This window comes from Pseudopipra pipra, chromosome 5 (genome assembly GCF_036250125.1).
Source record: "Pseudopipra pipra isolate bDixPip1 chromosome 5, bDixPip1.hap1, whole genome shotgun sequence".
Taxonomy (NCBI): Eukaryota; Metazoa; Chordata; class Aves; order Passeriformes; family Pipridae; genus Pseudopipra; species Pseudopipra pipra.
The window spans coordinates 13,753,780-13,960,536 of NC_087553.1; the positions used below are offsets into that span (position 1 = coordinate 13,753,780).

The window sequence follows — 206,757 nt, forward strand, 5'->3', positions numbered from 1 at the left end:
GGAGATGATGGCTGTGCACTCAAGAAAATCCAGTAAGGTCTTCAAGATGATAGTGAATAATTCAAAAGAGAAGCAAAAGCTGGGAATTTTCATTTTAAGGGGCAGAAATGAAGGCGTGACAATTGGAAGAGGAAGCAGGGAAGATTGAAAAGCACAAATGAAACATTATATTGTTCAGGAAACTTTCACTTCCTTGTATAAAAGCAGAAATTTAGAGAGCATTAAAGTTCAGAACACTAAGCTAATCCCTCACTGCAGGGGGCTGCTAAATCCAGCAGAAAAATGCTCTTCAGTGCCAAGTGCATTGAACAGTCCAATGCCCAAAGATGAAGACAACAAGCACTCATGTCTGAGACATGGGCAGGCCAGCTAAACAGCCCTGGCTTTGCAAAGCAGAGCCCTCTGCAAGTGCTGCTGTGCATACCTTGAAGAAACCAGCTTATGAAATGAGAAGATCTCAGAAATAAAACATCAGCTTTGGACGTGACAGAAAGAGAAAAGTCGGGGACTCTTCTTGTCACACCATAACAACCTGCTTAATTGCACTGGTGCTGTGGGGGCAGCTCTGAGCAGACAGATGGTGGGGTGGGGAACATGGGCAGGTTCAGGTACAGAACACAGGGATATAAACACTCTGGTATTTAACCCAAAGTGATATGTTCTTTTTTTAGAACAAGTGATTTCATAATCCACTAAAACATTTCTGGATGAAAACTCTTACATGATTTTAAAGGATTTTTATTTCTTATATATATTTTCTGTGAGTTCAACATTGCTCTAAAAGTGCATTTACACAAATAGCTAGATAGATACAAAGCATCTAGAAGTGCCTTTCATACATATTACCCATGCAAAAGAGAGAAGGAAATACTATCTCCATTTAAAATGGACATGAAGAGTGGTTTGATAATGGATTTATAGAGGTCACAAAAGAAGTCAAGAGGCACAGGCAGAGACTGATGCTCAGTCATGCCTCACTGGGGCTTCACTCCTTTCCCCATCTCTTCATTTTTGTTTGCAGCCAACTGAGAAATCCCTCAGTCCAGCCCAAAACTGCCCTCTTTCCCAGATGTAGCACTTCCTCAGAGATCAGCATGTTGTGTAGGCAGTGAAAACTGGAAAAAGCAAGGAGCAGATAGCAGCAGCCTAGCAACCAAAAATTAGTCCTGACCAATTCGGGATTTCTGATATTATATTTTTTACCTTTACAGGTGCTATATCTCCCAGCAGGAATCCCTTCCCCTCTCCCTTCCTCTGCAGCATCCCAGTGGCTGGCATGTGGCAGCCTGGTGTGCCCTGTGCCTGTTGCAGGCCAGGTAAATGAACAAAGCCAGCAGGAATGATCAGAAGAGCGAGAGTACTTTCATATCCAATTCCTGTATTGATCAAAAAATAAATTACTGTTGCTACAAAATGTACTCTCCCCAGCTGTGCAATAAAGCTGACACTAAAGAGGACAGTTGGTGCAAGTTTCCCATTATCCTTCCTGTCCCATTAACGTCTGCTCTTTCCTCGGCTCTTTGCTCACAGGCTCTGATGTGACTTGAGATGTGCTGCTGACAAAGATGCTGTTGCTCTTCCTCCTTAGAAATGTTTTTCTCTTGCCAGATGACTGCAGCAGCCTAAAGCCAGCCTTAAAGGTTTTTTGATGGCCTGTCCAGAGGTGAGCAATCGCTACCGGCATTTCAGAAAAGATGGGAATTAACAAAAGGTCCATTTTCTGTGGGAGAGGAAAAGGAAAAACCTCCCATGTGTTAGCTACTCCCCCACAAACGTGAGTTTGCCAGAATAGGGTGGACTATTGAGCTGTTGAGATCTGTTTCTGTCCTTGTCCTTTGCCACCCCAGTCTTCATGCACTGGAGAAATCTCAGGGCCCAGCACAGCACTGCCCAGCAATACCTAAAACCACCGTGGATGGTAAAACATCTTCCTGACTCCTGCACACAGGATCTCCTCGATTTGTCTCCACAAAGCCCCTGTTCAGAGATTGAGCTGGCTTTGTGCTCTCAAGCGTATTATCTGCATTTGTTTCTACACCTCCTTGGCCCTGAACTGCCATATGCCCAACTTGCGATTTTCTAGAGCTAATAACAATTTTCTACTTGGCTAACATGTGCAGCAGTGTACTAAATCCAGCTAATCTGTGTCCTCTCTGCCAAAAAGCGGGAAAAGGGCTCCATGGCTATTCTAGCCCGTCAGATTTCCTCACCTTCCTAAGCAATCAGTTCTAAGAGTTCTAGTTACACTGATCTTCTCTGCTTCCATCTTCTTCCATACTAGGTGTGTTAGCTTATTTCTTTTTAATCTGTTAGCCCAAGAATGACTAGCAACGTGTAGAATTTGAAAGCCTGCTGGAGCCTCTGCAGCATTTTTGGGGGACTGTGAAAGCAGTGAGCTCCTCTCTTTCCCAATCACCCTCAACAGATGTTCATTTCAGTGCCTGCCCTTTGCTGCTAGAAACTGTCCTTGGAGAGAAAGCTTTGGAAATAAATAACCTCTCCAGTTGCCAGTTCTGCCTGGGTAGATGAGGAAAAAACAGCTGTTGGTGGATGTGGAAACAGATATCAGGGGAAAAAATATCAATAGAGCTCTGGAAAACCTCTAGAAGACAAGTAGAAGCTTATGGCTCTTTAAAGATGGTACAAGGCTGACCAGTAACTCAGGGCTGTAACAACAGCCACAGCACAGTTTGAAGGTGCCCCAGGAAAGGACCTATGAAATCCCAGGCACAGTTAGTTTACATCCAGGTGGGGTGAGGAATGCTGTGTCTCTGGCCTTGTGTACTTCCCGAGTAACCCCAGAGAACCACAGCCAGTCTCAGGAATTCACCTCCTAAACGAGCTGGAGTTTGCAAAGTGGAGGCACACAATGAGTAAGGGGAGTTTGCTGGAGCAGGTGAGCAGGTGGAGTATCCTGGTAGAGGTGGCTGACCCTGTGCCCGGGCAACAGAGAACAGATAACCTTAAGGCTGCACAACAACCTAAGCTGTAAAACTCAGCTGCTGTGTTTGGTCGTGGCTTCCCTCCAGCGCTGGGCCCCACACAGGTGGGTGACACTCAGAGGCTGGTAGAGTCTTACATGGCTGGAAAGTGCAGGGGGAAGCCTGAGTGCGACCTGTCTGACATAATTTAGACTGTGTACACCACTAGTGCTAAAAGGGCAGGTCCCATCACCGTGAACCACTGCTGCCAAGCCACAGCCACTGAGTCCCAGACGTGGCTGCTCAGCTGGGAGCCCTGACCTGGCCTGCAGTGGAAATGTCACCTACATCTGCCCAGGGCTCTCATGAGTCACAACACCAACAGCATGATGGATTCCCCATGGTGGCAGAGGCTTCTGTCCCTCTCCCTCCCAACTGGGTGCAGCTCTCACCTGCCCTGCGAGAGCAACCACGGGGACCTGCCCTTTCCAACCAGCTCCAAGGTCGGCATCGCTGGAGCAGCTTTGCTGACTCCATCCATCATGGTCTCTCGGGTGTGGTCTTCAATTCTTGCAGCGTGCTTTGAAAATGGACCAAGACATTGAGTGTCTTGAGAGAATGGCTGTTGTAAGGGTTCAGAAGTACTCCACTGGAGTTACAAACATGCAAGCTGCAACACCACTGCCTGCTATGGCACTTTGGCCCCCACACAGCCATAAAATAGCTTAGTGGCTATCAAAGTGTGACACGGTACAGTGAAGCACAAGAAGAGCCAGATAATGCTTTTTTTTATTTCCAGGGGAATTATAGGCCTGGGGAGCAGAGTAGATCTAGGTTTAAACTGCAGTTGTAGAAGGGAATCACTCCAAAGTGAGAATGCCAATTAACTCCAGCATCTCTTGAACGAATTAAGCTAAGGTCAGAGCTGCAGCAAGCAACCATCACTAATGAGCTTTCAGCACCGCTCTGCCTACTTTATGCACATCAGATTTCCTGTGAAGGAATCCCTCAGGGCACAACTGTTTGGCTTCTGTCTGAAACTCCAGGAGCCTCTGGCTCAGAAAGACATTAACTTCAGCCTTGATGCTGCACTAATCAGAAGGCAGGAGCTGGAGCGCTGCTTTAGCAAATGGCAGATGATTTTAGGCAGACATCACAACTTGGAATATAAATTTTCTTTCTTACAATAAAAAATGTATAAATATTTATTTATGTTATTAAAATTTTATATTTAAGCTTTATATTTATTAAATATTTATTTATCTATACCTCTGGTAATCCTCAATTCCACTTTTGTCACGAACAGTGAATGCAGTCCTTAGTTTTATCTCAAGCATGCTGCAGAATGCTCTGTCCCCATCCCAAGCAAATGGTTTTCTGAGCCCTCCCTGTCTCTCTACTGCCTGTCCCACGTGCTGCCCAGATGCTGACAACAGCGTGAGGAAGCAGAAGAAGCGCCACTGCTAGAAACTGATTTTTTCAGACACATACTTCGCACAATGTTACACGTTCCAGCGTGAGAGAGATTATTTGCTCTCAAAACATATGTGCCCAGACCAAGCTAAATCCTTGAGAGACCTTCTTTCCTGGGGTGGGGATTGCTGTTCTCCTTAGCCAGCACCCCTGTTGGGAGGAGATGGCTGTAACCTGGAGAGACCTCACCCACCGCAGGGGGCTACTGGCTCTATCATCCCGTGCCGATGGGGATTAAAAAAACATAAACAAAAAATGCCGGCAGAAAACGCGCCGGTTTGCTTCCTCAGCTCATTTGTGCTCCTTGAAGGAAATCAAAGAAGGCATTTAATGATCCTTCTGGGCGCAACATGATTTGTATCTTCATCCTTCCAGGGCAGGCTCACAGCGCAAAAACCCCTGGGGTGGAGGGGAAATCTGTTTGAAAGCTGCTCGGCGAGCGAGATGCTGTCAGATGTTGAAGGGAGGAAGAATGAGCGCGTGTTATGGAAGTTGGCAGGTGACGGAGCTAATTACGGACTCGGAGGCAATTTAGGGTGACGGGAAGTGACTTGAATTGTAACCAGAGGTTAAAAGAGTTTAAAAGGAGGCAGAGCCCGTGCTGCTCTGCTTGGACGGGTGAACACCGTTCCCCGTCAGCCCGCTGAGCAGCCGGAGGTCAGGGAAGCACCTTTCACACTCGGTACAGACTAATTTCGGAGCAAAACACAAGCTGCTGCAAAATGGTGTTAATTGGATGTGGAAAGCCTTGCGGAGCCTTCCCCCACCTCTTCTTCAAATCTGTCAGGTTTTTTTTTAATAACAATTGATGGTTGCCTAAAATCACAAAACATGTTTTCATTAATATTCATGAAAAAATGGACTGTTTTTATCTACACCTACATCAATGTGTGGTAAAATGTATCCAAAGCCCAGCTTTTATCTTTAATCACACTGAAAACGATCGCCTCTGATTTTTGTGGGGAAAAAAGTAGTCCTGTTTTCAAAGCAGAAAAGCATGAAAAGCTATAATTTCTGACCTAGAATTTTGGCAAAGCCGCTCCCTTCTGTGAAATCAAAAGGAAGGCAGAAAAAAAATAAGACTTTTAAGATTTTTAATTGAGTTCTGAATATTCCAGAAATTCCAATATGCATTTCTACAATAGCTCTTGCCTGAACACTCGGTATCAGCAACAGAAAAAATAAAATTGTCAGGACACCTTTGAAAGGTTAAAAAAAAAAAAAAAGTCTTTCTGCCTAGACATTGCCCTTTATTTATGCTCTGGTAGCGTGCAGCAGCTTCCCCAGGGATCAGGGACAACTGCTGTACATGCCATGCAAACCCACAGACACAGAGCCCGTGGCCCACAGACACTTCGCTGGGGATAGTCAGCTCCTCGGTATTGATGCCATTTCTCCTGACAGGCAGATGTTTAACGCCTGGATCACTACAAAGAGGTCTGCAGAATGCTGCAGCCCAGCTCCACTGGCTCCCTGATCCACCCCTATTGCCAGGGAACAGATAAAACCACGCTGTGGGCTCAGTCCAACCCCATGTAAACTGACAGTGTGATCCAAATAAATCAGGGGAGGGGGGGGAAGTGGATGGGTTGGTTGTTTTGCCCCAGTAGATCACTTGCCAAGTGAGAAGAGGGTCATTTGTCTTTGCAGTTCTGCTGCCTCCTTCTGTAAGAGCTCATAGAATTAGACAACACCCTGTATTTCCAAAATACCCTACAACCATTACCTAATAAATCCTTATCAGCAAATGCGTGAGGCAGTAACATCAAACCACAAAGGCAGGTAAATCATCTCTGCACCCCCCACACCTGCTGACCCTGAGAGGGGAACACATGGGAGGATGGACCCTCCTTCTTTCTAGCCCAGCCAGGTTGGAGAAACTCTAATTTGGCCCAAATACCTCTGTCCTGATAACCTTGCAAAACTCTGAATCCTCACACACTGAGTAGAGAGAAGGAGGTGTCTGTCGTGTGTTCCCTGAATAAGGTCGTGGCATCACACGTTTAATAAGAAGAATTTGGCAACATAGATGATGTTGCTAGATGTGCACTGAGTCAAGTGTCTTTGCAGCACAGAGACTAACAGAATGAGTAGTATAATTTATTTAGTCACTTGATGCAACACGGTTCCTGGGACTCCCTACAAAGCAAAGCCTCCTCCTGCGAAAAAGCTGTTTTAGTGCAACCAGTTTATTACAAAAGTCTTTAATCTCTTTAAAATGGGGTTTCCCTTCCTCTTAATCAAGTTCCTTCAGGTGGACTTGAAATGGAAAAAATTAAGTTTAACCCTTTGGTAGTGGAGAGATAAGGATGACTTTCACTCTGGGTGCTTTTGTGGCATCACCCAGGAAAGCTACATTTTGCTCAGAGTTCTCCCCAAACAGAGCATCTGCTTTCACTTACTTTTCCTTTTTTTTATTTTCAATTGATTCTTCTTTTTCTTGCTTTGGGTTCAGAGGCGGTGGAAAGGTGCTTCAGTGCTCTTTGTTTCCTATGCATTCTTCTCTCTCTTGGTGTCTCCCTCTGTGCCCTCAATTTCCTGCTGCTCAGAACACTGTGTCTGATGAGGGTTTAAAATGCTGCTAGCAAAAACAAATTTAAAAAAACACTCATTTCATCTTGGAGTATTTAAACAAGTCTAAATTTAGAGCGAAGCTGTGGAAAAAAAATAAAAAGGAAAGAAAGCAAAGTAACCAGCCGAAGGCATTAATTAACATGACACCTATGTGGCTGCTTCTATAAACTACAGGGAGGGCACGTGGCTTGCAGATGAATGGGTCTGCAGGCAGATATTTACTGAGCACACGGGTGGAATGTGGGGTCTAGAAGGATGCACGTGGTCCAAGTCATCCTGCTGATGCCTCGTGATGCTCTGCAGGCCAGACATTCATGAATTATTTACTGCCTCTGAGGCAACCTGAAATGAGTCAGTGGTGTAATACTTGCCCACATGCCAGCCAGGGTACCTGTACATTCCCCTGCATAACCCCCCTGTGTTACACTAGGGGTGACTCTGTACTGCCCCACAGAGATTCTAGTGAGTTATCAGGTATGCAGCTATTAGGTGCATTCCCATGGTAAATAGGCTTTTGTGTGCCTTCTCTGTGCAGTCATATCAGGATCTCCTTGTGACCACTGGCACTCATCAGCCCAGTCTCCAGCGGCAGAAGAACCCTTCCATGCAGAGCTGCAAACTGTGTCAAGCATTTCCCCTGCACCTGGAAGGTGTTAAGAGCAGCTAATTTAACCCAAAACACACCCACCGGGGTTGCAGTGAGGAAGAGGCACTCAAAGAGGCTGTGCTCACCCAGCACCACACGGTGATGAAGGTCTGTCAGGTCTCACCATTCCAAATGTCCCAGATCTCAGGTGCTGCCAGTCACGCGGCCAACAGAGTCCTCGGCCAGACAGCATCTCCCTGCCTCATAGCAGCTTCTCTGGGGCCAGCTGGGGTTGTGCAGGCCCTGATGTGACCAAACAGGGCGGGAGGGCAGCGCTCAGCAGCAGGGACCCCTCCCCAGCCCCCAGCCTGCATCCTGCCTGCAGCGCCAGCACTGGTGCAGAAGCACCTCCTTCCCCATCCCCACTCAGCGATCAAATCCACACCTCTGCAAACTCAGCCCGCGAGTGCTGACTCTCCACAGCTCTGAAACCTGATCAGAAGAGGTTTGCATGCCCAGCCAGTAAAACCATGACTGAAAGTGCTTTTCCATCACTGCTTCTGGCAAGGGCCCCCTCCTCCTGGCAGCTGCTGAGACGGGGAGTTTGGATTCTCTGGTACTGGCAAAACACTACACATCTGCTTTCCAAACCACCCAGAGGAACAGTTAAACCTACTCAGACAAGCCAGAGACATTGTCCTCATATCTCCTCAACAGGACACAAGCTCAAACACTGGTGACAGAGCAGTTTCCTATGCAGAATATTTGACCAGAACAGAAAGGAGCTTTTGTACCCAGATACTCATCTAAGGAGTTGTGTCAAGAGATAACGAGAGGCACAAGATTATGATCTCAGATAAATGCATCTGCTGTGAACAAGATCGCATAGTTTATTCCCATCATGCCTTGGTTTAAGTTATTCAAAATCAAAGCAAATTATTCTTATTAAGCGATTATCTCCCAAATGTTTTTAGTTCAGGATCATGATGGAGCAAAGACTTGCCTTGAGGTGTGCAGTGGCGGCAGGCACACAGCAAGAGTGCAGTGTCTCCAGAAGGGAAAATCAAACCAGTGCTGATCTCTTGCAACCTCTTCCCCAGTCCTGATGGTGCAAAATGGTGCAAAAAGGTCTATGGTGCAAAAAGGACCCTGATGTTTGCTCTGTGTGAGCCCTGAGACACTGCTCCAGAGTACCCAGAAAATAGGAGGGACAGCCCTACCTCACTGCATAGGCCATCTGGGAGAGCAGTACTACGGATGCCATGGGGAAGAGGTGTCTCTGTTGACCAGTATCAGCCCAATAAACCTGCTGGCAACAAAAGTAGTAACTTCACTATGAGCTTGGTACTTGAGGAGCTGAGACACTGTCCCATCTGCTCTTCATCTCCATGAAGCTGCACGATCTTCTCTTTGCTGTGCTCAAGGTCGTTGCCATATCCCCTGTTCCAAATGTCTTTCTAACAAAGAGACACTTGGCTGCTACAGAATGTGGCTTATTGACCACTAGTGCATGGAGAGAGGTTGCCTCAAGAGGTTATGCCATGCCTGGCATCTTTCTAATCAGCTTTCTCAGAGGTATTTAAAAGAGGTGTCGATGTGGTGCTTAGGGATGTGGTTTAGTGCTTGACTTGGCAGTGTAAATTAATGGTTGGACTGTATGATCTTGAAGGTCTTTTCCAACCTTAATTATTCTATGATTCTACTCTATGATTCCATGACACTCAGTGTAGATTCCCCTTTCTTCAGTTTGCCTTCTTTTCCTTGTATTTATCCCACTGTAAGACTACACTTCTTAACCAGTGTTCTGATGTTATTTGTTCTTTTGCTAAACTTAACATTTGCCAGTATCTTCTCATAACATGATAATCCAAAGCGAACTCAGGTTCTAGTCAAACCAGAAATAAATAGAGCTGGTAAATTTTCCTTGTGCCTGTGAACGCAGCACAAAATCACACTGGCATTTCTTTTTATTTCCTCGTGGTTTTGCAAATGTAGCTCTAAATTGCTGTACTTGCTCATCTCATATCTCTTGCAGCCTTAAATTCCCACTCCTTGTTATGTATTTGCTTTCATTCTTTCTCACAGGATTAATTTTCTTTTTCCCCAGTCAGATCCTGCCATTGTTTATCTCCTTCCCGTGCTCCAACTGTGCTTACACACTGTGGTGGCTGAGCTCTGCAGAAGTAACTGGATGCACACTAATCCCATTAAGGGCCCTCCAGGCACCTGGGGTTTTCAGTTTTCAGTGCTATTTTCATTTAATCTTCAAATCTTACTTCCTTGCAATTTTAGATCATTAAGGGGTTAAGTGAGATATATCCAGTAAATGAGATAAATCCAAATAAAGGGATTTAAATCTCCCAGTTCAGCACGTTCCTGTGTCTCACTGTCTTTTCTATCAATGTTCCAGGGGTTTCCAAACACACCCAGACAAGGGCTCTTGCCAGAACCCATCTGGATTAAACTGGGTCCCAGCTGCAAATAGCACACAGTGGCTGGGAGGGTTAGTGAAAAGATCCTGCAAAAATCACTCACAATAACGATTTATATGGCTCCCTGAAAAGTGGAAAGAAAATGCAATCTAAAATGTTGATGCTCCTGCTTTCAGATCTCATTTTAGATTTTTTTTTTTTCAGAATGCGAATTTTTATCATCTCTTCCCTGAAGTATCCAGACAGGGAAGCCTGCCAGCCTGGATGCTACCCCTCATTTGTAATCCTGGTAAACACAGACAAATGGAACCTTGATTGTCAGTGTTCCCAGCTCCTCTAAGAGCAATCTTCTCTTCTTTTCAGGCTGCAGAAGAAGAATAAGGCAGCAGAAGCCCAGCCCTGTGGCCCCCAGCATGAGGCTGAACTCAGGGGAAGGGTAATCAGCTCCCTCTGTTCCCATGGGGGCACACTGTCTGCAATTTCTGGGAGGAAATACATTTCTCTGTACTGCTCTCGCCTACAGATTCCCCCTGGGACCATGCAGGTCTGCATGTACTCCTTTTTGGAGCAAGAGCCCTCATAGAACATTTTGGCAATTTGAGAAATCCATTACTAAGACCCAAATCTGGTCTTCCTAAGCTGACTATGGCAATTGTCATGCACTGGTGGTATGCTGAAGACACTGTCTATAGAGTGTTCATGTGTGTAGAAATTGATTTTTTTTTGTAGATTTTAAGGTCAGAAACAACCATTTAAACCTTCCCATGTAACCCTTTGCACAGACTTAAGAACATTATCTGGAAATTTCTGCCCTTCAGGCCCACAGCTTCTGCCTGAAGAAGATCATAACTTTGAATAAGGCACTCAGTCTGGAGTAAAGATTGTAATAAATGATGAAACCATCCTATCCTGAGGTGAATTATTCCTGTAATTACTTAAGTGCTCACCACAGACTTTCAGGCTCTTTGTCATACAATTTAACCTCTATTTCACGTCTCATGGTTTTATTCCCTTCTCTGTATTTCCTCTGTCACTTCTATTATCCCATTTAAAGTGCACCTGTGCTGGTTTTAGCTGGGGTATAGAGTTAATTTTCCTTATAACAGCTGTTATGGGGCTGAGTTTTGGATTTGTGCTGGAAACAGTGTTGATAACACAGGGATGTTTTGGTTACTGCCGAGTCAAGGTCTTTTCTGCATCTCACACCACCCCACCAATGAGTGGGCTGGGGGTGCACAAGATGCTGGTGGGGATGGGACACAGCTGGGATCACAGACCCCAACTGGCCAGAGGGACATGCCACACTGCCTGGCACCTTGCTGAGCATATTGAGCTGGGGGAAGAAGCAGGAAGGGGAAGACTTTCAGAGTGATGGCATTCATCTTCCCAAACCGATGTTACACACGATGGAGCCCTGCTGTCCTGGAGGTGGCTGAACACCTGCCTGCCCAATGACTTCTCATTTTTTCTGCTTTGCTTGTGTGTGCAGATTTCGCTTTACTTATTAAACTGTCTTTATCTCAACCCACGAGTTTTCTCTCTCACCTTCTGATTCTCTCCCCCATCCCACTGCGGTGGTGTGAACAAGCAGCTGTCTGAGGCTTAACCCCAGTTGGGGTTAAATCAGAAGAGGCACCAGTGCTGCACTCAATAGCACATCTGTAGTACATGCCTAATTTGATTTCAATGCTTTGTCAGTCAGCTCTGCCCTCCACATCCTCATGAGAAACCTAACAATATAGCATGGCTTTGCATTTTACATTAAATAAGCCATTTGTAAAGGTGCAAAAGATGATTGGAAGATACTCTTAATAAATGGCTTGATTCATAGCAATAGAGTAAAGCAGCTCAACAGGTTGCTGTAGTAATTTATAATCTTTCTGCTGCCATATCTGTAGTTATTTATAATTTATACTTCTTGTGATGATAATGAGCTTTGATAGCATGTCCCTCATTCGAGCATGCAGTTTGCTGCTTCCTGCTATTCATCAAATTCAGCCGTTGGGCTCCTTTGATTCATTGGTCTCCAGACACAGATGAGGGGATGGCAATCTCAATTGAATGTTGCCCAAACGGAAAGGTCTGACTATTAATAAATAATCATTCACATTAGGAGGTGATCAGTCAAAACTGGCAGAGTCCTTTCTTTCACGCCGCTTTTGCTTCCCACTGCTCATTTTCCCTCCTCTCCCCTCACCAATGTGAGATTCCCACTCCTGGCTTGGAGGGCAATTTCCTTGGCAATTGCCTTGGACCTGCACTGGATGCTGCCAAAGCACCAGCTCTGCCTGGCCTTATCTGTCCTGTGCAAACCTCAGCACCAAGCAGTAGCTGGCACGAACCTGCTGGTATCTGCAGGACCCCACCATTGCCCCCACACTCCCAGTGCCAATCCCAGGCACCCACTGGGGAGGAGGCAGTGCTGGGCCAACCTGTGGAGGGACCTGTCAGCATCCTGCAGCGTCAGACAGAGATCAAAGCTCAGGCAGAGGTGTTCGAGGATGCGGATGAGACCCCTTTAAAGCAGGCATGGCCTGACCTCCGGCTGGAGAAGCCAAGACCCGTCTTCAGGAATCAGAGTAATCCCGGGTGATTTTATCCCACTCCACTTCCCTAAATCTGTGGCTGCTGCTGCTTGGCGAGGGGATTAAGGGGCTGGCAGGGGATTACGCAGCCACTGCGGCTCCCGTCGCAGAGCTCCCTCCTGGCGCGGCTGCACCTCGGGGCACGGAGACGCACCGCACCTGTGGGTGCCCATCCTCCAGAGGTGCCGGCAGGTTTTTGGCTGCCTGCCCTGCGCTGGAGACCCCCGACGGCGCCTGGCAGCAGGAGCGACGTTCCCGGGGCAGAGGCAGCCGGGGTCGCCCCGGGGCTCGGCCCCGCAGCAGCAGGGCCCCCAGCCCGGCAGGATGGCGGGGGCCGCCCGGGAGCCGCCCCAGGGCAGCAGCAAGGGCGGGGAGCCCCCGCACCCCGCCGGCCGGTCCCGTTGCTGATGGTTGGTGCGCGGAGGATGGGGCCCTGGGCCGTCCCGTGGATGATGCTCTGTCTCTTCTGCTTCCTACCCCCTGCCAGGGCCCAGACGAAGATCCCGCTGGAGACGTAAGTGTTCCTCTCTCTCTGGCGTGGGGTTTTCCTGGCGTGGAGCGGGCAATGCCGTGGGCATGGCAGGCGGGTGGGAGTGTCTCCCTGGCAGTGGCAGGCTCCGTGGGTGTGGGCTCCTCCACAGGGGCACGGTGCGGCAAGGGGTGGCGTTTCCTTACGAGGGCAGGGATGGCTCATGGCAGAGGACACAGGCACAGGAGCCACAAATTCAGTTCCCCAGGTCTAGCATAGGATGCAATACCTCTTTTTCCCCATTCATCAAGCGTAGCAATGATACTCATCTGCTTTAGTTAAGCACTTTGACATCTATTAATGCTCTGCTTAATGCACTAGGCGGCAGAAGGCAAAACCAGTTTAAAGATGCGTTCGTAAAACCCCGCTGCTGCTGCAACTGGTGGAGATCCAACCATGGAGGCGCACGCAAGTGGCCCCAGTTTGGCAGCTCCCCAGTTGAGCAGAGTGGTTTCAGTAGACGCTGCTGGTTTTCAGTATGGCAGGAACACCCAAGGGATGCACAGCACTGGCCAGGATCTGGCTGTGGGAGGATACACACAGGGTGTTTATCCCACAAAGCAAAGACACATCGCTTCGTCACACACGAGACCCAGATCGTGCAGGGCAAGGTTTGCAGCTCCGAAGCTCTGATCCCTTGCATTGATCTGGAACACCGATAGCTTAAAAGGGCCCTCATGCACACACATTTATTCACGTGTGTGGACGTCAGGGGATGTTAGTGAGAGGAGGCTGAATAGAGGAAAGAGGCCGTGGCACTTCTTACTTGTTCCTGCTCCTCCTCACTACAAAGGGTGTAGTAGCCCTTCCCAGAGGTCTGGAGCAAATGACTGGAAAGCTGAGCTGCAATATAAATCATACACAGCCACGTTTTGTGCACGCACTGCATTTGGGTCCAGGTGCTAGTGCACGTGCAGGGAACCTTGATGCACCTTTTTGGACGTGGGTTTGCAGGGCACCCACGCCTGTGCTTGTGTTGGTGTGACAAGCGGCTCCTCTGGCATGGTCGCTCCCTGCCAGCCATGCAGCCCGCCCTGGCAGCCCCCCAGGAACCTAACAGCTCTCAGCAACCCCAGTTTATAAAAACTTCACCTTGTTAAGCTGATTTAGACGAGTTAAATCCTTTAAGGATTAAAACTGTCAGCACCGCGATTGGTAAAAGTTGTTGTGGGGCAGCTTCTTGGGTGCTACAGTATCTCCATCGGTGCAGGACAGTGGGCTGGTCTGGAGAGGAGACAACACTGCCATCCAGTTTCAGAAGGAGATATGTCCAATAAATCAACAAGTCAGCTCAAGCCCTTTCCTGAGTTTAGGAAAATGTTTTACATTCAAATACTGCCAATAAAACCCTTACAGATGTGCCCACCAATACAGCCCATGGAATTACCAAGAGCTGAGCTGATGTCCAAGAGGGTCTCAGGAAACTTTACTGCCAATTTTATACTTGGCTGTACTATCAAGCCCTTCCTCAGCAGAGTGGTTCTGATTTTGGTTTCACAAAAAGGACACAGTGGCTACCCAGAAAAAAATCCAACTTCTGATAACTGCGAACTATGCAAATTGACTTTCCGTGCCCGGGATAAATACTTCATGGAAATACTTTTTGTGTGGCATTAAGAAGCCAGCCAGTCTGTTCCACTGTTTTTGCCACTGAATGCAAGTGCAGGGATTACACGCAGGCAATCTCTGACCAAATCCTTTTCTGATGTGTTTAGTTATAATGTGATAGCCCTTTACTACTGAGAAAAAGATTTACGTCACTTTGCAGAGTTTGGAACTTAATTCATGTACAAGAATGAAGAATAAACAATAGAAAAAGAGCTTTTCTCCCCTGGTACTAAAACCAGACCAACAGCTGAATTAATCCCTGGTGTTTCACATCCACTTATGAATTTAACTAAAACACAGAAGTCACCCTTTTCAAATGAAATTTCAGTAGAGAAACACGTTGGACAGGGGTCCAAAGGGACTAAATCAGCAGAAAATGGACCTGTTCCATAGGTTACACGGGGACATTTTGGGGACAAAAAAGCAGTCTTTTAAACACCAGCTGGGTTCCATCTCATTTAAGTGACACAAGGCTGAGTCTGCCTGTGCTGCTCCCCAAGTCGTGTCTGGCTTTGCTGCATCGCGCTTGGCTCAGTGCCCATTCATTCCCATCTTTGCAAAGCTCACTCAGCTTTAACTCCAGCAGTGCAAAAATCTGCTCAGTTACTAGCAATGCTTCTGGGGTGCATTGCAAGTTCAGCACAGAAACTGCCTCTTCTTTCCTCCTGGACACAGCTCTGCTTGTCCGGTGGCCACGGCATGGGCAGGAGTGCTTGCAGCTGTGAGGATTTAGGGCTGGCTTCTTGAGCTGATGGAAACGTTGGGAAATGCTGGTGGGAGAGGTAAAGATCAACCTGGTATGGCCTCTTTAAGCTGCCCCTATTGCCTTTATACATCTGCTCTTGGGCTGATGGAAGCAGCAGCCTTGGACAAAATTTCTCTACAACTTGATGAGCTTTAGACTGACCTTTTCTCTCACTTGTTTATGAAAAAATTAAGGAAACCTATTTAAGTTCAGCAGGCTGCCCTTAATTCCCCAGTACTCTAAGGTTGCTCACTTCCCTGGCAAATAATTGCCTTTTAAATATGTAAATGCCAGTGTATTTCTGCCTCTTCACTTTCCTCCTTTTTGACTTCCATGAAATGCCACCAGATATTTTTAATTACCCCGTCTTCAGACCTGTTACACAGGGATTCTGAACCTTTGTGCCTCCAATTCCTCTGTGCCCCCTAAATTTCCAACAAACCCTCCAGTTCTGCCAGTCTCTGGCCCTCTCTTTGGTCCCCCTGCCCTTGCATCTCCTATTTCTGCTTCAAGACCAGCAGAAATATCAGCCCCTGAGCCAGAGTAGTGGCTCAGAAGTGGCTGGGAGAGCCCTCCCAGGGTAAGGGTCTACTCAACACATAGAACACCCACACAGAAATCCCAAAATTACACAAACCTCAACCTTTTTATTTGAGTTATGCCGTTACTGGAAGCTTCAAGAACTTTCAAGATGCTCAACTACACCTGCTAATCAGAAATTAACACCACAGACACTTCCACCCTGCTGGGTTGAAAAATGATGAGGGCTGGAAGGAGTAGGGGTGCACACATGGCCACAGACATGACACTGAACAGAAAGGCCAGGGTCAAGTGCACCATTTTTGTAAGGCAAATGGGGTAAAAGTAAATATCCCTGCTAAAATTACTATCCCAAGCTTCATGTTTATGTTCTCTCTGCAGTAAAAGGTGAGGAGACTGGAGAATATCAGTTAATATCAGCATAAAACATCTCATACATAAAAGTTATAAAGCCAGCAGCAGCAGATGGGCATCAAGTTAGCTGTTGATCCAGAGATCCTCATATCAAAGGGAATGTGTTAGTCACTACTACAACAAACAAGAAAGCATCCCATGGGATCCCTCTTTCTGGTTTCCTCTTTTATTCTAGGCTTGCTAAAATAACTCTGATATGGCCCAATAAATCCTGGTCTCCTAGAAAATACTTGTATTCTTTTTTCTCTAAGGATGACATGATGAGATAAAAGCTCTGGCTCTCAAAATAAGATGCAGAGCACAATGCAAGAAAAAACAAAATTGCTTCAGCTGGTGCTAGTTCACACTCAGTGGTTAAATACGAATGCCTTGTTGCCAATTAAGGAGTGATTTAAAAAGGCACCCACTCCCTCATGCTTTTTTTATAGGCAGTGGAGAGAGGTGCAGATCAGAGCTGAAGTCCTGTGTCTGTTCTAAATCGTTGCCTGTAGCTGTCTGGTTCCTATTTGTAAGAGAGGAGTCTAAACAGGCTTTCCTAGGCTAAAGCTAGCAGTTGTGGTTATTCTACCATTGCTATGCTGGCTTCACTCCAGAGCCCATCTCTGTGTTGTTGTATTATTTGTGGTGCAATGCACTGGGGAATCAGGCCCTGAGGTTAAAGTCTGCTTGGGACTCAAAGAAATCTACTGGAAGCCATAGGTAAGACTGCCCACCATAAATAAGTGGTGTATTCAGGTAAGTGGAGAAGGCCACTTACTGCATTAGAGACATCTCTCTGAAGTGAATCCTTGTTGAAGGAACTGCAACTGTAGGTGGAACTGCCTAATGTGGATCGTGTAACAGCTTTCTGATGAAGTGCTCTGTCAATTATGAGAGCCATCTATTTTGATTTGGATGGCTCTGCGTTCAGGCTGCTCTTCAGCATCCGTATGTTCTCCATGTGGTATTGCTATCGTCAATTAGTTATAGGATGGCATGAATGTGAGTACTGCTTTACAATGATGAGGTGCATAATCTACTGTGGCATTATCAAGCAGTGGTGTCTCCACTGAGAGCAGTGAATTCATCTGCCTTATTAGTCTCTGGCCTGCACCGCTGCAGGAACTGAATCCAAGGGGTGAATCTTGACAACTTCTTCCAAATCTGACACTTCTTTCTCTTCAGCAGTCCTGACACTAGGTGTCTAGCCCATCACCCCAGGCCCTGTCAGTGAAGATAAATGGGTGTCTGCAGAAAGCTATTTACTTCACTTTGCTGGCAATAGAAGGAAAACAGATGATACCTAAGATGAAAATTGTACCTCTAGAGTTAGGTGGGAAAATTTCAACTCCAAACATAATGACCAAGACCAGCAGACCTCAATGTTTCCCCTTGCTGACAAATGTCCAAGAGCAGTGCTTGTCTCCTGCCTTACTGCTTGTCTGGTTAGCAGTCTGGGGAAAAAACATTGTTATCATAGTAGCTTAGAGAAATAGAGCAGGGTTTATACTTGGAAAGATGGGGTTTTCTCTGTTTGAAAAAGTGAGAAGTTGTGCAGACTTTGATTTATTAACATTGACTTTCCTTTTCTTTTTGTCTTTTTAGGGTGAAGTCCTGGGCAGATGCCTTTGGTGGGGAGCTGTACTCCATTGTGACTAAGTATTCAGGCTCTCTCCTGTTGCAGAAGGTAGGCAAAATGTGTGAGGGTTCCCTTTGCTTCACATTATCTCCCTGTGTAGCCCTCCAAGGTTTCCCCCTGGTGTGGAAGAAAAGAAAAAGGCACAGGTCTCCAGCTATCTTTCAAATCTATCCATGAGCACAGAGTGATGCTCTGTGCCAATTCTCCATGTACTGGAGAGGGGGATCTGTTTAATGCCTTTCCTGTTTCATTAGCCATTGCCAAATACCACCTAAATTGTCCCATTTTTTACTAATACTTTCTAACAGTTTCTATTTTTCTCCCCATGTTTCCCCTCTAATGATTATTTCATGCCCTCACATACTGTGCCTCCGCTTCTCCTTTCCCAAGTCTAAATCAGCCCCTCTGCTGCTCATCACTCACCTGCTTGTTGTCACCCCATCATCCCCTCCTGCAGTTCTTCAGCTGGCACTTATTTTTTTCTGCTTCCTCATCAGTATTCATCCAGTTGTGCATCAATCCTTTGAATTTTGCCCTTGAAACTCTGCTTTGGACAGGGTCCCTGAGGCAGGTGCCCTGGGAAGCCACAATCTTCCAGAGGCACAGACCTCTGCTTGGCTTCATCACCAAACAGGCTCTGTTTCACTAAACTCTCTACCAGCATTAAAGGGTGTAGCTCCAGGGGCTTTAAACAAATAATCCCAGTTGCAGCTCTAGAGGAGTTTCCTTAAGTCAGTGGTGAATGGCTGCTCCTCTTTCAGACTTGGTGATCTCCATCCTCTGTGCTGCTCTGGGGGACTGGAGGGGGCCTCAGAAATGCAGTCACTTTTCTACTTCATGTGTCACTTCTCTACTTCAGTTCTTTTTCTTTACTCTTTCTATGATTCTTCTCTTCAAGACAAGTAATGAGTTGCCTCTCAGGTCTCCTAGGTGTCTGATTTCTGTCACTATGTTAGTAATAACACCCATATCCCAATGCAAAAAAAGGGATGTGGAAATAGTTTTCCTTTCCTTGCTGCTGAGCCCTGTTTCCCTGTCCCCTGAGTGCTGCTTTTTGTCTTGAGTAAGGGAGCATTTCCTGCAGCATCAGCTTTGCTAGGCTTTGGCCAAGAAAGGCTTTCAGCATCCATCACAAAGGTCTGTGGTGATCATCAGTTCTTCTTGGGAGAAAAGGGTCACAAGGCAATTAAAAGCTATCAGCACTGATATAGGTACTTCATGCACTAGCCATGAGGCAGCTGCAGTGGGGTATTGATAAGGCAAAAGTTCACCTTGTAGCAGTTTTGATGATGCTTCCACGTTGCCTATCGACCCACGGGGTCCCCAGGCAATAGTTGCCAGAGGCAAAGTGACATGCTAAGGCATCTCTGGTGGGTACTGGAGCTTCAGTGGGGAGGAGATACAGGCTGGGGTTATTTGATAGTCAGGTACCTGGCTGATGCTGTATAGGTGTGGGTCAACACAGGCAACTTGCACTGCTTCTGTGGCTATTCATACTAACACGTTAAGGGAGCTCATGTTCCTTGAGGTCCAAAAGTCAGTGGGACTAAGAAGAACCAGAGTTAGCTTGAAAATGCAGCATTGTGGAAGATAGCAATGCAGGACAAGGATGGCAGATGTGGCACTGGGGTGACTGTCAAGGCAGCTGTGCTGTGCTGGCACTTTGGATATATTGCACCAGATTGCCTTACCTACCTCTGCCCACGCTGTGGGTTTTATTCTTGGGATCTTGATCCCTCTGGGATAGGGGTTATGTGAGACCTGTAGATGCTAGTATAGTACCACTAAAAATTAGAGTCATAGTTATCTTGAACCAAAATTCACAACTCTTATCAGCGCTTGGTATAATTCTCCAGAAGCGAAGAAAACTAATTTCTGATGAAAAAGAAGCCCGAATGTAACCAAATCCAATCTAGTACTCACATCAGGAGGAACTAAGGCAGACCTATATTCTCCTGATGGTCTGACAGCCTTATAAAATAATAGCACTTGCCTGCTCCATACACACAGTTTTCATCTTGGAGAGGGGAAGGTGTTTGGTTTGCTTTTGCCTGGATACAGCACAGACTGATTGTGCTTTGTGCAGTACAGTGTTATCTGTGACTGAGAGGGGAAAATGTCAACTTCCACCAGGGGGTACAGATAAGCTGGATCCAGCCTTGTTCTGTAAGCACTCCAGCAAAGTCATCTCCTAAATGCATGTTGTGTCCTTCCCTGCCCTAACTTTACTTAAGCAGTTTAAACAGTTCAGATTTACCTTTCAACCCTGAAGCCCCACTTCTTGAGCTCTTTCATTTCCCCTTATTTCCCTGTGGTAAGGAAATAGAGGAGAACCAGCCAGCACCCACTTCAGTCCTTCTCTCAGCCTCTGTTTCTTTAGTAGAGCAGTAAGTCAGGCACCTTCTCACAAATCCTCATCTTAAAGCAGGGACCATTCTGGAGGGCTCCTTCTGCATTTCTGGCACCTTCTGTGTTTCAAGTGGATGTAGGCATGTCATTTACTGTTAGGCAACACTTTCATGCAGAGTGGCAGACCCCAAATAACTTTATGTAGATCATCATATTGGCACAGACTGTGGATGAGTTATGCCTGGGGAGCCAAATACACCGAAGTCTGAAAATCAAACACGTGGATTTGCCTGCTCCCCTGGTACTTTTCTCTTCTTTGGGCTGTTGCCTCTTTTCCATGGGAAATATTTCTCTTTGTGCAGACCAGTAGAATGGTGGGGAGCACAGTGCAGAGGTCCAGGCAATTCTTTTCTCAGGCAATGGGCATTTTGCCTTTGATGAAACACAGACTGAGAGATAACAGCATATTTTGTATTTTTCTTCATGTCTCCCTTGTGCCTAATAGTCTTGAAGTAACTGGCTTATTGTTGCTTTGAGAGCCATAATTTCTCAGTTACTGGATGCTTTGCATGTAAACCTTGTCTTTAACATTAAGCATAAACTTTCTTTTGTGGCTTTGAGTTTGCTTGGTTTTCTTTGGGTTTTTTGTTTGCTTCCTCCAGAAGAACCTTAATATCACGTTGCAAACCCAAATGGTTGACTTCTCACCAGGATTTATCATTCCCAGAGACTTGGTGAACCAGTAGACATCCCTTGAATCCACAGGGACAGGCTTTTACCCTGGATCAGAAATCCTTAAGAAAGCTCTCAGATGGCTGGCAGTCCCAAGCAGGCAGGATGTCAAATTAAATCTCACAGAGGCAGCAAAAGCCAAGTGGCTTTGGCTTGATGGCTGAAGCACTCATTGTCTTGTATTCCCTTGCCCATTATGCACACTTAAACCTGACTCAGAGAGGATGGATCTGTATTAAAGTGTTGGGTGTGGCCTGGGACAGCTGAGGGCAACAGGGCTGGAGTAAAGAAGCAATGTGAAAGGGTGAGTAGGGGGAGGGCAGTAGCGTCTCACAGAGCAAAGGAACAGAAATTTGAACCTGTGGCTTATTAGGTGTTTGCCACAGCCTTGCTGCTGCAGTTGGCCAAGCAGTGACCATAGGCTCAGGACCACCAAGGGCAGCCATGCCAGGAGATGACTCTGGGCTTTTCAGGGCTTGTCTTTAAGTGTCAGAAACACCATCAGCTTCAGCAGACCCAAAATTTAAATTTCCTTCTACTGTGTTAACAATGCACTACAGGTGTTTCTGAGAATCATCTCCTGCTCTCTTTTATAGCTGAGGTGCTGATTGCCCTGCCCAGTGGATAGAGTTGAGAAAGGACAGCAGGGCTTGACTCCAGCCCTGCAATTACTAGAAAGTGCAACAAAAAAGTGCATGGCAAAGAACAGACAAACTCAAGAAGTTCAGTCAAGACTTTTTCCTGGGTGAAGATGAAAGGAATGTCTTTCACACTCTTAATATAGTTCCACTAGCAGTGAGTAATGGAGCACTGTGTATTTCAATAGGCTAAATTTTGTGGAGGTGGGAACAAGAAAATATATTTGGTGACATATCTCTGTTCACAGATAAAACTTAGGATACTGAATTCTGGATATTCCACTTTTAAATTACCACCCCCAACGCTGCAGAAGGCGAATCTTAATGAATTGCTCCTGCTGTTTTAAGGGAGTGCTAAGTACTAGCTGAATAAGGAAAGATTTTCTGTTAGATCTGAGCTAACTTTTTGGCCTCTTTTCAACATCAGATCCTTCCAGCCAGTTCTCCCAAGCCTGAGTCGTGTTCTGTAAATTATAATGATCTGATTACCTGAACCCTAAATGCAGGTTGCATGGGATAATCTTGGCCAGCTACAAGCACCTGCTTTGACTTTCAGCCGTGGTGTCTGGTAACAGTATTGAAATCACAAGTACTACTTCGTTTCCCACCATTAGAAACTCTCGGAGTCAATAGTCATTAATAGCAGGAGATTTTAGTGGCAGAAATATAGGCACAAAGTGGTTTGCTGGTTCGTTTGTAGGAAAAAAGCTCAAAGAGGATCTGAGCTCAAACTTGATGTATTCTTTCAGCGAACCAAATCTTGCAGAAAGTTTTTTGGGTTTTTTGGTTTGGGTTTGCTTTTTTTTTTTTTCTTCCCAGCTCTGGCTAGATCTTGGGCCTGAGGCATGTACAGTATTAGCAGAGTGCTCATGATTGCTTGTGATAACTTTTATCCTGTGAGCATCTGCTTGTCAATGTGTGAAAAGCACATTAAAAAATAATTGAGAGGTAAAAAGACCTGGTTTTTAATTGAAGATGTGACCCGAGGCAGCGGGTGGCAGGTCACTTTGTGAAGCCCGTGCTGATGTGGTCCCCCCCCCTTCGTTAGCTTTCCCAGGAGAGATTACCCTCCTCCCCCCGAGGAGGGCCTGATTAAAGCCTGGCCTGGCAGAGATCACTTCTCTCCCGACGAAACCATGACATGGAGCTAAATGGGACAGACACCAACTGGGATGTGCTCCGGTCTCGTCAGCGGCCAGGGACCGCAGTCGGGGGGTTGTGGCTGCACATTCCTCTTCCTGCAGCATGGTTACACTAACCTTCGTGCTCAACCCCACCTCCTCCTCCCCTGCTGCCTGCCTGTCCCAGCCGCAGCGGAGGGGATGCGAGGCCTGGCGTTTTTAATCCAGTAAAACCCTCGCCGTTAATCATGCCAGACAGAGCGAGCAGCCTCCCTACCATGCCTGCTGCAGGCTGGATGCTGCTGCTATTTCTGTCTGACCTCCTCAGCCTGCCCCGTCCTCAAGGCGTTTCTTCCTCTGCTTGTACTCAGCTGCCTTCCCGGACCATCAAGGAGCTGCTTGAACAAAAGGAGCTCCACTCGCTCACCCTAAAGACATGCAAAGTCCTTTCTCTGCCACTTTCTTCTAATTCGAAAGTGTTACCAAAGCCTCTGCCATCTCCTTTTCCTTTTCACCACCTCATTTTTTTTCCCAGCACAAGAAGTCCAGCCCTGGCTGAGATTGCTGCTGTGGTGCTAGCACAACATGAAGGGGGTTTGAGTACAGTGCAGAGAAAACTGATGATGAGGGACCAGGGAATTGCACTTGGTTCCCTTCATCTTTCCATATTGCTGAGGAGATAAGGCTCTGTCTCTTCTGAATAGGTTAATCATACTGTGTCCTTTGGCAGGTTTTTTTACTCTTTCCTTTTGGCTATCTCTGTTAGCTGTGGGATTTCTTGAAAAGCAGAAATAAAGGCCATTGTATCCAGTCTTGAAAGGGCAGATTTAAGGAGGCAGATTAGTACACAGTTTGGGAGTACTCAAATTTTTTAATGCCTAGATTATATGAAACCTGGTCAGAAGAAACTAGTTATCTCTAAAGCTGTCAGATCCAGATCTTCCTCATCACAGCATCTCTCCCAGTGGAGGCAGCACTAAGCAGCCATGCTTCTAATTCCTAGTTTCTGGGAAATACCTCTATGGTGCTCTTGGCCTAAAGCGTGCTCCTGGGTGCCTGATAATTAGCATCATAACTGTCTATATTAGCTTTCCTTGGCAGTCTCCCACCTAAGCACTGAGCAGACTCTTCTTGCTGGAGATCTGGCAAGTTACCTTACAGATATGATGACACTGTGGGAGGACAGCACATGGACTAACATGACATCCCTCCCACTGCTGCCCCAGAGCACATATGACATAGGAGGAGATGTTAATGACAGTATACAGCTCTGGTCCCTTGCTCTTCCCTCTGCCTTAATTAAACTTCAGGTATGTGACATGTCTAATGTTGCTATGGATGTAATCACAATCTGTGATTTAGGTTTTTTTTTAAAAAGTTGGCCTTCAGCTTCTCTTTCTCAAATTTGTAGGCACTAATAGCTTCAGGTACATTGCTGTTTTCAACAGCCACAAGCTCCCAATTGGATCAGTTGCTTTTACTTAGTCAAAATGCTTCAAGCCACTTGGCCAGTGATCTGCACACACTCAAACTGTGGGGTGAAAAAGGAGGAAAGGCAAAGATGGGAGAAGGTGATAAATCAGAGCAGTTCCTTCAACACCTCTTCCTTCACCAAAGACAATATCCAGTCAGCAATAATAGATTCACTTCACTCCTTACAAGCCTCCTCTTCAACAGCACTTTCTTTTTTCCCTTGGGCAGAAGTACAAAGATGTGGAGCCAACTCTGAAGATCAAAGAGGTGGATGGCTTGGAGCTGGTGAAGAAGTTCTCGGAGCAGATGGAAAGCATGCTCCGCAGGAAGGTCGAAGCTGTTGAGGTAGGACCACTGGGGCTCTGGGAAGGGAGTCCTCTCCTTCAGTCAGCCCCAGAGCAGCAGGCACAGGCCTCCTGCCTGTTCCAGGAGTGTGTGGGCGCAGAGGTTGTGTGAGGACTTTGCCCAACCAAACTCCTGCTGGTGCGGCTGGCTGCTCACTCTGAGCTTTAAGCAGACACTGGTGGGAGGATGTGGGCGTTCAGACAAGGGAATGCTGGCTTCTCCCTCAGCCCAAAGGAGGAAATAAGATTAAAAAAAGTCTAAGAATAAATATGAGGGAACGAACACTCTTTTAGGAGACAAGAGCTGTTTTAAGAAGGGGAAAAAAACCCCCTCACAAGTGAAAATAAAGTTCATCCTTGCATAATGCACTCTGGCCACTGAAGACTAGTAGCTTGTTTCAGCTGTGTGTGTGGCTTAAGGGAAATTTCTTCACCCCCTGAACATGAGCTGCAAGGAAGGTGCTTGGATTTCTAGCTGTGTACATGGGGAAGTGTGGAGGAGGTGGCAAGAGGTCTTTAGCTGTTGCTGTGTGGGAGATCAGAGCAGGTAATCGTTATGGCCCCTCTTACTTCCTGCATCTAAGGATTTATCATATTCCTGTGTGTTTACCTTCTATGAAAAGCATATTTCTGTAGTCACAGAGCCTTGACTGTTTAAGGCGTCTAATGTGGAAAAGTCATCCAGAAACACATCATTTGAGTCTCAAAGTGAAATGTGGGCATACTTAAACCCAGAGCTTTGGCCCATAACATTAAATTCTTAGCCAGACTTTTCCAGTGTTTGGATTGCTTTATCCTTTGTGAAGGAGCAAAACGTAGTTTTGCTGAGACTGTTGCTGATTGTGCAACCCTGAAAACATGTACATGTTTAGTTGGATTCCTTCCCAGTCTGTACCGATTGAGAATTAGTGCCCTGAAGCATCATACTGGAGAACACTGGCTGATTTTTACTGCCTTCCATAAAGGGTAAGAGCTTATAAATGGCCACAGCATCACTGAGCCCTTTATGAAATCAAGTCATGGTCTTTGTCTCAGTAACAATACCAGACTGAGACTCCCACAAGGCCTTTTCCTTTGATGAGATACTGACATCAAGCTGGGTCTGAAAAGTCTTTCCCATGGCTTTTTGGAAGGGTTCACGGAAAATGAAATTAAATCTCTGTCTGTTGTTTCTCTAAATGGACCTGTTTCTGTTTGTATATGTCCTGTGATACCTAAAATTGCTCAGGGCTTTAGTTGGGACTCTGCAGTAAATAGGTGTGAATATACTTGGCAATAAATAGCTGCAAATATACCTTCCAAACTATAAAGTTGCAGCACAGAATGATAGGTCAGCAGAAAAGGAGAGAAAGAGGGAAGTTTATAGCTCCATGATCTCTTGTGGTGAAAGAGGCAGTCGTCCCTTTTCATTAACTGTGTGAATGGCTGATAAAGCTGGAAGAGCTTCTGGAGGGTTTGCCACAGCACCCACTCATCTTTCTTTCTGTGTGCTTGCATTAGAGGTTGGTGGAAGCAGCAGAAGACGCAGATCTGAACCACGAGTACAACTCCTCACTGGAGGTAAGTTTATCCTGGTCAGTGACAAAATATGACACACATCCTCAGAGAGACCGGTCAAAATATAGGCCTAGCCAGGAACCCAGCCACCTCAGGTTCCTGGACAGGTTAGGAATCTCCTTGCCTTCAGGACACTCAGCTTGTCTAGAGACTACTGTGAATAAGAGACTCCCCTGGCAGATCCCAAATCTAGTAACACCAAAGAGATTAGTTCTTTGGCTTTGGGAGGGGAAGGGTTTGGGAAGACACTAGGTTGTGTGATATTATTGGCATAACTTTTACTGCAGACCAACACTATCATTATGTGGTGCATTAGTGCAAATTAGCTGGCACTTGGTGGGTTACTTGACTGGAAAATGAGCTAAAAATTGAGTGTGAATGAGCAATGAGGAGGATGCTGTTACAAATACCCACAGCAAACTGTTAATCCAAATGAACTGAGCTTCTCACCATCTTTCTCCGCAGCTCCCACCATCTTTTCTCTACCAGACAGGCACCCACTTGTCAGGACTTCCGTTAGGTGAAAGTTTGGTGCTGTCCAAGCAATTTGGATAATTGGCTTTCTGTTAATAACTGTTAGTTGTGGCCAAGCCATGGGATTATTGCTGGTGAGGGGAACTGGAGGGAAAATTCTGTTCAAGGAAGTCCTTAGTACAAGCACAGATATATTAGCAGAAGTGCAGGCTAACCCTGCAAGTAGACATCTCAGTGCAGGGAAAAGCTGAGAATGAAAACACTTGTTGAAATCAGGCTACCTACTAATTTAATCTCTCCTACCTCTTTTTGTTTGTTTGTTTGTTTTTTGTTGGTTTGGTTTGGTTTGGGGTTTTTTTGTTGTTTTTAAGAATCACATTATTCATGGTAGTTGGGTCACCTGCGTTCCCAGTAAGGGTCATGGGTGAGTTGACATATGTGATTTGGTATTTGCACCCTCTGAATACTGATGGTGCTTGAACATAAATCCTTAAATAACCTCTGGCCAAGATAAAATCAGCAAAAACGTCTTAAAAACAGGTTATCCAAGCACAAAGAATGTCCTAAATGTACTAAAGTGACTGTAGATAATAAATCCCCATTGACCTTCACAGGGAGGAAACTGTGTTGTCTTTGAGCACCTTCTGCTTGATCCTTTGCTCTCGATGAGTGCCTGCCACTTGGAGTGACAGAATGAGGGGATAATCCTAGCTGAATGTACACCAGGAGTTAACCCTAGCAAATGACAGCTGTTGAGACAGGGCAAGTAAGGTCGGCACTGACATGCCTTGTATTAAACCTGGGAGCCAGACCCAGTGAGACACTCCAGCTCTCCAGCTAATCACTTAAATACCTCTGAGGGACCACAGGAGTCTGCCACTGTGTCCCTTTGCTCTTCAGTGGCTCTTCTGCTCCGGGCTATGGCCACGCTTTCAGTCCTTTCTTATTGGCAATAAGAAATTGGCCAGCAATCATCATTTTGGCAGCCTTACAATTTTCATTTGATACTAGCTTGTTTGTTGCACATCTTGATACTGTTTGAAGCCCCAATTCCCCATATGTCCCTTCTTTATGTTTTAAAGAGTGTTTTTTCTCAGCCACACTGGTAATCGTCTGTCTTATTCTCTCTTCGTCTTTCTCTTTTCCATTGTCTTCATCAACAGTTTGATTACTACAACTCTCTCCTGATTAATGAGAAGGATGAAAATGACAATTATGTGGAGCTTGGAGATGAATTCATTTTGGAGCCAAATGAGCATTTTAATAACCTGCTGGTGAACACAACATACAGTGATATCCAGCTCCCCACCAATGTCTACAACAAAGGTAATGGCCTCTACTTTCTCACTACTGGTAGATTGCTGTGGGAATTATCAGTAATGATACTGGAAACAAGGATGGGAATAGAATAAAACAACTTACAGAAAAGAAACCAAGGCTGGGAAGGTACTATCCCAAGGCACAGTCATGCCTGTGCTGTCCTCTGTCACTGTGACAGGACTTAGGTATAATCTGCTCTTGGAAAACCTCTTATGATGGACAGTCTTCCATCTTAGGCAGGCAGTATATTCTCCTACAGTTCATTTACTCAAACAAAGATGCTGTGAAAACTGGTGTGACTTTATTGGCGATTGTTGCTCTATAGGAAGGGTTGGATCTATCAAGGTCTTTAGACATAAAGGATCTCCTTGATTTCAGCTGAGAACTGAGACTCCAAGTACCTTCGTGTCAGGAGACATTAACACTTGACAAGGACACTCTTAATGCTCAGTGAGCATATCCATAGGTGACTAGGGATGATTCACAATTGGTACTGGGACATGACTGTTCTGGGCTGTTTTCTGTTCTCAGCAAGCCTTTGGCACCTTGGCAGCTGCAGGAGCCCAGGGAGGCACCAAGGGCACATTCACAGCACTCCAGCTACACCCCAGAAACGGGTTCATCTCTGGGCTGGTGAGCACACAGCCATATCTGCAGGTTGAGACACCAGCTGCAACTGTCTTAAGTTTACAGCTCATTTTGGCCAACATTAAGAGCTGCCTGTGCTGGCTCCTTCCTTGCCTCCCTATCAGCTCTTCCCCTTGTGTATTTTTGACAAGAAAAAAAGTGCCATTGCTTCTCTCATTGATGGAGCTCATTTAAAGTCTTCAGGGCCAGACAGGGCAGGCGCTGGTGACTGTGCTCACAACTGCTGTGTTATTTAGAGAGACAATAGAGGGAGTTCTATTTCTCCCATGATGTTAAATTAGTTCCATCTGGTCCAACAGCCCCAGACACTAAAATCTTGCTCACAATAGAGCCACCAGCAGAGCTGGCTGTGGGTAGATACAGCAGAGCTGCACAGTGTAGGCTGCTGCCCTCAGCAGAGGACAGAGAGGTGGTCAAATGGCCACTGGCAGAGACAGCAGAGAGGCACTGCCCAGCTGGCTGATTTCCTGCCTGCACAGCTTGGCACAAACTAACCAGCTCCTCTGGCTATGGCTGGAGCATGAGCAGGACATGGAGGGCTGCTTCCATGTCCAGGGATCCTCCAAGGAGCAGTGTCCAGCAGTACTCACTCCTTCTTTTGCAAACAGCATCAAGCCTGGCTCTCCACAGCTCTTGTCCATTCCTATGAGACTTACTTTGACCTCATCACTGGGGAGTCACAGTTCATTTTTTCCCATATTTTGACCAAAACTGCCCTTAGTAAAGTAACTAAACAGGAAGTGGTAGGTCAAATCCCCAACCCTTTCAACATTAATACAATGACCAGTTTCTCATGATTCCCTGTTCCTACTGCTGCTGCTCTTTGGTCTCCTGAGACAATGAGTCAACACAGACACCAAATATACATGGCCTCTTAGGAGTTCTTGGAATCTGCAACATCCTATTGATTCTGACGAGACGGGGGTGAGGCAGGAGAGCCCAGGCTTTGTGAGAGAAAGGGCAGGCAAAGAAAAAAAGAAAGAATTGTTGAGGAAAAGACAAAAGAGAAACTGTGTAAATTCTAGGACTCCTCTGTCTTAGGTAGTTACATCTAGCATGAATTTAAACACAGTTTGCAGAAAGGCTGTTAGTGGTGCATCAGGCACTTGCTTTTCAACAGCTGCAGGTCCCCTCTCAGGTACCAGCTGTATGGTGTGCCAGCTGTGCTTGGCACAGTCATGGTTGTCTGGGTCTCTCTGAGCATTCTTCCAACCAGATGTAACGCTCAAGGGCAGACAAGGCTGGAAAGAGAAATGAGGTTAACAGAGTATGACCATGCTGAGATCACCTGCAGGGGCCAGAGGTGACCTGACCTCCAGGATTTATTTTGAATGATGCATCCAACTCCCTGCCCAATGCAAAAGCTTTGGATAAGGGTGCATTCCTCCTGGAGTTTCCTGTTCCCATCCCTTTTCTCTGTCAGGGTGGCAGATGTCCTTCCTTATTTTACACACTTTTTTCCCCGTTTTTATTCTTCCCCCCACAGACCCTGCCATCCTTAATGGAGTTTACATGTCAGAAGCCCTGAATCCTATTTTTGTGGACAACTTTGAAAGGGATCCCACGCTGACCTGGCAGTACTTCGGCAGCTCCACTGGATTCTTCAGGCTCTATCCAGGTGAAAGAGCAGATTGGTTTTTGTCTTTCAGTGCAACACAACAGTTTTGCAGGACAGGGTCTGTGCCATGGAAGAGTCCAATTTGGGAAGGCTGGGAGCACTGAAGGGCAGGGTGCAGTGAGCAAAATACTTCTTGCATGGGCTGCTTAAGCTGAAGGAACAGTGCCCAGCAGGCATAAACCCCTTTTTCCCATGGGAACCAGCCCCCCAGGTATGTTGCCCTTGCAACCCCAGAGGACTCTGATGGCAGGGGTATGCCTCGGGCAGGCTGCCCTCCAAAAAGCTCACAGAACACTGTGGCAGACCTCCCCCATGGCAGGGCTCCCTGCCTCATGCTCCCCTGGGCTTTTTAGTAGTGGCCAAAGCCTCTCTCAGTCTCGGAGGACACACGTGGCAGATGCAGCTGGCCGGCCTGACTTGTTATCCACTCACCAGCTGTGAGTGGCACATAAGGTCATGGCACGAGAGGGAGGTCCCATGCTCAGAGGAACCCACGAGATACTCTGCAGCTGTAGCTTGGCCTGGTGGCCGCTCCATCAGATGGCTGCGTGCCCTTGTTCTGTGACCTGTCACGTGCTGGGGAAGGGGAAAGCAGGGATGGCTGTGAACAGAGCCTTTAGCAGGGAATCTGGGACACATCCCTGTCACCGCTGCTGCTTTTTTATGCTCTCAACCACCCTTGGGGAGAAAAATACGTTGTTGAGAACTACATCAAAGTGGCAAAAAGTTCAAGGTACATCCAATTGCTCCCCAAATTTGAACAGACTACGCCCAGGTACATTTTTTAACAAAAACTTTATAAACAGTCTACTGAGAACTGCCAAAGACCATGCAGCTCTGCTTGGGTTTCTGCAGAATGGGTGCTGCTGTTGCTGGCCAGACCTGTGTGCCCCTGCTGGGTTGCTGGGTCTTGGCAGTGAAGAGCAGCAGTGCCAGTGCCTGGGGAGCAGGGAGCAGATGCCTGCCTGTGTGTATTGATTGCTCTTTTTGCTGCTCTATTCAGGGATAAAATGGTTACCAGATGAGAATGGAGTCATCTCCTTTGACTGCAGAAACCGTGGCTGGTAAGTTTTGGAGAGATGTGGCCAAAGCACCGTTCAGCCTTCCTCTCTCTCTCTTTTCCAAGGTGACACCTTGGTGAGTTGCTGAGAAACAGTTACTGTCCTGTGCTGCTTTTGTGAGAGATGGGGGGTACATAAACACAGGTAATGGTAGGAAGCCCTATCACCTGCCAGCAACAGCTTTTCATATGGGATCTACACAGAAATCACCAGTGTATCCTTCCTCTGTCCCATTCTCCTTATAATTTTGCAATTTGGTGGAAGGGACACTTAGACTCTGAAAATGTGGCATATTAACTCAGTCTACTCAGCATGCCTAAAGAAGGCTTTAGCAATGGTCACTCTTGGACGTGTGTCTGGAGCAGGCCCAGCACTTCCCAATGCAGGAAGTGAGGTGCTGGGGCCAGTGGAAGGGGCAGGTTGGTAGGAAGGGACCTCTGGTATGATCAGCCTGATCCTGCTGGATAGCTGTGCTCGTGGCCCGTGTTATGCTGTGGGTAGCACTGTGTGACAGCAGTATGTTCAGCATTCCTCCTTCCTGGATGCTCATCCTGCTTCCTTGTATTCTTCTTTTTATACAGGTATATCCAAGCAGCCACCTCTCCCAAGGACATTGTCATCATTGTGGATGTCAGTGGAAGCATGAAGGGCCTGAGGATGACCATTGCCAAGCACACCATTGTCACCATTTTAGATACTCTGGGAGAAAATGACTTTGTCAACATCATTGCAGTATGTCTGTCTCAATTCTAATACTGAATTGCCTTCCTTGTGCCTCTTACCATCTTCTCCTTCCCCTTAGCAAATTACAGGCATTCCAGTGATGTAGCTACAGGAGCTATGTTGGATGGGAGATTAACAAAAATTACCCTTGGGAAGTCAGTTTTGTGTGGTCAGCAGGGTGGCTGTTGAGTCATTTCACCTCTCCTCTACAGAGCATGTCAGCTGCATCTTTTTGGTTACTTGAGGGTGTGACTGCAACAGATAACAAGGAGCTGTAGAGAGACACTTAAGATAGCAGGGACCTAAGCTAATAAATTCACCTAGCTTAGAATGCTGTCTTTGGGTCCAGTAGCAGTGTAATCCTCAGGATAATGTTTCCGGGCTAGAAAATTACCACCATGTGCCTTTTTGTGCACCAGCACCCTGCAAGGCTGCCACTACAGTTCAAAGTCAATCTGCACAGGCCTGCATGGAGTTTGGTCAGGTTTTCTTGGTGTTATTCTCTTCCTTTTTAAGGCCTGACTAGGATAAGGATGGGCTGGTTACCCACAGAGAACCGGTACCACTGACCACAGAAAGCAAAACTTTTCCATGACTTTTGCCAAGACTGGTGTCAGGTTAAAGGCTGCTCACCTTCTAATTTTCAAGGCTATTTCAGCATCATGTCCTTCCCCAAGCTCCTTTCCACGAAAGCTTGCCAGGGCACAGAAACTGAGATATAAAGTCTACTTTTTGTCGATAGCTTTTTATGTTAGATAATTAGAAACTCCAATGGCAACAGCTCCGTCTTTATATGGCTGGACAGATGGAAGAGTGAACAGTGTTGGCAGAAAAATGGAGAGGAGTCATTAAGGAGTTTGAAATATCATCTGTTCTTCAAAAACAATCCCAGAAAGACCATATAATATATATATTCCTTTACTGTACTCGCACCAAGAACCTACTGGCTCAGACACATTATAGCCTGAACTCCTACTGATCAGCTGAGCCTCTTATGAATTACACTCTTCTGAACCTTGTAGGAAAAGGTTTCCACATCTGAGGTAAAACATGCCAGGCTAGAAGCATACACCCCACTAATTATCACCATTTTGTGGAGGTGTGGTTACCGGGTATGTTATTACTCAGCTGTGTACCCAGAGGCACCAAGCTTCAGGTTACAAAACCACTCGCAAAGTTCAGCTGGTGGCTGGGGACTCACAAAGTCTGCAGAAGTCAGAACTATGTGCAAATAGTGCTAGAAGGGGCACGAGCTAATGGATTTTGGATAAAAACTCTACAGTGTGAGTGGGGGAAAAAGCTGTGTAGGTATGCTCAGATAGAACTCATCAAAACACTATAATTAATGCGTTATTTAAACAAATAGATGATTTATCAAAATTGTAATCTGCCATTATCACTGTAAGCAATTTTAAAGAGAAATAGGTATAAAATAGCATAATGCTCCATACTGCTTTCTGAACATCCACCAAAGACATGAACCCATTTTGTGAATTTTCTCCCATTACAACCCCTTTCTTTCCCTTTTCTCTTTGCAGTACAATGATTATGTTCATTTTGTTGAACCCTGTTTTAAGGGTATCCTGGTCCAAGCAGACAGAGACAACAGAGAGGTGAGTACCAGGCTCCCATCAGTGTAATTCAGGTAGCTCTCTTAATGTGAGAATTACATGGGGTTAAGATGCTGAGACACGAAACTCCAGGGACAAGGAACAACCATCTCACAGCAGCGTGTGGTTTGCACTTCAGAACCAAGCATCAGTTCAGTGGTGTGTGCTGGCTCTGAGGTTCATCTTTGCTTACATGAAGTCACTGTAGCACAGGGTCAGCTGGCTAACTAAAGAGCAGCAGCCAGCTTTCCTGGGTCACCACTGTTGGACCACGAGCAGACCTAGTCCAGACTGCTGTGGAAAAACAGTGTGCAGAGGGCAAACCAACTTCGAAACCCCACATCTTCAGCCTTCAGAAGGGAGAACAACCAGCCCTTTCCTGGTGAACGTGTTCTCAGCCTGGTCTTATCCTTCATCAGGGTGGACTGCCACCAAGCTTTCCCTGGTGAGGGATTTTGCTGCTCTGATCCAGGAGGCCTCTGCAGCCCCAAGGTGGTCAGCCTGCATCCAGCTGCTCCACCACCCTCTGGGCTGACCGGTATTTTTAGCTCTTCATGCTGGCTTTTTTTCTTCCTTTTTTTTCTCTCTGTATTAATACCAGAGAGGGTAGCACATTCCTCCATGTCTTCAAAAACTAGATTGCTCTCCAAATTCCTTTTCCTGGCTTGGTCCTCGGTCACAGAGTATGATTCCAGAGGGTGATGTCTCCTACAGTGTTTCCTAAAGGATCCCCAAGCCTTTGGAACACACTATCTTGCAGCGAGCACTCTGAGGTTTTAATTTACAACAATGCCTCTTAAGTAGTAGACAAGCATTCAAATGTTTTCTTCCCCCCCCCAATCCTGTTGCTTTTGCATGCACAGTATGTTCTTTACCTGAAGGAATGGATAAGGGAAAGTCAGATTTCTAATGGGTTTTTGATCCCTGGCATGATTTTTCATGGGCTGTCAGTGGTTCACAGCACAGAGACTGAGAAATGCAGTGCTGCTGTAGCTGCATGGGCAAAAGTGTAACCTGATTGTGCCACCAATGGAGTGGCCATGTGACTTTCCCACCTCCCTCAATCCCAGTGCTGACCTCCCCTGCCCCGCCAGCAGTAGTGGAGGAGCAGGAGCCCAATGGCATGAACTTGTCTAGGTTACCCTTTCCTCCCCTGGCCAAAGGGAGCACCCTGCCTACAACTCATTCCTGTCTTTCTCACTCTCTTCTTGCCAGCACTTCAAGCAGCTGGTGGAAGAACTGCAGGCAAAAGGAGTGGGGACTGTGAGCAAGGCTTTGACAGAGTCCTTCAAAATTCTGCGGGAGGTAAGAGCCAGTGTTGGTGCTCATGTTGGGCACAGGAGTCCCTGCCCATTCCTACATTCCCCTCTACAAGCGGTGACTCAGCACGTCCCTCACTGTGTTGTGCTGCAGGGGGATGTGGTATGAGCTGATCTCACGGACCCCAAATTTGTGACAAGCAGTGCAGGGGGAGGTGACCCAGCTCTGGGGAGGTGTTGGTTTGTGCATGATGTCTGTGGCCACTGATCCCTGCCCAGGAGGGATGAGGAGCCAGCAAGGCTGTGGCTCTGAGTCTTCTTTTAATGAGCTCCACAACCGTGCTTTGACCAAGCACCTTTATAGATGGTGGCAATAACATATAACTGATCAATGAGGGCAGCAATTCTGGTTGTAAGTAATGTTATTAGTGAGCAGTAGATGATGGTGAAGACATGAAAGACTATTCTCAGGCTTCAGATTTATTTCAGTGTCACTTTGCTGAGTATCAGTGCTTGGGGAAGAAATCACAGGTCCAAGAGAATTAATCACTCTGATTATACCCCCGTGATAAGAATCATAAATGATTCATTGCCTTCTGTGAACAATAGGGACTTCAGTAGCCTGGAGATAAACATGCAACTTAGCTCTATTTCTTAAGGAATGGTAACAAAAAACCAACCAAGAACCAGCTGAATACCCCCCTCTCTTCATGGCACTGTCCATAGTGGGGTTGGCATAAAGAAGCCAATGCCTTTGGTGCTGACAAAAATACATATACATACAATGTTAGTGGCCATAATGATGATGTGGGTGTTAAAGGTGGGCCAGAGGTGTGACACCCCAGGAAGGATTCTCCTCTCTCACTAGTCCTAAAAACTGGAGGTGTAGGTTTGTTTGGCCATGGTAATGCTATTCCTAATTTATGCCAGTGCTGGCATGATCGGAGTTGAACCCAGGGAGGGTTGGAGCTGACCTGACTTGTCACTGGTAGTAGAAGCAGAGTGGTTTTAATGACTACCTGAGAAGAGTGGGATGTAGACTTGGCATGGCAGTAATAGGCTGGCAGCACTCCGAGGAGCTCAACATCTTTGGAGGAAGATAGTTACTGAGATGACCAGGGAAGCAGTAATGATATGAAACTAGAACAATTACACGGGCTAGATGCCTGCTAGATTGCCTACAAATTTGTATTCTTGCAAATTATAAAAAAAACCCAACAAACCCACAAACACAAAAAACCACAAAACAAACAAACAAAAATACTTTAAAAATTATTTTTTAATTAATATTTAAAACCAAAGATCCAGAGCCTATACTGGGCTGCATTGTATAAATCAGAATATTTAAAGAATTTTTGCACCAGAGGAAAAATTACTTCCTAATGTCCAGTGCAGCCCTGGTATGTACAGTGACAACAGGTTAAAGAAGCCCAGTGCAGTACAACTGCAGACATTCTCAAGCAGCACAGCTATGAAGGTCTCAGTGGAGAATCATAAAGCACAATGCTAAAGAAAGTCTGCTTGCCCCAGATGAGACAGCAGCAGGTCATTCCAGGTACAGACACCAAAACTGTTCTGGTTCACTAATAACTAATGAAGAGAGCTCACACCTCCTTTCTGACAGGCATGGATCATCCACTAGACTAGGCAATCTTCAAGCCTCCAGGAGGCAGAACCTTTATAAAGCCCTGCATGCTTCAAGACAGGCATGCCCATGGGAAACAGAAGGTACATGGTAAAACAGCTGAGACAGAAAAAAGTGCCCTTCACTGACATAGCTAGACCAAAAATACCTCCAAAGAGAGACTGATGTCCATGCAGCCCAGTGGACTAACATGATTCCACTGCAGTAATAGATAAGAAATTATTTGTAGGTAAAGAAGTTATTTTTTTTCTATTTGGCATCAAAAATGCAGTCAACAGTTTAAGCAGTCATCACTTCTCTTGATCCTTTTTGATTCTCCCTTGTCTAAGGAGCTTGAAACAGCTCCGAGGTGGCTCTTGGACAGTGCAGGACCCAGCAACCTGCTCTTAACTCACAAGGTTAAGTACTGCTTCCCTCATACCTTTTGCTATCACCTCAGATCCAGGGAGAAGGCAACTGGCTCAGACATTTTAGCATCGTTCCTTTGACCACCTGCAGATGAGGAAAGGTGTCACATTCTTCTGCATCCTGTAGTTCAGAAATGGTATCTTTGCTGCCAAAGAAAGGCATGAAACAGGGTTAAACATCTCTTCCACCCAGCCTTCCTTCCCCAGTAACACTGAGTGCAGCTTTCTTGCAGTGTGTCTTTCACTGTAGCATGGACCATGACTGTACTCTTCAGCACAATGGGACCTCAGCCCATGGTCATTGAAGCCATCAGCTGAGAGCCTTGTTCCCAACCAGCTGTGGGGCAGCTGGAGATGCAGCAGGAGTCCTGCAGGACCTCCTGTGTCTTCATCCCAGGATTTCTGCCTGGTGACATTCACAAGAGACAGACTGTGTCTCTGTGCACACACAGCAGCCCCAGAGGCTGCACATACACGGGCAATGCAAGCGTAGAAATGTGCCTGTTGTCCTGCTGCAGCCTTCCCCTGACTGCAGCTTCCCTGGTAAGGGCTCATCTAGAGAGTGCCTTGATATCACCAGCTGGAGGACCCCAGGCTCTGCAAGCACCACAGCTTAAGGCAGAAGGGTACCACCTGCCAAGTGCTCATATGGCTTAAGGGCTCTCTGAAATCTCTTAGAGATTCTCAAATCTGTATCAGTAAGAGTGGAGGCAAAGGTTTTTTCATCAGTGTGCCTGGAAACAAGTCTGTGCTACTGCAGTCCTGCAGGCAGGAGAAAAGGGAACTTTGGTGGACTTGACCACCCCCTTCTCATCAGGCAAGATTGACATTCTCAGCTTGTAATTGTAGCTGTTCCTCACAGGCTGCCCTGTTATTGTTCACAGGAGCACACACAAGAGAATGAAAATGAAAATTGCTACATCACACTGATGAAACAGGCTTTGCTGATTACAATAGACAACCAGTAATAATATCTGTAATGAAAGTGACTGCAAAATTTCCCTGGTAATTTTCCTCAGTCCAATTGCTCATAGAATTAATAGCCCAGCAGAGACCTACTCAATGAGGTATGAGTAGCAGAGAGGGTATGAAGAAGAGCACGAGTCTCTCACATCTTTGTTTTCTTCCATTATGTTCTGGGGTAGACAGGGCATATTTTAATCCATGACGCAATTTGCAGAATGGTTTCAGGAGAACAGTTATCCAGAGCTTCCCCTGCCCCTCTCTGCCACGCTCAGTAAACCACTTATACTTTCTATTTCAATTTAGCCACACGCCAAAGTGGTTTCAATGTAATAAGCATCCCAGGGAAACGACGGTCTTAAGCACACGTTTATGAAGTGCTTCGGAATTCTCAGGTGTTAAGTGCTATCTTTTGAGCTCTTCTCTTATTTATCAGTAATCTATCTCCCTGTTCTCTTCTGTTTCAACAAGCTCTGCACGTCTTGTTCTCTCACCCTTTTCCTGCAGGATTTATACCCCTTTGTTCTGGCTGCTGCTCTGCTCGTGGCTGCTTCCAGGCTGTCTTCCCTGAGACACCAGGCTCCCAACAATGTGTGAGTGCTGCAGCTGAGAGCTATCGAGTGCTAAGCAGAGCAGAATAATTGCCTTCCCTGTTTTACACACTGTAGTCCTCTTAACACAACGTAAGACAATGGCTATGTTTTTGCAGACACTCTCACATTGTTAATTCCTATCCAGCTGATCTGTCTCTGCATTATCCCTCTCCAGGCAGTATCCACCTTCCTGTTTGGTATTTGAGCCACTGACTATCTTTCCAAGGTACATATGTGGGCACACATATACATATGCAAACACCCTCCCCCAATCCTAAGAGAGACATACAAATATAGTCATATATTTGTTATATATTAATCTTTTAAGATTAGATAGCACGTTAGATAGACTAGATGATCCTTGAGGGACCCCTTCCAACCTGGTATTCTTATGATTCTATGAAAATCTGTGACACTTATGTGTCCTCCTTTCTCAGAACCCACTCAGAGTAAGTAAGTATTTTGAAAGCTAATGCTTTACCCATTCTCTGGAGGACAAGAAATGCCAAGTTCAGCTTTCTAAGGCCACCTTGGAACGTTGTCTTCTCTTAACATCAAGATGCTTTAATCATGCCTTGACTCACTGCTGACCTCAAATCACAAAAAAGTTCAAGTTAACTGAGTAGGTCTCTCCAGAATAATTATAGGTGATAAAACATTATGAATCTGGTAACAAACTGGATTTGAGTGAGGTGTAAAATTCTGAGTAACTTGAGCAAACTGGTGCTATGAAAAGAATGAACCCACCTGCTGATGTGAGTTATCAAAAGTTTGTGGTCTCTTATGCTCCACTTGTGTGAGGAAACATCTCATTTGTGCACTCACAACTGTGTTACTTTTTTAGCAATGAACTAAATGTTTAAGGACAACCTACCCATCTAGTTTCATCCCTTCTTGTAACACATTTTCTGTTGATCCTCTCTTCATCCTCTGGGATCTCATACAGTCCCAGTCAGGTCTCAGCTCATGAGGCAAGTAGTTCAGCTATACCTTCTGCAATTCTTTCCCTTCATGCTGAACACAGATTATTCATATGCTTTCAATTAGCTTTCTCTTTAACTCTACCACTTTGTGATCCTGCCTGTAATTCTTTGTGTCTTTTCCTTGTTTCTTATCACTTCAGCAGGTACCCAGCCACTACAATATTGTCCTTTTGATGATCAAGTATGGAGGCTGTAAAGCATCTCTGTCCGACCATTTCCCTCTGGTTTTTTATCAGCTGGCAACATACTCCTTTTACTCCCTCTTTTGCTTCTTCTCTGAACGTTTATAAATGTTTTCTTGATTCCAGTCGCATTTTTGGACCTGGATTTTACAGCGTGTTTTTCAAGACATGCAAAGCTCAGAATTTCCTGTTTACCAGTTCTTATTGTTTTGCTTAATTTCTCATTTCTTCTGCACTGGCTGTTTCCTTCTCTACTGCTAATTTTCTACCCATGAGATGCTTTTCAGTAGTTCTGGAGGCCACTCTGGAGGCAGGTCTGCATAAGAATAGGGCAGGAGGAGATGAGGAGGGGCTGCTCACTCCTCTGGCCAGATGTGTACGTAATCAGCACGTGTGCCTGCACATCTCTGAGCAATGGTGATGGTTTCTATTGCTTAGCTAGTAACTCTGTGCCAGGTTATAACTGCAGAGCAAATGGCAATGAGCAAACAAGGGAGTACAGGAGACTGTGACCCTGAATTAATTAGATCATGCCTGTTAGTCCTGGCAACGTGACCAAAGTTCTATAGGAGAACATGTAGCTCCGTGCCTTTTCCTCTGATCCAGCTCTAGCCCACATTTCTTTAGACATCTATTCTGTGGACATATTATTCCTCATCTCCCCTTCTTTCACGCTCCTGAGACTTCAGTCAGAGGAGGGAATTATGCTGAGAGCTTGATGTGAATGCTGTCAGATCATTTGCTACAGCTGCAACCAGTCACAAAAGGACCTAAAACCCAAGGATTACCTCCTTGTTCATTTGTTTTCTAAATCTGTCTTTTTAATCTCTATTTCTATGACACTGATGATCTCATTTTCCCTGTTGAAAATATCATCTACTCCTGTAATTAGGAGATTGCTAGTTCTGATGCAGCATCTAATTTCTCAGTATCTCAGTATTATGAAATCTGAAGCAAGCTTCACGAAGAGATGTCTTAAGTAGTTTGATGAAATGGTGGGTGACCTTAATTAAGCGTTAATTTAATAATAATCTAAACAAACGTTGCAGATTGCAACATTTTGGACTAAGCTGCTTTTGTAACTATAAGGTTTGCATATCTGTGATCTGAGCCTCATTCTAACAGCATCTCCTGCACCATGGTAGCCCCATGCCTCCCTGATGGACACTCACACTGTCTGTTCTCTGCTAATCTGCATGCAGTTGATCTCTGTCCTAGAAATAGCTCACTTGAGGCTCTTTGTCTTTTTTGTACCTGATGGTCTGCAGCAGAATGCCATGTGGCTGTCACCTCCTTTTCTCCCTTAGTTTTCACCTAAGGGCATCCTGTGCTTGTCCCAGTTGCACACCCTCAGCCTTTGCCCTGAGTCTCCCTGTTGAGCAGGATGCATGTGAGCTCTGACCCCTCCTGAAGCTCAAATTACCCTGCAATCAAGTTACACTGATGGGGTTTTTTTCCATGGTACAAAGTATAGCAGCTTTTTGGACAACTGGAAATGGCAGACCTTGGGGACTCTGTAGAGAAGGACATGGGAGATCCCCAGAGCTGTGTTGGAGTGACCACAGCAGCAGAGGTACTGTCTGTCTCCCCTCTGAATGTGCTGCTGTGATGACACAAAAGAGGAGGTGGCAGAAAGTGATGTTATGGTGATGTTAGCACTGAACCTGGTAATTTCATAATAAGGGACAATCACAGAGGTAACTGTGGTGAAATTACTGGGGAAATCTGGACTTGGTGTTGGCTTGCAGGTATTGATGGACATGATGTTGATCTGCAGTGGAACTACAGTACCATTCATGTTGGTAAAAACATTTGTCTGTCATAACATAGCATGACCAAAACAGAGGGGAGTTGTGAATTGAACCCTACAAGACCCAAAAAGTCCCAGTTCGCACTCTGAGCTTTTGTTTTCCCATCCAATGCTTGCTTTCTTTTTATGCTATTAATCTTGCCACTTGGATATCTTTTTCCTCATTTGTAAGATATAACTATCCTCTCCAATTTAAAATTGCTGCTGTTTGATATAACCTTACTCACCCTTCAGTTAGTCTCCTGTATACTCTCCATCTCATGCCACTGCCTCTCATTAATCTCTTGTGCAGAGTTGTCATCTCTCCCTCTTTCTGTATTTTTTTTTTACTCTGCATCAGTTTCTGTATCTTCCTCTGTTGATTGGACTTTTCCTTGCTCAGAGCACAGAAGTGGTGAAATGCAGAAAAAGGAGAAGCACGTAGTGCCACTGAGCTGGGAGCCTCAGAAAAGTGGCTGCTTGGTTTTGTACCTTGGATGTCCTTCACTACCTCCACCGGTGGCTGTTAACACCTGTGTTGGTGCTGGATAAGGCATTTAGCTCTCTAGAGCTGGGTGCCTGAGGGCATGAGAGGCAAATGGCTCTGCATGCAGAAGCACAAGATAAGCAGTGCTCCCCGGCTGGTTTTTCTTGGCTGAAAAAGAGGAAGGGCTTGCCTGCAAGAGCACATCTGTTCAACACCTCTCCAGGTGCCCTTGGGAGCACATCAACGTTTGTAGCAGAGTCCCAGTGTACTTCTGCTCTGCCTTAAATATCACTTATGCACAGAAAACGAGTCATCTGTCACTACAGTGTATGGACTCTCTATCTGGCCCATCCACAACCTTTCTCAGCTCTGGTGGCAGTAGCGTCCTTTTCTCACGTGCTCCTTCCTTTCTCTGCTATTCTTTGGCAGATTGATGTATTTACCCTGAAATAATGAGTTTGATTTCCTACTCCTCTCACATTCTCTGCCATAAAAAGTGACAGTTACTGCTGTCAAATCAGAATTGCAGTGTTTATGGTCCATCTATAGTTGTTTTGCATAAACGAATGCGACTGTGCAAGATGTGAAGCAGCAGGGAATCGCACCCTTCCTCCACAACGCTTATTTTCCCCTCATTATTTTACTTCTGTGAAGCCTTCCATGTCTACATGTGCGAGGCGGGGCTGTATAAATAAAAAAATTATATGCAGCATGCGAACACAGCCGTTATTTGAGCGGAGCTCCTTCTGAGTGTGAGGTTTGCAAGAGGAAGTCAGGATCTGGCCCATCGTGAATAAATAGAGTGCAATTACACAGAAGCAGCCTGAGCTGGGATAACTAATGCTCTTCCTCTCTGTTTGTAGTTCAGAGAAGCTGGTCAAGGAGGCTTGTGTAACCAAGCCATCATGCTGATCACCGACGGAGCAGTGGAGGATTATGAATCAGTGTTTGAAAAATACAACTGGCCAGATCGGAAGGTTTGTCTGGGAAGTGATAAGTAGAGAGGGAGAGGAAAGGTGCTATCCTGCTATGGTGGGAATAGAAGAGCACAAGTCAGGATATCAGGCAGAGCTGAGCATTCACATCCTCCAACACCTGTATACCCGTGAGCACCTGGCTGTAAACACAAAACAAAGCAGCCAGGTAGGAGCCTGCTGTGGAGGTTTTCAAGGTGGTAGGATTACAAATGGATATCTGTAGGTCAGTAAAGAGGGTTTTTTCATACATTTCATTTTCTAAAGGTATGGACAACCAAAGTGTTCTCCTGATAACATTATAAAGACTGAGTTGAATACTTAAAAAATTAAAAAAAAAACCACCAAAATGCCTTTTTGAAAATAGTTTTAATCCTGTGCAGGACTGTTTATAATTGGTTCTGTTTGGGAAAGGTTTGGCTATTAGCAGTTCTTATGTTGGGCAGGGAATGGCCCAGAATAGCTCTCTAGGTGCCCTCCAGCTCTGTTTACTCTGAGGGCTGTAGTTACAGTCTTGTACTAGCAGAGCTGACTGTGAAAGTGGAATAGACCACGGCTCATCCTAAACCCTCGTGATTTATTTGTTTACCTCTTCCCAGCTAGCAGCAATGCACAAAGGGAGAGAGAAGCCTACTGAGAGACCAGAGCAAGGGGCTGTTAAAGCAGTTTATTTCAGGATTGGCTCTTTTGTTGGTGGTCAAACACAAGAGAAATGGTAAAGCTTTCTCTAAATGATTCATGCAGCCAGCTGTTCCCTTGGGTAAAGGATTCCTGTGAGCTATAAACCTCTCTGCATGTGGTTGCTGAGTGCCTGGCAGAGCTGCTATCATAAAATCAAGCAGAATTTGCACTTCTGCCTTGTTATTCAGACGATGCTGGGTGCTACTTGGCTTTCTGGGCTTGTTGTAATCGGAAATTAAGTTCCAGCCCGCAAAATGCAAAACAAATGGTGCAAGAGGCTCCTGTCTCTGTGTGAAAGCAGAGCTATTGCTTTGCACCACAAACAGGCACTCACACCAGTGTGTAACAGGATGCCAAACCTCAGCCTCAGGATACCAAACCTCAGGATTTGGTAGCACATTACAGACTAATTCTTCTATCTTCATGTTCTTGTTCCTAGGTCCGGGTTTTCACTTACCTCATCGGACGGGAGGTCACTTTTGCCCCCCAGGTGAAATGGATTGCCTGCAACAACAAAGGTGCTGTGTGGGAATGGTTCCCCAATCCCCATCACACACGTCACCTGTGGACTGCAGCCACAGGGCCCTGGACCCTGCTAAGGCTCACCCACTACAGATGGGGCCCAGGAGCCCTTGCTTGGAAGACAACATAAGGAAAAATCAGACCCTGCTAGTCCATGTGAAGCGTGTCTGTGTCCAGCTGACACCAGTCCTCCATGCTGAGCCACTGCATTTTCCTGTCACGGTGCCAAGGGACACTATGACCGAGATTCATGCTGGCTGTAGTCCACCTAAGTCCCTGTGCTTATTGTGCCCCAGTTGCTGGCTTTTGACAATCTGTCTACAGTTCTGTCAGAGAGCCCGACATCTTTTGGCTGAGATGTAAACCAAACATCACCTCTTTAAAGATTTTACAGCATTTTTCATGAGGTCTGTGGGTTAACCCCTGTATCCTGGCCAAATTCTTTGTGTGTCAGTGGTTTTCACTGAGGCACCAGAATAGCTTGTTAATCCCACCCCAAACCCAATATTCTCTCTAACTGGCATTAAATGACATGAATAGGAAAATCCATTCACAGTAGGTGAGTCACCTCTATGCATTAGGGGCCAATTAAAAAGTCAATTTAGTCCTATCAGAGTCTACAAAGCTAAAGGAAGAAAGAGGGGGGACAAGTTTTCCGTGTTTGGGCTTGACCTGGCCTCAGTGTGCCTGGAGACAGCAGTGCTTGCTACATCAGTGTCCTGCTTAAACAGGAAAAGGAAGGGAAGACTGGAGCTGGGAGCTGGGTACATCAGCTGTTTTCCAGTCTGAGCAGTAGTTCCAGCAGACTATGAAATGCATGGAGGCATTTCTACTGAAAATCATTGACAGATGAGTTCCTGACCTGAAGAATGTCTGTGAGCTGGGGATTTTCAAGGCTCAAACATTCACCTATTAGCACTTTGAATTACACATAGTATGTTTAGGTTTTGTTAAATGAAACAAAATCCTGGATTTCAGATTGTATTCCCAGTGATGAGATTAGTGACAGGGAATTTGTAGTGCTGTTGGTTCATCATAAAATGTCAGAATGGGGTTCTTCTGAATAACCAGATAACAAATATATACTCTTTGCACTTGGATTCTTATTTACCACACTTGAGCTCTGTAGAGGGCTCCCTGATTTTGGTTCTTCTGTTTCAGCACATTGTATAGCTCTTATGGTCCTTGTTTTCAAGCACACTAAGTCTGTTTCCAAATCACAAAGCTTATCAGAATACAAGCCCTTTCACATGACAGTGTTTCCCTAGTGATAGGAAAGTTTTCCATCTATCTGACGTATTCCATCTTATACCAAGTACAACCAAACCATGTGGTGAGAAGCAGGACAAGGGTCCTCATGACATTACACTATGTTAGCATCTCTAACCAGTTAAGTAGCTAGTGTTGAGGACCATCTGATAACTTGAATATATTCTTCCCCTATACTTCTTGTTGTAGCATTAGACTGTTATAGGTCCATCTGCAGGGACAAAGCCTTGGAAATAGGTTACTTGCACTTTTATCTTTTGCTTCCAAGGGGTGGATGGAAGTAGTCGCCATCCTTGGATGTAAAGCTAGGCAGACTGAAGAGTGCTGGAAAAAAATCTGGAAGCAAAGGTGGGAGTTTGGTCTTAATATAAAATAGCTCAGGGTAAGCAGGTAGGCTGGTGAAATACTTTGTCTGTATATGTTTGGCCTTCAGGACCAAAGGCAGCCTCAGTAGTGGAAGGTTTTGCCCAAGACCCAATGCAATGTGTATTTGCTTTGCATAAATCTGCTTATATCAAGACTCTGGCCTTGAGCATTGCTTCAGTATTTTGGGAGAACAGAGTCCGTGCTTCAAAACCAGATTTCCACAGAAACGTGTGCCTACAGAAGCTTGTGAATACGAGGCACGTCAAGGCTTTTGTAAACTGGGTAGATAGAGTGTTTGACATCCAGTTTTCTAGCTTTGCACGGGCGCTCATGTAAAAATACGGAAGATGCGTTGGCAGAGTGACTCAACCCTCTGTTTCTCCACAAAGGCTACTACACTCAGATCTCCACGCTGGCGGATGTCCAGGAGAATGTGATGGAGTACCTGCACGTGCTCAGCCGTCCCATGGTCATCAACCACGACCACGACATTATCTGGACCGAGGCCTACATGGACAGCGCGGTAAGCACCTACAGCACGAGCCTTTGGTCGGCAAACAGCAGGGCCTGTGGGCCAAAGTGGCAGAGGTCTTAGGCACACAGCTAGTGTGTTGGCCATATAACTTATCCCTGCTTCCCATCTAAATATCTTATGTGTATCAGAATCTAAATAAAGCCCTGAAATTTATGTAATACCGGGAGTTGGCTGACGGACAGAAATTACTGGTCCCTGGCTCTGTTGATACAGACAATAGTTCTTTTCTACTCTCTCCCGGAGCTGAGGTGGGTATGCGGTCTCAGATCAGAATCTGCAGTGACCCAATCGCCCAGGGCTAATCACACAGGCACAACGTCACTTAAGTAGCGCTTCTGTGAAAGCAGGTTACCTTCTAAAGGATTATTCACAGGAAAGATTATCCGTGGCTCGGGGTACAGGTCACAGAGACTGATTTCCTCCAGACCAGGAGCCAACTGCATATTGCTTGCCTCCCAAAGGTACAGATTGCTGGGGAAGCAGGCTTGCTCTTTTGTTCCTTGCTCTAGCAAGGCCTGTCACCACAGTGGTCCTGTGCCCAGCCCTGAGGGCCAAGGACACATCACAAAGGACCAGACAATCAGCACTCCCAACCCCCCTTGCTTTGCCTTAGGCCTGCCCTGTTGGAAGACATTTGGACCATGAGCAGGTGCTGTCATCATGTGGTGTTGCTAAGGCAGCTCTGAAATTCAGAGTGAAGGGAAGGACAAAGGCGTAGATGACACTGAAGGAACCTTCCTGTGCACTTCACCAAACAGATGATGTTCCTCAGTCTCCATCTCCACCCCTTTTTACACTGCTGAAAGAGAAAATTACAGTTTTTCTTTTGTGGTTCTCTGTGCCCTCTATGTGGGAGAGAGTTTTTTTCCCACATTGGATTCTTCACCCCAGAGAAGTGCCTGACTTCTGGACAGCTAGAGATGATCTGAAGTCAAGTTTCCCTCTTCCAGAAATGAACCTAAGGTTTCAGGACTATTTATTCTATCTGAGGAGAAGAATCTTCTAGAAACATTGAGAATGTTTCTGTACACAGTCCCACTGTGAGACTGAAGTTGCAGGCTCCAGTCTGGACAACAGCAGCTTTAGGGTGTCTGCCGCAGCCCTGGGGAACACAGACAGTTTTCAGGTTTAAGATCTACAGTGAGAAACATGAGTTCTCTGAGCTGAAGTAAAACTAGGGAGAGTGTGCTTAGGTTTGTAGCAGGAAACATGGAAGTCCAGGCTACAAATGGTGGTACTCAATGCTGTGCTCAGAGTTGACCACATGAACCCCATGAAATACCTTCAAGGTTGCCAGGCTTGTGCCATCATGGTGTGTAAATGTTATAATTGGGAGACTCTTGTAGGAAGGGACTATTCCCCACTTTTGTGCTGTGTCTGACCACTGAGGCTGCAGCCATGGCACACTAGCTCTGGGAGAGTGAAATGGAGATGTCTTTGCTGCCAGGTGAGAGCTGGGACATGGTACTTGAAGGTACAAGGCAAAACCTCCAGAGATGCTACTAATTACCCAGCAAGTTTGTTTTATCAGCGGGCTTGCCACCTCTGGCACTACTGTATGGGGTCACACTTCCCAAGGCAGCCACAGAGATTTGTTTGCTGCACGTTTGTTGCTGCACCTCTTTTCTTGCCTTGTGTCTTGGCTTGCCATTCTCTTCCTCTGTCCCAGCCTCTCCCATCTTTGATTCATTCCTCCATTCATGTATTCATTTATGTGTTCATCCATGTCTCTCACTAGCTGCCACAGTCTGAGGAGGTAACTGCACCCCTGTGTTTTGTGAGCGTGCTGTTTCCCTTGTGCCAGTTGGTGTGTCATTGCCAGTGTTCACAGCCACAGCTGGCCTGTACATCTTGGGGGGGGTGGGGGACACAGCACTGAAAGAGTCCTCTTGCACTGGCAAGAAGAGGAGCGGAAATGCTGGATGTACTGGGGAGCTGTGCTGTGCTGCTGGTTCAGAGTAGGTAGGGGTGTCTGTGTTGTGCAGTAGCTTAGTTCACCTGATCTCTTTTTCCATATGTCCAGTAAATGCCAGGGAAGCTTACTTGCTGTGTGTTAGTGAGCATTGCTGTGAACGGGAATTTTCCACAAAAAATCATCAGAATAGTAACTGAAGATATGAGGCTCAAATCCCCATCAAGTGACTGATTATTGACTGGCTCCTTTATGGCTCCTAGTACATACTGTAATGAAGACAGGAGGTTGTTTCTTGCCTTGCTACTTACTTGGCCAAATGAGAGATAAAAGGGGGGGATGTTACTGACAACAAAGGATTAGATTCTTTTGATAGCTTGGCATGTTTGGGAGACTCATTTGCATGTGTCTTACCTGTTTACCTCCTTTCATGTGTGTTTTTAGAGCATCTGTCTTCTGTTGAACTGGGAGCATCTGTTACCCCATTACATGTGCATGTCCTGTATCCCTCATAGAGAAAGCTCACTCTGTTGTATCTGTTTGGATCATGATTTTGTCTCTGTTTTTCCTACACTTAGATGGTTGGGTAACAAGTGTATATATAAGCAGGCTTTGTGTGTATTTGTCCCTGTTAAATATTTGCCTGTGGTGTTTTTCATTTGTGGTATTCATATGTTAGCAATATAGACAATACCTTGCCTGTGGTTTTGCTCATATTTGTGTTGCTTTTCTCCATTCTGTGCTCCTTGTGTTGGTGGTTTTTACACTCATTGCATAAGTGTTCATATCTACACTCCTAACACATGGTGGGTATAAATTGTGCCACCAATTCTACAGGTTCCTGTCTCTTCATTAAAGCAACTCTTCAATTTCTCCTGCTTCAACACATTTCACTGGCTTTCATCCCATCCTCATCACCCCACACAAGCAAGCATCCACCCCACGATCCTCTTGGATACAGAGTATTTAAAAGTGCTGCCATCTGTTTCTCGAGAAGTGTGGGAGGAGGCAAGGAGGTGGTTAATTGTAATCAACATCTGGGGTCCTTGGGAATTCCAGTGCCTTCCATTTGGGTTATCTCTGTTATTGCACTTGCTAACACACGTTCCATTGCTCTGTGGCAGCTCTTTGCATCTCAGGCTCAAAGTCTGTTGCTCATGACGACAGTGGCCATGCCAGTCTTCAGCAAGAAGAATGAGACGGTGAGTGTAACGTGGGCTTTGCTCTCCTCCCTGCCAGCAGAGGTGACAGGATGCAGGGGACCTTTGCAGGGTTTTAAAGCCATTCAGAAGTGCAATAGACCTCTGCCAGGATGGATGGCTGATAATTTATCTGTCAAAATGATAGCCTGTCATGTCCTCTGAATGCTATTTCTTTAAAATACCTCTTAAATATGACATGTCTCTCTGTTTTATCCCTTCCATTTTCAAAATGTGCCTAGTTCATTGACCTTAAAATTTCAGGCTGGAAGAGATCATTACCTTGTCTAGTCCATCTCTTTTATTGCAGACCTTTGCATTTCACACAGAGGGTCCTTCACGAGCCCAATAACCTGTTTTGGCAAAAGTGCCATTGAAGAAAAGCATCCAGCCTCAAATCTCTCCATTGTGGTTTCTCACTCTCCACTAAAAACTGGTGTCTAAATTTTGCTTTCAGTTTGTCTGGCCTCGTGTTCCTGTCATAATGGCTTCCTCTACTTGATTAAAAAGCCTATACCCCTTGGTATGTTCTCCTGGGAAGCATCTTCTACACTGACATAAAGTCAAACCTGTCTATCTTGATAAGATAAAAAGGCTGAATTATTTAAATGTATTTGATAAGGGCATTTCCTCTGGGGTTTAAAACCCTTTAGACACTCTTTTCTGTACAATTTCTTGTTTCTCAGCATCCTTTTAAAATGGTGGACAGTATCTTTCCTTTGCTGTATGAGGGATAAACTATTCATCCAGGTCTTACAAACAACTGTCTGCCTTCTCCACCTGGGGCTGGCCTTAGCCTGTGTTAGCACAGTGGTGCAATGGGAGTCTGTGTGTCATTTTTTCCATCATGCTACATTAATAATGCTTATTAAACAACCAGTTTCCCATATCGTGGAGGGGGGAATTCCTTTTTCCTAGGTTAACAATTTTATATTCAGTATTTGATTTAGTTGACCCAAGTTGTCAACCAATCCATGTTCTGTTGCATGATTGTCTTGACCTTATTGTTGTTTACACATACTGAATGCAGGAGTTTGCCCTCAAAACTTGTTTTCAGTGATTTTATGTTGCTTCTGAAGCATAGTAAATAATACTGACTAGTATTGTGTAGAAATACTCCTCTCCACAAACCCTGGAACAACCTCTTTAGACTTTTTGAAGTATGCTAACTGATTTTAAATAAAGATACACAAGCCTAGAGAGGATATGTGAGAGACTAGTAGGGAGACAATGTGCTTTCAGGTAGAAAACTACCCAGGTCTTGCTTCTGAAAATAGATTCTCCTTTGTTTTAAAGCGATCCCATGGCATTCTTCTGGGTGTGGTGGGCTCTGATGTACCACTGAGGGAGTTGTTAAAACTTGCTCCACGGTATAAGGTAAGACTCAGAAAATGCAATTTGTTCTTTTGCACAGCAAAGTCATTAGTCATTCTCTCATGGGCATGACTGAAAAATCATTTCTCTGCCTGTAAGAAAAACTATGAGCATAAAGGAAGAGATGTTGGATGTGGTGATGTGTGGTTTCTATACAGCACAAGTGACATTCACTACTAGAAGCTCTTTGCTGCTTCAGGATCATGAGACCTGGATGATCCAGTAGATTGGCAAAATGTTGTGGAACTTTTGCATTTTGATGGTCACCAACCTAGATCCCTCAGAGATGACAGCCTATCTTAGAAGAATTAAACTTTTATATCCAGTTCCCAGTGGACAAGAGTTGCCATGCCAGCTGGCAAAAAATGTATTGGTTTCACTGTCAATATTCTTAGAAGAAAAAGTGAGGGCTGAATGGATTATGAAGAGCCAACTCTTCTGGCATGCCCTGAAGAGTTTCTCCAGATCAGCATGAAGATTTTTTGGCAGGACAGTGCACAGAAAGTTGACTCTCACTCACTTTTTCTGTACCTAGATGGAGTATATGCTCCCCAGACTTGTTAGTCAAAAAGCTTTCCATTAGCTCTATGTTCAACGTATCTTAAAAAAAAAAAAATATTCATTCATAGGAAATCCCTCCAGAGATGCACTGTTTAGTTTGGTTTCTGATGTAAACTCCATGCAGTGACCCTTTGTTCAGTCAGGCTGCACACCAGGAGACAACAAGCACATCCAAGGACCACCATGAAACGAGGAAATTTGAGCCATCATTTCAAGTTTTCAGTTTCTCTTAAATAACTATCAGAAAACTACTACCAGTTAGGCAGTTGTCCAAAACCTGATTGCTAAAGGCTCACAGGACTGCAAGTGCTGTCAGAAGCTATGAATTTCTTTGGTGCTTCCAGACATGGATACACAGCAGACCATTAACGTGAAGCTGTAGGAAATGATCCTTCAGGCAATCCCAGAACTAGGAGTGCCAGGGTGCATGCATTCAGCATGCAAAAGCTGGATGCTTTGGGCCTGGGGGAACCTTGTCTAGGAGTTTCAATTTTTATACATTTATTTTCTGTATAAGACTGATACCTTTTCATCTTCCTCTCTCCATGTCACTCAAAGGCCAGGTGTCACAATAATCTTTCTTCTGGCCCAAGAAGGGACACAGTTCTTTCCTCCAAGCAGTGTCAGGGAAGGAGAAAAAATTATTTGAATTTCTTTACATCAAAGGCAGGACACATCTTCCCAGAAGCTCTTCCAACTCCAAAGCAGTTTAGAAACCCAGGATCCTCAACTTAAATTCCCTGGAATATAGGTTACAAAAGGACCAGTTCCAGAGTTCCAGCCCTCAAGAGCTTGTGTATTAATGATCATGCTTACTTGGCTGGGAAATATCAGGTTTAATAGGCAAAAAAGAAGTTTGCTGATCCAGTGTCTTGGTTTTGTTCTTGCCACGCTGAGCTGAGCCAAGCTTCACAAAAAGCTGCTTTACATAGAGACAGTCCAAAGTTTTGATCCGAGATGTGTGAAACACAGAATTCGTTCCCTGAATGCACAGACGGATTGTAAATGACTCACCTCCTCACTTTCCTGCTGTTATCCCTCCAGGATTGTCTCTATAGGAAAATAAACTTGCAACATTTTTTTGAAGATAGAAACCTTAGACATTCTTGTTTTTCTTGAGACACCTCTTATTTTGGCAAGCACAGGCTATCTGCAGATTTTTAGCTGGAATTTGTATTATATGTGGGTTTGAGCTGAGTAATTGCTCTCTCGGAAATCTCTTGCAGATCAGGTCAGTCAGTGTCTGCTCTTGTTAGACTATGCTATTCCTTAAAAAGCATTTTAAGACTACAGGCTTGTACAACTGGCCTAGGCTAGGTCTGGTCTTGCCAACACTGAAACATAACGCAGAGCTCCTCTGAAGGTCGACAGGGTTTCCAGGGAAGCCGTCTGTGAGATTCATACTCACTTGTTCATTCACTGCTCTGCACACATAGTGATGGGCACACAGACCTGTCACTGGTGTTTCTGGGCTGTTTACAACATCCCCCATCGTTGCACTTTTTATGAGTGGCTCTGCTATGCCTGCTGTGGAGAGCTCAGTCTGCCTCTGGGTGGTGATTGTCCAGGACGACAGTCAGACTGTAGGGGGGCATCTCTCTATGAAGGTGTACACAAAACCAATTACCTGTCCATCCTTTTGTGCATCCAAGCACAGTGAGTCTGCTTGGGCAGAGCAGTCAGAGATCTGGAGATAAATGGTTTGGGATGGACCCTATTTTCTGCTGGTCAATACCTACAAAAGGAAAATATTTCTGACTATCGGTGGTGCCAGAGTATTAGTGGTACCCATTATACATGTTTCTAGCTAAAGCACTAATTATTCTGATGCCTCTTTCTTCAGCTGGGTGTCCATGGATACGCCTTTCTGAACACCAACAACGGCTACATCCTTTCACACCCAGACCTCCGTCCTTTGGTATGTATAGCTGTGAATCTGAGAACCTTTGCTGACTTGAAAACAGAGAATTTCAGGGGTCTTTCTGATTTGGGGTTTTTTTGAGCTGTGAAGGCTACCAGGCTCTGATATACAGGCACTCAGTAGCAAGAGGGCTGGAGAAATAAATTCCACGTACACAGGTGTATATATGTACACACATGGGTATGAAGCATAGGGTATCCTGCCTCTCTGCTCTCTGTAGGACTGCATGTGAGGGCTGTATTCGTGTGCACTTGCTGTGCTGTGGGTGCACATGTATCTGTGCCCACGCAAGGTTTCACTGCCAGGCTGCAGGAACAGCTCCCCTTGCTCAGGCATATCTCCTATGAGGAGATTCAGCATGAGTAGCACCCCAGTAATAACCACCCAGCAGATATGGACATTTTAGGATTCTGAGCCTAGCGGGGTGCAGTACCACCAATCTTAGTAACATGGTGAGTCCGAGACCATTCAGAGACCAGTAGATTGCAGACACCTCCTGGGACTTGAGGGAGTGGACATAAGGACAGTGTTTCTCCCTCGTGGTGCCACTGGGAGCTCCAGGCTACCCATCTGTTTGCAAACACACAGCTGGCCTCATCAGTCAGATAGCCAGGCACGCAGTGATTTTACATTTCCTACACGTGCTACTCAGCACCAATCCACCTGCACACAGCTCTGAGCATTAGTGTGGTCACCAGCAAGAGAAAGTGCCACCACAGGGCTTCACAGCAGCTGTCTTAAAAAAGGCAGCTTTGCAAAGGGAGACCACTGGCACAGGGAGTTTCTTTGTTATGTGAAGAGAAGAGACAGGGCAAGGCAAAGCTAGGCAAGGGCTATGCTTTATCCTTCCACCTTAACTTGGCTTCTCTTGGTCTGCTTCACACCTTTTCCCTCACCTGGAAGATTACAGTAAAATAGCTCTTTTTTTGTCAGCTAGCTCTAGGTGAAAAGTCTACCCTCAGTGGAGTCAAAGCCTAACTCCTGTCAGGAAGGATCTCCTGCTGGTATTATAATGTTAATGGGATTATACTCTTAGCTGCAGGGAAAAAACTGATTTTCTGGAGGCAAGTGTGTTGTACTGATCTGTTTAGAAGTAGGAGGCCATAGCTTTTACCTGCAAGTTTACCTGTGTTCCTGCCTTCTTCCTGGATCAACCTCTCCCACTTGAACTCTCCTAGCCCCTCACTGCCTGTGTAAAGAAATACATGACATAGGACCAATAAGGCACCTGCACAAATGCTGCCTTCCTAGTCAGACAATAAATGAGACACCCCTATTTTTCAGCCAATTCTTAAAGGGTTAGTTTAGAAAGTTATCTAACCACTTATTTGGGTATTTTTTCTTTCTTTTTCTTTTTTTTTTTCAATAAACACCAGTATAAGGAAGGAAAGAAACTGAAGCCTAAGCCGAACTACAACAGTGTAGATCTCTCAGAAGTGGAGTGGGAAGACCAGGAGGAAATAGTGAGTATCAGAAAGTTAATTTAGCCTTTTTTGTGGTTCCTTCTTTCTATTACTTGGTGTGCCTGTATGGATGGCGTGGGGGAGCAGTGGGCACTCCTGTTTTTTTCTGTGCCTGACCGGCTCTGAGTAAGAGAGGCTGGTGCTCTAAAAGAGGACAAAAGATGAAACTCCTCTACAAAGTGTTTGTCTTCCATCCCAGTATGAGTTTACCTTCACAAGGAACAAAGAGGGAAAGTGCTGGCACGAGGAAATAAGCACTTTGGAGGGTGCTCCACGGAGCCAGTCTGTGCATACATGGCCCAAATGCTGCCTTAATACAAAGCCAAGGTAGCTTTAGGAGTGTGACAGTGTCCTGTGATGTTACCCACACATGCAGGATGTGAGGTATAGCTGAAACCACTCAACTAACAAGATCTGCAGCAAGGAAGAAAGTGCATTCAAGAAGAGTCTAAAGCTTGCAGTTACTATTAATACTAGACAAAGAGGATAAGGGACTTAGACACTTAAGAAAAACAAATTTCCAGAAATCACCTTATTGCATAGGTGTAGAGGCACTGAAAATAATAGCTGACCAGAGGGTAAAGATTAGAAAATACTTTTTCTATTGTCTTTTGAGAAAAATTATTAAAAAGTGATAGACAAGAAAGAGCATGCATGTTATAGCTGCACATTGCTGCTTTGCATAACTAGGAGCCTAGATAAAATGAGAAGGTAGTGAAGTTCCTCTGTGGCTGGTTTTATTTTACTCAGAAGAAGTAGGAGAAAAGAGATACTTAAGTTACTAAGATAAGAACTGAATTTGGAGTAAGACAGAATTAGCTGAGAGACAGATGCTTCTGGATTACAGGGGAGACTGCAGAGATAAACGGATCTGATGCTATAGATATCCACTTAAACAGGTAGGACAAACAAACTGACCAGCAACAGGATTAAAGTAGCCACTGCCACTAGTGCAGGCCAAGTACAAAGGGTACACCAAAGGAACTTGGGAAGGGGAAGAGTGGCAAATTGAGAAAGAAAACACAGCAGAACTGGGTGTGAAACATGGAAAGCAAGACAAAATAAGAGGCTTTACATGTAGTGGGACCACCAAGGTGCTAGCTGCCAATGGCTTTGTGTAGGTTCACTGATAACTTATACAAGCTCTGCTCCCACTGTAGTTTTTCTCTCACTGGAGCCACTTTTAGAGCTGTTCCTCTTTACCTAGTTTGCTGTTAAAAAAAAAAAAGAATAATCCAGGAAATGAGAGAACTTTGCTTTGCTCTCCTATTTATTTGGCTAGCAGGTTCCTGTCTGACCAATTAACTGATACCTGAATGCAACTACAATGCAACGTGTAAGGTTTTTGTCCATAGGCAGTCAGAATAAAACTACCCACAGGGGAAAAAAGTCATGAAAGAGGCATAAATAACAAAGCCACTTTGTGTTTCTCTGCTGCACCTTCTAGAAGAAAGTTGCAGTCACTGAGGGTACAGAGACATTCAGTGACACGAAGCATATCTGCAGTGTGACTTCAGCAAGTCTAGAGACTCTCAAGATACACCCACTGCAGCAGAAAGCTGCCAACATATCAACACTCAGATTTGTAGCTATGGTATTAGATCAATGACAGACTCAACATCAGTTGCAGTATAATCTCAGCAACACTGATAAGCAGTGAATTCCGACTGGAAAAATATGCCCAAGTGCTAATGATGTGTAATACAGCCAGCCGCTAAAAGGAAATCTAGTGGAGGGAAGATGGCATTGTCTGGAAAATACCAACTGATGCACAATGGTACTATCTGCAGCCAGGCAGCAGCAAGGGTTTGGGCTTGCTTGTGAAGCAACACAGGGGTATTTGTAGTGTGAGGGGGAAAGGAGAAGGGTCGAGGGTCTAGAGCGGAAGACGTATAAGGAGTGGTTGAGGTCACTTGGTTTGTTTAGCCTGGAGAAAAGGAGACTGAGGGGACACCTCACAGCACTCCACAGCTTCCTCACAAGGGGAAGCAGAGGGACAGGCACCGATCCCGTCTCTCTGGTGAGCAGTGACAGGGGGGCCCCTTGAGGGAACGGCATGAAGCTGAGTCAGGGGAGGTTTAGGTTGGATATTAGAAATGGTTCTTCACCCAGAGGGTGGTTGGGCACTGGAACAGGGAAGTGTCACAGAAGCAAGCCTGACAGAGTTCAAGAAGTATTTGGACAACACTCTTGGACGCACGGTGTGATTCTTGGGGCTGTGTTGTGCATGGCCAGGAGTTGGACTTGATGATCCTCGTGGGTCCCTTCCAACTTGGGATATTCAATGATTCTAAATCCAGAACCCATAGCAAATGCTGCAGGCTGTCAGACCAGAACAGAGAGTATGCTGTGGCTCTGGCAGGAGGTCAAACACTCTTAGCCAAAAAGGAGTAATAGTACCAGTCAGTGTTTTCATTTCCAAGATGTGGGCCTTGGGAAACATGAGCTTTATATTCTAGGTCTGTAAATAACCCACATCAAACAGCCATAGTAAACAAAGCTGTGGCCTTGTAAAGCAAATGCAGTTGAGACTGGCTAGCAAGCACCTGAATGGAGGCCTGTCTCTGGAAGTAAGGAAACAATTTGTGTGAATGAATAAGTTACTTCCCACCTATTTTTTCTATCCAGGCTGAAGCAATAGGCTGATATGCTCTGGCAGGCTGGGCCTAAAGTCAAAGCCTCTGCACTTGTGGAAAAATTTCCTGGCTCTTTCTTGCAAGAGGCTGGGAGTCACTGTGAAAATTAAATTTTGGAACCTGGATTGAATAAAGAGGTCTTCTCACTGCCTACCCTGCTGACATACAGTCTTGCTTTGCTGCGCTAAACAGCTGCTTTGCTGCACCTCAGAAGTGGTGCTGAATACAGCCTATAATTTATAAATCAGTTTTTAAAATGTCAAAGAGCTTTGGATTCGGTCTGGGGGAGTTAGTGAGTTTCTCAGTTGTCTCCTCTTCCAGGCTCTCAAAGCACTGTGCTAATGACTTTCTGGCTGCCACACAGTAAAGCCTGAAACTCAGACTGGCAATTTCATAGATCCCAGATCCTTTCTTTGTGCTAAAAAGACATATCAACAGGCTTTCAGCATAAACCATTACTTATCAGCTTGACCGAACAAGGATTCTGACCACTGAGAACAGGTTTTCAGTTTAAAAGAAGTAAGAAAGAGCTGGGAAGGAGAGGGAAGCTGCAGTCACTCTTTCTGCCACCCACTGTATGTTAATGACAAGTGACTATTAATTCCTGTCCTGTCCTGCCTGGAGACACTAATACTAAACTTGTTCACCTCTGCAGCTGAGAACTGCCATGATCAATGGGGAAACAGGCTACCTCTCTATGGATGTGAAGGTCCCTGTGGACAAAGGGGTAAGAAATTATCCTTCTGTTCAGGTCACACAAGGGAGTGGATGGGAAGTGGATGCTGAAGAACCACAAAGGATGTGGTTTTAATGCTCAGCATTTCTGAGTGTGAGGATTTTATTGTTTCAACACATATGTAACGCATGTGCTAAAGACATCTAAAAAAGCATCATTAGAAGTGCTCCTTACACCTACTAATATTCTGGTCTTAGAAAATTATTGGAAATGCCTCTCAACCCCCTACTTTTTCCAGGCAAAGCCAAAAAGCATGTTGTTCATTGTTTATAGGGCTGTGAAATGAAATCTGAGATCTTCAAGAGTTTAGAATAGGGAAGATTACGCAGATCTGACCTAGACAGAAAGAAGTTTGGAGACTATTTTGCCACTCCCTTTCCCTACCCAAAACCTCTCATGAAAACTTTGTCCCTCACTTTGTCAGAATATTATTTTCTTTATCCAGGTCCAGGATTAAATTTCTATGCAAATATTTGCAGATGTTTTATGAAAAGCCCTAGCGAAATGTAGACTTTTGAACATTCCCTACCAGCTTTAGGGTAGGGTTATACATCTTCCCTTGGAATCAGTGCAAGATTATCTTGTACATTTATGTTCACTGGTACTTTTTCATTCAGGTTTATTTAACTCTCTTAAAGATTTTGGCTTTCATCATTTCCTGTTAGGAAGTATTCCAGAGTCCTGCAAGTTACACTGCCCAGAAATCTTCCATATTTCAGGAAAATTTTCCATCCTTTACAGAGAGTATTTTTTTCAGTGGCTGGTTGAACTGCTCCCATGCTAAGCCACAGTCAGCACCAGTTCCAACAAACTGCTCACAGCCACTGCTGAAAATAGTGCCACTTCCTAATGAAGACACCCCTTTGTTTCCTCTGAATGGTTGTACTGCTAGATCTTGTCACTACATTTTCTCTCTCTATTCTTGGTGTGTACAACTCTCAGGTTCCTGTCAATGCCTTTGCCTTTCTTCTCCTGGGCATTGCCAACATCTACATTTGAAATATTTGCACATTTTTCGGTCAAAGCAACTCAGCCACTGTGTTTGTTATCTTCATGTCTTTTATCATTTCTGGTGCACAAGCACTAGGGCTTTGCTGAATTAGAGTTCTGTTTCCCTGATGCTCTTTAGAGAGCATCTATTCTCTGCAATATGATATTTCTGAACAAGGAGCCCCAAATCTCCTTTCTGCTGTCCCTTCAATTTTTTCTGCCTCCCCCAGCTCCGCTGGAACTGCCACCTTCACTTCTGTATTTCTTAGCTATTTTTTTCCAGTTGCCATTTTTCCACGTGAAACCCACTCCTCCTCTTCATCCAGCCTTTCTAATTTTAAGGTCTGTTGCGGCTTTTATTCAGCATGCAGAGAAATGTTTTATTTTGTCTTACAGATCCCTGTACATAAGGGCTGCTAAGGCAGAGTCTGTCTGTTCCTCTCATTAGATCTTTTTCCCTTGATGGCTTGTTGTTTACTGTCTCTTTTTGTTTACAATGCTGCAGCTGGTTCTCACTCTGTATCTTATTTAAGCCCACTTTAACAGATTCCTTAGAATAAAATTTCATGAGAAGCTGTTTCAAGTGCTTTATATAAACCCAGATACATTGCATGTCCTTTATTTCCTTCATTCCTCTACCTTAGTTATTCTGTCAGAAAAGCAATCAAGGTTTTCAAGCAAAATCTATTATTTGTAAGTCTAGATTGCTTATTTTGCTAGCTTAACCTCTTTGTGCTCCCTCAGCAACACTTCTTCTGAGTCATCCAGAGATATCTTTTTAGTTCAATATTTTAGAGACATCTTTCTGCTCCCCTACCCAGGGGGGAAAAAAAGATAACAAAAAGTAGCCTTGGTAAAGAGGTATTACCTGTTTCATTCTGCAGCTCTGGAAGCCTTATGAAGCACAATAGGAAACTGAAGTATGTGACAGTTTTACTACTATTGGAATACACACGGTGGGAACCAGAAACAAAATTCAGCAATTCCCAATTTTACCCTGCCAGCTGATGAAGCAGATCAGCATTGAAACAAAGAAAGTGCTGACAGAGCCTTGAAACAAAGAGAAGGAGGCAGTCAGACTACAGAGAGAAGGCCTGAATGAAGAGATAGAAATTATTCTGTCAGCCACGTAAATATTGATTTCCCAGGCTGATCTCAGGAAGGTATTGAGAGCAGAGTGAGACAGAGAGAGGAAAATAAGGAACAAATACAAGAGGTGGTTTTTAGAGAGATCAAGTGGCAAAAATGTCTTTGCTTGCAGCTGGAGTACAAAAGAGTTGTGACTGTGAAAGCAAAAGGGTGAGGACAGGGGTAGGAGCTGTGGCAAACCACTGGCTATAACCAGGAGTGGATACCTGGTACAGTGACAATACCAAAACTGGAAATACTCATGTTCCCAGGCTGCAGGGGATGGTAGTCAGCTATCCTATCATGGTGTCAACGTGCCCATGCTCTTCTCTTCTCTCTTGATCCCCCTATATAGCAAAGTCCTGTCTGACCATCCTCAGCCCTGCCTGGTTCAAGGGTGCCTCTGCTTCTCTTCCTTCCATGGATAAGTGGTGATACCTCCAGCTGTCTTGGAGGAGGCTGGCCATCCACTCTCTCCTCCTGCCCAAAAAGAGGTTTGCCCTCCCTCCCTTGAACTTGCAAGTGCTGAGTGGTTCCATGAGCAGAAGAGGGGCAGGTCAGGGGAGCAAAGGATGAGCAGGACAAGCCCTGCTAAAGGAAAGGGTCTCAGGTAGTGGCCAAATCTTCTTCTCCATGCCTCCCTGCCTCCACCATCAGATCAGACAGGCAAGAAGAGGGAGGATTAATAGCTCTTGTACCACCTCAAAACATCACCATGCCATGTTCTTCAGGGGTATCACAGCACTCTGGAAGATCTTGGACATCAGGAGGAATAACTTCACAGAAAGAGTTATTAAACATTGAAATGAACTGCCCGGGGAGGTGGTAGAGTGACCATCCCTGGAGACGTTCAAGAAACAACTGGATGTGGCACTTAGTGCTCTGGGCCAGTTGACAAGGTGGTGATTCGGTCATCTTAGAGACCTTTTCCAACCTAAATGATTCCATGATTCTGTGTGATCTTGGCACAGCAAAAGACCCTGTTGCTCAGCAGTATAGAGCTGCCATACATGGAGAGAGAGAGAGAGGAGGGAAGGGGTTGAGCCACCTGCCACCTCTTCACCTAAAAATATCCCCCAGCCCCATCAGCCCAACAAGCACAAAGTCGGTGCTGGCTGTGGAGCTGGAGCTGGCGCTGGCTCGTCCTTTGTGCCTCGCTTCACTTCCACTGCTGCATGGCTTGAGCAGGTTAGAGCAGGCACAGCTCTCCCTGGGGAACACTGAGTTTTCTGTGTTCACTCCCCTGTCTCCCACACACATCCTCTCACCTCGTTTTCAGGCTGGGTCTAGGATTTTAAACATATTAGGGTTCATATACTGGCATGAGGCTTGGACAGAAACTTTCCAAAAACTTTTCTCCTTTGGAAAAGAGTTCCACTGAAATCAACACTTTCCTACAGGAAAAGGCTAGTCTGGCAAACAGATGAAGTTCTGAAGCAGCTTTCAATAATCTGAAATGTCTTCAGTTGAAATGTCAGTCTGAAAAAAATATTTGCACGTGAATCAAAACGGCTTGGATTTGAATCAGCACTTTTTTTCCAAATTTAAAGCGTAAATTTTTTTTACTTATGTTTTTTAACAAAATTGGAATATGCTTATGTTTTGTCCCAATTTGGCATGAAAGTAAAGGTCAGGAATATTAGAATTTCCCACAGGAGTGGGGAGACTCGGCTCCAGCTGCCTTGGCCCCAGCTGCCCACACACACAGTGGGTAGGTTTGCCATCTTTCTACCTGCCCCACTGAGCCCCCCTCCTGCTGGAGATGATGATGATAATGATGATGATGTGCAAAGCTGTCAAGGTTGCTGTGTATGGCAAAAGAGCAGTAGGGCCCCAGCACACTGGCTTGGAGGGTGTGAGAGGGAGGGCAGCTTCCCCCCACCCCTTCCTGCAACCAGTGCAGGAGCCCCAGAGCAAAGAAAGGTTTAACTGAAGCCCTAGTTGGAAAGACAGAGTGGCTGCCTGGATGCTGAAAGAGCTGGATATGCTGAATACTGCACATTCATCCCTGCTTCCAGCCAGTCCTAGCAGGGTGTGAAGTGTTGGTAATGATTGACTGCTTTTGCTTAGCCTTGGGGACATATATCCCAGGTCCCCACCACCACTGTGCTCTTGGTCTGTCAGATGGTCTCTCACTCTTCTTATTCCTGCTCTTATTCCAGAAACGAGTTCTTTTCCTCACCAATGATTATTTCTTCACGGACATCAGTGGCACACCCTTCAGGTGAGCAAGGACTATGTGACATCAACACAATGTATCAGAAGTATGATCATGGATCATGGACAGCAGATTGGTCCCTTTTCTTCATAAAACTGGCTACAAGTCATGAGCAGAGGAGTGTGAATAACTGACTTCTTTGTTCCTATAGCCATTAAAATATTGTTTGGGGTCAACTCAAAAGGAATATTATGATTTATCTGAAGTTCAGAATACAAAAGCTATGCCTTAGGTGAATCATGTTTCATTTCAGAGAAATAAGACATCTTCAATTTTCCATTCCACTGAATATGGTTTATGTTCTGGTGTATGGCTTTAAAAAAAACAACACTGTTATAAACTGAAAATTATAAAAAATCAAATAACAAATCAAGCAAAGCATGTGTGTGTGATTGCTTGTGGGTTGGTTTTTCTTTTCCCCAGTTGAAATGATTTGAAACTGGCACAGATTTGAGTAATGTTATCATTGACCTGAATCTACAATGTTGGCTAAAAAATTATCACCAGAAATGCCTCATTTCAGCTCTACAGACAGGTTCCTTTGCCTCTTATGCTGAAATCGGATCTCACTTAATCCTCTTCTGATGATGTTCTTTTCTTTAATAGCTGTGGAGGGAATTAATGTCTTTAAGGGTTGTTACTGCAGGGAATGCAGCGTCATGTTTAGGAATGACACCTTTCCTTGCTGACAAGTCCTCTGTTTTCCTTCCTGCCTCCAGCCTGGGTGTTGTGCTGTCCAGGGGACACGGGGAGTACATTCTGCTGGGGAACACTTCAGTGGAAGAAGGTAGGTTAATCTGAAAGGGCCATGCTGTCCCAAGGGACAAGGCAGCTACTCTGAACTTCACCACTTCACTTCTCCTCCACAGCCTGTATCTGGCTGGTACCTAACTGAATATTCCATGTATTATCTGCTTTCAGGTTTGCATGACCTGCTCCAGCCAGACTTGTCTTTAGCGAATGAATGGTAAGTGGAGGAAATCCTGCCAGTGACACAGGACTTTGTCACGATATTTGGGCAAACTTCCCAGCAATGTGGCTTGCATTCACCACCCTCTGTGGCCTAGGGAAAAAGCAGCGCTCTTCAGGGGCTGTACCTGCAAAGACCTGATTGTGTCCAGGCAATTCAGTTCCACCTCTTCCTCTGGGAGATCCCACCAAGACCTGGCACATTACTGTGCTAACAAACATCTGAGATTTATCCTCAGTCTTCTCTGCTCAGACTTATTTTTTCCCCTCATGTTGCTCAGAATTGTCTTACAAGACCTACAGTATGTCAGACCTGTCAGGAAATTTTGTTGCAAGCTTGGTGAGAGATTGAAATGCTTTTTTAAATCCTAGCTTATTTTTGGTTGGCATTCTTCTGAACTGAGCCTAGACCTAATTTCTAGTGAACATGGAGGTGATTTATGACCCCTGTTTCAATAGCAAGCAGAATTTACAGTTTTGCTTGGTTTGGATATGAAACAGGGTGAAGCATGGCACTTTCCATTTATTGCTGTGAGGTTTGGGGTTTTCATGAACCCAACATTCAGTTACACTCAGTCACATGAACCCAGCCTGTATCAAAGCCAAAATAACTATATTCAAGAAGCCCTCCACCTCTTCTCACCTCTCATTACACTGCTAAGTTTCACAGGCAGCGCATTTGAGACACAAGCAGTGACTTCTCCTTCTTCTACCTCTGACTTGGTGTGTCAGCTTACACACTTTACATATTAATTTCTCTTAGACTTCTCTCATAAATCACTCCTTTCAGCCCCTTTATGAGTTGTAATTCTCTCTTATAACCCCTTCCTGTCCTGACAATGGAGCGGTCAAAATTGGAAGCAGGATTAGAAGACTGGTTTCTTTTATAATGCCGAGCATTTGTAGCACATTCTTCTGCTTCTCCCCAGACTGTGTCCAGAGGCTCCTGCAGTGGTGTCCCCTTGGGACAGATTTTCTTGTCACCATATCATACTGCAAGATCATTCCTCATCTCGCATTTTGTTTCTCTGTCTCTCGTTTTTTCTGCTCCTGGTCTGGTCTTACTCACGTTACACACAACCCTCTGCTTCTCAGGTCTCTCCATCACATTGTTATTGTCTATATAGGCACATGTACACATCTTACACAACATGTAATACAGATAACTGCTGAGAGGATTTGGGACAGCTGTTTTACATTGTGAGCTTAGGCTGAAGACCATAACAGCAGCCCTACCAAGCTCAGCAGTCAGGTTGATTGGTGTTGGTTTACTGGTAGGGTTTGACTTACAGCCACACTGTTAGATTTTGAGTGGGCACACCGTGCAGCAGCGGCAAAATCTTTGCAGACCCAGGTTTCTTGCTGAATTTTTTTTTGCAGTTATTATCTTCCAGGAGCATTTGGTTAACTGTGGTTTCTCTTTGCCCTTGCTTCTTCTTCCCTTCCCACCAGGATTTACTGCATCACCGACATTGATCCAGACCACCGAAAGCTCAGCCAGCTGGAGGCTGTGATCCGTTTCCTCACTGGAGAGGACGCTGACCTGGAATGTGAGTCCCAGGCACTGAAAGGGCCTTTTCCTGTACCCATCACAGGGGAGAGGGGACTAGGACAAACTGATTGGTGTCAGACTGAGCTCTTTTGGCACCTGTTCACACAGGCAGGGCAGAACTCAAGCCCAGAGTAATTCACAAGTGGAAACGAACAGAGAATCCACTCCCTTGATTCCGTCAGAGGATTCTTTTTCCATTTCAAAGCTGACACGTAACTCAGCCTTATTGGAGGTCTCAGCATAGGAAATACTGACGAGTGAAAAGCTTGAAAGGAGCTTGGTAGGGGCTGCAAACCATGTTTAAGACAGACTGACCAGCTGGGCTAGATGGGGCAATGGCAGGAGGAGCCAGGAAAGCTAGAAACTACTCAGCTCCCCAGGGTCCCAGTCATCATCCTCCAAGGGTTCACAGTGCCATCTAGAGAGATGGGTTCTTTCAGAACAAGGATTATTACCTTTGTTTTCCAAACACAACAGGTAACTGACCTAGGGGTAAAAAATTTTCACAGAATTATTGTCTTTCCTGCTCCCCCTGCTGCTCATCCATTGCACCAGGTCCCGTTCTCCAGGCAACACGTAGCCACACGGGCAGCTGATACAGCACCACCACAGTGAGATCTCTGGCAGGGGGCAGAGGTGGGCAGCTGTGCATGGGAACTCCTTACAGCTATTTAGCTTTAGGATGTCCTTCAGCCCCTTTAGTTGTGCAAAGTATAAGATTTTGCATATAATGCTGCAGCTGAGAGGCACAAACCTTTGGCACAAGAATGGGAATCTCTTAAAAATAAAATCAAATGTAATCCAGTAATTTTGCCTCTCTTCGTACAATGTGAGTGGACCCCCACCTGGCTCTCCTTAGAGCAATCTGGAAAGAGGAGATGTATCAGCTCAAGTGGCCAGGGAGGAGGAAAGTTTCAGGAGAGCTGACTATGAGAAACATGCAGACTTGGAAGTGCTGTGGAGGAAAACCAAATATGATTTGAACACGTCTTAGACATATGGGGCCTGGAGAGGGAAAGGTCTCGTGGTGAGCTCTGATTCTGAGGTTTGAATTACAAGGATGGAGAGAAGGATCCTGAGAGCTGTGACAAAGCAAGTTGGGCGAACTTGAGATAAAACATTAAGGGAGACTGGAATATCAACCCAGAAACACTGAAATGGTGAGGGTCTTTCCATCTAGAATAGCACTGAAAGGTGCATTTCTGCAATATGATGGTCATCATATTCTCATTAGAATGAGAATTAATGCAAGCAGGGCAATACAATAATGAAGCAGGTCAAAGAAATGGGGTTTGGGGATAAGTCATTTAGCACATGATGATACTTCGAACTTTCCTAATCACTTCTTAGTTCCAAAGTGGATTAGACTGGTGGCCTGGACTGGCTTGAGCACCTGGTGGAAACCAGGACAGGACAGTGTTTTGTGAGACTTACAGGAAGGAAGGAGGGCTAACAGAGAAGCCGGTGAACACAGGAACAGAGTAGAGGCCATAAAGAAGTCACTAGGGGTTTTGAAGGAAGTTTCTTGAGTGGAACGTGGTGGCTGGTATCCTCTCTATGGGATACCCAGAAGAAAAGTCAAGGCAGGGATTTCAGGCAGTGGCCTGTTCATTAAAGGAGATGGTTGAATGAAGGTCTAATGAATAACTTCATTTGAAAGCCTCTCACTTGCCCATACTTGTTTGGGCACCACCCTTCCACCAAGTTTGCAGGGGAACTGGTCTGATGATTTTGAATTTGGGAAGAAATTCTTGAAATGATGATTGGAAATTGGAATGGGCTGGCCAGGGAGGTGGTGGAGTCACCATCCTTGGAGGTGTTTAGGAAAGACTGGACATGGCACTCAGTGCCATGGTCTGGTTGACAAGATGATGATCCGTCACGGGTTGGACTCGATGACCTCTGAAGTCTTTTCCAACATAATTGATTCTGTGTTTCTGTGATCTTGGCAGTAACATCTGTTCCTGTGCTCTCCATCATCCAGGGGGGTAGGTCCTCTTCTCTGCCCTGTGATGGGAGGTCTCCTTTTGTGCCACATTTCTCCGTTTTCCTGGCCAGATAGATGTTCCTTACCAAGGGACTCTCTAAAACACTTAGATGGGAACATATCTTTCTTTCCTGATTTTTGTTCTCCCTCTTTCTCAGGTGATGAGGAGTTGGTCCAGGAAGTGCTGTTTGATGCAGTGGTCACTGCACCCATGGAGGCCTACTGGACTACATTAGCCCTCAATATGTCCATGTAAGTGTATGAGAAATAAATATGGGTAGAACACCATTGAAGAGGCATCTTCAGAGTATATGGGCTTAAGGCAGTGCCTGAAACAATCACAGAGCCTTGTACAGCATACAAGAAGTTCAAAAGGCTGATAGAAATAGCTCAATAGTTTTAGAAATAACTCAAAAAGTGTCTCTCAGGAGTGAACTCCAGCAGGCTGGGCCTCCTCAGGACAGCCTTTAGTTTGGTGAGGGATTATTTTAGTGAAGAAAAGGTACTTTGGTCTTGTCTCTATTGGTGATGCCTTCAGATTGAGCCTCAGGAAGGTAGTGGACAGGCTGGCTTCACTAAACAACTTTCTACTTTATTATTTCCAGTGATGCACCTGTTGCTTGTAGTATCTTGTATCATGTCACACAGATCTTCTTTCAGCAGACAATATGTTGCTTACACAGATATGTAGCCACGGAGCTCCTGTCTCAGTTAGTGGTATCCCTACCACTAACAGAGGTTGAGCCAGTGACAATCATGTTAGGAGACCCACCCAATTATCAGTACACCCTTAAACAGCTACACCAACACACTCTCTTCAGAGACATTCTGCTATGCTGCCCATCCTCTGCATCCCTGATCCAGTCATTCTCTCTCTGCAGTTCCTCTCCTTCACTTCAGCCTCACGAGGGTAGCCTGAAGCAGGGTTAGCAGGGGGAGGGGAGCTTGTGATCCACTTAAGAGAATGAAATGAGCAAACTTCAAAGGTGTGAACCTAAGTACAAGTCTTAAGCCTGCCAATTGTTAGCCAGCAACCACCTGTTGCCATTAGCAGGGAGGAACCACTGTCACTCCTGGTGTAAATGGGTTATGTTGCAAATTAACCATGTCTTTGGTGTGGCTTCTAGTTTGGAAGGCTCCCACCCTGGGGCAAGGACATGGCTGTTCTTCTGAGAGCTGTTTGCTTCTGCCTGTGTGTTTCTGTTCCACAGGGACACTGAGGCAGGTGTTGAGATGGCTTTTCTGGGCACTCGGGCTGGACTCATGAGGAGTGCCCTCTATGTGGGCTCTGAGAAAATTTCCAACAGGTAAGTCCCTAAACTGATTAAGGAGTTTCAGTGTCTCTGAAGGGGCAGCACGAAATCACCACCAGCCTTAAAAATGTATTTAGGGAGACAGAAACAGAATGGAAACAACACCTTGACAGTATTGGTGCTGATTTGGAGAGTCAGGTTAGGGGGCCTTTGTCCTTTCAAGTCCTCTGGTCCTTTCAAGTTTTTCTTAAAATACTGTCCCAAAGTGCATTCATTTAAATGGAAACCTTCAATCATTCCCTGACTTCAGTCAGCCAGTGCAGAAAATGCCCACAGTTACCACATATCCTCAGGACCATTTTGCAGTGCAAAGGCTCTCTGCACTCCAGTGCCCCGGCGACATCCCAGCTTGGCTATGTTTGATCTTTCTGTCTCAATTCCTCTCCCACATTTATTCTGTTCTGCCTCCTTCATTGCCCACATCGCAGCAGCATCCCAGTGCCTTCCAGTGAGGCATTAAGTGATGTGACTGACATCTGTCACATACAATTCGTTCTCTTGCCCTCTGCCTCAAGGCAAAAGCGTGTGTTCAGTGGAGGGTTTTGACATGGAAAGGGTATAGTTTGCATTCTGTTGCATTTTGAATATGCAGGCTGGTGCACGCTGCTGTAAGAAAGGACAGGTCACAGAGGCACACCAGCAGATGGAATAGAAGGGGACCATGTTCATGGTGGTCATTAACTTCTTGGCAACTGTTTCACTGTCCCCAAGTTCCCCAAACATAAGTCCTACATTCAAGCTCTGCTGTGCCTGAAAGGTGACACCCCTCATGTTTTTGAGGTAGTCTGAATAATTCAGAGTAATCAGTCTCTGGCAACAAGGGAGAAAACGCTGTGTGCTGCAGGAGGCTAATATGATGATTCCCTATCCCCCACTGCTCATCAGGAGCAGCGTTCAGTGCTTTCAAACAGCCGCAGTCACCACACTGCTGAGACAGAGCCCCACAGGAGGCGCTTCTGGAATCCCCTGAAAGGAAGGAACCATATAAATGAGTCATTATCATTACGTCAAAATATACAGAAAAACAAGAGCCCGAAAACAAAGGAATTTGCCAGCCAAGCCACAGGGACCTCCAGGGAAACCAATGACCTGATTTTCATGAGGTCTCTCCTGAGCATCCACTGTTTGTCTTGTCATGCCCCCAGGACACATCCTCCTGCCTTCAGGAGCACCCCTTTGCTCAAGCACTTGAGTCCCTGCATCACATCATAGAATGTTAGGGGGTTGGAACGGACCTTAAAGATCAACTAGTCCCAAACCCCCTGCCATGGGCAGGGACACCTCCCACTAGACCAGGTTGCTCAGAGCTCCATCCAACCTGGCCTTGAACACTGCCAAGGTCAGGGCATCCACAACCTCCCTGGGCAACCTGTTCCAGTGTCTCACCACCTTCACAGAAAAAGATTTCTTCCCAATACCCAACCTAAATTTCCCCTCTTTCAGTTTTTACCCATTACTCCTTGTCCTATCAATACAGCTCCTAATGAAGGAGTATCTGTGGTCCCCTTCAGATACTGGAAGGTTGTTATGAGGTCTCCACTCTGAGAGAGGGACTCCTGAGGAGATCGGGATTTGGCTACAGTAGCGCGACCTCGCGCTTGGAGTGGATTTGTTAGGAGACTGCCCAATCCCCCTTTCCTCACCTGCTCCCCGTTCCCCTGCGGTAACTCACGGCCACGCTCCAGCGCCACGTGGGCTCCCCTCTCCCGCCCGCTCCCACCTGCCGCGCTTCACCTGTGGCACTCCCGGCCCTGCCCCTGCTCCCCGCGGGGTAACCCGCCCCGGCGGGGCAGGGGGATGCCCCCTCATCCCGCCCTTCCAGGGCTCCAAGCCGCAGGTCCCGGGAACCGGCGGCAGCACCGCCCGCCGCGGGGCTCGGCCGGGCCAACAGCGGCACCTGGCGGCGGCTCCGGGCCCGGGAGCGGCCGCCCCTCAGGGCGAGGGAGGGTCCGGCACTGCCCCGGGGGTCCCCGGGGGACACCGTGTGCCCCTCTCGCTCGGTGAGCGCCGGGCGGTGAGAGGCGGGCGATGTGCTCAGCCCCGGGGGTCGCGCTGCGGTGCCCCCGAGGAGGGCACGCCCTCCAGCCCGTGAACAGCGGCCGCCCTGGGTTCTTCTCCCGGCAGGAAATTCCTGACACAGAAGGACAAGGAAAGTATCTTCACTATGGACCACTTCCCTCTGTGGTACCGCCGGGCGGCCGAGCACCCCCCCGGGAGCTTCATCTACAGCATTGTCTCGGAAGACGATTCAGGTAACCCCAGCCTGAACTCAGAGGAGAGAGAAAGCTTTTCGCATCTCGCATCCCACACCACGCCCATCCCGATGCCTTTATGGCTGCTTCCCGTCTAGTGGGAATTGCTAAGACCTGACCGCTGGGTGTTACCTTCACACCAGTGTAGAGGCACAGAGGTCACGGCCGAGATACTGGTCAGAGCAGGAAGGTAAAGCTGCAAGTTGTGGGGAAGGCGGTCAGGGCTGTGTAATGCAGAGTCACAGAGGAGGTGAAGGATGCGTGGAAATGCAGGGCTTGGGTAGATGGAAAGATGTAGGGAGGTGGGAGTTGTGGGAACACAAGTTACGTGTGGAGCTGGAGAACACATGAAAGGTGAGAAGGGAACAGGCAAGAAGTTGCAGAAGGAATGAGACACATAGGTGTGGCCGGGCTTGGGAGGGAGCATCAGCCATACTGGATGACAGTAGCAGCTGGCACGGATGAGGGACCATCAGCACTCAGTCAGGAAGTCTAAGTTTGGAGGGTGTCATTTCTTCCATCACCACTTTTCATGGCAGGAATGGATGGGTTTGTTATGGAAGATGGCAGAGGAAAAGGGTGGGGAAAAAGCTTTTCCACAGCAGTGGTGCCCTGCATCCTTCCTACTAGAATATAGCATAAATAAAGAAGTTCAAACACTAGAGGAAAGCAAGGAGTAGCTTTTCAATGTCTGTTGCTTAGGGTGTTGGTTCCTGTGTGTATGCAGGGCCAGCCAGGACCTCCTCAAAGGCTGGAAGAGAGCAGAAGAGCCTAAAAAGAAACAAACAAAACAAAATATTCATGTGAGACTCCTACACAGAAAGCAGAAATCCCCTCTGTGCTCCTCCCTGGCCCCTAGCTCTCCATCTCTGTCGTGGAGCTCGGCACTTTAGCTGTTAAAGCTTTTTGTGGTGCAGTGGTGGGAGGCTGGTGGGTGGGAAAGCAAGTAGCAAAGTGAAGAAAACCAGGCTTGAAGGCAAGAGATGAACCAGGATGTAAAGCGGGAGGGATGGAATGAGAAAATACTTGAAACCTCTCAGAAAAGCCTCTCTCTGCCCAGCACCCTTAAATATCACTTAAAAGTCAAGTGTGGAGGGAGGGGGAGAGAAGGCAGGAAGGACCTTTTACTCCCCTGCATGTCACAACATTTGCTCTTTGGAATAGAGCGTGGGTTAGAAAACCGGGCAGTGACACCCTGTGGGACTTCCTAGGGCAGCCATTACCCACAGCAGTCACTCCTGGCTTAACACTGGGGTTGTGGTTTGCTGTGGCTTTCTTAGAAGTCATGGGTAATTATGCATAAAGACAGAAAACACGTAGCTGCCACTAGTTTTTGTTTTACATGGCTAATGGTCAGAAGCTTCAATCAAGTCCAGAACCCCATTCACCTGGAAACCCTGCAGGCACATTGTAAGAAGTAGTATATGACCCTGAAGACCTTGTGCCCTAAACTGTAAGGGAGATTAGTAGTCTCTTTAGGGATGAGCAGCTGGGTTTAGAGGGACTGTGATCCATGAGATCACACAATATGCCTGGAAAGAACCAGGAAATAATACTCAGTGCTTCTGAGCCACAGGGGTTCACTGTAAAGCAAAGTCCAGGCCCTTCCTTGACATCCAATGAAGCAGGGCTGCCCCACCTTTTAGCCAAAATAGGCCACCCAGTTTCTTATTAAATTCTGTTAGATGCTGAAGTCCCCTTTTCATGTTTTCCACGATTCCCTGCCCAGTGACAAGGGGTTTTTATGGCTGATGGAATTCTAATCATACAAGAAGGAAAAGCCCCAAAGGCTCCCTGCTGGGGAGGAAACCAGCAGGGAATGACTGCAGGTCATCAGAATACTTTATCCAGGGCACCTCCTTCCAGTGTCCAAAAGTCCCAGAGATAAAAAGATATCAGGGAACCCTCTGCATGTCAAGTAGAACTGTTCTTGCGACCCAGATCTCTCGTGTGTTGGATGAGATTTTTTTTTTCCGGAGTCACTAGATGTATTTTGCTTCTTTGTCCCATCTGAGGAAGAACAAGACATTTGGGATTCACCATAAAGGCAGGATCATGCCCAAGGCATGTGAGCATAAGTTGGCTGGGTAGTGTTTCACAAGGGTTTTCCTATTTCTGACACCCTTGAGCAGGTTAATGTGGCTCTGGTCCAAAAATCAAAAAACAGTGAGAGCCTCCAGGCTAAACTGTGGTATAATCTGAATTGTGCTCTGGATGCACTGGGTACCACCTAGAAGGGTGAAAGCAGAAAGGGAAAGCAGTAGCAAATGCTGGAGCTGTTGGAAAGAAAGAATCCCTGATGCATCTGTCTAAGCAAGAGATTTCCATGCAGCATGCAAGGAGGGAATCAGCTGCAGAACAGATCGATCATACTGACCTTTAAACTGTCCCCTGGCAGTTCCAGAAGAGGTGCCCCAGCTGAAGCTAACCTAATAATTTAAAAAAAAATACAGAAATGGGATCTGCCACATGGACAACTGCAGACTGAAACAACTGCAGTAACACAGGCAGAGGAGGTTGGGTTCAGTTGCTTAAGCCTATCCAGCCATGTTATTTTAAATGCCCTGTGGGAGCTGAGAGATCTGCACAGGGCTGGCAGATGTGACACAGGACTTACAGGATGCTTAAAACAGCAGCTCAAAGATAATCAGGAGACCCTGGGGCATAACAGAGTTTGAAGTCCCAGAGGACCTTGTTTCTAAAATGGAGTGCACCCTGGAAGTACCTGGGAGTGCTTTGTCTGCCTCTGCAGTTTGTGGTGCTGGTCTGGCTTGGGTAACTGAGCTAGACATAAGCCCAGCCTTTACTGTGCAAGTGTTGTCAGAATTACCTGTCCTGCTTCTCCTCTGTCTACAGAGTTTAGATGGTGCATTAAGCAGAACAGCTTTCTGGCCTAAGAGAGGCTCTACATGTCCAAAATCGAGGAGGCCAATCCTTTACATTTTATCTTAGAATCATGGAATGTTTGAGGCTGAAAGATCATCTAGTTCCACTCACCCTGCTAGGTGGTGTGTCTCCTGCAGGGACACCTTCCACTAGACCAGATTGCTCTGAGCCCCATCCAGCCTGGCCTTGTACACTTCTTTTATGCTGAGAATGCTCCTTTTATCATGAGACATCATCTAAAAGGCAAAAAAAAATTAAAATCTACTTACAGCCCATTACGTTGCTTATGTGTTTTGAAAGATGTAGTCCTCGAAACTCTGGGATGTTTTAGAGTTGATACATGTGTACACACTGTCCTGGATGAGAAAATGTGTGAGCAAGCTGCCCCTGCTGCATTTTACTCCTCTCTGGTGGTGAGCTAACCAAGCCTGCTGTGTTTGTGTCTTGACAGAGGGAGGTGACCTACCGCAAGTGGTGACCGTGAGCACGGCTGTGTCCGTGTCTGTGGATGGGAAGATGGGGATTGCTGCAGGTAGGACATTCTGGTGCCTCTTTTTATCTTGAATGAAACGGTTGCATTTTCGTATGGAGTGTGGGAGCTGAGAGCTCTTAGCTTGTCATTCAAGGGAAGTGATGGGAGCCATAATAAATTGTGATGTTGAAAACTAGGCTCAACAGAGAATAATAGAGCAGGTACTGAATGGCTGACAGGCTTCTGAAAGGGGAACTGGCTGTTTGAAAGGAAACTTCCCATTGTCAGTGCTGGTGAATTTGTGGATTGAGACTCTTTCTCTGGAGCACAGGTAGGTTGAGAAGTCCGTGCAGGTTTAAAACTCCTTGCAGGAGACACTTTTGGCTTTGGAAAAGCATCATGTTCATGCATCTCCACTGTTGTCTCAGCTGAAAAACGAAGTTTTGCTGGTGGAATGGATGTGTTGCTAGATCTCCAACTCAGACCTATAGATTGCCAAACTTATTGTTGTATCTGAGCTTTAAACTCCTTTTGGCAGACCTTCACTAGACTCTGCATCTACTTTTGGAAAATTCGTACAGCACATTATTTCTGGCAGAACCCCAAAGCTTCTGAAGATTTACCATTTTCTGTATTAATTGCTTCAGCCTTTATGGAAGTACAGTAAACTCACAAGTGAAACAGAGCACCCATTTAACAAAGAAAAATCAACATAAATCAATAACACTGGTGTCATACCCAACTTAAATGCTCGGCGTAGGAGTATTGGGGTAAGAGAAGATGTAGCTCTTACCCCAAGTTTTTTTTAGAACCTGGAAGTGTTGACCAAGGGAAGAGGTTGATGGAACAGGTAATGGAGTAATTATCACCAGAAATACTCTGTGATGCAAAGCTTCTTGTGAAAGAATGGTTAGTGTTAATGGAGCTTTGTATGGTGGAAGGAATGACTGATGGAATAGATACCAAACAACAACTTTCTTATAGTTATATGTAGTTATGTATATATATATATGTATCTCCAGTAGAGAGAAGGCCATACAGCAGATACCTTCAGATCACAGAGCCTGATATTACTTTTGCCTAGTCTGGGTAGTATACAGGGAATGATCTTCAACACTACTACTAGTCAGTGAAACTGCGGCAATTTAACTTCATCTGATCAAGTGTTCCTTAATTTCCAGGCTTCCAGTAAGTTCTAGCTGAGAGTGGTACTCTTTAAATATCACCCAGGCATTAAGAAAGTACTTATAAGCTGAAGGAAGGGTGTTATGAAATAGCACTTTTCACTAATAAACCACCACGTTAGGCCCCAAACCAGAAAATTGTTATGAAGTCTGTCCAGAGATACCTGTAAAATAGAGATGGTTTCAGCAAAGTTCACGTTAATAGGTGCTTGGATCATAGAAACTGCTCCCCAAACTGATACTAGCTGGCATTGTTATACCCAGCATAGAAAGAAAAGAGCATTGAAACTGTACCAAGGGTCCCTGTGCAGCACTGGAGCATTTTTCTAAACAGTAATTAAGGAGGACAAAAAATATTTAAAAAAGAAAACCATGTGTTTTTCATGGTCCTTTTGCTTCCCTTTCCTGACCTGTGAGTTAGAGCAGAGGCACAGCAGCAGTTCATCTGGCACTCAGCATAAATACAGGGAAGGAAACTTCTTGGTGGAAGCACTGGAGCACGAACAAGTGGCAGGAAGATCTGCCCCTGACAGAGCCATTTCTCTTCTGTCAGCAGCGCTTTTCACAACCCCTGTGGAGATTTCCACCCACTCACTTATGCTGCATACTGAATTGACTGTCTGTGTGGACATGCTGTGAAGGGGCAGGATCCTTTGCAGAAGGTGGAAAGAACAGCAGAGGATAGGGAAACAAATCATGTTAAAACAACAACAGTAAGGTAGAAAATCTGTCATTTATGGAAATGATACAGAACAAACCAGTGTTCTCACTGACAACTGCAGAAGTTGAGACACAGAAATGAACTTTCAGTTGTTTTTGTCCCTTAAAGGTACCGTGGTCCCTGTCACTAAAGGCCCATTAGGTGACCTGACCACAAGCATCTTCTGTTCTCACACATGGTGTGTGTTCTTCATTCCTGGTTTCTTATGCTTTGATGAAAACTACCCGTCTTTCACCCATGATATGGACTCAATGACAGCATCCAGACAATTACTTTCTCCCAAAGGGTCCAAAGTCCTTCATCCCCCCCCTTGACTTCAGCAGGAGTGCCAGGATTTGCTGAGATATGACCCATCTGCTGGTTTGGGTGTCAGCTTACACCATGTTTTGGGGGTTTCAGAGAGGAAAAAGGTATTATATCTATATTACCCTTTGCTTTGTTTCCAGCAGTGACTAGGTTCATCATCTGAGTCTTTCATACTAGAAGTCATTAAAAAAAAAAGGACAATAATTGTGATCACACTACTTACTGAAATACTATTTTTTATTGAGGATGTCAGCTTTGAGAGTAAGGATGTAGGTCTCACTTCATCTCCCCTCACACTAATATTCTGAGTGGCTAGATCCTGATTCTAGGGGACTTCATCCTACAGCAGAGTCTCCAGTTCAAATGATGCTGGGCTGTGCTGCAATACCATCCTGAATACAGGAGAGAGGTAAAGGAAGGGGAGACACAACAAGAAGCAATCAGAGCAAAATGGAATGCAGATTGTTGTTATTATTATTATTGTTATTCTGATGGCATCAGCCCTCAGTGGGATTGATGCTGTATTCATTTAGGATTATGATACTAGCAGAAGTTTGGTACCCAGAACTTGTTCCCAGAAAGCCAAATATCTGGGTAGACTTGTAGTTTCTGAATAAATGCAGTCACAGTTCTATAGAAGGGAAACAACAGAGACATTATAAGTGCCCCTATAAAAGAACAAGTGGTATGAACTGGCCTGTCATTCTGCCAGTGATCATTACTGTCACTTGTTTGACTTGATGGTGCTTGAGGGGATTTGTAAGCACTTTGAAATGTTCACTATGCATGCAGTGAAAAATTAAGCTCCAGGATTTACAGCCATGCCCGTGGGGAGGGAGCACCCTCAGTGTCCCCGTGGGGAGAACGTCAGTGGTGGAGTGTTGGGCCCCTTTTCTTCTGGCAGATGAATGTCAGTCCCCAGCCAAGGCAGAGTAAGGCAAACTGGTAAAATCAAATCTCCAGGCAGATGACACAGGTCTGGGTGCTGTCAGGGAGTGAGGGAGCAGTCAGATGGGATTAGAGAGTAGCCAGTCTAGAGGGCTGAGAGAAGGGATGGAGGAGGGAATACAAGGGCCTCCTTACTCCCATTTCAATCTAGTTTAGCTCATTGAGAAATCCCAGAATGTATCTGAGGGATGTCAAGGCTGCTTCTCTTGCCTTTAGAGATGCTACTCCACACAAGGACAGGTGGGGAGGTGGCCAAATTCAGGAGAGAAAAGCAGTGTCCTCTGCCCTGCCCTACCCTTTCCCCTTTTCACTCATCCCTCTCCTTCCCCCGTGGGCCAATCCTGGGGCACAAGGTGGGTGCACAAAGGGTATGTGCAAATTTCTTGGAGGATGTGGTGGAGCCGAGGCAGAGTCCACTTGTGTGAGCTGAGTTGGTGTGGCCTCTTGGGTGGGAAGCCACACAGGGAAACCTACCCCTGGCCTGACTATATACCCGTTTCTTGGAATTAATAATATCTACCTGCTATGTTGTGCTTTGCCACTTCAAAGCATTATGCAAACATTAAGTAATGCCTGGATGATTAATTATAATTAACGAGAAGGCAGCTATTCTACTGGGATGTCAGTCCAGAACCTTTCACGCACACTAACGTTGTTGGAAATGAGAAATAAGGCACGGTGATGGCACTCTCCCCAAGCCATGTCCTGCCCCAGATAGCACTGTCATCTGCTCCCTCCCGTGAGTCAGTAGCCCGGGGCTTCCTGGTCCTCGGGGTGCAAGGCAGAAATCACATGTAGTTGCTGACAGAAGCTTTTAGTGATTTAAAGCCCCGGTGAAACTGCTGGAATGTGCCCAGGAGTTCAGCTGTCACTCTGGGCTGTGTGTGACGTCTCTTTCATTGCCTGACCTTCTCGCTGTTCGACTTACGTGGCTGTCAGCTGGCTGCCAGTCCCAGCAGGGGCAGGTAGGGCTTTCTTTCCATTAGGTTCCTGGCCGTGGTTGTCATGTTTCAGGGATGGGAAACGGACGATGGGGCATGCAAAGGCTCCATGGTGCCCAATAAAAACAATCCAAATGGGCACTTGGGAGATGCAGGTTCATTTTCTACAACACTTAGCTCCTCTGTTTATATTGAAAGTTACTGTTCTTAGCAGCAGTGATTGGAACACGGTGAAATCCCCTGACACCAACGGTATATACAGATGTATTTGGGGAGAGATCTAGGCAAGCTCAAACAAGGGCCAGAGAAGAGAAATATTGTCTCTATTCTAAAGAGGGAGTTTGGGGACACTGAGTTATTAAGACCAGTATTTTTGGAAGACCTCTGTACTCACAGCAGGAGCAGATTAAAAAAAACCAAACTTATGGGTTTTTTCAGAGGTATTTGAAAACAATCAGTCTGAAAAATAGATAATGGGAAGTTATTTTGCCATTTTACCAGTGGTTAATATTCCACCTCTGTCATTCTGATGGAAACTCTTCATTTGAAAAGCGATTCCTGGCCAGCGTGATGTCTCTTCCTTGGTCCCCAATTTTGGATACCTGCTGTCTGTCACCAGCAAGCAGGGACAGGAGCTGCAGGTGGCTTTTTCAGCAGTTCTGTTGCTGTGGCATCTTTTCAAACTAATCTACACATAAGTCTATATTCCTACGGTTTTGTTGCTTGGATGGATAAAACATTTCAACCTTCTCTCTAGAAAGTGACAGTTGCTTCCATAGAAGCTGCTAAAAGGCATGGAAATAAGCTATAATAGCATAAGCATATTTTACATTGGAATAGCTGCATCTTAGCTAGAGAATTAAATTTATTTCACTAGTCTGCTTCAGAAACCAGCAGAAAGTTACCCATACAAAACTTGAGGGCAGCCGACCTCTTGAGTGTGTGCTGCAGTATTCAGAAGGAATGCTGTCCCTCTTTTGATGCTGAAGGTTGTGCCTAAGTTGTCCCAGTGCAGAGACTTCTGTCAGCTCTTGAGGCATCACCAGGTGCCTTTATGGAAATCACGGTCCCCCCGCATCCAGTGGTAGGATGGATAAAAAGAAGGAAGACTCAACTCATTTTTAGCCCATCACCTGCTATGTTTGGTTTCTGTCTGATGTCAGCCCCTTCTGGCAATCCCCAAAGCACAAGCAGTTTCTCACTCATCCCTTTGATCTGACAAAATGAGAGACATCTGAGGGGGCTGTGCCCTGGCACTGAGTCATAGGAAGTGTTGGGGCACTGCAAGGCAGAAATGCTGATGATTTTAGTGCCAACAGCAGCTGTGCCTTCTCCACCTCTCAGGATACCTGTCTGGGGCACCTTTGGCTGGTCTGAGGGTAGAGCCAGTAGTTCATGGGCCACAGTATCCACATTACATGGTGCCAGTGGAGTGCCAAGACCAGTGTTTCTTGCACCCTTCCTCTACCCATCTGCCTGCCATCCACTGAGTTCTGCTTCTGTACTGAGCCTTGGGGGAGAGACCTGTAAGCACACAGACTGCTTTTCGGGGTGTTTCTGGGGCAGACACAAGCTGATCTATGAGCCAGACAAAAGTGAGGTGGTTGCATTGTTTTGCACTGGCTCTGATATTACAAACTTTGCCTTTCACCAAGGTTTGGTGTAGGTTCTGGGGCCACATGGTTCCCTGTTCAGAACTGGTTATCCTCCAGCCATGTCAATGAACAGGCAGAAAGAGCAAGCAACCTACTCCAAATAGATGTCTCCATGCATAGACAGTAGCTGGCAACAAGAGGGGAAAATAAGATGATTTTATCCTCAAAAGAATGCTAAAAATAGGCATGTGAGATATCTTCCATAGTTTTCTGTTCACCCTGGCTGGACCTTAGCAATTTCCGTTTGTTCCGTGGTGTATCTGCTGTCTGCACAGGCTGTAAGATCTTCAGTACAGGAGTGATGCCTCCTCCCTGTGTGTGCAGATATTTCCTTTTGCCTTGGAGAAGTCCTTTTCTGGGGAACAAGTGAAGAGAATAGCCAATTCTGTAGAATAAATATTTCCTTCTAGTCCCTGCTGAGTGCCAGAGTTTGCACACTGTACCACTTCCTGGGAAAAGAGCACTAAGTGACTGAGCCCCTTGTGCCTGTGCCCAGGCCCTGCCCTCACCAGCCCTTTCAGAGAATTTCCTCAATGGGACACCAAAACAAATTGGGGTTTTCTCTTGTGGGGTCTGGTGAGGCCTCTCTCAGTCCTGCAGCCTGTTCCAGGCTGGAGCTCCAGCCCAGGTCCCTGTTCTTGCCTGTGCGTAGCAGAAATCTTCTAGCCTGAGGTTATCCGTCACCACTGCCTCTCCAGCTCCTCTGATTGCCATGGTTGTCACTCTTGAAGGGAAAAGAGCCCTTGACACCAGCTCAGGAGAGACTTGCATATAGCTGGATATTTTAGATTGGCACCCGGCGCCTTTGCCATGTTCCCTTTGCTTGCAAATTATTTGATATCATTTTAATTCTGAGCCGAATTAGAGCAGTGCACGGGTTGCCATAGCAACCATTTCCTTGTGCCTTGTGGTCTGACTCATTGCAGACAATTACTCTTGCGCTCCAGGATTCACAGATGTGATAGGAGAAGAATCATGTGCTGGGCTTTCAACTTTTTTTTACTTTTAATTTCCTTCCCAGCCTCTCTCCCATTAACTCCTACATAACCAGCATCAGCAGGGACCTGTATCTCTGCCCAGGGCCACATGGCCCCCAGGGAGCACACTGCAAGTGGAGTATGTGTAGATGCACAATGTTTGAGGGGATTTGTGCATACCTGTGTGTATTTATGTACATAAACAGTTTCTCTGCAGTGCGTGGCTTGGGATACCTGTCTGAATGTCTGATTTGGGATGTGCACAGATATTTATACCCACGGAGCAATTTGCACTTAATTTTGTCTGTGGTGGGGCTACGTGCTCACACGTGTTTTCTGTGTGTGCACACGGGCATGGACGTGATTAATCCCTGTGCACATGGAATTTTACCCACTGTGCAGGGTCTACCAAATGCACTGAGTGTTTGGGGGACTGACAAAGTGCGAGGGGCACAAACAGTCCAGGATCTTCCATTTGGAGCTGTGCGGAGATCCAAATGTCAAGCAAGTGGCGCTGACACCTCTGACCAAGCAGGGTCCACACCTAAATCCCTGTGTGAATTCAAGGACAGCACTTTACCTTGCTCACACCTGTCCCCCCAACACCCCGTGTCTGTGCATCTAAAGTCCATGGAGGAAAGCAGAGTCGTCCATGCAAGGACTGCAGCCTTAGCACAGGTATAATCGATGTCATGAGCTGTATTAGGACCTACAGCTCATCAGAGGAGCAAAGTCACGTGAGAAGATGCTGAAAAGGATCACACAAGCATATGTGATCATAAATACGAACATAAGCAGTCTGTAGATGTAGGGATGAAGGTGGCAAATATCACAGCAGAGGAGGTTATAGGAAATGTCTGGTAAGATGGTTTAGCTGAAGTTCAGCCAAGGCACAAGCAGACAAGTTTTGCAGGGTGAGAACCACAGAAACTTAGCAGACCTGAGTAAAGCTCCAGTCTACTCCTAAGATACATTCTTTTTACCACCAAACTCAACCTGAATTATTCTTCTTCTACCCTACCTATCACCTAAGGCACAGATCTCCCCACCATAAGCCTATGTTAAGGGACTCTGACTGCCATATCTTTCCCCTTGCAAGACCTTTTTCTTCTCTTCCTTTCCCTTGCTGGGATGCAGAAACCCCACTCATAGGATCGCAGGATAATTCTGGTCAGAAGGCACCTCTGGAGATCTCTAGCCACCCTTCTGCTGTGAAGCTGGACCAATTTGCTTAGAGCTTTATCACATGAAGAGTCCTAGAAATATTTCATGTTCCTCCCTAGTGCTCTTGCACTGTGCTGTCCCTGGCTGCACCATGCAGAGGCTGTACTGACAGCCATTCCCTTTCTCCCTGTCCTTGTGCTGTGTGAGGACTATCAACAGCTCTTCATTGCCCACTAGGAGCTGTGGAGGGGCTGAGGGCAAGGTGGTTTGCAGTGTGTATGGGCCCAGTGTTGGATGCTGAGGCAGGGAGCATGTGAGAGGAGAGGAAAGGAAAGAACAGAAGGTAGGCATCCTGCTTCTACATATGGGAGAGCCCTTGTCTGGAAGCCATGGGGAGTTCCAGGCTTTCCCAAGGCAGTGCAGAGGCAGAGAAGAGAGGTTGTGTGTGCAGGAGATAGGCAAGGTGTGGACTACACTGCTGCCCAGAGTGCGTGGAGGGTGTTCTGCTGCTGGCTCTCTACACTGCTTTCACAGCAGCAGTGCAAAGTCTGGAGTGTGGGGAGGGAGCAGCTGAGCTTTTGGGGACGGTGTGAAGCCTTCATTTCTGTAAAGAGCCCGATTCTCTCGCCCTCCATCTGTCTGCCACCACAGGCAACTGCTTAGGCTGCTTAGGCTGGCCCTGCAGAGAGCCTGTGTGGAATGGAAAAAGAACAGACAGCAAAGAAGATTGCCTTGACCTGCCCTGCCCCCTTTTAGGGGTCAGGAAATATGAGGATAAAATGCAGATTGCTTACAAATCAAGCTAAGTTAGACCTTGCAAAGCAAGTTAAAACAAAGAGCAGAAGATCCTTCAGCTATTTGAAAAGAAAAAAAAAAGAAGAAGAAGAAGAAGTAGGGCCACTTCTGGCAATAAGAGTGCAGTGGAGATCAAGGAGTCTATAGCTTGAACCAAAACCAAAGAGAACGCTGTGCCCAAGTTATTGATAAAGACAGAAATGTCGTCCTTGGGGAAAGAAACGAGCTGACTACCATGAATAAGCAGCTCAAGCTGCTTAGTGCACTCACAGTGCTGGGCTTGGGTGCTCTCTGGCCCTGGGAGCGCTGGCACGTGGAAACACAGGCTTATAGCAGAGGGCTTTTTTCAACTCTGCCCACAGTGGTGACTCCATGCAGCCTGGAAAAGTGAAAATTCAGCAGTTAGGATTAAGGAAGGGTGAGAAATAAGTTTGTCAGGCCTTTAAGTGTGACCTCTCTAATGTTTGTAGCACTTTAGAGGAGATCTTGAAGGAAAATATAATTATTACCAAGCAGTTAGGGGAAAAGGGTTATCAATGCTGGATCATACCAGACTAACCCAATAGCTTTCTTTCAGATGATTGTTTTCGTGGAAGGCAAAAGAAATTTCAAAGGCCTCCCTCCTCTCTGTGTTTCAGAAAAGCACTTGATACAGTGCCACACAAGAAACAATTAGTTAAACTGGAGAAGATAAGAAAGGCAGAGGAGTTGTGAGCAGCAGGGAGGGAGAAGTTAATCTGGGAAGACAAAAGCAGCAAGAACACCTATCAAAGTCTGGCAAAAGGTTACTTGTTACACTCCCTGTGCTCGCCCGTGGGATTAGCCTTTGCTAATATTAACCTCAGACCCTATAGCTATAGATAGTGAGGAAGTATCCTGATAATTCAACACTAGAAGGCATCGCTAGTGCAGGGAAGGACCAGGATATCACAGAGAAAGCCTTATTTGACCTTGGCAGGAGTACTAGAAACAGAATGAATTTCAGTAGTGCGACAGACAAGGTCATATGCTTGACAACTAATAATAGAAATCTTCTGTAAGCTGGGAACTCTGTGAGATCTGGCAGAGAGCACAGCAAGCAGGACTAGAGGCAGTCCTTGTCTTCTGGGAACTGTTGGGCCAGTTTTGCCAAGACTCAGTGAGGATCCTCAGTGTAAGCTGTATTGCTCCCTGCTGCCCACATAACATTCAGGGAACCTTTGTCATCTGCCAGGATGTGTCCTGAGATTCTTGCTGAAAGGCAGCTGGATAGACTCATTAGGTAAACATATCCTGAGAAAGCTCAGGAAAAAAATGCTGGGATGGTGGCATGGTGGTGAGTGAAAGTGTGATGCAGTTGTGGACAAAGCAAACGCTGTTCTAGAAAGTACTTAGGGATGTTTTCCCAGTAGGGAAATGCATTGGCACTCCTACCCAAAGCTCTGTGAAACCTCCCCTCTAGTCTGTGTTACAGCTTTGGTTGAAGGAGTACAGGCTGACACAGGAACAGACAGGATGAAAAGATGATGAGAGGAAAGGGAAGTCTGACTTTGTGAGAGGAACCTGGAAGCACCCAGCTTGTTTAACCACATGCAACCAAGCCAAAGTGGATAGGTTTGCTGTAATAAATGCATCTTGGAGGAAACATTTAAACTAAAGCACCTGGTTGTATGGAGAGAGTGTAGTAGAGATAGGCATTGAAAATATTGAGAGTGGAAAATTAGAAGGGGGTTTCTGTCTGTTGGGGTAACGCATCTTTACCCAGAATTTGAGGTAAAAGACAAATGAGTTTAAGCTGGAGCTTGAGAAGTCTGTAAGAAGGAGGTGGTGCCTTGAATAGAAAGAGCTGAGACCCTGTAAGTCTGCCATCCCTTCTCCATCACCAGGGAACGGGTGAAGTCCCTGGTCTCACCATACCACAGTACAATAATCAGCAACAGACAAGGTGCAGGATGGTCACTCAGGGAACTCCCTGAGTGCAGCATTCCCTTTGGGCACAAGGATGGGCCTTCTTACCATCGAGTTCACACACTGCGTGATTTTAGTCATGACTGAATAAAAATATGTTTGTTAATGCAGCTGAAAGCCCCAGCACAGCACCTGGAAGGCCAGAACGTAGGGCTGGTCTAAACCCTTCTCTCAGCCTTTGGCAGTGTGGTGGTTTCTCTTGATTGATTTAGGTATTGCAAATTAAAGAACTGTGAGTAGAGAAACCCCAGCTTATGACAACAAGCCCTTAGAAACTAGGTGGGGATGTGGGGGCTGGTGTGTTTTGTGGCAGCTGAGAAGCGACAGTTGAGCAGAGCAGAGAAGGGAGAATCTGAAAAGCAGCTGGTCAGAGGCACTCACTGAAAAGGGAATGATCAGTCACAAGAGGATGAAAATAAGGAGGAGAGAGAAATAATAATTGGGGAATCAAAAACATGTATGTCCAGTAGGAGAGATGTGAAAAACAACCATATGAGGCCCTGAGTGGATTAAAAAAGTGGAGAATGCTAGAAGGGGACCATCCTCTTAAATAAAGGGCTAGATTTTCTCTTGCTAAGAATTGCATAAATCTGGAGGCTCTTGTATAGAATGCAGTGAATTTATACTACTATAAAGGTGACTATGAGTGGGATCAGAACCAGTTATCCATAATCTGGCTTCCTCAAAATTACTAGTTAGGGGTTTGCCCTAGTATTTCCATATGACTCCACCTTTAAAGTAGGAACAATGTTCACACAGCCTAGTGAGTGGGCTGTGAGACATTGTTTGGTGGGCAGGAGTGGGGAAAGATAATATTTATTATTTTATGGCAAAATCATGTCGTATGTACAATACAGAGCACAGATATTCATGGATGAGAAGAATACTTCTAAAAGGAGGAGGAAAAACTGTAAACAGTGTGACAATAGGCTACAGTGTTGTTCCAGAGGTGAGGGAATGCTTTGCAGGCAAAAGACTTAGTGAACTCAATCTGCTTTTTTCACCTAAAAGAAGACTGAGAGATGATTGGATTTAGAGCATAAAGTGCTTTCACGGGGAGAGGTGCTGGCTACTGAAGGTTTATTTTTTTAATCTAGGGAAGAGAAGCATAACAAAAAATGTGATGGAAACCAAATAAATTCAAATTAGTTAGTAAGCATGAATGCTAACAGTGAGCATGAATAGTTACCATAGTAAGGTATGAAGGGAAACAGGATTTTTCCCTTTCTTGAATGTTTTTTAAATCAAAGGTAGACGCCTTTCTGGAAGATTCGACTTAGCTGCATGTAAACACTCACTGTTGGTCTTTCTGCAGGATAACTTCTTTAATTTCTGTTTCATAAGCTAAACAGATTGAGCTCTAAGCCTTTCACAGGAAGGCATTTTCTGCCACCCTCAAATAATGTTTGTGGTTCTTTTCCACACGATTTCCAAGTAGCGTGCAATACGCAGAAGGTCAGACTGGATGATCTAAAGTCCCTTCTGGCCTTTATATTCTCTGAATCTCTGCCTCTGTGAATTCATTAATGTTTGCAAGCTCCCAGAGAGCTGCCAAAGGCAAGCACTATAGAAATGCAAAGCATTGTTGTTTCTCTGCATATTTCCCCTGAGCTTTATGCAGAGCTGGTTGAATATCGCAGGGTATGGTCTGTGCGTGTTGCCTCAAATGAAATACCTGCGCTCCTCGCTCCTTCGGCCCCCTTTGCGACTTGATTTTCTGTGGCTGTTGTAACAAAACAAGTTTATTCCCGAGGTAGGACACAGAAAAGGCAAATGTGAAGGGGCAGATCTCTGCTTGGAGCCCCGAGCAAAGAGTGGCACGTTGTTGTCCTGGCCCAGCAGCTCCACGCAGGGCAGAGTTATTCTTAGCATCACGCTTTGCTTTCTCCTTGGCTCCAGGTGCCCTGCACATGGTGTCTGCCTGGCTGCAGCACAGCATAACAGTGGGAAGGACAGATCTGACCCCCGTTGGTTGCTTTTCCCCCCATCCTCTATGGGGAGAAAAGCTGTGGGTATGCTGCCTTGTCCCCAGATTTCCAGGGCTCCTACCGATGGGAAGAGCTCTCCGAAATGACACAGGAAATCTTTATTGACTTGCACTTCATTCTGTAACCGTCCTCATTGGGGAGTGCTTATTCTTTTGTTTGTATTGTTCTTGGAGGGAGGGCTTTTTGGTCCTCAGAAATCCCATGCTAGGACTTGCACTTATCTGATCAGAGGATAGAAGCTGACCCTCTGACCTGTGCTTCCAATCAATGCTGGCAAACGCTCTTCAAGCCAGCACAGCAGTCTGCTGATGAACAAGATACTGAAGAGGAATTCTATTTTATACATTTTATATGTTATATATATATATTTACATGGTTATATATGGTGTTATATGTGTGCATGAGTAGATGGGTAGGCAGGACAAATACATTTGCCGATATAAAATAATAATCAAATTATAATAATCAAATTGTAGAAAATTACAGCCTGCTCCCAGATAGTTCATGAACTGAAAAAGCCTGGAGTCATCAGATGAGTGTGTTGGCTTTGCTTTTTTTCTACTCTGTGTTTCTGGTATTATATGAACTGCTTAGCAGTATCTGTGTGCACTCCTCTACCTACATGGCAAAATTAGATTAAACTATGTGTCATAGACACCATACTATTAAACAATAATGGTGACTGTCTTGCAGCACATACCTTTTTAGCAGCACAGATGCTTCAGCTCTTATCGGATTAAGAGTATCTGGGTTCTGTTCCCAGTTTCTCTCTGAAGATCAGCCTGAGACTAACAGGGTGACTTGAGTATAACAGTGTGAGTTCGGTGGCACAAGGGTTTGCTTGTGGTGGGGCTTAACATCTTTTGTGGGTCCACATGCGTCAGGATGAGCTTTTTTCTCACAGGATGAGAATGTGATGAATTCTGTATGCTTAGCACTGAAAGTGGCAAAGTGGGGAATTTAAACTTCTTAGCTGTGTGTGATAGACCAAGCCAGTGAACAGCTGGTGGAGAGACTCTTTTAGCTCCAGGGGTGACAGCTTGTGTACTTGGGGTGCAATAGGATTAGACTGCAATTTCCATCCATTTCAAAATAACCTTGCTCAAGAGGGTCAGGAATCTGGAGATGTAGGAAGCCATAGCTCACTATTTGTTACATTACGTTCTAATTAAAAAAAAAAAAAAAAAAAAGGCTTTTGGAATCAAATTTGACCTGAATATAACTCCGTTGGCTTCTGCGTTCTTACACTAGGGATTAATTTGGCCCTTTCTACTTTTATGTAATGAGCTGATTGCCACAGTATCTTATCCTTGTTACACAATCACCCTTGTCTGGCTGTGTCCCTGGAGCGCTGTGTGTGTGTGTTTCTAGATCTAGGGTCTCACCTTGACTGTGTGTCTAGTCCTAGAGCCTCACCCTGAGTTACACTGATATACTCTGTGTGTATGTGTGTGTGTATGTTCATTCCGAGTTCCAACAGTGTGTACAAACCAGCATACATATATGGGAATTGAGGGGCTTTCTCGTTTGGCTGGCTGTATCCCTGTGGTGTTTCCTTTTGAAGGGAGCAAGGAGAGAGGGAATTTTATCATCAGAGATCTCATTTAAACAAGAAGGAGCATAGGAAAATACATTCTTTATTATTATTCTGTAACAACAAGCCAGAAATATAATATACCTTTAAAAATTTTCTGTCTCATGCCAAAGAAACCTCCATTCAATCATTTTAGAAAATCTTGTCGCTCTCCCTCAAACGGTAACAAAAAAGAAAAAGGAATTACAAGTGCCATCTCTTCCCTGCAAGAAATGTGCCTGTGCCACTGGTGGGTGTGTGGGGAAGGGGAGTGGGGGAGAGCAGAAGGGGTGTTTCTGGTGGCCCTACCAGCCCCTAGATCGCCCTGGCATGCGTTGGACCTGCCTGCCCCAGAATACCATTTCCTGAGTGCAGGCGCCTGCGTGGAGCTGTGGTGCACCTGCCTGCACCAAAGGCTGCATTCAGGGGGGTTTCCCCCGTGCCTAGCCATGCCTGCAGGGATAACAGGAGCCCCTGTCTCCACACACCAAAGGAACCCATTGGCTGAGCACACAAGGAGCACTGGGTGTCATTCTGTATCCGGCATCCCACAGGAGAGCTTTGTTTCGGACTGTGCTAGCTACCGTGTTCCCTGGTGTGCCTGTGGACAGTGCAGCAGCTCAGTCACCCCAGGGCAGCCTGTTTTCTAGGTGTGCTAGGGAAAGGAGGAAGAGCCTGTTTGCAAACAGTGGCATGAAGAGGGTATTTCCCAGTGAACCGAGTTACTCTGCTCTGCGTGTGAGAGGTCCTCATCCTTCCCAGCAGAGTATTTGCTTTCCAGTGGGACTCCCCATAGCAGCCAGCCTTCATATTTCTCAGCAGCACTCAGTTCTCTCCTTTCCTGGGTGGGTTTCTAAACATAGCAGTCCCTTTTCTAGGGTTGAGATAAATCCAGACTTTCTGCTGTATAAATTAAAACAAAAAAGGAAAGGATGGGCAAGGTCATCATCAGCCCCACAACACAAGATATAGAAAATATTATTAGCAACAAAGAAAAATTGGTCAGGGCTGGAGGAAGTCACAGGGAAGGTGCGGGGAAAGGAGGATTTCATCCCCTCAACCCCTGCAGTGTGCCCTGCCTTTCTCCCATTCATTTTACCTCTGGTCTATTCCCTTTAAAACAGTCTCTCACTCTCTTGCTCACTCACACACATACATACACACACACACATATATAGATCCCATTTGTTTTGTGCAATATTTCACCATTTTTTGATGCAAGTAAAATATAGATCTATAAATATACCACTCTGACTCAAGTCCCATTTCAAGTATGATTGTGGAGTCCAGTATGGTAAAGGGAGAAGTTCCCCTGAGAGGGAGGCTGGAGAGAGGTTTGGATCCAGCAGGCAGAGTCTAGTCCTGGCTTGCTGGGAATGTGGAGCAGCAGTGACACGCATATGGAGTCTGCAGTGCACCAGTTCTGCCCTTCAGAACGGGCTACACTTGGAGCAGATGGGATGGTTGCAGTGGCTATACAGTGTATGGGTGAGAGTCCTTCCTCCTCACGTCTTGCCAGCCCCCCTCCTCCTCTTCCAGTTCCTCACAAGCAGTGTGCTGGGAGCAGGGGTAGAATCTGTGTGCACACTTGTGGGTGGACTGCTTCTCCCAGTTGTTCCTCCATGGCAGCCTTGTCTTCTGCTTCCTGAAGAACATCCTCCCCCGTCCCATGCATCCCCGTGTCGAAGGAAAGTCATGCTTAAACAGTTCAGAGCATCCTGTCTCCTTGCCTCTGGTGACCCTGGGTAGAGCAGGAGGGATTTTACCACTCCAGGCTTTGATTAAAGATGTTGTGTGCCCGTGGGTCAGTACAACCACCTGTCTGGAGCCAGAAGGGGGTGAGGAGCCAGCGTGCATTGCTTCCGCAGGGATCCGGTCACAGCGAGCAGGAGGGCTGCGAGATGTCCGAAGGCATCGGGATTCAGATGGAGCAGGTGGAAGAGGTGATGTGCCCTGGCAGGGTCCACCTGCAGTGCATGCTGGGCTCTGAACACAGGTTGCCAGCGAAACACCCTGCAAAGCTGGGCTGGCTGCCAGCTTGTTTCCTGATGGCAGGGATCACACCATCCACAGGCACTGTGGATGCACGACCTCCAGTGTCATCTTCCTCGCCCAGGAATACCCACTGTGACGGGTTAGAGCAGGTTACCATGGCAATGTGCGCTCTCCCCTGGAGACAGCATTTTATCCCACTTCCAGTGATACAAAATGAGTCCTTATGTCGAGTTCCTTTCATTTTTTTTTCCCCTCTCTCACTTTTTTTTTTTTTTTCCCCTGTCAGGTCAGAATGAGCAAAGACTAATAGGAGGCACTGCAGTCTGAGGGCTTTAAAGTCTGACTGGGGGAAGTCACCCTACGTGACAGTGGCAGTGTGCGCAGTTGCGTGTGTGGGCACGCTCGTGTGCAGCTGTGGATGGCGTCAAACACACCAGTGATGGTTAAGGGAGCGTATGTGGGCTGTGCTGCCTTCCATGCCAGACCCTTCCTGGGCTCTCCCACACCTGCCACGCTGTGATCCAGGTTTCAGCCTTCAGCTCAAGACCCCTCAGAATTGCGCCCACGCTTTTCAGTCACCTCAGCTGCGTCACCCTGCTCCACACGCCATGCTGGCCCCTCTGCCAGCCATGCCAGTTGTGTGACTTCTTCCCCTGACACCTTTCCCCAGGCTCACACTACTCAGCGTGGCTTACGCTACTGAGGCTGGTAAACCACCTCCTCCTCTAGTCTTTCCTGATGACCCAGTTCTACTCTGCCAGCCAAACATTTCTAAATGGAGGCTTTGTATCCTTACCCTCTCCATTTATCAGAGAAAACATAAAACAGATAAGAAGAATACACCTTATTTTTTTCACAGACTCATACTGTAATCTCAATAACTTTGCCTCTCTCTGCCGTCTCCTGCCAGTTTCCACTGGCTCTGCACTAGGGCTGAGATGTCTCTGTTAGCTCCTCAGTGGCAGTGTGCATGTATTTTGTCTGAAGCAGAAGGCGATATGCAGTGCTGTGATCAGGGTAAGGTAAAGTGGCTGAATGTATTCAACACACAGAGGGCAGATCAGCATGGGCATGTGTGGCTCTGCATGTGCAGGTGGGGTGCCTGGATATCTGGAACTGTGGCTGGCTGTGTGTGCGTGTTGGGATCAGAATGAGTCAGTGTGTGTGTGTACAGGAGGGTGACTCCGTGTCTGTGCACCTATAGGAGATGACGTGTGTCAGCTCACAGATTTGGACTTGGCCAGGAGCAAAAAGAAGGACACTGTGCTCCTGGCAGTGTGTTAAAGTGACACAGGTTATCTTTCCACCTTTAAAAATGAGAAAGGAACTCTCCCACTGACTGTTGTCCTACCCTGGGGACCTTCCCTCCCTTCTGATGTAAGGAGCACTGACTTGCAGACCCTAACAGTGAGGCATGGACACTTCTGGTGTCCTGCTTCCCACACAGGCTTTCACAGAGCTGCTCTCAGTTTGCAGAGAACTCTTGACAGGATACAGGATGACTCAGGACCGAAGCTGAGAGAGCAACACAGGTTCCCAGAATGTGCCAGCTGCCTTTGCAGCAGGCATGTGAGGGAAGCTCTGTGCAAGGGCATGAGGCACAGCAAGCACTCGAGGTCTGACTCTACTTTATTTTGTCTGGGAGGCCCCAAGGGTGAAAGGGCACAAAATGGGCCTGGGGCAGAGGAAAAGAAATTGAGCCAGGTGCCCTGACCCCCCAGAAGCATGTTGCACTACTTGGGTGAGTGGAGCAATAGCACAGTCTGTCTCTCTGTCTGGGAAGATGTATTTTGGGAGGGCCCCATGCTTGACTGCTCTCAGGTACCTTTTTTTCATCGCTGTCCCTTCCTTCCTAGAAGAGTTTCACGCCACAGAGGAGATTTGTTTTTGTTCTTCATGTTCACCTTCTGTGTCACCCATGAGCGGCTGCCTCTTCTTCAGCTCCCGGTGGTACTTGGCCATGAGGGAGGCGTAGATGCAGCCGTAAGCAGCTGCCACCACCATCATGATGCAAACGATGCCGCAAACCACCCCTGCAATGATCACAGTGCCAATGGCCCGGCGCACGCTCACGGGCCTGTATCGCTGTTTCTGAGGGCATCCCACACTGGGCTCCACTTCTGTTTCTGGGCCTGATTTAGATTTGGAAGGAGTTGGGCTGCCTTTAGTGCAGGGTGGGCCAGTATTGTCCAGCACGGTAGAGCTGTTCTCGTCATCCAGCTGGGAGCAGTAGTTAAACATCTCCATGGGTACCATTCGCATATCCTTCCCTTTCAGCTCCTTGGGCAGGGTACATGCCAGCTGGTCAATTTTGCCACCTGTTCCAATAGAGATAACAGGAGTGAATCACAGCTTCATCTTGTGACAGTGACAGCAGAGATAGATCCTGAGGTGGGGTGAGTTCATGGGCCCCCTTTCACGTCTGCTAAGTATTTTCCCTGCAGAAGTTTCAGCCATGTCAGCTGGCTGATATGATTCTGCCTGGCTGGATTCCACACTAGAGCTCATGGTGCATGATATCTGCACAGACATCTTTCAGGCCAAGACATGAAAGCCCTCTGAAACCATTTATTAAGTCAGCCCCATATTGTTTAGTGATTTATGTAAGTGTCAGTAGAACCGTTTTATAAAAGGAGAAATAAAAGCAAAAAGATAGGACCAGGCTGTGTCTTCTCAAAATAACAACAGATGCATGGTCCCATCTTCTAACAACAAATCCATCTCTGTGAAAATAATGACAGATGATGAAACAAATGCCTGAGCGAACTTGGGCAATTTCTTTGGAAGGGGACTTAAAAAACAAAGTTACCTCTGTGTGCTTTCCATCAACATATCGTGTGATATGGGAGTCAAGAAAGAAAACAAACCAAAAATGAAAAAAAGAGGACAGTGGCACTTGTATGCTTGTTTGATTCTGCTCACACAGATGCATATTTCAGACTGCAGTGTAGCCATAGGCAGAGATAATCTTCTTGCAGCATGGCTGTGATCAGCAGGGATGTGACAGCTGACTGTTGCTATCCGCGTGATTTGAGACCCTTTCCTACTCGTTGGATTCAGCAACAGAAGGTCAGGCCTTCAATCGTCATTCCTGTAAAATGTGCCATCTTTCTTTGAGTTGCAGCTCCTAAAAATATGTCATCCCATCAGCATTCCCCATAAGTGATATGTGCCTTTCAGCCTTCTCTGTTTCAAGGAAAAGGTGGAAATACAAACTTGTCAAAAACTGCTTGCTTTAAAATGATGACTTTATAGCCAGTCTGACTTGGGGCCTGGCTTGTAAATTTGAGCTTTCAGTTTAGGTTTACCAATATTAGTTGGAGTGTTTCTCCTAAGTTGCACCTTTGCCTATGGTTCTTTTGTTGGCAGAAAACCTGATGCTTTATAGCCAAATCTGACTTAAGAAAGAGAATGGGATGGCTCTTTTCAAGTGTGAAAAGCATTTCTTCTCTTTAGGCAGAAAGGGTGAGGTGAACTCATAATCCTAAAATTTTGATGTTACTTGGGGTAAGTTCTTTCTTCTCCCAAGCTTAAAAAAAAGGGGGGGGAGGGGAGTAATTTTTCAGATTAGAAACAAAACAAGGAAATAGGAGATCTGGGGCTGCAGAGGACTCCCTGGCCTGGCAGTGTTGTTATACAAATGTGCAGTGGCACTAAACTGTGGTATGGTCCTCATACTCTTTGGCTAAGACCTGTCATTCGGGTCAGCCTGTCCTGACAGGTGTATCTGCTCGTGTTTCTCCCCTGCCTTTGTCTGCCCTTCCGTGGAAGACCAGCACTTCCACGCTTTCACTCCCGCAGCGCGAGCACCTACCTCGGTAGGAGAACCACTCCATCCAGTGTTTGAAGTCTCGGAGGTTGCAGTCACATTCCCAGGGGTTATCCCCAACTTGGAGCAGCTGCAGGCTGGTTAGCGGCTCGAAGGTCACCCTGTCCAGGCTCTGCAGGCGGTTGGACCTGAGAGAGAGGGAGCGGAGAGCAGGCAGGTCGTCAAAGATTCCCGAGGGGATCTGGGCCAGGCCGTTGATGGAGAGGTCCAGCTGACGCAGCAGGGCCGTGTGTTGTAACAGGTCCTTGTCCAAGGCCCTAATGCTGTTGTTCCTCAGCTGGAGCTCTGTGAGGTTCCCCAGGTCACTGAAGATGTTCTGAGGGAGCTGGTCCAAGAAGTTGTTGGATAGATCCAGCCTCTGGAGAGCGGAGAGGTTGGAAAACACTGCCCCTGGCAGGATGCTGAGTTTGTTGTTGAGAAAGAGGAAGGTCCTGGTGTTTGTGGGGATGTCTGAGGGAATGGAAGAGAGGCCCAGGCCACTACAGTCCACTTCCAGGTTGCCACTGTTACACTTGCAGGAGGAAGGACAAGCAAAGAAGGACTCAGCAGCACATAGCGACAGCCAACAGCCAAGCACTGGTGGGTGAAAAGCAGGAAAGAAAGAGTGCATGTATTAGAGCAGTGCTTTCCCACCCTCACTCATTACCACCTTGAGCACAGCTACGACCACAGTACAACACTCACAGCAGGACCCTTTGCTGCAATGCCCTGCAGTGTAATGAGTTTCCTCACAACTACATCCCTTTGCTGCTGGCCTGCACCCTCATACCGTGACTTTCCTCTTAGCCTTTCATTTTTATGAGCAAGTAAATATCCTTGCAGCTTCACAAAGAAGTTAGAACAGTGCATCCCAGAGGACTGCTGACAGATACTGGAGCACTGGTACCTGTCAGAGGAGAATGGAGCAGAGAGCAGTGGGAGGTGTCACCTCTGATAAAGGACAACTCTTTCTAAACAGTCAGGGTAGAGGGAGGAGGGACCAGTTTATATTTAAGAAGCTCTATTTTCTTCAGGAATAGACATGTTAATGAAGAGCTTTTAAGAAAAAGGAAAACAAAACAACCTACATCTCATTTGCACTCCTGCAGTTTGAATTCTAAGATTTATGATTGATCAGACTCAGGTTCTAAGTTAGCCTCTACATCAGGGTATTGCTTGCTTTACCATATTCATAGTGTGTCGTGTGGACCTTGTGTCCACTTTTAATGAATTAGATTACATTACAAAGGGATGACCAAGAAAACTGGGAAAAAGTAAGAAGTCCCTGGACTGGACACCTGGAACTTGCCACTGCTCTCAAAACAGTTTCATGATCCTATAACAATAGCCCCAGAAGTACCTCCTCTGACTAAAATTGCCCAGAGCAATGGAATGAGGAAAAACATTGCAGGTTGGTAACTGAAGAAAGGGGTGTTAGGAAAAGGGTTACCATGTGCACCCTTTCTCCTTCAGTGTCTCAAACTTAAGATCAGACAGTCCACAAATCTGCATTTTTTTAGAGGCTGCTCTGGATCACCATTCCAGACATGGGTCCAGATCCTCTTAGTGGAGTTGGGACACTTGTTACCAACCCTCCCTGGGTGCCAGTGGCTTCTAAAACTCTAATTTCTGTGATAAAGAAGCAATAGCAACAGGAAAGCGAGCTTTGTGCCTCCTGTCATTAGAGGAGTGGGAGTTATGTTTTAGCAGACTATGTAAAACATTTGCATCCTTCATCTTAATTCCTTTCATGGAGTTGAGCTCGCACAATGAATTCCACAATTTTTCAATGTGGGAAGCAAATTCAGCTCCCTTGCAGTTTTTAAGGTGACAAGTTTAAGCATTTAACTAAAACTGAAGCAGGTTCGTCTGTATGTCATGCTCTGTCCTCTCCGTTTCTCACTTTTCTCCAGAGAAGGCAGTCACTTAGGGGTCGGTTTTAGGGGTCTTTTTAGGGGTGAATGGTGGCTAAGGTGGATGCATTTATTGTCTAACCATTCTTCCCTAAACTGAAAATCAGTTTCTTTTGTCCTGCTTTTTTTCAAAGAACCAACACGCGGGTATTTTGTTTCTTAACCCTAAAGGAATTGTGAAAGGACTGCCACAAGAGAGGGAGCCAATGGAGACACAAGCTCTGGAGTAGCTCTCCTTGGAACAGTTCTGAAGTCAGCCATGCTCTTCCTCTCTTCCCCTGTGCCACTCTCTAGAGCTCAGTCTGACCCATAGCCCATTTTTTATATCGACTTGGCTTCTGTCAGCAAGGTGCCTTCATGCTCAAACCCTGTCATCCTGCATAGGGTGTTTTTCTGTTCCCAGAGATCCTTGTGAGAACTGACAGATTTGTGGACTGGTAGCCTAAGGAGAAGTACCCATTTTGGATCCTAAGCTATACGACTTTATTAAGGACCAAGGGATAAGCATTCAGAGAGTGTCCCAGCTCTCTCTTATTTTATCCATCTTTCTCAACCCTTCAAGAATTTTTTGCTATCCTACAGTTGAGAGCTCAGGTGTACATCAGCCCAGGCCATGCCAGTATGTGTGACCTTTTAACAATAATCATGGATCCTTATGGTGAAATACAAGACAGATCTTTACCCTGAGCACCTCTGTGCGTTCTTGGCATGCAAATGTTGGGGTCCACAGCAGAGATTGCCATGAAAGCAGATTGTACCCTCTGGACTTGCAGTACAGGTACTGACTGGCTGGCTGATATTTAATTCTGTTCAGAATACGTCACAGCCTTGTTGTAGGAAGAGAATTAAAAGAATGGGAGCTAGAATGGGGAAGGGAGAGAGCCATGAGTCACTCAAGTGACCCCGTCTTTTTCCTGGATGCTTAACAAAAGCACAGTATTAATAATAGATTGACAGCTGTGATGATGAGATAACACTTAGCTGCTTTGTACACCAAGAAAGGCAAGAGCAGACCGTGTGTAATGCTATACAGGTGGCATTCTGCTCACAGGGCTTATCTCTCAAAATGCCTGCCCGCCTCCGGCGCCGACTGGGTGGCTGTGGGGTTCCACCAGTATGTGTGCTGGCAGCGGCTGGTAGGAACAAAGTCTCAGGCAGCTGGCTGTGGTTATGTTCAGGAAATGGATTTATGCCAAGTTTCTGCAGCCATGTATAGGATATGCCAAAAATGTCTTGTTGTTACCCATACATTGCTGTATGCTTTTGGAAATATTTTACTAAGATCGCAGAGAGAAGAGAAAGCCTGATTTCGTTTTCGTCTCCTTACAAGAAGTGCATCACACTGGGATGTGAGCTGAGACCAGGGAATTCATTGCACTGGTTAGGATGCAGCTCCATGGGAAAGAGAGGCAGGGAAGCCATAGACAGAACTTGGAGATGTCTTCCAGCCCTACGGAAGGATGAGTAATATGTGTTTTCGTGTTAGGGGCATATGAAGTTACCTTGTGAGGTGTTTGGTGACTCTAGTAGGTGGCAGAAAGCTGATGCAGGTATATCAGATTAAGTCAAGACTCAATAGCATTTATTATAAATAATTTATATAGCAGTCTGGTCTGTGAGGATGGATTACAAAGATGCCTGTTTTCTGGAGAAGGAAATAATTCCTCCAGATTCTTACAGCCCCAAATTTGATCAGGAGGACTGGAACAAGGGAAACCACAGACCTACTTGTTGCCTGGGCATGCAGTAGTGATGGACACACTCCAAGTGTTCCCTTTCCTTTGCTGTGGTCCCCAGATGCTTCTCTGAGATCCAGGTACATTCCCAGAAGGCCACATCACCCTAGCTGTCTCTGCCCTGCACTCAGGTACTGTAGCAGTCCCAGTCCACTGGGAATATGCACAGGTTGAATGCTTACAATTTAATTTGAAAGAGATCTTCTTTATTTTCTCCTTGATTTTCACTACATGTGGCAGTACCTAGTAGGAGAATTCTGCCTTCACGTCCTGCATTCCCTTCTAAAATCTGTTTTGAGTTCTGCTGTGAAGAGCTGGGAGCCTTGTTCAGCAGCCTATGTATAAACCCCTACCATAGAGAGGAGTCTGCAGCTTATAGGATACTGATTTGAGAAATGCTCGGGGTGGATCTTTGTGTGATGGTATCTGTCATGCTGTTTCTCACCTGCCAGGCCCACTGGAATTCAGAAGCAATCATCACTCGCTGTCCCACTTTAAGCCCATATTCAGCTTTAGAATCTCACTCTCCCTCCCAGCTAGCCTGGCCTCTAAAGGAATCAGGAATTAGTTCAAACATCTCCATTCTTAGCTGTCCCTCTCCCCTATTCTTAACCCTGATGTGACCCATTTTATTCCCACTCCCTTGACAAACAGGAATATCGTACTGAGTACCTGAGTAGGCATTACTTACGACAAGCCTCTTGCCACCTCATGAGGAACCTGCTCCTCCACCGGTGGCCAGCACTTGTAGGCAGCATCCTTGTCTTCTCCAGCGTGTCTTCACATCCAACAGCCAGCCTGGCACACAGCCCCAAAAGGAGAAGGAATGACCTTGTAGCCTGCCTGCCAGGTCCTGGAGTGAGAAAGCAGAGCAGAGCGGATGAGATTCAGTTCCCTGGGTGGAGAGCGTGGGGCTGGGCTCAGTGTTGTCCTTTCACCTCCCCAGCTAGTGTGATGCCTTTGAGGCATCATCTCTGTTTCGAAGGAGAAATGGAGGATGTTTCAGGAGGCACAGCATGTTGAAGGCTCAATGTTAATTCATTTTGAACCTCACAGTGCAGAACTAAGGCCTGATTCACCTAAGTGCCAGAGAGTTTGTGCTTGAATAGCCTGCCGTGGTGGCTACATCAGCCTCATGCTCAAGGTTAACCTGAAGAATTGCTAAGGTGACCCTGCCAGGGCAGCAGACTCCAGTTCATTCCTGTCGCCTCCACGCTGGCTGGTACCACCTGTGCATCCTCTCCCTGACGCACGGCTCAGGCTCACGGAGATCTGGGCACCAGCGGCTGCCAAGCTGCTTTTCTCCCTCCCACCTCCCCCCCCACCCCACCCCCTCCCCGTATTCCCTACCAGCACTTCCTGTCTGTTTTAAGGTAAAATGGATGTGGTGGCTAGAACAGCACAGCTTCAGCTTGGGGATTTCCCACTGCAGCAACTGCAGGAGCTGAAGAGCAAGCGAGCCTCCGAGGAGAAGGAGAAGGAAGGACCTGGGGCGGGGGAGACGGAGTGGGAGTGTTGAAAAGAGGGGAATTGCATCTTAATTAGAAGAAGGAAAAATCCTCAGTCTAATTAGAAACCCAAAGACCATAAACTATCCCCTGACAATAAGTGACTGACAACAGGTTTCAACTTCCCTCCTGCTTCCCTTCTGGATACAAGGAGGCAGGAAAAAGGAAAACACCACGAACCCTTCTGTCCCCCTGCGTACTCTCTGACGTGCCATCCACAGTCGCAGCAGCAGTTAGATGGACGCATTTCAACCAGAGTACAGATATAAACCCTGCTCCATCCCCTCTGAGGGGCTCTGACAACATCCACAGCCGTTATTTTAGCTGGGCAATGCACTCCCACCAGGACACTCTCCCCACACACGTGCCAGGCTCCCCTACCCTCCCCCAGGCTCCCATGACTGATTTATTTTATATGGGAATGTAAACCACCAGAAAAAATATTTAAATTAGCATCTTGATGAGAATGATGAGCAGGTTCAGTGCCTGGACTAGTACATTAGCAAGGCTATTTAGATCACTTACCTAAATGTCAATGCACCAAATAGATTAATACCTCTCACGGTACCGAAACTGGTTCGACCTTCACCCGCTGCAACCCCCCCACTCCCCAAACTGAGCTGGAGCCCTTTCCCTGCAGCCCCCACTGAAGGAGAAGCCGCAACAAATAGCTGTCCCCATTTGGTGCTTCTGCTCGACCTGACTGAGGAGACTTTCAGCTTCCCCTATATAAATGTCTCCATCCTAAATGCCACCCTGAAGTCTCCTTTCCTCGCCTGTCCGTATTGAAAAGGAGGATGAAAAGCCACAAGCACTTACCTGGAGAGGTTCTGCCTGCAGCCACTTCCACCTGATTCCCCGGACACTGCCCAATTACAGCCTCTTCCTTCCCTTTCCCTCCTTGACTTTCATTCCCCAGCAGCAGGCTTTCCGTGTGCTCTATTTAACTCCCTACAGCACTGGAATAAACGGCAGAGTTAAGCTGACAGCCACAGAGCCTTATCTGCCTGCTGGATAGCGCGAGTCGATCAGCTCCAAATCCTGTTGCCAAATGATCACGTCCTTGCTCTCAGCATCAGGGGCAGCCGCCTGCCACGCTCTGTCTTTCCCTCTTCCCCACCTTCACTCCATCTAACTTTTGTCAGGGTTATAGATAGCTCTGTTCCTTGTGCTTTTGCTTTTTGGCTCTGTTTTGTAACACCCCGTCTGTATCAGCTGGCTCAGTTCCAATTGGGGGGCTAAGCTTTTTTGAAAAAAAAAACAACAAACCTAAACCAAAACAAAAAAGCCCAAAATCAGCTTCCTTGGGTGCTTTGTGACTCAGTTTCCCTCTGTGATCTCCCCTCAGCCCAGACCCCCTCTCAGGCCATAGGCTGGTGTCTCTCCTGCCCTGCTCGCTGCTCTGTGCAGTTCACCTGCACCATCCCCAGGTGACAGTGGGGGGCTGAGGGCAGGACTGGCACACCCAGGCATGGGGATGGTGACAGGGTCAAGATTTCTACCCCTAGATCCTTCTACTCTGCCAGGGCAAGTCCAGCTCTTGCACTGGTTTCTGGTACCTCACGGGCGCCTCTTTCTCTAAGGCAGCACCAAGGCTCAAGCAGAGAGTGCAGGGTGGGAGGAGCAGCCGTGTATAAATAAGCCCTTTCCCTATGTTTAGAATTTATTACAGTGCATAGTGATTAACACCTGTTCAGGCTTTAATGCTGTCTCCTGCACTGCAACATGCACAAAGATGGAGGGGCCTTGATAAACCCAAGATTATTTTAAAAGCATGTCACATACACGCAACACTCCCACCCCATAGATAGCAGCCACCCTGTGTGCACTCGTACACGTGTTTCCAAGACTTCAAAGTGACTGCCTTCATGTACAAATGCACATATTCTAGTCACCAATCTAGCTTACATTTACAAATATGTGCACAGACTTGGGCTTGCACATGTGCTGGGGACTCTTCTGTAACCCATATTTATCAACCTCCATGTCTTCCACAAAACCGCCTGCTTCCCCAAGCATACCATGTGCTCAGGTGGCAGAACAGTAGATTTGGAATAGGTAGAGGTTCTTGGCTGCTGAAGGGCAAAGCACAGTGAGCTTCTGCATTTGTACCTCGGAGTAGAAGGTTTATGGAGAAATTTTAATTCCAAGAATCCGGAAAAAAACAGTTTCTCCCACGCATTGACTGCCCATAAGCACATTATACCCTTAGTGATTAATATTCCACAGTCAGGAGAGAGCAAGGAAGCAGAGAGGATTTTTGAGGGTTTCTTTTTTAAATGCTTTCTCTGACTTGAGTTCTGACTTTATTAGCTGTTTTATTGTGGCCCAAGAGATGCCTTCTGCTCTGCGGAGCACCAGGCCAACTGCACTCACTGCCAGTGCAGCACTGGGAACACCCAGTCCTGGGACAGCTAGCACTTGCCCACACCTCAAGCCTCTCCACGGCAGCACCAGGTCTGTCTGGCTGCTTTCAGCCTGAGAGCCAGGGTTTTTTTCCAGCAGTGAACACTCTGCCAGACCTAGGAGTGCCCCTTGTGTGCCCCCAACTCAAGACAAGAGGCACCGTGCCGTTCCGAACCCGCCTTGCTGGAGCTCTGAATGCTCTGAAGTCACCCAAGTCACCCAAGGGCTCCACAAACCAGGCATTAGTCTTTCTCCTGGGCTTACTAGATGGTTCCTTCTCCCTAGAGCAACATGTCAGCTGAATGCCCTGTGATCCGTGGGACACAGTATCCAGAGCTTTCTTCCATGTACTTGGAGTAGCATGTCTTTTCCAGACTCTGGAGAAATTAACAGGGTAGCCTGTGGCTCTGGTGATGCCCTTTTCTTCTTACTTGTTCATATAGGACAGTAAAAGACAACTTTTTTAGTTTCAGCTCAAAGCAACAAAATGAAATCATCCATTTCTGGCCCATGGGCTCCAGTGGCCAAAAATACACTGAGTTGAAGTGCCACTTGGACATTTGGCCTGCTGTCAGACTCTAGAGGACTCTCTAATGAGGATTCCCCTAATTAGATTGTACAGGGAACTTTCCTGCTGGGGCCAGGGAGTGGGGGGGGGCTCAGAGGAGATTGTAATGATTTTGCAGCGCTTGCCAGGGCATAAAAGCTACAGCAGACACTACCCCTGCCTTGTGCTTTGCTTCTCTCTACCCAGACACCAGTAATGTTTGCAGTATCACTCCAAAGCCTTAGCTTTTGTGGGTAGGGTCCCAAGGATCATGCTATGAGAGTGGGGAGGGTTTCAGATAACTGCATCCACATACTGTTTTAGTAACACTTCCCAATTCTGTGGCACCTTCTATCCGAAGCTTTCCATTTGCTCTATGAATGGCTCTTACCATAGTTGTAGGTGGTGTTACTTTGTATTTAATGACCCTCAGAAGTAAGTCTGAGATAATAGCCGGTAGTGCCTCTGCTCTTGGCAGGTGGATGTAAAGGTATTCCATTTTCCAGATAGCAACGTTGAGGCTAGAGAGACAGGTGACTGTGTCACTAGGATGAGACACTGTGAAAAACAGAGCCCAGCAACTTCTGTCTCTGATTATCTCTCCTAGTCCTTTGCACTAACCCTTGGATCATGGCTCAGGGATCAGACTCCGTTAACAGCCTGGCTTATGAGCATTGGCAGGGCATGTGGGTGACCTATATTTCAGAAGGGTAGGTAGCAGAGGCTGCAACAGATGCCAGCAATAAATTATCAGAAAGTATACACAGACGTTCATCCCTCCCCCACACTCTCCTTGATAGCAAAGTCCCTTTCCCCTTCCTGATGCTGAATTGCTTTAGCCTTTATCAGAAAAACAGCAGGGTAAGGGAGGGCATGGAGGACGCTTTAAGGAGATTATCTTCTTCCCTTCCCCTTTCCTTGTTGCTTTTAGGATTCATGTTTTATTAGTGTCACCCCATAATGGAGGGGGACAGTGGTACCCCAGCACCCAGTGACCAAAGCATGTTATTCTACGCCTGTTCCTTTATCAGCCCTTGGGGGGCAAGAGTCACAGGCAGCAGGAAGAGATGTCAGCTGATTAATACACCCCAAATGGGTTCAGATGGCATGGAGATGATGCCCGTTCTTGGTCCCCCAAGAGACCCAAGTTAGTCATGCAAATTATCGATCACAAGAGGTCACATTGTCGCAGTGGCAGCTCTTCATTTGTCATCTATTTGGACTGCAAAAGCACACAGAGGTGGTAGCAAAGCTCAGCAGCACTGTAGAAACATACAGTGTGTGTCACTGGCCCAGTGAGCTTCTAAGCTAAATAGCTGAGGGCTTCATTTGCAGCACTTGCTGATTTATTAACACATGTGTTCAGGATTCATTAGTGTTGTGCTGTCACAATCAATGGAAAGCACATTTTAAATTCATATGAAAAACCCAGCTGCAGAAGAAATGGTGCCCTCTGACTTGCAGTGATCAGTCACAGCTAAGCAAAGCACCTCATACAGAAAACTGTAAAGGAAGTAGAAAGCATGCAAAAACCACTTGGTATTGTAAGGGACTCTGCCACGTTCCTGACTTGGTGTGAATAAAAACCACACCCTTTTCTCTGTGATGTGAAGAGGTCAAAAAGCTTCTGGTTTTTGAATTGGCAATGTTTAGGCACCTCTGAAATGCAAATGTGTTGATGGTAAAAAATATTTCCTCCCCAAGGCCCTCCAAGAAAGATCAACTTTATCCCCATATTATGGAGGGGCAAACTATGATACAGTAAAAATGACTGTTGAGTTTGGCTGGGTGAAATTTCAGCTGTCTTGCTTTTGATACTTCACCATGAGCCCACATTAGTTTCCTGCTCAGGATTTTCAAAGCTGTCGAGAGCAGTACTTGCACTTGGGCTTGTAAATACTCTCCTGTCCTGCAGAGAGTACTTGTAGGGCTTGCCAAAATTACACAGAATAAAAGAGTTTTGGCCAGATTTTCCCAGAGTTTCCTGACAGGCCTATGGCAAAAGCAGGAGAGAAGCCAGTTTTCTTGATTCCTCATTCTGTACTTTAACCAGTACACACTATTTCCATCCAAAGCCTCCCTGAACAATGCACAATAATTAGACTGGGAGATGCTGGAGGGGCTGAAAATACCAAGGACATAAGGCCTCAGCAAACCCTCTGAGAAAGTACAGAGCATCTGAAGGGGAGCCAGAGAGGGCAGCACTGCTGGGAAAGCCCCAGACTGCTGTGGAGATGTGGAATTCCTTGGGAAGCTGTGGAAGCAGGTGCGGAGACCAGGATACCCAACACAGGAGTGACAGGAAAGTCCCAGCACAGTGTGAGTGCGGCATATGGAGGAGGCCCAGAGCAGCAGCAGGAGGGGAGCTGAGGGGGCAGTTGACAGGAAGAAATCCAGCCCTGTGTGTGCCAGCATCTTCTCCAAGTATTATTGAATGCGACAGACCACGTGCATGTTTCCTCCCTGCAAAACGGAGGCAGCTGAGGAGGCAAGCGGGTGAGGGAGTGGGAGAGGGGCTCAGAGGAGGGACACGTGAGTTGACTACCCAGTTTCCTCCTCTTTTTCTTTCCACAGAGTGATGTTTTTGCTCTTCTCACACTGTTGGCAAAAACTGGTAACCGAGATGTGGAGGGGGGTTCTACATGAAGGTTGAGATAACATTTTCTGATCCAGCCGGGAACAGTTGGCTGTGGGTGGTGGCTTGTCACCAGCCCTGCCAGTTCTAATCCAGATCCCAGTTTTTCTCTTTCTCTCAGCTGTGAAGAGCCTTCTCTGCAACTTTAATTTCCTGCAGGGGTTAATCCCATGGACAGTGGTAGCTCAGGCCCTTAATCCTTTCGCTCAGTCCCTTGGCAGAAGGACTGCAGCTGCTCCTGACCTGGCAGGTCTGAGGAAGGCACCCTTCTGCTCCCAGTTCCTCCTTTACACCCCACAAGCATCCTCCAGCTCACTGGCATTTGAAATGCTGCTCCCCCCTTCCTGGCAAGCCTACCCTGGGGGTGTGGGTGGGTGGTACAATCCAGGGAAAGGTTCCAAGCAGAGAAGACAGCTTAATGGGAGAATCCTGGTTCTTTGGTCCTCAATCCCCTTACCACTGCACACACAGGTATTTTCTGCACTTCTTAGTTGAATGGTGCCTTGAATCCCAAAGTATTCTCTTTCTTATTTGTATTTGGGTGGTGTTCAAGAAGAAAGGTAGATATAGGCCCACATTTATTAAGGATTCTCTGAGGATTTGGGACTTTTGGCATGACCCAGTGTATCTTACTAGAGTCAAAGGATGCAGCAGAACTTTAAGAGCCAGTCTGTCTAGATAAAAGATACGTTTACATGCACAGAGTAGTAGATGGAGGTGCATCAGTTTAGCAGCAAGATAGGAAAATATAAGGTTTTTAATCAATACAAGCTCTCAGTTCACAGTTCTGTCCCTGGAGTGCTAGGCCAGAAGTCTAGCCTGAACAATATGGCCAGACTGCCAAATCCAGGGGCTTCCAAATCAACACCCCTGTTATATCTTATGGGGGCCAAGGCACTTCAGCCATAAGCTTTTCTCCTTGTGGCTTCTCATTCCTAAAATGAGGTGAGATTCTGCAAGCCTAGGTGATCTCTTGCACCCAAAATGCCCCACACCTGCATGTTTGCCATCGTTCATGTCTGCATTAGCCCAAAAACTGTCTTTGCCTTTTTCTATACCCTGTATTCTGAAATACACCAGAACTTCCAGCTCACTGGCCTTCCTAGTGCTTGACTCCTGTTACTCATCCTTCTTGTGGAGATGCCAGTGTGGTGAACTGCTGCCACCCAGGCTGCTCAGTGAGGGAGTCCCTCCCCCTCTCCATCACTCACCACCTTGGCTGTGCTTCCCCGGCTGCCAGGCTCCCAGAATGAGACCACCAGCTGCAAGGGCAGTGTACTGCCACTCCAGCAGTTGGGGCAGGAAGAGAGAGAGGAGGTAGAAAACATGGTCCAACAAGGGAAGAACTTCCCCACCGTCTCACAAGCCTGTGCCCTGGGTGTGTTCACAGGGGCAGGGATCGTCCATCCATGCGCGCACATTGCTGGGCCAGAGCGCAAGATGCCAGCAGTAAAATTCCTCTCAGCTCTTATCAGCGAGGGGATCGGTGACCCAGCACGCACACGGCTCCTGGCAAACCTGCCCAGGAAAGGCCGACTCCCACTGCTCACACACGGAGCATTTGTGCTGCACTCTGAAGGAGTCCTCTTTCTGCCTCGGTGGGTTGTGTAGATCTGCCTCACTTGGTTGCCACTGTGGCATGAGGTTGTTAGAGAGAGCCTGGAGCTCTTCTGCTGCCCCATCACCTTCCCAGAGCACTCAAGAGGGGCAACCCTGCAAAGTCCACACAAACTGTGTGGGATCTGAGCTGCTGCCTGCAGCTCCAGGGGTGCCTGCAGATCTCTGGGACACAATTATGCTCTTTACAAGCTGGGAACACTGCCCATATCTCAACAAGATGTGGTGACAGCTCTTACAATCCAGAGTTTCAGCCAGGATCTTTGGATGCATCTGGGTTAGCACACAGATCACAGCCTCATGCTGCAGGGCTTGGTGAATCTGAGGAAGGTCTTCAAATTTGATGTGACTTTAGTTTTCTGGAGGGTTTGCAGCCACAGAAGAGATAGAGTTATGGCAAAGATCACATCCCATCAAAATCACTAGATGCAAGTTGTGTGGAAAGAGCAGGGCCCCTGCCCCAACACAGGTGCCTCACAGCAAAATCACAGCAGCACCATGCCCTGTGTTGGGCAGCACTGGCAATAGAGAGCCTCACCAGGAGTGGAAAGAGAGCCCAAGTGATGAGTGCCAAGTCAAGTTGCCTCTAACAGCTCTTCTCCAGATTCAGGATGTGGTCCTACTTTTTTATTCCTTGTGTGAGAGCATGGTTCATGGGGAAGGAGTCTTCCTGGCCTCCTTGAAGTGAGGAGGATCATGGTAGCAGGGCCTGTCTTCAAAGCCTTTGCTTGCAGTTGGTGGGGAGGTTCTGACTTGTATGGTCCTGCCGTAAATTTAAGACTCAGTCCTTCCTATGATAGGTGTGGGGCATTGCAGTGCATAAATAACAGAAAGTCTCTTGTTTTCCCATTCATAAAGAAAAAGAATCAAGAAAGTGACATTTTACTTAAAAAAAAAAATTGCCCTGTGATCAAATATGCTATTTGGCTTGCAAAGCCAAGCACTTAAATGTGAGATAATACCTGCCCAATCTTCATTCAGCCACTTGCATGTCTGCATCACAGCGCTGCCTTTGCTTACCCAACCAAGTACTAATTCTTTTTTTTTCACAGTACCCCATCCCATACTCAGTGCAAAGGACACATGATACTCAAGCTAACAATAAGGATGCTGTAATAAATAAGGCTATTTTTATGTGGTCGGAATTGAATATTAAACCACAGTTTTGGCAGGAGGCCACAGTCTGTACATTCCTAATTTTGCGGGTGCCCAACACAAGACCCTAGGGGCCATTTTGCAGAACTGCTGAACACTCACAGCTGTTTTTCAAAATGCTGGCAGCTTAGCCAGCAAACTGGTCTCAAGGACTTGATGGCACCGAGAGCCAAGAGGGCCCAAGCTCCAGCCCTGCACCTGCTGCTCCTTCCCTGTGTGGCTAAAGCGGAAGTCTCCTTTCCCTTCAAAAGCAAGGAAAATAACCACTCTCTCTTGCCTTGTGAGGAGCATAAATTCTCTATCATCAGCTACAAGGCAACTGTAGCAGCTAACATCTTCAGAACACCACAAGACGATGAATAATGATGTATTGCCTCCAGGGCTTGGATGGCAGGCAGTAAGCAAATAAAACGGGCGCACACTTTGCAGTACCAAAGAAAATAACAGCCCCCTGCTTCACTCCTTGCACACCATGTAGCCAGTACCCTGAATGATCAGCTCATGAAAATACAGCATGTCATCCCACCAGTCAGGACTGCAACCCAGTGCAGATGGTACGTTGCCCCCAATACCAACATTTTCCAACTTTCAACTGCTTTTTTTTTTGCAATGTGAATAATATATTTCACATAATCTCACCCCTCAAAGGCAAAACAACTTTTCCTTACATCTCTTGAGTCTGGAATTTAACTGGTTTATAGAAAAAATGCACATCTTCTTGCTATTTTCATACCCTCAGTCACACAAAGCTTTTTTGTGAGCCGGCATTTTCGTAAAGCCACAGCAGGAAAAAGGCATGTGTTACAAGGTATTTCCTTGTTTCCACGCTGCAGAAGGAACATCCCAGAACTCCCACTCCAGCTCCTTTTCCACTGAGAACTGGAGTGTGTGTCATGGTGTAGCTTGCTGAAACATTCCCCAGCTGGCAGGAGCATCCCAGTATGGCCATTTGATTTATGGCTTGAGCCACCCAGGACTGGGACAGATGTCAAGCGGTGTGAGCAGCTGCTTGTAACCAAACATGGCAAGTGCAGGAGACTGCCTGGTCTGTCTTTTGGATCAGCAACAGGCAAGTGCTGAAGAGTCACCAAAGAACTGCCCAGAAATGCCCTTCCACAGGCTTGAGCCTGTCCCCATCCTATTGCAGCCTCTGCTGCTCCTTGAATGCTCCTCTACAGATATTCTCATGGCCCTGTGCTACTGCTGGGCATTCCAGCTTTACTGAGACACAGGTCTGCTTTCATCAGGCTTCTGTGGTGCTGAACAGCCTAGAAAATCCTTTCTGTACCAGGCTTAAAAAAAGGCCAGAGGAAGGGCAGGAAACTGGAGTAACTCATGAAGATATCCAAGCTGAGAGTGCACCTTGCTAGCATGTGGCATTCACTTTGCTGGAGGCAAGGGTAAAGCTATGATCTGGTATAAAAATTATATAAGAAGGCTTCTCCCCCTTTCTCTTTGCGAACAGCCCCTTTGCTCAGGATTTACCATAATTCCTCCAAGTGGGCAAGATGCACTAACAGAGGCAGCACTGATGTCTGACAGGGAGACAACTCCCGCAAGCCTTTCGCTCATGTGGAATAATTCCCTTGCAAATGTTGTTTGCCCACAGCAGTTAGAGGAAGATCCACCCCCTCCCACCCCCAAACAGACCTGAGCGACAAAGCTCAGAATAAAAATGGTCTGCAATTCTGGAAAGGCTCCCTCACTTCTAGAAATGTCCCCTGCTTTAGGACAAGTGCCTGTGTGCCTTTGAGGGTTCCCTTGTCTTTTAAGGGTTTCCTTCTTTAAACTGTGCAACAGCAGCTGCTCCAGTCCTTTCCCAAACGAGATCTTAATTTCTCTCTCCATCCTTGAGTGGCAGGTCAGGCACCAGCAGCAGAGCAGTGCTGTACCCTGCTCGCTGCCATTCCCATCAGGGGTGTGCTACATGTGGCACATTCAGGCTACCTGACAGTCCATGTGGTGGGCCTGGGGCCCAGCTCAGTCATGACCTGGTTGGAGCAACAGCTTAAAAAATCCTCTCTCCCCAAATCTGGAGAGCTGCAGTTCTACACGTCTCTCTTAATTAGCATGAGATGCAGGGACAGCAATAAACTGGTCAGGCAGAGGGAGAAGGAGGGGGCAGAATGCCCTGTGTGGGATGTGTGTGTGTGCACGTGTCTGTGCATGCATATGTATGCACACACACACACCATACAGACACCTAATGCTTATATATATACTCCTATCCATAGGGGGCTTCACATCAGCTCATTTGAGACCTCATTCTTGCCCTCTTCTGCCAGTCAGGGCTGGAAAAGCCTGTGAGGCTTCTCTGTGCTGTGTTTCACCCACCCCATTCAGTGCTGTGCCTTCTGCCCGAAAGTTCAAAAATTGCGGGTTGAGCCTGCAGAGATGCTGAAAGCAACTTGGGACTTATTTTTGGCTCTACTTGTGATTTGGCACCCTTCACTTCATGTCCTGTGGTCATGTCCGTGAGCACACACACCCACACACAGATACATGCACCCTCCCCTCATCCTAAAGCTGTGTACTGAGTGCTGAACCTGTGCAATTTTGGTCCTCACTTCTCCATTTTAGGTTGTTCTTACTCAGACAGCTGAGTCCAAAATGATAGCCAGCAAAGTCATCACGGGCCAGGCAAGTGGCACCTCTCATGCTGACCCCTTTCACAGCCCCGAGGAGGGGACAAAAGCCAGGGCTCCGTGGGAGCTGCCTGGCACCTGGTGACCACAGCACCAAGCCCTTAAGCCTCAAAACTGCACCTGAGCTGCCCGTGGTGCAAGAAAAGGTGCTGGTGCCATTCGCAGCTGGGAGAAGTTGCTCCCAGCTGCCGGCACTGAAACTGGACTGGAACCAGTACCAGGCACCTCTGCAGCAGGTTTGCCGTTCTGCTTTGTCGGGAAGATCGCTGCCCATCAGTCTGGCACAGCCGAGACTTGTGCACTGTGCTGTCTGGCAGACAGTGCTGCCCCTGCTGACACTCTCCTCCCCGGGGAAGCCGGTTCCTGGGGGGCAGCTCCACTGATCTCGCTTAGCTGGGGATGGGGGGAAAAACGCAAAAGAGAGATGTCTTTACTTACCTCTCTCAGGCTGGAATGGACCCTCCTGTGAGAATAGCAGCTCTTCCAGTGAAGCCGGTACAATCCCAAAACAAATCCAGCAGAAAAGTCCCTCTGTTGCCAGCTGGGCTCTCGGTGGACCCTCGCTGGCAGGAGCCCCCCCTACCCAGCCGCTCACCCCGCGTGGAGGGCAGAGGAGCCGCACGGCGAGGTGACAGCGTGGGAAAGGGACTGTAATCCTCCGTAAATAATAAATAGGGGGAGAGAGAAAGAGAGAGAGAGAGGCGGGAGAGGGAGAGACTGTGCGCGGTGAAGTGACAGCTGGGGGTACATCTGCGATGGCAGCAGCACACGCACAGGAACGCGCACAGACAGTGCAGAGGAGTCACCCCGCCAGGCAGGCAGGATCTGCTCCAAAACACCCAGAGGAAGGAGCTCGGGAGGTTTTCGTTTCTCTCAACCCATCCTGGAGAAAGGGCAGTTGCTGTCAGTCCCTGTCTCCCCCTCCTCCCACCCTTGCTGCCATCCCTCTCCGGGTGCCAGGAGCTAAGGGGCTCGAGGAGGGGTGAGGAGATGCCAGGGCGGGAGGAGCTCCCCACAGCCCCTCGGGAGGCAGATTGGTCAGGCACAGGTTACAAGAGAAGGCACCAAGCTGAATACCTCCCCCTCTCTCTCCACCTCTCCCCCTGCCTGCTGTGTCTGATGACAATAAACCCGGAGAGAAAGGCATGAGGATGAGAAGGGACGAGCCCTGGCTTTTGTACAGGAGTGAGGCGAGCGGTGGCAGTGAAGGGGAGACAGCAGGGCAGAAACCAGGGGGCCTGGGAGAAGGGCACCCCCTTTCCACCAGTGCTCCAGAGATGATGGGGGGATGGCAGCGTGTCCAACTGAGAGGTGCCCACGGTGGGCTGGCCACATCCTGTCCGGCCACAGCGGGTGTCCCCAGAAGCTGCTTGGGTGCAGCACAGCCCTGTGTCTGTTTTCTTGGGGATTCAGGGAAAACTTGAGGAGTGCTGGTAGGAGATAGTTGGGACAAGGGGAATGGGTGAAAGAGAGGTGTGTTTGCATCCATTCATTCCCCTGAATTTTGTGTGCAGCAGGGAGACTGTGCTCAGCCGTATGTCCAGCGCAAGTGTCGGGTGTGGGTACACCCATGCAGTAACAGAGGCATTCCCTGCCCTCCCTGACGTAGCCTGCTGGTACAGGGGTGCAGTAAACAGCTGAATCCAGCCCACTGCCTCTCTCAGGATTCTCTCTGTGCTCTCCCATGGGCTTCTGCAAAATCAGACCCCTCTCTTGCCTCCCTCCAGCTTGCTGAGGACCTCGGTTGCTCACATTTGCAGGAATGACTCTTTTGCTGATCTACTTGAACTGCCTCTTCTATCAGGTCCAGTGTCATAAACAGGCTGGTTTGGGCCTTTTGTTCATTTTCATTTGTCTGGAAGTTATTTTTTAAGTAAAATTTTTAGAGGACTTAAAGTAAAATTTCAAGCTGCTGGCTCGAGAGGGAAAATGGGAATATTTCAGAAACAGGTAATGGAAAATGCAAACAGACAGTATGGGCATGGCTGCTCTGGTACCTTCTTCTATTTGAATCACAGGTTTTATTTAACTATTGGACTGTCTGCCATGCAAACAGGTTGTGAACAGCAAGGTAAATCTTGATAAGCACTCTGCAGGATGTAATCTTGCGACTCTTTGTTATGCCTTTTTGTTGTGCAGCAGGCCCAAGAGTTAAATCTTGGGGAAAGCTCCTTATGAGAACAACATATGGATAAATCAAAGAGAGAAGCCAGAGAATGCAGACAGAAAGAGAGGCAAGCAGAGGATGAGCTAATGAAGCAGGCATGCTCAATGGAGGGATGAACAGGTGGAGGGGAAGGCTTTTATTTCCGTGCACAGCTCCAGAGAGAGCCCACTGCAGCCATGGGTTTGCAGGCAGGGTGCCTGCTGGTGGGAAGTAGTGCACAGCTACAGTGGGTAGCGTGTCAGCACAGTGAAGCAATGTCTGCCTGTGCAAGGTGTTCAGCAATGCTTGTCCTCATCTTTTATTTCACTTCTGGGATGCTACAGTTGCACAGGTTACTTGCACGTTACTAGGAATAAAACTATTATCCATGGTGTCTCTGAACACTCTGCAGAGGCCATTCATCATTTCATAGACCTCAGATCTTCCCACTGATGCAGCTTACTTTTGCCACCAGAGCAAAAAGGCTCATTAACAATCAGTTATAGTGTGGAACAAGCACGGAGGAGTTTATTTCAGTTTTCTCCCTCTCACCTGAGCTGTAGCATCATCCTTACCTCAGACTGAAGTGCTGCTTTCCTCCTTTCTCCTTGGCTTCACCAACAGCGTGAAGATGCCCAGGCGACTATTTGTTACTAGCACTGGGGGGGTGGTGACTGTGGCCTGTTTCTCCTCAGTTCCCGTGTCTTCCTCAGGTCACCCGAATGTGTGAAATTTTCTCATGGTTCCTGCCAGTAGCTGTCAATCCATGCCAACTGGCAAGGGGTGGTGCTGCCAGGCAGGAATGTGAAGCCATCCCCCCAGCACAGTTCCCTGTGATGGATACCATCCAGACAGACAAACCTTGCTGCGAGGCAGAAGAGACCCCAGCTTTGCTTTCAGCAGCCTCTTCAGGCTGTGCCATGATGTGAGGAGGAGAGTGGTGCTCACCACACCTCCATGGATTCCCCTAGCTAGAAATGTGTGCTGGACCACTGGGAAAGGAGAAATAGGGCTAGTGTAGAGAAGATGAGTAAGTCCAAGCCCTCTCCCCTGTGGAGAGGTTAGGGCTGAAAAGATTGCATCAAAAGGACAAGGCTTGCTGTCAGACAGCACAGATAGGTTACACAGGACTGTGGGCAATGTGCAAAGAGGAATTAAGAGGGCTGAGAGACTCCACTTTCTGTCCCTGCCACTGGCCACCTGTGCAAGCTTCCAGGTCTTCTTCTTCCTCATGTTTCAGGCAACTCTGTCCAGGTTTGGCATGTGCTACTCATGCCTCCTGGGCAGAAACAAGGATTCACAGCCAGGGGCTAAAATCCCTCTGAAGAACAATTTGAGACTAAATGTTCCCACTTGCAAAAAACATGAGCCGCTGAGTATGCTCTGCATTGCAAGGTTAGTTATGTAGTTATCCACTCCTCTTCAGGTCTCGTAAAAACTCCATGTCCTGGGTAATGCTCAGCCCCATTGATGTGATCTGCTGTGATAAGGGGAATGGCTCTTTCTTGAGGTGGTTTGGAAGGATGGCAATGAATTTATTTAAAGCTACATCCCAAATGGGGTGCGTGGGCCTCATTGGACTCAGCAGCAACAGCACCGTTTCCCTTCTGTCATGGACTGCTGATTTGTCAGCAGGGGCACCAAGCCAAACCATGCCTGCAGTAGCCTCGCTGAAGGTGATGAATCTTCGCCCAGGCTCGACTCAGCCCTGTCCTTCCTCCTTTTTTTACATTCTTTGTCTTGTCTGGTTTGTGCTCTGTGAGGCTCAGGGCAATGCAGCTCTACGAAATCATTCCTTTCTCCCGTGTACAGGCAGTCAGATTCAGTTTACAGCAGGCAGAGGCAGGTTAAGAAGTGTGCCTCTGATACGTGGGATTTTGTAAGATGTACCAGCAGTGGGAATGTGACAAGGACACTGGTATAAAAGGTAGAGCTGATGCCGGGTGCCAAGATGCGTCAAGAAAATACACCATTGCATACTCCAGTTTTAATTCATACCCATCTGAATTAGAGCATCAGTTCATACTGTTAGTTTAAAAGCACCCACACGGCATGATTCAGATTTAAAGGATCTCTTCCCCCCTTTGAAGCTCTTTCTAATTCAGAGGAAATCTGTAGAAACAGCAACACTTCATCTGCCTGATATCGGCGGTTGTGAAAAAAGGCTCAGAATCTCCCTCTCTTGTGCTTCTTTTTCTCCCTCACTTGCACTTTATATTCTATTTCGAGGTCCTGCTTGAGGCTGTAATTCCTCCAGAGCTCTAGGATTCAACTAGCTGACACACAGCCCAGTTGTTCCCCATCACCGTGCCAGGCTGTGCACGGCTGCGCTGGTTGTTCCATGTGCTCGTGGGCAACCTACCCGGGGACAGCTGGGTTGTTCTGTTACAGAGACCCTGCGCCGTTTCTTCTCCTGCCTTACTTCAGGAACACGATGCTGGGAATAGAAGAGAAATTAAGCCAAGAAATTAGGGCACACTTCATTAAGAGACACACACACTCACATGGAGTTCTGCTTAGCCCACCGTGCACTAGGCTGGGACGGGGTAACAAATCGCTATTCCTAATCACACTTTCTGTCAAGTGACATTCATAATTCTGCGCATTTGTAGTGGCTTAGGAGCAATCTAAATCTCTGTGATTTCCCCTTGAGACAGGTGGGTTTCCAAATTAATCGCTTCCTCACACTGGCCTACTTTATTTCTGATTGATGCTGCGTGGTACAGGACTTGGGGCCAGGGTGATCACAAACATCCATTCTGGCCAGGCAAATCTGAAAAAGACAAAGAGGAAAGTTCATGATATCCTGGGGTGTCTTGGGAGGAATTTTTATTTTTTGTTAATTTGTTTGTAGCTTCATAGTGCTTAGTGTGAGGGAGGTCTCAGTACCTCAGTACAGTCAGTGTCCCCTTTTCCTCGCCCTTGTTAAACCTCTGACTCTCACTTGGCAGTCTGACTCAGTGCTGATACCCTGATGCTTATCATTCACACTTGGAAGCAGGTTGCAATTGTGATTTCCATGCCATCACCTTGGGCAAATGTTTACTCCTCTTTTCCTAACTTGTACTTGTATTTCCTCTCTTGCACATTCCTCTCTTCATTCTCCCCTCTTTTTTGTTTCCCATAGCGGTGGGTGTGCAAATTAAGCTGGAGTTGCTCCAACGCAAGTTTTGGATGACCATGCAACAGGTAGGAGCATCAGCAGTCATGCAGGGAGACAATTTAATGCTCTTTGTCAGCAAGGTCGATGCTATGTTACATCACATATGACAGCATTTTGATGAGGGCTTTTGCAAAATTCACATTAAATGATTTATGAAGTAGATTAGTTTGAAGTCACACATTTCTGTAATCCTTTGATGGCACTAATGCCGTGTGAGCCGTGAGTCTGCTCTGCAAATGCCGTGTTGACGGTGTCAGCATCCTGGCCTGGCATTAGCTCTGCTGCATATGACACATTTAATTGTAGAAATATGTTTCTGCTCATTCAGCCTTTCAGAAACCTCACGGAAATCTGCGATTTTGGGCTCACAGAAAAAAAATTCTACTGCCTTCTCTTATCTTCTTGATAATGATAACAAAACACTACCAGCTTGCCAAAATAAAAATTATTTACTCCAGGGATAGGCTTTTGGTGTTGTCCTAATTTTGGACACTCTTGCTGGACTGAGAGAGTGGAATAATTAAAACACCTCCCCCAGTCTGAGAAGCAGGAAAAGTGAAACACCTTTCCCTTACCACCCAGGGGCTTTCTCCCCAGGCTTTGCTTTCAGGGAGGTCTACTGGAGGGGTGATTCTGACAGGATTAAAGCAGCACACAGGAGAAGCAGCTCTTTGCTGTCAGGGGAGGGAACTGTCATCAGATGGGGATGACAGAGGAGATGAGAGGGCAGGAAGCTGCTCACCGGGAGTGAGAACACGTGGGGAACAAAAAATCCCAGAGCTGTCTGGGGGCGGCAGGAGCATTCTCACAGGTGGGCAGATCACATAAACCTAACCTGAGCTAAAAAGACTCCTGCAAAGCAAAGGAGAGCATCTTGAAGCAGCAACAGAGAGCATCATTTAAAAAAAAAATCTCCTGAGGGCCATACCCAGACAGTTCTCACAGAAACAAGCCCTCACGGGTGTTAAGTGAAACTGAGAAGCCTTATTAAAGAAGCTAAAGGAGGCCTGTGTGCCAAGTGCCTGCAGGCCATGGCCCTGGTAGATGCTGGTATGAAAAAAGCATGCGTGTGCTTTCCCAGGACGTGACCGCCGTTTGACAGAGGAATGATTAATAGATTTTGTTTTCCTTCTTTCTCCCTCTCCTGCTTCACTGCATGCTGTGCCTCTCTGGATGTCCACGCTGTGCCTCCCATCTCCCAGCCCAATGACAGTGATGTAAGTAGACAAAAGCTGGGGACAGGGAGGCATCCTGGCATGGCCTCGCTGCAGCTTGGCTTTGTAATTGTGTCATTTGTGTGCCAGCATATTATAGGCACCGTCCCTTGTCTGTAGTCACTGGAGATGGTCCAAACCTGTCAGAGGCTGTGTTTGTCTTCACAGTAATTAAGTGTCTTTGGCAAAGCTGAGAGTGCTCTGGGTTACAGAGACCTGACCAACAGCAGGAGGATGCTGTGAGGTAGTCTGGTCTCTGAGGAGAGAGCTGTGCCCGAGGCAGCAGATGTGGTTTCAGAGTAACCAGGGAGCACAGTTTCAGTTCTGCCCCCACCTCAGAGACTCTGCAAGCTGCCAGTGCTCTCAGACCAGGGTCCTCACTGTGGTGCTGCTGCAGTATGGCCAGCCCAGCACTGGGCACTGCTAGAACTTCTCCAGGTCTGGAAGAGCAGCGGCAGTGAGACTTGGTCCTCACCCTGCTGAGGAAGATGCTGTAAGACACAGGCCTTTCTTGTGGGAAACCACTCTGGTTCTGGGTTTCTGTTCTGACATCTGAACTCCGATCTCTGTATTTGTTATCCCCCAAGGCCGTTATAGTGGTTTGTTGTGACCACATTTCTCTGCTGACCAAAGGAAGGAAACCACCAGGGTGAAGTACAGGGCCACCTCTAGGAATACATCCAGGGAAACAAAACAACCACATGCTGCTTTGTGGTGAGGCAGGGGTGAGACGGTGCTTGCAACCGTGGATAAAGGAATGTTCCTAAGCCAACCTCCCTAGAGCCTCAAAAAGCCAGCTGGATTCAGAGTGTGAACATGTGATATTGCAAAGCCATGGGGCTTGAGGCAAACTCAGGCATCTCCAAGCCTCCTCTGAAGTTAAGCAGAGGGACAGCAGACTGAAACTACTGGTTGTGTTCTGCAAAGCTCAAGAGGAGAAACAAATTCTAGCTGAAAGTTATGGTCTTGTCGTGGTCTGAAATGGCAAATTCACCTCTTGTTATTGAGATTCATCCAGAAAGGGGATTGGAGTTTATGTCTAAGGGTTTTGAGAAAATAAAGGGTAGCTGGCTGAGAGCAGACAGGCTATGTGCTATGCCAGTGTCCTTCCCTGACCCCAAAAATCCTCTGGCAGGAAGGGGACCCCGTGTACAGAAATGGCATCACCATGTCAGCTTTCTTCCCTCTGCTGCTGGAGAAAATAGAATTAAAAAATAATATGAAGAGACAGACACATGCAGCCAGGGCAAACTCCAAACAATTATGAAATCAATAAGCACCTGAAGGGCTTTGTTACTCACCACTTAACCCCTCATGTCCCCACCCGGATCACTGTTGTGAAACACATGTCAGGTCCGGTACACAGAAATCCTAAATGAAACAAATGGATGTTGCCTTGGGCTGCATGAGCACCATTCACATCCTATTTTATCATTAGCTGTCTGGAGAATAAAAAAACCAACAGCAACAACAAAAAAAATATCCCTGCCTGAGAAGAGTTCTATCTAAAATACACTTAATCTGGATACTAACAGATGCAGAAATGCACGCAGGTTTCTCACTGGTGCACAATAACCTTCACTTTTGCCCTTTCTTGACAAGTGGCACCTCTGCTTGGAGCACAGAGGTACTGCTGGAAGCATGTCAGGGAGGCAGGTGCAGGATCAGAGCCCTCAGCAAAGGGGATGTTGCTCAGAGAGGTAGAGAATACGAAGAGCTACCGAGTGGCCAACTTGTGCCTGCTGTAGAGCTCGTCAAAGAAATGCCAGCTTAATTGCAGAGCTTTATGGGGTGCTGTTAGGGAGACCTTTAGCTCAGCAGTCCCAAGGGGGAGGCTGTAAGATGAGATCATGCCATGTGCTGAGGGATACATTCAGTGCAGGCAGCTCCGTGTGCAGCTGCAGGCTGAGGTCTGGGTGGTGGGAGCCTTGATGAGAGATGAGAGGCCTTGAACTGGCACTGACCCTTTGCACGACAAAGGGCACAGGGACCTGTGGGCCAGCCAGGTGTCCGGCCACCCAGAGGCACAGCAGGAGCCACTGTCTCACCAGGGAGATTCCAGACTATCACACTGTCAGGGTCTAAAAGCCCAGGGTTTACTTCATTCAGGGTCCCTCCTCAAAGGCATCAGCTCAAGCTCTTTCTGTGTTACTGCACCATGAATAAATTGGTTTAAGGTTCTGGATATCTGAGACTCTCCTATGGGAAACCTGGAGTCAAACCAGTAGGGAAAACTTGTCTGACTTGTGTGAGAGTGGAGTGTGTAGGGAGTCAAGTGGCAACGCATTGGGTCACTGGAGCCACCTGCTGCAAAGGGGCTTCAGTATCAGCAGGGAAAGTCTCTGGTAGTGGGATTGTGAATGCCAGAGTGGCTCGTGCATGATCAGACAGGAAAGTTTCCTTAACACCACGGTTAATGCTCCACTTTTCCTTTCCAGTGCAGTGCCTTCGACGGTGCCTGTCCTCTCAGCTGTCAGGATGATGTAAGTTGCCCAGCTTTCTTCTCTGTACCTATGATGGGTGGGGTTGCCTACCTGCTCTGTGGAGATCTCTGTCTCCCCAAAAGAAAAGTATTTCCTGTTGTTTCCTCGCAAGAGATTGCACAGCTGGGGCAGGACCTCATGCTAACAAGAAAAATTTGCAGTTTAGGTCTTCCCATCAGCTGTGAGAGGCCAGCTGGGCCAAGGCAGGGATATGGGGGCTCCAGCCAGTGGCTCTAAGGAAAGTCTGTCTCCTCTGTCTCCCTGGCATCCCAGACAATATTGAACATGATGATGATGAACAGGAAAGAGTAGTTGTCATGCCACTCTCATGACGTGCTGGACACCTCTCTTTGTGTTTAAGCCACTGCTTCAACCTTGTTCCCAGGAATATTTGGGACAGGAGCTCCTGCCCTGAAGAGCGTGATCACCAGAGATTTCTTGTTGTATGTTCATGTAGGATTTCCTCTGCACGCTAGTTTTTCTCTGCAAGACCTAAGTGTTTTCATCTAAACTCTGTGCCTCCATTTCCTGCTCTGCAAAATAAAAATAAGATCAGCACTGATACTCAGTGGTGAGGAGAGGGTTATTTCATGAGTGGTTATAAAACTCTGAAACCTAAAAATGGAAGGCATTAGACACCATATTATTAAAGAGAAGAGCTCTCCCAATATCCTGTCTCTTCCTGAAGCATGCCTTGTCTTAAGTGTGTCTCACAGCCTGCTAGGCCTGCACGCAGCTCTGGCAAGAGGCAATCTCTGTCACAGCTCATGAACTAAATACCTCAAAATGGAGGCAGAGAGGGAAAAGTCAATTGTGTAAAACCCGTGGTAGCTGAGCCGTGGGGCTGGCACGGAAATGCCGAGGCTGTTGCCATCGTCACAATCCCACACCGCCCCATCCTGAGCACGCACATGCAAACACGGAAAAAGCCATCTTTAATACTGATTCTCTTTCACCTCTGCAGATTCTGAATTGCTTCCTCCTTGATAACAATGGCTTTATACTTGTTTCCAAAATACCTGAAGAGGTAAGAGAGCATAAGGGAAGGAGGAGGGGTGGGGTTTGCTTGTTCCTGAATAACCCACCAGAGCCGGTTTAAACAAATGCAGTTCAATTGTGTAATAAGGGTGGCTGTGGTGTAATTAAATTCAACTGTGCAGTGAGGGGGAAGCCTCCCAGCAGAGTGACAGCACATCCTAGGTGAGGAAGGAGTTTGCAGTGATAAGTGAGGAACTAGTCAAAATACCTTTTTATCAGAAGTGAGGAAATTAGACTCCTTTCCCTTGGCACAAATGCTACTGAAAGGTGATGTGAGACAGTCCCAGAGGGCAGATATGCCAGGGAAAGGGGAAGAGGAAGGGGAAGAGGAAGGGGAAGAGGAAGGGGAAGGGGAAGGGGAGGGGAGGGAAGGGAAGGGAAGGGAAGGGAAGGGAAGGGAAGGGAAGGGAAGGGAAGGGAAGGGAAGGGAAGGGAAGGGAAGGGAAGGGAAGGGAAGGGAAGGGAAGGGAAGGGAAGGGAAGGGAAGGGAAGGGAAGGGAAGGGAAGGGAAGGGAAGGGAAGGGAGTAGTGCTTTTGAGCACTTCTGAAGGCAAAGCAGGTGTTCTTCAGGAAAGGAAACTGAGGGGACGATAGGAGCAAAATGCTAAAGGCAAAAATTAAGATGAAATCATTTAGGCAAATTGGAAACCAGAACACGCCTAAAGAACCGAAGGATTTACTGGACTTACAGAGGTGAAAGGAGTATGGAAAAAGGCTCAGAATTGTAATAAAAATAAAGTGTGTGTTTCCACAACCATTTCTAGGGAGATGAAGGAGCGCAGTTTGTGATGTGACATCCTGTGCAGCCTGGGCAAAGTCAACACTACCAGCCACTACATGATTTAGCTATACTTTTCTGTTCTCTGATAAATTCACCATACAGCTATTTCCTTAAAAATAATAAAGCCCCATAGTTCTGGATGTCAGAAAGTGATATGTTGGAACAGTTTCATAAACTGCAAAGCAATAAGTCAGTAGTAAGAGTGGCCTCACAAAAGAAACGGGAAATGAAGCAGCTTTGTTACTGACAGAAGTGTGGATTTTCATTAAAATTGCCATTGTACTGGAGTTAACAAATACAGTTTGGGTGTTTCCAAAGGGCAATAGATCCAAGCCCAGAAATTATTTTTTTCAGGATGTGACAAACAGGTTGAAATGGGAACTAAGGTAACAAAACTCCCAACAGATGTGATTGAGACAAGCAGCACAGCTTCTATAAGAAAGAAAACTTACCATCTATACTTTTTGAAAGTGAGAAAATCAAAATATAAGGGAGACTGGGTGACCTACTGCTTTTCAGTTCTGTTCAGCCTCAGAGTCCCTTACAAGAGACTGTTGAAGAAGTTCTGGTGAAAGAGTGAAGCGTGAAGTAGCAGCGTTGATCTCAAAGTAGCTGGGACAGAAAAGAAAGAAGAGGAATTTTTAGATGGATATTTAGATGGAAAACATCAGCTATGTGAGTCCCGTGGTTTCCCACCTGGACTTGTGTTGATTAACATATTCAGAATAGGCTGGGAAGGGAAAAGGTGAGATTATGCATCCCACAGGCACTGCACAGAGAGTTCAGAGAGGCCAAGACGGGAACTGAATCGGCAGCACAGTGGCACCAGGGGGTGATGCAGACAGATATCCAGGGAGGCATACTGCAAGGAAAAACCATCTCTTTTCTGTAGGAAAGTGACCTACCCAGCACAGTGAATAGTCCAGTAAAACGACCCTTTCAATTCTGTGGTGTGCCACAAAAAAAAAAAAAAAAAAAAAAAGAAAACTTGAAAAATAAGGGAGAGAAATGCTGTAAAGTTGTATTGGCTCCCTGCTCTGGGAGGTCAGGTCCTACTGGATGTTCAGGATGGGCTGATAGTCTTAGGAATTGATGGTTCCTCTTCTGACTCCCATGGCATTTTCAAAGGTGCTTTACTGAGTCCCATGACGTGTCCATCAGTGGAGACAACTACACCCTTTAGTTACCATGAGTCCTGTTTGTCCTCAACATCATCCTCCTGGGTTCTGTCTCTGTATTTTTTCCTGCATCTTATGGAAAATGAGGTTTCCCAAAAGCTCATCTCTGAAAAATCTGACTAGCAGAGACATAGCATTATAGTGGATTTGGGTAAATTATAAACATTATCCACGTGCCTCCAAGATCAGGCATTTTGGCAGGCACCAGAGCTGTTCTCCTCCAGCTGTTACCTCCTCTGACATCAGAAGGTACACCACTACTTTTCTTCTGATTTCTTTATCTTGTTCCAGTTGCTGTTTTTATCTCCTGGTGGCACCATGAGTGTCCACATGGTTAAACCCTACAGGGAATTCAAGACAGCAGCAGCATTAAATCAATACCCTGGTTTTCACAGCTTTGTGACCTGGATTTTGCTTCATGGGATCCTTTGCTGCAGTGTGGCCTTCCCTGCCCCATCCCACACTCTTTCCTCAGTGCATCCTTTAACATAATGCCAAAACCAAAATCTCCTACCTGGATTTTTGCGGGTATTTTGCCATTCTGGAGAAGTCAGCTAGTTCACTGCTCTCCCTCTCTGCCCTCACCAGCAAAAGTGGCTCAGCTGCCTGGGTCAGGGTTTCAGCCCAGCAGCGTGGAGAAGGGCAGCCTGCCTGCACACTGCCTGTGCTGCACCTCCAGCTGGGGTGGGAGTGAGCTCATGGGATGCCTAAGGAATGAGGGTGCACAGATGAACCATCTACCCTGCTGGACCATGCGGGCTGTGGCAGCTCCAGCACCAGCAGGGCCCCAGGCACATCCCTGCTTCCCCCAGGAAGACAGCTGAGGAGCTTTCATATCCAAATGCCTACATCCCAGGGCAGAGTGGAAGCTAACAATAGTGGAGAGGTGCCAAAGTGCCTGTGTCCTTACAGCCCCCGAGCCAGAAGCTGGTGCTGGAGACCCTTTCCATGGGCTCTGAGATGTTTTGTTCCATCTCTCTGCTTGCTCCTTTGGGACTGTGGTGTTTTATGCTGCATTCAGCACAGAGCTGCCCACTGCCTGCACCTTCTTCTTGGGTGACCACTTGTGGGTCCCTTCCAACTCAGCATATTCTATGATTCTGTGAACCAGTTCCCTCAGGAATGGGGTGAGGACAGCATGGCTCAGGCCCTGCTCCCCTTTGCCCTTTGGGACGGGGGATCGGAATGGGGAGTTGCCTCTAATAACCTCTCTATGAAGGAAGCAGGAGGCTTGCTGGCAGTCAGAAAACACCACAGAAGAGGGACTTCTTAGGATTATTTTAATGAGTGATGAGTTGGAAATTCCCTGCGGGATTACTTGGGGAAAAATGGGTAATCTCTTAATTGGAGCTAATATCTCCCCATCGGACTCTTGAGCCCCATCTGGCTCAGAGGAAGCAAAGAGTTAAAACCCAGAGTCAGGAGAAGGGACCGAGTGAGGGAGAAGACCAGGTGATCTAGAGCAGGGGAGGGAGGGAAAGTGGGTGGCAGGCTCAGGCTGTGCTGCAGGGAGGGCTGCTCAGTGCTGTGTTTCAGCCAATGTTTGCAGCCGTGGCACCACGACCACCCCTGAGTTTTCAGCCGCCTTCCGTTGCCAGTCGTAGGCACAGCTGTGGATCACAGGTCTTGAGCTCCCTCCGCCTGCTGCATCCAGATGTTCCCTCACTCACTAAACCTCTTTTTCTAGGTCCTGCCTTCTCCCTGAGGCATTTTGCACGGCGTGTGTGCAAGCTCTGCCCAGGGTGCAGGGGGGCAGCTGAAAGGCCGAGGTCCCACCAGGGCTGGGCAGAGCTTGTGGAAAAGCAAGGGCCATTTGAGCCATGCAACAAGGAGGCTGCCTGCTTTCCCAAAGCCTGGCTTATCGGGCAGGCCCTGTTTGTTTACAGCTTTTGAATGTACAAAAAGTGTAAATTGCTCAACGAGCCAGCAAAGGGTGGATGTGCATTGTCTGTGAGCAGTGATGTAGCTTTTGAGCCATATGTGTGCTCTGGGTTGCATCTCTTTCCTGTGCATAGCCTGTATGTGTGCTTGTACACTCAGCTGCAGGAGGATGTGATACAGCATGTGTCACATGGGTGCAGGGGGATGAGATGCAGCGTGGGTCATGCCGGATCTCAGAGCGACGCTTTGTGCTGTGAACCTCTGAAATTGCAAGGGCCTGTGGAAACCTGCCCAGAGATGGGAGTCAGGAGAAGCACAGCAGAGGGATGCCTAGGAGAGCAGCAGTCACTGGAGGAAGCAAGTTGTAATGAGAGCTGCTTTGCAAAATGTTGCTCTGGTACAGGACTGCTTTGGTCTCTGCCAAGTGATGCTTTTCTGTGTTACTTCCTGCACAGGGTACTAAAACAATACCAAGGTTTGAATGTCTGGTTTGATGTTAAAGGCCAGTTTGCAGATGCTTTTCTGAACACACTGCCTAGGCTATACTCTCATTTACTCTGGTAGCTCCTCATTCTTTTACCTGAAGGAATGACATCCTAGCTGGAGAAATTTGGTCAGACATCAGCATCTCTTGACAGGACAGGACCCATTTGCAGTCTTGCAGTGGCCCCCTCCCCTCCCCTTGCCACACTGTCCGCAGCTTGCACTGTGTTAAATCCCACTGCTCCAGTGCCTGCTGGGTCTGCAGACTGGTATTAAATGGAAGCAGCTGGCCTCTTCATCACCCTAATCAGATTGAAAGAGCAGGGACAGTGAAAAAAGTTAGTGCTTGCTCAGGCACATTTTACTATGTCTGAGACAATTACAGCCTAAATGCTCAAAGAGGAGTTGATGTTATGTATCGCTTTATACAGCGAAATGACTTCTAAAGCCTGTTGGGAAGAAGCTCATAACCATGTAACACTACTTTTAGATGATTACCATGTGATCTTAGGTAAATCTGCCTAAGGGTTCAGGTTTTTCCAGTCAAAATGTCCCACTCAAATAAATGAAGTCATCTGTCATCTGCTAATACATGCTAAATGACTGCTATCCTATCAGTGGAAAAGCAAAACATCCCCCCAGACTGTGTGAATGCTTCCATAACACGTGGGAGCTATTTACCGTGTCAGGATCCATGAGCCAGGAAAATAGACAGAGGACGGCTCATATCTGATGAATATTTTATTTACTTGCCTACAAACAAAGTGGTGGACTCGACAGATTTGAAGTATTTTTGCAATAGATTTGTCATGGTTTAGTAATCAGGAAAGGTAGAATTGTTGTGTTTTTGAAGAAGCCTTTAGAGCAGCAGTTCCCAGATTTGGGATTGCGTCCGTATTTGAGGTTATTGACTCCAAGGCATAAATGGGACCACAAGCTTCTCTTTTAGTCCAGGCATGCAAGTGGGACTGGGGGGTTGTTGCCCCAGATGCAACTTTTGCTAGGGTGGAGCCTGTGCAACAGCTCTGGCTTTGCCAGTGCATAATGTGTAAGCTAAAGGGATGGATGGGTTCATGTTGTGTTGTTTGGGTTACTTCATGCTCAGAGCTTGCACTGCAGTGCATTGTAAAATTACGTTTGCTGCCTAAATAAATCTGTACATCGCACTTATACGTGGTGGGGCAGTTCACCCAGGGCAGCAGGAGAGCAGAGTTTCCAAAGCCACTGTGGTCATGGGCTAGCAGAGAGGCTCAAATGGAAGAGTCAGGCATTCAGATCCAGAGAACATGGGTTCCCAAAAACCCACAGGAGAACCCAGGCCTCCGGTGACTCAACATGCCTGGGTCTCTGCAGCTTGAGAGCCTGCCTTTTTCTGTCACAAGCTGCAGGGACTTATGTGGGCTAAATCATTTCCAAGCGTGGTAGGAATGGTGCAGGATGCCCAGCTGGCGATGGGGGAAGTCCTCCCTCAAGCTTTCCAGGCAGCCAAAGGACAAGGCTCAGCGTTACCTCCTTATAAAACACGCGTCGTACATAGCAGGCTTCCAAGCAGACAAGATCAGCTGGAGCCTTCGAGCATTTGGAAAATTTACTGTTGTCAGTTTATCCTGTTTTTTCCTTTTTTGTACTTACAGACTGGAAAATTTTTTGGTGCAGTGGATGGCTCAGTAATGACCCAGCTGCTAAACATGGGCATGTTCAGGCGGTAAGTGGGGGATCTCCACGCTGTACTTCTCGTTCTTCGCTGGTGTGTGGGTCAGAGCATATTGGTCCCTCTGAGAAGCACTTGAGCAGGGGAAAATGTACATGCTGATGGTGCATGTGACTCTCTTATTTAGAAACAAGAGCTCCTTTAGCTACCTGCCCCCTCCCCCGACTCGCTCAGGGATCATCACCACACAGGCTGTTTCTCCTCATCTCCTGCTCTTCCACCTGCTGCAAAACACAGAAAGACACAGTAACTTCCAATCTTTATGTGGCCAGGAAGTAGCTGCTTCTCTGTCTGGGAAACATTTCTTGGCATTTTGGGTACAAAAGTGCTTCAGTTCCTCCTGCCACTGGGAAAAGCCTTTCTACGGAATAGTTGTCTGAGAGCCCCCCAGGATGCAGCATTGCAACTGGCTGACCACATTTCTCTTTCTCTTAAAAATACTTCCGTTCATCTCAGTCCACTCCCCCAGCTGATGTCAAAAGAGAGTTCAGAGTTTCAGTGAAAACAGGAACTAGGGGGCCCTGAGGTAGTCACAATCATAATTCCTCTACTTCACAGCCTGCTTTACTCACTCTCTGAAATTAGGGACATATTTCCTTCTGACCCAGTTGCATTAATCCAGAGCCTGTATTTCTTGCTCTGCCAGATCCAGCACTGGCCAAACAGCAAAGACACGTGTAAGCAGGTCGCTGTTTTAGTTCATACAGCAAATATTTCATACATGAAATTTTTTAGAGAAGGCTGACTTGTCTGTCCCCTAGGCCAGTTGCACTGCTTGCTTTTGACTGCTGGCTTGTTTTGTTTTGATTGCAGGGTGACCATGTATGATTACCAGGCAATGTGCAAAGTACCCTACCACCACCACAGCGGCGCCCGGCCCCTGCTCAGCGTACGTATCTGGCAGCATGCAGCCCTCCCTGGGCTGTGCTTTCTCCTAGGGCATCTCCAGCACCTTGGGGCAGCACATTCCACAAAAAAGACTGTAGTAGATGTTTGCTTTCAAGCGGTGGGAATGTCCAAACTCATCTAAGGCAGGTCTCTGAGGCAGCGGTGGCCTCTGGCTGTGGTTTCCAATGTGGATCTCTATTGGCATATAGGATCTCACTGAAAATTGGTTCAGGGAGAGGACATGAACTAAACTATGGCAGGCTTCCCCTAAAAGCCAAGGAATCAGCTAGCAGCTGAAATGAACAGGAATCCTTTTACAGGGCATGGTTTTACTCAGCAGCTCATAAAGGAGGGTTGCTCTGGGAGAAAACTGACAGTCATTTGGGGAAGTATGAGTGGAGCTGGAGCAACAGAGTGGTGATAGCCCAGGGAACAAACCAACAGAGGGAAGAGTTTTACCAGTACCCAAATGCAACCTCTCTTTAGGCTGATACAAACCAAGAATCTAATCCCACTCTACCTTCCTAACGTGGCCTCAAACAGGCAGAACAAAGTAATTACTCAACCCTTAGGCCACTTTAAACTAGTTGACACAACCCTAAACAGGGATTTTAACACTTTTAACAACATGTTACATTTTTAACAGTAAGTCTGTTTTGGAGTGGCTATACTTAAGCTAGATAAAATATTGTGATTGTAGTGAAAATATTTGCTTGATCATATCCTCCAATTTTGATTACTGTCACAAAATATGAGCTGTCAAAACCAAAGTGAACTGGGAAGAGAATACAAAGGTGAGCATTCAGCCTTCATCTCTCATCTCCCCCTCTTAGCAAAACCCTTGAAAAGGAAAAAATCAAGAAAAGTCTGTTTTTTATATTCACACATAAGAATCGGTCGAATTCCCAATAATCTCTACATTTTACTATTTGCTGACTTATTTTGGCTGAAGATAAGTCAGTTAGCATAATGGAACATTATCTTGTGTCCTGTGACTACTGCATCTGTTTTGGGTTTGAGGAGACGGGCATGATTATGAGAGAGAGAGATGAAAATTAGACATGGTTACCATGAAGAAAAGAAGCAGCAGGATCCTCTGCAGATGAATTGTCCCTGGGATAATGCTGGATTTCCAATTTGTAGCTGAAAAGCAGGAAGATGATAGAAGTCATGCCATCTTGAGGAAAAGCTGGATGAAAGCACAGTTAAGCATAATCAATCAATGGAAGATAATACTAAATCCTGGGCTTGTCCCAGAAACACCACTTGCTATCAGAACATAAAGCATCCTAAACTGGTGGTGTCCCATTTAGCTATGTTTCTCTCCTGCTCTGAGCTCTGAAGGTCATCCATACTGGAGAGAAATCATCAAGCAATTACATCTTCAAAGTCCTTCATATATTTATGATAAACTCCCTGACCCTGATGGGGAGGGGGTGAGAAGATATTATTAGTAGCAAGGCAGCTCTGCTGGCTTTTTACATCAAAACATTTTGAACATTTTCCAGTGATGCCCAGACCTTGAATTTCCAGCCTGTCTTCAAGAGCTCTGATCAGTGGAGGGAATTGGTCTGAAATGTGGGGTCCTGCATAACAATTATAAATTCTCTGACCAGGTCCTTATGGTATTTCTCATTTCTTCTTTTGTTCTCCAGCCAATTTATGCCTTTCTAGCTGCAGTGAAATGGCTGATAAGTGATTTCCTCATGTGAGTACCAAAAGATGTGGGTGTTTGGGAGGCTCAGAGCAACGGGGTCAAGAGCTGAGAAAGCTGCAAGAGGAGGCCCCTGCATAGGGCATTGCTGTCAGCCTTCTGCTGACATTCAGCTCAGCCTTGCTCCTGGGAGACAGAAAGCTATTACTATTCCCATTTTGAGAGGCAGAGGACCAAAGTGGGTCTGGGATTTACCTGAAGTCACTCAGTACAAAGTGCCTGAGTCAGAAATAGGACTTGGGTCTCCTGGGGCCCTGTGCAGATCCTTGATGCCGAGTCCTCTTGCCTGTCTCCTTTGCCCGTGCTGAGCGAATGCACACCTTCCTTTCACGGGGGGAGAAGGCTGAAGGAAGCAAGCCAGGGAGCTCAGCTCTGAGTGACAGGCCAGGGAGAAGAGAGGGAAGGCTGTCCCCTAGATTTGGGTTCCCCTCAAACTTCTGGGGTGAATCAGAGTTCAAGCTCAAATTAGGATGAAAGTGCCACTGCTCAGCTTGCTGGGTGTGCAAAAGGGAAGGAAAAGATACAGCTCTGCCTGTTGGTGCAGAATAATTCAAAGTGGCATGTAGTTACCTTCAAGTAGACAGAGTATAGCCTTCTGATGGCCATCCATGCCTGCTCCTCAGGTGGGGCCCACAGGGACTGAATTCCCTCCCAGCCTCAGGGGTTGCTGTACTCATTCCTTCCTTCACTGGCGAGCCCCTCACACTGTATATACCTCAGAAAAAAGCCCATTCCCATCTTCCACGGTACAGATCCCACGATACAGAGTTACACTCTATCATATGGAGAGGAAAAAAAAAAATTAAAAAAAAAAATCAGACTTCCACTGCCAGCAAATTCGCAGTAAACATTTTAGAACTGATACTTGCCGGGCAACAGGGCCATCTCCCTGACACCTGCATCCTTCCAGGCTGCTGAAAAAGCATCCTCTGTTCTTGCTCTTTTGACAGCTTCCTTTTGGAGTTTAACATGAGTAGCTTCTGGCACTCAAACAACTTGGCAGATGGTGAGTACACAAGAGTCCAGCCACCCCACAGCACGTGAGTGTTACAGCCACGGGTGACAGAAGAAACTGTATGGGGAAGCCTGGCCTTGTGCAAGGAGCCTGCACTGTGCCCCACACCTCTTCTTCCATGGACACTGTGATCCAGCTTCCAGATCCTACCACCACCACATCTCCCCCCATTTCCACCCCCATTTCAGGCTGCCACAGCACCAGAGCGGTCAGAGTGAGGTGTGTGCTGCTCAGAGCTTGCTTTCCTCAGGATTACTTGCTGAGGAGGTGGGAGGTGCTTCTCTCTGAGGACTCCTACCCTGAGTGCAGTGGGATGAGAGAGGCCATCCACTGCAAAGCACTTTAGTTGGAAAGACTCCCTTCCAGTCTCTGAAAGGACAGGACAGAGCAGGGCTGGAGCAGGAGGTTCTCCAGAGCCTAGCAGGGGTTTCAGGAAGCTAGACAGAAACCTTACAGTTCAATAACACATTGAGGGTCTTCACTTACCCACTGGACCTGCTCTGGAAGAGAGAAAATGATGGCACATGGTATTGCACAGCAGCTGAGTGCAGCAGAGGGGTATGTCTGGTTTGAAATCCAGTGATCTGTCCTGCAGCTGTAGTGCTGCCTGCTAGAAACATCCTGGGAATCTCTGTGGTCCCATCCCTAGCCCTGCAGGCAGGGGGTGATGTTGATGGCACTGAGGAGACTCCAAGGGAAAGGTGAGGTTGCTCTGTGCAGCCCTGTAAGAGCTGTTGTTGCATTCTCATTAATTCTTGATCACTATTTTAGTGGAGACAGCGGTACCTTCCATGCTAACTGTGGAGCTGAGTCTTCTGCACTGAACTCTCCTGGTGTAATGGGGAAACAGTCATTTTTAGAAAGCAAAATTCCCTTCTGCTCAGAAAACAAGGCCTATGTCTGGGTACTGTTTAGGTCCCACTCTCTTTCTCCAAAGAGATGGCAGTAGAAGCTGCAGCTATCCTCTAAGTGGCCCTGGCTGCTGCCATCAGGATAACAGGAGGGGCCCCATGCCAAAATCAGTGAGGAGGAGTCAGATGAGCAAGTGCAGTGCTTGTACCAGGGCAGGAGAGACTGCTCCTTGTGGAGGACAGACTGACCTGGTGTTCCTGCACTGAGCTGCTGTGGCTGCTCGGTGGCTGCCGTTGGATTTAGTCTTTGCTCGAGGAGATGTGAGGAAAAAGGGAGGGGGTTCTCACTGCTGCCCTGCTCATCACCATTTCCTTTTGTGCTTTCTTCATCTCTTTCCCACATCACCTCCATGACTGCTGTGTGTGAATCCATGTGTTCATTGTGCTGCCATCATGTGAAACTGTCACGTGGCTCCATCGTCACTGTGTGTCTGCATGTCACGGCGCTTCTCCAGCCAAGGCTGTCTTCCATCATTGTAAGTAGAACCACTTAACAGTGAAAAAAAAGAGAATTAACTAGAAATTCCAGGCTAGGAAAAACTTTTTTCCACCTTTTGGACAGTGGGGAACTTGCAGAAAGGTGTGACAGGGACAAGGCAGTGCCTGGCTCTATTTCCCTGCTCTGCAAAGAAGCAAGAGAAGCTGTTGCTCGTTTAGCTGGCTGAGCTGGTGATTGAAGGTCTGTCACTGAGAAGTTGATAAAAGAAGGAACACACAAGCCTCCTCAGGGACTACAGTCACAGGCAACATCATCACTCATTACTACAGCATAGCTGGGCCCATAGCCTGTGTACTATGGCATGTCCTTCACCTTGGTTCCCAGCAGGCCCGTTCTGTTTCAGTTTTTATCCCAAAACCAAAGACCAACCCACACCTTCTTGCAGGAAAAACTATACGAGTCTCGTAGACTTCAGTTTTTAAGAAGCAACTTAAGTCTTCTTTTCCACACCCCGTGGCTTAGGTCCTTCTGATAAATCCCAGCCCAGCTCCAGGATAATGCAAAACTACTTTCAAGCAGTTCGACTGATAAGTATATGCTCTAGCTCATAAATCCACTCCTACAGGCGAGGTAGAAATTCCTCCAAGACGGAGTCCAGACTGTGGCTGTGTTTGTATCTCCCTGATTCCATATCTAGCTTGTATTTGCTGATTTGCTCTCTGCCCAGCAAGACGTATGTGTGAGACAGAGATAGAGAAATAGAGACAGTTGGAATGCATTTTACTGTATGAAGAAGAGGAAGAGAAGGAGAGGGTGTCTACAGATAAAAAAATGAGTGTCCATGTGTGTGTGGGAGTAGCAGGGTGGAAGAATACTATTGGGGCTGGAAGAAATGGATTGCACATGTTGTTAAGAAGGGGCTGTAGATTTTTGCCAGAGTTGTTAACATTTTCTTGACTGCATGCCAAGGCTGGTGTATGCAAAAAATATGAAGCGAAGGAGACATTTTGTGAGAGAGAAATTGAGCACACATTTTTTCCGGGTTATGTGCAGGGGAATTAATGATCAGGGTTCTAATGCTCACCCTTACCTGACTGTGTACCTCTGGCTCTGCAGCACTGAGCCTATTTCTGCTTCCCAAGTTCTCTTGTTTCCTGGGAAGGTGAGACTTGCTGTCGGAAAATGGGCATGATATATTCAGACTGCACTCATCATACAAATCTGCTTTTCAGAGGGGGTGAGAAGACATGTTTGCTGCCATAGATTTTTCACTGCTCTCAGCATCTTAATTTCTTTCTGCGTTTGTAAGGGCTTCTGCTTTTATGAACATCACCAGGTTTGAAAGCTTTTAATTAGGCCAAAAATACTTCCAGCCAAGGCATGCAGCCTAGAAAGGACTATTTCTAGAATTCTGTAAATCATAAAAGTTTCCTTTTTTTACTGCATGGTAATGTACACAGAGGATATTTTACAAGATAATTGATCAAATTCTGTGTTTTATATTGGTAACTAAGTGGCAGATTTTGTCTCGTGTCCCAGAGTAAATCCACTGACTCGGGCGCGTGATTTATGCTGGTGGGAAAGAGTTCACAATCTGGGCTCTATAGTTCATAACAAGGCACGGCAGCTGCCTTTGCTGCTCAGAAGGATTGGTTGCCAAATGTCTGACAAAGGCTTTCTGGAAGTGCAGATGGTAGCAACGACAGCCTGGAATTAACTCACTCTTTGCTATAAAGTTTGCAATATGTTATCAGCTCCGCTGGCTGTTTACTAATCCCTGACCACCAGACTCTCAGGGGGCTGATAGCATTTTGATGTCCAGCATGTGCATTGAGAGGCTCAGCCCAAGCATTTTGCTGATGATGTACATGCTACTGGGCTTCTCTGAACTTCTCAGTACTGCTGCAACTGCATTGCTTCCAAAGAATTAAGTGGCAGTAGGCTTAAGTATAATCTCTGTCATGGGTCTTGTCTCTGTGCAGAAGTTAGGAGATTTTAAAGTGGCTTCTTTTCATTCAGCTTGTGCCAAAAATAAAGATTGTCTGTGCCGGGCACTTCTCAATATTTAGCAGAGTTTAAAAATACAGCTTGGTGCACACGATGAAGTTAACCCAGAGCAGCTCGAATTGCAAAGGGTCATGAAAGACTCAACCAGAAATGCCCCTTCTGAGACTGACACAGCCCATAATGCCAGTGGCAAAAGTGCCTCTGAAGGAACCAAACCTGGTGCACTTCCCACTGCACACGCTGCTCCTGTGGGTGCCACCACGGCGTAGTTCAACCCAGAATTACTGACCAAGTGTTGGCTCTCTAGTCCTGTGTCCAGAGCTCTTGCCCATGTGTGCAGGTCAGCCAGCAAACAGTGCTGTCCAGGTATGCACATGCAGTCTCTTTAATTCCCATTGAGGCCCAAGACTGTTCTCCAAGCTCACCAAGACCAGGATGACAGCCCTCATTCATCACTGGTTGAGGCTGGGAGGCCTGAGATTGACTTCCATTCTGTATTTTCCAAGACGACAGTATCTTTCACCCCCTCCCTCCACCCCGTCCTTCACACCACTGTATTTTATATTACTGTAGCTCCATCTGCTTTGATGATATTATAACAGGAAGCTGGAGCTAGAGAAGGATGTCATTCTTTACCAGGGACAGGGGAAAACTGAGGTCCTGGATGAAATCCCTGTTATGTCAGGAGCCTTTGCCACTCCTGACATGAGCAATACTCTAAATTCCTGCTGGCAGTTTGCCCCAACTTTATCAGGTCACCTCTGTGGTCATCACAACAACTCTTCAGAGCAAGAATGGCACAGTCCATTGCCAACAGCTGGGCTGCAGTGACAGTGCTGCAAATCCAGGGGTAACACAACAGGACTTCGATGGTTTGTGGCTGAAAGACCAGTGTGTGGCTTTGCCACAAGCATGTCCTTGAGAAGGTCTGTTCCCAGTCCAGACTAGCCTGGCCACCTGTTCCAGGGTTTGGAGCTGCTTTCCTGGCCTCTACTACAGTGAATTAGGGCTGAAAGGGTTCCCGCTCTGTTCCTCACACTCCTTTGGTCTTAGTTTAGGGACTTTACTGGCCAGAATAGTTACCAGTCCTGGAGGTGGTCTGAGCTAGAAAGCATTTGCAGCTTCTCTCCTTACAACACAAACACTGATATTTTGCATGTTCCATCAGAAATGTCTAAGCCTTTGAAATTCACCTCAGGAACAGGGTCTTCTTCTGCTCATCCCAAATCTCCTCAGGACTACTTGTTCCTTGTGACAGAGGCATTCTCCATTAGCAAGAAACAGGAGAGGCTTTTCTGTGCTTCTGCGGTGTGGGGTTCACACAGAGGGACGGCAAATGGTGGCAGAGCACAGCCAGGCAGCTCCTGGCTGATGGCAGAGGTGCTGCCAGCCCCTGAAATGAGGAGTTTAGTTGATTAATTCAATGTAAATCCAAGGTGAATACAAAACAAGGCACCATGCTGAAATCGTGCTCTCTGTGCTTTTGGGTCTGTGCAAAATTAACCTAACCATGAGACCGACAGGTGGGTCCCACAGTCTGGGAGGATTTTAAGGGGCTGTTTTTCGAGAGTTCAGAAGAAAAGCACAAAAAAACCTACCAAGGACTCTGTACTGGAGGGAAGGGCTTGAGTACCCATTATATTCACCCGGGAAGGGCATTAGAGGGGAAATTGGGCTGGAGTTCCTGAGAGAAAAATCAGAGAAAATCATCCATTTTTTCTCCCTCTCATTTAATCCACATTGTTTAGACGGCAAGCTCCACCGGGTGGTGCCTGCTGCTGTCTGCGTGCTCTGGCAGCATCGGGTGGGGGGGGGAAAAGGAGACCATTGCTCTCAGCGAGGGTTCTACAGTGATGCAAATTACCCTTCGGAATCATGGTGCCCTCTTGGTGCCTTCTTAACATACATTTGCTGATTAAAACCCGTGATGCTGCATTTTTCTATAAATCTTCGGCGCTTCTGCTGCCCGGGGTAAAGTGGGCGCTCTCCTCATCCGAAGGACCCTCTTCCCTGCTGGTCCCCACCCCCCCCGGCAGGGCTGCCTGTGGCTGCTGTGTGCGAGGGGGGCTGCGAAGTGAGGCTTTGTGCTCAGACCCGAAGCTGATGTAGAAACCATTTCTCATACGTGCTGTTGGCTGAGCTGCAGCCACCTCTGCCCTAGCAACAAAGCTCGGCGTTTCCATCGGCAGCATTCCCCTGTGTCCTACAGAGGCAGGAGCTGGCTTTGCTACCTCCGACTGCAGAAAATAATTGCCAGAAGGGCCCAAGGCGGCAGTTTCAGGCAAGACAGATTTTGCTGAACTCCTAGAAAGAACGCTCTTGCTTCTCGAGGGAGGCTTAATAAGGCAGTCCAGCTCCCCCTCATCCCCAAATTAGTTTGGAAGTCCCACAGAGTGTGACTGATGAGTGATGGAGCAGCTGCTCCCTGCCTCTGCGGTGGATGGCTCCCTCCAGGAGCCACTGCTGTGTCTGAGCTGGGTCTCTGCTGGTCCTTGAGAGCCATCATCTGCTTTCCTGTGGTCTCAGGCTTGATCTGTTTGCTGGCCGTGGTTTCTTAGTGTGACAAATATTCAACCCCTCAAATTTCCTGCTGTGGGCTCGCTCTGAAGCATCAGAGGGCTCAGGAGGGATCAGCAGTTGATGAATCCCACCGTGGACACACAGGGTTCCTGCAGGGGCAGATCCCTTGGCACAGGCACTGAGACCAGCCCAGTCACAGGTTTCAATGTTTAAAAAAGTGAACCAGGGCTGGGTTAGGCAGGAGGGACTTCATTAATGCTGCTGGTTCAGTCATACCCCACTGCTCCTTTGAACAGAAGGGTACCAGTGCTCAAATGACCCTTCCTACCGGGCAGGGAGTCCCTGGGGTGCTGTGGCCACTGCGGTCCCACAGCTGTGGCTTGGGCATAGCAGGGTCTGGGCTTGCTGGGGGAAGGCAAGTGGCAACATTGTGCGCATTTCTCACATAGACTGGTTTTCCCACACCACCTAGTGGGAGCAGGGATCACTGCCTGGCTGCTTTGTGCAGCGCCTCCTTCCCATTATTCTCTGGTAGGCACCTGCTCTTTGCCACTCTTGAGGGGGTAGCAGGCACGCAGGGCTACTCCTCCAACCTGTGTCACCAGTTTTAAATGCTTCCATCTCAGTGCAGGCAGCTCCTGTGTGATGCTCTGCCCTTCACCCATCTCACCTTGTCTCCTTGCCCTCGCAGCTCACAAGCACAAGAAACACGACATGTTGCAGCCCTGTGACACCGAGTACCCCGTTTTCGTGTACGAGCCGGCCATCAAGGAGACCAACGGGCTGATTGAGTGTGGAGACTGCCAAAAGTAAGAACTGCAGCTTCCCTTTCATTTGGGGGGGTCCCCCAGGGGGATGGCACACAAGCCTTGTCAAAGGGCCCCTTGGTGATGACAGCAACCTGAGAAGAGTCACCTGCTGCTCTGCCCATGGCGCGGCCACCACGGTATCTCCAGCTGTGGCTGCAGAGCAGAGCTAAACAGCTGTGCTGGACAGGGAGGAGGTGAAGAGACCAGGTTACCTGTTCTTGATAAAAGAGACAAAAATTTAAAACCATCTGTTAATAAGCGGAGGTAGCTGTAGAATGAAGAAAAGAGCATTCAAATATATATATATATCTTTCCATTCCACAGGTTTCAGAAAGGAACTTTTTCTGTTTTCTCATGCTTCTGGCAAAGGTTTTCTTAGAAAATTTTCCTTTTTGCAATGCTTTCGGCTTTCCTTTTCCTTTTTTTTTTCCTTTTACCCTTTTTCTGTTTTTCTACAGAAACAAACAAAAAAAAGCAGGGATGGGGAAAAAAAGGAAGCGTGAAACTGAAAGAAATGAAAATAAGGGTCCACTGTTTTATTTTCCATTTTCACTTTAAGAGAAGGAAGAGTACAAAGTTAGATAGAAAAGTCTTTGAGGTAAAAGGCTGTTTTCAGTGGCTCCATAGTGCCATCAGCAATCACGTGTGGAAAGGTGACAGAAAGATGAATTTCCACTGGTCCAGCTTTTCCTACACATGAGGCATCCAAACAGATCTGACTGGAATTCCCATTAAAAAAAAATAAAAATCCTACCTGGTCTGACTTCAGTCTTGGATCAACTGCAGGAAAGACTTAAAGGTTAGGAAAACAGCCTGTGCTAGTCAGCATGACTGTAGGAAAACCAGGCTTTGCCAAACATTGTTTCAGAAGAGATTGCAGATTTGGTGACAACAAGGTATTGTGTAGGGGCATTAAGCTCTGGGCAGATCCAGAGGAGCTGACTGCCCTAAATTGGCCTGTTAAGGTCTTGCTGCACAGATCTCTGCACCAACACAGCCTGGGACTGACCCCTCCTTGCTGGAGGCAGCACCTCACCAGCGTCACAGCAGCAGGTGCTGCATCCTGTCCTTCACAACATCCTGCTCAGCTCCTTTGTAATTACAGGTGTGGTTACAGCCCTTGGATCCCAGGTGCATCTCTTGTGCATCTTTCGTGCAGGTGTTTGGGAGAGACACACACCCTGTCACAGGCTCTGTGAAGCATTAGCTCAGGCATGCAGGCCTTCCTGATCCCGTTCCACAAGCCCAGGTAGTTCCTTGTGGAGTGAGGGTGGGCTGGGTGTTCCGTGCTGGGGAAGAAGTTGGAGATTAGTGCATGGAGCACCTCTGTCCTGGTTACTGAATTTGTTAAAGCCTGCTTGTCAAAGCTCCCAAAGCAGTCATTAGTGAAAAAGCCACTAATGAAATGGTCAGCTGCAGTGTGCAACCTTCAACACCTCTGAAAGGGAACACAGAGATCCCCAGAGGCTAGAGGGCAGCAAGACAAGGTACCAGACAAGCAAACCAGGGAGACAGGGTGCTCCTCCAGCGCAGCCAGGTTGGACAGTGGAGTGGGCACATCCTTACAAACCTGTATTTGTAATCCAGAAGCCCTCTCCCTTGGCTGAGCGGTGTTCAGCAGGACTGGGAGTGTACAGAGCCACTGTAGCCCTGCCACCAGTGCAGGCACACTGAGCCCGACATCCCCAGCCTTCCCTGTGCCCAGCAGCTCCAGGACAGCTTGCCAGCTCCCTGCCAGCAGGCAGAGGGGGATGGCAGCGTGGGCAGCTCAGCCTTGCTTTGGGTGGCTGCAGCCTCTGTGCTGGTGAATGACACGTGATGGCTGCAAGGCATTGGGCAGGTTGCCGAGGTGCCCAGACATGTACAGCACCTTGCGGTGGCACCGGCATCTGCGTGCTTGGACACGCACCCCCTGTGACTGATGTGCACGTGCCAGTGCACAGACCCTCAGCCACAGGCACATGCAGCCTCGTGAGCACAGAGGCACATCCGAGCTGCCCACACACCCCCACGTGCACAGCACTCATGCAGAAAACCCTGCACTCAGCCAACACACGTCCTGCCCTCGTCCTGCCCTGCCCACTCAACGCCTGCACTGCCTGCCCACTCAGCCCTCACGTGCACGTCCTCGGGCAAACGCTTCCATCCAGAGACATCACCACAGGCACGTGCCTGTGCTCATCACCGCAAGCCACAGCCTGCTCGTCCGACAGGGAGGGGAAGGGGCAGGCGAAACTGTGGCCGCAAAGCGAAGCCGTGCGATTTTCGAGCCTCGGTTGGTCGGTCCCATCACACCGATGTAACGTAGGGTGCTGCTGGGATCCTCTATGTCTCTCTCCACTGACATGAAATGTAGCAAAGCACTGCTCCTCGCAGGACCACATAATACAGACATCCTTGCATAGTATGAGCATACACATAAATGTATGTTAAGTGGGCACTGATGTACCTCCAGACGAAACCAGGCTTTCTCAATGTCATCTGCTGTGATGTGCTGCCCCATCTTGTGTTGGGTTTGGTTGGTTGGTTGGGTTTTGGGTTCGATTTTGGCTTTTGTGCCTAGCACAGAGTTTTAAATTTGAGCCAGTTCAGAGTTTACTGAGGCCAAAAGGGTGTGCCAGCACCACTTCCCCCCATGTACATATGCTCCCTGGGTCTCTCCTGCCTTCCATGACTGACATCCTGTTTCTGATGATCTCTGTTTTCTTTGCTGCATTCAGGCAATGCAGCTCTGGTGTTGTAGCTGGAAGGATGTGCTTTCTTTATCTGTTCTTCTCTTGCAGGATGTTTGTGGCACAGCAGATCGTCAGCAGTAACCTCCTGCTCCTCGTCACGGATGCTGTCTGTGATTGCAGCATCTTCCCACCTGTCCCAATGGACCCAAAAGAGGTCAAATATATCCTTCCACACCCAGCAGGGATGCACAGCTCCACAGGCCCCTTCATCTTCATATTTGCTAGGGTGGAAAATGTGCTTCTGGTGCAATTGCCGTGGGGGTAGAGAGTACAACCCAACTTGTGGGACAGCTTGGAAAAATCTCCAGCCCATGCAGGGTGACCTGCCCTTCCCTTGACCTCCCTGCTCTGTCTCTCAGGTCGTGCAGTTATACCTGTACAAACTTGCATCCAGGCCCTGTATCTCTGTGCTGTGTTCATCCCCTTTTTCCCTGCCTGCTGCTGCCATTGTCCTTAACAGCCTCGCACATAACGCTTCAGTGAAGTGTGAACGGATGCGGTCCCAGAAGCTGCGACGGCGGCCGGACACCTGCCATGCATTCCACCCTGAGGTACCCCGGGGTAACGTGGGAGAGAGGGAGGGAGGGAACACAGCTGAATTTCACCGTGGGCATGCCTGTTACCCATGCACAAATGTCTCCTCCTGCACCCTCACATCGGGTGTATCACATGCCCATCCTGCTGGCTGGACCCGGACACAGCCATGTGAATCCCCGAGGGGCTTCCTAGCAGGAGGACCCTCACGCATTAATACCACCTGGGAAGGGCTTGAGCTCAGACACCAGAGGGTCAGGAGCAAGCTCCCCTACCACTAGGAGCCGAGGAGGCAAGTGCAAGCTTGCAGGCGGCTGCTCAAACCAGTCCCTTCCTTTGCCTCTTTCCTTTTGGCCACAGGCATTGCTCCCCTTTCCAAAGGTGACGGGTGGGATCCTTTCCCTCCACCGGCAGCCACCCTGGCAGTGAGCAGGCTGACCCCTTCTCTCCCATCTCCCAGGAAAACGCCCAAGACTGTGGTGGCGCTGCTGAGATCTCCGTCTCGCCGACGCTGCTGCTCCTGCCGCTGGTGCTGCTCCTGCGGTGACCCCGCCTGCCACGCACCTTACACGGCACAGACCCGGGGGGACGGAGCTGCCGCCGGCCGGAGCGATGGGAGGGGAGGAGATGGGAATGCAACCCCCTCTGGGACACCCGCTGCGACTCCCTGGTGTGTCCTTCACCGCAAGGTCCATCACGGTGCCCATGGTGGAAGCTGCTCCCTCCTTGAAAACCTGTCAGCAAAAGGCCTGTGCGAGAACCAGCGGGGTCAGATCCTGGCACGGCACCTCCCGAGCGGCTCCTCCCAGCCCTCGGGAAGGCCGAGGTCATCAGCATGGCCAACATTTCACCTGACTCCCAAGGAGCCACTTGGGTACAGGGGGCAGAGGGCCCAGAGGAGCAGATCTGGACTTAGGAGAGCAGGAGGGGCAGCGGACAGTGTCTGCCTGTCCCTCAGTGGGAGCCACCAGGACTTTGAGCATCCGGGTCTGGAGCAGCCCAGGCACAGCCCTGCCAGAACAGGGCCCTTAGTGGTTCCCAGCAGAGAGGCAGCATCTCCTGGTCTTGGGGGTGGTCCTCAGCTGTGACCCCGGGGGTAGGACACGGCGCCTGACCTGAACTGCACCAACTTAACATGCAGCTGGACAATGGGAGGTAGCACGGCTTGACTAGTTAGCTACAGCTATGCCAACTCTGCCAAGGAGAACCCTCCTAACACTGTTAGAACAGCATCCAGATTCTTGTCTAGATGTGGACTTACCTCTGGGAAAGGGGTTTTGTATGACCCACCAAAAGAGAAGGTATGTTTCCTGCTACCTGCTATCTTCACTGCAGAAGCAGCTACGAAACAGGCACTTTTCCCCTCGGAGCAGCACTGCCCTGCTCACTGCAGCTGCCCTTGGGTGTTCCCTGCCCTGAGCCTGGCATTCCTGGCTACTGGGCATGGGCCATTTCTTACAGAGCTTTATGGACAACGGGTGGGGAGCACCCATGTTTCTTTTTTTTTTTTTTTTTTTGTATGAACTGCTCCATACCATCTCATTAAAAACAAATATATGGCATATTCTAAATAGATACTACAGCTTCAGCATGTTTGGTGGTAATCGCAGCCCTACACTGCACCCCAGAAACCAGTGGGGACAGGGTGTGGGTGGCAGGACTCAGCTGCAGTGGCCTGGCCATCAGGGACATGCCAGCAACTCACAGGGGTGCCAGGAAGTGCTCCTGATCACTGTGCTGCTGATTTTTGCTGGAGCTACAGGAAGAAGAGCCTCTGGCCATGCAGCACACTGTGAACCTGCTGGCTGCACCCACAGCCCTCTGTCACTCTGAGGAGAGGTGGGGGTCCCAGCACTGGCAGAGAATGTGCCAGGGGTGGGGATGCCACAGCCTATGGCTACAGATGAAACAAGGTCTCTCCTTGAGCTCTGCCCCCTCCCCATCTGTAGCCACCCATGGGTAAGCCATGGTGGCCCCAGGGGAGCAGGCTGGTAGACCAGCAAGGCAGAATCTTGCCCTGGCCTCCTCTGCCAGATGGGCCCCTTTGGGAGCCTCCTGCACCACTCCAGGCCCCCAGAGCACCAAGTGGCTCATCCCAGAAAGCTTCCACCTCCTTCAGGGCAAGGGCCTACACCCTCCTCACTCCCTGCCTGATGAGCAGCACTGCCCACAACACTGTCCTGCACATTGTCCTGTGGGGCCCCACTGTCCTGTGGGGCTCCTCTCCAAGCCCACCAGGCCACCTACTTCCGCAGCCACCACCACCAGGGCTGGACTCGTGCAGCTGCTGCAAAGAGGAGTTTTCTGGGAAAGGGTTTTATCCTCACGCCAGGTCTGTTCCCTTTCCTGCACAAGCAGGAGCCCACAAATACACCTCAGGTGTGCTAGAGACAGTATGGATGCTGTCCCTCTTTGTCACCCATCTCACCTGACATGAAGGGGACAGTATCAGTCACAACCAGGTCCTGCTGGAGACTTTTCAGGACCTCAGAGGTCCTGCTGTGGGGGTTTTGCCTTGCTGGAGGCGGTGTTACAGCAAAGAGAGGAACGACTGCAGTACTGGAAGTAAAACTGGAGAGGGAGATGGTCTCCAGGCTTCAGATGCAGTGACCTTATCAGAGCCAGAAGCAGCCAAGGAAGATGAAGGCAGCACAGAGGGAAAAGGGGCTGCTGTCAAGGCCGAGGAACCAGGAGCTGTTCACAGATGGAGGAGCCCCTGGCTCAGGGCATCCCCCGCCGGCTGGCACAGTTCCCCCAGCTCCATGTGCCTGCCCTCCCAGGGCACCACTCTCAAGGATGACCTTCCTGTCAGAAAGGATTAGCAGTCCCATATCCACTCAGCTTAAAGAGGATATATAAATACACATTGCCCCGCTGCATATGAACCATGCTTGATTTCAGGTGCATAAATCCAAAATAAACACGAGCCCTGTAAAGATACCTGCACTGAGAGAGTGAAGATGTGAAGTACACCTGGTTTAGTTGGCTCAGCGAGTTTGTGCATAGGTTGTAAGTGGAGGGAATGGGACAGGGGTGAGAACTGGATTATTTCTTAAGCTGAGAAATAAGGGCAAAGGTTTGCCCTGACTTAAAACTCAAGCACACACCAGGAATCAGGCTGTGGAGTCACTCACCCCGATGGCACACCACAGTGGGCAGCAGGACAGACGTCTTCCCCTGCTCCAGCGCTGGGGTGCACGTGGCTAAAGGAAAAGGTGCTGTTCCCAAAGCTGCTGGTGCTTCCCAGTGCACCCTCAAGCAGCAGGGGCCAGGCTGTGGGCTTGGCTGGCCAGTTCAGATGGGCCCTGCCAGGGCAGGCAGTGGATGTCAAGCACTCACCTCAGCCTGTGCGACCCCGCTGCCACAGATCACAACCCACCTGCCCGTGCAGCCTCCTCCAGCCCTCACAGGGTCAAACAGGATGGCAACTAAAGGTCAGGCATGTCTCCAGAGGGAAGTGGCTCCTGCTTCTGTACATGAGGTTTGTGTTAGCTGTTTATTAGGAGGCAAACAGAGCCCTTCCCACAGTGCTGCTGATCCACAGTGGGATGAGCTGCACCTAGGTATGGTTTGAGCCTTGGAAGGCAAACGGCTTCTTTTATTATTTTTTTTTTGGCAGCAAAGCAGACCATAAGCAAACCTACCCATTTCTGGTCTCCAACGTGGGGTTAAGCAAATTCCATTTCATGCTCTGACAGAGAGAGTGACTCATGGCCCTACAGCGAGAGAAAAATCCTCAGGAAGAGCAGCTGCCCTAGCTCCCAACTTCTTCAGCCATGTGCTGGGCACAGCAGATGAAAATAGGTCAGCAAAAGCAAACAACGAGCTGAGACCAGAGGATCTGACCAGCAGCAGAGCAGCTGTGAGAGGAGCCATCTCTTACTTCTGGCTGAGCAGCACCCCACTGCCATCCTGGTACAGCACATAAATCACAGCTGTCCCTCCTGCAAGACCCTGTCCATCCCTGTAAGCACACAAACTGTAGGCATCAAGGTTTATTCTGTCAGGGCAAGACTCGAGGGGAGAAAGCCCACTAAGTGGTGCTCTGCAGCCAGGGGTGTCCATCAGACCCACCCAGCCACATCTGGCTGCCGCACGGACCAGGGGCTTCACAAGCCCTAAATCTGCAGCCAATTTCCTCGCAGGCAGGGGGACAGGGAGCTGGGAAGGGACCTGAATTCTCTTCATTGCACTCCTTGCAGGCTTCAGAAACACCCCACTGCAGGCTGAAGTAACCCTGGATCTCCCCCAAACACTGCGGTGGGCAATGAGGGCGTCCGAGCCGCAGGCAGGGACACACACCTTGCACAGTGTTGCACACACGTGCCCTCCCTTGACTCATGCCTTGGGACACAGCAAGCTCATGACTAGACCTTCAAGTGTGGCCAGACAGGGATGACTTCACCCTACAAAATAGTAGGAAAATCAGCCCTGGATTTACAGCAGCTGTTTGCAGTTGAGATCGGGCACAAAAGCAGGCTGGCCTGAGTTGGCTTACACTTAGCAAGAGCCTGGCACATCCCAGGCTGGGGATAGCAGCAGTCCTAGTGAGGAGCTGCATGCTCCAAGTGGGTTAAGGTTGCCCATCTCTGCCATAGTGAAGAATCAGTACCACAGTCTTCCTTGGTTTTATGCACACCTCAAACTCGGGCCCCACAGAGTATTTTCCAGGATCCTTTTTCAGCTGATAAAGCCCACTGGCACCGTCAGAACAGAAACCCTGGGCTCTCTCAGGCCTCTGCTTGTAGGGGAGGGGGCTGAGGGCAGCCTGAAGCAGCACATTTTTGTGCTAAGTGGGGAAGAAGCATCAAATTCCCATGTGATGAACGGCTCCATCACCAGCCAGGCCCTCGCTGAGGGCGGTGGCTGCTCCTGTCCCCCTTGGGCGTTAGGGAGCTCCCCTGTTTCCCAGGCCCCTGCCACAGCTATGGGTTCCCCTACACCACCTCTGCCTACCCCTGACAGGAGCCTTTACACCTTCTGTGGCTCAGGCAAACCTCTCTGTCATTGCCTCCCGTGACCTCAGCCGCAGCCACGCGGCTCCTCATCAGCGCGTGATGCCAAAGGTAATGGCCCCACTCGAACGCCACCAAGCACGTTTCTTCAGCAAATACCTCCCAGGCCCCGCAGGAAATTTCATCAGCTCTTCCTGCTTTGCTTGCTGCTGCTGCCTCAAATTTTGGGAGCCCTGGCACCCTGCCTCTCCCCAGGCAGGCCCCTGCTGGCAGCAAGCAAGGGCTGGGCACCAAGCCCTGTCTTTATACCTGTTTGGCTCCTCCAGGGCCAGGCAGCTGCTGCTATCCTTCCCACCAGCAATATGAGGAGCAGTGCCTGCGCTGCACAGGGGTGTGCACGGGGGCTTCCTCAGCCCTCCTCAAACTGCAGGGATAGTGGCAGGAGGCTGCCAGTCTTCTTGGAGGCCACTGTTGCACCAAGGGTTGGTCTCTCATAGGCAGCAGGAAAAGGGACAGGGAGCTGCTGGGGAAGCCCCCACACCAATGACAGTGGGTGTGCTGACAGTATAAGTCACACACCGGCCAAAGCCCCAGGCTGCTCTTGCTCCTCTGAGTTTCAGCCAGCAGTGACTTTCTTCAGCCCCTGGTAGCAGGGCCAGAGCATGCTGTCACCCCCTCCTGCCCGGCCCTGAGGGACACAGTATTGCTTTAAAAGCTGGCAGGAGGCTCCCTGGCAAAGGCAGCAACCCCAGCCTGGCTGCCCCTGCAGACAGCAGGATGGGGGAGCTGAGCCAGAGCCAGGGCAGAGCCCCAAGCTGGCCACAGTGGCCAGGAGCTGGCAAGGAGGTGGTGGCAGCAGCTGCTCTCTCCCAGGGGGGACAGCTTCCTGTCCCAGCAGCAGATGCCACCCCACATTCCCAGTCTGCCTGTGCCACAGCGAGCAGCTCTGGCCGCCCGCCGGCCCCACAGCCTGGCCTCAGACACAGGGAACAGCTCCTGCAGCCTGGGGGAGCTTGGCTCCAGCCACGCCAAGGCAAACCCCAAACCACAGGCACAGGTTCGGCACGGTTGGAGGTGAAAGCAAAGACAGCTACTGGAAGTGGCTGGGGTGTCATTTGCCTCTGTAAGGGAAACACACCATTGCTCTGGGAACCCAGCCAGGCCAATGATTTTCCCATCTCATTTACAACTAGACTGGTTCAGATTTTACGCCAACTGTGAAGTGCCTCCGTGCCCTGTTGTACCACTACAGCGATGAGGCTGCTAACAAAACGGAATCATGGTGAATCTCCAGTGCAAACATCTCCCAGCTCAGAAACAGTAATGTCTCAGTTGTTTAAAGATGAATTTTACTAGAGAAAGGCAAAGGTAAAGCTCCTGGAAATACCAGAAAATTTCTTCACTATGAGCGTGGTGAGACACTGGCACAGGTTGCCTAGAGAAATTGTGGATGCCCCATCCCTAGAAGTGTTCAAGCTCAGGCTGGATGGGGCTTTGAGCAGCCTGGTCTGGTACAAAGTGCCCTTTGCTTATGGCAGGGGGGTTAGAACGAGGTGATCTTTAAGGTCCCTTCCAACTCAAGCCATTCTGTGATCCTACGATAAGACCAAGCTGGAAAACCCTCCCCCTGCACACACATGGGGCGCTTAGGCTCACATCCCACCATCCCTCCCCAGGGAACTTACCTTCCCAGCAGTGGTGAACAAGGAACTGGTTACACTGCAATCCACTTGCAGCAACTGCCCACATGATGTTTGGCAGTTTCCTCCAGCATTTTTCCTACTTTGCTCATCGTTAAAATAGCTGAAGATGATCAGGTGGGACACGCTCGATGCTGCCTGAGCTCAAGGCCAGTATTTCTCCTTCCAGGGCAATATGCACCTAGGAATTAACACACGTCCTCTCCAAGGAGCTGATCTTTTTAAGAAACTTCACTGAAACCACATCAGTGCTCAGCACTCCTGGAAATCAGACTGGACAGTTTCAGCTTGGGCAACCCAGACAGAACAAAAGCACTGAGCAGAAGGAGGGTTTAGTCCAAACAAGTTGCTTTGATGCCACACAGGAGGCAGGGGTAAAAAAAAGGGAAAAATAACTCAATTTTGCAGGGAAGCCTCAAATAGCTTCAACCAAACTGAACTCAGCTCCTCCATCCTAATCATATGCTTCATTTACTTCCAGCTCCTTAAAAAGTTGGGCAATGGCCTTAGACACTCACCTTGATTGCAGCACTTTAATCCATACTCAGGATACTTGGCACCAAATGAAGCAAGTAATTCGTGGGAGAGGGCAGAGCATGACCACAACTACATGCAGAGGAGGTAGGACACACAATTTTAGCCTGCCCAGAAGACTTTTAAGTATTACTCTGCTTTCTGAAAAGAGAATAAGCCTAATTCACATTCGAACGTGGAAGCTACTTTTAGTGACGTTTGTGTGAAATCTGATGCCAACATTCTCCACCATTCCTTGAATTTGCGTTTCGTAAAAAGAGAAAATAAAACAATAATACTCCATCCTGAGACCTCAAGCTGTTGAGGTCATTTACAAGAGCTGTCTCTCTTTACAAAGTCACTGCAAAACACGTATCCTGAGTCAAGCAACTGACAAAAGCCACAGCTCAGCTGCAGATGCCCAGACTTGGTGTGAGCCAACACAAGAGGAGGATTAGGCGTATCTTGCCCAGGCAGTTCCCAGATGTTTGCTGACAGCTGAGGAACAGCGATGACAGAGCAGAAGGCAGTCTGGCACAGGGCTGTTCTGGTCAGCACCAGCCCCACTCCCTTCCCAGCCAAACCCCCCTCCCTCCTGCTCCTGCCAGTCCCTAAGCCTGCATACCAGGAGAAGATGGTCAATCCTTTATAGGGAGTGCAGGATGGGAGGCATTTCCTTTACACAAAGAATTTAAATCCAGGCCTCCTGAATGTCTCAGTCTCAACTCACCTAAAATTTCGCCCACAACCACCAAGGTCTCCAGCACTCACCCTCTTCGCCCTGCCAAGCTCTTCTTCTTCGCAGCCTTGGTCCCTCTCGCTCATTTTTCTCCTTGCAAATGCTCATCTCCCAGTGCTTCTTCGCCTATGGCTTTCCAGTGCTGTCCATAAATCACAGTTTCTGCTCTTTTGAACACATTTCACCCATTCTCCACCTGGTCAGCCTGTTCCTTTCCCTTTTCTGCCTGTTGTCATGTGGCACCCAAGACACAGTGGTAAGCGTTAAGCCCTTTTAAACCTTGGAATGAGGAAGGGGATAGTCTGCTCTGAAATCTGCAAGGCCAGGAACTTGAAAACTGAGCCACTAAAAATTTTTATCGCTTAAAAAAAAAAAAAAAAAAGGTAATTTTTGAAATTATAGTCAGCCCAGCTTTGAAAGCTTGGCGAGTCCTGACCGAGGATAGCCAGCCCCAAGACCACACTGCTGCTTTATGCCCTCACTCTACACCACGGGTTCAGCAGAGCTCTCCACAATGAAAGACCAAACTTGGCAGTAACACCAATCCCACTTCGTTCCTCACGTTACTTTGAAAATATGGCAGAGGTGAAAACTGAGCAGACCGTCCCAGGCCTATCGTTCTCTGCCAGTCTGGAATAAATGTACGTCAGGGGAATCCTTATGACAAGCAGCTCCATGCAGTGGTAGCACCAGACACACTCAACACCTTCCCTCACACCACCACTGGCCCCATACTACAAAACCAGCAACTCCATTGGGCATCACAGTCTGGACTTCCGAAAAATAATTTCCTTGGAGATCAGCACCGTAAGGAAGAGGCAGCACAGTCCAGGCTCCGTCGGCCGCGATGTTTAACTGCACCAGACAGCACCGAAATCTTAGAGCAAGACCAGGCACACACTTGATGTGAATCACAGACATCGAGAGGATGCCACACGGCAGAACTACTGTTCCAGCTGCACAAACTTCCCACCTGCTGGCTTTTGCCAGAGGAGGCACACAGCAAGCCCCAACCGCGTGGGAACGGGCCTTTAGGCATCAGTTTGGTTTCTGCACCAACAGAAGTCTCTTACCTACAAACCTGGCTGGTATGCACTGGGAAGGAAGAAAGCAAGAGTGACTCTTTCAAGCTTCACACACAGCACAGAAAGACCCAAACTAGACAATAATCCATTTGGTTCTTTTATTAGCAGAAGTTAAGAATACAGCAAGTAATAAGATCCCATCTTATATGGAACCATCACCAGAGTCCCCAGCCATCAAAACCCCAGAATGTGCTTCATTGCTTCCAACAGTAAGCAATTTTTAAAAAGAAATATACTGAACAAGGCCACTATTTAATGGGGAAGGAAAGAAGCTGTAGGTCCTAACTATTCTATGGCAATAACCTGCACACAGAGCAAGCAAGCCTCTGACTGCTGAGAGTAAGGCATTCAGGTGCCAACCTGGGAAGAGTTCTCAGCAAAAGCTACAGAAAAGTGCACAGCTAGGTTGTTTTTATTGGAACACACAAACTTCTTGAACGGAGAGACTGACTGGGTTAAGAATAGCAGGTGGAGTACTGTGTTTTTGTAATAGTTCTGTGCTGTGTAGGACCAGGTTACAATCACCCTTCAAGGAGTGAACGTGGGATGATCCAGGATGGAGACTGTCGCTTCTGCTGGTACTGTTCAGAGGTATCCCAAAGCACCTTACAGACAGCTCTGATTCTGATATGTACCACGCTTTTCTGACACCAGCACACTTCCTCCAGTGCCATTTAGCCCTTACATCCAAGTTAATACTGCTCTTTACTTCATATAAGTACCACACAGACCTGTGACAAACCACTTCCAGCCCTACAAGCATCCAGTGTCATGATCCTACTGAGAACCTGTCCCCCTAAACTTGCAGGCTCTGCTGCAGCACCTCTTTTTGCAGCTGACCTTGCTCTCAGAGGCTTTACTCCATTCAAGGGGAGAAGCTTAATATCCAGTCAACTTTAGGAAGGCATTCTGCTTCTATCTGACTAAGCAACTCCCCAAAACACACTCCGTGGCATCCACAGTATGGGAAGATCTTTGCAATCCGAATCTTTCTCTTGAAGGATGAAAACTGAAACTTGCAGGAGTCTAAAAAAACCCCAAACCCCAACAACAAAAGAAAACCCACACACCAATCAACCACCCCTTACCTTCCTTCCTTGTGAAATACAGCATGTTATGAGCTGTTTAACTCATCTGTGAGAGAGGTAATTGCTCTGAATTTCCAGCTAAAGACTCCAAGCAATATCTGTGCCATAACAAACAAAACGTTCAAGTTTCATCTTACAACTCCAAAGATTCTCCTTCAGTCTGGCTTCTGACTGGGCTCCAAAGATCAAGCTACATCAATTACATAAGAGAAGGGTATAGGCCTCCCCTTATATAGGAGGTGCGTCTGCTCCACAGCAATCCAGTTGAACTCTCAGTTTTAGGTTTAGAAATACCAGCAGTCCCATTAGTCCCATTGCTAAAGCACAGATGGGAAGCAGACCTTACTAGGGACAAAAAAAAAAAAAAAAGGAACTGCACTGGGCTGGTTGTGGATTTACTCCTCTTAAAAAGAAAAACCTGCAAACTCCCTTGGCATATGGAGCCTGACACACGAGAAGGTAATGTGCTTGAGGTCTGCAGTAACTGTTAACTCCAAGTCCTGGAGCACACAGCTTCCTCTTTCCAGTCCATCTTAACCCCACCTCTGTTTCCCCTCACATGCTCAACTATCTTCTGACAAGCCTATTACCATCATTTCTTCAGGTCAAACAAAGCAAATGGCAACCATCTTCTCAATGGGGGCCTTTGGGTATAGGCAGGCACTGATGGAGTTGGACTGTTTGCCATTTCATGTGCAGTTATCCCATTATGCTCCAATCCATATGATGAGAACCAAAACAACTAACTGTAAGATCCATCACCCACAACTACACACGCCACGCAAGCTTGGAAGGCAGCTGTCCCACACACTTGGGATGTATCCTTCAAGTTACTGGAGTAAATACCTTTGCTCACACTGTGACCTGGATGACAACGTGACTAATCCAGCCTTCACAACCCTTGTGTACATGTACTGAGCCTACTCCAAGTGCTGGCCAGGACCCCACATTGCCCAGGGCATGCTGGCCACCAGGCAAATCTGCAGGGCCAACGTGCTTCACTCCTGGGAATTTTACCTGGTCCTCCTGCAATCATTTATTTTGTGCAAAATTGAAACAGTGTGTGGTACTTGCATGTTGCATTCTTTACAAAAACCCTTTTCCCCCCACCCATTGTTTAAAACATTTATATAAATTTTATTTAAACAGAAAGTTAGAAATCTTATTTACAATTTGTTTTTCTCCCAAAAGAGCATCTAAAATCAACGCCCGAACCCTCCAAGAGGATATAAATTTAACCTTGATTTTTTTTTTCTTTTTTTAAAAAAACAGAAACTGCTAAGCTATCCCTCCCCAATTCTACAAATAAATATGGCATTGAACAGAAGCCGATTTGGAAAGGGTCCTCTGTAGCTCAATCTGTAGATCCCAAGAATAAATTAGGGTTTCAGAATTTCCCGGTCTTCAAATTGATTTATTCCATTGCTTGAGGTATAGAATTTTATCTTGGTTAGTCAGAATCCCCATGAAGCTCCATGCCTCATCAGCTGAAACGTGGATTCTTCTTAGGTATTCCTTTTGCTAGCCTGTATGCTTCACCGCGCCGGCGGCTGTTTTGGTTACGGTCTCGGGCTGAAGGCTGGTTCTACTGCATCCCATCTTCCTCTGTGCAGCCTCCTCCGACCGTGAAACGGAACTCCTGGAGGTTCGAAACTCCGTGGAAGTGCACGAAGGCGCCAGCCACTACAAAGACGTGGAACAGCTGATGGGAGTGGAACTGCGGGAGAGAAAACACTCCTGTTCAGCCGGGGCACTGCGGGCTCCAGCACGACCCTGCCTCCCAAAAAGCCACACACTCCGCTGAAATACACAGTGACAGGGAGCAGTACCTCACACCACGAGCTGCAGAGTTCTCCAAGTTGTGTGTTAAAGCCCATCCCTCTCCTATCATTAGCCAAATAATCGAATTCTACACACACACACACACACACACACAAACATACCCCCTTCCCTCCAGAGCCACCTTAACCAGCTGGTCAATAAACAAACATAGTAGGTAAGTGCTACAACTCTTCTTTGTGAAGGGACAGCGATGATTTCAAAGCCTTAGGCAAAAGGCTTAAGCAGGACACTTAAAATTAGTTCCTTCACAAGATACACTGCTGATTTATTAAGGTCTCTCTCATACAGATAACAGGTACAAACTCTGCTCTGGTCACAGGCATAAGTTTTACCAAATGGATTTTCAATGCTGTTATTTTACTTCTCTACCATAGCAAAACAGAACAGAAAAAAAAATGGTATTATATTAAAGCCTAGAACAACTAAATGTTCTGAATGAATGCCCAGCATGTTATTGATTATAGTACAGCAGAATTAAAACCATGAGGGAGCTACATGACAAAGCACGCCCTTGTTTGAGGGAAGTCGTACCAATATGGACGATGCTTTTGAAATATTTCTACAAACGTGTGTTTGCAGGCTTCATGGAAAGCTTGGAAAAGAGTTGGTGGTACACCAGTGCTTTTGGAGCCTAGCTCATCATAGCAGCAATGCTTTCTTTGGCCATTTAAACAAACCAAGCAAACTGGTGCTGTGCAAAAGTCACTCAAACAACTCAAGTCTTATTCTCACTTCTAGCCCCTAGGGGCCTTAACTATGCTAGTGGAAGTACAGTGGCCTTCTAAACGTCCACCTCCCCCTCATCTCTACTCTTGCTTCACCCAATTTCTTTCTTTACATCTTCCCTATGTATTTGTCCTCCAGTCTTCACTATTCTTTCCCACATATCAAGTCTCCCCCACCCACCCACTAGCTCACTCCACTTTCCCTTCTCCTAGACCAGAGATGCCTTCAAAGTCCACCATCTCTATCCAGCATTTTCACTGGCTGCACAAGATGAGGAGCCAGACCTGGTGAAGATCCCAGAGAACACACTGAACATCAGCAAAATAACCATGTACTGTTCTGCACAGAAGCAAGATAAAGATGTGTGTTTGTAGGATCCTCAACACACACACATGCACAGGTTCACAGAGTTGCTTGGCCATTTGTTAAAGCTGCCTAGTACATGTGCTGGGATGGATTTGCACACCAGCAGTTACCTCAGACCAGCCAGATTGTGACAACTCAGGAAGAGAGGCACCAGGAAAGCCAGGCTCGGAGAGCCCACAGCTATTTGGCCCCTGAAGACCTATTGCTTCTGGTGCAGCAGTTTGATACTTGCAATAAGAAAACACTGACACAACATCCTTCAGCCTCAAGGGGAACCAGCTTTCACATTGGTCTCCTCATCCAGCCATGCTGTAGACTCACCCAGATGTCACACTTGCCAGGGAAGAATCTCTCCGGGATGCGGGCAGCATATAGTGCAGCACCAGTGATGTACAGGCATGCCATGAGTGCCAGCCAGCCTATCTGCCCCATTGTGGCTGCTTTCAGGAGCCCCTCAGAGATGACAAAGTGCAGAGTGGGAATTACCCCACTAAGACCCAGACCTAGAAATACTCCTGGGAGGTAAAGAAAATGTGGGAGAGTCAGGTTTGAGCACAGTGGCGGTAAAGGGACACAATGAAAACACAAAAGCTACACAAGGAAAACTCAGTATTTGCCAAAGCACCAGGAAGGTGACAGCTCTTGAAGCTGGAGGTGCCCAGAAGAGATTTATTGGAAAGGAAGCTAAAGAATGCACAGGCTTCCTTCATATACCAGAAGCTACTCAGCTATATGTTCCAGCAGATAGCCAAAATATTTCATTTACTGATTGCTCCTGCCAGCTTCAGTGTACGTGAGGCCAGTTACTGCTCTTGGCCTGTAGAGGGAACTGAGACCACACAGACTGTGCCTCACTTCACCATCATCGCTCAAGAGCAAGACAAGGAGAAACAACAAAGAGGTTGTTTATCATACACTGCACAAGCAGTCCTAGGAAACAGAAGAGGGGCAACTGCGCTCATTTGATCTGCCGTGTAAGAGAAACATGGTTTATTTGTTTAGATTTTAGCAGCAAGTACAGAAAACTTGTAAAAAAAGAGGGCGTGGGGGGGGATATTCATGACCCATGCAGAGATTTTAAGTTTGGAAAGCTGATCTCTCTGAAGGTACACCCATAACTTGTCCAGGAAATCTAGATTTACTGTCGACAGCATGTGCAGGTTAAGAAACAAGAAATATTACTATTCAACCCAGCACATTCCACAGTTGCCCCCTAAGCTTCCTCTTTTTTCCTACCTCGAAATGTGAAACCAAATCTGGTTTTGTTCTTTTGATAAAGAGGAAAAAATAGTTTTTGTCTTAACTATGTATTTTATCCAGGCAAATCATTCAGATTAGTTCAGTCATCCAATGATTTGCTAGTGTCTGAGCCTAGTGTTACCAAACCAAGACAAACAGTAGAAGTACACATACACACACCAAGCAGTCAGTCGTTTTTTGGGAGCAAAGTTGCTGGATACAGCTAGAAATACTTTGCACTACCTTTCCTACTGCATGTGTTACTGTCCATTTCAGGAATGCACTTCCAGGACTGGCACTAGCCCTTGTCTGTGCATCCAGTTGGCTATAAAACATATGCTGAAAGCAAACCCATCAAGCTCCCAATCCAAGAATATTAGGTCTCTATAAAATTAAGCTCTCTTAAGTCTTCCCAAGATGGTTTCTCCAAGTGGCAAGTAGGAAGGAGGAAAGGCAGTTAACTTGAGGTCTTACCTGCCCTTACACCCCGGTATTGAGGGGTGGCAAACATGTCCCATTGTGAGACGATTATGGCTGCGATGCCCAGGACACAAATCACAATCAAGTAGATGAAGCAAGGCTGAGGGTTGCAGTAGAAGGAGTAGTACAGCCATGGTACAAAGCTGCCCATTATGAGAAGTGCAATGCCAGAATAATCCAGCCTAGAAGGAAACAAAAATCAGTTTCGTAAGAAATGCAAACCTTTGGAAGTCCTCTCACCCACAACGCCCTTCTTTAGTAGACCAACTGTCTACTTCTCACTGCAAAACTAAATTACTCTTGCTATTGCAGCTTAATTCCTGGTAACTCTTGGCAAATGGCAACTCTTCCACCAATGCCCTCCTGTAGTAATGGACTCCCTTGGCAGACAGGCAGTAAGGCCATTTTTGGACAGTCATCAGCAATACCTTCAGCAACCTTTAGACCAAAACCTTTTGAGGTAAACTCAAATTTGAGTTTCAGATGAGGTAAAAAGCAGCACAAGAGCCCCCTAAACACGGGGCACACAGTATGTTGTGAGAGCACAGCCAGTGCAAACACTTCAGTATCTGACAAGCATCAGTTAGTTATGCACCAGCTTAAGTGAGCACAGAGGAAAAGCGTTGCAATTTTTCAACCACGCTGTTTTTCTATACACCAGTGTGAAAAAGGAAATCCACAGCCATTGCTTTTTACCCCATCCTGACAAAACACTCCTACAGAAGTTGGTGGAGTTATTTTTTCAGTAGGGGACTTTAATAGCTGGGTTACTTTAAAGGTGGTCTTGCGGATTACAGAATCTAGCTTGAGTAATCTTAGGAAATATGAGATATTTGAGCAGCCAGCCAAAAAAGAACATGAAGTAAAACCAAAAGGTCAAGACATCTCGATACACATTGTGGAACTGTCTTACGTAAGTTTAAGACTTAAAGTTAGTCAGAATAGTTGAAATGATGAGAAGTGACAGTTGCATTAAAAATTCAAAGTCCAGCAACTAAGCTCAAGGTATATTACTTACAGCAGCAAGATGCAAGCACATGCCTGCCAAACAGCAGAAAATGATGGAGTTTTAAGACTAAAATGACAGCACAAAAACTCATGCTGAAACAAACTATAATTAGAAGAAGCTGCATTAAATCTCTGCTCAACTCTGTTCCAAAGTACATGCAGTCATGAAATGAACAACTCCCACACTGGGGCTCCAGGCACAAATCCCAGTCCTGTTTTCCCACCTGTTTCCTATTTGGCCTACCCTGTTCCTTAGGCACTTACTTGGAGAAGAGCCGGGAAACACCTTCTGAGTGGCAATAAACTGTGTGGAAGAGCCATGAGAAGGAGAGGCAGAGTATGGCTCCCAAGAAGAACAATCCAACGACCACCTTCTCCTGCACAGGTGCTACAAAGGACATGTTTGGCCGGAACATGTAGAAGATTCCCAGACAGAGGAAGAACACACATCCTGAAAAACAGCAAGGCAGAGAGGTGTCAAGTTCATGCATACTGAAAGCTTTTCTTTAAAAGCATGACTGTAATGTATAGGACCACTAAACACAGGAGTTGCCTGACAGCCAGCAGCACATGCAGAGTTAAGTTACACACTGCAACCACAGCTCTGTCTCAGACTTGGACAGACCCTGTATTTTCACTTGTTTAGCAAGATGCCCGACAACTATAACAACAAAATATCTGTTGCAAAATGTAGAAAGAGAAGGGCAAAGTTAAAAGAAACCCTTCCCCTTCAAGGCTTCTCACAAGCTGAAACTGGTCACAGAAGCTGCAACATAAGTATGTTCCTGTGGTAAGAAATGTGATCTCAGTTAACACCTACACACTCGGGAAGAAAGTACGTACCAGTAATTTATCAACAATTAGGAGATTTTTATTGCATTTGTTTGTATTATATGATTAAGGAAGTCCTATCCAACTCTGGTGGGATAAAATTAGGAGAGGGATACCGACCTGCTAATTTAACAGGTTACTAGTGGAACAGTAACGCTGATCAACGTCACACCCCTTTCTATCTTGCTCTCTTTCTTTGAGAGCAATGAAACCAATTGGCATTAGATTAGAGCAAGCTGACAATACCTAGAAGATGTGTCCAGATGTTACCAGTCTCTGTATGTATTCTGAAGATACTCTTGAAACAAGCCCGGAAGGAAGGCATGGGTGGTCTGTGTCCATGCAACAGGTAGTCGTTGTCCTTCAGCCAGTCAGGCAGAACATCATGGGGAATGACTCTCCATCGGCCCTCCCATACCTAGAAGTTAAAAGATTTTAGTTAAATGCAGCAAATCAAGTGCCAGCAATGCATGGTCAAAGAAAACCCATATTAGTAAGAGTGTTACTCTATGAGTACAGTAAAGAGAAAAGAGTTGATGGGATATCTCTGGGGAAAAGGCTCTACAGTTGAAATATAATGGTTTAGTCACTGTTCCCTATTAAAACTATCATTATGAAGCTGACCTGCACTACCAGAGAAAGAAATACTTTAGCATTTCATCAGACAGGAAGGCTATTGGGCTTTTCTTACTGTTAATGAAGGGAAAGCATTTAATTTCCACGGTTTGTTATTTTACAGGTCATTTTTACCATTTAAGTGAAGAAGCCTACACCTAGTTCTTTCAAAGAAATAAACAAGCCCATTCCTCCACCACAAGCCAACCTGACTACATATCTGCTAGCATTTGGGGCAGTCCAGCAAAAAAAGCTACCCATCATCAGCACTAATAGGGGCCAGAAAGCATGAAGAGGCAAGAGCCCAGCAGCAAGTATCCAACAACTTATTCAGGCTGGGGAAAAAATGCTCCCAGGCTCACAAAAGAAATGGTAACAGATCAGTTAAGGCAACAGGTTGGTGACTCAATTCCATCCGATTTCTTCTTTAAACAGGGAGGGAGTGCATGTGCACACAGCTATTCCTGCAGCTGGTTCCCCATGAAATAAGTGTGCACAGATGTCCTTAGCACTGCTTTGGTAACACAAGACACATGGAGTCTTCAGCTGGGCGTCAGAAGCCGCACTGCCAAGCAGAGGGGGATCAGGGAACTGCTTTATGTACCGGGGCTGTTTCTGCAGTGTTCCTTGGATTTGCCGTCTGGCTAGAATTACAGGAGCAGGACTGAAGATTCCTGAAACACTGAGTTTAAAAGGCTACATTCTTATTTCAGTTTCAACAACAAGAGCCCAGAGTTTTTAAATCAATTCTCCACACTCATGCACGGAAGCGAAACAAAGCCATTCAGAATAACCAACCCAGTTCAAGACTGGGTTCTTAAATACGTTAAACAAGAAAATAACTGGTTTACTTCATGAATCAAAAATGTGAATTAAGGTAGAAAAAGAAGGAGGGAATTCATTTTACACAATCCACTCTGCAAAATGCTTTAAAAGAGGAAAAGATGCATAGTTAAAAAAACCCCAAACAAAACAACAACATCCCCACACAAAAGACCACCAAGTAACTACAATCCCTCTGTAAAAACATCAAAAACAGTTCATAAAAACAGCAGGAACCGATGTATGAAGAGGCAGCATTCCTTTCAGCAAGGAAGGACGGCCAGAGACTGATACAGCCCCATGGTTCTCAAAAGTGCAAAAATTGAGCCAAGGTCAACAATTACAAAACCTACAATGGATTTACTTAGATATGTTTTTAATACAGCATTGTTTTCAAGTCAGGGACAAAGCTTATTCTACAATGGATGCAAATACTGCTGGAAAAGCAAAATATTTGCAAGTCTGACGAAATCTGGACAAAATGACCTTGTAAATTAAAGTGCCTTGAACCAGAAGGCTTTTATTCTGCTTTGCACTCACAGGTGTTTCTCAGGAGATGCACCTGAGTCGCATGATCAGCTTTAGAGTCTCATTTGTAATCCCTGTCGTTCCATGCTTTACAATTTAATCATGTATGACACACTGAGATCCTGAGGCACTGTAGTATTGCTAGTTAGAACACGAGATGCTCATTCAGGGACCGTGTGTACCTCCTCCTCTTCCTTACATCAGCAGCACAGATGCTGCAAGTATAGCCTGCTGCCCGTGGAGCTTCCTAAAAAAGGAAACCACTTCAGCAGTTTCCACATGCCCTTACCTTACACACAAATTCTTCCATTCTCTCCATAGCATGGTGGGCTTGTAGAAGAGGCGACATACCCATAAACCCTTCGTCTTCTTGAGGTGACTCATCATTGTGTTTGCAATCCTCAGAACACTGGGGGGGGGGAAAAAAACCAGAAAATGCTTTGTAGAAAGATGAATAGAGAAAAGTAATATTGTTTTCCATACAAAACTCTGATTTGAGGTCTTGGCAAATAAAGAAGTCTTTCCTAGTACAGCACTGAAGAGGGGAATTCAAAAGAACAAGCAAAAAAATTATTACATTCTGAGGTATCTGAGAGCGACTCACACGTCTAATCCATTCTGCATGTGTTCTCACCAGGTTTGGAAGCAAGCAGTGTTCTTCTGCAAGTTACGCTTCATTAAAGCCCAGATATGGAGTCTGAGGCTTGCAGCCTGCCCACCTCTAGGGAAGGATTACTCCCCATTTTATGTTTCAATAACACTATGTCGGTGTTAATGCCTCTATAACATATTTGGCATTTTAGGGTAATAAAAGGTAAGTCGAGGAGAGGAATCCATTTACCTTGTTATAAATGTTTCACCTCAACTTTCAGTCCAAATCTGAAGATATTCTGTTTAACTGACCCTTCTATTCAGCTCATAATCCAGTAACAAACATTCACTCATTTGTTTGATTTTCAAGGTATTTCAGAAACTAGCATAAAACTTCTGCCAGTTAGACAAAGGCAAGTTAACAAAGAAAAGCAGCAACAGACATCAGTTTTAAGCAAAATTCAGATTAAGAGAAGCACCCATATCCCCAAGGTGCACCACAAAAATTACAAAAAGAAAAGCTAAAAGAATCCGCCGAGATGGGACATCAAGCTGGTACAGACCACTAACAAATTTACAGAAATGAGGTTTGGTAGTTTCCTACCCTATGGTGACTTATCACATCATCTACATGTTATGATACACTCTAGCTTCCCATTTAGGAAAAAAGCAGGGGGGCCACAGAAGTCCTACATTCCTGTTTGCTTACTACAATGCTCACAGCCCATCAGAGACTCCATTCAACACTTCAGCTTCCAAGGTAAACAAATTTGAGAAAGCTGGAAAAAAGAGAATGAGCTTTTTGTACCCTTCAGACTTAATGCAGAGAGCTGCCACTCACCTCATGACCCAGAAAGCTCCACAATCCGTACGAAGACTGGCCTCCTCCATATTTCCCAAAACACTCTTTTCCCCTCCTATCAAGGTTAACAACTTTAAACTCAAGATTCTGTATCAATAATGCCATCCAAAGTGACTGAGAATGTGGTACATAACCTCTCATACCTTACCTACAAATCAGTAGCAGTAATGTCCAGGTTAATGCCCCGAACTCTGAGTCAGAGTTCAGATGTGGCTGTGCATCTGTCCCACTTTACAGCTCCCTCCTTAGAGTAAAGCCTTATTAACTACTTCCGTCAACAAGTTAACTCAATAAGCTGCTTAAAATTTTAGGTTTTTAATAAATAAAAGGAGACTTCTTCCTGCTTACAGTGAGCTATGTAGAGTCCTCAATATTTTTCGCTTTTCTGAGAGAGAAATGACATGCTAATACCTGCTTTTGTGCCCAAGGCTTGCAGTAGCCACTGAAGCTCCATCTTTCAAAGAGGTCCCACCATCAAATAGTTCTTGACCCATTTCTGCTTATCCAGAATGCAATTTCTGGTAATACATAGTATAGATCCCTTGCATTTTACATATGACCTTACATTTGTCCACACTAGAAAAACTTAATTGACTAAACAAATCTTTGTAGACAAACCACATCCCTCGTACTACCTACTCACCTTCATTTATCATGCCAGTGAACACCCTCTCTGAGCAATATTTTGTATTTTATAGCAATGACTGATATAAATATTGATCAGCTCTAACCAGATTCTACAGCAGTTTAAGACAGTATTAAATACACTCTGCCTAGATTATCCCATTAGTTCTATTGAGAAAGGCATCAGGCAACACCAAGATGCAAATAGGTTTAATATCCTACTAAAATAGGCACAATCCCTGTTAGGCATAGGGATAAAAAACAAATTCAGTTTCATTCTGACTCAACAACATTCACTCACATTATTTACCACACTGTTAATTTTACTGGCTTTTTCTACTAATAGTGCTCTCAGGTTAGGATTCTCAGTTTTCAATATTATAAATAATTAACTCAAGGTCACAGAAACACAGAATGGTTTGGGTGGGAAGGGAGCCTTAAAGATCAACTAGTCCAAGTCCCCTGCCATGGAGGTCTGCCTAAGATGCTCATGATAGTCTGCACAATCTTAGAAACCAAAGAAACCTTCCATTTCCAAGGGCACGCCTTAGGGAAAAGCAAGGCTGGTGTTTAAGTTCCAATGCATTGATAAAAAAGTACTGCTATGCCTTTTAGCTACCCTAGAATTCCCTCCCCCAGCACCACACAATAACCAGCTCAAATGGGGTGAACAAGTTAGTAATCCTCAATTTACAAAACTTGGTGGACTGAAGGGAAAAAAGGTCCCTTATGGAATCAAAGCCTGTATTCATTGCAGTCTGCCCAGTGACTCAAAGCCAAAAAATGTTCATTTCCCCCTCTGCACATACTCCCACTTCTAGAATGATGGGAAGGTTTAAATTTGAACAGACTGTAAAGCTTGAAGAGCACAGCTATTTATGAACTAGTCCAAAATCTTTGCATTTTGGCAATGTGCCTACAAACAAATCATTACTGAGCTTCTTCTAGTGATAAAAGGAATTCATATCATATACACAGTCCAGATGACTGCCAGAAAATGGAATTGATTTTACTATCTCCTTCCTGCCATTAAACTGCAAAATTAGCATTCAAGGAAAAAAATTAAAGCTCAGCTTCTTAGTCCTTTCCACACTAAGGAGACAAAATAAGGTCCATTCTGGAACGTCTGTCCTCTCTCGACTCCTTCCTGTAACGTCTCATTGGAAAGAACAGTAAATTGTGCTTCTGGAAAGCCAGAAATCTACAGTGGAGGGCAACACCAGTACAAGCTTTCCTTTGGAAAACTGAAGGAGTCTATTGACCTTCAGTTCTTCAGACAGTGACTGAAAGGAAAGAATACCACTCTTCTGTTCAGAAGGCATATTGTAAAATTTTTTCTGTGACACGTTCCTTCATATCTTAGGATTCCCACATTCTCTCCTCTTTGGCTGATCGTGTCAGAAACTCAACAATAATTCCAGACCGTAACAACGTAAGCAAGCATCTGCTTGTTATAGTTGCTGTTTTCAACTATTTCTAAGTCCTGCCCACAGAATCATATTTTAAAACGAAAAACATATTGGGTAAATAATACCACTTGCTTAAGACCATGCAAGAAATGAGAGCCCAGAAGAAAACTCTGATACTCCATTTTTAAGGAGGTATGGTATATCTGGAATCAAGTGCTTTCAAGAATAACTTTTGACTTTGTAGTATCCAGAGCACAGGCCAAAAGCATTTTCACCCAGCTAATGTTTCCTTTTATGTCACCTAATTTACTCTATTTCTTTTATAAGTGTTGCAAATTTTGACTAAATAATTCTGTGAAGTTTTCAGGGCATTTTAGAGTATCTTTAAATAAAACCCCTCATTTCTTTGTAACAAGCAAAGTTGTTGCAATCATCAGCTATCATTTTCCTGTTGCACACATGCAGCAAGGCATACAATCAGTCATTCACACAAATAAGAAATCGTGGATAGTATCTGTAATTCTGGATACTTATGCTCCAATGGCTCTGGACTCCTAATTCCATAGAAATGCCAAATTCCAGTTTTAATCCTACTCCCTTGGCAAATTCACAGTGTGTTAAAGCTACTAAAAACCAGCACAGATACCTAATGAGATGGAAATTACACAACAGACATATAAACACAGCCTAAGTTGAGTAATGGTACCAGAGAATAAATCAAATCTGAAGGACAAGTGAAAGTGGCCAGAGGAAAACAGCTTTACTGGTTTATCCATATCCACTTTATTTTGTGAAGCTTTACTGTTTCTTTTGTGATAACAGTGATAGACAAGGATGTAAAAGAAAGCAGGAGAAATCACACTATTATATTAATTTTGTACCGAGAACTAGGCAACACATCATCTAAACAAGAATTTCAGAGCATATGTTGGTAGGGATCAAAAAGGTTTGATACCAAAACCAAGACTTAGAGCACCCAGAGCAAACAAGAGCAAGAAATCCAAGAGCTCAATTGCACAGTGCCTATTATTAAATAAGATTAGGAACAAAATCTCATTCTTTTATAGCAACAGCACAGAAGGTAAAAAAAAAGTTTACATTTAGTACAAGAATTTGTTGCCTGAATACAGTCCAAAAATGTCAAATCACATAGCCAAAGATCCTGTTACAAAGAAAAGTGCAGTAAAACCTGCTCTAGTAAAACCTGCTCTATACTTCTCTTGTCTACTACAACAGCTTATCCTTCTCACATAGATTAACAGTTTCTGTACTATCACTCTCAAATCTGTTAACAGACACACTGTTTAATAATGTCTTTACCATTAGAAAGTCTGTCAGAAGTCAAGTCACAATTGAAGAATAAGAGTCCAGAAACACTTTTCCCACTTTCTCGAAAGTTGTGTTCTCTGGACTTCGATCAGTAAAAGTTTATTTTCTTGAGGTTTGTAGTTTCTTGATGTCAGTTTAAAGATTTCTAGAAAGTTTCAGAGTTTGCACATGTGCTGTTTGCACAAGTGACAAGCAAGTTCTGGTTCATCACTTCAGAAAGTGTCATCTCTCTGTGTTCGTTAGACTGTGCAAACTGAAACATAAATCAAATCTGAATGAAGCTACCTAAGAAGTTTACCCTATCAAAAGTGGTCCTCTTCTCCTTCGCCCCCATTTTTTTTACACTGACACTGGGACCCCTCTGATCCCTGGGTTGATTAGCTGATCCAATACTAATCCTGCAGAAATTACACACTTTTTTTGCTAGGTGACCCTCCTATTAGATAATAAATCTGGTGCAGACAACCAGGGGATTTCAGGAGTTCAAGCTAGTGCAACAGAAACAAAGAGAGCATCAGCTCCCATTTTACTGAGATCCACCACAGAATACATTCTGTGGAACACGTGCAAGGCCAAGTTTCTCTTCAACACAAGTCAGCTGGATGTCAAATGATCTACAGCCCTCCTCTTAGTAGCATTCATAATTTACCAAGGAGCCTAAGAACCCAGCTAGGCATGGATTAAGGAAAGTTAAACTGATGAACACTTCAACAGACTGATGTATTCTCAAAACTTCTTACAGCTTTCAGGACTGCTCTTTCTGAAATTTAACAGTTTTTTGGGGTTGCATGCATGGTATTTGAAGAAGTGCACACATGAAGCAGTAACACCATGTCATAGTTTAATCCCAGATAGCAGTGAAGTGCCACAGAGCCACCTGGTCACTCTGCCTGCCTTCACACTGGGATAGGAAGAAGAATCAGAAAAAAGGTAAAACCCATGGGTTGATATAAGAGCAGTTGAAAAAAAGTAAAATATTATTGTAGTAATAACAATAAAAAGGAGAGAGAGAGGAATAAACCCCAAGACAGGTAAGTGTTGCACAATGCAATTGCTCACTGCCCACTTACTGATGCCCAGCCCATTCCCCAGCACTGATAGGCAGCTCCCAGCCAACCCCCCCCCCCAGTTTATATACTGGGCATGACATTCTGTGGTATGGAATATCCCTTTGGACAGTTCAGGTCAGCTGTCCTGGCCACCCTCCCTCCCAGCCTCTTGTGCCTCTCCTCACTGGCAGAGCAGGGTACACTGAAAAGTCCTTGACTTAGGGTAAGCACTACTCAGCAACCACTAAAATATCAGTGTGTTATCAGTGTTATTCACAAACTAAACCCAAAACACAGCACTGTAGCAGCTACCAGGAAGAAAATTAACTCTACCCCAGTCAAAACCAGGACAACTGGTAACTGTAATAAAACTCTCCTAAACCCCAGAAAGGGCAGAAGTCTTCTGGTTTAGAGTTCTTTTTCAGACAGTCATTACTCAGTTACCCAAGAGCCTAACTGACCGTGCACATACCTATGTAGTATTAAGCTCTGGAGTTAATAAATTCCCATGTCTCAAAGTTCAATTGTTTGTGATGCCAATTCACCACCAAGATGTCACCAGTGGCCTAAACCTACCATCACAGGAATTTCCAAAGCATGATGCAGTCTGAATCTGTTCTAATATTCTTGCTGCTTCCTTCAGCTGCTGACATCACTCCTTCACTCTCTTCTTTACATGTGTCCTGACACAACTCTCTGCCTTAGTAGGAACACATTATTGTTACATCACTGTAACACAGGCAAGATAGCTCAGAAAACCCAAATGTCTTGACTAATACTGAGTCATGGGATATTATATGGCACAGTACTTATACACTATTCTCTTCTTAAAATGCAAGTCAGAAAACATATGTTGCTGCATTTACAATACCACTGTTATCCCTCACATTAAACTGAAGTCACAAAGTCTAGACATGACTTGGAGTTTTTGCTCTTGTTTATCTTGATCTCATCAGATGAATGATTAATAGTGTTTAACATGACATTCAAGTCATTTAATGTTCCTTGGGGCAGCGTGCCAGACTCAGTAACTCGAGAGCATTCAGCATAATGGCCAAGATATGTTCAAGGCTATAATATAAAAATGTTATTTTTCTAATTACAGTCCTGTATCATCCTTTTCAGCTCCTCAGATTGCTTTTTTCCAGCAATTCCTCTGTGCCCATTCTGTCAAGTGACCTTTATTAACCAGCCTTTCGTAAGGGGGAAGCAGCAATAGGTGCTGTCTTGCCACACCACTTCTCCTGAATGCCTGTTGCACAATTTTCAGAATTTCATCAGCTTATGTTCTTTGGATTGGAAGAACTTAACTGGAAATGAACAGCACCATAAAACTTTCCCTGACTTCCCCAAACTTCTGCATATATTCTAAAATAACAGCTTTGTCCTTTAGAATTCACATTCTGACAGGCTTTTGTAAACACAGCTACGCCACAGTTACCAAAAAGGCTAACTATATTCACCCTCTAAGCAGGGTGTGCAAAGCTGGGTTTGCTACCACTGGACCAAAAAAAGTCTTTCATTAGCACTGTGCCAAAAACCCTCTCAGCCTGCTGGTCAAAATGTTAAGTACTGGGAGGTTCCTGGAGTTTAGTATTTTTCCTTTGTAAGTCACCTTATAAAAGATACAGTCCATTTAACATAGCACTTGGAAACAGCTTTATACAACTGGTCATGGGTGACTGCTTGCTGGCACTCATTAAAAACAAGCACTAGCATTCAAAACTCATGTAGCAAATAGTCCTAGGACAAAGTCACATTTTGGCTTCGGCACCCTTGCTAACACAGTCTTATTAGAACTCGCTCCCTTGTTAAATATCTTCAGATGAAAAGGCTCTGTTGAATCTCTGAGCAGTAGCAACTACTGATTTTCTGTCAATGCCCAGTATTTGACAAGGGCCAAAGGCCTCAATGCCCACATGTGCTCATCAGCATCCTTTGGGGGAGAGCCTGTAGAAATCGCTTCTACTGCAGAAGAGTCTCGTGTGCCTTTTCCTGCTCCTCTGCCATTTTTAATCCTGACAGCAGGAAAAGAAAACAAGCATGCTGGGCTTATGGAAAAATAAATGCTCTGCTAAAAAAATAAACAAAGAGAGACAAAGTATACTGCTGAACTTAACATCAGAGCAGAGTCAATCCATCTAAAGCTGTTGGAGGAAGATGCAAGTTAACCCACCAGTACAACAATGTTTCCTCTTATATCACTGTGAAAGGCCAACATGCTCCCCCAGTGCTGCCGAAATCAGACAGATATGATCTCCAGGAGAACAAAGGCAAAGCCCATGGAATCTAACCCTTGTCCAGGGAAACAGTTGTGCCAGTGAACAATAAACAAAACTACTCCCTCCCTCTCCCAGTTTCAAAACACAGCACAGCAGGCAATGGTTACAAAACCTGCTGGCAGGCAGCAAACCCTGGAGTACCAACACTTCCCCTCCCAAAGAGCTGAAACTCCACACTAATAGGAGACAGTTGAACCCAGCTGCAACTCAACAAGCCATAACCTATGACAAGCTTCTTGTTAACTCAATGAGAGTTTTCTGGGAGACAGAGCAGAGAGACGTGGCCGATTCGCACACATTACCAGCCTCCTGGGCACTGCCTACTCATGGTTGATTAGGTCACTAGTTTTTGTCTTTTCTACAGATTTTCAAGCTCTTAAAGTCTGTTAATAACCCAGGCACATCAACTGTCAGTGCAGGATCCATCAGCATCTGACCAACTCAAGCCTCTGGAGCCTGGAAACCATCTCCAAAAAGGTATCACGTGTCTTTGTACTGTTTCAGTGGGAATACTTGGAGATATCCTGCTCTGTGTATCCAAAAATGCTTTGCTGTACAAAAACCAAAAAAGGGCATATTTACTAGAGTCAAGCACTTACTTCAGTGACTGGCAGTCTGAGTAAAATACATATTACTTCCAGTGCTTAGAACAGCAAGTGAAGGATAAATTCAGATGTTAAGATCTTTTGATTTGAAGTATATTGTCAGCTCGCATGCTTTTAAAGAAATAACACTCCTTCCCAAGAGTTGCAGAAATGGAGGAAAAGAAGATGTGGTAAAGAAATCTACAGAACAACAAATTTTGAACATAATCTGCTTTAAAACAAAAGCAAACGTTTTGGTGGGACCTCAAACTCTATTTTTCCAGGCCTCTCCCATTCACTCTCAGAAGACAGCCTCTGCTAACAAAACCTGCAATGCAATGCAAGAAGAAGGAAAATACAGAAGCAGATGCCAAGTTTTTAATCATAATTTTAAAGTACCAATAGGAAAACGCCAGACTGAAAATAAAGCTAAATGGTTCAAACCGAGCAAGAAACTTGCAAGTAGATCTATAAAGGATAAAATTTCAGGCAATCAGAATTTATAAATATCAGCTTCAGAAAGACTGAAATGTCTACCTTTGACCTTCGAGACTTAACACCTCAATCTTTCACTCTGATGGCATGTGCCATAAAGAGAAGTTGGCAATTTCATTTATTTACATGCACCTTTCTGTCAATACCAAAAGTATTTCTGTAGTCTGCTTTTGCAGATAATACATACACGCTTCCATAACAGAAAAGGCCTTAAGTTCTATGACACAAATGACTCAAGTCATTTGCTCACTTTCAATTCCTCTAAAAATTCTAGTTTGTACCTGAAATTCTGTTACATCCTTCTGCCTTCCTCCTTCAAGTCCCTTTGGTATTTACACTCGAGAAAGACTCCTGTAGGTACATGGAGACACCACGAAATCGTCAGAGGTCAGCTAAGTTCCACTTAAGTCAAGCCCAGGCTCCCTGAGAAGCAATCCCGACAAGTATTTACCCAAATTTCTTCTGCCCATTCAGACGACTTAAGCACTACACAGATCTCCTCCCAGACCCCTGCTGTAGGTTTTCAAACACTTTAAAGCAACAGGCCTCCACTTTATGGGCACATTTTGGTGTCACACAGGACAACTGCACTCCACAGCTCAACTGCATGAAAGATAAAAGGAATCATCACCCAAGCACAGGAAAACCCGATGATGGAAATAAAGGTAAAAAAAAAATGGTTCTTTTGTTTATCTCCCTGTCACTGACCGGTTAAAGTACAAAAGGAAAGAGTCAAGCACAGGGTTTCAGGGCTGCATAAAGAGCCCATTCATCACATTGTGAGAAGTCACATGCATTTGATTGTGTCAGCTTAACAAAGCCACAGTAAGAGAGATTTCTTCAGGAACTATCACAGCTGGAATTACAAAGGCAGTTAAGACACAGAAACTCCAGGACAGAAGAAAGAATGCTGTCCCAAAGGCAAGGCAATCCAGCATGCTACAGGAGGGAAGCACCTGCTGAAAAACACCTTATCAGCACATACACAGCACATGCAAACCAGAAAAAGGAAAAAAAGTTTAAGCTGTCAAAAGAACAAGAAGAACTATGCAGCTTGTCTGATCCTTTTCTCACCACCAAATGCTTAACATGCAGATAAATGGTCACTGTTTCTCCAAGTCACACAAGTTTCACCACTCACCTGCCACTACTTTAACTGCATGCTTAAACAAAATAGTAAGATGTTTATCTATTCTTCGGAACAGGTACTTGGAAGAGGGGATAATTGATGTACACATATGCACTCTAGGAGAGGGATGAGAATTATGGGATAAAATACTGACTGAGAGGTTTGAATGTAAAAGGATATTAATTTTATCCTCTGGTAAGAATCATTGTAAAACTGGCAGAAGGATGCAGCTGTTTTATTATTATTTTGAATAAGCACGTTCAATATGGCTAATAAATCTTTGCTGTATGTATTCAGTGAATGTCACTATTTACAGAAAGTAATGTAATTTTTAGTTCACAGCTATGCAACCTCCCAGGTAAGTTACTGGTGCCAGGGTCAAAGGCCTCAAAAACAAAAAAAACTTCTAGGAGTAAATTTTAATTCTTACTATCATTCCCATTTTCTTTCCACAAAAAATGCATTATTACTAATGGGGAACAATACTGGCCCATCAAAATTAGAAATACACAGTATACAATGCAAGCTGTGAGAGAGATGGAAAATAATTCTGAACACAATGGCATGCTTCCACCTCTTCAGAAAAGACTGTTAAAATAATTCATCAAATTCAACTACTATCTCTTAAGAGCTCAGACTGCTTACTCCTACAAGTGGAGCAGAAAGTAGGGAAAGGAATCTTGTATAGGAGAATTTGGGGAAGATTTTATATAAATAAAGGAGCTGCAATGATATAAGTAGGGTAATAGGTGGTGACAGGAAAAGTAAACAATGCAATATTATGAGGGCATATTACATGCTATGCAGGATAGAAATATACACATTTTTTACACTCATACCTCAAGTCTTAGGCCCAGTACATTTTTGGGAAGTGTTGTATCTATTAGAATACATCTATATTATGATACTAGCTTTTCCTGAGTAGAAGCACTTAAAAGCACATTAAATGATGATGGTGGTTCTTCCATCAAGACACTGTATAGCTCTCATCCACTTCCCTTATCCAGCACTGGAATTGTTACCATCAGCTGCTCTGTGGTCACATTTAGCCTCTGGAATACTAATGTAGTGGGCACCACTTGAGTCCTTTCACAAGGCTGCGTTTAGCTTGAGTGGCTGAGTACTACTGCCATCTAGCCAAGAACAATAACCTTACATTGCCGTTATCTAAACATGAACCTCGTCAAAAGCAGAGGAGAATCATGCTTTTGAACTAATTAAGTCATCTCTGCTGAGGCAGTTGCACGCAGCCAGAACGGACAGTGGAGCAAAGGAGTGAATCCCAGCTGACAGCTGAGTAACAGCTGTGCTGAGGCTTACACAAGACAGAGGAAGATGTAGAGGGTAATGTTTTTTCCAGATTATTTAGAACACTGCAGAATATCACATAATAAAGGCCATTTGGCAAGATAATATTGGTACTTTTGACAGCAGAGCGTTTTGGGATGATCCATCAGAAGCATCAATTATTCAGCCTTTTATGATGAAAAATAATTTAAATACATCACACTATTAAAAAAGAAGAAATCACAGAGGACAGGAATGAAAGGCTGAAAAAATATCAAAAAAGCAGGAAGCCATATAAGGCAGAAAAAGTGATGCAGATCAAGACAGAACAGCAAGGTCCAAATGGCAACAACAAATTTATGTGACAGCATTTCAGAAGACCAGGAAAAAGAAAAGACATCAAACACAAGAAAGCTAAGTACTTCTAGTGAGCCAAAACACAAGAAACACATACTTCTGTCATACAAATTAGAGAAAACAAATAAAAAACCCCAAACATAACATATGCTAAGAATGCCTGAAACAGAGAATGAAAGTGTTCAAACCATTTTATTTCCAAAATTTTAAAATTAAACACTTTGACTCATCCGGGTAATTTCTGTTTAGTTAAGCAAATGTACAGAAAGAATTTCAGACCATAATCAATTATGGGCTTCTACTTTGGGCTATTCCACCTACAGGTAGCACGTAACTCACATTAATCAACCAGGAAAGTCAGAGATGAGAATGAAAACATCCTTCAAAACAGATGATCCTGAACACAGTCAGATAAACGTGTGTTCGAAATACGTGACAGCACAGTTTAACTACTCTTTTTATAACTGTCTAAGTCTGAAGAGACTAGACTGTTTGCTAAAGAGGATGAGTTGTGAGGTAGACCAAACTCCTCTCTCTCTGCAATTGTAGTGTCAGATTAAGGGGCTTTACTCGAGGAAAATGTGGAAAAACAGGAGAAATAACAACCCTTTATTAAGAAATATATGAATGTTAGCAAAAAGAAAGAAGAAGAAAGAAAAAAAAAAAGTAACACAAAACAAAACAACACCAGCAACAACAACCACAACAACAAGCCTAAAAGAGTACTCCTCTGTCCTTTAACACGGTCCTAATTGCGGTCTGCAGGGGGTGCTGTTGGGCCGCTGGAGCTGTAGGACCTGCAGTACCTGGTTGTGGTCGGCAGGGGGCGCTGTTGGGCCGCTGGAGCTGTAGAACCTGCAGTACCTGGTTGTGGTCGGCAGGGGGCGCTGTTGGGCCACTGGAGCTGTAGGACCTGCAGTACCTGGTTGTGGTCGGCAGGGGGCGCTGTTGGGCCGCTGGAGCTGCAGGGCCTGCAGTACCTGGTTGTGGTCGGCAGGGGGCGCTGTTGGATCGCTGGAAGGTGTAGGACCTGCAGTATCTAGTCGTGGTCGGCAGGGGGCGCTGTTGGGCCGCTGGAGGGTGTAGGACCTGCAGTATCTAGTCGTGGTCGGCAGGGGGCGCTGTTGGGCCGCTGGAGGGTGTAGGACCTGCAGTATCTAGTCGTGGTCGGCAGGGGGCGCTGTTGGGCCGCTGGAGCTGCAGGGCCTGCAGTACCTGGTTGTGGTCGGCAGGGGCGCAGTGGGCTCCAGCAATCACCCGCGGGAAGAGGGGGACCGAGGGGGTGATCCCGGGCCGCGTGGGGAAGCCGAGGAGATGGGGGGTCCTCGTCTCCGTGGGGACAAAAAGGAAAGCAGGCTGCCCACTCCCACGGGAACTCACCGCTGTCTTGAGTGGCAAAGTCTCACTGCAGTCTCAGGCGGTGATGTCTCCAAAACTCTTTCTCCTCTCCCGTGGGCAAGCAAAACTCTCCGATGAAGCACAGCAGCTCCGGCGGGCGGGACAGTCAGGCAGGTCGAAGCCAACAGCACAAAAGGTCGAACTCCCCAGGATTAACGACCAAAAGGCAGCTAGACCTCCAGTCCCCCTCCCAAACCCAACTGCCTGTCCGCACCCCGAGCTAGCCACCCCCCAAACCCCTCCTCTCACCTTCCCGGCCAGGGCTTCCCCCTTTCCTGCCTCCTTGCCCCCTTCTTTTCTTTCTCCAAATGGGCCATCAACTCAGGCTGGCTACATCTTTAGTAATGCTAATAACCTCCCTTCCCCCCGCTCACTCCGTTTCTTTCCCTTGGAGTGGGGCAGGGGGAAGGAAAATTCCCTGATTTCCTAGTCTATAACATTATCCACCCCTAATTTTCCTTCCCCATGCTGCCACACTTTATCAAGTTAAATCTTCGATCCTCATACGTACATGCAATACTCCAACTATATACACATCCACTAATAGGTAGATACACATACAGATACAGGTGCAGGGTTACATACAGATACAAGTATACAGTTACAGCCAGCTCACCCCAGAGTAAGGTTTCCTTGAGGTATGCACCGAGTTTCTCCATCTTCCTGCATCACCCACCAGGTGCAGCCGGGCCCTTGGGCAAAAACAATCCCACGAATGGGTTTGTCTTTGCTCGAGGTAGGGTCAACCCAAACCTTTTTCCCTAACACACCCCTCGCGTGAATCACGGGGACCTTATCTCCATCCACGGTGTGGAGGGACTCTGACTGGGCAGGACCGGCTCGGTTGATGGAACCTCTGGTGTTAACTAGCCATGTAGCCTTTGCTAGATGCTGATCCCAGTTCTTGTCTGTCCCTCCACCCAACGCTTTCAGGGTGGTTTTCAACAGTCCATTATGTCGTTCAACTTTCCCTGCGGCTGCTGCGTGGTATGGGATGTGGTACACCCACTTGATGCCATGTTCCTCTGCCCAGGTGGCAACTAAGCTGTTTTTGAAATGAGTTCCGTTATCTGATTCAATGCGCTCTGGGGTACCATGTCGCCACAGGACTTGTTTTTCAAGGCCCAGGATGGTATTTCGGGCAGTAGCGTGAGGCACCGGGTACGTCTCCAGCCATCCAGTGGTGGCTTCCACCATAGTAAGCACATAGCGCTTACCTTGGCGGGTTCGTGGCAGTGTGATGTAATCGACTTGCCAGGCCTCCCCATACCTGTACTTACTCCAACGTCCACCATACCATAAGGGCTTGAGTCTTTTAGCCTGTTTAATGGCAGCACAGGTCTCACAGTCATGAATAACCTGGGAAATAATGTCCTTGGTTAAGTCCACCCCTCGGTCTCGTGCCCATCTATGGGTGGCATCTCTGCCCTGATGGCCTGAGGCATCATGGGCCCACCGTGCTAGGAACAACTCTCCTTTGTGCTGCCAGTCCAGACCCACCTGTGACACCTTGACTCGTGCAGCTCGGTCTGCCTGTTCATTGTTGCGATGCTCCTCATTGGCTCGGCCTTTGCGCACATGGGCATCTACGTGGCGGACCCTCACAGTGAGCTTCTCTGTTCGGGTGGCGATGTCTTGCCATGTATCAGCAGCCCAGATGTGTTTTCCCCCGCGTTTCCAATTGGCCTTCTTCCATCTGTCCAACCATCCCCACAGAGCATTGGCTACCATCCACGAGTCAGTGTAGATGTAAAGCTTTGGCCACTTCTCCCGTTCAGCAATGTCCAATGCCAGCTGGACAGCTTTGAGCTCTGCGAATTGGCTCGATTCTCCTTCCCCTTCAGTAGCTTCTGAAACTTGTCGGGCGGGACTCCATACAGCTGCCTTCCATTTGCGCTTCGTTCCTACAAGGCGACAGGAACCGTCAGTGAAGAGAGCGTAGCGTGCTTCTTCTTTCGGTAGTTTATCGAATTCTGGAGCTTCTTCAGCCCGCACTGCCTGCTCTTCTGCTTCCTCATCTGCTAGACCAAAACTCTCGCCTTCCGGCCAATTTGTGATGACTTCTAGGATCCCAGGGCGATTCAGATTTCCAATACGGGCGCGCTGTGTGAGCAGAGCGATCCACTTACTCCATGTAGCATCAGTGGCATGATGTGTGGTGGGTGCTTTTCCCTTAAACATCCAGTTCAGCACTGGTAGTCGAGGTGCCAAGAGCAGCTGTTCTTCTGTGCCAATCACCTCAGAGGCAGCTTGTACTCCTTCATAAGCCGCTAGGATCTCCTTCTCTGTTGGGGTGTAATTGGCTTCAGATCCCCTGTAGCTTCGGCTCCAGAACCCAAGTGGGCGACCTCGAGTCTCACCAGACACTTTTTGCCAGAGGCTCCAGGAGAGACCTCTATTCCCAGCTGCAGAGTAGAGTACATTTTTCACATCTGTCCCCGTCCTGACTGGCCCAAGGGCTACAGCATGTGCAATCTCTCGTTTAATCTGTTCGAATGCCTGTTGCTGTTCAGGGCCCCACTGGAAATCATTCTTTTTTCGGGTAACCAGATAGAGAGGGCTTACGATTTGACTGTATTCCGGGATATGCATCCTCCAGAAACCTATGGCACCCAGAAAAGCTTGCGTTTCCTTCTTGCTGGTTGGTGGGGCCATGGCTGTGATCTTATCGATGACTTCTGTCGGGATCTGACGGCGCCCATCTTGCCATTTCACCCCCAGGAACTGGATCTCTCGGGTAGGTCCCTTAACTTTACTCTTCTTTATGGCGAAACCAGCTCTCAGGAGGATCTGGATGATTCTCTTCCCTTTCTTGGAAACCTCCTCTGCTGTGTCCCCCCATATGATGATGTCATCAATGTATTGCAGGTGTTCTGGAGCTTCACCCTTCTCTAATGTGGCCTGGATCAGTCCATGGCAGATGGTGGGGCTGTGTTTCCACCCCTGGGGCAGTCGGTTCCAAGTGTACTGCACGCCCCTCCAGGTGAAAGCGAACTGCGGCCTACACTCTGCTGCTAAGGGAATGGAGAAGAATGCGTTTGCGATGTCAATAGTGGCATACCACTTCGCTGTCTTGGACTCCAGCTCATACTGGAGTTCCAACATGTCTGGAACAGCAGCGCTCAGCGGTGGGGTGACTTCATTCAGGCCACGGTAGTCCACAGTCAGTCTCCATTCCCCGTTAGACTTACGCACAGGCCAGATGGGACTGTTGAAAGGTGAATGGGTCTTGCTGATCACTCCTTGGCTCTCCAGCTCACGGATCATCTTATGGATGGGGATCACAGAGTCTCGGTTCGTCCGGTACTGCCGGCGATGCACTATTGTAGTGGCGATTGGCACTTGCTGTTCCTCGACTTTCAGCAACCCTACGGCCGAAGGGCTCTCCGAGAGGCCGGGCAGCGAGTTCAACTGTTTAGCCGCCTCGGTCTCCACAGCAGCTATTCCAAAAGCCCATCTATGTCCCTTGGGGTCCTTGAAGTACCCGTTCTTGAGATAGTCAATGCCCAGGATACATGGGGCATCTGGACCAGTCACAATGGGGTGTTTCTGCCAGTCTTTCCCGGTCAAGCTCACTTCAGCTTCCACTATGGTCAACTCTTGAGATCCTCCAGTCACCCCCGAAATGGAAATAGTCTCTGGTCCCACATGTCCCGAGGGCATTAACGTACACTGAGCACCAGTATCAACCAAAGCCTGATATTTCTGTGGGTCTGACGTGCCAGGCCATCTGATCCACACAGTCCAATAGACACGGTTGTCCCGTGCCTCTACCTGGCTAGAGGCAGGGCCCCTCTAACATTCATCTTCATCCTGCCAGTCATCGTTTTCCTCTTGCGAATGTTGACGGGAGGTGCTCTCTACCGAGTCAGATCCCTGCCCGCAGGATACTGGTACGGCACTCACTTTCGCAGACTTCCCCTTTTCTTTCTCTTTCAGCTCTTGTACTCGGGCTGCTAGTGCCCGGGTAGGTTTCCTGTCCCACCGTCTCATGTCTTCTCCATGGTCACTTAGGAAGTACCACAACTCAGTCCGTGAAGTCTGTCTGCTCTCTCTAGCTGGGGGGCGTCTGGTTCTCACTGGAGCCGTATGGAGATTGTTTCCCTCCCTCCTCTCTTTCAACCCTGCAGTTAATTCCTTGAGCTCATTAACTATTGCCTCTACAGAGGAGATACGGGCCTGTAGCGGTCCTCCGGTCATACTATCGTACAACCGAAGTTTATTTATTACAGACATCACTGGCTCCCGCTTCTCCCCAGCCTCCAATGATGTCAGGTAACCTTTATGTATGGACGGCCCCATACGTATAAAACTCCACCACATCTGTGGGGTACACTTAACCCTGTCAGGATCGTTGGTAGATTGCCCACCCCCCCCCAAACAGTACTTCTAGCAATGCCATTTCTCTCAGCCGTAGGATTCCTTCTTCGATGGTCTTCCAGCTCTTGGTGTAATGATCTGCCTGCAAGGACTCTCTGTAAATGAACCTCTCTCTCACACCATCCACGAGCCGTGTCCAGAGAGATAGGGGCTTCGATTCCCTCACAAACACCTCCTCAATACCCACATCTTGGGCGATAGATCTCAGGAACCTCGCTTCACCGCCATCAAGGTGTATTGCATCACCTGTAGAGTCCCAAACTCGGATCATCCAGACCAGAATGGGCTCACTCGGACGACGAGCAACGTCTGCCCGTAAATTCCGGAGGTTATTATACGATAAAGACTCAGTAATGATTTCTGGCTCCGGAGCAGCCGCTTGTGAGGACCCTGCCTCTCCATCATCATCAACTAGGCGAACTGATTTGGCTTTACATTTCTTCCTGTGGATAGTGGCAACCTCTGTTGGTTTAGTCTGCTCCTTAGTTTTTGCCTTATCCTGAGTCACCTTGGTATTAGGCATCTTGTCCTCATCTTTTCCTTTCCCCGGAGAATGCTGCACCATACCAAGCAACTTCCTGTAGGCAATGGCCAAGGCCCCGCATGCAGCTGCCACCTGCTTCTCCATGGATCCATCACGACCCCTCTCCCTCACAGCTTTCATTATTTTTATAGGGTTCAGGAGTTGTTCAAGGGTAAGTTTCCATGTCATGGGAGCTGAGCAACTTTCTAGGAATTTACCCATGTCCTCCCATAACCCACGCCACTCGAGGTTTTCCACCCCTGGGTCAGGCTCCTGAACGCCTTCTCGGTAATTCTTGGCCTTGGCTTGGTATATCAGGTATGCTATAGTGGCACAATTTAGGATGAAAAGCCCAACAATTGAAATGTCTCGGACATCTAAAAATGATTTAAACTTCCCAGAGGCCATTGTATTGTATCCAAAAGGGAGCTGGAAAAAAGGTTGGGCGTGTGCATTCCCCTGTGTGTCTCCATAAGAATGGGTACTATTATCCTTAAAACCCCAGAGAAAACAGCTTAGGCTAGAGCAGTAGTGCATCCTTGAGGATATGTTCCGGATGAAAACCACAGGAGCTGAGTTTGCCGTGTCATATACCCAATGCGCAATCTCAAAGGTACTTATTGCAATGTAAGTACTAGTATCCGAACTGAAACACGTTGACAGGTGGGACAGGTATCTTGGCATGGTTATATGCCAGAGGAAAGCAACAACCCCTAACATCATGGTGCCTACAAGTTCAAAAACGCGTGTCAATCACACAAGGGGTTCAAAACGCGCGTAACTCACACAAAGGGTAGTTATTCTTTTCCACTTTTCCTCTTTCGTGCCCCACGTTGGGCGCCAAAAATGTCTAAGTCTGAAGAGACTAGACTGTTTGCTAAAGAGGATGAGTTGTGAGGTAGACCAAACTCCTCTCTCTCTGCAATTGTAGTGTCAGATTAAGGGGCTTTACTCGAGGAAAATGTGGAAAAACAGGAGAAATAACAACCCTTTATTAAGAAATATATGAATGTTAGCAAAAAGAAAGAAGAAGAAAGAAAAAAAAAAAGTAACACAAAACAAAACAACACCAGCAACAACAACCACAACAACAAGCCTAAAAGAGTACTCCTCTGTCCTTTAACACGGTCCTAATTGCGGTCTGCAGGGGGTGCTGTTGGGCCGCTGGAGCTGTAGGACCTGCAGTACCTGGTTGTGGTCGGCAGGGGGCGCTGTTGGGCCGCTGGAGCTGTAGAACCTGCAGTACCTGGTTGTGGTCGGCAGGGGGCGCTGTTGGGCCACTGGAGCTGTAGGACCTGCAGTACCTGGTTGTGGTCGGCAGGGGGCGCTGTTGGGCCGCTGGAGCTGCAGGGCCTGCAGTACCTGGTTGTGGTCGGCAGGGGGCGCTGTTGGATCGCTGGAAGGTGTAGGACCTGCAGTATCTAGTCGTGGTCGGCAGGGGGCGCTGTTGGGCCGCTGGAGGGTGTAGGACCTGCAGTATCTAGTCGTGGTCGGCAGGGGGCGCTGTTGGGCCGCTGGAAGGTGTAGGACCTGCAGTATCTAGTCGTGGTCGGCAGGGGGCGCTGTTGGGCCGCTGGAGGGTGTAGGACCTGCAGTATCTAGTCGTGGTCGGCAGGGGGCGCTGTTGGGCCGCTGGAGCTGCAGGGCCTGCAGTACCTGGTTGTGGTCGGCAGGGGCGCAGTGGGCTCCAGCAATCACCCGCGGGAAGAGGGGGACCGAGGGGGTGATCCCGGGCCGCGTGGGGAAGCCGAGGAGATGGGGGGTCCTCGTCTCCGTGGGGACAAAAAGGAAAGCAGGCTGCCCACTCCCACGGGAACTCACCGCTGTCTTGAGTGGCAAAGTCTCACTGCAGTCTCAGGCGGTGATGTCTCCAAAACTCTTTCTCCTCTCCCGTGGGCAAGCAAAACTCTCCGATGAAGCACAGCAGCTCCGGCGGGCGGGACAGTCAGGCAGGTCGAAGCCAACAGCACAAAAGGTCGAACTCCCCAGGATTAACGACCAAAAGGCAGCTAGACCTCCAGTCCCCCTCCCAAACCCAACTGCCTGTCCGCACCCCGAGCTAGCCACCCCCCAAACCCCTCCTCTCACCTTCCCGGCCAGGGCTTCCCCCTTTCCTGCCTCCTTGCCCCCTTCTTTTCTTTCTCCAAATGGGCCATCAACTCAGGCTGGCTACATCTTTAGTAATGCTAATAACCTCCCTTCCCCCCGCTCACTCCGTTTCTTTCCCTTGGAGTGGGGCAGGGGGAAGGAAAATTCCCTGATTTCCTAGTCTATAACAATAACATTACAGAATTCAAATATTGGCCAAGACTTTGCACCTCATACACGTGCTTCACAACCTTCCACAGAATGGAAAAAGACTCTGGGTATTTCCTGTTATCATGATATACTGACAATGTCCTAAAGAAGTGTACAACTTACAGTCCACTGGCTTAGCTTACTAGCCATGATTATCTGTTCTGACTTCTCATTACAAGAACACTTGAAACTAAATTCTGTAAGAGCTCAAACTCATCAAGTTAAGACAGGCTCATACAGGTTCTCATGTCAGCTGACCCATGACAGTGGTCCATGCACATACTCAGAATTTGTGGCAAATGCAATTACAGCCACAGCCCAACATACACTAAGTAGCACCGGCATGTTTTTGCTGCTGGCTAAAACCACACAGTTGCTGTGACTGAGCTGATACAGTAAAGTCATTAATCCATGATAAATTTAATAGTGAGCCTGAGATGAATGCCTCTTCCACTTAACTGTGCTGATATCCATCTGAACATATCCTGGGAGAAGCATTAATTACAGTTCTGGAACTCTCTAACCAGAAGGTACTGTAGTCCAGTGCTTGGACATTACCTTTGTGTAACACCTAATTAAGCTGTGGAACACCTTTCCACAGGATGTTGTGGCTACTCAAATTTACAGAGGCTCCTGTACCAAAAATTTTAAGACACTGACACTGGCTCAGAAAATCTGTGAGCCACCAACTGCTAAAGACTGGGAGAGTGTTCTAGGGAAGTAACCCAATGTGCTTCCCCACCCTTGTACTCTTCCTTATAAATCTGTTACTGGCTACTGTCCAGAGATAGGATATTGTACACTGTGGATGTTTGGCCTAATCCAGTATGGCCATTCTTCCAACAACAATGCTTGCAAACAGATTTTTCTGTCCTAATCTCCAAAATTATAGCAATTAGTCAAGGTTCTGATTACATTCAGCCAAAGTCAATACATCTTCCCCTTTCACTTGTAATTAACTGAAAGTTCCAGAACAAAAATCTTTTCATATGAGCAGCATCTCAGCAGAGAACAAATCAGCACAAATCCTATTTCTTTGAGGCTGTAAAATTAGTTATGCCCAGTCTTGTCACTCAAGATCCCATACATTCAACTGAGTATTTCTGGAATCTTCCTGGTATTATTACAATTATTTACCAGGCATTAAAAGGCTGTAGGCTCATGGTCCACCTTTCTGAGGGTTAAGGAGCACTTATGTCACAACTCACTTTTCCCAGCAAACCTAGCAGGTAGTCTTATAAAACTTACATTTTCCTGATCAGAAGACAGAGGTGGCTCCTCTAAAAGAAGCCTCTGTTGAGAGCTGTCCTCCTCAAAGGCTGCCTGTGTTGTTGCAGGGTCAGACATGTGTCCTCTTCTGAGCCGTAGACCTGGCTCTGGAGAACCAGCATTATCGAGTTCCGTTAGTTCGTTCATGAGATGCTGGGAGCCTTCTCAAATATTCTCTTTCCTCTTGGTTCAGTTTGGCTGATTACGTGTTGGCTCTGAAAGACAAACGGCTTATATAAGTCAACTGAAGTTTAAAAAGAAGTGTGCAAAAGTTGGCTGGAAGAAGAGCATGCTCAAAAGCTACCAAACAGTTACCACAACTGCTTTTCTATGTGCCAAAACTCCCACAGGATCAATTACACAGATTTCTAAACCGCTGGACAACGAATTCCCATCTTGAGACCACTGACACTTTCATACCCTAACATAAGTTAAACACAACTTGGAAAGATGATAGAAAGTGAGCTTCATAGAACTTTCTTTCAAAAATTTGCAATTCTTTTAGAAATTATTTTTATTTTTACAAAGCTGCAAACACCGAGCTGTTAATACTACTTAGAAATAAACTACTTATCACAAGTCCTCTGTAATTATCAGCTTTTCGCAGGTATGAAGCTCATAGCCAAGCTCAATCATCTGGGCTAGGATTCACCAGAAGTAGGTCGTTAAGTACTGGTACAGCTGCTCAGGTAATAGCAAGCAAGCAGAGCTCATGCAGCAACTAATTTTAGACAGGCTGCAAGGAGGGCAGTAGTACACAGAGCAATTAAGCTTCCCTTGCCTAAATTAACATGCTCACAATCACTGCTGGCAATAGGCTTGTACCTTTACTTGTGCAGTGAATTAGAGCAGGCAGATTTAAACACCGTTCATTCCATCAGAGCAACGAGACACAGGCAATTCCTCCAGAAAACCATAACCCAAGATTTCTACTCAGAAAAGTCACTATATTTTAGACTTACAACACTGCAAAAAGGATTCAGGGTAAATTTATCTCAAAATGCTAAAGATGTGATTATATTTGCAGAAAATTAATGACAACAGTTATTCTGAGCTCTCCTCCAAGGGTATTATTGGCTACCCCTTTGTCTTGTACATCACTGTATATCTCTTCAACAGTCAGCCAAGAGATGCCTGCTGGACACTGGTAGCCTTGGGAGGCACAACACCAACGAACTTGGCAATCTGAGTGCCAGAAAGCATCAGAGCAAATTATCAGAATGAAGCCTCAGCTGAGGCTTCAGAATCACTTTGAATGAGAATCTATTCGTTTTGCACTAATCACTTGGTGTCACTCTTATTACTGTAGCATCTAAGTACTCAGATGTGACTAACACATAACATTAGGATAATCCATCTAACAAGTTTTAACTTGCCAGGATGCATAATTATATTGGAATTTTAGTGCCCAATAAAGATGCTGAAATTTGTCATAATGTAGGAGAGAAAATTAAAAATATAAGATGGGGAATTGATATTGGCAGTCTTATAATAAAATGTCACCTCCAAAAAGCCAATAAACAGTGTATTCTGTCCTTACAGGAACTAATTTCATTTACATATGATCACTGCAAGACAATTCTCAGCTGTGACAAATGGGCTATAGTTAATTTTGCTGCAGCATTTTGCAATATTATATCCCCTCAGCAGCCTGGCAATCCTCAGAGGAGAGAGCTGCTAATGAGCAGGTAACAGACTCTGCAGAGCTAAATGATACCTCAAGTTGTCTGAGTTCAGCATGGCACACAGCTTTAATCACCCAAGATGGTGTGCTGACAATATGACAGCAGAGCAGATGGTGTGCCCACCTTCCTGCTACCTTCACTACAGGGTCAGCAACCTCCACCTGAGAAGTAACATCTAAAATGGCCACAGCTGTTTACTTGGTAAACACAAGAGTCACGGGAGAATTAAAATGAGGTTTAACAGCATTACACAGGAAGCTCAATGAAGAAGTTGAGCAAGATTTTAAGAGCAAGAAAAAATATTTAGAAAGCCATAGAACTGCTGAAATCTTGATTGTTTTTGTCATATTTCAAGCAGCCAAGTAACAATTCTATTTTTATGCACAAAAACATGAAGACAATCACACTGCCATTTGGCAAAACTAATCTAAAAAAGAAAAGAGTATGCAACAACAACTACAGTTTGAAACAACGGGCATCCTAATTTAAAAGGCAACCTATAGGAGACTAATTTCAGTACAGTGCTGGTTTGGCTGGGGTAGAGCTCATTTTCTTCCCAAATGTCCGTTATGTGTGAGGGAGCCCTGCTTTCCTGGGGATGGCTGAACACCTGCCTGCCCATGGGAAGTGGTGAGCAAATTCCTTGGTTGGCTTTGCTTGTATCCACTTATTAAACTGTCTTTATCTCAACCCACAGGTTCTCTTTTACTCCTCTGATTCTCTCCCCCATCCCACTGGGGCAGAGTGAGTGAGTGGCTGCGTGGGGCTTAGTTGCCAGCTGGTCTTAGACCACATCAAGTCCCCTGTGCCAATTTGAAGCTGTAGCAAAAACCAAAAAAATGCAAGCAAGCAGAGCAGCTGTTCATAAACAACAGTTAAACACACACATAGGCACACACCCTGATATTCCATACAACATTTCAAAGAGGTAGTTAGTTGGAACAGCCCTAGTTAGCTTCACGGATTGTGCAATTTTGCATTAGACGTTGAACCAGCAAGTTTTACTAGTTCTTCTTTCTACCAGCTTTAAGCAATACAGTTGCCACTTTGTGCTGTGTTACCAACTATATTGCCTAATAGCCTGTCCTTACATCACCTCTATGACATTGTGGGAGCAATGCCCTGAGACACAGTAACAACCACACAACAGGCTTAACTGCATTTGGCCAAGATGGTTGCGAAAGGTTCTGCTAACACAAGAAGATACAAGAATGCCAAGAGACTTTTAAATCAGGCCTTGAAGATTTACTTCGCTAGCACTTGCTGCCAAGCAATCACTAAGGTTAAAAATAAAAGATGCATTTCACCTCCAGAGAGTCAGACTTGCATTCAGCAGCGGAGCTGAACTTAAGAGCTCTGCAGAAATAAAAGTTGCTGTTTCTTGAAATGACAGTGGAATTGTTCAGTGAACTACAATGTTTCCATGTTCTCATTTATGCAGGATCCTCTTAGCACTAAATGTGCTTGCCCTAAAACAGCATGCAAAGGTAAGCAAACTAAAAGATAGTAAAGTATGGTCAGTAGCATCTAGACAGAATTCGATGGCTGAAACATTGTAAAGAGACTTATTGCCCCATTCTCTCTAAGACTGTAGCTCGTGAAAACAAAAACTAGAAAATGGAAAGCTATAGAACACTTGAGATCTCGGAAAACATTGTTTTGTGTTTCACTGAGATTACAAATCTCATATATGAAGTCCTTTAACTTTTTTTTGTAGCATGAAAACTAAAGGTTTCATTAAAATTAGCTGCCATTTAAAGAGGAAGTTGCCATGTACAATTTAAAATCTACTTAATGACTGCATACATAATAAGCATAATATCAGCATCCAGATGAATCAGTGAGTTCCTGATGTGCTTAAAATAAGCTGAGAAAAGCATCTACAGAACTTGGTTTGTTGTGTTTGGGGCTTTTTTTTTTTAAGGTAGAAAATTTCTAAATGCTAAGTCAGCTTTTAGAAAGGATTTACCAGATTAATACAACCATAAACACAAATGAGGCACTCCCTTATCCGACTCAATATGCTGCTGCCATGCCACCACACCCCCCACAGCAGCCTCAGCTGCTGCCTCCATCCCAGTTCAGCAGCAGTCAGCCCCATAGCGAGGACAGTCAGGGCCAGTTTGAGGCTGGAGACAGACACCTGCCATCTTTCCAAAAACAGAATCAGAAGGCAATACTATCTCAGCAGTTCACTGCAATTGTGCAATGTCACAGGAGTCAACATCCATAACTGCAGCATATTTAGGACACTGCTTCGCTCCTCTAGATGACAAGGAAAGACACAATCTTAAGCACCAGGGATAATGCTATTATTCTTTGTAAGATATTCCCCAGGATAAGCACTACAGCCCTTCTAACCTCCCAGGATTCACCTGGCACAAGGACTGGTTTACAATCTAAGCTAAATGATGTCACATGGTAGCAAACCAAAGAAAGCACATTAACAGTGTGTAAGCACATCTAAAAGATCTGTCACTCTCTTTTTAGGATAAAACAGTCCTGGATGGTCAGACTACCTCCCACTACCCCTAAGCAAAGCAATCTCTGCAGTATTCAACTCTTGTCAGTGTGTTCTTTTCTATAAGCAGCACAAGAATGATCCCTTGAAAGGTATTTCGTTCTGTCTGTAGCTGGTATTTGGAGGAAGAATGAAAATTGCATCCCCCTACACTCCCCTCTCAGCCACCTTTCTGATGGAAACTTTTCTGAACAGGTGGGCAATGGCACTCACTGCAGGCTCCTTCCTTGCCAGTCCTCTTCCAAAGCATCCATTAAAGCAGCATAAGCAATGTATACACTGGGTGATTCTTCATAAGATCAGCCCATTCTCCCTAATCTGTTATCAAAACAACAAAGGGCCATCGTGAACATTTCAGGCTCTACATTTCTCTCAACGTTCATTAATGCTTAATGAAGGGCTTGAGTGCCTGAAAAATCTTGTAAGAGACACTCTTTCAGTCTACAAACTTTGCCTTGCCTGTGTCCATGTACCATGACAGCCACAGTGGCATCACCAGGTGACTACAACCAGGCCAGTGGAACGGCAAAGGTGACTGAACAGTAGACCACTGATGGGCTCAATCACTTCACCAAAGCCAAAGCTGTTCAGATGAGGCCTTAGTAACAAAACAGGCACAACTCCACTTCCAGAACTGTTAGCACAGCTACAAAATGCAAAGAAAGCACTTCCAGTACAACCCATTGTTTGTGACAAGAACAAGGCTTATATAGGGTGATAGGGAATGTTGTGCCTATGAAACAGTGGATTCTGGCTATCTTGACAAATAAAGTATACTAAGTTAAATGTAGCTTTCTTGGCACATTGTATTTTACTATCTTCTGGTAGGGACGTTCTGTCACAAGTAGTCCCTCACAAAAGGTATAGTAACACCAACAGCATTCAGTAACACCACACAAAAGCTTGACTTAGGTGACAATGGCATCATCTTATCACCCATCTGGCTCCCTTAGTCCCCACCACCGACACTGATGCTCAGCTGTCATCTGCTGGCAAGGTGTTGGATTTTGTGCTTTGGGTTTTCCTGGGGAAGAGGTGGACTTTTTTTGACCACCCTGATTCATACAGGGGAAATCAGGTACACACCAGCACAGGTGTGCAGGTGCACAGGGTGCGTGTAAGGGAAAGAAGAAGAGTGTTACCTACACTCCTGTGCTACGCGAGTTAAATTTCACATTGAGTGACACTCACACATGTGGTCCAGCTGACCCGTGGTCACTTGGTACCTGCATGGGGGATCTACTTGTTGACTGTTTTTTTCATTATGCACACAGCAAAGCAAAGGAGATAAGAAATCCAGACATTTTAAGTAATTTGTGAATTGTCCTATATCAGCAGGCCACAGACAAAAAGTCAACAAAACATTAATACTGAAAGATTCAAGAATATAACTTGAAATAAGGGATCTCTTTTCTTTTTTTTTTTACTTAGAGTCTTAAACAGTTGAGCTGTCTTTTTCAATTTAGGAGTTAAACATCCACAGTTAACATTCCAAATATTCTCTAAAACTACAGTCAAAAACAAAGCAAACAAGGGTATGTATGAAAGGGAGGAGGAGGAAAACCTCACAGAAGACCTTGTTTTCTGTACGCTGAAGGAAAAGTATGAATCAGGCTGTAAAAATTCTTTGGAGGTCATCTTTAACAATGAGGAACAATGAGGAAGTAATCCAGCACCTCTTTTCTCGATGTAATTTCCCTAGATAAAGAGGCATCTACAAAACAAAGCTTAGGCTCCCGCAGAGGGTCAGTGGCCAAAAAGCTGTCTTTGTAACTTGTAAACTGTCACTGGACGTTTCAGCCTAAGCTATTTCACAGCAGGCTGCAGAGGCAAACAATCAAGCACATTCTGATGCATTTGGGTCCAAAGAAAGGGAACAAGCCGGCAGTCTGCCTACATTAGCAAAACGCTTCCATTTCAGAGGATCCCATTACATTGTTACAACATTTGTCCAATTTGTACCGCAAATTGGCCCCCAGTTTTGTAACCGGGTTAAGTGTTATGTAAGAGGCTGGCCCACCCCCAGTGCACAATGTCCGGTTGTTACAGACTGCATAACCGCTGTAAATTAGATTTAGTCTTTAATAAACCAAAACCAAGAGAACTGTCACAAAAGCAATACAAAACTAAGAACAGAAGTTCAAATCCTTTTCGCATCACATTCCACAAATATCCACAGACCAGACCTGGAAAACTTGCTTTTTCTTAATTTTTCAATAAACAGCTCAGTTTCTCCAAGTGAGGAACGTTCCATCTTTGGCCCTTTTATGATTTTATTTCTATGGCAGGCTACTCACACCATGCTACTTCACGGTTGCCAACAACAAAAAGATGCAGCTCTTTTTTGTTAGTAACACTTTGGATCACAGACTGTCTAAAAGTGAAAGACTGAAATTAAACATCACTTTCCTCTTAAGTGAAAATTTAGAATACATCCTTTTAGTTACTGCCTCAAGGACATCCAATTCACAAAACGCTGCGTGAAGATGAAGAAACCTAAGTATTTGGTGCAGGCAGTGAAACCCAGAGCTAGACCACTAAACTGAGGCTACATTCATTTAGCCCCTCTACACAGAGGATCTTTGCATGGGAATGTAAAGGACATCAAGATAGCGATTCAGAGAGCAAACATTCCTCCACCCTGGCAGGTACAACACTCTCCTCCTACAAAGGCCAAGTCTGAATCTGTAAAAACTGAACCAAGATCTTTTATAACTCAAGAAAGCGCTCCGAGGCCTGGACCAACCCTACAAAAACAAACACTACCACTGTGCTTTTAAAACCAGAAGAGAAATACACACGTTTCAGGCCACAAACTTCAAGCAGCAAATCATTCCGACAGTTGCCTGCAGCGCTTCTTACTGGCCTGCTCGGACACCTCCTTCCTTAGATGCCGCCACCGCGCAGATTTTAAGGGCTGGCTGGTGCCAAGAGGGGGCAGCCCCACTCTCCCCTGTTTGGGCAGTAAAGAGTCCCACTTCTCACGGCTGCCCCTCCACCCAGAGGCACTCTGATGTTTGTCACAACCCATTCCAGGTGACAGTCTGGAAAAACATTAACCCAGGGAGGAGAATAAGATCGTCATTTGCCATGAAAGATGCAAATGCTATCAAACAAGCAAACTCAAGCACTGTGGACATGGAGGACGTGACAAAGGGCAGCACCCCACCCCAAAAATTTTAACTCTGCGTATTTTATAGGCAGTATTTTCCTAACCTGCTAAAAACTGACAGTTATCTGTTGGGCCTGGCCTTTAATTGTTATATATGTACACACCATGGCCTTTATTATGACTTGTTGACCGGCTGCAGGCCACATCTGGCATAGCAAACCAGGCACCTTACCAAGATTACTAATTTTAATAGAGCAGAGAGGACCTCAGAGGCCTGGTTGCAAAAAGCTGTCACTCCTCCCAGTTTTTGGACACCTGCTCTCTAGTTTTACTGATAATCTTGCTAAATTTTATTCCTGAGACTGTGAGCTTGCTCATCAGTGTCTCATTTTGTGGCTGACAGGTTTGGTCTGCAAAATGTTTGCATTCCCATATTTGTAAAAAATAAGAACAAAGCAAAGCTACTACTTTACTTACCCTCAGCAATGACATTTTTTCAGTTGAAAACAGCATATATCCCCCTCCTCAAAAGCCACAATGCTGCTTTGCCACAAGTCAGACAACTAAAAATTTGGTACTTTTCTGTAGCAAAAATGCCACAACAACATTGTAGAAATAACCAACATCCACATCATAGAATTGTATCAGTCTAAGACCAAAAAAGTGATGCGTCATCTTTCAGATTCTTTTTTACCCACCAAAACTCAAGTAAAAGAGGCAGATCCACCACAATTAGACTGCATCAAATTTATGTCAGTCAGAAGCAAATTCAGTCAAACGGCTGAAGTTCTACATAAAACCAGGTAAAGCTACTTATTAATTACTTAACTTCCTTAATGCAATAGCCAGAGAATAATTTGGGGTTTAAAAGATAAATATTGTTGAGAGTTAAGAAAAGCTGAAGTGAACTTTTAGTCTCCTTTACCATTTAGTGCCACTCTCATATAAGCATGCCTCCTGGTAACGTTGTCTGAAATCATCTCGAATTCTGAAACAAGACCTTGTATTGGACACTGATATCATTATACATCACTGATGCAGTTCAAAAGTAGAAATGTTAAGTTAATGTCTTACTTTCTACTGTCCCACAACTAAGGAGAGATGGCAAAAGACCCACAGTCTACTTATGAGAGTAATGCTAAAATTTCAAGAACCAAAATTATTATCAATACACATGCAAGCCCTTTAAGCAGGGATGTAGCTTAAATACACCTACAGGCTTGAAACAGTTTAAGACCATAAACTTGGTTCGTGTTAATTTACATGTTAGATGTTTTGCATGACTTAATATCCCTTATTGATTGCATTCTTCCTCCTAGAGGGAAGAAGAAGAAATGGGCAAAATCAACATCATACTCCTCCAAACAAACAACTCCCAAGGCTGACAACCTCCCATTATCCTCTCCAGCAGTCCAAAGCTGCTGACTTAAAGACCCAAAGCAGCAATGGAAGGGTGAAAGTAACCCCACCTGAAGGGCAGGAACCAAAAAGTTTGTGTGTTACAATATTAGCTGTGCTTGGCAACATTTTCCTGTATGTAAGTACTCTGACTGCAACATTTCTCTTAAGAATCATTAGTCTAGACTTAACTGGTAAAGAAAAATTGAGTCAGACTGTTAGGATTTCTATTATACTAACAATAAAGTCTTGGCTTTACGTACTCACACGTTACTTTCATAAACAGACACACGTACAAAGGGTACTCCCTCTTTGCCCATACACAAGAATGTAACAGCATGCATCGAGTATTCCATTCCTTCTCCTATTTTTCAACTCTGAAGAGCATTGTTGCCTTTAAAGTGTTACAGGAAAATCACAATATAATAACAAGCTCTGAAACAGCCCCAAGAAAAGCAACTAAATGAGCTGCCTGAACCGGCAATATTCTCTCCCTTAAGAGGGAACTCTCTGTGCTGGGGTGACCTGGTCACTGGTGTTTTGTACCAAAGGGCCTTTCACACACCTTTATTCAATCCTACAACAGCACTTAAACACAAACATGGAGCTAAGCAGTCACTGTCTGCATTTTCTGTTTTGCAGAAAGAAGCTCTAGACATCACAGAAGAGATACCATTTCTTTAAGAAACCCTGAAAACAGGAAGGAAACATGGCCAAGCTGATAAGCATTCGATCTTAAGAGTAGGAAGGGTAGGAATTTCAGCTGATTTCCTGGACAAGGGCCCAGACAGGAGGAACAGGAGCAGAAAGCAAGAACTGGGTCAGCAAACTACTGAATAGTTATTTGTCCTAGTTTTCAAATACTCACTGAAAGTACTCTTACCGTAACACAACTGCATCTGTAAGGAGTGTTAATACGTGTAAAACTACTCCGGCAAACTATTCTGGAAAGAAGAAAAAATACCTTATGCTGACACAACATTTACTGTCAATGGAATTAGCAAATAAAGGATCTCATTCTAGTATAAGTTTGTACTCATTCTGTAAGAAAAATAAGCTATCTAATGTAATTTTGATGCAAAGACAAATTATTGTATCCATGGCTGTGACCGAGATGCAACACAGCTCTTCAGATTCATCTGATGTGCACAGACAGAAAACGCAGGCCAAGCTTCTCAGCAGAGACAAAGTGCTACATGTAGAAGCCAACCACTAATTTGTATGCCAAAGATGTACTTAGAAACCCAGCTGAGAACTCTAGACAGGGGGTCAGTTCTAAACAGAGCATAAACACTGCCTTATCCACTGGTAAAACCCCCAGGTACACTATTAGGAAAAGCATGAAAGGTTCCTCCAGTATGGACAGCACAGTAGAGGCAGACGTGATTTTGGGGGGGAAAAAAGCAGACAATGTCAGGTTGTAAGTCATAACAAAAATCAATAATCAGTGTTGTGAATTTAGTATGTAAGAAAAAGCAGAAGTAAAACCTTGAAGGACAACCAACTTGCCCAGATAACCAGGCAAGTCCCGGCCTGAGTAGATAAGCAAGCAACTGTAGCTAAGGAAACAAGTAAGAAGTGAACAAGTCCTGCATTTATGAAATACAAAATCTGAAATCTATTTTTATCATGTGCTAGTCAATCTGTAAGAGTTCAGAAGCCTTACAACCCATTTCACACATCTACTAAATTATTTGAGAGAGGGTTTCCTTTGTGATAGCAAAGAAAGTTTGATGTAAAACCAGGGTCGATCACTCAAAATTGCAGTTAAGATTTCAACACAGTGCAAGGTTTCCTCATCTTCAAGTCTACAATAGCAGCACCACCCCAAACAACAAGAAAAAGTGAAGATACCAGCCACTGACCATCAACCAAGGTAAGGTCACAGAGTTAGCAGATGGCAAACTCACACACGAAAAGGACTCGGTTTTGATAAAGCAAACAAGCAAACCTTGGAACTTCTTGCTACAGGATGAGGATTCACAGGGAAAGTGGACAAATGCACAGGATAAATTCATCAAATCATGTTAAGCACATGAAGCCACCTCTAGCTCTAGAAGACCCTGAATAACATCTAGCATATACCGCTTGCACATTCATGCTTAGAAGCTATTTTCTTCCTTAGGGAATGGACATCCTTACTAAAATCTTTAGAGTTCTCTCTGAGGAAGGACAGCAAAAAAAACCCAAACCCAAACAGGAAGGAAGTCAAATTATTACAAGGCAGAAAACTAAAAACTGCACAGAAGAAAAGATGAGGGTTGAAACAGAAAGGTTCCCAGGGACACCAGGCAAAGCACCCCACCAACACCAGTAACTCCCCAAAGGCATCCCACAAGCCAGCAGGCACTACCCTGAGATGCTCCAGCCAGCGACTTACATAAGAGGACAAGGGGACAAAAAAACCCTACGGCTGCCAAGTTTCCTCCTCCCCTGAATGGTCAGCTTGCCTGAGACTGGTAGGTGGTCCTGCAGCTTGGCCAGGCTTCAGACTCAAAGGTTATAAATAGAAAGGTCAGGGACAAAGCAGAGTCAAAGCCTCAGTAAAAAGGTGCTGCAACCTGGCCAGCTGGCATATGCATGTCAGGATTTCATTCTGCAGCAAGGGGGACACGTCAAGTGAACCCTGCCATGAACAGGCCCATAGCACAACTCTCACTACCCACCAACTCAGCACCAGTGACACATAGAATCTGCTGGGCACAAGCAAACCAGAGCTTCTTGGTCTCTCTACTTCAGGTAGGTCTTGTCACTGTGCACGGGTGAGACACAGGGGCAAGAGAACTGAACAAGTAGAGCCCAGGAACATGAAGCTGTTTCTGGAGCAGGGCTTGGAGGCACACTGGGCAGATATCACACAGTGCATCACACACAAGGGGGTGGTCAAAGAGCCTCAGGGGGCAGAAGCTTAAGCAGCAACTCCACAATAAAGGCAGAATCCTGAGCCAGAGGGATTTCTAGTTTGACTGGTTTATGTTATAGCTGTTCTGTAATTTCAAGTTTCAATGAAATTACCTTGCCTTTTTCCAGAGACTCAAGGAAATCAGAACACTCAGCATGCCCCAAATTTTGTTCTTATGTATAGATTAGATAAAATCTGTTTACTACTATGATTTTTAATTTCTTCATGGATGGTGTTTAAACTGTCATAGAGCAGTTTGATGTCACTGATTTTCACTGACAAAAGTCAGAACAGTAAGAGCAAAGATTTAAAGAAAAACTGGGAAAAAAAACCCTAAACAAACAAAAAAAAAACCCCATACACAAAATAAACCAAACTCACACACCTGAAAAAACCCCCGCATAAAAAAAACATCCCAAAAGCCAGTCTTACCAATTACTTTATGCACTGCTACAGTTTCCCTCCTGAAGGGGAAAAGAATGACTTGTTTAAATCCTGTCTCTCTGGTTTATATTCTCCTGCACATAACCAGCCCTCACCTGAACTATGAACTCCAATTTGGAAGCCAAGCTCGTCACACTGTCACGTCATTTCACAACTGTACAAATTTCTTGTAAGCCTCAGTACTGAGAAACACCACAGAGCAGTTAAACAAACAGATCTTGTACCTTCCCCATGGGGTAACACACAGTAGTTATTTTAACCACTAAAATAATATTCCCAAAAAACCACCAAGTATTCCTAACACTAATTTGTAACTGCTCTCTGATAAACAGCTGTGCTACCTGTGAGGAAGCACAGAGCAATTTCTCTCATCTCAATTTTGTCACTGGTTCTTGATGTTTGTATTCAAGCTTGGGAAGCTTACATCTTTCCTAAAAGAAAGATGTGTAATCCACATGAAAGCTGTTTCTCCAAGTAAACTTAAAATTAGATAATAAATTTATGCAGAGAGGGAACAACTTAGAGTATGTGTCCTATACAGCAACTTGTAAACATCTACAGGGGATGACAAAATGTATGCATTCCATTTAAACTAGAATCCTTCCATTTTTATAGGCTGGCTCACCAAGATAACAACCTTGACTTAAATAAAACTCCACATAGTTACAGCTAAATTGCACAAAGATGCATCAGTACAAAATCTAACACAGCAGGAAATTTTTCAACCGTCTCGGATATCATCCTCTATAAATGTTCAACATAACTCCAGATACCATATCTTATCCAAACCCTCTGCCAAACAAATCACTGCCTTGGTACTTGTTAAAGCTGATTTATTACTGTCAAATACATTAATCTGCACGTTAATCTGCTTCAGGTCACTTAAAGTTAGTGAAAAGGGACCCTTGTCAAGCCACATAAAATGTTGCTTTTGGTCCACATGGGAGTTTGAAATCAGAGCTTGGGAGAGATCCTCTATGACATAAATTTTACAGCATGAAAACAGCAAGGAATGCAGAAGACTTTTCCTGTAATCCATTGCCATTTTCTCTGCTTCACTTCATAGCGTACTGTTAAAGCCTAAAAATGTCACTAAATGAAGGCTGTGTTTATCTTGGGATCCTGTGTCACTGGAGTTGTAAAGCACACAGCACTAGCACGACAGCTTCAAACTGGCATTCACTGCACTCCAGTGGAGGAGGAAAGGCTTGTACGTTATACAACCTACTTAATCCATACTGCAAGTAGTACACAAGGCAGAAAATCTGGCTCAAACAACACACATACTACATTATGTACAGTAAGTGCTGCTAATACTTCTACACGAAGTGTTATTCCCAACAGTTTAAAACCTCCCAGTTGTACGGCTTCCTTATTCAACATTTCCAACACAAAGCAGAACTGGTTTTCACTAACAGACCACTTGCTTCCTAATATAACCAATTCCCTAGACAACTTACCAGATGATCCAAGATTTTCAGTACAACCAAATCAAAAGTTCAAAGACGAATAAAGGCAGTTGGACAATCACTGAAGAGAAGCAGTTTTAACAAACACATCCTGCATTTTTGCTTAGCAACTGGATCACCATCAGCAGAATATGCTGGTACAGCTCTATTACCTCTGTCACATCCCCTGAAGCAGCAGTCTCCAATGGAAGCAGCAGTAATGAGCACATCCTCCACCTTTCCTTTTTATGTTTGCCTGGTAATTAATTTTAAGTGCCAGTAATTCTCAATTGCTCCATCATTAGTGTGACTAAATGTCATTCTACGACAGGAATTATGCAACTATGCTTTGGTCAACCTCAAATACCACCACTGTTACCTGTGACTTTGAATGTTGTAACAAATAATATGCTTATAAACTGTTCATTTATTACAAAGACATTACTGCCCAATTCACGAGTTCCTTTGGCTTGAAATGAGAAAGCATTCGAATTATCTGTTACTTCAAAACAGGATCTCCAAGAAGGAAGCATCAAATTTCAAGGGAGTTTTAATGTCTACATAGGATGAATTCTCTCAAAATGTAGAAAGATTTCAGGTGGTGGTACAAGAACTACTGGACGCATCATACTTACTGCTAAAAGAACAGGAATGTGGAATTGTACCTTTTCAAGGATGACCTTAGTATACAGAAAACACTCATGTGAGTCTTGCAAGCATATAAGCCCTCAGGCACTTACATAATAATGAACTATTGAAACAGAGCCAAGACATGAGTTTTCAGAGGAAAACAGTCATGGGTTCTGTAATCACGCTTTGTTTCTCACAATGACTTTACTGTGATGTGTAACAAGGGGCTGTTTGATCCGGTTAACCAAGGCAGAAAAAGTCAGCTGGAAAGGGCTTACACGGAGGAACGAAAAACTAACGTCCTTCTGAGAACATCTTGTACCACCTTCCCAAGAGCATCTTAAAACTCTGCTGCTCCAAACCCAAAGCAGGCCCTGGTTACCCACAGCCATGCAGAGCTGGACTGTTACATCCACCTGGACCTTATCCGAGTCTTTGAGATTTTTTTTTGGTACAATCTCCCTTTCCCTACACTGACCCCAGTACTGGAGCCCTTCCAAATCAGTTGACACAACTGGCACTTTCAACAGCGTCACGCGCCAGTTGGATGTTTGGGACAGAAGCATTTATGCAATGAAACTTGGTCAAGCTTCTCTTGCTCCTATCAAGGATAAGCTTCACTTGAAACCGAGTTTTCCTTCAAGGCAGAATACAGGCAACATCCCACCTTTGAACTCCAGAGCACGGGTTTAAGGCCAAATTAAAGAGTTTTACAGACACAGCAGCTAAAACCAATACACATCTCCAATTATTTTAGCAACAAGTCACTTCCTACTGAATAAAACATTGGATTTTTGTAACCCAGAAAGTTTTAACATTTTATTACTGATGTTCTTTCTTTACAGTCCTAGGTGGTATCAGAATGCCAGATCACCTATGAAAAATCCTAACAGAAAGAAAAGGAGGCTTTTGCAAATTACACTCTCTGTTTCTGGGGGATGATTTGAAATGAGAATAAATAAACACACCACCAAAAACTATTTCTTTATATCCTTCACAGGAGTAAAACGAATAATTCATACTTATCAGGTATATATATTTATATTTAAATAATATAGTATTTCCATTTAAATTCAGTATCCATCTTCCATATCAAAAACGTATTTGAAAATTGCCCCTTGAGAAATATCTTACAAATCAAGTCTAAGCTACCTAGCAACTCCCTTTGCTGCATTAGTGAAGCTCACAAAAAGAAAAGGAATTTTATCACACACTTATTATTGAACTATTTCTGTAATGCTGCAGAATTCATATAGTTGCCAATTATTAAAATGTCACAGAGCAGGAAGTCAAAGAGCAGTTGCACTTAACCATGGACATTAAGATAACCATGACAGAAGCCTTTTTCAGCATCCTCCTTTTAGCTTGGAATACATAAAGGTCAGAAAACTACTAAGTAAAGCTTTTGTTGACTTTGTTGTGCTTTTCTCAATTCTCAGAACACTCACCTCAGAAAATAACCCATTTTGTTCCCTGCTGAAGGTACAGCAGGCAGAAAGCCAGTAGCTGGCACTTTGTCACATAGATAGTTTAATAAAAATTATGAATAGGCTCTTACTTTTATTTCTACAGTCATGTTCCACTAAAACAAAAAATTATTTGCCTAAAGGATTAATATTGAGAAGAGTAGAATATCACTGTTACCAGCCTTGCAATGCCATATGCTATTCTAGGGAATACACAGACACAAATAATTGCTTTAACTATCACAATTTGCAAAGCACACTGTTCTTCATGGGTAAATTGGTTGTGTCATCCCATAACATCAAAATGTACCAGATTCCACCACCACTAACTTATCCCCACAGCACTAGTATTTCTTTAAGTAATACATGCCCACAAATTCCACCAGTCACAGAGACCAAGATATAAATTAAAACATTAGGAAAGAAAACAGAAAAAGTAAATCCTTCAGTTAACACCAGGGAATGGCAACCACTAAATCCCAGGAGCAGCCCACCAGGAAATGCCATGCAGGGTTCTCCATAACAAATGGACACCTAAGCTGTCAGCTGAGAGATGCCAAAACGCATGTTCAATGGCTCTTCATCCCAAGTCCTACTAGCCATCCTCTTCCTTGTTCCAAATGCTAAAATCCCTTTCCTTGCAGCTAAAATCTTGCCAGTACTCTCAGGATTGAGAGCACAGTCAGTCTCAGCTACACTTATCTTTGCACTGCTTTTTAAAACAGCTCTCACTGCAGACTGGGAGATATGGATATATTTCTAGTACAATCAGGAGTTAAAGATTAACTTTAGGAATTTTACCACCAGCTAAAGGAATTTTACCGTTCAGATTTAATCTAAGAACCCAGAGTTGGTATTTGCTCTCAGAAGGCAGCTTTTACTGCCTCAATTCAATTATTCCATTTTCATCACAAGTTCTGCATTTAATAAGAACTCAGAAACAATGTACAGACAGTGTGATCTTGAAGTCCTTATCATGGTTACAGTTCCCAAATCCTGCTATCACCCACCAAGTAGTTCTCACAAGAAACCAAGGGAGCACAAATAAAGATCTTTAACAAAGTCTAAAGAAAATGTTTCATACAGCAAGAAGGCCCATGGCTTGTTCCCTCCAGAACAGCCTGTTTATTCAAATATCCATAAGCACTCAGTTTACTAAAACACACTTGAGACAGCACTTTGAGAAAAATCAAACTTGACAAGCCAAAAACATCCATCAGTAAGGAGCTAAACCGGGAACCTTGCCAGAATGCTGTCATTAAAGCACAGAAAAGCCCACTAAAGGTTCCTACCACTAAAAAGACCCTTACCTAAAAGCTGTAGAACGGCTTAACACATCCAGTGATGATCTCCTAAGGAAATCCGTGGCACATAAAGTGTCATCCTCTAGACCTAAACAGAGCAGCACAATTGATCTTGTCTTCAAATCAGGAATGGTAGTCTCTGCAATCCTCTAAGCAGATGGAACCATGCACACTAGGGAAAAGAGCATTTAATTTGGTTGAGAAGGAGGAAAATTGGATGAACAGATATGAGAAATGGTTTTGGTGTACTTAAGGTAAGGTGGCCTAGTTGCACCTTGTCTTTGAATACATGCAGATGATAATAGAAAAGCTTAAAATTGGAAAAACAACCATTCACTTTAGCAGACAGCTAGACTTTGACAGGACCCATTCAAAGGCAAGCAACATTTATGACATCTATATCTAATATAGTTTGGTTTTCAGCATTGCATGAGAAACATGAACGTTAACTGCTTTGAGATAAAATACTGCCAGACAGAAGAGAACAAAATAGGGCAAAAAAGGGAAGTAGCCTTTCCTGTAGCAGGTCTCAACAGAAGTGTGCAATGTACTTAGATGTGTTGGCAGAACACTGCAATACCCATTGTAAGCATTCAGACTTGACTTTCAACCCATTCAGCAAGTAAACTGTCTACTCTCTTGCCTACTGCTGTCTAAAGGTACCTCAGAGCCAATGATTACAGCTCTGCCTGTTCCAACACTTTCTTCCTGTAAATAGTGCCTGACTATTTTCTCTTCTCACAAGGGCTTAATTAGTCCTGTTCACAGAGCGCTACAGCAGCTGGCACATCCCAGCATTTTCACAGCTATTGAAATCCATCTGAACCATGCAGCAGATTTTTCTACGCTGACAATTACGTGTCCTGGGAACCTTATATCTGCCTATGCATTTGAAGGCACCTTTATGCAATCAATTTAACCACAAGGCAGTCCTGAGAAGTCTAAAAACATTGACTGTCACACATACACAGTTCACAGAAGTCCAAAGAATCCTGCCTGGTCAGAAAAAGAGACCCTTTTCTCCACTAACAGAGCAGCAGAGATCTGCAACTCCAGAATACAAGAGTAATCACGGCTATGTGCAACAACAAATGAAACTGCCATCAAGATATCATTAAACTAAAAAAAGAAACCAAACAAAACCTGGACAGTAATTTTTTTCCTACTGTGATCACATCATAACTCAGACAGATGCCACTGAACAAAAAACAGTGAAATACAAAGGTATTTCCATGAGGTCCTGAAAATTCCAAAGAGGTTATAATTGAAAATCATGTTAAATCAGAATGCAAAATGGAATTAAACATGTAATATTTGCTCTCCAAATTTCTAAGCACCTTAATTTTGCCAACTCACTTCAAGTTCTCTGCTACTTCTCAAATCAAGCAGCAGCAGAAGCTGTGGCACCTCCTTTCCTGAGAGAGGCTGTCTGCTTATCACCACACCAGCTACCACATCCCAGCATGGTGAGCAGTCCTCTGTAAACAGAAAGTCTGTCACCATGTCCTGAAAGGAAACCTTGAGGTCCACCTTCAAAGTGGACTAAGATAAAGATTATATTTTTATGTCAAACCATTGCGACAAACTTTCCAGAAAATCACTGGGCAAGTTAAACTGCTGTTCAGTTTTACAGTTACATGATAGAAGTCTCTTACTCTGTCACACAGAAGGCAGGAGGTCATTCACTTCACAGCTCTGCAACAGGAACTACACGAAAACAACTCACCTCCTGCTTCTTACTAGTTTACATACTGATCTGCAGCATCCTACTTCAAAAGTAAAATGTTCCAGTAGTAGGAGCATATTCAAATAAACAAATGAAAGTTAAAAAATGTTTTCAGAAGCAGTTTTCTGAAGAATCAGAACTAGTATCTTATTTGTCTCCATATTCTAAATTTTTGAAAACCAGCTTCTTTGTTGAACTTGTCTTGACAAACGTATTGCTTTAAATAGCAGCGGCAGGCAGTCACCACATTAAGCACAACCCACTGAAATACAATGTCTTATATGTCAATACAAAGGAAACAGCATTTAAAACAAGTTCTATCAGAAAACAATACAATTTAAATTAATAGTCTTCCCCCTAAACACTGTCCCAAATACTTTTCCATAATCGCTACCATTATCTTTTCAAATCTACCAACACCGTCTGTCAGAAAAATTCACTGAATGACTCAGACACAGACACTTTCAAATCATAAATACTCAAAACTGCTATTTCCATTTCAGAACTACCTCTATTCAAGGATTTGAATTGCTGATGGCATCCTAATAATCCAATGATCTCCTGAAGTTTCCTTATCAAGATTTTCCTCATGCACAAACAGCATCTCCACTGACGAAAGCAGACCTTATTGCTTTGCACAGTGTCTTGGACAATGTGGTTATGCAACCAGAAACCTGTAAAACTTGCAAAATTTTTAGTGCCTAATATTGAGTATCTTTCGTACATGAATGCTTGACACAGCTCCTTGAACATGCAACTGAAGACATGAGATAGCAGAGAGCCAAGCACTAAAATCACTGGCATTACATGCCCTGCCAATTCCCATTAATTTTCCTTCATGACAAATCAGCAGAAACGCTTGCCTAGAGCAAGCAGAGGCTTTTCAAACCCCAGCCCTTTAATCCTGTATCCAGGAGTCAGGCTCCAAGTCTGAATCTCACCCACGTTGCCAAAATCACTGTTCACTAGCCACTTTAGCAAACTAGTGGTAATGTCACCAGTCCAACAGCACTAATACAACTCCATCGGTGCGAAGACTGGGGTTGTGGGGGGGGTCAGGGAAATACCTTTGTTTGTGTCTGGCTCTCTTGAAGACCTGATACAATTTAACCTCATATACCCAACACATTTTGTATTTATGTCTGAGAATACACATACAATACATGAGAATCTGCTGAAGAAATTTTCACCATGAAAGCTTTTGCTTAAGAAGTATGCCAAAAATACATTCTTGCCCTTCACACCAGATTACGTTCTCATATCTGATTTACACTCAGAAAGCATCATTTTGAAAACCTGGACTGAGCTAGGATGCAGCTTTTAACTCCTCCATCACTAACTCGGATTCAGTTTTCCACATTAGTAACTATTCTGCATGGTTTTCACTGCAAAGCTGCCAACAACCTTATTCACAGCCATATTTATTTGTAAGCTCAGGCAAGGGAATCATTTCCGTATTTTATCAACTAATATTACACTTCCCACACAACAATGAACTTCTTTTAAGTTGCCTGCTAACACATACTCATAGTCTTCGTACTGGATTAAGTGCCACGGGACAGATGAAGTTTACACATAATAATGCAAGAACCACAGCATAAAATCTTCATAGCTGGAGCTGGCTTGTACCCCTACGGGAAAAGGAAAAACAAACTCAAAACACAATCACTTCCTTTCTCATATAAATAATATTAGCTCATAGCCAAAGATAACAAGGAAAACAGGCTGGGTTTTATGACCGTGCTGCATCCATAATTTCATGACACAACAACCTACTTCTGTCGATCACAAACATATTTTCCTCTGTTACAGCAGCTGCCACTGAATTTGTAGCAGTCTCACTAAGGTTCTGCAGAAAACAAGCACCTCGACACTGAACTACTACGAAAAAGGCCTCTGAAAGCAGAGGATTTTTACCACAGTGCTGAGAAAGAGGGCTGTGAAGTGCACAGCTCTCCAGCGACTTCCAGAACAGATCTGTGAAGACCACAGCCAGGATGGAACCAGAAATTTAATACTGCCCGGCACTGACTACAGCAAGGGAGTGAAAACAAGAGTTTAAATTACACTTTAAAGGCCTCAAGTCTTGAAAACCAGATTATACCAAGAAGGGTTTGCCCAGAGGGCCTGGCCAGTTTAGTAAAACCTGGTCCATTTTAAAAAAATACGCAACATGGTTGTGATACACAAGACAATTCAACCGCCTGAAGAACTTCAATGCTGCACAAAGAACAGAAAGTGCCCTTAAACAAGGAGTAATATCTAAAAGCTTTTCTGCTATGTAACAGGTGCATGATAGTTTACATTCACAAGGTGACAAAGTCTGTACGTCAAAAAAAGTTATAATTTAATATTAACGTTTTTCTCAAAACAATTGCCCACACAACTACTAAAGCCACGAAATCAACTGACTTGTAAGGCTAAAACAGACACAAAAAGAAACATTGCTGCAAAAGACCAGTAAGAACAACAGCTGTCATATCTTCTTTGTCTTCTGGGCGATTACCATATGTTTAAACGTCTTTGTTGTTCAGCCTAAGCAAGCAAGAGATGAATGTCTGATTCTCTCAGGGAAAAAAAAATTAAAAAAAAAAAAACCAACTTTTTAAAAAGTTTATTCTGCTGCCACTTGAGAATATCCAAATTGTGGTTACCCAAACAACGTGAGAATATCCAAACTGCGGTATAGAATATTTGCATTGAATACATTGCATAGAATATACCAACTACTGTTGGTAGTTCAAGTGTTTATACACACATTCACTAGAAAACACTGAGAGACAGAGACTCTGAGAGACAGAGACTGCTCTGCTTGCACAATAAGGCTCCCATATTGTGCAAGCGGAGGCGTTATTATTTTTATTGTCTCTGTAGAAAGATTTCAGGAGCAGCAGCAGACCTCCCTGCCCTGGCGAGCAACAAGTGCACGGAAGACTATAAACAAGACCCACTTACGGTGCTCTTGACCCACTTAACAGCGCTCCCCCGGCCCAAAGCCTCCTCCAGCCGGCAATTCCCGAGCTCTCCTCCGTGCCCCGAGCGAACTCCCCGCCCGCGGGCTCCGCTCGCTCCCGCCCCGCACACCCGCCCGCAGGGCCCAGACACGGCCGGGCCGGGGCAGCGCCGCCGCCGCCCTCCCGCGGCCCCCCCGCCCCGCCGGGCAGCGCCGGGACCCCGCAGCGCTGCCCCCACACCGCGGGGGTCCCCCCGCCGCCCCCCGACCGGCTGCTCGCCCCGGCGGCGACCCCCGGCCCCGCGGGCGGCCGGGCCGGGCCCGCGCAGCCCCCGCGGCGCGGAGCGGGGGCCGCGGCTCCCCCTGCGCTCGCTCTCACCTGCCCACGGCCGGCGGAGCTCCTGCCGCCGCCCCCGTCCCGCGGCCGCCGCTGCCGCCGCCGCCCGCCCGGCCCGGCCGCCGCCTCCCCCGGCCCTACGGCGTCACCATCGCACGAGGCCGCCGCCGCCAATGCGGGAGGCGCCGCCGCGGCTGCGCGCCCGGGGCCGGAAGGACGCGGAGAGAGCCCGGGCCGGGCCTGGAAGGGAGGGATGGGATGGGATGGGATGGCAGGGAGGAGGAGCCACCGCGGCCGCGCAGGCGCACCGGGAGCGGGGAGGGGGGGTGCGGGGGCGGTGCGTTATCTGCCTTCCGTCCTGGGAATAGAATCGCGGAGTCAGTTAGGTTGGAAATGATCTCTGAGGTCGTCGAGTCCAACCTTTGACCGGACACGGCCACGCCAGCTAGACCATGGCACTAAGTGCCACGTCCAGTCTTTCCTTAAACACCTCCAGGGACGATGACTCCACCACCTCCCTGGGCAGTCCGTTCCAATGTCTAATCACCCTTGCTGTGAAGAAATTCTTCCTAATGTCCAACCTAAACCTCCCTTGGCGCAGCTGAAAACTATGTCCTCTTGTCCTGCCACTTGTTACTCGGGAGAAGAGCCTGACCCCCACTTGGCGACACACTCCTTTCAGAGAGTTGTAAAGAGTGATAAGGACCCCCTGAGCCTCCTTTTCTCCCAGCTAAACCCCACCAGCTCCCTCAGCTGCTCCAGATCCTTCAGCTTCTTTGCCTTTCTCTGGACTCGTTCCAAGGCCAAGATGTCCTCCTTGAGTTGAGGGGCCCAACCAGACACAGTACTCCAGGTGTGGCCTCACCAGTGCCGAGTACAGAGGGACAATCACTGCCCTCGTCATGATGGCTGCACTATTCCTGACACAAGCCGGGATGCCATTGGCCTGCTTGACCACCTGGGCACATGTTCAGCTGCTGGTGACCAGCACCCCCAGGTCCTTCTCCACTGGGCTACTTTCCAGCTACTCTGCCCCCAGCCTGTAGCACTGCAGGGGGTTATTGCGGCCAAAGAACGGAGGGGGTCGGCAAACACTATTAGGGAACAGTGGAGTTTCCAGCCCCCAGCAACAGGCTCTGGGCCTGGCAGGGGGTTCCCCTGTGACACTGCTTCCTGAGCAGGCAGCAGAGCGTCACCCTCTCCTACTGAAATCAGTGTCATGGGAAACCCCTGGGCCACGCAGTGCTTCTGTGGCCAAGGGGGGCCATCTGTGGTGACAGCTCAGAGCCATCAGGGCACTGCAAAATTCACTGGGGGAAAGGTGCCCAACAGAATAAGTACCAGAAAGGACAAGAAGAATCATGATTAGCAGTTAAAAAATCCCAAATAACAATAATAAAAACCCCCAGTATAATCCAATGATCACAGCATGCTCATGCCCTCCATCCATCAGTCTTCTCCTGCAGGGCCTGAAGCTGCTACTATACTCTCTTGTTTCTTAGTTCTGTTTAAATTACAGTTGAAATCTGTTTTTTTACATTAGCAGTGACAATTGAGAGGAGGACTCATCAATGTCTTTAAGTATCTAACGGTGGGAGGGTACCAAGAAGATGGAGCCAGATTCTTCTCGGCCAAGCAATAGGACAAGAGGCAACAGGCAGAAACTAATGCACAGAACGTTCCACCGGAGGAGAAAGAGCTTTTTGACTGGGCAGGTGACCACTCACTGGAACAGATTGCCCAGAGAGGTTATGGAGTTTCCCTCATCGGAGATATTCCAGAACTATCTGGGCACAATCCTGTGGCATGTGCTCAGGGATGGCCCTGCTTGAGCAGGGGGGTGGGACCAGATGACCCACTGTGGTCCCTTCCAACCTGACCCATTCTGTGATGCTGTGATTCTGTGGTGGGAAGCATCCCTGGTGTCCAGGGCAGCTGCCACAGGCCCACAGTTGAGGTGGGAAGACACCCCACTAGACCAGAGTTTAGTGCTTGGGACTGACCTGCGTGCTCCAGGGCACAGCACTAGGGGGGGAGGCCACGGCCAGTGCAATGCCAGAAAGATTATGAAAACCAGATGGTGTTTCCAGGCCTGATGTCGCTGCAGGCAATTGGGAAGCCTGGCTCATGTGACAGGGCCTGTGTCTGGTGTAGAGGCGCAGAGGGGGAACACCGAAGAGAACAAGAACTTCCCCTGTTAAGGAATGGGAAGTGTAGGCAGAGCAGCAGGAAAACCTATGCAACGTGGAGATTTCACCTCAAGAAATAATATCCCCGGGGAAAATGTTGGAAACCCTACACCTGCATGTTTTACAGTGAGACTAGTCAAAACACTACAGGAACACCACACTGTTAGAGGACAATCTTAGCAATTGCCAAGGAGAACAACTGGGTGATTTGGAGAGCCTGTCTGTCTGTAACTTGTGTGGCTCTATGCACTTCAGTGCTTTGCTGAGCTACGCTCCAATCAGTACATATCCCCACATCCAAAGATTTTAGCTCAAGCCAGTGACTGCGAATGAAATAGTTAATGGAAGCAAAATTATCCCTATAAATTAATATTTGAGGTTTTTTGATCCCTAATACCCACAAACATTAGATACATACTGCCAGTTCTTTAAAACTTTGTTAATAAAGTCACGATTCCCTATTGTCTCCTTTAAAATATGTCCCATCTCGTATATTCATGAAAGTTTTTATATTGCAGAGGGAGCAAGATAGTTACTGAAGATCACAGTTGTACTATTACATGTACTTACGGTTTCTCTCATCAATCAAAATGTACTTTGGCAGCCGTTGGGCAGCAGCAGGGAGAGCAGCAGCTGCAGTGGCTGCTCCAGCTCCACCCTGTGCCTGTCGGATGAAGTATTTCCTGCCCTGTCTTTCAGGATTTCTTCTGTAAAATGGCGCTAACGATTTTAAAATATTTTGAGCCCCACTGACGAAAAATATATGTAAAAACTGCATGTCATTTTTATCTGTCATTTCCTGTCACCATAACTTAACATGTACTCAGCCAATAAAGAGGGGAAATTGAGATAGGAATACTGTTTCAATAAATAATAAATAAAAGCAATTAGGGTAGTTTATTCTGGTTCGAGAGCCTGGAAATCAAAAAGAAAAAGCTGTGCTTGGCCATATGGGGCAAAGCATTCAGCAAGACACATTTTCAAAAACTGAGCTGTGTACAGCCTGGACATTTATAGATAATTCCTAGAACTTGTAGCATTCATAAAATGTTCATTGCCTTAATTCCATCTCAGAATGTTTTTGTCCTACATACATAGCCCTGTGATTTGTGGAAGATGGCAGGTTATTACAGGTTCACTCTGTTGTTGTTTCCAAGCAAGAGAAAACAAATTTGCCTGTGGTAAATGAAACTGGCCAGAATCATCATAGTGAATTGCAGAGGGCTGCCACTCTAAAAGATTGTTCTAAATGTTTGCTCAGCCCAAGAAAGGCAATGGCTAAGTACTTGTGCAGCTCCTTGGGGCTGTGGACAGGACAGGGCTATGATTAGATCCAGCAGAGTGACTGTGACACTGGGTCTACCCCACATATTTTTATTTTTTTCCCCCGAAAGGCAGGATTGTAATGTGTCCTTGCAAGGTAATGCCTCATCCTGCCCATCCCACGTGATCACAATGCTCTTGGAGTCCTGTGAAGGACTGACACAGCTATATGGCACTCCAGGAAGACCCATAAGACAAATTATGATTCAGAACAAAACTGCCCTAAGGGCAAGGAAGAACCTGGTCTTTTTTTCTTTTTTCTTTTTTTTTCCCCCCCCAGCATATGCCTTATTGCTGAAAGCCTTTAAACTGCTTCTACTACTGCTTAAACTACTGGCAAACATACCTGAGTGGCTCCCTTCTGAATTCCCCAGGATGGCTGCCACCATGGGGCAGCAGACGGGGAAAGGGCCTCGGGGAGGTACTGCTATCTCCCTGCCTCCCAGTAAAGTGGTGCCTGCGCATTCTCTTTGCATTTCCTTCCTTATCAGAGTTCTCCCCGCCCAAATCACCGAGGGCCTCACCCTCAACGCACACTCCATCACTCTGCTGAAGACTGGTGCTTGCTGCAGCCACCACATTCCAAAGGGATGGAGCTGCTGCCGGTACCGCGGGGCCATCAGAGCCAGCTTGCACTGGGCAGGCAGTGTGGAGAGGTAACTCTGACACTTAGGGCAGGTGTCCAACTTCAGTGTCACAGGGCAATATTTAGTACTTCTTTTTACGGCTGCTGCATTCTATCACTGCTCACAGGGAGAACTCCTGACCCTGTTTGTTCCCCCCCTTTCTCTCTTTCTGTCTCTGAGGAAATGCTACCAAGTAGGTCATGCCTTTTTGAATTCTAATGCAAAAAAATAGATTTCAACTGTCATTTAATCAGAGCTAAGAAACAAGAGAGTGTAGTATCAGCTTCAGACCCTACAGGAGAAAACAGATGAAGGCACGAGCATGCTGTGGTCATTGGATTATACTGGGGGTTTTTATTATTGTTATTTGGGGATTTTTAACTGCTGATTGTGATTCTTCTTGTCCTTTTTGGCATGTGTTCTGTTGGGCACAGAAATCTTATCTTTGGTTATCTCTGAGGCTGGTTATATTTAGACTTCAGAGCTGGTATGCTCACAGTGTGGCCCAGTCTCAAAGCCACCACCTATCTACACTGGAGCTGGGACAGGCTACCCACTC

At 46.3% G+C, this 206,757-nt stretch overlaps 3 protein-coding genes and 1 pseudogene across 12 annotated transcripts; 1 reads left to right on the forward strand and 3 right to left on the reverse strand.

The window, feature by feature from the left end:
• The first annotated feature begins 12,903 nt into the window (after positions 1-12,903).
• Positions 12,904-141,308, forward strand: CACNA2D4 (calcium voltage-gated channel auxiliary subunit alpha2delta 4). Its single transcript, XM_064654566.1, has 39 exons — positions 12,904-13,085; positions 17,992-18,073; positions 24,567-24,683; positions 26,183-26,242; positions 27,877-28,039; positions 30,168-30,299; positions 31,303-31,363; positions 31,942-32,092; positions 33,622-33,696; positions 34,909-34,998; positions 42,865-42,978; positions 44,096-44,174; positions 46,203-46,336; positions 49,385-49,462; positions 50,756-50,836; positions 53,238-53,312; positions 54,692-54,778; positions 58,070-58,141; positions 62,431-62,492; positions 63,206-63,273; positions 63,408-63,453; positions 64,908-65,005; positions 67,153-67,246; positions 68,206-68,301; positions 70,432-70,559; positions 73,897-73,977; positions 115,355-115,416; positions 116,593-116,607; positions 119,043-119,087; positions 120,052-120,114; positions 126,083-126,153; positions 126,973-127,048; positions 128,703-128,755; positions 129,712-129,767; positions 131,143-131,163; positions 136,345-136,462; positions 139,246-139,363; positions 139,671-139,748; positions 140,192-141,308. The coding sequence occupies exons 1-39, from the start codon at positions 12,979-12,981 to the stop codon at positions 140,276-140,278; spliced, it is 3,294 nt and encodes a 1,097-aa protein (XP_064510636.1). The 5' UTR covers positions 12,904-12,978; the 3' UTR covers positions 140,279-141,308.
• On the reverse strand, positions 88,165-111,101 carry LRTM2 (leucine rich repeats and transmembrane domains 2). 4 transcript variants are annotated; one of them, XM_064654563.1, is made up of 5 exons: positions 110,520-111,101; positions 99,896-100,035; positions 98,260-98,421; positions 93,926-94,516; positions 88,165-92,429 (listed from the first exon to the last, which is right to left on the reverse strand). In XM_064654563.1, the coding sequence occupies exons 3-5, from the start codon at positions 98,324-98,326 to the stop codon at positions 91,975-91,977; spliced, it is 1,113 nt and encodes a 370-aa protein (XP_064510633.1). In that variant the 5' UTR covers positions 98,327-98,421; positions 99,896-100,035; positions 110,520-111,101; the 3' UTR covers positions 88,165-91,974. The 4 variants fall into 4 exon arrangements, with proteins under 4 accessions (XP_064510633.1, XP_064510634.1, XP_064510632.1 ...); XM_064654564.1 differs by lacking the exon at positions 110,520-111,101 and adding an exon at positions 98,919-99,055 and having other exon boundaries at positions 99,896-101,660; XM_064654562.1 differs by lacking the exon at positions 99,896-100,035.
• On the reverse strand, positions 129,222-133,582 carry LOC135415092 (uncharacterized; annotated as a pseudogene).
• A 7,499-nt stretch (positions 141,309-148,807) lies between the features above and the next one.
• On the reverse strand, positions 148,808-202,298 carry ADIPOR2 (adiponectin receptor 2). Of its 7 annotated transcripts, XM_064654554.1 has the most exons (9): positions 202,103-202,293; positions 197,051-197,216; positions 180,114-180,349; positions 158,558-158,677; positions 156,550-156,721; positions 155,737-155,923; positions 154,459-154,646; positions 153,067-153,260; positions 148,808-151,528 (listed from the first exon to the last, which is right to left on the reverse strand). In XM_064654554.1, exons 3-9 carry the CDS (start codon positions 180,279-180,281, stop codon positions 151,397-151,399), a joined length of 1,161 nt encoding a protein of 386 aa, XP_064510624.1. In that variant the 5' UTR covers positions 180,282-180,349; positions 197,051-197,216; positions 202,103-202,293; the 3' UTR covers positions 148,808-151,396. The 7 variants fall into 7 exon arrangements, with proteins under 7 accessions (XP_064510624.1, XP_064510631.1, XP_064510626.1 ...); XM_064654561.1 differs by lacking the exon at positions 153,067-153,260 and having other exon boundaries at positions 202,103-202,298; XM_064654556.1 differs by lacking the exon at positions 197,051-197,216.
• Between the last annotated feature and the right edge of the window lie 4,459 nt (positions 202,299-206,757).

What these genes read in the sequence shown, in the direction of transcription:
- CACNA2D4 (XM_064654566.1), top strand. Translation starts at nt 12,979, where the DNA reads ATGGTTGGTGCGCGGAGGATGGGGCCCTGGGCCGTCCCGTGGATGATG. An exon ending in TTAGCCCTCAATATGTCCAT is followed by an intron (nt 67,247 to 68,205) that starts GTAAGTGTATGA and finishes TCTGTTCCACAG; the next exon opens with GGACACTGAGGCAGGTGTTG. An exon ending in CTCTCAGCTGTCAGGATGAT is followed by an intron (nt 119,088 to 120,051) that starts GTAAGTTGCCCA and finishes TCACCTCTGCAG; the next exon opens with ATTCTGAATTGCTTCCTCCT.
- LRTM2 (XM_064654562.1), bottom strand. Translation starts at nt 98,326, where the DNA reads ATGCTGCCTACAAGTGCTGGCCACCGGTGGAGGAGCAGGTTCCTCATG. An exon ending in GAGGTGGCAAGAGGCTTGTC is followed by an intron (nt 94,517 to 98,259) that starts GTAAGTAATGCC and finishes TTCACCCACCAG; the next exon opens with TGCTTGGCTGTTGGCTGTCG. An exon ending in GGAGTGGTTCTCCTACCGAG is followed by an intron (nt 92,430 to 93,925) that starts GTAGGTGCTCGC and finishes CTATTGGAACAG; the next exon opens with GTGGCAAAATTGACCAGCTG.
- ADIPOR2 (XM_064654556.1), bottom strand. Translation starts at nt 180,281, where the DNA reads ATGAACGAACTAACGGAACTCGATAATGCTGGTTCTCCAGAGCCAGGT. An exon ending in CATCTGGACACATCTTCTAG is followed by an intron (nt 155,924 to 156,549) that starts GTATTGTCAGCT and finishes GCTGTTTTTCAG; the next exon opens with GATGTGTGTTCTTCCTCTGT. An exon ending in GTTTCCCGGCTCTTCTCCAA is followed by an intron (nt 154,647 to 155,736) that starts GTAAGTGCCTAA and finishes GTTTCCTTCTAG; the next exon opens with GCTGGATTATTCTGGCATTG.